Source organism: Choloepus didactylus, chromosome 20 (assembly GCF_015220235.1).
Source record: "Choloepus didactylus isolate mChoDid1 chromosome 20, mChoDid1.pri, whole genome shotgun sequence".
Classification (NCBI taxonomy): Eukaryota; Metazoa; Chordata; class Mammalia; order Pilosa; family Megalonychidae; genus Choloepus; species Choloepus didactylus.
This window is the reverse complement of record NC_051326.1, coordinates 18,633,901-18,877,693: the sequence shown is the minus strand read 5'-3', so window position 1 is coordinate 18,877,693 and position 243,793 is coordinate 18,633,901. Positions and strand designations below refer to the sequence as shown.

General features: G+C 39.7%; 2 protein-coding genes and 1 pseudogene across 16 annotated transcripts; 1 reads left to right on the top strand and 2 right to left on the bottom strand.

Moving 5' to 3' along the window:
- Positions 1-654: 654 nt before the first annotated feature.
- TACC1 (transforming acidic coiled-coil containing protein 1) lies at positions 655-153,311 on the bottom strand. 14 transcript variants are annotated; one of them, XM_037812909.1, is made up of 14 exons: positions 152,989-153,311; positions 89,318-89,504; positions 88,241-88,356; positions 45,187-46,288; positions 41,516-41,576; positions 39,788-39,995; positions 29,389-29,441; positions 23,527-23,652; positions 21,817-21,893; positions 20,464-20,507; positions 11,584-11,744; positions 9,239-9,345; positions 6,869-6,989; positions 655-5,376 (listed from the first exon to the last, which is right to left on the bottom strand). In XM_037812909.1, exons 2-14 carry the CDS (start codon positions 89,476-89,478, stop codon positions 5,308-5,310), a joined length of 2,406 nt encoding a protein of 801 aa, XP_037668837.1. In that variant the 5' UTR covers positions 89,479-89,504; positions 152,989-153,311; the 3' UTR covers positions 655-5,307. The 14 variants fall into 14 exon arrangements, with proteins under 14 accessions (XP_037668837.1, XP_037668836.1, XP_037668839.1 ...); XM_037812908.1 differs by lacking the exons at positions 89,318-89,504; positions 152,989-153,311 and adding exons at positions 147,234-147,380; positions 151,021-151,765; XM_037812911.1 differs by lacking the exons at positions 89,318-89,504; positions 152,989-153,311 and adding exons at positions 147,234-147,380; positions 151,021-151,763 and having other exon boundaries at positions 39,875-39,995.
- On the top strand, positions 14,832-15,204 carry LOC119516574 (annotated as a pseudogene).
- A 15,654-nt stretch (positions 153,312-168,965) lies between the features above and the next one.
- YPEL5 (yippee like 5) lies at positions 168,966-180,133 on the bottom strand. 2 transcript variants are annotated; one of them, XM_037812923.1, is made up of 3 exons: positions 179,979-180,133; positions 172,395-172,559; positions 168,966-170,919 (listed from the first exon to the last, which is right to left on the bottom strand). In XM_037812923.1, exons 2-3 carry the CDS (start codon positions 172,533-172,535, stop codon positions 170,695-170,697), a joined length of 366 nt encoding a protein of 121 aa, XP_037668851.1. In that variant the 5' UTR covers positions 172,536-172,559; positions 179,979-180,133; the 3' UTR covers positions 168,966-170,694. The 2 variants fall into 2 exon arrangements, with proteins under 2 accessions (XP_037668851.1, XP_037668850.1); XM_037812922.1 differs by lacking the exon at positions 179,979-180,133 and adding an exon at positions 178,827-178,961.
- Positions 180,134-243,793: the final 63,660 nt, after the last annotated feature.

The window sequence follows — 243,793 nt, the reverse complement described above, 5'->3', positions numbered from 1 at the left end:
CATTCCTTTCAGGAGCATTACAGGCTGCAATGTCTTATGATGCGGCAAATAGTAATAAAGTGATAATGCTCAGATTTTCCTTACTAGATCCCCACCAAATTCATAAAATGGGGCCTTAACTATGCTCTTAATTTATGTTTTCCTGAAACACAACTCACAAAATTGCCTGCCCAATCCTCTAACCTTTTAAGAGTTGGCCTGGCCAGTACTGAAAAATCTTTCCTGATGTTAACCTATAAGAAACATAAAACTCCCACTATTTTTTTGTGGATGCTTTGACAATGTTTACACAATTCTGCCTTACCCTTACCCTGTGTCTTTCAATGAGTCAAAGCTTGGGGTGACTTAGAAAATGCCAGGGCAGACAACCAGTCTCTAAGCAAAACCAAGAAGAACCCAACTAAAAACTGTTTGCACAGATGCAAAAGCATGGAAATTTATATGGCATGGTCTGAATTCCAAAGTTTATTTTGTTTTTAATTACACACCCAACCAAATACATAAAACGCTACAAAATTAGTGTAGTGAAAATGTCATCTTTTCTATTTTTAGACTAAAATATGGGGCTCATAAAAGCAAGGCTGCTATAAATTTTCATACTCAGGAATAAAACGATTTATAATCAGGATTTAAAAAAAAACACACACCCAAATCTAACAGTGGTAAACAGTTTTTATTCAGGCAATGAAACATGGAAAAAATATATTAGTAATCATTATAATAATTTCATTTGTGTGAGTATAACTTTTACAAATATTTACTTGACATATAAAAAGGGAAATTATTGTGCATATAAAACTTATGTAGATGATTATTCCACACAACGCAATCCTGATAGCAGTAGTCAATGCAGTGTTCATTCCTCCAAATGAGAGGATTCTCACACACTTTGTGGCACTTGCAAGGACGCAGTGGAAGCAGATGTGCAACGAACGTTTACTTATTGGCACATTAGTACATATGGATATCTATTGGCAAACACGCACTTGTTAACAGCAACACTGAAAAGTTTACTGCTACCTCTGAGATTTAAAAGAAACGCCTGGATCCTATTCCAGTGGGTGAGAAGGATTGAGGCTGAGGCTGTGGGTGTGGTAGCCTACAGACTGCCCTGTATCTGGACCAGGATTTGTTTCAGAGTTCAAAATTTTATAAGTCCTCTTGAAAATTATTCATAAACATAGAATACTGGATAACAATCTGACTAGGAAACACTTTTTGGAGTGGATTTCAGATACCACGAAAAGGCAGAGGGGGAAGAGTGGCATCTTTACAGTTCTAAAGTCCAGAGGAAATACAGGGGAGGTTGAGGTCACACCTCAGCTCCCTGCCTGGCCTTCTCCATATGAGTTAAAGCATTACACAGACTGCCACAGGCCAGAACACGCAAAATCTCCATATTAGAACTCTAACCAGAATATATATATATAATAGCTATAACCATATTATAGTTAATAAAGTCATTCCTTAGGAATCTTGTTTGTCCAAATCTAACTGCATGCTAAGAGGCACAGAACTGGGATTGCATTTGGACGAAAAACTACAAAAAGTGCAATCTTTAGTCTTCAGGATGCAAGCTCTGGCACTGGGAGTGAGTCTTCACTGGAGAATGCTGCCACATATGTTGTCCAGAGAGGATCCTTTGAGAAAAGGGTCTTTTATTCCTTTACTTACCCTTTACTATATGAGAGACTCAAGGTTTGAATGGCAAATTGCTTTTTAAAATAACTGCAGTGTGGAAGCTAATCAAACCTTTTTGGGCTTAAGTCTCCTTGAAATACTTCTTTATTAAAACCTGTGAAGAAAATGACTTCTTGGACCTTTGGCTTGATACACTGGGATTCCCAGACTCTACCTGTTCTCTGATAAGTAAATAATCTACTATTAACACCTAGTTTCTCTCTTCCCAACCAAAGGATAAAGAAACCCCAAGAGCAGGCTTAAGACAGTCACAAAACTACAACGAGACAACAGTCACGTACAATTTACAAGACAGTTACTAACTGAAGTGAAAAATCAAAAAGGTGGGGCAGGGGAGGGAAGGTGGCCTTAGAACTTTTACTCCATTAAAAAAGGATGTGTTGAAGGTCATTTCCAACTCAATGTGCACGTGACTTTGCTTGCTTACTAAGAAGCTTTGAGAGCCACCACTGAGCTCTTTATTGCCTTTATTTAAAGTGAGTGCTCAAGACGGCTACTTTTAGGGGACGAGTCAGCCCAGAAACTACTTGGGGCAGTTTATTCTCCCTCTTCATAACTAGACAGAACTAATTTAGAGATGTTTAATAAATATCTAAGTATTTGTCTGAGAGATGTACAAAGTATGGAACAGGTTGAAAGGGTAACTAGCTGGAAAGAAGATTCAACCTAAGTTATCCTCCACAATGAAATGTAAATCTTCCCTCAGATGCCATACTATTCTGGAATGCTGCCAAATCTTCAGAGTTTTTCACTATCATGTGCCTCTGCACTTCCTAATTTGGCTAGGTCTGAAGAAATGAGAAACCACGTGAGAAATCTGGGGTTCTCAATATTTCCAGAACTGTTTTACAGAACAAAAGGTTTGGGTAGGTTACCAGTTTTAAGCAGCTTCTCCAAATAAAGTAAATCTCTGGAGATCTGACTGTAACCAACTAGCCAACCAACCGACAAATCGTTTGGTCCCTCCAACATCAAATTCTCCAATTAAAATGCTGTTAGGATAATGACTATCTATACTTTGGTAAAGTCAAAAGAAATGGCTCTGGATCCATAATCTCAACAAAATCATCTAATACTCTAAGCCAGCAGCCTCCTTACTTTTTCCTGTTTCACATTTGCAACAGGATTTATTAATGACCAACTAACAAGTATTTGGACTTCACATGTTTTAAAGCAAAACTCTAGACTATATCCTTACTCTCTAGAGTTCCAAAAAGGTTTTTTTTTTTCTTATTTATAAAGAAAAATAAACTAAACGGATGTACTTCATTCTGCTCAGCATATTCTCTTGACTTACCAGCTGGAGAAGTACATTTTTGTTCTTGTTGGAAAGTATCCATTAACTAAGAATTAAGACTATTTCCATGTAATGGTCATGGCTGAGAGGTCAGTGGCAAATATTACTTGACAAAGGCCCTTTTTGTATTCTTTTTTCAGCAACTTCATTCATTAAGAACTAGGGTCTAGTTTTTAAGTAGTCTCTTCTACCAGTGTGCTAGCAAAGGATTGTCGTCACCTTTGTTTTAACACATAGCTATTTTTTTTTAATACACAATAAGCTTAAAGAGAAGGCCATGGATTTATAATGAAGACCGCTATAAGCCTTTCATGCTTAAAAGAGATCCATATAAAACTTGTAAATACAGACATTTCACCAAAACACAGCAGCCAAAAGGTTTAGCAATGCTTCTTTCTGCATTATTTGAAGTCAATTTCCCTAGAAGTAGAGGACCCTGGCTAAAAAAGGAAGTCAGTTATAATGACTGGAAACACTTTTACTTGATACTATGACTGTTAGTACAGCAGTTACATTAAGCCACAGTAACTGCTTTCAAAGCCCAAATGATTGTCAAGTCACTTCTCCAACCAAGGATAATTTCTCCGCTTTTGTTGTACAAAATATTAAGACAATAGGCTCTAAAATACAGCCTAAGCACCAAACATGATAAATGCATTTGGTAAAATGTGACTTCTGGCTTAAAAGACATTGACCTCCCTAGGGCTAAAGGCTGCACCCATGTGAACAGAACACTGCTAAAGAAAAAGTCATTTTTTAAGATTTATAGAGCTTTTCTACGAGGCACAATTCATTGCTGAAGCTGGATCATGCAACCGTTTTACAAGTAGGAAAACTTACATGTACTGAATATAGTACATATCACCATGAAGAATTTCAGGGTATAAGATTAAGACAAAACAGTGCTTTAAAAACACTTTTGTGGATTTGGTTTTGTTCATCAAATGGAAGGGAATTCGCTGGCATTACCTGGAAAACTTCCATGTGGGGATCAATGTTCCCACCATTCTGAAATGAGTCCAGTAAGAGTTTGAGGAACTCAGTTTTGTTAATATGGATCTTCTCCCTGAATCCCTTTCCCCCAGCAATTAGATTGGCTTTGTTTATAGATATTCAAAATGCACTGATTTTCGGAGTGGTTCACATGATTTTTATTGCCTGTTTTGTTAGAAATTAAACTACTTAAGTTTGAAAGGATTTTTTGCCTCTTTTTAAGAAATATTTGAAGAACAATGCGTTACACTTATAAAAAAAGCAACTGTTACTTCACCTTGTAATTGCTAATGGAGCTACAACTGCTTTTTAATTTAATAAGATCATCTAATCCTTTTACAAGTAGATTTTCTTTGCATATTTCAAATAGAAAGATAATAAAGATTAATTGTTGATTTTGTATTAACAAATGGAAGCAGAGGAGATTTAAATAGCTCTAAGGCAGACTCGTAAAACTCCAGCTTTGACGGATTCCCACACTGCTGTTCATACGTAAAGAGGACACTATCTCAATGGAGGACTAACCCCCAAAGGGCCACATCCATCAAAGCTAAGGAGCATCCAAATACCAGGACAATGAGAAATTGTGGTAAAATGCTCTAGACATGAGACATGGGTCCGGAGTGTTCACATCTTCAATCCCCCAAATTCTTAAGTTGGCATTCTAAGCTCGGACTCTGTTTCAAAATAGGGTTTTACATATATGAAAGTATATTCTTCTGTAGAGAAGTTCTTATTTGACTATGCATCAGGAAATAACCAGAGCGTATATAAATATGTGTGTGTGTGAGTGTGTTTAAATGAGTGTATTCAATGTCCCTTCATGTTTATAAACTGGAGGTAACAATAGGCCAAATTATCTCCTCAAATAAAATTACTAGAGAAAATTAAATTCAAAAGATTAAATAAGTAGGTCACCCACAAAATAATCAGACCGGTGGTAGAAAGGAGATGACCCCAAACAGTAGCCACATAATCACAAATTTAACATACTTGGAAAAGTAAAGATGACTTGAAAACAAAATTAAAAATAGAGAAATCTCAAAAACTTAGCAGCCTGTTTAACTGAACCTTATGATGGAGAACTGTGAAAGACTCTAGGCCTGTCGGATCCCACTCCTTTCGTGACCGTGCAATACACTTGGGTTTCTTCCAGGGCTGTTGCATCAGCAGCAAAGCGGGACAGGCAGCAGTAGGCATGTGCTTTTTGTCAGTTTGTTTCTCTGCAAAGGGGCAATTATTCTTGGATAAGGCAAGATACTTGTGGCCATAAGAGAAGCAGCCAAATGCAGATCTGCTGAACTAACAGGGGAAACTTAGTCAGTCTTTCCCAGCTTTGCAATCAGCTCATCACAGATTTTTGTCAATTCTTCAATTTCTTGGTTCTGAAAGACAAATGATGTTATTATGCACATCACTATGTGTTCTGAAATAAAGCCAACTAAAGCCAAATAGCCTCAAGACCGGCTATACCCAACCTAAATATCCTAACTCAGGAGTTAACTTTTCTAGGTCAGAGACCCCCTAAGGAAATGAAAGCTTCCTACCTTTTTCCCTAGAAAATGTACAGATACAAAACTGCTTAAATCAACTAGGGTGGTCGCCAATTCTCAGAAGCGTGCCTGTGATCTTCTTAGTTCCTAAAGTTCCTTGCAATCATAGAATTATCTGGGATTTTGTTAAAAACAAAGTATCCAGGCCTCACTCAATTCATCAGCATCTCTAGGGACCTGAGAGTCTGGAGTGTTACTGAACCCCCTCGGGACTTGTCAGGGAAGTTTGGGGAACACCATCTTGGGGGTTATCAGACCCCAAGATAAAAACTACTCTGGCTGAATGAACGTTACAGGCACAAGCACGTTATCGGAGATAGAGTAAGAAAACCAGTAGGAACGTACAAAGACAGAAGTCTAAAAATTGCTGAATAGTGAGAAATAGTTAGTGTTGCTATCACTGTTTCTCATTTATCCACAGCAGGCTTCTCAAATGTGGCACTATCAATACTTTAGGCTGGAAGTGGGGTTTTGGTCCTGTGCATCATAAGATGTCTGGCATTATCTCTGGCCTCTACCCACTACATGCCAATAGCAGATCTCCAGACACCACCAAATACGGATGGCAAAATCATCCCTGATGGTGACAAAGCAATTGGGAAAGCCATAAGGACCACACTCCCCTTTGTCTAGTTTATGGATGGATGAGTAGACAAATAGGGGAAGGAAAACAAACAGACAGACAAAGGCACCCAGTGTTCTTTTTTACTTTAATTGCTCTTTTTCACTTTAATTATTATTCTTGTTATTTTTGTGTGTGTGCTAATGAAGGTGTCAGGGATTGATTTAGGTGATGAATGTACAACTATGTAATGGTACTGTGAACAATCAAATGTACAATTTGTTTTGTATGACTGCGTGGTATGTGAATATATCTCAATAAAATGAAGATTTAAAAAAAAAAAAAAATCATCCCTGATGGAGAATCACTGACCTACAGGCATGAAGAAAGGAGAAGATGGAAGTTTCATATATTGTATAAAAAAAACAAAAAGGGAAAGAAGACAAGCTGGCCTCATGACCCCAACTAAGAAACGTTTGATACCCTGAATTTCAGTAGAAGGCAGCTTCCTCTGCACCCTGCCTGGGGATGACTCCCACATCATACGCCTAAGAGTTGAACATTTGCCTTCATAGGGCAAATGGGCAGCCACCTTGTTTGTCTCCACCAGAATCAAGTGTATTGTAGTGGCTGACTAAAAAGGCCTCTTCTCTCCAGATCCATTATAAGCTAAGCACACTGAGGACTGACAATAGCCACTGATGAGGAAGAAAACAAAACAAGATGTCCCTGTAGTCATCCAGACCAAACCCTTTTCTGTACCTTCTGCTGAAGGGCCCTTTCCAGGGACTCCACCTTCATCTGCTCTTTCCGGAGTCCAGCGTGAAGAGCTGCGCTCTCAGCCTTTGCTTTTGTTCGAACCTGAGCAATCTCTTCATTGGCTCTATTTACAGCGTTTCATTTGCAGAATAGAGACAAAAAGTACATGGTTAGTTGTTAGTCACAGCCAAAGAGTCAGGATGCTAAAAGTTGACATCCATGAGACAGACCTAGAAGAACTGACTTAATGATAATGAAAAAAAAAAAAAATAAGAATCAGAGACATAAATGATTCAATTTTAGTTTATAAAAATTCAATTTCCATCAATTGCTAAGGAAATTTCCATGAATAAACCAATGGTAAAATCAATCCAAGGATCACAGTGTCCTTCAAAACTGAGATTTCACTAGAAAATGGAATTTGTAAAACTGTTTTCTGCAACAATCTTAGATATATTTTTCTAAAACAGACACAACAGTGGGCAAGGTCATTTTTGGAATTATCACAGCTAATGAGTCAGAATAGTAACCATTAGTATCTGTGAGGCATAGATCTAAAGGAAGTGACTTTAATAATGAGATACAAAAGGAAATTTTTAAAGATATAAATGGCCGATGATGAACAGCCAGTTAATTGATGAAACGATGCTAAAACATAATTAGTGATCAGAGGCATAGATATTAAAATCATAATCTTTTAAAAATTTATCAAATTGGCAAAAATTAACCAGGATGGCCTTGTCCTGTGTTGGCTAAGATGCAGGGAAAGAGGGAAGCTGACATGCTGATGGAAATAAAATCTGGTGCTGTTTTTGTGGACATTTAAAACATATATTCCTGACCCAGCAATGCCACTTTTAGTTATCTATTCATAGAATACCCCCACATGGCAAAATGGTGACTGCACGAGGATGTTCAGTGTAGCATTTTTTTGCAATGGAAAAAAAATTCAAAACTATTTAAATGTCCATCAGTGAAGAAACAGAATGGTCCTACAATCTAATAAAAAGGATTAGATTAGGTGACATATTCTGACATGGAAAGATGGCCATGATATTCAATTATGCAAAAAAGGAAACTGTATACTCCAATATTATACTTAAAAAAAAAATCATAAACCTTTAATAGCAGTACACCTAGGAAACGGGAATGGGAAAGGGGAACTTAAAAGTTTTTACAATAGGAAGAAAGAGCAAAAGTATAAGTATGTATTACTTTTTAAGTTAAAAAAATAAAGTTGGATATATCCTTCACACCACACCTCAGGATTAACTCCAAATCTACTGGATTGAAATATTTAAAAAATTAAACCATAATTACTAGAAGGAAACATGGGAGATTGTTTTTCATCTAACATGGAAGACCTTTGTTACTATGACATAAAATCCAGAAGCTGTAAAGGAAATGACTGATAAATTTCACTACTTAAAGATAAATTTTTGCGTATCAAAAAACATCATAGGCAGAGTAAAAAGATAAGTGACAAACTGGAAAAATTATTCATAACTCATTACAAAAGGGCTGATATCCATAATACATGAAAAATATAAACTGACAATAGAAAACTGGACAAAAAATAGGCAGAGACATTCACAGGTAAGCAAATATCTGAATAAATGGCTGCTAAAATATATTCAATCTCACAAGATAAATGCATAAAAAAACTACATTGAAATACCATTTCTTTAAATATTAGATTGGCAGAAAATACAAACTTTGATCTGCTGGCAAAGCTGCAGGGAAAACAAATGCTCTCATAATTGCTGATAGGAATGTAAATTGGTTTAAGTCTAATGAGGACAATTTGATAATATTTACCATAATATAAATCCATATATCCTTTGGCCCAGCAATTCCTTTTCTAGGTATTGATCATATAGATAACTCACAGGCATGCCAAGGACTACTGTACAAGGTTATTTGCTGCAGCATTATTTGTAACAGCAAAAGATTGGTTAAATAAATATGAAAGATTCCAACAATGGAATATTGTACAGCTATTAAAAAATGAGGAAGATCTTCATATATTGGTATGTAAAGCTCTCCAAAATATATTGCTAGATTAAGAAAGCAAAGTATGCTATCATCTGTATAAAAGGGGGGTGGTGGTGTATTTAAAAGGATAGGCAGAAATTAACAATAGTGATTACCTGGGGTGGGGGAAGCAAAGGGGGCCTAGTGGAAGGGGCAGGGTGGGAGGCAGACATTGTTTAAATTTTCATGTTTAAACCACATGGAGATGTTACCTATTCATAAATTAAACAAAATCCACACAAACAAATGCAACCTGGAGTTGTAAAACAGTGAATATTTTTGGCTTCTGTCAATCTTCCCACAACATGAAAAATGAAATTTGGATTTACAAGTTCGTACTTGTCTAGTTTTTCTTCTGCATGGATTTTCAGGGCCTGGTATCGCTGTTCCTCTTGTTTAACTCTGGCTAAGTAATCCTGAGCACATTTTTTCAAGGCTTCTTCATTCTGTTCCAAAGTGACAATTTAAAATAAAAGAATCTGGTTATTTTACTTTTCTTCCATGACAATAACATACCTTGCAACAGATTTTCATTAAAAAACTTACACTCCATGATAATTTGAAACAAGTACATACTATTCTCACTTAAGAAATTCTAGATTTATTCATTAATTTTCATCATCATACAATAAGTTTCATCCACACTAATGCAGTGACTTTAGAATGGCAGTTATTCAGAATTCTGAATCGCAATCTGATGCTCATAGGAGATAAACTGGTCAGTCTCACTTTTGTTTTCATATAAAAATAAAGAATGTTCAATGCTGTAAAGGTATCTAATTGAAAATAGGGCACTAGCAACTAAATTAAATCAATTTGCCCATCTACATCTAAATTTGAAATGTAACATTCAATTTCCTTTAGAATATGCCATTTGAAATTTCTAGTGATATGGCTAGGATCCTTTCTACCTTTACTAATACTGAATTGGTGAATTACCAAAAAGAACACTTCTAGAAATTTCCTAAGGCCTGAGGGTTCCAGTTCTTATACTCTATGCTGCACACTGGTTGTGTGTGAAGTTTATTGGCCTGACCCAGCAGAGTCATGCTACCCAGCAGGCCAGATGCCCATACAACTATGGAAAGAAAAAACAGAAAAAAGTCTCCAGCTTCAAAACAATAGAAACTTACAATGCCAACAGGGCCCTGGAGCCCTATTTAAAAGGCTACCCACTAATGGTCCCTAGACTGTAGGCTCTTACAGCAGTCACATCTATTCCTGAGTTGTAATGGTTAGCTCCAGATTCTGAGATGCTGAGCTCTTTGTGTATAACCTGGTCGGTCTCTGGAACCTTAGGTATCTGTGTGACACCTGTGTTTCAGAGCTAGAGCTCGGCAGCTATGAATGTCAGTATTACCTTATACAGCAACTTAGTTTAAAAAGCTGAAAAAGAGACCAGACTTCAATGAGAGATACGAATGAAATGGATCTGGTTAGGACTAAGGCAAATCAGGCCAAGGGTAAAGGATGATACTGACTGTGTTTTAAAACTTCAACCTCTGTGTGAGACCAAGGGAAGAGATGTCTATTTGGTGTAGGATCTATATTTTCTGTAGCACACTAAATAATTTAACTCGTACAATCAGTATATTTAAAAACCATAATTACATGGAACTTTGAATAGGAAGTGAGATCTGGTAGGTTTGTACAGGTTAGTGTGAAATTCCAATACATCTCAAAGTATTTGGGCAGAGAATAAAAATATATCTGCAGGGCCCCCCTGAGGAACTGGGGAAAACTTCGGAAATGTGGACTTCCCCACCTGGGTTATTACTGATATTCTCTACTACTAATTTAGTAGGCTGAGCCCTTGATCTTGGGGCTTGCCCTTATGAAGCTTGTTACTACAAGGAAAAGCTATGCCTAGTTACAGTTGTGCCTAACAGTCTCCCCCAGAAAACCTCTTTTTTTGCTCAGCTGTGGCCTCTCTCTCTCTAAGACAACTTGGCAGGTGAACTCCCCACACTCCCCACTACGTGGGACATGACTCCAAGGGGTAGAAATCTCCCCGGCAACACGGGATATGACTCCCAGGGATGAACCTGGACCCGGAATCATGGGACTGAGAAAATCTTGACCAAAAAGAGGAAGTGAAATGAAACAAAATAAAGTTTCAGTGGCTGAGAGATTTCAAATGGATTTGAGAGGTCACCCTGGAGGGCATCCTTTTGTTCTATATAGATATCCCTTTTCAGTTTTTAGTGTACTGGAATAGCTTGAAGGAAATACCTGAAACTGTCAAGTTGCAACCTAGTAGCCTTGATTCTTGAAGATGATTGTATAACTATGTAGCTTACACAGTGTGACTGTGTGATTGTGAAAACCTTTATCCAGTATATGGACAGATGAATAAAAAACATGGGGACAAAAATTAAATGAAAATAGGGTGGGATGAGGGGGATGGAATGCTTTGGGTGTTCTTTTTTACTTTTATTCTTTTTTTTTTTTTTGGAGCAAGGAAAATGTTCAAAAATTGATTGTGGTGATGAATGCACAACTATATGATGGTACTGTGAAGAGCTGATTGTACACTGTGGATGACCGTATGGTATGTGAATATATCTCAATAAAACTGAATTAAAAAAAAATAAAAGGCTACCCATACCTCTGGTATATATACTTGAAGACCCATTACCAAGAAAATACATTATCAAGGCGATAGAAGCAAAAGGACACTCCACCTTCTTGAACCCTTCCAGAACTCCTTTCAGGTTTTCATATCTCCTGAAGAGATCAGAGAGAGACCTTTCCACAGAGTTCAGGTCTGCCAGGGCCTGCTCCTTCTCCATGGTCAGTTGCTGGAAGCTCTTCTGAGAGGTCATACTTGTCCTCTGTTCATCTTCTATGAATCACAGGTCAAAAGTGACAACATATTTATTCAGCACATAATACACCCTCCATGAGCTAAGCACTGTTCTCAGTGGTAGGAACAGAGCAATGGACAAAACAAAGCCCCTGCTCTCAAGGAGTACATTCTAGATGGGGGAGACATGGTGACAAGTGACAAAAAGTAAAGCAGGATGGGAGGGAAGGGTAGGAGTTGTTGTTTTACATACAGTAGACTCTGTCAGAGGAGATATCTGGCAGAGGCTTGAAAGAACTGAGCCACACAGCTATCTGGGAGAAGAATATTACATAAGAGGCAACAGCTGTTGCAAAGGCTCTGGGTGGGAAGGCATTAGTTGACGTGAGTAGTAGAAGCTATTTCAGTGGTTAAGTGCAGAATGATCTTTTTTTCTTTTTTTTTTTTTTTAAATTAGAGAAGTTGTGGGTTTACAACACAATCATGTAACCCACCTCAATAACAACACTGTGCACCAGTGTGGAGCATTTGCTACAAGTGGTTAACAGCACTTTTAAAAATAATTGTACTTTTTAACAGTGGTTACACTTGTTACAATTGATGGAAGATTAAAATAGTATTTGTCTTGGTCTGCTAATGCTGCAGAATGCAAAACACCAGAGATGGATTGGCTTTTATAAAACGGGGGTTTACTTCGCTACACAGTTACAGTCTTAAGGCCACAAAGCGTCCAAGGCAACACATCAGCAACTGGGCACCTTCACCGGAGGATGGCCAATGGCGTCTGGAAAACCTCTGCTAGCTGGGAAGGCAGCCGGCGTCTGCTCCAAAGCTCCGGCCTCAAAACGGCTTTCTCCCAGGACACTCCTCTCTAGCAAGCTTGCTCCTCATTGAAACATCACTCCCAGCTGCACTCCCTTCCCTCTCTCTGAGTCAGCTCATTTATATAGCTCCACTGATCAAGGCCCACCCTGAATGGGCGGGGCCACGCCTCCATGGGAACATCTCATCAGAATCATCTCCCACAGCTGAGTGGGGCACATTTCAAGCAAATCCAACCATCATCAAAAACATCTACCCCACAGGACTACAAAGACAATGGCATTTGGGGGACACAACACATTCAAACCGGCACAGTATTAACTATCAGCCATAGTTTACATTAAGTTTATTTTTTCCCCATAAACCCCTCCTATTAACACTTTGCCTTAGTGTCATACATTTGTTATAATTCATTAAAGAACATTCTTATACTTGTACTATTAACTATAGCCCTTCCTCTATAATAGTGTTCACTGTGTTGTACAGTCCCATGTTTTATCCTTCAATTATTATTCTAGTAACATATACATCCTGAAGTTTCCCCCCTTTAAACACATTGACCCACACAGTTCAGTGCTGTTAACTACACTCACAATAATGTATGTCCATCACCACCATCCACTTCCAAACTTTTACCATCAGCCTATGTAGAAAATCTGTATAAGTTATGTTTCAATTCCCCATTCCCTAACCCCAAATCTATCACCTGGTAACCTATATTTTAGACTCTAAACTCCATGAGTTTGTCAATTATAATTAGTTCATAACAGTGAAATGATACAATATTTATCTTTTTATGCCTGGCTTACTTCACTCAACATAATGTCCTCAAGGTTCATCCACATTGTTGCATGCATCAGGACTTCATTCCTTTTTATAGTTGAATAGTATTCCATCATATGTATACACACACTTCGTTTATCCATTCATCAGTTCATGAACACTTGGGACGTGTCCATCTTTGGGCAATTGTGAATAATGTCGCTATGAACACTAGTGTGCAAATAGCTGTTTGAGTTCCTGTTTTCACTTCTTCTGGGTATATACCTAGTAGCAAGACTGCCAGATCATATGGTAATTCTATATTTAGCTTCCTGAGGAACTGTCAAACTACTTTCCTCAGCGGCTGCACCATTTTACATTCCCACCAGCAGTGAATACATGTTCCTATTTCTTCATATCCTCTTCAACACTTGTAGTTTTCTGTTTAATAGTGGCCATTATAGTAGGTGTGAAATGGTATCTCACTGTGGTTTTGATTTGTATTTTCCTAATAGCTAATGATGTTGAGCATCTTTTTATGTGATTTTTCACCATTTGTCTCTTCTTTAGAGAAATGTCTATTCAAGTTTTTTAGCGATTTTTGGATTGGGTTGTTTGTCTTTTTATTTTTCACTTGAAGGATTTCTTCATACATTGTGAATAATAAACCCTTATCAGAAAGGTGGTTTCCAAATATTTTCTCCCATTGAGTTGCCTGCCTTTTCACTTTCTTCACAAAGTCCTTTGAAGCACAAAAGTTTTTAATTTTGAGGAGGTCTCATTTATCTATTTTTTTCTTTTGTTGCTTGTGCTTTAGGTGTAAAGTCTAAAAACCAAAGCCTACCACAAGATCTTAAAGATGCTTCCCTACATTTTCTTCTGGGAGTTTTATAGTCCTGGTTCCTTTATCTAGGTCTTGGATCCATCTTGAGTTAATTTTTGTAAATTGTGTGATATAGGGGTCCTCTTTCATTCTTTTGCATATGGATATCCAGTTCTCCCAGCAACATTTGTTGAAGAGCCTATTCTTTCCCAATTGAGTGGACTTGGCAGCCCCGTCAAATATCAATTGGCCACAGATGTGAGGAACTATTTCTGAATTTTCAATTCGATTTCACTGGTTAATATATCTATTGTTATGCCATTACCATGCTGTTTTAACCATGTGGTATGCTGTAAAGTCATGAAGTATTAAGACTCCCAACTCTGTTCTTCTTTTTCAAGATGTCTTTGGCTATTTGGGGCCCCTTGCCCTTCCAAATAAATTTAATTATTGGCTTTTCCATTTCTGTAAAGTAGGTTACTGAAATTTTGATTGGGACTGAATTGAATCTGTAAGTCAATGGGTAGAACTGACATCTTAACAGGATTAGTTTTCTTATCCATGAACATGGAATATCCTTCCATTTCTTTAGGTCTTCTTTGATGTCTTTTTGCAAAATTTTAAAATTTTCTCTATACAACTCCTTTACATCTTTGGTTAAATTTACTCCTAGCTTTCAGCAAGGCTGCAGTGGCAGCAACTGCTCTCCAAGCTTCGTAATGCTCCCCAAGAACGACAAGAAGAATGATGCCAGAAAGTCAGCCAAGAAAGACAACGACCAAATAGACAACTCTGGGGGCGAGGCCAAAAAGAACTGGTTCAAAGGCAAATTTTGGACAAGCTCAATAACCTAGTCTTGTTTGACAAAGCCACTTATGACAAATTCTGTAAGGAAGTTCCCCAATTCAAATTTTTATAACTTCTGCTGTCATCTCTGAGAGATTGAAGATTCAAGGTTGCCTGGCCAGGGCAGCCCTTCAGGCGCTGCTTAGTAAAGGACTTATCAAGCTGGTTTCAAAACAAAGAGCTCAAGTAATTTACACCAGAAGTGCAAAGGGTGGAGATGCCCCAGTTCCTGGTGAAGATTCATGAACAAGTTCAACCAACTGCATATTTTAAAAAGTAAAACTTTTATTAAATCAAACGAAAAAACAAAAAACAAATGAAAACATCACTCCCAGATATTTTTTTTGTTGCTACTGTAAATGGAATTTTTTTTCTTGATTCCTACATCAGATTGCTCATTACTAGTGTATAAACACTTATCTTGTATCCCACCATTTTGCTGAACTCAAAGCTCTTGTGGCTTTGCTATAGATTTTTCAGGACTTTCTCTATATAGGATCATGCCATCTGCAAAAAGGGAAAGCTTTATTTCTTCCTTTCCAATTGGATGCCCTTGATTTCTTTTTCTTGCCTAACTGCTCTGGCTACAACTTCTAGTTCAATGTTGAATAACAGTGGAGACATTGGGCATCCTTGTCTTGTTCCCGATTTTAGAGAGAAAGCTTTCAGTCTTTAACCATTGAGTACGATGTTAACTGTAGGTTTCTCATATACGTCCTTTATCATGTTAAGGAAGTTTCCTTTTATTCCTATTTTTCTGAAGTGTTTTTATCAAGAAAGGATACTGGATTTTGTCAAATGCCTTTTCTGCATCAATCAATGTGATCACATGGCTTTTCCCCTTCGATTTGTTAATGTGGCATATTACATTAATAGATTTTCTTGTGCTGAACTACTCTTGCAAACCTGGGATAAAACCCACTTGATCATGGTATACAATTCTTTTAATGTGCTGTTGAATTTGATTTGCAAGTATTTTATTGAGGATTTTTGCATCCATATTCATTAGAGAAGTTGGTTTGTAATTTTCTTTTCTCATAGTGTCTTCATCTGACTTTGTTATTAGGGTGATGTCAGCCTCAGAATGAGTTAGGCAGTGTTCCTTTCTATTTGATTTTTTGGGAGAGTTTCAAAAGAATTGATATTAGTTCTTGGAATGATTGGTAGAATTCACCTGTGAAGCCATCTGGTCCTGGGCTTGACCTTGTTGGAAGGTTTTTGATGATTGATTCAATCTTTTTACTTGTAATTGGTCTGTTGGGGTCTTCTACTGCTTCTAGAGTCAGTGTGGGCTGTTCGTGTGTTTCTAGAAATATGTCCATTTCATCTAAGTTGTCTAATTTGTTGGCATACAATTCTTCACAGTATCCTTTCATGATCGTTTTTATTTCTGTGGGGTCAGCAGTAATGTTCCCCCCTCTCATTTCTGCTTTTATTTATTCGTATCTTCTCTCTTTCCTTGTCTGGGTTGTCAATTTTATTGATCTTTTCAAAGAACCAACTTTTTATTTTGTTTATTCTATTGTTTTTCTATTCTCAATTTCATTTATTTCTGCTCTCATCTTTGTGATTTCTTTCCTTCTGCTTGTTTTGGGATTCGTTTACTGCTCTTTCTCTAGTTCCTCCAAGTCTGCATACAGGTCTTCGATTTTAGCTTTTTCTTCTTTTTTTAGATATAGGCATAGGGTTATAAATTTCCCAGCACTGCCTTCACTACATCTCACAGTTCTGATACGTTGTGTTCTCATTTTCATTCATCTCAAGATATTTACCAATTTCTCTTGTAATTTCTTTGACCCAGTGATTTTTTTAAAGTGTGTTGTGTGACCTGCATATAGTTGTGAACTTCCCAAGTTCTCTGCCTATTATTGACTTCCAGCTTCATTCCATTATGATCAGAGAAAGTGTTTTGTATAATTTCAATCTTTTTTAAATTTTTTGAGACTTGTTTTGTGACCCAACATGGTTTATCCTGGAGAATGATCCATGCACACTTAAGAATAATGCATATTGTAGGGACATTTTGCTGTGTCCTGGAATATAGGCTCCCTTCAATTTTATTAGGCACTACCAATGTACTCTCTAAAGTAAATGTACCAGTTTATATCCCAGCATTATGTAAGTTCCTGTTTCTTTACATCTCCACCTAAACTTGATGCTATCAAAATTTTTAATTTTTGCAAATCTTAGAGTTTTTGAATTTCTTTTTAATTACATTTCACTGGTTAATGTTTTCTCCTTTTGTGAATTCTTTGTATTATTTGCTGATTTTTCTATTGGATTATTTGTCTTTTTATAATTGATTTGTAAGAGTTTTGCTCATATACTGTGTTCAAAGCCTTTATTGCTATGTGTTACACATACTTTTTCCCAGTCTGGAGCATGTCCTTTTACTTTGTTTATGGTCTTTTTTTCTTGCAAAGATATATTAAATTTTAATATATCTAAAAAAAAAAAAAAAAAAAAAGAATAATGCATATATTGCTGTTTGGGGGTGCAATGTTCTGTATAAGTCTTTTAGGTCTAGTTCATTTATCATATTATTCAACTTTTCTGTTATTTCTTATTGATCCTCTGTCTAGATGTCCTATTTATAAGAGTGGTGTACTGAAGTCTCCAACTATTACTGTACAGCCGTCTATTTCTCCCTTCAGTTTTGCCACTGTGTCATGTAATTTGGGGCACTGTATTAGGTGCATAAATAAATATGATTGTTATTTCTTAGTGGATAGCCACTTTTATCAACATATAGTGGCCTTCTCTGTCTCTGAGAATGGTTTTGCATTCAAAGTCTATTTTGTTCAATATTAGTATAGGTACCCCAGCTCTTTTTTGTCTGTTTGAATGGAATATCTTTTTTGAACCTTTCACTTTCAATCTATTTGTATCTTTGTGTCTAAGGTCAGTCTCTTGTAAACTGTATATAGACAGACCATACTTTTTTATCCATTCTGCCAAGCTGTGTCTTTTGATTGGGGAGTCTAATCCATTAACATTCAATGTTATTACTGGAAGGGCAGTACTTACCTCAGCCCATTTTATCCTTTTTTTTTTTTTTTTTTTTTTTTTTGGCTCTCTTTTTACCCTTTTACTTGCCCTTACTTATAAGGTTGATCTCTACATGCTACTCTAAGCCTCTCTCTCTCCTGTCTTTGCCTTTCATTCCACACAACTCCCTTTAGTATTTCCTACAGGGCAGGTCTCTTGTTGATGAACCCTCTGTTTCTGTTTATCTGTGACTATTTTATACTTTCCCTCATTTCTGAATGAGTTTTGCCAGATAACGAATTCTTGGCTGGCAGTTTTTCTTTGAGTAGCTTAAATATATTATACCACTGCTTTCTCGCCTCCATGGTTTCTGATGAGAAATCAATACTTGTATTGCAGTTCCCTTGCATGTAACAAACCGCTTTTCTCTTGCTACTTTCAGGATTCTCTCCTTATCTTTGGCATTTGATATTCTGATTCGTGTGTGTCTCGGAGTAGGTCTATTAGGATTTATTCTGTTTGGAGTATGTTGTGCTTCTTGAAAATGTATATTTATGTCTTTCATAAGAGTTGAGAAATTTCCGGCCATTATTTCTGCAAATGTTCTTTCTGTTCCTTTTCCCTTCTCTTCCCCTTCTGGGATACAAGTGATGCATATGTGTGCTTTGTGCTGTCATTCAAATGCCTAAGACCCTGCTCAATTTTTTCTCTATTTGTACTTCTTCCGTAAGATTTCAATTGTCCTGTCTTCCAGCTTGCTGATTCTTTCTTCTACCTGTTGAAATCTGCTGTTACATGCCTCTAGTGTATTAACATCTTCTTTCATTCCCATCATTTCCATTATGTTTCTTTTTCTATTTTCAAATTCTTCTTTATGCTCGCCCAGTGTCTTCTTAATATCCTTTATCTCTTTAGCCATATTTTCCTTCATCTCTTTGAATTGATTTAGGATATTTGTTTGAACATCTTTGATTAGTTGTTCCAAATTCTGTGTCTCCTCCAAAGTTTGAATTTATTCCTTTGACAGGGCCATATTTTCCTGTTTCTTAGTATGGTGTAATTTTTTGCTGATGTCTAGGTATCTGCTTATCTTGATGAGTTTACTCCGATGGTCAGTTTCTCTCTCTTGCCTAAGGTTTTATTGTTGATTGGCTTTGTGTTAAGGCTCTTCTTTGACACTTGGTCCAACTTATTCTAGACCTTTAGAATAGCCTGTGTTATAACTGATCAGATTTTTTCATCTGATTCTTCTTCATCTGATTTTTGCCCTGGATATGCAGTACGTTTTTTAAGATTGCACTATTTGTTCAATTCTTTCATTCCCAGGAAAAAGCTTCCTTCCCTCTGTTCCTTCTTTGGGAATGTTGATCTTTTCTGTTTGTTTTTTGACTCTACAGGTTTTTTTAAGCACTCCTTTTGTTGTCTCTAGCTGCTTTTGCCTACAGGACAAATTCTGGGAGGAGGAACACCCTGGAGAGGATTTTCCCAAGTCAGTATCTTCCAGTCAAAGCAGGGCCAGCGCCTCATGAAGAGGGCATAGATCAGTTCCAAAATGCCCTGGGGAGGAGACCAGGAAGGACACAAATGTCTCTTTGATGGCTCCCAAATCTGTGCTTTCCTGATCTGCGCAGCAGATGGTGCTCTTCAGCAAACTGTTCCCACAGCCCTAAGGAAGTACTGTGCCTTTAAGTCTCCACCAAATCCACCCCTGCTGGGGTTGGGGTTGAAACAGAGGTTGTTAGCTGCTTTTGTCCAGGTGGGCTGAGATCACAGCTGCCCTCGGAGCTATTCAAAAGCTGTGATCAGTGGTCGGCCATGCCCATCCGTTCTTGGGGAGAAGGACTTTGATGTTCCTTTCTGACAGCAGCAGCCAGCCAGACTGGATCCTGAGGTGGGCTGGCATGAGATTGGGGGGGTGGGGGTGGGACAGCAGCAGCCACCAGCGTGAAGACAGCAATTCACTGTTCTACACTGCAGTCTGTCAGTCTCTTCCTCCCACTCTTCCCTGGATGCTAAACAGTTTTCTTCTGGCCTCTGGAGCCCCAGAACAGGGGTTTCAGATAGTTCCTGGCTGTTTACTAGCTGCCCTGGAGAATGGACTGAGTCCTGGAGCTCACAACTCCACCATCTTTCTTGGGAGTTCCTGTTGATCTGAGTTTGATTTAGGGAGTCAGTGTGTATGATGTTGGTTAGAAGAGGCTCTAAATTCAGTGCAGGAGGATCACTCACTGTGGTCTGGGAAGGGCACCAATGGGTCTAACGTAGGGCAAGTGCAACTTGCTGTGGGGTAAGGACACTGCACCACAAACAAAGGGATTCTACTCCAGGAGTTATTAATGATGTGGCTAGGCCTTAGCAGTGTGTACTGGGTGGAAGGCTCTTCACAGAGTTAAAGTGTTAGACATTTTCTAGAATGAACCTATGTGACAGAAAAGGTGAAGTTTGTATTTCAATATGAAAATCATCCATGGATCCTGATCATATGGTGCACAACCTAGCAAAAATGTTTCTCCTTACCAATCATTTGGGCAATCGTCTTTTCATATTCAGCCACAATTTTCCTAAATTAAGGAAAAAAAAAATTTATCAGGTGAGAATTTTCAGACAATGAAGCTGGAGAAATGCTGCATCAAACAATTAAACACATTAACACACATTGACAGCATCTGCTTTGGGGCTCTCTCTATATATGTATATACACACACACACACACTACACACACAAACATAAGATTTAAGTTCAAAAAGGAGTTTCTTTCAGATTTTACCTTTAACAATCTTTAAATTCCATTTATAGAAACTGCCTTCACTTTTCCTTTTTACCTATTTGAATACCTCTAGGCAGTGATTAATTCCACTTGAATCCATCTTTGACAAATTAAGTTAATGCATTTCTTTGAGGCACTTCTTAATCAATCCATCTGACTTCAGGATTTCCCAGCCACAATCCACCCTTTCAGGCATTCTATTCCCTCTGATTTGGATGCAAGTTTTATTTTGCTGCCCTAACTCCAAAAGTATTCCACTTACTCAAGACTTTAATGATTACCCTCTCATGTAAAGCAATAGCTTTCCGGCCCTGACCAGTGCCCTGTCCAGTGCTCCTCCTTGCGATCCTCTCAATGAGAAATGATCACTTTCTCCCCTGGGACTCGCCTGGAGTGACTAGATGTCTACTGTAAGCTCCCTAAAGGCTGGTCCTTCCTCTCCATCAAGCCCAGCACAGGGTCCCACACCCAGTAAATGCTCAATAAACAAATAACTAAAGAGTCCTGAATTAGAGTAGACATATTAAAATGATTCTTAATCATTCAAGTGCCAACTATATGGAATATGAATGACTTACATTCCTTTGCCATCCATAGTTATTTCATGGCATGTAACACTCCCTTCTAGGGAGTGAGCAGGAAAAATAAAAAGATTTCCATCTAAAGTCAATCAATTTTGTAACTTGTTAAAAGGCTTTTTATAAACTATTTGGTGGTTATGGAATTTGAAGCTATTATCTAATTTAATTTTTAAAATATGAATTCTAATGCCCCCGTAACTGAAGCTATCAATAAGTCTTATTAGTCTGTATTCCAAATGGGCATGTTTGTATACATTTATGTCAACTCTTTCCAAAAGACAAGAATTACGTGGGTTCTGCTTACTTGTAATGTTCTGAATAACCCAAGATAAGCTATAGTATTTGAATATAGTACCTGGTCAGCAATAACTCATGAAATAATATTATCAACCACATAAAGTAAGACGCAAATAGCAAAGTCCTCAAACTGACAACAGTAAGCAAACACTTTTATCATGCCATCTGTATTAAATCTAATAATGCATAAAAGTATGCATGCCTCCCCCAAACTTTAAGTCTAACCTCATCTCCAAGACTTCTTGTCGGGTCTCTTCATACTTTTTCTTCCATTCATTTGCTTCAATCTCTTTAGTGATGATCTAGATATAGAGATATATAGCTTTATCTGCACAGTCTATTTTACAGTTTGGATTTAATATTGGGGGATGGAAATGACACCTTACCAGACCAATCCCAAGGCACTCTATCTACATTAGGAATAAAGAACTACAACATCTATACATAATGTTCATAAACATTTGGGAAAATGTACCCTCAGCCACATGGATGCGGAATGTAGCCACCAGGGTAAAGGTGGGCAGACACCTCCCAGGAGAATTCCAAGTGCTACTTATAACCTCTGTGAATTTTGGGGCCTGGCTCTCAGCTTTGTATGTCAAGAACCCTGACTGGTGCAGGACACCAAGAATGCACCCATCTGTCTGGCAGAGTCTCACCTCACCCAAGGTCATATAGTTGCAGTGGACCCAGAGTACCAATTTTATTTATGAGAAATGAAACTGCCACAAAATTGGAGTGTTAGAAGTTGGCAAGACCCACACATTCTCTTTCTGTAGAGATTTCCAATTGCTTGGTAAGAATGGAGTCAGAATGAGGGGGTTCAGAAGTGTAATGCGCAAGCCACATGCATCCGTCTCGAGGTATCAGAGGCAGGCTCTCAAACCACACCCATGTGTGGGATGGCCTTGCTAACTGGAAAGCAATACTCTGAATGGATGGGCCCTGCTGACACCACCTTCATTGCTCTCCCTTCACGACACCTCCCTGGCTGCGCTTCTCTCTTTCTGGTTGGTACATTCTTTATTTTGGTATCTTTAATCAGGATCTTAGGAACTGGAGGCCATCCTATATGGTTCAGGTGACTAGGCACATCTTTGCTTTGGTCCACTGGGTGACGTTATTTTTCTCATTTCTAGGTTTCCAGGGACCTCCTCACCACCACTGCTAAGCAGGGACAATAGGACTCGATGACATTCCTCAATGACAACCTCATGCCATTTATAAAGATTCTAAGAGACCTATTATCAGAGGTAATTCATACTCTCATCATATAGGAAAAATAAAGATGTTATCCCAGGAAAATTACCTTCTTTAAAAAAACTACGGTAGAATCATCAAGAAATAGATAAACCAAACACATAAAACAGCACAGAAGCACAAAGGAAAGATGGTAACTGATGGAGTGAGTAACAGTGTCCTTCAGAGTTTTCAGACCACCCAGGAAAGACCCAACAGGGATCAGTGTGGAACAGAGAGGCTGTTCAAGAAACACAACATGGGCATTCGAGAGTTGAACTATTTAATTAAAGAATGGATGAAAGTAGGAAACAATTTTATATTCCTGCAAGGCCAGACTTTAAGGAACGGTTAGGCTTAAGCATGGAGCCTCTGTAAAATGAAGGTACCGATTTAGTCATCTATGAGAGTAAACTTGGCAAAACTAGATACTTAAAACTTCAAGGCCGAAAGATAAAGAGCACAAGATTCTCAAGAGTATTTCAGTGTCAGCTCTTCCCTGGCCACCAGAATGTGCGGACTCCAGCACCAGTGCTGGGTTTCACAGGGAGCCCCTTATCTGAACTTAACCAGCTGTAAGAAGTAAAAACTTCCAGTGTCGGGTAACTCACGCCAATGGAGATGAAATCTATCCACTGGCACGTGGCTTTACAAAGAAATGGAACGATGAGCAGGCTGAACAGGAAATGTAGTTACCTCCTCTCTTATCAAGGTGAGTACGGCTGTCTTATCTGATTCACTGAGGCAGATCCCGTCTAGGGGGCTCTCACCGCCACAGGTCACAGACACAGGCGCCTTCTCCATAGATGGCTTGAACAGTCCCTGTGGGGAGAAGGGGTTGTATTCAATGTTTAGCCTTCAGCTTCTTAACCTTATCCCTAAATACCCATTGGTATCATCCTTGATACTAAGTTGCTCACACCCTTTAAAAGCATGTTAAGCAGAAGAAGCTTAAAAAAAAATAATAAATCTAGTTTCAATACTAGCACCAAAGAACCACATGCATAAAAGAGAAAAACATCCAGGGATGATGGTTCATTTTCTGGGGGTTTCGGGGGATGACGTCCTCCATGTAAATAGATTTTCAAAAAAAGTGACTGCTGTTTTCTTCACATACTGATGATTTCTGAGTATCTTTTATTTAGCCACTTGGGATGGAAATCTTTCTAAAATGTATTAGTAACTTTCAGGTGTAAGGAGGTAGAATTGGTTAAGTGTAGCTGAGCTCTCACCTCCCCCACCCCCCACCCCCTCCTGGATGAATCTGGATCACCGTGAACCTCAATGCTCTGCAGTGACATTGTGTTGTAAGCCAGGGACACTGCTGGGTGTGGACCATTATCTACCCCTATACCAAGTGGCCACACATACGTCAGTATCTGGGCCCACCCTTCCCTCTTTTGGTTCTCCCCTGCAGTTAAGTTTTCATCTCTCCCTTCTTGCTGATGTCAGTGGCCCACTTCTGGCAGCTCTTCACCTTCTGATGTGATGGCTCACTTCTATCATAAACTCAAGTTCTAGAGAGCCACATTTACTTAGCATATTGTTTTTCACAAAACATGGAGCTTGTACTATTTTCCTTCCTAACAGGCAATTTGGGGGCATCTTTCCTCTCACCTATGGAAGTAAAGCTGTTGTATGGCATGTGTGATCTAATGGTTTGGGAATATCCAAAATGCCAGCCATGGTGACCTGGTCTCACCTGGTCTCAGAAAAGCAAAGCTAAATGTGATTACAATTGATCAATTAGTTACTGATTATAATCAATCATTCTATGGAATCTTGTTTGAACCAAGACTGAAAAGAAAGTCCAATGTCAACTTGATCAGTGGCTTTTAAACTTTTCATGGTCATTTATAGGCTCATCTTCTCTCTAGAAAATCTCAAAAACACACATATAATTTTTGCTTGCAGCTTCAAAAACCCTGTGGACCTCATCCATGGGCCCAATATAGAGACCCCTGGCTTAGACCACAGGAAAGGGAAATGCAAAGTGCCCCAAGCTCGCAGAAACTAATAGCAGCAGCATTTGCGGGAAGGTAGCCCACCATGCTGATGGGAGTCCAAGCCTCTCCCCCACTCCTCCTTGAACCTCTCTCTATCTTGGGATAGACCTATCCCTGGGGCCAGAAGCTACTGTGGTGGACAGCCTCTACAATGGCCCCCATCGATCCCTGTGCCTGCTGGTAACAAAGCTCTTGTGTAATCCCCTCCCCTTGTGTGTAGGCTGGACCTAATAGCTTGCTTCTAAAGAAGACAATGTGGCAAAAGCCATGGGATGTCACTTCTGAGATCAGGTTAGAAAAAGACTCTGGCTTCCATTTTGCTTGCTCGCTCTGACTCGCCAGTTGCCACACGAGTGAGCCTAGAAGCAGATCCACTCAAATCAAGCCTATAGATGATGGCCCTCCTGGCTGACATCTTCGCTGCCACCTCGTGAGAGGCCTGAGTGGGAGGCACCCAGCCAAGCCGTGCCCAGATTCCTGATCCATAGAAACCAGGAGATAATAAATGTCTGTTGTTTTAAGTCATTAAACTTTAATTCGTTACACAGCACTAGACAACCAATACACCCCTGAATATGTGAAAGATCTCATTAACTTCCTGGGCCATGCTTCTCATCAACAAACCTCATCATCTTGCTTCCCATGTAATCTGCCTACAGAGAAATAACGCACTAGGTCAAACTGACATATCTGGTTCATCTTGTTACATTTTCAATTATAAATGAATACATTTTAAAATCGTCTTCTGTGAGTTTTTCTTATTCTAAGTTAGAAGCTCCAAGTCAAATCAACTCTAAGAAACAGCCTCTCTTTGCCTCCCACAGCCATCATGCTAGCAAGAACTGGGAAATAAATGCCAAAGAGTCTTCTCAGTAAGGAAAATATAAAAGTCCATTCTAGAGCTCAGCATCTCATTCATTTGTTGAAGGAATAAATGGGTTCAATCTCCTTGCTTGTTTAACACAAAGTTAATGCTAACAAATGTGGTGTCCAGAGGGGGCAGCATCCTGAGTTGGTGACGGTTATCAGAACTCAGATGGTGGCAAACACATCCAGTTGAGGGTGTGTCTGCAGACCGCCAGCTCTCTACTGGCCACATGCCACAAGCCTCACCATCCAAAATGCATCAAGCTCTCATGAGGTGATAAGGACAGGAATTTATGCTGTGGCCTATTTCAGCCACCTTTCGCAGTCTGTTAGGATTTTAACTCTTTACAAGCAGTGGAGAAAGCCTACAGAATCTACAGTTGATCTCTGTCTGGGCCGGCCAATCGAGTATGTGCCTAATAAAGACTTGCTAATCAATCAATCACATCCTTCCAAAAGGGTCCCCTGTCATGTCCCCTAATATTTCTAATTAGAAAATTAGCATTTTCTAAGCATTCACAGTTTAGGACCAACAGAGAACTACTTAGAGACAGCAGAATTTAATAGTTACAGATTCCCAGTAACCACAGATGCCACAAAGTATCTTTGCTCATGTCCTTGTAGTAGGAGAAATAGCATCACTAATCTGTCACAGCAGGCTGAAAATGCTCATCCCATCACTTGTCCTTGAATGCATGGGAGCAGTAGCACCGGCTGCTGCTTCTCTAACAGAAAAGCCAAATGAATTCAACCTCAAGAAGCTTAAGAATTCTTTAAAAAATAAATTTTGCTCCAAAGTGGAAAATGCTATAGGCTCACAGTGAAAAGCAAGATGCGACTTAATTCCCACCACCTACTGTCACTCTGGCCTTATTTTGTTTCAGCCACTACCTGTGCATGTGACAGGAATGCAGTTCAAAGTATCAAAGAGATGCTTAAAAAAAAGTAAAAAGCAGATTAAACAGATTCTTTATTCTTTCAAATGTTCTAAGGAAGTAGAAATTAATTTATTTCAGGAAGGGCAACTGGGGTTACTTTCAAAAAAGGTCACAACTCATTATTGGTTTTTCACCTGCTGGTTCCAGAGACAAGTATTCTCCTTGTTTTCCCCTCACTCTTTTCTGTCAATGTCACACCACTTTCTATTAGCCTAGCACTTCGTGGTTTCAATCATCCATGTTAGTATTTCATTTTATCCTCATAACCACTCTATAAGGCAGATTTTGATAATGACACTAACATTATAGATGAATAAACTGGGAATCAGGTTGTTACATAAGTGAATATCCTTGCTCTTAGGAAATGTCCATGGAAGCATTAAGTGTTCAAGGAACATGAAATATACAACCTACTCTCCCATGTTTAGAAAATAGAAAGACAGACAGATCGACACAGCTAGACGCAGATAGATGATAGAGATAGATAATTTCAACAGTCCTTTAAGTTAGAAATTATCTCAAAATAAAGTTAAAGAAAAAAAAACTGACAATCAGGGAATTTATTCAGTGTGTTTCAAGAACTGGGTAGCCAACCTGCATCTGGGGCAATACAGAACACGCTCTGAACACTCAACACACTCTTTTTCCATCATCCATTTGCTATTTTTACACACTCAATACACTAGAAAATGCCCCCATAGTACTTGGAAAACTCTGAAGGGACTAGTTTCCCAAAGTGCACAATCAGGTTGGTTTTGGTAGCGGAGTGTGGAATTTTATCATCCTGAGAAGGGAATGCAGATCACCCCGTCACAGGTGAGGACACCCTAGGTGTACGGCTGTGCTGGGGTTGGCTGACCTGATTCCCAAGAAACCTGAAGAGCAAATGAGTTTCTAAGGCAAAAGTGACTTTGTCCTGAGGCAAATGTCGCTAATGAGTGAGGCCCTGTGAGTGGCAATGCCCGATGCCCTGTGTGTTAAGTGGACATTCCCCCTTCGGACTCCCTGACCACGCTCCACAGGCTCCTCCTCCACCCAGCCCCTAAAGGGTCCGACGTCCACCTTTCACCTTCTCGCCCATTCCACATCCTCTAGGGAAATAGTGTGGGTCTCGCCCACTGGTGAATAATGAAAACAATTCAGAGGGATGAATGAGCTGTATTAAAAATATGAAACAGAAGAGAAAATGTCAGAGCAAATCACATGAAGAAAAGCAGGTATTCGATAAATATAAATGTTCAAGACAAATTCTGAGTAGCCTTTATCAACTTTCTCTCATTCTCACCCCCATTCCAGCCACCATGCACACCTCCACAAAATCACCAAGTTGTGAGGATTCTACCTGCTAAATCTTTCTTAGCTTCCACCCAATCCTCTGAATGCTCACTGATCATACTGTTCCCTACTTAAAATCCCATGATGGCTCCCTACCGCTTCTACCACGAATTCCAAACCTCCTGGCATAAAGTCTATGTCCACCATCGGCACAGCATCCTCCAATCAGCTGAGGTTATTAATGTTTACAATTCCCTACAAAGTCCATGATTTTTCTTACTCTCTGCCTTTGTAGACTCATCTTCTGTCTGGAATGCCCTTTCTGGCCTTATCTGCCTCGCGAACCCCTACTCATCCTTTAAGACTTAACTCGAATGCAGAAACCTGACAGGCACCACCTCAACCAAGTGATCAAAGTTAAACTCCACCAATAACAGGGACGTGGTGTCATTCACAATGTCTCTCCTTGGGTATTCGTGCCAAAAACATATAACCTAAATTTAACCCAAACTGAAGGACAATAATTGGCCAGCACTCTTCAAAAGTATCAAAATCTTGAAAGACAAAGAAAGACCCAGAAACTGTTCTAGATTAAAAGAGACTAAGCACAGGCTAACTAAATGCATTGTGGGGTCCTGGACTGGATCTTGCACCAGGAAAAGGACATTATAAATTGTGGGACAATTTATAAAATCTGAATAAAGTTTATAGATTAGATAATAGCATTGTATCAGTGGTAATTGATTTTGATAACTGTACTGTGATTGTGTTAGCTACTGAGAGTAAGGGAGAAAGGTATACAGGAATTCTATGCACTATTTTTACAAGTCTAAACTTAGTTAAAAATTAAAGTTAAAACATACATTTTTTAGAAAATTAGCTCAAATTCAGGCTTCCCCAAACCTGTCATGTTGTGTGTCAGCCCTGGAGCCCACAGCTCCTGAAACACGTTCTCTATTACAACATTCACCACATGGTATAGTTGGTTTATATTTTGTATTTATTATCAGTGCTGTTCAACAGAAGTATAATGTGAGCCATGTGCAATTTTAAATTTTCTAGTAGCCATAGTAAAAATAAATAGGTGAAACTAATTTTAATAATATAGTTTACTTAACTCAGCATATCCAAAACATTATCATTTCAACACATGTGAGCAATATAAAAATTACTGAAATATTTTGTGTTCTTTTTTTGTACTAAGTCATCAAAAACATTGTATTTTACACTTACATGGCCTCTCAATTCAGACTATCTACAGTTCAAATGCTCAATAGCCACATGTGGCTAGTGGCTACCACTTAGAACACTGCAGTACAAACTTCATGAGTGAAGAAACCGTGTTTTATTTATATTTTATCCCAATCACTTAAGCCCTGACTATAATTTATTTAATGAATTAACACGGGCTTCAAAACAAATACTGAAGAGATTTGAGCCCCTCCTTTCTCCTCCAAGTTTAGGGAACTTACAGGCACAGCTGATCCGTCTTTCTCCATCTTCGGGCACGTCTCTTTCTCTAAGCCTAAAACACAGAGAGTCATTTTTATCATCCCAAGAAGTCAGTTCCTGTCCTTCCTAGGGGAAGGCTCTTGAAAACCCCAGTGCAGGCCAGAAAAACATTTATGAACACATGAAAAGTATTTCAAGATTTTAAAAGGAGTGCTGGTATTTTGTTGACTTCCGTGCTGCTGGGGGTTAAAAGCCCGTAATAATCAGAAGAAAGAGTGTAGACTTAACCATAAACCAACGGGAGATCATTAGGTACAAAGAACAGCGAGGCTGCCCCCTTGTGGCCATTAGCACTTTTGCAAGTGAGTTGTATTAACCTTGAATACAAAAAGAGGAAACTAGCACTGAATGCTATTTTATTACTAAATCTGAATGAATTCAAATTCCACCCTAGAAGGGAACTCTAAATCAAATTAATGTATCAGGTAAGATCACACACTTTAAATTTCAATACCTGCAAAACTAAATTCATTATCCTTTCCACATCTTCAAACTGGTTTCCTAGTTTCCTGTCTACCTTCCACTCTACCACCAGAGGTAATATTAAAAAACAAAGCAAAATCAACACTACAAGTTTTCTAATTAGAGGAACATGTGCTTATCACAGAAATTTTAAAGATACGGAAAAGTATACAGAGAGCAATAGCTAATTACTATTTTGCATATTACCAATAGTTAATGGCTTAAAATACAAATATGACTATCACTCACCTGCTTAAAACTCTTTAATGGCTCCTCATACCTATAGGACTGAGCCCAAATTCCTCACGACAATCTTGTTTCCCATATGCCCTGTTCTCATAGAACGCTACTGGGCATTTTAGCAACATGGTGTATTCCTTCCCACTCTGTGTGAGATTCCTGTTCCGTGGAGCACTTCTAAGTCTCTGTCCTGACCAAGCTCCAAGGTGCCTCTACCCAGGAAACGGCCTGTGATGCACCAGGACAGAGCCGATAGTCCCCACCCCTTCACCATGGCCCTCCGCTTGCTCCTGTGACACAAGGAAATCCGCTACAGTGTAACAGCTTGCGTAAATCTGTTCCGCCCACAGATGCTGGACTCTCCCCATGGGTCACTAACTTTGAGGACACCACATTATCTAACAAACCCCGAGCTCTGTGAAGTTCTGTTGAAGGAATTTCCTCCAAACGAACAAGAACATAGTTCAACAAGTATTAACCATGCACTTGCTGTATACCTGGCTTCAGAGGAAATTCAGAAATGAACCCCTCATAGCCCGCAACTTCAAGATGTCAATCATAGTTACTCTTCAGTAAATAATACACTGAGGAAAGTGCCGTGGAACAGGAATGGTAAGAAGAAACGTGGTGGGAGCAAAAGGGACAATGAGATCCAGGTAACATTTGAGCAGATTTTTATAGGAGATGGCAAAGGAAGGTACTTCAAAAGAGGGAGAAAATGTAGGTACACGGGTATTCACGATAACTCCAAGTAACTGGGGTAAGGGGGTATAAAGGAGAATGGCAAACAAGGCCTCTTTGGGGAAAGATGTCAGAGCAGGAGGAGGCTTTGGAAGAAATCTGGAACAACGCCTGGAATATTTATTTTGCTGATAGAAAACTGAGGGCAGGGTGGTGGGCAGAAGGGACAGAAGAGAACAATAACTTATTCAATGTCCTGATTGTCCACATGCCTCTCTGGTTTGAGACTACATCATTTTTTAAAAATTCTAAATATAAAAGCCCCTAAATTAAAATTATGTTGCTGAAGATGATCTGAGTTTTTAATGATGTTTCATGTAGTAAGAAAATGCTTCTAAACATTTCGTAAGTAAAATTTAAGGCCACAAATTGTAACTTAATACCCAGAAAAGGGCCTCTGCTCTAGAAAGTTCTGAAGAGTCCAACAGCAAGAGAGCCAGGTTAGTCCAGGTTCCTCATCAGAACGTGGAGGGGGATTACTGGGCAGTGGTCCATTTCAAGCCACCACATTTGTGAGGAGGAAAATTTAGAATAGCCTAGTGTAGGGAAAACAATCTCTCCACATTTTAGCACTGTGGCTAAGAGACCATGGAATCAGATTGCTTGGTTCTATCACTCACTAGCCAAGAGAACTTGGCGAAGTTATCACTTCAGTGCCTCACCTTCCCTCTCTGAAAAATGGGGAAAAGGATAATGCCTGGAGAGGAGTAATGAGCCATGTAAGGCATTTAGACCAATGCCTGCCAATGGTAGGGCATTAGGACTGTTAGCTATTATTACTTTTTTTTTTTATCTTCATTTTATTGAGATATATTCACATACCACGCAGTCATACAAAACAAATCGTACATTCGATTGTTCACAGTACCACCACATAGCTGTACATTCATCACCTAAATCAATCCCTGACAACTTCATTAGCACACACACAAAAATAATAATAATAATAATTAAAGTGAAAAAGAGCAATTAAAGTAAAAAAGAACACTGGGTACCTTTGTCTGTTTGTTTGTTTCCTTCCTTCCCCTATTCTTCTACTCATCCATCCATAAACTAGACAAAGTGGAGTGTGGTCCTTATGGTTTTCCCAATCCCAGTGTCACTCATCATAAGCTACATTTTTATACAATTGTCTTCAAGATTCATGGGTTCTGGGTTGTAGTTTGATAGTTTCAGGTATCCAGCACCAGCTACCCCAATTCTTCAGAACCTAAAAAGGGTTGTCTAAATTGTGTGTGAGAGTGCCCACCTGAGTGACCTCTCAGCTCCTTTTGGAATCTCTCTGCCACTGAAGCTTATTTCATTTCCTTTCACATCCCCCTTTTGGTCAAGAAGATGTTCTCCGTCCCACGATGCCAGGTCTACATTCCTCCCCGGGAGTCATATTCCACGTTGCCAGGGAGATTCACTCCCCTGGGTGTCTGATCCCACGTAGCGGGGAGGGCAGTGATTTCCCCTTTCAAGTTGGCTTAGCTAGAGAGAGAGGCTCTTAGGCACAATTATAGGGAAGCCTAGCCTCTCCTTTGCAGCAACCGTCTTCCCAAGGGTAAAACCTACGGTAGAGGGCTCAACCCATCAAACCACCAGTTCCCTATGTCTGTGGTCATGTTAGCAACCATGGAGGTGGGGTAGGCCAATACCCCTGCATTCTCCACAGGCTCCTCAAGGGGGCACTACATATTTTTTTCCTTGTTTTTCTTTTTTTTTTTTTTTAACTTTCCTTTCTTTTTTAAATCAACTGTATGAAAAAAAATTAAAAAAAAAAAAACATACAATAAAAGACCATTTCAAAGAGACCATAACAAGGGAGTAAGAAAAAGACAACTAACCTAAGATAACTGCTTTACTTCCAACCTGTTCCTACTTTACCCCAAGGAAGTTACATAATATAGCAACATTTCTGTGAACTTGCTCCTACTATATCCATCAGAAATTAACAGACCATAGTCATTCCTGGGCATCCCCAGAACGTTAAATAGCATATCTGTTCTTCTTGGATTACTGTTCCCCCTTCCTTAATTGCTCTCTATTGCTAGTTCCCCTACATTCTACATTATAAACCATAGGTTTTACATTTTTCAAAGTTCACATTAGTGGTAGCATATAATATTTCTCTTTCTGTGCCTGGCTTATTTCGCTCAGCATTATGTCTTCAAGGTTCATCCATGTTGTCATATGTTTCACGAGGCCGCTCCTTCTTACTGCCGTGTAGTATTCCATCGTGTGTATATACCACATTTTATTTATCCACTCATCTGTTGAAGGACATTTGGGTTGTTTCCATCTCTTAGCAATTGTGAATAATGCTGCTATGAACATTGGCGTGCAGATATCTGTTCGTGTCACTGCTTTCCGATCTTCCGGGTATATACCGAGAAGTGCAATCGCTGGATCGAATGGTAACTCTATATCTAGTTTTCTAAGGAACTGCCAGACTGACTTCCAGAGTGGCTGAACCATTATACAGTCCCACCAACAATGAATAAGAGTTCCAGTTTCTCCACATTCCCTCCAGCATTTGTAGTTTCCTGTTTGTTTAATGGCAGCCACTCTAATAGGTGTTAGATGGTATCTCATTATGGTCTTAATTTGCATCTCTCTAATAGCTAGTGAAGCTGAACATTTTTTCATGTGTTTCTTGGCCATTTGTATTTCCTCTTCAGAGAATTGTCTTTTCATATCTTTTGCCCATTTTATAATTGGGCTGTCTGTACTATTGTCATTGAGTTGCAGGATTTCTTTATATATGCAAGATATCAGTCTTTTGTCAGATACATGGTTTCCAAAAATTTTTCCCCATTGAGTTGGCTGCCTCTTCACCTTTTTGAGAAATTCCTTTGAGGTGCAGAAACTTCTAAGCTTGAGGTGTTCCCATTTATCTATTTTTTCTTTTGTTGCTTGTGCTTTGGGTGTAAAGTCTAGGAAGTGGCCGCCTAATACAAGGTCTTGAAGATGTTTTCCTACATTATCTTCTAGGAGTTTTATGGTACTTTCTTTTATATTGAGATTTTTCATCCATTTTGAGTCAATTTTTGTGTAAGGTGTGAGGTAGGGGTCCTCTTTCATTCTTTTGGATATGGATATCCAACTCTCCCAGCCCCATTTGTTGAACAGACCATTATGACTCAGTTCAGTGACTTTGGGGGCCTTATCAAAGATCAGTTGGCCATAGATCTGAGGGTCTATCTCTGAATTCTCAATTCGATTCCATTGATCTATATGTCTATCTTTGTGCCAGTACCATGCTGTTTTGACAACTGTGGCTTTATAATAAGCTTCAAAGTCAGGGAGTGTAAGTCCTTCCACTTCGTTTTTCTTCTTTAGAGTGACTTAAGCAATTCGAGGCATCTTCCCTTTGCAAATAAATTTGATAACTAGCTTTTCCAAGTCTGTAAAGTAGGTTGTTAGAATTTTGATTGGGATTGCATTGAATCTGTAGATGAGTTTGGGTAGAATTGACATCTTAATGACATTTAGCCTTCCTAACCATGAACATGGACTATTTTTCCATCTTTTAAGGTCCCCTTCTATTTCTTTTAGTAGAGTTACGTAGTTTTCTTTGTATAGGTCTTTTACATCTTTGGTTAAGTTTATTCCTAGGTACTTGATTTTTTTAGTTGCTATTGAAAATGGTATCTTTTTCTTGAGTGTCTCTTCAGTTTGTTCATTTCTAGCATATAGAAACATTACTGACTTATGTGCATTAATCTTGTATCCCGCTACTTTGCTAAATTTGTTTATTAGCTCTAGTAGCTGTATCGTCGATTTCTCAGGGTTTTCCAGATATAAGATCATATCATCTGCAAACACTGACAGTTTTACTTCTTCTTTTCCAATTTGGATGCCTTTTATTTCTTCGTCTTGCCGGATTGCCCTGGCTAGCACTTCCAGCACAATGTTGAATAACAGTGGTGACAGCGGGCATCCTTGTCTTGTTCCTGATCTTAGAGGGAAGGCTTTCAGTCTCTCTCCATTGAGTACTATGCTGGCTGTGGGTTTTTCATATATGCTCTTTATCATGTTGAGGAAGTTTTCTTCAATTCCTACCTTTTGAAGTGTTTTTATCAAAAAGGGATGTTGGATTTTGTCAAATGCTTTTCAGCATCTATTGAGATGATCATTTGATTTTTCCCTTTCTAATTTTTAATGTGTTGTAATATGTTGATTGATTTTCTTATGTTGAACCATCCCTGCATGCCTGGAATGAACCCCACTTGGTCATGGTGTATGATTTTTTTAATGTGTCTTTGGATTCGATTTGCAAGTATTTTGTTGAGGATTTTTGCATCTATATTCATTAGGGAGATTGGCTGGTAGTTTTCCTTTTTTGTAACATCTTTGCCTGGTTTTGGTATTAGATTGATGTTAGCTTCATAAAATGAGTTAGGTAGTGTTCCATTTTCTTCAATGTTCTGAAAGAGTTTGAGTAAGATTGGTGTCAGTTCTTTCTGGAAAGTTTGGTAGAATTCCCCTGTGAAGCCATCTGGCCCTGGGCATTTATTTGTGGGAAGATTTTTGATGACTGATTGGATCTCTTTGCTTGTGATGGGTTGATTGAGGTCTTCTATTTCTTCTCTGGTCAGTCTAGGTTGTTCATATGTTTCCAGGAAATTGTCCATTTCCTCTACATTATCCAGTTTGTTGCCATACAGTTGTTCATAGTATCCTCTTATAATTTTTTTAATTTCTTCAGGATCTGCAGTTATGTCACCTTTTTCATTCATTATTTTGTTTATATGGGTCTTCTCTCTTTTTGATTTTGTCAGTCTAGCTAGGGGCTTGTCAATCTTGTTGATCTTCTCAAAGAACCAACTTTTGGTGATATTTATCCTCTCTATTGTTTTTTTGTTCTCTATGTCATTTATTTCTGCTTTAATCCTTGTTATTTCTTTTCTTCTACTTGGTTTAGGATTGGTTTGCTGTTCATTTTCTAGCTTCTTCAGTTGATCCATTAGTTCTTTGATTTTGTCTCTTTCTTCCTTTTTAATATATGCATTTAGTGCTATAAATTTCCCCCTCAGCACTGCTTTTGCTGCATCCCATAGGTTTTGGTATGTTGTGTTCTCATTTTCATTCGTCTCTGTATATTTAGCAATTTCTCTTGCTATTTCTTCTTTAACCCACTGATTGTTTAGGAGTGTGTTGTTTAACCTCCAGGTATTTGTGAATTTTCTAAGTCTCTGATGGTTATTGACTTCTAATTGTATTCCATTGTGGTCAGAGAATGTGCTTTGAATAATTTCAATCTTTTTAAATTTACTGAGGCTTGTTTTATGTCCCAGCATATGATCTATTCTGGAGAAAGTTCCGTGAGCACTAGAAAAGTATGTGTATCCTGGTGATTTGGGATGTAATGTCCTGTATATGTCTGTTAAATCTAATTCATTTATCAGATTGTTTAGGTTTTCAATTTCCTTATTGGTCCTCTGTCTGGTTGATCTATCTATAGGAGAGAGTGATGTGTTGAAGTCTCCCACAATTATTGTGGAAACATCAATTGCTTCCTTTAGTTTTGCCAGTGTTTCTCTCATGTATTTTGTGGCACCTTGATTGGGTGCATAGACATTTATGATTGTTATTTCTTCTTGTTGAATTGCCCCTTTTATTAGTATGTAGTGGCCTTCTTTGTCTCTCAAAACATCCCTGCATTTAAAGTCTATTTTATCTGAGATTAATATTGCTACATCTGCTTTCTTTTGGCTGTAGCTTGCATGAAATATTTTTTTCCATCCTTTCACTTTCAATTTCTTTGTGTCCCTGTGTCTAAGATGAGTCTCTTGTATGCAACATATTGATGGTTCATTTTTTTTGATCTATTCTGCGAATCTATATCTTTTAATTGGGGAGTTTAATCCATTTACATTCAATGTTATAACCGTGAAGGCATTTCTTGAATCAGCCATCTTATCCTTTGGTTTATGTTTGTCATATATATTTTTCCCCTCTCTCTATTAATATCCTTTATTGTACCCATACTGAATCTCTTTAGTACTGAACCTTTCTCCAGGTCTCTGTGTCCTTTCTTCGTTTCTCTGTCTGTAGGGCTCCCTTTAGTATCTCCAGTAGGGCAGGTCTCTTGTTAGCAAATTCTCTCAGCATTTGTTTGTCTGTGAAAAATTTAAGCTCTCCCTCAAATTTGAAGGAGAGCTTTGCTGGATAAAGTATTCTTGGTTGGAAATTTTTGTCACTCAGAATTTTAAATATATCATGCCATTGCCTTCTTGCCTCCATAGTGGCTGCTGAGTAGTCACTACTTAGTCTTATGCTGTTTCCTTTGTATGTGATGAATTGCTTTTCTCTTGCTGCTTTCAGAACTTGCTCCTTCTCTTCTGTGTTTGACAGTGTGATCAGTATATGTCTCGGAGTGGGTTTATTTGGATTTATTCTATTTGGGGTTCGCTGAGCATTTATGATTTGTGTATTTATGTTGTTTAGAAGATTTGGGAAGTTTTCCCCAACAATTTCTTTGAATACTCTTCCTAGACCTTTACCCTTTTCTTCCCCTTCTGGAACACCAATGAGTCTTATATTAGGATGTTTTATATTATCTATCATATCCCTGAGGTCCGTTTCGATTTTTTCAATTTTTTCCCCCATTCTTTCTTTTATGCTTTCATTTTCCATTCTGTCATCTTCCAGGTCACTGATTCGTTGTTCAACTTCCTCTAGTCTTGTACTATGAGTGTCCAGAATCTTTTTAATTTGGTCAACAGTTTCTTTAATTTCCATAAGATCATCTATTTTTTTATTTAGTCTTGCAATGTCTTCTTTATGCTCTTCTAAGGTCTTCTTGATATCCTTTGTATTCTGTACTATGGTCTCATTCTTCATCTTTAGTTCTTTGAGTAGCTGTTCCAGGTGCTGTGTCTCTTCTGATCCTTTGATTTGGGTGCTTGGGCTTGGGTTATCCATATCGTCTGTTTTTTTCATATGCTTTATAATTTTCTGTTGTTTTTGGCCTCTTGGAATTTGCTGAACTTGATAGGGTTCTTTTAGGATGTGTAGACCAATTGAAGTCCTTATCTCTAATTTATCAGATCTACAGCTTCGTGGAGTACACTTTCTCTAACTAACCAGCAGGTGGCGTCCACGAGCCACCTGTTCTCCACAAGCCAGTTCTCCCCTGCTGTGCCTTTGTGGTGAGTGGGGGAGTGAGTCTTGTGGGGTCCAATCGGTGTACCAAGCTTGCATGTGTAGTTGGTGTTGCCCGCCCTGTATATGGGGCGTGTTTCTGGGCAGTCAGGGAGGGGGGGTGGCTCTAACAATCAAATCTCCCTGGTGATCCTGGAGTTTTAAAGCTGCTGCAAGAGTCTAATCCTTCAGTTCAGTCCTGCCACAGTTTGTCTCTGCCACTGACCCACAAGTCCTTGGTATTGGCGTATGGCTCCTGAGACTTGCAAGTGGGCCCCTCTTCCAGGCTGTGCACCCCGGGTCCTCTGCTGAGGGATGACTGTGCTATGTCACAGGTCAGTGCCGTCCCCCCAGGGCAGTTCTGGGCTGCTGGGCTGTGTAGGGATGCTCCCAGTCTGCTGAAATGATGGCTGAATGGGGCTTTGTTAATTCACACTGCTCCACCTTCCTAACTCTGGGACAATCAGCTGAGGTTGCAGGGAAAGCTAATGTCCACGCTCAGTTTTGTGGAGTGTGCCTGTTATTTGAAGCACTTCCATCACACTGGGTTGTGTGGGGCAGCTCTGGGCTATGGGGCTGGCGATGGGCAGGTGTGTTTCCTGTCCACCAGGATGACGGCTGTGAGCGGACACCCCCCATTTTCTTGGGAAGTTGTGGTGTTTAGTGAAATTTCTCAGCCACTGAATTATTGCCTTTTGTCTCAGAGCTCTCTTAGTTCTTCTCTTGTCTTGACCTGCCCAAATTGCAAGTCTTTGAAGCTTTCTGTATTGGGCTTCTTAGAGTAATTGTTTTAGAAAAAGAAAAAAGGATTAAAAAAAAAAAGGGCCCTCCTCACAGATCTAATGGGTTATTGAAATGCTAAGAGACAAAGCAACTAGGGCCATTAAGGAAAGTTCCACAGGGCAGAGAGATCAGCTTTTCTTTGGGATTTGCATATGACCCTGAGGGCCTGAGCTCTGCCCTTCCCCTTTCTATGTTCACCAGAACTCCAAAAATCCTCCGCTTTTATTTTGGAGTTTTTCGTGCTGTTTTTTTCTGTATCTGTCTCCTCTCTGCTGGGCTGGCTGCTCTCAGATTCTCTGGTGTCTGGTCTCAGTCTATCTATGGTTGGAGTTTGGATCAGTAGAATGAGTTTCCGATAAGGGCTGCCACTGCAGTTCTCCCTTCTCCTTCCCGGAGCTGACAGCCCCTTCTCCCACGGGACTGAGCCTGGCAGGGAGGGGCGCGGGTCCCCTGGCCACAAAAACTTACAGATTTCGCTGATCTCAGCAGTTCGACGTTTTCATGAGTGTTGTATGAAGTATGCCCAAAGTCAGATTGCTCTGTGATGTCCAGTCCACGCAGTTCCTGGCTTTCTACCTACTTTCCTGGAGGAGTAACTAAAACATACAGCTCACCAGTCCGCCATCTTGCCCCTACTCTATTATTATTTTTTTAAGTTAAACAACAAGCATAGCAGTCGTAAAAAAGTCAAATGGTCAACATGTTGACAGGCCACTGTACCTTAAAATATGGTTGTATTAAAATCAAATTATGAAGAAATTCAAGCAGTCTCATATACCAGTGTCTCCTGGACATCCTGCCACGCTGATCCGTATGTTCCTCATCCTTCCTTGAGACCCTTTTGTTCCTGTTCTCTAGGTATAGTAAGAAGGAAAGCACAGATCGGCATCCTCAATCTACCTGTCAGCTGACCCAACTCTCTAATCTAAGGCACTCCTGCTTCAGGCTTTCGGGCATTTCTATGCTTATATACATTAGAAGGATGAAGATATGCTTCCATACCTGCTTCTGAGGATGAAAACGCATGATTTATGGTAGACACAGGAACATTGGAACATTCAAAGTACTCCACGTCTTCCTCTGGCTCACCTTTCACCTCGGCCCCAGCTGATTTCTGACCAGATGAAGTGGACGCCAGTTTCTCCTCATCGGTAGCATGGCCATCCCTATTTGAAATGTCTGAATTCTGGGAGATCACTGCTCCTTCACCCTGAGACATGCAACAGACAAGATGCTATCCTTTAGCAGGGCAAACAATGGGGGGAAGTGACATCTCAGAAACGGAGGAGAGGAGCCTCCCCATTCAGATGTTAGATAGTTAACCACAGATCGGGGTATGAAGCAAGGAGAGAAGCTGGAGTCTTTCACTCATAAAATGCTGTGCTTTCTTAGAACCTAGCCTCTGTAGTTTGAATCCGGGGTTTGATAAATTGAGATTTCTAGCCTAAATTTATAAGCAAGCAGATTAAGCAATCCAGGACAATGGTTTTCAATACTTTTTCCTCATAATATACCCCCTAATTTTTTGTTTGGAAATCCATATACTTCATCATATTTTAAGGTGACATCTAAAAACTTTTTCAGCATAAGTTTAAATACCTGCAAAGGATTTAATTTCTAATATACTCAAAATATTGACCTTGCTTAATGTAATCTAGTAACTCTACCAATTTTCCCTAAGATCCATTTTATAAATAATCAAATAAGTTCAATAGTCAGAAATTTTTCATCATTCCTTTTCCTCTCTGAATTTGTATTTCTACTCTACTTCCATCAAAAATTTATCCTAGTCAAATACATTTACATGCTTGAAAGTCTTTTAAAAGTCTCCCCATATTTCTCTACTAAAAAAATTTTTTAAAAATTTCTTCCATGACTTTAAGTCTCTAAGTATTAACATTTTTTCTTCTGGAGAGTTATTGTTAGAATAACTAATGCACAATTTATTTCTAAAATATTGCTAGCTTTGATAAGTACTATCAAACAAATTTTTATTAAAAAACGGATCTCACAGCAATCAGAAGGGCCTGGGTTTTTGTTTTTTTATTTGTGTTTCTCATTTCATTCATGCAATCATGGATGATTATTATTTATTTCTAGAATGAAACAATGGTCAGCATCAATTATATTCCCAGTTTTCATTTTTACAATTATAATCGATAAGAAAACTTATTTATGAAAATAAATAGATGAAATGGAAGGAAGTTTTGTAATAGAAATGATACTCAATTCTTTGAAACCATTTCCAAGTTAGGTACCAAAAAATTCTATCATCAAAAATTACTTTTAATAATCACCAGTTGACAACTCAGGTTCTATTTTGTTGAATGCAATGAACTAGAAAACCACCTGACTTTAAAAAATTGTCTAGTTATCAGAGTCATCACCTTCTGAGAAACTACACCAATATTTCAAATCTTTCCTTTGTCTGGTGCCCCGGAGGTTTTCACGTCCTCTGCTGCACTGTAGTAAGATTTAGAATCAGTGATGGGTATCCTTTACCACCACCACTACCCCCCGAAAAGTGGGAAAGGGGTACTTGTAAAAGGGTTCCTTTGTCTTCAGGGATCTTTTTAGATCATTTTAGGAAGTTAAGGGTTTGGAAATTGGTTCCCTTAACAGGGAGTACTCAAATATCTTTTGAAAAGTCTTCATGGACCCCTCAGGGGTATGCATACTCCAGTTCAGAGACCCCTGGTCTGAGAGACATTCTGGTAACGACAGACTTACCTGAGAACACACATCCAAAGCAGGAGACTGAGTTTCATATTTCTTCACCTTACAGCCACTCCTGGAAAGAAAAAAAACAGGCTGGTTTGGAATCACATTGGCTACTTCCAAGGTATGAGATGGAACAGACAGCAATGTGTGCAGATAGAAGCCAAAGCATACAGCACCACACAAATCAAACATCTACATCTTAAAGACACTTCTGTGGCTCTGAATCTTCTCCCAAGGGACAGGTAAGTAGAGAACTAGAGCTCAGCTCACTCTCTGAAAGACTGCCTTGTTTGCTTCTGTGGGCTGTCAAGCACCAAGTACTCTGACCACTACGTTTTTAATTGCACATCACCAAAAGCCTTTCAAAGAGCAGCCATAGCATCTAGAGAGGTTTGGTTCATCTAATCTTTACATGTTTGGCTTTGATATTCATTACAAAAATCACCACACTTAACCACATTCTTTTAAAAATTCTTTATTACACTAAAAGCCACAGAAGTCTGATAAGACAGCTTGGTCTAGACCTGTGTGCTAACAGAGAAGAATAACTGCAGTCAATAGAAGTGTAAAAATAAAAATATTTGAGAAATCTGTTACCATTCCTATTAAACAGTAAAATGGAAGAGGAACACTATGTACTGTTTAAAGCCCAGAACTGGGGAAAGTGTGGACCACCTGTTAGTTTTAGACTAGCACATAATTTATGATTCTAGGATTAATTCAGATTCTGTTCTATTTTAATGAACTTAAAATTTCCAGTAAAAACACCACAACGACACACAAAAAAACCATTATTGACAACTTTTTTTCTCTTCTGTGGAAAAGTAAAAGACAAGCACACAGTTACTGAGTGCACTGCCCTCCTCAACTCCCCACCACCAAATTCAAGTTGAATTGACTTGGTAAAATTTATCCCCTGCTCCAAGCCAGAAGCCTTAATCTATCAAAAAGCCCTATTATTTCCAATCTCAAGTAGTACAACAGTCCCTCAAACTGCTGCAACTGGGCCAAGCCAGCATTTGGTACTGTCAAAGTGTCACGTGACGCGTGCCAAGCCAGGGAATGCAAGCTCTTGCACCTAAGGTGGGAAGGCTCACCCCCATTCCTTTAGGTACAAACAATTGCAAGGCTAAGCTGACTTGTGAAGTGGCAAATGAAATGCAAAAAATCACCAGAAGATCAAACTCAGAAATGGAAGCCACATGCTATGGGGGGATGGTTGGGGATGGGAGGGAGAGGGAACTGCCAACAGTCCCAGAGACAAACAGAAACAACAGCGGGAGTACTTACAACAGAAAACAGAGAAATTTCACTTGCTCGGTAGTCCTGATGCACCAAGATTAGAGACAGGAGAGAGACAGACAGATGGAGAAAAGATCACGTAAAGACTGGAAAATTTATCTCTAGTTTGACAGATGTAAAAGTTGTAAAGTTCTTTCTATGAGGTGAGATACAAATTAAAAATGTCATATTCATGAATGTTATCACTGGTGAGTAAATGGTTATCAGGAGCCTCAACTCTAAGGGACTAAGAGAGTGGTAGAAACACTCAGAAATGCCACATCTTCAAATTTACAGATGGAAAGGAAAATCCCAAATATTTGTAAATGCATAAAAACAACATAACACTCCTGACCACATTTACTCTTAAATTTCTAGTCATTCAGATCAAAGGTGATGCATGAATAAAAATATAGTTGAAAATGCATTTGCTCGTATCTACTGTAGGTGTTTATCACTAAGAAGCCTAAAATGATTTCATATCATTTATCTTATTTGGTCCCCCAAATCCCACTCATATTATGGAGTCCTCATTTTACAGAAGAATTTGAGAATCAATTATAAGCATATTTCTGAAAACCACACAAGTAATCTGTTAACAGAACTCCTAACTCTTCACTAAAGTCTACAACCACACATATATTTTTGGTCTTTCCTACAAATGAAGGGATTTGCTAACCAAAATCCCAGTATAACACAAGAGGTCTAGCACTCTTCTCTTGCAGAAAGAACAAAGAGTCAAGAGTTTTGATTTCATAAGAATGAAAAAAAAAAACCAAAAAAACTGATAGGGTACATCAGATCAATTAGTTCATTTGCCAAAAACAGAATAGGAGGAAAATGCTACCAGACGAAGGTGATAAGAACTCCAGAGAAAATGCTTCTCACTACTGAAAATAAAGAATAGAGCATATTTCCCTCCCTTCGGCCCAGATTTACTCTTACCTACTCACAAACATGAATGCACTGGCTATGTATCTTCAACATGTAACTGAAATGAAGGCTCCCAAGTGCCTTCACTTTGGTGGGCAGAAGCATCCCACATTTAGAGGAGGAAGCACCAAGGCAGCAGTATTCCTAAAACATACTGAGTGCCATCCAGACATGGGTAACTAACCTTAAAAGCCAAAAAGAGCACACTGAGGACACCTGATCATTATTTTAACTGTGCATATATAATCACAGCTTAATGAACAGATCAAGAGCTACCCGCGACATTTCATTCCCCTAACATTCAGGGATATTTTGGGGCTGCCAAACAACTGATTCTGACATTGTTCAACCTTCTCGGTTCTGAAATCGATACTTCTGATTTTTAAATCTCTAAACATTTTCCTTTCTCTCTAGTATAATTCACCACGCCATCCAGCATTTTTTCTTTAAATCATAATAATGCTGCAAAATATTTCCCTGACTGATCTAGGGTGACAACTAGAAATATAGTAATTCTTCTCATCTTCCTTTTTCATATTTCATCCTCCATGTCACTAGGTCTTCTTTGTATATAAAATTTTCAGTAAAAAGTCATAAAGGCACAAAGGGAGATAATGTCATCCATTCAACTTAAATTCTCTGATACAGTAACCCTGCAACAAAGTTAAACTGAAACCTGAGGTGGAATATGGCCTGAGGTGGTCTCTCAGAACTCCTGAGAACCATGCAGAAAGTGGCTCCAGAATTCCCAGGAGAACCACTGGGGGTTGGAGGAAGACAACACACAACAAAAGACTAACCAATTAAAATTATCCAGATTTAGCTAATTTTAATTGGTTAGTCTTTTAATCATTTAAAATACTGATTCTTATTGGAAATTCACCTCCTTACTGATAGAGCCAGAAACTACTCAAAAGAGACACAAGAATTCTCACCAACTTTTAATAGCAGCATTTTGTTTAAGCCTTCCAGAAGACCCTTTCAGACCATTTTTCATGTGCTATTGATGCTAGACAGGTAATTTGCAGGCTTGGAGTTTTTGTTTTATCCATAGAGAATCTGAAGATGCTGGCTAGCACTGAGACTTGAATTTTGTACATAAAGAGATTACTGATTAGGATTTCTGAAAACTATCAAATATTTATCTGCTTCTCTCCACTCTTTTATCCTTTTTTTTTTTTTTTTTTAACAGAAAGAAAGTAGCCACAGTGGAAGAAAAAAAGAGCCCAGTTGAATAAACCAAGGATTCAAAATCAATGCAAAAATCTAAAAAGGAAACCTCTGGTATTTCTGATTCTACACTAGCATCAGGCAAAAAACTGAAGACGGCAGCACACAATTATAAGCTTTGTATCGGCTCTGTTGAACCTCAAAGATAAATGCAATTCACCAAAACCAAAGGCAGGTGGCTGCCAAACTCACAGAGAGTACACAGAATACAACACCCGGCACCCATCGTCACTCACGTTATTAAACGCGACTTTGCCTTCTTGGGTGATTCTAAGATTTCATTAACATGATTACCAGTGGTAGAACAAAAGTCACCGCTTGTTAAAGTTGCAGTTGGTTTAAAGGGATCCATGTATTCATCAAAGTTATCCGGGTCAAAGTGATAAGAGCCCTTAGAGTTGAGGGGTGGGGAGTTCTGCAAAGTGGAGTGGCCCCCAAAGGGATTAAAGTTGGGGTTATCCCACTGACTAGGATCCAGCATGGAAGATGCATGGGGCAGAGGAGCTTCTGCTGTTGGATCTGTAGGCTGTTCTACATCTTTGACATCTACTGCCTTACTGAGGCCATCTTTTTGTATCTTGGGAGTCAGTTTATTACCCAGTTTCCTGCCAAGTTTCCTTGGAAGGGCTTTCCTGGCCTCTACATTTTCCACATCTTCTGTGAACTCAAACTCAAGTTTCAGAGGTGAGCTCCTCGACTCCTCCAGCAGCTCAACCCCCGAGTCATTGGTGTCACTACTGGGAGCGCTTGATGTTTCTTTAACTTCAGTGGGAGGTTTCTGGATCCTGACACCTCCGAGCAAAGAAGGATCTGTGCTGTCATCTACTTCATCGGGATTGAACTGATAGGATGCTTTCGGGAGAGGTGTTTCAGTTTCTGAGAACTCTCCGCCAGTAAGTTTCTTCCTCAGAGAGAGTGGTTTGGGCTTTCTTAGCTTGCTTCTGCTGGGTAGAGGTTCTGGACAGGAGTTTCCAGCTTTTAGATCAGTTTCTATGGAAGCCTCTAGTGTAACCGCCATTCTGTCTTCTGTCACTGTCTTGCCCTGGATGGCTTCTGGTGTGCTGAAGGGCGAGGCCTCATCTGAGACCACAGGTACAAAGCCATGAGCTGCTGTTCCAAGAGCTGCTGGGATATCCACAGAATTCTTGTTTTCTATAGAAAATGGCCTCACCACTGAAACTTTGCTAATATCATGTTCAGGTTCTTCTTTGAAATTCTTGACTAAGTGAGAATCAATGGCCTGTTGTGGTACCTCATTTTCTGAGGATCTTGAGCAAGGAGCCGAGGAACATTTTTCAACCATTTCTGCTACCAGCTGTTCATCATCATCTTGTGATTCTAAAACAAAACACAAAGACCATCTATTAAAAGAATTATCTTGTTGACATTGGTAAATATTCTCTACTACCCGAATTCACATAGACAAACAGCAAGCTCTTCCCTCCTTGCTTTTACTAAGCATCTCCAATGTTTGGCCAGGATGGCAGTACATCCTGAAAGAGAACAAGCTGGTACCACACCCCAAATGAATTTTGCTGTCTCACGGTGTATGTACGCATCCAAGTAAAACAAATAATAATTTTAATAAATAGAGCTATTTAGTAAAAGACTAAACAGATCATGGGTCTGCTGCAAAATAAGTTAAAATGATGTTAAAACTGTAGATTAAAAATGGTCTGCAGGACTCTTTAGACATGAACAGTTTAAATGCTGGGATGAAGATCCAGTGCTTCAGCCCAGCCTAGGGGTGGGCACAGCTGATCATTGGTCATGGTTTTAATTAGTGAATTTGGATCCCGGGTCCTGGCTCTGAGGGCAACTACTGTTTCAACCCTCCCCAGACAGAGGCAGAGGTGATAGATTTAAAAACACACCGCTTGCTCAGGGTTGTAGGGGACAGTGAGCGGGACAGTGAGTTGAACAGGTGAGCAGGTGAGGAAGCTCAGCTTTGGGGAGCCGTTAGAGAATACTTTGGCAGCCATCCTGATTCCCTACCCAGGGCACACTGGAGCCAGTCTTTGTGGGTCCCGGGCTCTGAGTTGGTTGGGAATAACAGACTTGGGAAAATCCTTCCATGAGTGACCTTCCTCCCAGAATATGCCCTCCAGGCAAAAGCAGTGTGAAATAACAAAACAAATGTAAAAGAAACTACAGAGGTGGACAGTCTGGGACAAAGGCCTGCTGGCTTCAAATACCTGGGAGAGGGAGGTCTTTTCTTGGGAAGCAGAGGCAACAAACTCCTGCAAACAGGGGAAATCCAAAACAACTGACAAGCAAAAGCCTAGGAGAAGACAGAATAACTGAAATAAAAAATGCCCAGAGGGGTTTCAAGAGCAAATTGGAGCTGGAAGAAGAATCAGTGAACTTGAAGATAAGACACTTGAAATGAGTCAGGCTGAGGAGCAGAAAGAAAAAGAAACATTAACAATGAAAATAGCCTAAGACAGCTATGGGACACCATCAAGCACACCAATGTACATATTATGGGAGCCCCAGAAGGAGAAGAAAGAGAAAAGGGCAGAAGGAATAGACAGAGAACCTCCCAAACTTAGCAAAAAATGTGAATGTGCACATCCAAGAAGCTCAGAGAACACCAAACAGGATAAACACGGAGAATAATACACAATGTCATATATTGATTACATTATCAAATACAAAGGACAAGAGAGAGTTCTGAAAGTTGTAAGAGAAAGGCAACATGTTAAGTACAAAGAAGTCCCAACTAGACTGAGTGCTGATCTCTCATCAGAAGCCATGGAGGAAAGAAGGCAGTAGGGTGAAATACATAAAAGAGCTGAAGAAAAACAACTACCAGCCAAGAATTTCATATGCAGCAAGACTTTTTCAAAAATGAGGTAGAGATTAAGACATTCTCAGAGAAACAAAAGCTGAGGGAGATCACAACCACTAGACCTGCCCTACAAGCAATGCTGAAGGAAATTCTTCAGACTGAAAGGAAAGGACACTAGACAGTGGCACAAGGCAGTATAAAGAAATAAAGACCTGCAGTGAAGGTAATCATTCATGTAACTATGAATGCCAGTATTATTGTATTGTTTGGTATGTAACTCCACTTCTTTCTTACAGGTGCTAAAATGCAAATGCATAAAAAGTAATGATAAATCAAGGTTTTTGGACATATAATGTACAAAGACATAAGTGGTGGCAAATACAAAGAAAATGAGGAAGGGGAAAGAGTGGTATAGGAACAGTATGTGTGCATACTATTGATGTTAAGTTGGTACCAAACCAAATATGACTGTTATATTTAGGATGTTAAATTTTAATCTCATAGTAATCATAAGGAAAACAGATGAAAAATATATCCAGATAGAAATGAGATGGCACTCAATATGGTACAAAACAAATAAACAAATATAAAAGCGGGCTTGAACAGAAGTGAGAGACAAAAATGGTATAAGACTTACAAAGATTAAATAGCAAAATGGCAAAAGACAGTCCTGTATCATCAGTACTGACTTTAAATGTAAACGGATTAAACTCTCCAGTCAAAAGACAGAGATTGGCAGCATGCATGAAAAAGAGCATGACCCAACTATATACTGTTGGCAACACACTCAACTTAAAGTCAAACATAAGAGTAGGCTAAGGGAGAAAGGATGGAAAAAAATATACCATGCAAGGAGGAATCAAAAGAGAGTTGGGGGTGGGGGTGGGGGTTGAGCTATACTGACATTAGATGAAATAGACTTTAAGTCAAAGACAGTTATGAGGGACAAAGATGGTCATTATATGCTATTAAAGGGGACAATTCAACAGGAAGGTATAACAACTAAAAATATATATGCACCTAACAGCAGAGCCCCAAAATACATGAAGCAAATTCTGACAGATTTGAAGGGAGAAATTGACGGTTCTACATTCACAGTTGGAGACTTTAACATACCACTCTCAATAATGAATACAGCATCTAGTCAGAAGATCAAAAAGGAAGTATAGGACTTGAATGATACACTAAACACTAAACCATCTAGATCTAACAGACATATATATATAACACTGTACCCAACAAAAACAGAATACACATTCTTCTCAAGTACACATGCATTATTCTTCAGAAAAGACATATGTTGGATCACAAAGCAAATCTCAATAAATTCAGAAATATTGAAATCACACAATGTATATTCTCCGACCACAATGGAATGAAGCTAGAAATCAGTAAGAGAAAGAAAAGAAAAATTCACAAATATGTGGAAATTAAACAACATACTCTTAAACAATCAACAGGTTAAAGAGGAAATCAGAAGCGAAATTAGGAAATATCTTGAGGTGAATAAAAATGAAAATACAACACACCAAAATTTATAGAATGCAGTGAAGGCAGTGCTGAGAGGGAAATTTATAGCTCTAAAGACTTCAAATCAGGGACCTAACCTCAAAACTGTAAGAACTAGTCTGACTTCTGTGAAGATGGCAGAAAAGGGAGTTGAAGGGCTCACTCTGCTTTGAAAAAGAGCCAGTGGACAGGCAGAAACGTCCAAAACAACTATTCTGGGGCTCCGGAAACAGGGGAGTATTGCATAGCATCCAGGGAAGAGTGGGATGATGAGACTGAGAAACTGTGGCGAAGAACTCTGAGTTAACTCTGTCAGCCATGGCTCCTGGCAAGCAGCTTCTGATTGGCCTGGTCCCTGCCTGGCAGGCTGCTGAGGACAGGGAGGTCCATGGAAGACCTTCTCCTCAAGAACAGAGGGGGTCGTGGCCTAGTACTGATCCAGCTACTGGCCAGCAAATTTAGTAATGCTGTTTCAGCCTGTCCTGGAAGGGTGCCGCCACATCACTGTTTGGACCTGCATCAGAGGCAGAGCCAGAAGAGGACTAAAAATACCCTGGCTTCTTAGGGCTGTGGAGAAAAGTTTGCTGAAGAGTGTCATCTGCTGGGCAGTCCAGGAAAGCGCTGCTTTGGAGAGTTGAAAAAAAAGACTTTTTGGTGTCTCTCCTGACCCTCTCCCCAGGCCCTTTGGAACTGGTCTGTGCCCCCTGGGGGAAGTGGGGTGGGTGCCTGGCCCTGTTTTGTCTAGAAAATATTGACGAACCAAGTGACAAAGAAGAGCCTCAACACAAATCCCAATCAACAACAAAATCCTAGACAAGAGAGAGAAACTGATCATCAGACGAAGCACCAAGATTATCAGATGCACAGACATCAAAAAATTACAAGCCATATTAAGAAACAGGAAGATATGGCCCAAAGAAACAAATTAAAAAGCTGGAGGAGATACAGAATTTGCAACAAATAATCAAAGATGTTTAAACAAATCTCCTTAATCAACTCAAGAAGATGAAGGAAAATATGGCTAAAGAGGTAAGAGATATTAAGTAGACAGAGAGTGAGCATAAAAAAAGATTTGAAAGCATGCAAAGAAAAAATAACAGAGCTTATGGGAATCAGAGTTACAATAGATGAGATTAAAACTACGCTAGAGGCGTATAACAGCAGATTTCCACAAGCAAAAGAAAGGAACTATGAGCTAGAAAACAGGACATACAAAATTGAATGGACAAAAGAATAGAGAAAAGAAAGGAAAAAATTGAGCAGTCTTGGGGAATTGAATGACAGCACGAAAGCACAGAAACATACGCATCATGGATACTCCAGAAGGAGAAGAGAAGGGAAAAGGGCAGAGAGAATATTTGAGGAAATAATGGCTGAAAAATTTCCAACTCTTATGAAAGACATAAATATTAATCAGACTGTCAACTGTCAAAGATAGAGAATTCTGAAGGCAGCAAGAGAAAAACAGTCAATCATATACAAGGGACACTCAATAAGACTAAGTTTTGATTTCTCATCAGAAACCAAGGAGGGGAGAAAGGTAGAGATATGATATATTTAAGATACTGAAAGAGATAAATTGCACCAAGAATTCTTTATCCAGCAAAACTGTCCTTCAAAAATGGCGACACAGATAAACAGAAGCTGAGAGAGTACATTAACAGGAGACCTGCCCTACAAGAAATACTACAGGGATTTCTGCAGGCTGAAAAGACAAGACAGGAAAGAGAGAGGCTTGGAGGAGAGTGTAGAAATGAAGATTATCAGTAAGGTTAATAAAAGGGCAAAAAATGCAAGGCATGACATATAAAAGCCAAAGGATTGTATAGTGTGTGAATAAATCTTAATTAAAAACAAAACAAAAAGCCAAAGGATTAAACAGTTGAAGTACTGCCTTTCCGGTAATAACATTGAATGTTAATGGATTAAATTCTCCAATCAAAAGACACAGATTGACAGAATGGATTAAAAAAAATGACACATCTCTATGCTGTCCACAAGAGACTCACCTCAGATCAAACGATATTGAAGGGAGTAACAGACAGCTCTATCTTAACAGCTGAAGACTTTAACACACCACCCTTTATCAATAGATAGAACATCTAGACAGAGGATCAATATGGAAACAGAGAAATTGAATATTATGACAAATGAACTAGACCTAACAGATATATACAGAACAATGCACCCCAAAACAGCAGGATATACATTCTTCTCAAGTGTGTGTGGATCATCACTCTCCAGGATAGACCACATGGGTCTCAAAACAGGTCTCAACAAATTTATAAATATTGAAATTACACAAAGCACTTTCTCTGATCATAATGGAATGAAGCTGGAAATCAATATTAGGCAAATAACTAGAGAATACACAAATATGATGGAGGTTAAACAACACACTCAAACAGTGGGTCAGAGAAGAAATTACAAGAGATAAGTAAATATATCAAGACAAATGAAAATGAGAACACAATGTATCAAAACTTACAGGATGCAGCAAAGGCAGTGCTGACAGGGAAATTTATAGTCCTACCTGCCTACAATAAAAAGGAAGAGCTGAAATTGAGGACTTAGCTGCATACCTGGAGGAACTAAAAAAATAGGAAACCAACCCCAAAGCAAGCAGAAGGAAAGAAATCACAAAGATTAGAGCATAAATAAATGACATTGGGAACAACAACAACAACAAAAAAACAATAGAGAGAATAAACAAAACCAAAAGCTGGTTCTTTGAGAAGAGCAATAAAATTGACAAATTGTAAACTAAACTGACAAAGAAAAAAATAGAGAAGATACAAGCAAATAAAAGCAGAAATGAGAGGGGGAACATTTCTACTGACCCCACAGAAATAAAAAATACCATTAAGAGGGGGAAAAACCATATGATCATATGCCAACAAATTAGACAACTTAGATGAAATGGAAAATTTTCTAGACACAAACAGTCCACACAGAGTCTAGGAAAAATAAAGACCTCAACAAACCAATCATAAGAAAAGAGCCTGAATCAGTCATCAAAAACCTAGCAAAAAACAAAAGCCCAGGACCAGATGGCTTCACTGGTGAATTCTACCAATCATTCCAAGAAGAATTAATACTAATTCTGCTCAAACTCTTCCAAAAATTTGAAGAGGAGGGATCACTAACTCATTCTATAAAGACAACATCACTTAATACCAAAGCCAGAAAAAGATAATACAAGAAAATTACAAACCAATGTCTCTAACGAATATAGATGCAAAAATCCTCAACAAAATACTTGCAAATCAAATCCAACAGCACACTAAAGTAAGTAAACACCATGATCAAGTGGATTATATTCCAGGTATGCAAGGGTGGTTCAACAGAAGAAAATCAATTCATGTAACACACCACATTAACAAACAGAGGGGGAAAAACCATATGATCATATCGATTGGCACAAAAAATGCATTTGTCAAAATCCAGCAATTCTTCTTGACAAAAGCACTTCAAAAGATAGGAATAGAAGGAAACTTCTTCAACATGATAAAGGCCATATATGAAAAACCCACAGCTAACACTGTACTCAATGGTGAAAGATTGAAAGCTTTTCCTCTAAGAAAAGAACAAGCCAAGGATGCCCACTGTAATTACTGTCATTCAACACTATGCTAGATGGTCTAGCTAAAGTAATTAGGCAAGAAAACGAAATTAACGACATCCAAATTGGAAAGGAAGAAGCAAAATTTTTACTATTTGAAGATGACATGATCCTATATTTAGAAGTCCTGAAAAATCTACAACAAAGGTACTAGAGCTGATAAATGAGTTCAGCAAAGTGGCAGGATACAAGATCAAAACACAAAAATCAGTACTGTTTTCTACACACTAGCAATGATCAATCTGAGGAGGAAATCAACAAAAACATTTTATTCACAGAAGCAAGTAAAAGAATCAATATCTAGGAGTAAATTTAACCAAGGATGGAAAGATCTTGTACACAGAAAGCCACAAAACATTGCTAAAAGAAATCAAAGACCTAAATAAATGGAAGGATATTCTGTGTTCTTGGATTCAAAGACTAAATATCTTGAAAATGTCACTAGTACCCAAAGCAATTTATAAATTCAATGCAATCTCAATCAAAACTCCAACAACCTTCTTTGCAGAAATGGAAAAGCCAAATGTCAAATTTATATGAAGGACAAGGGGACCCCAATAGCTAAAGCCACCTTGAAAAAGAAGAATGAAGTTGGAGGACTCGCACTTCCCAATCTTAAAACTTGTTCCAAAACCACATTAATCAAAACAGCATGGCTGGAGAGCATTTTCTTGACCAAAAGGGGGATGTGAAAGGAAATGAAATAAGCTTAAGTGGCAGAGAGATTCCAAAAGGAGCCGAGAGGTCACTCTGGTGGGCACTCTTACACACAACATAGACAACTCTTTTTAGGTTCTAATGAATTGGAATAGCTAGCAGTAAATACCTGAAACTATCAAACTACAACCCAGGACCCATGAATCTTGAAGATGATTGTATAAAAATGTAGCTTATGAGGGGTGACAATGTGATTGAGAAAGCCAGATGGACCACACTCCCCTTTGTCCAGTGTATGGATGGATAAGTAGAAAAATGGGGGGGGGGGGGGAAGACACCCAGTGTTCTTTTTTACTTTAACTGTTCTTTTTCACTTTAATTTTTATTCTTATTACTTTTGCGTGTGTGGTAATGAAAATGTTCAAAAGTTAATTTTGGTGATGAACACACAACTATATAATGGTACTGTAAACAATATGTATGACTGAATGGTATGTGAATATATCACAATAAAATTGAATTACAAAAAAAAAAACAGCATGGCACAAGGACAGACATACACATGAGTGGAACAGGACCAAGAGCTCAGAAATCAACCTCACATTTACAGCCAACTGTATTTTGACAAGAGGGCAAAGACCACTAAATTGGGAAAGAGCAGTCTCTTCAACAAATGGTGCTGGGAAAACTGGATCTCCATTTTCAAAAAAGGGGAAGGAGAACCCCTACTTCACACCATATACAAAAATCAACTCAAAATGGACCAAAGACCATAATATAACAGGTAGAACTATCAAACTCCTAGAAGAAAATGTAGGGAAGCACCTCAGGACTTTGTTTTAGGCAATGGTTTTCTGAGACTTTATGCCCAAAATACAAGCAACAAAAGAAAAAACAGATAAATGGGACTTCATCAAAATTAAAAACTTCTGTGCCTCAAAGGACTTTATCATGAAGGTAAAATGACAACCTACACAATGGGAGAAAATATTTGGAAAGCACATATCTGATAAAGGATTAATATCTAGACTATATAAAGAAATCCTTCAACTTAACAACAAAAAGATAAAAAACACAATTACAAAACGGACAAAAGACAAACAGATCTCTCTCTGAAGAAGATATACAAATGGCCAGAAAGCACAGTAAAAGATGCTCAACATCAGTAGCCATAAGGAAAATGTAAGTTAAAACCACAATGAGAAACTATTTCACACCAATTAGAATGGCTGCTTTTAAAAAAATGGGGAGAAAGTGGAGAAATAGGAACACTCATTCATTGCTTGTGGTAATGTAAATTGTGCAGCTGCTCTGGAAGAGAGTTTGGTGGTTTCTCAGAAAGCTAAGTATAGAACTACCATATGACCTGGCAACCCCACTACTAGGTATATTACCCAAAAGAATTGAAAGCAGGGGCCCAAACAGATATTTGCACACTGATGTTCATAGTGACATTATTCATAATGGCCAACAGATAGAAGCAACCCACGTATCCATCAACCGATGAATGTATAAATAAAATATGATATACAAATACAAGGGAATATTCAGCTGTAAAAAGGAATGAAGTCCTGATACATGCGACAACATGGATGAACCTTGAAGAAGTCATGTTGTGTGAAATAAGCTAGACACAAAAGGACAAATATCGTATGAACTCAGTGATCTGAAACAATTTGGATAAGCTAACTCACAGAGTCAGAATCTAGAATATAAGGTACCAGGGAAGGGGATAGAGATCGAGAATGGGAAGTTAGGACTTAAAATGTATGGGTTCCTGTTTGGAATGATGGAAATGTTTTGGTAATGGATGGAGATGATGGTAGCACAACATTGTGAATGTATTTAACAGCACTGAAATATGTATCTGAATATGATTAAAAGGGGAAATGTTAGATTGTATATATGGTAGCAGAATAAAAGTTAGAAAAAAAAATCCATGAAACTACAGTACACAGTGAACCCTGAGTTAAACTATGGACTTTACATAATAGTACAGTTGTAAAAATGTAAGAAACATGATAACGTCTTCAAATACTTTAAGAGCTACTTGAGGTAAAGAGATTAGATTTATTGCAGCTTCAGAGGACAAAATAAAGATCCTGTTAGAGGGAAGTAGATTCAAAGTCAACATAAGAAAGAGTAAATTCAACAAACAAACCAAAAATGCAATGGGTGCAAAGAGAAGCCTGCTTCCTACCCATTAGGAATGGTGAACACTGGTTTCCATCACAAGGGGAAGGCAGGGCCCTGAGGCTTCTTCTAACTGTGTTTCTGAATTGCTTCTGAACATTTAATTATGGAGACTGGTTGACTGGAAGTCAGAGGATGTACACAAGGGTACTGGTTTTGCTGTTAACCAACCCAGGGACTTTGATCAAGTCACCTCAGCATTCTGGGCCTAGTTTCTCATTGATAAAACGAAAAGTTTGAGCTAAAAGATCCTTGAGGTTCTTTTGATTATAAAGGCAAGAACTGAGATGTTTAAGAGATTTACAACAAGTAAATGGTGGGAATCTTTAAATGGTATGAAAGCGTATTCTCAGGATGTGTTCACCCATCTATTCTGTTCACTGATGCATTCAGTCACTCAACAAATATCAACAATTTTTATGTACTGGGCTCTGTGCTAGGTCCTAGTGACACAGAGCAAGCAAAAAAAAAAAAAAAAAAAAAGGCAAGGTCTCAACTCTTGTATAGTTTAGGGACTAGTAGGGGTGAGAAACATTAATTAAATAAGTACTGAATAAATGAAGGTGGGGAAACGAGGCTAGAAAGGTAGAAAGGAGACATATTTGCTCCATTTTGAAGGCCTGGAGGAAGTCATGAAGAGTTTTTCAGCAAGGCAGAATATAATACAATTTATGTTTTGAACAGCTCACTCCAGTTGCAATGTGGAGAAGGAGTTGAAAGGGGTCAAAATGGAGTAAGTAAAACTGTCAGTAGGTTATTCTGTGGCTCGGACTAGGGTGGTACTATGAATAAGAAGAGAAGTAGACAATATTTGAGAGAGAAAATAAGGAGATAAGATTGCAGGACTTGATACTTTGGATATAAGAGTGGGGTAGAAGGAGGAATCCAGGATGATTTGTAAGGTTTTAGCTTGCAAACCTAGAAGATGGTGGTACCATTCAGTGAGATGCAGGGAACACTAGCAAAAAAGCTTGGGGCTATTAAAAGAGGGGTCATGAGTTTAGCTGCGGACATGGTGAGAGCTGATTTGGGACTTTCATGTAGAGGTGCTGAGTAGGCAGGCATCTCAGAAAGGAGACTGGTGTTGAGAATATTTGACATAACTGAAACCATGAATTAGATATGAGTACCTTAAAAGTAACATCAAATTTGACAAGTTATTCTACATTTTCATCTTTGAGCCTTAATATAGTCTAAGTCTAAATATTTTTTAGAAGTTGATATCTTAAAAAAATGTAGCTGAAAGAGATTGACCCAATTTAAAATAAAACCTGAACTTTAACCATTTTGTTAAATTAAAAGAGAAAACTGTTAGTGACATCATTATGTATAAAAACCACCAAACATTCTTGAGACGCTTATTGAAATATTTATGACATGTTATCTAGAAATTGCTTTAAAGATATGCAAGCAACAAAACACAAGAAAAAAAGGGGATAGTGGAAGTAAGGATGAGAATATTTTGACAATTGTTTAATCTGGGCAATGTGTATATGAGGTTCTACTTTTGATTGTGATGTTGGAAGTTGATCAAAATAAAAATAATTTTTAAAAAAAGTTATATAATTTCTCTTCCATTCTCCTTTCCCTGTCATTGACTCCCAAGCATTTACCACCATTCTCCCTCATAGAGCACCCAATATCCCAGGCCTCATATTATTTCCCCACAGACTTAAGGTAAGAGGAAAGGGCAAGGTTAGAGATGAGGAAAGCACAGTATTACCAACACTCAGTCGTCAGCATCTGAGCAGGTCCTTTTCCCTTCCTCCTACTAGTCTCCATACTCAGCCACTTCTTGCTGTTCTTTTTTAGTTACGCAGATTTCTTTACCATCAATCCCATGCCTCCCACTGACCAGGGGGACATCCATGAGAATCACCTTTCCCTTAGCTCTCTCCTATCTATTTCTGCTCTCATAGTTTTCATTAGAAAATTGCGGAACCTTCCTACTTTCCTCCACATCTCTTCACTCCTTTAAAATAACAGTCTTATCTCAAATAAGCAGAAAACGCTCATCCCCCTCTTTCTCATCTCTATCAGCTCATTTTCCAAATTGAGAAGCTGAGATTCTAGAAAGGGTGCATGTATGTGACAATGTTAGGGGAAGGGACAAAGAGGCCAGAGAGCTGAGCAAAAAGAAAAAATTAAAAAAAGAGCACATATCTGAATGTGAGACAGAAGTTCTAACCCTGACCTAGCCCTAGCAACTGTCCTTGGACATCTATTGCTCTTACGGACTAAGGAGAATCAACAACTGTGCCATCCTCCCACCGCCATCACCAAATTTCCACTCCCTTCCTCACTGTATCCCTAAGAAACAGTATCAGATGTGAAACAGATCAAAAGGGCTTGTGTGAAATAGCTTCACCCCCACATGCTCCTTTTACTAATACTTGTGCTCCTGCATCCAATCAGGTGGCTGGGAATCAAGAGATGGAAGAAATGTTTGGGTGAGTATTATGGGAGCCTTATCTGCTGCATCATAAAGTCCTGCCATGGACTTGGAGGAAGTTAGACTTTCTTCATCTGGCCTCAATCCCAGCCTGAGCAGTCAGGTTGAAAGAGCTCTGCCTAGAAGCTATCTTGACCAGTCATTTCTTGACCAGCTCAGGCAAGAGGCCAGGTGAATAAATGTGCCCAGTCCTACCTAGTCACTGCAAACCCCACCTAGGTCTCGTGCCTTCAGCCACCAATAGAAAGTCCTGATGAGGTGGGAGGGAATAGGTTGGAGAGGATTTTCATTTAGTTAATCCAGTTTTGAGAGTTTAAGAATATAAAAATAAGGAAAAAAACAAAACACAGAACTTAAAAAGGTATGTTTGAGTAAGACTTCTTTTGCATTTATGCTATCAGCAAGTGTCCCAGAACCAGGTGACTCCACATACAAAGTGCATCCCTAAAACAGAACCTAAACTTCAAATAACACACCACAAGTAACTTTCAGTAAGAAGTAAATAAAATACCCAAATTCTTAATAGGTTCAAGTTATCAATCTTCAACGAGTTAAGAGATCTATCTACAGCATTCAGTCCTTGCTGTTATGTAACTAACTTACCTCCCTACACACTTCCACTTTCACAAAAAATCTCATATTCCCTACAAACCTTCCAGGTGCTGAAAAGCTCCCTCCCTGGAATGAGTTTGATGAGTTTAGACAATACTGACAGGCGCAGCACTGCCAGTGGCTCGGTGAACACAAGTGGCTGGAAGCAAAAGCAGACGGAATCCAAAAATAGACCAACATTTCCACTTCTGCCACGTTTGTTGCTGTTAATGAAACTCTTCCTTCCAACAATCAGTCTTCTCTAAATCTAAAAGGTTGTGTGAATCACCCACGGGTGTTCTAAAATAGTGGATGCCTTTTTTGCTTATTCGCCATAACACTATTACATTAAAAAACAGTTTTTCCTCCCTCTTTTTAACATATTTAAAAGAAAAGGTATGGAATGCCAAATTTTAAAGACAGAGGTAACAGCTTAATCTGGTTCACACTTCAATAAACTGAAAATTTGCTGGGTTAAAATACAAACTTATGGGGAACCCTGAGAGCCTTATTAGAGGGAAAATGTTATTACTAAAATATTTTTGGAGTTTGGAAAAATGTATTCAACTAACATAAAATGGGAGCCTACTTGGTTAGCTGCTTTCACATGTTTAATCTTATTTAAGAGGAGATAAGCAGCAACAATGTATATGACACTTCAGATTGGCATTATTCCCAAATATGCTTGATTCCCACCCCCACCCCCTAACAGATTTTAAAATTTTGGTGAAATACTGTCTTTCATATCTGTCCATAACTTCCTCTCCTTTAGCTATAGAGGTCCCTTTTGGAGAGATTTACAAATCACTAGATTTGTAAAGTGAGAAAGCTGCCAACATTTGAACAGGCTTCCTGTATCTCTCACAGACATACCCACTGGCCTCTCTTTGACCTCAAAATCCACAACCAGTACCTCACATCTAAGTCTAAAATACGGGGTCTGACTTTTAAGCAATAAGCCTTAAAATCTCAGAACCAATACATACAAATGAATATCTTTTATAATATACTAGGAACAGTTCTTTGAAAAACTTCAGAAGGACCACAAAGCCCATGAAACTCAATGAAAAATTACGCCAATGAATTATCCTGAGGAAAAACCTCAAAGCCTTTTTCGTGGCCCAGCATTTAGGAACTACTGCTCCAGAAGACTATCCTCATATCACAAGAACATCTTGGGTTTTTTTTGTGTGGGGACAACAATCAGTCCTCAAGAGAGTTGTTCTTAATACTTTATAGCTGTGAGAATTAGATTTAAGTTGAGCTTTCACACAGGGTGGGGGCAGCTCAGGGGAATGGCAGAGGGTCAAGAAGCCAAGCTATAATCCGTGGCCGGTCCTCCTGTTTATCTGCCCACTGTCCTTGCAAGGTGGGTGGTGGGTAAAGGTTCCTAAAATAGCTCCATAAATTGTTACCAAACTAGCTCAGAGGGCTCTGCAGTTAAAGAACAAAGGAAAGAGGGGTGGAGTCTTGTTTCAAATGTTTCAAGTTTGCCCAGGAGACTTTTTTTCAAATGTTTCCAATTTGGGCTGGCTGCATGTTTCAAATTTGGGCGGGCTAGTTAGGTTTGTCCAATAGAATGTAACCTCTGGAGTATCCAGCCACTGGAGAAACAGGGGAGGGACTTGCAGTTACGCTTAGGGAATAAATACTGCTGGGTCTATTGTTCTGTGAGCCAACTCCCCCCCCCCCCCATTTTGGTTGGGCGCCCATTCTTGCAAGATCGTGAATAAATTCTTTTCTTCTCCACAATCGGGTGAGTGTTTATTCCTTTTAGGAATAGTGCTTGTTTCTCACAATTTCTTGGGAGCTCATCCGAGATCCAAAGCATCGAGGAGGAATCCCCGGGATGGAAGAAGGGAAGGCGCGCCCCACCGTTTGAGCGGTCTTGGACTCTGTCGTTGGGGGCCCACCTCTGACTGCTGGTGAGACCCGTGATCAGATGCTTAGGTCTGCTGATTGTGGACAAGAAAAGGGGAAAGAAAAATGTGCCTTGCAGCCACCAGGTAACTCTGTGCACAGACCAAGGTAAGAAAAAAGTACTATTAAGTATTACCTTGGTGGTGGGGACATTCTGTTGAGTCTGAGGCTGATCCTAAGGGAAAGACGCCCAGATAAGACTCAGAATGGGGAATAGGGGCAGTCGGCCGTCCCGAGAAAAAAAAGGGAAGGGGATACCTGTAGGGTCCCCCGGGACCATTCCTCTGGATAGTCCATTGGGGAGGATGTTGAAACACTGGGCTGAAAGTGATCGGACCAAGGGAAAGGATAAAAAGAAATATTATTATATTTAGACAAAAGAAAGCATTTTGCTGCCCAATGTATTCTGGCCAAAATATGGGGCAGATGAGAAATGGCTTTGTGCCAACATCATGCGTTATGTTAATAAAAAGAAACCTTTTTCCAAGGAGGAATCTGACTATGCCATGTGCTGGCTGCAGGGAAAAGAGACCAGTTTTTATCCCATGAAAGTTAAGAACTCAGATTCAGAAACTGAAACTTTAAAAACTGAAACCTAGGATCCTTTGTTAAGCTTTCCCCTGCTTTATGTTTCCCATCCCCCACTAGGGCCGGAACCACTGAACCTTAAAAGAGTCAATGGAACCAAACCCCACCCCTGGGGAATGGGAGAGACAGTCAGAGAGCCAATTGGTGCCAACTGCTCTACCAGTTACAACCCACCCACAGTTAAGAAAAGAACTGGAACAATGTAAGAAAAATATCCAGAGGTTTCCGTTTCCAGAGGCTTCTGAAGAGAGGAGGGTGAGAGCATATAAACCCACTGAGTCTCTGCACCTTCTCAGACAAGTACCTATTGGACCAGGAGAAACTGCTTATGTAAATGTCCCCATTGACAAGTATAGAAATAAGGAACGTGAATAGGGAAATGAAATCATTAATGAAAGATGCAGCGAGGCTAGCTGAACAATTAGATCAATTCTTAGGCCCCAGTTTATATACCTGGTCTGAACTTATGTCCATACTAAATATCCTCTTTACAGGAGAGGAAAGGGGAATGGCGAGGAGGGCGGCTATGAGAGAATGGGAGAGGCAGCACCTACCCGGACAAGAGGTGATGGCAGCAGAGCAGAAGTTCCCCAATGTGGACCCCAATTGGGATAATAATGATCAGGGGGCTAGAACACACATGGACGATGTGAAGAGAAGTAGTTATACTGGGAATAAAATTGGCTGTACCCGAATCCCAGAACCTAAGTAAGGCCTTTGAGATAAATCAGGAAAAAAAGATGAGACCCCCTCAGCCTACATGCAAAAGTTGAGGGACCAGGTGAGGAAATACTCAGGAATGAATCCCAATAATCCTGTGGCCCAGGGAATGCTAAAGGTCAGCTATGTAAAGGGATCTTGGCCTGATATTCAGAAAAAGATCCGGAAAATGGACAGCTGGCTGGATAAGCCATTGGAGGAGTTATTGAGAGAGTCTCAGAAAGTGTTTGTAAGAAGGGAGAAGGAAAAGCAGAAGCAGAAAGCTAAGGTCATGATGAGCAGGTTGACCTCATGGACAAGGAGAGATTAGGGACGAGGCAGGGAGGAGACAGACAGAGGCGAGATAGAGAAGCAGTCGGGGCCAGTTAGAAAGAAAGAGGGGGGACTGGTCTAGGGGGAATTCAGGCCATGGTTAACTTGCCTCTTCCCCGGACAAAAAGGGAACTAAGGAAATTTCTGGGTTTGGTGGGATATCACATATGTTCAGATTTAAGAATTCTGTGGCATGGGGTTTGTGTGATTCTCTATCTGTATACCTAAGTGATGTGGGGCTGGATGGGTATTGGTGGATATATTTGCATATTTTAGTGTATGAATTCTGGGAGTTAAAGATTTATGTATCTAATGGAAGTTTGGGTCATGTGTTTACACAGTGATGTGGGATAATTATATTTGTATGTAATAAAAGCATGTGATATGATTATGTAGGAGTCTTCAAAGCTGTGGGAGTTTGTCAGTGTATGGTTTGAGACTTGGTAGAGATTTCTTGTGTACTCATCTGTGGTAGACTAGAGATATTTCTTTGTGTCTTTGTAGCATATACTAGTTTGTGTGTACTCTAAAGCTGGGCAATTGTGTGCAGATTCACAAGTGTGGAGAATAAGACAACTCTTTACTTGCAACTGTAAAAGAAACTGGCTGTACATGCTTGTAAATGGGCATAACGTGGTTTTGTATGGTTATGTGTGTGTTACATATGAATTTTACTGTGTGCAGCGTTTTCCCTTAGGTAGAAGTGGTTTGAGTATGTATAAGTTGTATGTGTCTGTCTGTTCCAAATATATAAGGGGCTGTGTGTTCTTGTGATTCGTTGTATGGTTTTGCTGATGTATTTTGGGCAAAAGCAAAAGGTTCATAATTGGAGTGCAAGTGGATTGCATGCACATGTTTCTGTAAAAGGGGTTGAGGTTCACTGAAGCTGCATCGAACAAAGTTGGAACAGTGAGTGGTGCATATCTCTTCCCAGGCTCTGTGTTTGGTAGTCAGGTTGCTAGCTTGAAATTGGCTCTGATGGGAATAGAGGCACCACTTATATTGTCAAATGCCAGACACCAAGGCTTGTCCCCCTCCCCCTGAAGAGTGCGTTAATACTCATCTGGCAACAAACCTTGTATGTGTGTCCAAGGTGTACATATAGGTGAATCAACTATATTCAGGCATCACTGAACTGGGTGTATTGACTGGATTTTCAGTGGGTGTTTGGGAATGGTGAGCCTTTTTGTTCATTAATCCTGGGTTATTCTGAATTATTGTTGTCCTTTACTCTAATTGCTCCATTCTTTTCACCAGTAAATAGCCTTAAATGTTGGTAAATTCTTGCCAACATTGTGCTTCATGCAAATGAGTTCAGGGGTGTCTGTACCTGAGGGAGGTATTAGCAGTTTTACACCAGGGGAGTCATTGGGGAGTACAGACCATGTGAAATCTGGTCCTTAAGCATTTTCGATGTGTGGGCCTTTATACCGTAGCTAAACAAATATGTAAATAATGCATAATTTGCCAAAGGGTTAATAAAAAAATCTTAAGGAAACAAGTACACGGGGGAAGGGAACTAGGCCTCAGGCCATTTCAGAGTATTCAAGTTGATTAAACTGAGATGCCCCCAGTGGGGCGGCTAAAACTAGAGATCTCCCTTCCTCAGATTCAAAGGACCTCTTCCTTAAAAACTATGTACTGGCTTTGTCTCCTACTCTGTCATCCCTCAGGCATCCTGGTTTGCTGGCCCAAACTCCGCCCCTTGAATTTGCTGTCCATCAACACCAACCTGGCAGCTGGGTCCTAATCAAGTCGTGGAAGGAGTCCAGACTTCAACCAGCCTGGGAGGGACCTTATCAAGTTTTGTTAACAACTGAAGCAGCAGTCTGGATGGCAGAGAAAGGCTGGACTCACTACACCTGAGTAAAGGGATCAGTATCTCAACCGGATGATAAGTACCCAGCAACTCCACCCAAATCTTGGAAAATAATTCCAACCTCAGATCCCTTAAGGGTCACTCTAAAAAGACAACAGCTGGGAGGGAATATCGGAAAAGGTGGGGGATGGGTCAAACCCTGTGTCTCCACACCACTTGGTCAGGTGCTTTAGAAAGCTGAAGAATGGGCAGCTTAAAGCTCAGACTAGGAATGGGGATAATTATGCTAGCCATAATGTTCCCAGTTTGGAAGACAACGAGTCCTGTCAAATCAAAGCAGAAAACCTAAAGCAAACCATAGAAATAGAAACAGGATACAGGGATGAAAATGCCTGGGTAGAAAGGGTTAAATATACAATCCAGAGTCTAGACAAAAGTAACTGCTATGCTTGTGCAACAGGCCGACGTACTGCTCGGATTGTGCCCTTTCCCTTTGGTATGGAAAAGCATGAGAAGGAGTTCAAGTGTGTGGTGCTCCTTTTCCGGAATACTACTCCTGGTGAAAATTGCACTACATTGTCCTCCCTTTTTCCTCCAATCAGGAGAGGAAACACCAAGGCCAGGCTAGCTCCTCACCTTGGTCCAGGAAACCACTCTGCCTGTCTCTCTGGATGGAGTGAGGGGCTCCAGGACCTCGGGACCATGGCCTCGTGTACCCAAGTGTGGGATGTGACTGAGGTTAGTACTGGCAGTTTCTCCAGTCTAACCATACCCCGAGCAGACCTTTGGTGGTACTGTGGAAAGGGCATCCTCCAACCAGTGTTACCTGAAAAGTGGAAAGGGACCTGTGCTCTGGTTCAATCAGCCATCCCATTCACCCTGGCATGTGAGAAAGGGGAGGAAGTGAAAACCCGAGAGAAAAGGGAGGAAAAAAGCTTACCTGATCCTTTCAATGACCAAATCTATTTAGACAGCACAAGAGTTCCATGGAGAATCCCAAATAAGTTTAAGGCTAAAAATCAGTTAGCTGCAGAATTTGGGTCATTTTTTTCTGGTGGTTCATAATTAATAAGAATGAAGACTGGATTAATTACATGTATTATAACCAATAAAAATTTATCAATTACACCAAAGATGCAGTTAAGGGCATCAAAAGCAGCAAGATGCTACTAGCCAAATGGCATAGGAAAATAGAACAGCCTTAGACATCATGCTTGCTAAAAAAGGAGGCGTTTATGTAATGATTGGAGGTAGCTGTACATTTATCCCAAATAATACAGCACCTGATGGAACCGTCACTAAAGCTCTGCAAGGTCTAACAGAGAACTCAAGTATTAATAACCCCCTTACTGGATAGTTGGAAAGCTGGTTTGGAAAGTGGAAAGGGGTGATGTTGTCTGTCTTAACCTATCATATCATTGTAGCTGAAGTACTCACAACAGTCGGGTGCTACAACATCCCATGCCTATGGGATTGACTCAAAGATTCATTAAGATGGCCCTAACCAAACAAATGCCAGTTCAATACATGCAAAACAATTTGTACCCCCTCAAGGAGGAGGATCTTTATAATGAGGAATGTGAGAAAGCTCTTCAGAGGTTTAAGAGACTCAAATGTGAAAGCTAAAAAAAAGTTTAAAAGAAAAAGGGGGGAGTCCTGAGAATTAGATTTAAGTTTAGCTTTCACACAGAGTGGGGGCAGCTCAGGGGAATGGCAGAGGGTCAAGAAGCCAAGCTATAATCCGTGGCCGGTCCTCCTGTTTATCTGCCCACTGTCCTTGCAAGGTGGGTGGTGGGTAGAGGTTCCTAAAATAGCTCCATAAGTTGTTACCAAACTAGCTCAGAGGGCTCTGCAGTTAAAGAACAAAGGAAAGAGGGGTGGTGACTTGTTTCAAATGTTTCAAGTTTGCCCAGGAGACTTTTTTTAAATATTTCCAATTTGGGCTGGCTGCATGTTTCAAATTTGGGCAGGCTAGTTAGGTTTGTCCAATAGAATGTAACCTCTGGAGTATCCAGCCACTGGAGAAACAGGGGAGGGACTTGCGGTTAGGCTTAGGGAATAAATACTGCTGGGTCTATTGTTCTGTGCACCAACCCCCCAGATTTTGGTTGGGTGCTCATTCTTGCAAGATTGTGAATAAGTTCTTTTCTTCTCCACAATCGGGTTAGCATTATTCCTTTTAGGAATAGTGCTTGTTTCTCACAATAGCTACAACTTCAATCACCCCTCAATGGTTTAAAAGCTCGTAAGCTACTGGGAGAAAAAATCTTAACATCAAAGAATAAAATTTGTTACCTCTGAGATTTTCAAAAGGAATGTGTTCTAAGTAAGATTTTGAGCAATTTTAAGTGTGGACTAAATCTTTGAGGAAACACTCATTAAAACACAAACTCAAATAGGTTTTTTTAAACAAAATTCAGCCACCTTCACACATGTTGATAGTAAGGCTGGATTCAAGGGTGGACCAGTTGGGCAGGTGGAGCACTAGTCCCTCCCACAAGACTAAAGACCATGAAGTGAGAGAACAACGTGGTGAAATAGAAAGGAGGAAATCATTAAGCATGAACTGTGCCAAGTGACTGAGCATTTTACAAATAAAATTTCATGGAATCTAAAGAAGTAGAGAGAACACACAAAGAGAATCACCCGTCTTAAGGATTTTACAGAACAGAGGTACAGAGCCCTGACCAGACCTAAAATCCTCCTCCCATTTACCATTTTAAAAGACAATGTCCTCCCTGGTGCCATCCACTGAGCAAATGAAGTTAAGAATAAATTCTATATGAGAGAGGATACAAGCAAACAATTTTTTGTAATGGGCAAAAGTATTTGAAAAAATATGCTCACTTAAATACAATTAAATGAGATGCCATTTTTAACCCATCAGATTTTCAAAACTTAAAATACTGATGATACTCAGTGACGGTAGCTAGGCAAGAGGGCCTGTAGGCACTTTCATACTTTTTTTTATTGGGGGGGGGTGTTATTTTTTATTTTTTAATTCAGGCTTATTGAGATATATTCACATACCATAGAATCATCCACAGTGTACAATCAATTGTTCATAGTACCATCATACAGTTGTGCACTCATCACCACAATCAATTTCTAAATATTTTCATTGATCCAAAAAATAAAAATAAAAATAAGAAAAAAAAGTATAAAAGAACACCCAAAACGTTCCATCAACCCATCCAACCCCATTTTTCACTTATTTTTTTTTCCCATTTTTCTACTCATTTGTCTATACATTGGACAAAGGGGGCACTCTTATACATTTTGTGGGAACGTATATTGTGGGATCTTTCAGTAGGGTAATGTAGCAGTATGTATCAATTAAAATGAATTATTCTTTAACTCAGGAATTCCATTGCTTGAAATGTATTTTAATTATGCTCACAAAGAGGGCAAATGCACATAAATGTACAAGGATGAGGTATTCACTGTAGTATGTCTCCCACACACTTTTGTGCCATATCGATAAGGGATTAATAGGTAATTTAAGGCACAACAATACAAGGGCGTACTATATGGGTGTATACTATGAAGTAGACCCGTATGTGCTAACAGGGGAGGGTCTCTAAGACCCATAAAGTGAAAAAAGAGCAAGGTGAAAAACAGTGAGTAAAATATGAGGCATTATTTAATTTAAATATATAAAGTCCTAAGACATATATGGAAAGGAAAAATTAGCAGTGATTGATTTTGGGTAAAACTGGAAAGAAGTACCTGTGAATTTTCTAACTACTGAGAAAGGAGAGGGCGGGGGATAGAGAGAGAAAGAGGGAGAGGGAATGAAGGAAGCAAGCAAGCAGTGGTTATCTTGGAAGGAGAAAGATGGGCTCCATTCATTCTTTTTATATTTTCTAAAGAAGAAAAAATACATAAATTGAATCTAACCAAGGTTTTAGACTTAATTCTCAATTTACAGGAAATGAGGGGATAGACAAATCCAAAAGATGAGATAGTAAACAGACAATGATCCTCTGTCTTGTACAAAATACAGTAGGGAAAAAAAAGGTGGTGGGAACAGATAGGAAAATAGACCAAAAAGGTCTAATTCAACCAAATGCAATATGTCGCCCTTGTTTGTATTCAATAGTAAAAGACATTTTGGGGATAATTAGAAAGCCTGAACATGACTTGGGTTAGATGATGTTTATTACGTTAATTAATTAGGTTAATTTTAGTAGGTATGATAATAGTCTTATTGTTATATAGGAATATGTCCTTATTTTTTAGAGATGTACACTTAAGTATTTAGGGAAAATGTTATGCCTTTAAAATACTTCATAAAAAAAGAAACAAATTTGGCAAAATGTTCATTTTATCTAAGTGATGGGTATATGGAGATTCATTATGCTCTTCTGTTCTTCTATATATGTTTAGACTTCTTAAGAATTAAAAAAAAGAATTCCTAGAAAAAAATTTGGAAGGACATGTACCAGTATTTTTAACTTTTTATTGCAGTAACATAGATACAACTCAAAACTTCCCATTTTTACCACTTTCAAATATGCAATTCAGTGGAATTAACCACACAAACAATATTGTGCTACTGTCACCAACATCCATTAATTTTTTACCACCTCAAACAGAAACTACACCAATAGTTTTAATAGCTCATCCCCTAAGTTGTAACTATAGGTAGATTCATTCTAATTCCCCACTCTCATTTACTTTTCTGGATTTTCTAATTTTTGTCTACAATGAATATGTATTGCTTAGATAATTTCCAAAAACTACACACATCGTACATGTTTCTGGAACATTCAAGACAGCCCCCTCTACCCTCCAATTCAAAGGGAAACAAGCCTCAGGTTCCTCTTTCATTCCAGCCTGGGCCAGTGCCCTGGTGCACTCAAATGCTTTCCAAACTTGTTTCAGGAAATGAACCATACACAAAGCCTGTCACAAAGCAGTCAGAGGCAACTGAACACAACATGATGTAATCAGATAAAACATTTCTCCAAGAGGAGAAACAGAAAGGACAAAGTCTCACTGCAATAGCCAGTGTGAAATTGATGGGTAAATGGCACAGTCTAAAAATGGAAATGGAAGAACACAGGTTATAGATGGAAAAAAAAGAGCACAAAGAGAAAAATGAGTTGGCTGAGCAGTGGTGGTGGAGACAGCAGGAGTGCCTGACAGACAGAGGGGAAGACAGGGTGGAGATGGATGCATCTAGATTAACGGTTCCCAAATGCAACAGAACCATGGGGTGGGGGCTTCTAAAAAGCATAGATTCTTAGGTCCTACCCCAGAGACTCTCATTTGGTTGGTATGGTAAAGGTGTCTGCTCACAGGTACTTTTTAAAAGATGATTTTAATATGCAGAGGGAATCGAGGGCTATGCTGTCAACAGAATTTGCTACAATGATAAAAATGTTCTATAATCTGCACTGTCCAATAAGGTACCGCTAGCCATACGTGGCTACTGAGAACCTGAAATGTGGCTAGTGTGATTGAGAAACTGAATTTGTAATTTTATCCATTCATTTTGATTAGTTAAAATTTTTTTTTAATCTTCATTTTATTGAGATATATTCACATACCATGCAGTCATACAAAACAAATCGTACATTCGATTGTTCACAGTACCGTTACGTAGTTGTACATTCATCACCTAAATCAATCCCTGACACCTTCACTAGCACACACACAAAAATAACAAGAATAATAATTAAAGTAAAAAAGAGCAATTGAAGTAAAAAAAGAACACTGGGTACCTTTGTCTGTTTGTTTGTTTCCTTCCCCTATTTTTCTACTCATCCATCCATAAACTAGACAAAGGGTAGTGTGGTCCTTATGGTTTTCCCAATCCCATTGTCACCCCTCATAAGCTACATTTTTATACAATTGTCTTCGAGATTCATGGGTTCTGGGTTGTAGTTTGATAGTTTCAGGTATCCACCACCAGCTACCCCAATTCTTTAGAACCTAAAAAGGGTTGTCTAAATTGTGCGTAAGAGTGCCCACCAGAGTGACCTCTCGGTTCCTTTTGGAATCTCTCTGCTACTGAAGCTTATTTCATTTCCTTTCACATCCCCCCTCTGGTCAAGAAGATGTTCTCCGTCCCACGATGCCAGGTCTACATTCCTCCCCGGGAGTCATATTCCACGTTGCCAGGGAGATTCACTCCCCTGGGTGTCTCATCCCACGTAGGGGGTCAGGGCAGTGATTTCACCTTAGCTAGAGAGAGAGGGCCACATCTGAGCAACAAAGAGGCATTCGGGAGGAGGCTCTTAGGCACAATTATAGGGAGGCCTAGCCTCTCCTTTGCAGCAATGATTAGTTTAAATTTAAAGAGAGATATATGACTAGCAGCTACCTTACCGGACAGTTTTTTAGGGGATGCCATTCAACACCAAAATCACCCAACTCCAATATCATATTTACTTAACCATTTCCCAATGGACAAGTATCCTTGAGAACAGCAACTTAAAAAATAAAATTAATTAAAAGAACTGTCTCCCCTTACCAGAAAATCTAAACTCTAAACAGCACACAGCATGTACACATTCTGCTTTGTGTTCCTCCTTAGTCTTTAACCTATTCTTATGATGTATGTGTGTGTTTGTGTGTGTGTCCTTCACCTACCACCCTAAAAATAATACATTCAATGACAGCAGGGGCCTCTGTTAAACTAGTGACAGGAACACTAAAGTCGTAGGACACTAATGTCATGTCATTCAATTTGAGGGTCTCCTTTTTTTTTTTTCTTCATTATGATCATCGTTGTAAAGAACATTTTTATGTAGGCTTCTTTTCACACTAGCCTACCATTTAGTCCTATTTTCACCATCCCATAAGCTACAGGTTAGTTACACATAGCAGAGAAATGCATCCTTACTAGAAGCAAGAATAAGGTTCTCTCTCCATGTGATTAAAAAAAAAAGCGGTTTCTGTATCATGATTACCCAAGGCTGGATAATCTTCTCAAGGGAAATCAGACCAACTCCCATGCACCCAGACTTTGTAACATTTCCATCACTGGTACCCTGGGTCCTCCAAAAAAGGAACAAACAGAAAGGTTTCCCCATTCCAGTTCAATGAAGAAAAAAAAAAAAAACAACAAATTCAATATACAGTACCTGTGTCACAACCATTACAAATGATGTAGAAGTAGACATTGACATGGAAAAATGTTTGCTATGTGCTGTTGGAAAAACGAATTTCTATAAAATATTGACACCACTGCCTTGGCCTCATTTCTATAATGAGCTATCTCAGGTCCTTTAATGTGTAAGGATTCTTAGACAATAAACCTCAGATAAGCATTAAATTGTGTTTACAGGCATGTAAAAAATGATTCAAATTGAGTCAGTCCTCCTATCCTAAGGCCTAGAACCCTTCATATAAGGCACAGTCTCCTTACCCAAAATCTAATTTCCTTCTTCCCATTTCTCCTGAGCCTCCAGTTCATGGCAGGTCCCTCCTACCCCAACCAACTCCACTCCTTCTCCCAAAACCGAAAAAATGGCATTTACTAAGAGCTGTTTTTGAAGTGTCTCCCTCCTGAAAAATTCTTGATAATTACACTATTATTATAACTGTGCTTGGAGCTCTAAATGCATTAATTTACTCCTCACATCAGCATTGTGGGCTATTTCTTAACCCCAATTTACAGATGAAGAAACCATGGGTCAGAGCGAACAGATACACACACCTGTCCAAGGCCACCCAGAAGTCAAGCCTAGTTTTGGGCACAGGCAAGTCATGGCTCAACCATGCCAGACAGCCTCCCAATCAACTCTAGAGCTATTTTCATTAATCTAAATTCTCTTTATTCATGAGATGAAACTGAGAAAACCCAAGAGGGATCACAAGCCAAGAAAGAAGGGTTCTGAGGTGGTGGTTCAGTGCTGATGGTATGATAGAGTCAATTACATTGCTCAATGCTGTCACATCGCTGAGGGCTGGCCTATGGGAGTTAGTTTAGAAGCAGAAAAGCAGTCACCAGGGTCAAACCTCTAGTGCCACTGCCTCTGAGTACTCAGAACTGAGATAAGGAATCCATATGACCAGGCTGGGCCAGACATCCCAAACAGATGGAATTACTCCTACTTCATTGCTCTGTTTTGTCCTCATCGGTAGAGATGTTCCCACAGTTTCACACAACCCCGCAGGTTGTAATACGTCCCATTTTCAGCAAACCTCAATCTGTCAACTATAGCAAAGGGCCCCTGTGATTACCAAGGCACTGTCCTGGATTTCTACTGTATGTCTCTGCTATTCACAGGAAAGAAATAGCGGAGGATGCCATAAACTTGGAGGGGCCAGCACTGATGGTGACAGTTTACAAATGTGTAAAAGTGACTGATTGTAAGCCACAGTACTAAGAAATTCTACTTCAAGATTAAAAAAACCCAGATATTCAATGTCAGCACTCTCCAGTTTAAACTGGTAGCTTTGTCAGGACTTGAAGCTCTATAATTGAATCACAAAATATTTTCTTAACCATCCAACTACCCAATCACAGATCCTTATGATCTGCCGCCTACACTGTGCTAGGTGCATGGGATTATAATCCTGTTCAGGAGACAACCGCCACATTCACATACAAAGCCCCTTCAGGAAACAGTCAAACGTTTGCTAAATTGTGAGGAAATAACTATCACCTATTCGTGCTAATTGCCACCTCACAGTCCACTACTTACAACCCGTCTTTTTTATTATGGCCATCCTAGTTAAGTGTGGGGTGGCATCTTGTGATTTTGATTTGCATTTTCCTAATGGCTAATCATGCTGAGCATCTTTTTATTTACTTATTGGACATTTGTATATCTTCTTTGGAGAAATGTCTATTCAGATTCTCTTTGCCTACTTTTTTTTAAAATTCAGTTTTATTCAAATATATTCACATACCATACAATCATCCAACGTGTTCACAGTACCATCATATAGTTGTGCATTCATCACCCCTATCTATTTTTTGAACATTTTCCTTGTACCAGAAAAAGTAAAAATCAAGAATAAAAAATAAAAGTAAAAAAGAACACCCAAATCATACCCCCACCCTATTTTTCATTTAGTTTTTGTTCCCATTTTTCTACTCATCCATCCATACACTGGATAAAGGGAGTGCGAACCATAAGGCTTTCACAATCATACTGTCACCCCTTGTAAGCTACATTGCTATACAATCATCTTCAAGAGTCAAGGCTACTGGGTTGCAGTTTGATAGTTTCAGATATTCACTTCTGGCTATTCCAATGCATTAAAACCTAAAATGGGTTATCTATATAGTGCATAAGAATGCCCACCAAAGTGACCTCTCCACTCCATTTGCAATCTCTTAGCCACTGAAACTTTATTTTGTTTCATTTCACATCCCCCTTTTGGTCAAGAAGATGTTCTCAATCCCATGATGTCGGGTCCAGATTCATCTCCAGGAGTCATATCCCACGTTGCCAAGGAGATTTACACCCCTGGGAGTCAGGTTCCATGTAGGGAGGAGGGCAGTGAGTTCACCTGCCGAGGTGGCTTAGCTAGAGAGAGGGTGCCACATCTGAGGAACCAAGAGGTACTCAGGGGGAGACTCCTAGGCACAATTATAAGCAGGTTTAGCCTCTCCTTTGCAGTGACGAGCTTCACGAGGGCAAGTCCCGTGATAGAGGGCTTGGCACATCAAACCGCCAGTCCTCAATGTTTGTGAGAACATCACCAACAATCCAGCTAAGGAAGCCCAACACCTCTGCATTTTCCCCCAGCTCCTCAAGGGGGCCCTGCAAATATATTTTTATTCTCTGTCCAAATTACTTTGGGATGTGTCGCTATTTCACACTAACCTATGCAAACCTACCAGATCTCACTTCCTATTAAAAGTTCCAAGTAATTATGGTACTTGAACAAACTGTACAAGCTAAACTTGTTTAGGAAATATACATCCTGCACCAATTAAACATCACTTCCTTTAGTCTCACAAGGAATTTGAAGTTTTAAAACAGTCAGTTTTGTCCTTTATCCTTTGTCTTTGCCTACTTTTTAATTGGGTTATTTACCTTCTTATCGAATTGTGGTGCCTGTTATATTCTGCATTTAAGTCCCATATCAGATATGATTGCAAATATTATTTCCCATTCTGTGGGTTGTCTTCTTACTTTCTTGAGATGGTGTTATTTGAAATGGAAAAGTTTTTAATTTTTATGCTGTACACTTTATTTTTTCTTTTGTTGCTTCTGCTTTTAGTATCATATCCAAGAAAGCTTTGCTTGACCCAAGGTTATAAAGATTAATTCCTATGTTTTCTTCTAAGAATTTCATAGTTTGAATTCTTACATTTAGGTCTATGGTCCACTCACTGAGTTAACTTTTATATATGGTAGGAGGTATGGGTTCCTTTCATTCTTTTTCAGGTGGATACTGAGTTGCCCCTGCACATTTGTTGAAAAGACTATTCTTTCCCCCACTGAACTGATTTGGCACAATGTCAAAAATCAATTAACAATTAATGTAAAGACTGATTTCAGGGCTCTAAATTCTGTTTAATTGCTCTAAGTGCCTATCTTTATGCCAGTACCATGCTGTCTTGATTATTGTAGCTTTGTAGTGAATTCTGAAATAACGAAATGTGAATCCTCCAACGTTGCTTTTTTTTTTCTCCAAAATTGTTATCACTACTTTGGGTCCTTTTCATGTTCATTTGAATTTTAGGATCAGCTTGTTAATTTTTGCAAGGAAGGCAGCTGGAATTTTGGTAGACTGTGCTGAACCTGTAGATCAATTTGGGGAGTACTGATTGTCATCTTAACAATATAAATCTTCCAATCCATGAACATGGAATGTCTTTCCATTTATTTAAATCTTCTTCAATTTCTTCTAACAATATTTTATAGTTTTCAGAGAACAAGTTTTGCACCTTTTTTTTTAAATTCACTAAGTATATATATTTTTGATACTATTGTAAATGGAATTTTAAAAATTTCATTTGCAGACTATTCATTGCAAGTGTATAGAAATACAACTGATTTCTGCATATTGATCTTTTATCCTATAAAGCTATAATAGTTTTTTGGTGGATTTCTTAGGATTTTCTTTATGCAAGATCATAGTATCTGCAAGTGGAGATAGGTTTATTTCTTCCTTTCCAAAGTGAATGCCTTTTATTTCTTTTTTTTTTTCCTGGTTAGAACTTCTGGTACAATTTTGAATAGAAGTGGCAAGAGCAGACATCCTTGTCTTATTCTTGATCTTAAGGTGAAATCATGCAGTCTTTTTACCATAATGTATGATGTTACTTGCGGGTTTTTCATAGATGCTCTTTATCATGTTGAGGAAGTTCCCTCCTATTCCTAGTTTGTTTAGCATTTTTATCATGAAAGAGCATTGGATTTTGTCAAATGCTTTTTCTGGTCTATTAAAATGATCATGTAGTTTTGTCTTTTTATGGTATACTTCCTAAATTGATTTTCAGATGTTAAACCAATCTTACACTCTTGGTATAAATCTTACTTGTTCATATAATCCTTCTTCTATGTTTTTGGATTTAGCTTGCTGGTATTTGTTCAGGATTTTTACATCTATATTCATAAGAGATATTGGTCTGTAGTTTTCTTTTCTTGTGATGCCTTTTTTTGGTTTTAATGTCAGGGTAATAATGGCCTGATAGAACGGCTTAGGAAATACTTCTTCCTCCTCTATTTTTTGGAGGAATTTGTGAAAAATTGCTATTAATTCTTCTTTAAATGTTTGGTAGAATTCACCAGTCTGCTCCTGGTATTTTCTTATTGGGAAGTTTTTAAATTATTCATTTGATCTCTTTACTTATTTTCTATCCATTCAGATTTGATTTTTCTATTTCCTCTTCAGTCAGTTTCAACAGTTTGTGTCTTTCTAAGAATTTGTCTATTTTATCTACGTTAAATAATTTGTTGTCATAAAGTTATTCATAATATCATTTTCTCATTTAAAAATGGAATGAATAAGCCCTGCTATGCCTTTTTCACAAGGTTGATTTAAGGATACAGTTAGGTAATAATGGAAGTGTCCTGAAGACCATATAAATATGAAGTATTTCATTTATTCTAATTCTTAGCTCTAGGAAAACAGAGAGCAATTGTACTAGAATAGGATTTGAGTTCTTTTTTAATTCCTTACATTTTTCAAACTCAGTGCATTAGTTTCCTAGGGCTGCCATAACAAAGTACCACAACCTGGGCTGATTCAAACAACAGAAATGTACTGTCTCACAATCCTAGAGGCTAGAAGTCTGAAATCAAGACATTGGCAGGGCCATGCTCCCTCTGAAACCTACAGGAGATAATTCTTCTCTGCCTCTTCCTAACTCTGGTGGCTTGCTATCAATCCTTGCCATTTCTTCGCTTGCTGCTGCAGGACTTCAATCTCTGCCTCTGTTGTCACATGGTTATCTTCTCTCCTGTCTGTCTCTTCTCCTCTTCTCATAGGGGCATTAGTCATATTGGATTAGCAGCTAGCCCTACTCCAATATTACCTTAATTTAACTAATTCAACCTCTAATGCCCCTTTACCAAATAACGTTTCAGTTTTGAGGTGCTTCAGGTTAGAACCTAAACACATCTTTTTGGGGGAAACAATTCAACCCCTAACACCCAGCATCAGAAGTAGATTAATGTGCTGCAATTTATGAAATTTAACATTCGTGCTATGTTCTTCTTTTATGAGTTGTATTTCAGAGGAGAGATTGTTGTCCTTGTTTTTAAGGGGATATGAACAGAGATTGGGTTGAAGAGGTAATCAAAGTGATTTTTTGGCCTATCTCTGTACCTATTTCTTGAAGGGTAGCAGATCATAGATCCTACAATACCAGGGTAAAAGAGCATTAGTGCCCATTAGGAAGTCAGCTCTGACCCATTCAGTGTCCAGGAGCACTGAGAGCAGTTGTTTTCTTTATTCTCTAAGGAAAGGCTGAGCTTGGTCTAGTCACTTATTTTCTACCCCACTCTGTAGCCCACTCCTCACGTATCCCACTTCCTGGGATGCATTGCATCCCAGCTCCTTCCAGATTGCTTGCAAGTCAGTAATAAAGGTCCTTTAAAAATATAACCCAGTTGGTTTTCAAAAATTAAAAATTATTTTACATAGTGCTTCCTGAGAGTTCTCTTCATTTGCTGAATATGTAAGCAAATTCAAAAGGAAATAACTGATTTAGAAAGAGAGGTGAAGTTGGCAATATAAGAAAGGAATGCCTTTAAAATCAAAAGTCCAACAGAGTAGTGTTTTCTATGTAAAAAAAAGTGAGGATGTAGAGAAACTGGAACCCTCTTACATCGGTATGTAAAATGGTGTAGTCACTTTGGAAAAGAGTTTCTTAAAATGTTAGCCTAGAGTTTTATGACACAGCAATTCCACTCATAGGTATATACCCAAGAGAAGTGAAAACACACATCCACCCCAAAACTATGAACTACATGAATGTTCACAGCAGCTTTATTCTTAATGGCTAAAAAGTGGAAACAACCCAAATATCCACCAACTAATCAAGAGATAAATAAAATATGGTATTTATCCATATGATGGAAAATGATTCAGCAATAAAAAAGAATGAAGAACTGAAGTACTAATACCTGATATAACATGGACGAATTTTGAAAACATTATGGTAAGTGAACAAAGTCAGCCACAGAAGATCACATATCATATGATTTCATTTATATGATATGTCCAGAATAAGCAAATTTACAGACTCAATATAGATTAGTGGTTGCCTAACTGGTGGCAGGGTGGGTGGATCTAATGTGGGGGGGAGGGGCATGGGGGAGTGACTGTTAATAGATACTAGGTTTCCTTTAGTGTGATAAAAATATTCCAGAAATTAGATTGGGGTGATAACTGCACAACTCCGCGAACATAATAAAAACCAATGAATTGTATACATTAAATGGTTGAATTGTATGATTGTGAATTATATCTTAATGAAGTTGTTAAAACAAAAGCAAAAACAGAAGCTCAGAGGGTAACAGAGCAGGAGTGGCACCCCATGATTCCTATGTTCTAACATACCACAGAGATTACACTTCAGAAAATGCTTTAAATGGTCTCATATCACTTCTAGGGACACACACTTGAGGGAGGTGGTAGTTCTCACCATCACATCTCATCTCCCACTTTCATTTGGGCTTTTTAATTTCTCTTGAGGAAGTCTACAATGTGCTAGATAAATTCTATTTACAGAAAGAGGAGACAAAATGACATCACCCCTCTCTCCCATAATAGACAAAGCCAAATATACGAATCATCCTAGAAATACAACTGTCATCCCCAAAGGCTTTTGTTTCATTTTGTTTGGAGGGGGTAAGTTTTTTCATTTTAATTTTTAACATTTCACTTCTTCCAGTCCTCTCATGATTCCCCATCTCTTGCTGCTAAAACTGGGGAAGCCAAGGAGGCCAAGAGGGCTGGGAAACAGACACCAACCAGTTCCCTCCAGACTCTGAGCTCCTCTGGGGCTTTATTCCCTATTCCTGTCTGTATCCCCCAAAACAGAGACTGGATGCCCAACACATAGTTGATACTCAGTGTCCATTGTTAAACAAATGGAATAAGACAAAAAGAACTTCCTTCTCACCTGATGGTCTTTTTATGCAGAAAAAAAGTATGTAAGTAGTAAGTGATGAAACTGTACAGCTCCACACCAACAGCTGAATGGAATAACAACTTCTTTTCCTTCATGCAACCTTTTCCTTTTAAGCCCCACTCCTCCTTTAGATGAATGCCTTGGTTCTGCCCTCCCACACTGGACTCTCTCACATTTGAGTCAAGGGCTTCAGGAGGGAAACAGTTGTGAGTCTGGAACGGGTACCACTCCTTTCTGCTAAAATGGTCTGACCTGAGCAGACTGTTAGTAAGGCTCACGTTAGCATTTAGGCAAGTGTTCAAAATTTGAGGTTTTTTTTTTTTTTCCCCTCCAGTTTCATGTCTCTGACTTCCCAGTCCTTCTGAACCCCCCCAAAGTTGAAATGTATTTTATATATGCATACTCTCAGCCACTTAGTCCAGGGGGTCGGCCTCAAATGGAGTAGAAGTGGACACAATGTACTGTCCAGAGAAGGAACCAGGCCACAACCGTACTGAGCCTTTTCCAGAACCCGAAGGGTGTGGGCTGCATAGCTCACACTCCCCAGGACAACCAATGGGCCCCAAGCCAGCCGGAAGCATGGAGTAGGGAAGGGGGTACAAAATGGGTGAGTCAAGGCAGGAAAAGGCAAAACATCTTCTCAGGCACACCATAATTTTAAATATCTGACCCCAAAGGAGAAAAACACCAACACACACACACACACACACACACACACACACACACACACACACACACACTTTCTCTCTCTCTCTCTCCTGATAGAACTGACACAGCAAACTATTCCAACCTACCCTTCTCCATCCTTCAAAAAAACACCAAACAGAAACATTATCCAGGAGCTGAGGAAGGGTAAGTTTAACTGCTTTTGGTAAGAGACAGGTACCAGCTGTTGGTGCTGTTCTCCTGAGATAAGCTGCTAACTCCTGAGAGAGGCTCACTCTAAAACAGACTCTACAGGTCAAGAATAATCTGGAAAACCATTTGATAAACTGAAAATGTTAGAAAGAATGAAGAACGCACTTCCAATTCCCATAATAGCAACTTCAGAATATTTTATCTAAAAAGAAACTCTATCCTCTGAGGGACAGGATTACAATAAAGTAAGAAGGTGGGGTCTACCCACCAGGAAGTCCACCCACCAGGAAGCCAAAGCCCAACAATGAATGTCTTCTCTCCTCACTCATGAGATACCTGTGAATTTTAGAACCATCTGGAATTTGTTTGGGGTTACATTGCAAACAGATTAGAAATCCTGGGCCACCTAGACAGATATTGTAGAAGGCCCTCCCCACAGGCCTTCTCCATCCCCAAGCTATTCCAGCAGGAAGCGAGAGAGGAGAAAGAGCACGTGCTAACAGATGGGACTCCTCTGCAGAGATCTGAAATTGTGTAACTTCAATCTGTTGCTGCAAAACAACCATAACGCACATCTCTTTAGAAATAATTACTGGAGAATTCAAAATACCAACTGCCTCTCTCACAAAGTAGCAACCACCCCCACAGAATCCACATATCTGGGAGGCTGATGCTGGATAAAGAAAAAGAGGGATGAGTGTTTATCAAAAGAGGAGCCTCCAGACAGAGCAACAGCCCCCACTACAGCACGTACATGAGAGGCCACTAAAGCAGGACAATGACCGTGGTCTAGGACCAAGTCATCTCTCCTGCCACTGCCGCTCCTGCCCTCTTGAGAACAAGGGGCAACAGGAAGGGCTGGGAAGCAGTGAAGAGGACCCTAAGGGAAGAACGCAATGAAAAAGCCTTGCAGACTATGAAATCACACTCTTTACTTCAAGTCTTTTAAAAAGTAAAAAAGGGCCTTATGGTAGCCAGCCTCCAAGATGGTCCCCAATGGGTCTCCCCTCCTGGTAGTCACATCCTTGGGCTGATCTGTATAACCAAAAAGGTACTGTGGAAATAACAGTGTGATGTCAGAAGCGAAGTCATAAAAGACCCTGCAGTTTGCATCTTGCTTGCTCTTGGATCACTCACTCTGGGGAAAACAGTTGCCAAGTGCTGAGGACACTCAAGCAGCCCTTGGAGGTCCACACGATGAGGAACTGAGGCCTCTCACCGAAAGCTGGCACTAACCTGCCAGGGTTATGACTGAGTCACCTTGGGAGTGAATCCTCTAGTCCCAGTCAAGTCTTCAAACGACTGCAGTCCCAACTTGACTGCCATCTTACAAGTGATCCTGAGCCAAACCATCTATCTAAGCTGTTCTCAAATTCTCAAGCTCACAAACTCTGTGAGATAATAAATGTTCATTATTTTAAGCCACTAACTTTTGGAGTAATTTATTATGCAGAAATAGATAACTAACACAGGCCTCTTAAGAACTCCTCTTTCTACCCCTCAAATAGGTGCAGAGTCCCAGGAGCTTCACACATCTCCATGTACCTGCCTCTTCTCACCCCCATGAGCTATGACTCACAGGTAGAAAGGGAAAGCAAAAACTACTGCTGAACTTGCCCATTTCTTCTTTAATTCTCATTGAGCTGAAGCTAAGCATTAGGAAGCAAAGTATTTCCAATCCAACTGCACTACTTACCTGGTGATATTTTTTTCTTTTTTTGCTTCTGACTGTTAATCTATATCAAAATTGGGCTGCAAAATTCCAAATTTCCAATGCTCCAAATGCCAAATATATTTCATACTTCATACCTTACATGTGCCAAGTTAACACAAGTGCAATATGTATCTCTAACACTTAACAGGATACTTAGAAGGTTGCTTTCCCTCATCACACACCTTATCCTGGAAATATTTTAAGAACCTTCATTTCCTCTGACAAGTCTTAAGACAGTAAAGAGACAAATTCACATATTCCCTAGGGAGAAAAGCTGTATAATATGATCAAAGAGTTCTGGATCGGCAATCTTAAAAGCTGAATTCAAGACCCAGCTCCACCACCAGCATAAATACTCTGGCACAATTCCCCAATCTGTGAAATGGAAATAATGTGTCCTATATCTGAGCATCATTGTTATAAAAATCAAATAAAATGATATAAAAAAATTACTTGCCTCCAATAAATCCAATAAATACAGAAAGTTGATGGTCTGCTAGGTGGAAGTCTTACAATAGAAAAGCTAGAGATCAATAATTCATTGTTATATTTCCAGCAATGACATAGGGAAGAGGGCTGGCTAGTAGAGTATTTGCATTTTCCAAACAGAACGGTCAAGTTACATTTTTCATTTGTGAATTAACAAAATACTGCAACCTTTACTATTCCCTTGTAGGTTTAGCCTTCATCAGTCTAACCCCTGGGAATCCAATCATATTTGTGTGACCTAATAAAATTAGGCTCATGAATGTGCAAAGGTGAAGATGAGATCTTGAACCTATAAGCAGCAAATCCCTTCTACGCCCAACTTTAACAGTCATATGGCAATTTAGCAACCTCAGTTACTAAATTCCCACTGGCACAACTATTTTGAATGAATAAACCATGATCCTCATCGCTAATGTGGGTTTAGGAGATTGTGACAAAATGGTTTATATCCCCAGGATTTACTATGAATAATACTAGTGGTCACTTGAAAAAGACACTATAACTACTTTTTAAAAAAAAATTTTTATGTAAATGAAGCTGTATATACCCCAGAAAGGCATGTTCTTAAATTTAATCCATTTCTGTGGGTGTGGACCCATTGTAAGCAGGATCTTTTGATGAGGCTACTTCAGGTAAGGTGTGACCCACCTCATTCAGGATGGGTCTTAATCCTCTTATTGGAACCCTTTATAAAGAGAGGGAAAGCCAGAGAAAGCCATGGAAGCAAGAAGCTGAAAGCAATGAAATACAGAAAAGAAGGGAGAGACAAGCAGACATGTGCTTTGCCATGTGGCAGAGGAGTCAAGGATCATTGTCAGGAGCTGGTCTTGGGAAAGAAAGCATCACCTTGATAATGCCTTGATTTTGGACATTTTTTTCAGCCTCAAAACTGTAAGCTTGTAAGCTAATAAATTTCCATTGTTAAAGCCAATCCATTTCATGTTATCGCTTTCAGCAGCCTAGGAAACTAAAGTGGTAAACTTTTTTTTTAAATCAGAGATGTTGTAGGTTTAGAGAAAAATCATGCGGAAAATACAGAGTTCCCAAATACTCTCACCCCAACTATTCTTTAATTGAAATGTTTTAGACCATATCCCCACATCCACTTTTTAGGAGGAACCATTAAATGGCGACAACATAATTTTAAAGGCTGCCAAACACACACACACAGAGGCACACGCACAAATACACAACACAGATGGAAAATGCTTCTGCCACCAGAAACTAGCAAAATAAATTATATTGCTTTATATGACGCTCAAGTAAGCCCAAAATGCAGAAGTGAAATTCTGAAATGAATTGAATCATATTTCTTAAGAATGTCTTGAATTTATTATTCATCCTAAAAGAAAAAATACTGCCTTGACAGTTACTAAAATTGTTACTTTCTGCAGGTAGACTTTTCTCCCTGTTCCCTGTTCTTTTAATTTAAAGCCTATTGCTCCTCTGTAGCTCTGCACTCACTCACTCTCTGCTGGAAAAACTATAGTATACCGTTTTTTCCCTCAAGAAGACTTTCTTTTTGGGAGGAGCACAAGATAGAAGCAGAGATGCTTCCTACATGACTCATTTACACTGTGATAAACAAGGAAAAGGTAGCTCTGATCTCCTTAATCAACTAGTTGGAATCTCCAACTTGAGATCTAAAAACATTATATGAAAAAAAAAAGGAATTGCACCATGCTGCTGAGGTTTTCAAGCCTTAAATATCCTAGAATAGAATCATATAATATGAAAAATTAAATTGAACTGTAAGAGCCAATCACACCAAACAAATGAATCCATTAGCCTGGATGCTGTCACAGGAACCCATTGGGTTAACATTAAGGGTCCTTACTAGTTCCATTATACTTATTTCTAGGAAATTCCAGTAACACAATCCTTGTGTTGGGGGTGAGGATTGATTAACAAGCTAAATTCCTAGAAGAACATATATGTAGAGTTGAAGAGACTACTTCAATATGTACCTAAGGAAACATGTTTGCATAATATTTGCTTATGCATATAACCCAAAGCCTAAGAATCAAAAATCTAAGGCTTACATTTTTACAAGTTCTCCATTCTAGTTCTTATATATGTGCAATCTAAAACATTCTAATGAATATACCATATAAGCGATCTGCAAGTCAAATTACAAATTCTCAAACACCCAATGTTACATTAAGATCACTTAATGGGTAAAAGTTACAAGTCAGCATGTTTATACGTGTATTAAACGATTCCAAAATTATACCCATTCTTCCCTAATTTCCTTTTTAAATAATTTTTTAAAATCTCTTAGCTGTTTTAGTCAATTGAAATGAATGAGGATGGCTGTATTCCAAAAAAACTTTATTTGTGGATACTGAAATTTGAATTTCATGTAATTTTCACATATCACAAAATATTATTCTTTATTTCCCCAACTATTTGAAAATGTAAAAACCATTCAGCTAGCAGGTAGGACAAAAACAGGCAGCAAGCCAAATATGGCCCTCAAGTCAGTTTGCTGATCCCTGTCCTAGACTCCCCAAATTATGTCACCAAACAGCTCTGCACTCCCCATAACACCTCCCACAGTACAGATCTATAGACTGATCCTGTTTACTTCCTTCCCTTTATCCCAGAGGACTACAATAAGTCTTTGAGACATTCATGTATCTAATTAACATATCAGTCTGGGTAGGCTTAACTGGCTGTACCAAGGGTGACTTGAGAGTTTCTGCATTAATTAAGATTTTCTTTCTCAATAAAGATGTGGGGATAGAGTGGGGGAGGGGGTCTCAAGTAGTTGAGTATGTATCCACTGCAGCTTTTGTAGTCTATAATGGATGGACAAAATGTACAGCCGACAACAATTCCTAATGTTTAACTTTAAGTGTCCTGTTGGGAAAAAAAAAAAAGAGAAAAAAAAAGAAGAAAAAAAAAGAGGGATGAACTAGAGATCGTACTTTCTCAAAAGGCCTTCCCGGGTGACCTTTTTTCATCAATAACCTTCCCAGCAAAGAGAAGTACAATAACAACAGCAGCATCTTAAAAGCTCCTTCATCCTAGGAGGCAGACAAATAGCAAATATAGAATCTACCAGCCTAAACTTTATAACCACAACTCCGTTATTTTTAAGAAACGTCCTTAGCTAGAGTTTATCTTACCAGTTAGTCTGTTTCTATCTGTAACGTAAAAAAAAAAAAAAAAAAAAAAAAATACCCATAACCTTATCTACTGTTTCATTCCTAGAACGGCATAGAACTGTTTTAGGAAGAGTCATTACAGAGTTCAGGTACTGTGAATCCCCAAAAAAGTTCCAATAAAAAGAAAAATAACCTCAAAACAGACTTATCTATCTGTTTCCCTGAGTTCAAAGAATTATATGCAGATTGGGGCAGGGGGACAATGGGGTATGCTATGTGGGGCACAGCCTACAAATTTGAGGAAACCAAGACCTTTTCCATATGTTAACTCCAATTCCTGACTGGTTAACAATTCATAGATCTTTCCTCCAGAAGAGCTAATCTTATATGAAAGCAGGATAGAATAGGGCATCAAGGCTGTGGTCCTTGGCCTTCTATTCAGCTTTGAAAGAGTTAACGCAACTCTGCAAGCTTCAACTGCAAGACTTCATGGAGCCAAAATTTCCCCTAAAGCTCTGAAGCCTCCCCAAACCATAAAAGCTTGTAAAAGCATGGGCCCAAAGCAAACTCTAAGTTAATGACAAAAAGCATGGGATCATAAAGATTGTTAAACATCTGCACACTGACACATTTTGGATCAGTGATGGCAGGCCACAAGTCCTGATAGCTATCTCCTTCTACCACAAAAAAGATACCTAGTTACTGCAAACCATGGTTAATATATACCTTGTAAATCCCCAGTGTTCAAAGGTTACTATGGAAACCTGCCACCAACAAAACTGTCCTACAAAACAAGCCAACCCACTCCCACTCAGTGTATGCTCCTCTTCAAACACTCTCCCGTTATCTCTTTAACTGTTAGCTTTCTCTTTTCTTCAATAAACTTTACTACTTATTCCTACTGGTCCCCCTTGTCTCTGAATTCTTTCCATGGCGAGAGTCCCAAACCTGGAACGGGGTTCTGCCTGGCACTGCTGTCAGCAGGGCACTGGTTACAATATAATGTACACCTGCTGCCCAGCCATGTCCTGGAGAACAGAACTACAAAAGACCAACTTTATTAGAAGCAAAATGATCAACAATTTGGGAGGAAGGCAAACCAACAGTCCCCCAAATTAACTTCAACATGAATGACTCAAGGAATTTTTGCCCACTGAAATCTTTCCTGGTCAGGCCTGTGTGGATTTGGTTGTATTTTCAAGGCGATCAGCATGACTCTGGACCAGCTCTAGATGTTGGGTACAAGAAGACCTAGAATACAGGACACTACCAGGCTGATGAGAAATCATCTTAGTTTTTAAAGACCTTAAACTGAGAGATTTTATAATCTGTAGTAGTTGTTTCGTAGCCTCCACCCACCCACCAAACACACTCTTGCACAGAGCTTTCCCAAGCTCATGGCTCTCAAAAAGGAAAACTATTTTAGAGATAGTGAAAAGGAGAGTGTGTGCTAGGAATTGTCAAAAATGGCAATGATGAGTCAATAGCATAGGAAAGACCAAAAATTGAGTCTCTGTGGCTCTGCAAGCCTATGTCATCAGGCTTCTATTCAATTAACAATTTAGCAGTAACTCAACCCACCAGTAGATGGAACCATAAGGAAGGGTCCGCCCAAGCTGGGGGCAATTCAAACAGACTTTCAAACAGCTACTTAACCTGTGTCTTAAGCTCAATCTTTATTTAAATTTGATGGGAAGGCTACAGAATAGTTCTTTCAAGCTTTTAAGTCTCCCTTCTGATCAGCAAAGCTTGAGAGAAGAAAAAGGGAAGCTCTGAAGCATAAGAACTGAGAGTCCTACACAGCAGTGAGTACCAAACACAAGTTCTCCCATATATGAACTTGGCTGTCCCTATACACTGTCTGCCTAAAACACTGGCAAAAAGCAGCCCAGAGTGAGTTGAAATTATTGCTGCATTTCCAGAAGGCAAAGAACAGTATGGAATTCTCAATACAAGCAAAACCATACCACAAAAAAGCTGATGTCAGTTTGCCAATAATTCCAGCTCTGTCATGAAGCTTTTCACCACAGTGACTTGACTTCCCTAGTTAACCCATGAACCAATAAAACACAGTAACTTTGGGGAGGAAAAAGTCTAGTCAGTTCAAAAATCAGGTAACTGAATAACTGAAGCTGACTATCTGCCACTCTCAGATGACAATGATGGACACTGGAATAGAGTGAACCTTTTAAAAAGGAAGTCAAAGCATGATCCCCTCTGCTCAAAGTCCTCCAGTGGCTTCCCATCTCACTCAGAAAGAAAACTGAATCATCAATAGACTATGATCTGGATCTGTCCTCACATCTCTGACTTCAACTCCTACTGTTCCCCCACACCACCCCACTCCAGCACACTGGCCTCCCTGCTGGGCCCCAAACATGGCAGTGCTCCTCCACCACTGCAGACTGGTGGTGTGAGACCTTTGAAGATGCCATTCCCTCTGAGGGAAGAGTTCTTTCCCCAGGAATCTACAAGGCTTGTGCCCTCAATCCTCCTCCTCCTCCTCTCTGCTCACCCTTATCAGTAATCCCTCCCCTAATTACTCTGCAGAATCTCTTAATCCCATCCAGTAACAACTATTTCTCCAGCCCCTGCTTAGTTTTTGCCATAGCACTCAACAGTTCAGTTGACAAATATATGTTGCTTAACGCTTAAAAGGTTCATCTCCCTCCACAATGTTAACTCGGTGAGAACAGGGTTTTTTCACTGCTGAATCTCAGTGCACTCTTCTGAATGAATGAATGAATCCTATTAGGACAGGTGAAATTTTACTCAAAACTGGATGTGTAACAAAAAAAAAAAAAAAAGATTTCTACTAATTAAGTGGAATAGCAGAAACTTCTGTAAGTGAAGGACAGGCTCAAGGCTGGGCTCTGAGGGGCTAGGAGAGAACGTCTGTGCCAGACTGAAAGGCTCACCCCGGTACGTGTGAGGAAAAGGGAGAAGTACGCAGTTTTGAAACAGTCTATTAAGATTCCTTCCTATCAAAAAAAGGTCAACTCTTAACTTAAATTTTTATTTCCAGCCACACCCTGTAGAGAGTGACTTGGCCTGAGGAACTTGTGAAGCCAAATCTAAACATACCTCCACCACCACACACATTTTTTTCAGGAGCAGAGGGGAAAGGCCCAGCAGGAATGTTAGATTATAGCATAAGGCAAAAATGCAGAAACAATTCAGGGAAGAAAGCCTCCTGCCACTGCAGGCCTAAAACAAAACAAACAAACAAACCCTCTCAAATAAACCAGGAGCTTCAAAACAACAGCTCTTTGGGAGTAAGGAGCCAAACAATCCATACTCTTTCAAACTGCCCTTAATTAAGAGTTTCTCCTCACATTTAAATTTTTAAAACTTTAAAACAAAGGAGGAGGAAAGGACAAGTCTTTACCTTGTGTTTTGGCCCCAGGTCTTGCCAATCCCAGTGACGAATCACAGGATTCCTTGAGAGGTGATCTGATGGGAGTTTCAGCTTCAGGGGTCTCAAAATTACCTTCAGAATCCGAGCTGCCAAGGGGGAAAAATGAGGAATTACCACTTTCAACGGTATTTCCAACACCCTTTATAAGCTACATAGCCACAAATGCTAAAATCCAGTATTTCTGTCTTAACTTTACATCCAACTGGTCCTTGGCACGGATTAGCCTGCCATAGGATGACGGCTGCAGTGCCCTCCTTGGGTTTCTCAGTATGGCATCCTATCGCCCTGAAATCTCATCCATCCTCTGGAGCTTTTCTCCAGCGTCATTTATTTTTGAGGTCATCCTTCCCCCTGACACCCGAAAAAAGCGCTTTCCAACAGGCTCTTTTTCTCAGAAGAGCCCTTTCCCAGGGCTTAAAAACGAATATGCCCCTACCCCCTAGAAGAAACTAGCCAATTCTCGCCACGATTTTTTTTTTTTCCTCGGCAGGCCTCTACCTGGATGAAACTCCCTCGGCCCGCGGCTGAGAATGCTGTCACCTGCCTTCCCAGTCATCCTGGTGACAGCTCAGCAGAGACCACCATTTCTCACCAGCCGCCAAAGGCCTGTCATTACGCGACCTTCTTTATCACGACTGCATTTTTGGGACACAGTGGGGTCCCGGTGGGGCCGAGAAGCGACTTCCCCACAAGGAGGGCTCTAAGTTCCACGGATGTGATCAATGACCTTATCTGTGTATGTGTTTGTGTGTGGGAGGGAGCCGGAAGGCTGAAGCTTAGAGAAAGTGACCCAGGCAGAAGGGGATGCGGAGAGACTGCAGATTCTGGGTTGGGTTCATACTAAGATAAGGGGAAGAAACACACGGGAGGACGCAACACCCTTAACTTTCGAACGCACAGCGGGGACCTTTTTGCGGACAGGGACGTAGCATTGCCATGAACATGGTTACGCGGGTGGGCGACCACACACACGCACACAGAATGAGCCGCGGATGGATGGATGGATGGCAGCACGTTTGCATCTCGGCAGGGATGCTGTGTACTTGCCTGAAACTCAAGGATTTGGTCTCGGCTTGCGAGTCCTCCTCCTCGGGGTCTCCCTTGGGCCCTCCGGCCTCTTCCTCTCCGGCGCCCCCGCCGCGCACCGCAGACCACGTCCATTTCGCCCACTGCACCGGGGACAGGATCTGCCAAGGGCTGAACGCCATGAGCGCGGCTCCTCCGGCTCCAGCTCCTAAGGGGAGGGGAAGGGGGAGAGCCTATTTTTTCCTTTCAAAATGGAGGGAACCGGTGACAGGCGCCTCTGAGCGTTTCCAGCGGAGGCGCGGATGTGGTTAAACGAGCGCCGTCGGACGCCCGAGGGGAGCGCTTCCTCTCGGCCAGCAGGCAGCGCCGCTTCCTCCTCGTCCTCCTTCCCAAACGGTGCGGCCACGGGCCCGCGCGCTCCCCGGACCAGGCTTCCCTCGGGGGAAGATGCCTCTGCTGGGGCCTCAGGGCTCCCGCCCGCGGCGCCGGTCGGCTGGGCCTCCGCGTCTCCGGGTCTCGTGGTCTCAAGGTCTCCGGCTCCCGCCTCGCAGCCGGCCGGGCGCGCTTCAGCTGCCGCCGGAGCCGCGCCCCAGGAGCCGCCCCCTCGGACCGTACTATTCGCGCAGGCGGGCGGGGGAGGCGGCGGCGACGCGGCTTTGAAGTCTGAGGAACGACGAGCGGATCCCCCCGCCGCGGCGCGGCGCTGGTTGAGACTCGACTGTAGGAAGGGGCGACCCGGCTGCGACTTCGGGGACGCTCGGAGGACCCAGGCGACCCCAACAGCTCCGTCCGCGTTGGGAGCACTGAAAATCTATTTTTTGAGTTCGTGCGCGCCGGAGTTTTTCTCCTTCCCTTTTTATTTTTTCGTACTGCTCTTGTGGCTTAATGATGCTAATATTGAATCGCACGAAAGTTAAGCCCCTTATAAAATACTTTGGGGCCAGAGTTGACCGTTTTTTTTCCCCCTTCCCTATAACCGACAGGATGGAAGATTTCAGCCTATTCATCTTCAGCTCCATCACTCCCAGGAGTTGGAAATCTCTCAGCAACGCTACTAGAGTGGCCAAGGGCTGGAATTTAAGATGTCTTGCCCTTCCCAAACCGCACTCTTGGCGGCTCTGAAGTGGCCAGGTCTTGAGTAAAAGGTGCTCAATTCCCTGTGAAAATACAGCCTGAACGGTTTCCCATTCTCATTTTTGAGGCTCTCATTTCATAACTATGTCTTTGCATCAGATGATTTCTGACTTCGTTTGTTGCTTCAGAAGTAAGCCAACAACGGGCCTGGTGAAAGCAGCCTTAAAATAAAAACCTTCATGTTTGAAGGCAGAGAGAAATACCAGAGCTCTCCTCAGATTTCCTTCATTTTTCATTTGGAGATTCCTCCTCCCAGAATCACCGACTCGGCTTCTTGCAAGTGAATTGGCTGCCTCAAACACCAGGCTTGGAGATATCCTTGCCTCCTACTATTGTAATTTCCCAGAGGTGCGGGAATCCTTGAGTTGACTGCAGGGTCCCAAAGAGAAAGCAGCTGCAGAATTTGGGTAAAGGTCACGCTGTAACTGCAAGAAACTGACCATCTCCCACATATACTGCTGATGAATCTTGATTGTCTTACACATTTGATAAGAAAAATAAAAGCAATAAGGCAAGATAACGTTTGGCAGGTAGTATTACCATAACAGTAGGGCAGGGGTTTACCTGAAGTATAGAAAAAGGAAAGGTTTACAGTGTTCAGATATTTTAGAATCCATCCAGCTCCTTCCCAGAGATAGGAAAACAACTGTCATGAGTGTTCTGGGAACTACAAAGATGTGAAGTAAGCAGAAGAAATATAGGTTTATGCTTACCAAATAAACCTGATTAAAAGGTCCCCCAGGTTCCTGCTTTGACACAAGTGTTCTTCTGCCTGGAAAATATATAGTGCCCATGCACAGCAATGAACTATCCTTCTTCCTCCAGAATAGCTGTCTAATCTTTTCATTCTTCTGCATCCCCATTGTGACTAACATCCTTCTAGCACTTCCTATTTTTTATAGAACTCCTGTAAATGTATCCCAGCTGGTTTTACCACTGGGGGTTTTCTCACCTGGGGACACTCCTGCCTGGTTGACCTGTGACTTGTGCCCTATTCTTGTCTTTCCTTCTCTCCTCTACTCCCATCCCTTTGTATTCCTAACCACCATCAGTACACAATTGGTTCTGAAACTTTAATATGCTTAAGAATTATCCGGGGGGCTTCTTAAAAATCACAGATTCCCAGACCCACGAACCTAAGTTGCCAGCAGGATCTGGCAATCTGTATTTTCACCAAATACCCTGGTATATTGTTATCACAGGTAAATTTGGGAAACATGCTTAGCTTGAATCAACTAATTGCTGCTTCCAGAACAATCTCCATTTTGCCTACAAAGCTTTGCACAGTCTTAGAGCATACCCCCAGCCTCACCCCCCACTCCCAGCCTATCTCCCCAAGCTCAAGTTCTTGATTGCCCAAACTTTCATCACCCAGTTCAAATGTCTGCTCCTGGAAATAAGGCTGATTTCTCTCTCCTTTCTGCAATCTTATAGCCTATACATTCATAGTGACTTTTGTTGTCTCTTTGATTGTTTTTCAAGTGAAAGGGGGCATTATTAATAGTTATACCAGGACAACAGGCATAAACCAGGCATATCTGCCACACATACGCATCATAAGCTTCTAAAGAGTAGGGCCATGTCATATTTATGATTTATTTTTGATTCCTCAGAGATTAGCATAAGGCCAGGCACTCAGTGGATGTTCAATAAATGTGTAATAAATGAAAATTCTACTTTACAGATAGCCCACTAGTCCAAATAGTGAGTTTGGCTATGGTGACACATTCCTAAAGCCTAACTCCTCCTGAGGAAATCAAGTTTCTGAACCATTTCTGGACCAGTGATGGCCTCAATAAGATATAGCCAGACCTACAGAGCAACCACTTTAAACTAGAACTGCCAACACCCTGATTCCAACATTCCTGAACTTAAGGTGAATAACAGTGAAGTAAGTACTCAATAGCTTACAGTGATTTTATTTGCCAGGAGTACAAGTAATGCAGCTAACCGGTATATCAGATTTCCTGTAATTCTGGGAAAGGATCAGCAATATTTTGACATAGATATCCTAACCAAAAGGTAAACCATCATTTTGCTGCTAAAACCTCAGCTTCACAGAGCTGAATGTCTGCAAATAATATGACCAATTAGTCAAATGAAACAAATTTGGTTTGGAAATGACCATAAGCCCTATCATAAGGAAGGGCCCCATCTATTCTCTTCCTTCCCTGGCTCTCCTCCCTTCACAGAAATTTTAGGTCAATACACCATGAAAGTCTAAAATATAACTCCCTTGAAACACTCCATAAATGGTGGCCAGGCCAGGTACAAACCTTGCAGCTAATCGGTGCTCCAGAGGGGTCTGCAGAATGGGTCCTTTTGGTCAAAAAAGAAAAGTATGAGTAAGCAAAGTCAAAAAAAGCAGACAGCTCTCCATTTAGTAGCATAGCTACTGTGAGAATGCAAGTGGGAATGTGGCAGGAGGTGAAGAGATAGGGTGGGGCCTAACCATGAGGGATCCTGTCCACCTGATAAGGAGTTAAAACTGAACCCTGTCCAGTCAAGGGGAGAGTAAACACAAATGCCTACTTACTTAATGCAAGGGAGTGAAAAGGCCTGGGGGTGGAGCTGTACTATCAGAGAACAGGGCAGCCCTACCCAGTTCCTGTGGTCCAGTGTTGCCATCTAACAATCTTCCAAGAGAAACCAAAATTCTGATTTTATAAGAAACCTTCTGATCTTTAATAGTCTTGCTAACTTAAACTGTTTTAAACCTTGTGGAGGCTAACACTGCAGGGCAAACAAAAGCCATCTGTTCGCTTACTTGCCCCATGGAGCCTGGATGGGCAAAGGTGAGTCATCAGGCTGTTAAACAAGTAAATAACATTCCCAGTTAAAAAGATGAGTCTGGCAACTACTTGGGGGTTAGGATGGAAGGAGTCAAAACTGGGGCAATCTGTAAAACTGCTATTTGCCTTGTCCCCTCCTGCCAAGAGAATGGACAAACTTTTCTCACAGAGGACATAGAAGCACATTTGGAATTAGCGTCCTTGTCTTTCACTCCACTTATTTAATAAGTATCAGAGCTGTAAAGAATCTGAGTACAAGTGGAATCATTTTGACAGTGGAAGGAAAAGAAAACTGCTACTGCTATGAAAACTGAGTTTCTGACAGCCAGTGAAATGAGAAGCACTTGTGTATGAGAAGATGTTGCAGGAATGGAGGAGACAAGGAAGAGGATAGGACCAAGATGGCACTAGAGAAGTTACAGATTTAAAGAAGTAATCACTGAGTACAGAATTTCTGGTAGAGGTGACAGAAAATATGTGGTAATGAATGATAGTGATGGTTCCCAACATTGTGAATGTAATTATATATTTGAACATGGTTAAAGGGGGAAATTTTAGGTTGTATATATGTATTTAAATTTTTTTTTTAAAAGGAAGACACACACACACACACACACACACACACACACACCTCTAAGAATATACAGGAAAAAAAAGTAATCACTTAGAAAACAGAAAGATCAACTGGGTAGGAAAACCTGTGTAACATCTATATTTTTTAACAACCTAAGAGAAAAACATACATCTAGGTTCAACTAAGATTTATTCTTGACAGATACAGTACTGCCAAATTGGTGATGTAACCAGAATTGCTGGGTAGTAGCTCTGAAGTGCTTAAAAAAAGCACTGGTTCATGAAATGGAAACATCAAATGGCAATTAGGTTTAGGTGCCTCTGTGGAATCTCAACAGAACGTCTCCCGTTCCACCACCCTGCTTTTTTTTTTTAATTTTTTTTTTTTTACATTCTTAATTGTGAAATGTATCTACAGAACAGTGATAGCTTTCAAAGTACGATTTAACAAGTAGGGAGCAAATTACAAAAATGTTATGGGTTACAGATCCAGAATTTCAGTTATTTCTGTATTGTGAAATATAACATATAGACAGAAAGGCACCACCCTGCTTTTCTGAGAGCGAGCCTGCCCACTGGATGAGTTTTCCAAGACATACTGAGGAATTCCCTGAGTGTCATTACTCCATCAGTCTGACCACTGAATATTCTCTCCCTAGCCACCCAGCTAAACTCCTCAACTCTTAACATTTGTTCTTGAATATTTAAACATAGAAAGCCTCATCTAAGATGTAATGATAATGGTACCTTATAGCAATAAAGCCTTTTTAACAGTTCCCAGTGGTTTTATCTGATCCTTAAATCACTCTCTCAGGGCAAGTTTTATCATCCTCAACTTGCTGATGAGGTAACTAAAGTGAAAGGGCAAGCTACTTGCCTGAAGTCACACAGCTACTGAGTGCCTGAACTGAATCTAGAACCCTGGCTCCTAACTTTCAGTACCCTTTGCACTATGTCAAAGAAAGCAGAATGTCCTCCCAGCCCCTCTGGGCATCATCAGCTGGGTCACTCCTGTCAGTCCTCTACTGCTGGAGTCCTGGCTTCCTCCTTACCTGGCAGAGGTTGTAAAGTCACAATTAGGACTCCAGCTCCATCAGTGAAGAGCTGCACGTCAACAGAAGGCCTACCTGTGTCTACTGCACCTGCTTCTCTGCCCTTCCTTCAGTCTAACCAGGCAAGAACATGCTGATGCCAGTACTGCCAATAATAACTTCTGACAGTATTCAGATGTGTTAAGAGTACAGTCCCAATCTGGCATGATCAGACGTTATCCTGTAGACCACAATCACCTGTAGAATTTAAACCCTCCCTCGACCACCCAAACATACTCAAATCATGGAATTAATTTGTACTGCACATTATATTGAAGATTATATTGTAAAGAAAAGCTTTTTTATAATTTTTAAAAGAGAAAAGTCAGACCTCGGATCCACAGTTAGTACTCTTTCAGATCTCCAGGAAGATTAGCAGATCCAAACTGCATCCAGTAAAGACTTGCCGAGCTCCCCACCTGGGGCCTGCTCAAAAACCCTCGTTTAGATTTTGCTTTGGTGAGCAAAACTTGTCAGAGCCACCCACTGATCTATTTCATTCTGTATCACAAAAACAAAGTTTGATTTCCTCAGAAAGTGTTCAGCCGATCACTCATTCAACCCAGGCCAGGAATGAGGTCTACATCAAAGCTGCCACATAGCAGAGTTATACTGTTATCTTTCATGGAAATGGAAAAAAACAGATTTTATGTTTATACTAAACTAGTGTCATTTAAGTGTCAGCGCTACAAGGTTTTCTCTAATCCTCATCAAAGATCATGATTCTATGTTTACTGACTTTATAAGAAAGCTTACTTCAGTTCTCTTCCCTGGGATGTAAGAGTATTAGACAGTTGTTGAGTGCAAAAGACATAAACAGAATTAGGTCAGTCTTTTTATTCTAAGCGAGAAAAATAACCCCAACATTATCCCTAATTCTTCCCACCAACTATCACAAATCTGAAGCTGAAAACAGAAAGCAAACCAAAAATAAACACAAAGATCCACTTACATGAGTGAACTATCTTTAGATTTAAAAATACCTTCTCTTCAATAGATATGTTTGATCTGTCCTGCCAAACAACATTTTTACATTTACAGAGCCTGTTAAACAGGAGTATCACCTTGTAAGATTACTGTTACTAATTTATGACTTTTTGTTTTCTTTCCTTGAATTTGGATTTCTTTTTAGCAGATGAGGCATTAAGAAAGTGTGCCCTGCAAGTCAGAGAGTTTCATATGTAAAGCCCCCTATAAGTAAACCATCTGAAACCCTCTCTTTGTTTATGAATTTAAGTTTCTAATAAGGAACATTAATCCAAATTTGAGATATCTACTATACTTCATTTACTTGGGTTGGGGGTGAGGAGGGTAAAATCTAAGGCTTAAAGTTAAAGAGGCTGAAGGAATTTAGGAAATTGAAATGGAATAATATTCCTTCTCCTGCAGCCATTTTATTACCTCTCCTCTACCTCACCTCCAAAATAAAATATCTCCAAAACAAAATAATTCTCCCAAATAATGCAGCCTTGAAGACTAGAAATACATTTATCATATTGCCTAGATTTTTTTGAGATCTTCCTGATATCAAGTATTCTATCCTACTATCCTAATAAATATATTTGTGAGATCTCACCAGACCACATGTCCACATTTTTGATTTATGAAACACTGTCACACTAAGAAGTTAGAAGATAAACTGGGAGGGAGGTTGTAAAAGGCAGCAGAGATTCACTAGTAGGAAGGTTTGGGGAGAAGTGTCTACACAGAAGAAAGAACGAACTACATAAAAGCTTCCTAAAATAATCAGAACACCAAGTCCACCAAACCTTCAGTAAGGGGATTTGGGGGATTTCATTACAGTAACTCATGTGTTTGTGACCAATAATCTTCCTGTGTGTCTGAGAGATAAAAAGATGAGAAACTAAGAAGCAAATGACTTGAAATAGTATGTGGCCTCTTGTTACTTTCAGTTTTTCTCTCTTTAGAGTAAAAGTTTATTTGCCATATGTTGGGCCTAAAACTGGGTGTGTAAGAAAATTGGGGAAAATATGTCCTTTTACTTCTCTGTCACAGGACAAAGTAGGAAAATGGGGACCCTGTGCTTTTTGGGGGGAAACCCATGCTTTTTGTGTGTTAAAATTTAACAATTTAAATTTAAATCAATGATTTTTAAAAATCCAAATAACATACCACCCATTTTTCTCACTAATAAATACAAGCTTTTTAAAAGATTAGCCGAATAAATGAAAGACATACAATTTCCCAAGTCGGTAAAACTAAATATTGTAAAGATGGCAATACTACCCAATAACTTGTAGGTTTAATTCAATTTTAACCAAAATTCTTAGGAGATTTTTCTTAGAATTCATCAATATTTTCCCAAAAGTTTAGCTGGAAAAATAAACTGGTGAGCATATTTAAGATTAAAAGAAAACAACAAATCAACTAAGAGTTAAGGGAGTTAAGCCTAAAAGATAATTAGGACACATTTATGCAAAAATAGTGCAATCCCTATTGCATAAAACAGAAAAAAACACAAAAGACCTGGCAAGATATAGTGATTTATTATATGATAAAGATGTCACAGTGTAGTGGGAAAGGGAAGATTATTTAATAAACGGCTGGAAAATAGTTGGTTGGCAGTAAGTTAAACTCTTACCTTAGAGTATATACCAAGATAAATCCCAGATGGATTAGATGGTTAAATAATAAAAATCGAGCCGTGGGCAGAAAACAATCTAGAAGCAACATAATCTGTCAAAGCTCTGTTGGAAGGATGACTGTCCAAACTTGGAAGTAATTAATGAAATCATATACACAAAATAAAGATTGCAGATTTAATTACATAAAAAAATAAAGCTTCTGAATATCAAATTAAAAAGCAAACAGGAGGCAGGGTTGGAAAGGTAGCAGCCAAAGTTTAGTATTGTTATATTACCTAAGAATCTTGTGAAAACCAGTAAGAAGTAAACAAGTATAACTGCTAACAGTTACTGATTCCTTACTATGAGTTAGATGCTATGCTAAGCACTTTACATAGATTATTTCACTTAATCCACCATCCCCACCCCAATTTCATGAGGAAGGTATTAAGTATTATTATTATTATTATGGCTTTTTCTTTGCTTCACAGGTCAAGTTGGTTACACTTTCAACCTCTAGAACAGGAGTTATTGATCTAGACGTAGCAAAGAAGGATTTCAGAAGATCCTGCCCTCCTTGAAATTAGATGCAAAATTATATATTTGTATGTAAAGAAAGGCATAGTCTCTCTCTCCTCTGCCCCTTCTCTTCCCCACATAGAGTCAACCTCAACCTCCACTCCAGGAACAAGTTTTCGTATGTTAAAGACTAATTTTCAAATTCTGAAAGGAACTAACAGAAGATTCTTCTTCCTCTAACAGTTATGAGGAAGTTCTAATCAAAGGGGCCTTACACAGAAACCAGACCTGCCAGAAATTAGTACTAGGAGCAAGCTGTGACGACACTCAGTGAGAGGAGGGCAGGCGTCGGTGGGACCCCTGTATGCCCAGCAGGAGCCGGTGGGAATGGCAGCCTGAGGTCTTAGCTGTGTGACTGTCCGGCAACCAAAGTATAAAACCTTCATTACAACAAGGCATTTTCCTGAGAGCCAAGGTGCCGTTCAAAAGGGAGATTTTCCCAGGGACTCCCTACTGATGCAAATAAGAGTTCTTAAAGACACACAAAAGTTAGTCAGGGTATGTGGAGATGCAAGCAGATTAATTTTAACATCTTTCTTTGGGGGTGTGTTCTAGTTTGCTAATGCTGCCGGAATGCAAACCACCAGAAATGGATCAGCTTTTATAAAGGACGTTTATTTGGTTACACTGTTACAGTCTTAAGGCCAAAAGTGTCCAAGATAAGTCATCAACAATCGGGTACCTTCACTGGAGGATGGCCAATGGTGTCCAGAAAACCTCTGTTAGCTGGGAAGGCACGTGGCTGGTGTCTGCTCCAAAGTTCTGGTTTCAAAATGGCTTTCTCCCAGGATGTTCCTTTCTAGGCTGCAGTTCCTCAAAAATGTCACTCTTAGTTGCTCTTGGGGTGTTTGTCCTCTCTTAGCTTCTCCAGAGCAAGAGTCTGCTTTCAACGGCCGTCTTCAAACTGTCTCTCATCTGCAGTTACTCTCTCAGGTTCCATGCATTCTCCAGAGTGTCCCTCTTGGCTGTAGCAAGCTTGTCCCTTCTGTCTGAGCTTATATACTGCTCCAGTAATCAAGGCCCATGCTGAATGGGCGGGGCCACCCCTCCATGGAAATTATCCCATCAGAGTTATCACCTACAGTTGGGTGGGTCACATCTCTATGGAAACACTCAAAGGATTCCAGTCTAATCAGCACTAAAACGTCTGCCCCGCAAGATTGCATCAAAGAATACGGCTTTTTCTGGGGGACATAATACATTCAAACCAGCACAGGGTGGTTCTCTCTTTTTGTATATGTTTTAGTTTGCTAAAGCTGCTGAAATGCAGTATACCAGAAATGGACTGGCTTGTTAACAATGGGGATTTATTAACTTACAAGCTGACAGTTCTGAGGCCGTGAAAATGTCCAAGTCAAGGCATCATCAAACAATACCTGGACTCCTCGGTCAGAAGGCAAGGCACATGACGTCTGCTGGGCTCTCCCTTCTCTGCTTCCAGCCTCTGGCTTCAGTGGCTTCCTGTCTCAGCTTCTATCCTGTTTCTATGAATTTCATCCTCTTATAAAGGACTCCAGTAAGGATTAAGACCCGCCTGGGGCATGCCTCAACTGAAATAACCCAATCTAAAGGTCCCACCCACAGGAATGGAATAGCTTTAAGAACATGATCTTTACTGGGGTACATAACAGCTTTAAACCATCATGATACTTCCCTTTAGGGTGGTTTCTTCCATGAAACTATGCCAGTGAAGCAAACTGGACTACTAGGAGCCTCTTCCCATCTGGGAAAAGTGGGAGCATAGTGAGGCTCAGTGGGGAAAGGAGGTATAGAACAGCTTGCTAAGGCCCAATTTTGGGGAAGCTTAACAATTTGGGGAGCCCTCTTTAATAAAAAATACAAAAGGACCCCATGAACATGTTGCTAGGGCCCCTCTGAGGACCTAGGAAGGGGCCTCTGCAAACAAAGCTTTGTTACCCTGAAGCTTAAGCTTCATTAGCTTCACAGGAGATTCAACTCTGCCCATAGGGCAAAAGAGGTTCTTGTAGCTCAGGAGTGTCCAGCAGACTTCATCCTGTGAAGTGGAAATACCAATTTGTTTAGGAGATGGTGGAGCAACAGGACAGAAGGACTGAGCCAGGATGACTTCGTGGAGCAGAGCCATCTGCAACCCGAGACTATCTTCTTTGATCTACTGTATCACTGGGCCTCTTTGTTATAGCAGCTTCACCCTCACCCTAACAATACAACCTCCTTTAAGACATTTCAGCATCTATACTCCCTTAGATGGGGGTACTAGGAGAATGTGCCTTTAATTTACTTCCACATCAGTGTGAACAGGATTATATTAAGGTTCCTTCAAAAATTCATTTTGTATCTCAGTGGTATCTTTTTCCGAAGTGGCAGAAAATTCCCCAACCATGAGACTCAAGCCTGCCATGTGGAAGAAGCAATCTACTATCCTGAAAACAGGATTGAGACCTTCCTTCCCTCCGTTGTAATGATGTGAGCTGTGATACTGCCTTTCTGGAAATTAAGCCATTGCATCTTTAAAGATGACAGGCATAAACAAAAAAGCTAAATGGGGGAAGGATTCAATGCTTAGGTTCCCACAAAGCCCAAGTCTCCTAGGCAGAATTGATTTGGACATTGCACTAAGAGTATTATCTTTGGGGAGACTTCCTTGAAAATAATATGATTTTATAAGTCCAAAAATACTATAACCCCCTAATAAATATGAGCATTTTCCCAATTCAAAAGATAAAAGAATAACTGACCCACATTCTAGAAATAAATTAATTGCTGTTTTTTGGCTGCAATACTGATTGGTATTAATGACAATTTCCCAGCTGTCACCCACAAAATATTTTTTTAGAAACACTTTCCTTATGGACTCATAATTAGTCAACTCGTTTTGTTTTGTTGTCTTAGAGAACTACCACAACCAAGTTGTTCTTCCTGGTCTTCCCTGTACATCTCCATGTGTGATACAACAGTAGCATATTTATTTTCTATTTCCTTTGGCCAAGGCATAGATAGCTACTGAGTTGAATGCATTTATTTTCAATTGTTTTCCAAACAAATGATAAAACACTGACTCCTAACCTAAGCATCCATCCTAGATTTCATAGAACCACAGGAAATTTTAGCTGGAAAAGATCTTTGCCAAAGATCAATGAATCCAATGTTCTTGTTTTCAGTTGAGCAGATGAGTTCCCAAGATATTAAGGATTCCTGGAAGTTTACTCAGGCACCAAAGTTCACATGACTAGGACTCATACCTCTTAGATGAATGATATGAATTCTAGACTTTCTCCCCAACTCTAAAGGATATGCACATTTGGAATGTATAATAGAAATAATGACTTCTCTCAAAAATTCCCCTCATTTTAAAAGGCAACACAAATTATTTTATAAACCAAAGAATTCTTTTGTATACAAACAACACTGCATTTGTCTTATTGTTTAAGGCAAAAATAATACATATGTACATGCCACAAATTTTAATCAAATGAACAGGCTTTGCAAGGCCTATTTTGTTGAACAAAACAGACTTAGTTCCTGCCCTCGTGGAGCTTGCATATTAGTGGGTTTAATAAGCAAACAAATAAATGTGTAACTTGCAAATCATCATGAGTGATCTACAGTAAGGGAACTGTGAGAAAGGTTAGGGGCAGGGGTGGGGAGGTTAAGGCAGATAAGTCAGGGAGTTAGGGATGGCGACACGCTGAGGCCTGAGGAATGAGTAGAAGTCAGCCCAAGTTAGCAAAGTGCAGAGGAAACAGCATATCTGGCAGAGAAAACACTGCCAAAGTGCTCAGGAGGGGAGACTCGGCTTTTAAACAAATGTGGCTAAAATGAAGTAAGAGGGAGAACTGTGGAGCTTTGGTTCCAAGCAGGAAAAACACTGATCATCCAGGGCCCAATGGTCCATCTTAAGGATCATGGTCTTTGAAAACATGAATTTTTGACCACAAAGGAAAATACAAAGAAAAAAGGAAAACTTACCCATAGTCTCACCTTTGAGAAATAACCATGTTAAATTGTGGGTGAGCAATATACCTTGTTTTTATTTTTTTTCAAAGCACGTTTTACATCTGGAATCCAATTATTTATATTTTTCTACTTACAATCTGTCTTTCTCAACCAGACGTAGAACTCCCAAAGACCCTTATCTATCTTCTTCTGTCTGCTCAATAATATTTGGTGACTGAGTGAATAAACAACCCTTCCAAATCCATCTCTGACATATACACAAGCATGTACTTATGTGGATGGACGGATGGATAGACAGATAAACAGAAAGATATAGATAGATTAAATACATAGACAGATAATATGTAGATACAGATACTTTTACATAAATGGGATTTAAATGTACATATTGCTCTCTGCTAGAGGTGAGTAGTTATTTGCCACTCCTCTTGTTTTCATCATAATACTCCGCTCCTCAGGGGGCTGGATGTACAGCTAGGACCCTCCCTGACCCCTCCATGTGTCCTGATCTCCTCTCCTCCCCAGGCATCTGCATCATCCTTCTTATGCCTTTGTGTGCCTACACTTGATTTACATAACTTGCTCTTCATGGAGGGATTATTTAGGGTTTATTGTTCCTCATTATAATGAAACTGTGATGAACAACCTTATGCATACATCTTTTCACACATATTTATTATTTCTTAGGGTAAAATCCTAGATTTGGGATTAGAGTGTCAAAACAAAGGGCATTTTACATTTTGATACATATAGCCAAATTGTCCTCCAGAAAAGCTGCACTAATTTACATTTTTTAAAAGTGTATGAGATAGTATTTTCCCTAAGCCTTAATCAACACTGAATTCTGTCAGTCTTTAAAAACTTTGCCAAATAGGTAGAAATGATATGTCATTGTTGGCTTTGTTTGAACATGTTTAATTATTAATGAAGTTGGAACATCTTTCAATGTATTTATTGAACGACTGACTTCTCTTTCTCTCCCCCTCTCCTTCCTATCCCCCTTTCTATTTTTCTCTATCTTTGTAAACAGAATGCTTCAGTCCTTTGCTTTAAATCAGTACTACTAAATGTGTGGTCCCTGGACCAGCAGCAACAGCAGCACCTGGAAACAAGGCAGAAATGCAAATTCTTTAGCCCCATCCAGTCTATAGAATAGGAAAGTCTCGAAGTGGAGCACAGCCATCCCTGTTTTAAGAACATCACTTACTATTTTTCCTCCAAAAACTTGTGAATCATCTCAACAAAACTCATGAGTCCATATTTTCACCAGCATCAAATTCACAACAGCCAAATTACAGCTTAAAGAGATATTTCCTATCCTTGTCTGCCTAACACTTCCTTCTCTGAGTAACTCCGCATTTTCTCTGGGTGCCTGTGGTTTGGACAGCCTGGCCCCGCCCCCGGAGCAGAGGTGGGAAGGCGACTCAGGCCTGACTAAACAGCACACCCACCCGACCACAACACTTCCTCAGCAAAGGGCAGGTGACCCACGCCGGTCCAGTTTAATGTCTTCTCCAAACTTTTTTCACCACTACCCCTTGCTACTTCCTCCATCAAATCAGGGGCCCTAAGGAAGGAGTCTGAAGAAAATTCAACACCCTGCGGGGGGAGGCATGCTAAAGACTGCCCACAGGAGCTCCCCTCGGGAGACACCTCTGCCGTGGTCACTGCCACGTACCCAGCAGGCCTCCCAGGGGATGGGGCTGAGTCCAGTCAGTGGAGACGGTGGACAGGACAAGCTGAAATGCCACTCTGCACTGGGACTAACCAACAAAACGGGCATTTTCATTAGTCACTGGACTCTTGTTTCAATAATTCCTGTATTTAAGACGCTCTTTAAGCCTCAAGTAATGACAACCCGTGGAAGTATTTCCCAGGCTGGTGGGTGCCAGAAATGGATACGTGGAGATTGTGTGGCAACACCCTTTAGCCTCCTTCCGTGGCTCCTGGGACATCTGTTTGGTAAAAAGCTGCCTCAGAGATTCACAGAATTCATCTCCCTTGCCAACTCTAAGAGATCTTGAAGTGACTCTTTGTGCTGGAGTCTCTTTCCCCCTTCAGATGTTGATTTTTCCCAAATAAGATATTCAGAATCCTTTTATCTTCACAATCTAATTACAGTCACTCATCCAAAAACATCTGTCTATGGAGTGGCTCTCAGCAGGGGCAAGACATTCTGAGGGAACTGCTTATTCTCTTTGAACTTAACATACAAACCGTCACATTACAGGCTAACGCCAGGAACTGATTTGTTCCACACATCCCAAGCCTCCAAGTGATGAAAGTGCAGGAAAGCTCAAGTATGACCAAAAAAGGAAGCAACATGATTCAACTTCCATAGAGGGTTTTCAAACACTTCGTGAAGTGCAAGGGGGGAGGGGGGGAGGAGGGAGAGAAACCCCGAGGGCGGTGTTATAGCTGACTGCAAAAGAAAAATGTGAACCCAAATCCATGCTCCCCTCAAAATTATTCAGAAGGCAGGAAAGCCACCGCTCCCGGGGAGATATTTTCATGCTGACAGACAATGCAGCATCAAAAACCCTCCCTGTTTTGTAAAGAACATGAGATATCTAGTTTAGACACTGTTTGCACCAGTATTCATTCAGCAACAAGACAGACTGAGCAGGGCTCTTCAGCTTAGCAGGAGAAACCATAGTCTTCTGACATGTCAATGCGGGCAACTCAGTGCTTCGTGAAGAAGGATTTATGGGAAAGTCAGGGTTGGCAGCACAGGGTGTGTGCATGTCTGTCTGTCTGTCTGTCTCTCTCTCTCTCTCTCTCACACACACACACACACATACACACAGCTCACATATTACTATCCCACAACAAGACTCCCCCCCACCCCCCGGCCCAAATGATCTTTCATACAGAGGTATGGAATCAATCAAACAAGATAGTCAATTATCAGAGGTATAAAAACATTTTCTTTAAAAAAAAAAAAAAGAAAAGAAGAAGAAGAAGAAGAAAAGAAAAAGACCATAAACCAGGAAAGGACTACCAAGCAAGAAACACAAGGGAAAGTCAAAAAAAATTAAAAAGTGTAGGTTTAGGGCAACGAAGTTTTAGAAAAAGAGAAGGTGGAAGGTGGAAGAGCCAGTCAATTGCATATTGGAATTATGTGATTTTTGGTCTCTGAATGCTATATTCCTCAGGAGTTGTGCTGACCCACTCTTCCTAATGAAGATCTGGCATCCTGCTGGTTTGGGGAAGCACCAATCTCACTCTTTCTCTTGGTGAATAAATAAAAACTTCAGTCTACTGTAATTTGCCAGCAAGGAGCTAGAACAGCCACCAGAGGGCACCAGAACGTTTTGTCACATGTTCAAATCAACAGTTTGGTTTTTGGTGGAGTTCTTCAACATTTGTTTATCTTCAAAATACAAAAAGTCACAATATGCCCCATCTGCATCCAGCACAGGACATTTAGGCTGCACTTCAACCAGGGAACACCACAGAACAAGCAATGAACACAGTGGAGGGGGGTGCCCTTCAACTTCGCAGAAGCCACAAATACAGGCTCTGATGGATGCAATTTGAAGGAGAGAAGAAAACCACACATCTGTGAGAGGAAGGATCCTCACCAGTAGAAAGAAAGGGAGGTATTGAAAAGATTAAATTTCTCTTCCTTCCTTGTACCTTAAGCTATTGTCTTTTCTCCTATATGTACTGGAAGCTTTCTCATTGTATCCCATTCAGCTGAATCAATGGTCTCGATCACCTCAGGCCCCTCTGTGCCGAAAAGTCAGTGGCTGGCAGCTGGCACCCCCTGGCAGGAGGACTGGACAACAGACTTTTTACCTGGCAAGAAGCAGGAAGGAGGCAGAAAACAGGACAGAGTGGCCCACTGCAGCCAGGGCCACCTTTCTCTCGTCCTCCCTATTATTGCCAGCCATTTCTGAAATTTGGGCACATTTTCAGTCCTAATATTGTCCACAAGGGAACTTACCAACCTCCACTTTGGGTATCGACTGTGAAGTTGGCCCATGTTACTCAGAACTTGACTTGTATTCCTGAAAGACACTACTATGGGCCACTGGACGTTTACTAGAAACCAAGGTCAACAAAGGGCCCAGGGAGCTCTGAGGTCAAGGGTGGGAACTGCTCAAACCCCAAAGGGAGCCAGAGAGACAGGAAATGACCCAGCTCCCAAGCACTCCTCTGGCCTTATACTGTGGACTGGGCCAGAGGCAAGACGAGGGACTGGGGAAGGGGCAGATACAAGAAGACACTATTGCACTCAGAGAAATGTCTAGAAGATGATGCCTAGCAGGTAAAATGGCGGGCATCTTCCTACCATCATATCTTGTCCAAACCCTTATTTAAGAGCAATTTTGATGTAACCATAGAAACATAACATTTTACAATTGTTGGGAAAGCAAGACTCAAGGCAAAAATAATTCAGCAAAGAAACCCAGGAGAGGCATTCTACCTGCTCTGTAAAAATGCAACATAGTAAATGGGTATTCACAGAATGGGCTGGACAATGTTTCTTCAAACATTTACTGTCCTGAAACTATGTTTTCAGTAGGAAAAGAGCCATAAAAGCTTATTTTCTAGCAGATAAATGTTAATGTGTTGCATGGGTTACAGATCCCCTCTGGGAATGACAGGTAATTTTTTCTCCTCTGCTTCATCCAGCTTCAGCAGAACTGAATCCCAGCTCCATAATTTATTAGCTCAGTGACTTTCGTTTCTCAAACTTTCCGGGCCTCAGTTCCCTCATCTGTAAAACAGGGACCATAACACCTACTTCACAATGTTCATTAAAGGATTAAATGAGAGAATGCACAGGCTTCATGTCTGACACTCCTAATTGTTATAGAATGTGTTCATGTGTATTTTTATGTGGAAAAAGTCATACAATTTTCAACATATTATCAACGGATCTGTGACCCAAAGAAATTTTAAGAGCTAGTCCTTTAAAACAAACGCTTGTTTTCAAGATTTCTGGGAGTGTTCACCCTTATCACTGATATGCCATGCTGTCAGGCTTTAATGGAGACACGCAGTATGAGACAGATGTATGGGTTTTCTCAGAAACAGTTTTCAGAAAATAGATATGACTCTAAAGTTACTACATAACACTCCCATGTGTAAGCAAGCCAAATATAATTTCTTTTGCCTAGAATTGTTATTAATAACATATGCAGAAGTCATACCAAAAGATTGATCAAGGTGAAATTGTACTAGGAACAGGAAAAAAACCCAAAACATTCAAAGTATCCTTAACAGTAAGACTTCTGAATGAAGATATGCCAAAGTGAGGATTTTTGTGGTTAATAACTCTCCAAGGTCACCCAGTCTCCTCAGGTAAAGGAGCTGCAAGATAAAGGAAGAGTAGAGAATAGTGATTTATATTTGTCATTCCTTATAAAAAATTCTGCCAGTGCTTTATATCATATTACTACCAAAAATAAGGTTTAGACTAAAGCCTGACTAAGAATGCAGGTGACCTGAGATGGTTTGAAGGTGCCACTGTTTCTGCAGAGGAAGCTAAATTGTTTAAAATGAAAACTTAAAGTGGACTGAAGATTAACTGGGCTGGTGTAAAATATATGAAAAAAGCTCAATTACGAATGTCCTGTTTTTCTTTTTCACCCACCACACATCCTCTTCTATTTATAGTCATCTACACTTGTCTGACCCTCTAGCAAATGTCCTGCTCCTAGTATCATAAATGAATATTCAGATTTTATACTTTTTAGAAATGCTTTCCTCTGCTGATGTAACTTCTCACATAAATGATAAATAATATTCACACTGCCTGAATGTAAGTAGGTAATCAATATTTGTTGAATGAATGAGAATGAAAAGAAAAAAACTATCAAGAGTTAAACAGAGAGAATGGAGGTTCATAGTACTGTATTTTAAAAATGGTATTAAAAATCTGTGGGAATGGTGTGACTGTGTGATTGTGATAAAGGCTCGCACTCCCTTTATCCAGTGTATGGACAGATGAATCCCATGTTAGAAAAATGGGGACAAAAATTAAATGAATAATAGGGGGGATGGAGGGAATGGATGTTTTGGGTGTTCTTTTTTTACTTTCATTTTTATTCTTATTTGTATATTTTTAGAGTAGTGAAAATGTTCAAAAATTGTGGTGATAAATGCACAACTATATGATGGTACTGTGAACAAATGTACACTGTGGATGACTATATGATACGTGAATATATCTTAATAAAACTGAATTTTAAAAATCTGTGGGAAGATAAGTGATTATTTAATACTTGGGACTAGTACTAGAGTAACTGATCAGCTCTTTAAAAAATGTTAGAGCCTTATCTTCTGCTATCGATTCTAAAAATTTCAGATAGAGTAAATGGTTTTTAATAAAGAAAAGGAAGTCATAAAACAACAAAAGAAAAAAAGCTATCTCATCTTGGAATAGGGACGAGCTTACAAAGCATAAAGGCAGAGAAAGAAACCCCAAAGTAAAACATAACAGGTTGATTTATATTTAAAATTAACATAACTACTAAAGATAATACGATATCCTAGATGGAATCCTGGAACAGAAAAAGGACATCAGATGAAAACTAAGAAATTCTGAATAAAGTATGGACTTTAGTCAACAATAATATTTCAATAGTGGCTCATTAATTGTAAAGAATGTACCATACTAACCTAACCTATTAAAAACAGGGGAAACTGGATATGGAGTATATGGGAACTCTCTGTACTATCTGCTCAATTTTTCTATAAATGTAAGACTGTTCTAAAATAAAAGTTTATTTAAAAAAATATTCCCCCCCCTAAAAAAATTTTAAGAAGAAAACCAAAAATGAAATAAAACAACAACAACAACAAAATGTACCTCTCACTGTGGGCAAGGGTTACTAGCTTTGTATAGCACATGGCTAGGCACACAGACCTCACCATATAAAGAACTCTCACAAATAAATATGTAAAATTTAATACCTCAGTACAAAATTGAGAAGAAAAATAAATAAGAAATTAAAGGGAGGTGATGTCATCAAGATGGTGGTGTAAGACTGCTGGCAAATGCTCCCTCTTAAAAACAGCAAAATAAAAGCACAGAATCAACTTTCTCAAAACCCTGGAAGATGATTCAGATTAGAGAACAATTCAATGAATGCTGAATCAAAACAAAACAAAACAAACACCTAAAAGCAGTAGGAAAGTGACAGAACAAATATACCAGCCCAGCCCTCCCTCATGCTTGGATCTGTGTTGCAGTTTGTATGACTCATGGCTGTGGCTTGACATCTGGGAGCATTCAAGTGCAGATCCCTAAGGCCTGATCAACTTGTGGCCGTGATTTGGTAATCTGCATGCATCACCATTCTGGGCCCCTGGGGTCTGATCACTGGTGCACCTAAATGAAAATATTGGATATCTTTGTACATCAACCCCACCTGGCTCTGTGGAAGACAAATTCAGGGCGCAGTCCTGGGCCCCTAAACCTGCAAGTTACCAGGAGCAGAAAAACTGTGTGGAAAGGGGGAGCTGAGCTGCTAAACTGCAGTCCAGATCCATTGCCGAAAGCTGGAGTAAAAGGTGGACCAGAGAGTGGGAGTACAGCAGAGCTGACCACAGCTGCCAAGGAGGAAAAACTGTATAAAAACAAAGAGCACAGCCCAGGACCCTGGGAGGAGGAGCTGGGATGAAGAAATCTTCCCTTGGAGAGAAAACAGTGACATATACAGGGGAATTCTTGCAAGTTACCGCACATATCCAGGGTAAGACACAGGTTCAGGGAGATATGAGAAGAACTGAACTGTTAACCATGGGCTGTTCTAAAGGTTCAGTAGAAATTGGGCTAAGTGTTAAAGAAAAGCCTGAACATACAGCCAATATACACTAAAACCTTAGGTAAGAGGGAGAATCTGACTTTCAGAGTTAGCACAAATAATCAAATGCCCGGACTTCAACAAAAGGTTGCAAAGCATACAAAGAAAAAGGAAGAGATGGCCTAGTCAAAGGAACAAAATAAAATAGAGGAAGCTCAGACATTGCAACAACCAATCAAAGGCATTCAGTCAACTCTTCTAGATAAGTTCAATGAGCTAAAGGAAGACATGGGCATAGACCTAAAAGAAATCATGAAGATAATGCATGAACAATAGCAGGAATTGGAAAATTTAAAAACAAACAAACAAAACTTTGAATGATGAAAAATACAATAATGGAGATTAAAAATACACTAGAGGTGTTCAACAGCAGATTTGAACAGGCAGAAGAAAGAATCAATGAACTAGAAGACAGGAAAAGTGAAATCATACAGTTTGGAAACCAGACAGAGAAAAGAATAAAAAAAAAAAGTGAGCAGAGCTTAGGGACCTGTGGGACAACATGAAGAGTCCCAGCATTCGCATTATGGGGGTCTCTGAAAAAGAGAAAGAGAAAGGAAACAGAAAGGGACAGAAAGAACAGTTGAAGAAATGACAGTTGAATACCTCCCCCAATTGATGAAAGACATGAATATACACATCCAAGAAGCACAGCAAATTCCAAACAGGATAAACCCAAATATAGCTACTCCAAGACATATCATAATCAAAATGTCAAATGCCAAAGATAAAGAAGGAATTCTGGAAGCAGTAAGAGAGAAGTGATTTGTCAGTAAGATTAAGTGATGATTTCTTACTAGAAACCATGGAGGTAAGAAGGCAGTAGTACAACATACTTAAAGTACTGAAGGTGAAAAGTTTCTAGCCAAGAATTCTATATTCAGCAAAACTGTCCTTCGAAAATCAGGGAGCGTTTAAGGAATTCACAAACAAATCTGAGGGAGTTCATCACCTTGAGATCTGTCCTACAAGAAATGTTAACGAAGACTCTTCAGGTTGAAAGAAAAGGACAGTAAATAGTAGTTTAAAGCTGTATGAAGAAATAAAGATCTCCAAAAAAGGTAACTATATGGGGAAATACAAATGCTAGTATTATTGTATTCTTAGTACATAGCTCTTTCATTTCTTATAAGATTTAGAATACAATTAGATAAATAATCATATATCTATGTTATTTGCACACAAAATATTAAGAATGCAATGTGGAGGCGGGGCAAGATAGCGGATTGGTGAGCTGTGTGTTTTAGTTACTCCTCCAGGAAAGTAGGTAGAAAGCCAGGAACTGCGTGGACTGGACATCGCAGAGCAATCTGACTTTGGGCATACTTCATACAACACTCATGAAAACGTGGAACTGCTGAGATCAGCGAAATCTTGACTAGGAAGAACACTCACTGATGAACTGAGGATGGTCAGAGCAGCAGTTTGTGCTTCGTTAATGTGACGGTCTCTATTACAAGAAGAAAGCAGAATGATAGAAGGAGAGCAAAGAAAGTTACACAAATCATATTCAAAGAGAAAGGCTACTGGATTACAGTTCAACAACTTCAGAGTGTTGGAAACCTGCACTTCCTACCTCCTGCTCGTTCATCCCAGCATCACAAGACAGGCTTCCAACAAGAATGAGCTTCAGGAAAGGCCCACAGGAACCATGGAGGACCTGCTCCCTAAATTGGCATGGAGAAGCAGATCTGAACAGAGAAAGGGGTGGATTGCAGCAATCTTGAAAATGTGCCTTTCAAATCTTCTTCTGTAAGGAGCGTAATTGACCGTTGGACTCAGCTTTTACCCTTTTGGACATATCCTTGTTTTTATGCTGATTTTACACGTCCCTTGGGCTTTTCCTAGTCAAAGACAGCAGGAAAGGGGGATTGATGCATGTCCATGCCTGAGAAACGAGGAACCCCTGTATGGGTGACTTTGGCTTGGGGACTCCCCATTGGCTTGGTTGAAACTTTCAGAGAATTGTGCTGTAGTCAACTGTGCTGTAGTCTGAGTCTGTTTCTACCCAATCCTCCTTCCTTCCTCCTCTCTCTCATTGGTGTCAGATATGCATATTTGAAAACTCTCCCTACTTTCTCTGGCTTTTCTTCCTTTATCCTTCACAGGCATTTCTCCAATAAATCTCTTGCATATCCAATCCTATCTTGGCATCTGCCTCTCAGAGGACAAAAATAAGTCAATGCCACTGTGGACATGAGACCTTACCTAACAAGAAAACTGTAGAGTATAAAGAAGGCAGACTTAGAATCTACCTTCCTATACTGCATCAAAAATGTTGACACTGTCTGAGAATACCCACTCATAATTTCTTTATTATTTTTGCTACCTTGAATAAGGAGAAGGTGCTAGAAGAAGAAAGGAAAAATGAAAATAAAGGAATCACTTCCTGTATCTTTAACTGCTCTTTCACTTTTTTTTTTCCTATTGACAATTTCTGTTGTTACTTAAGCTGTGGGTCACTGTACTTTCTGGCATTCTGTAAATTTTTATCAATTGGCATCTGAGCAAACTTTTTGCCACTGCTAGAAAACCATTCAGAAGTGTGTGCCCTAAGGGACCAAAAGCACCATCTTAATCCATATAAATGAGAGGATTTTATTACTACCTAGTCAATTGTTTGAGAAGAGAACTGAACATTAGAAATCTTGTACAATATTCTGATCTCATCTTCTCTATTGACACTTGGGCACATCTCTTGAATTTCAGAAACCATACCTTAGTTAACTAGAAAATATAGGGATGTAGGTGTTTACTCCCTAGAGCTGAAGAAAGATATTTCTCCCAGTGGGACTTTTATTTATATAGTAATAACCACACTTCATTGTGTGCATGCGTGTGTGTGTGTGAGTGACGTAGGGGAAAAAAAAAAGCTTAAGATTTGGGGTCAGAAGATATGAGCTTAGCTCTACAACTTGCATGAAACCTCGGCAAGTCCCACTGCCTCATTGAGCCTTGGTTATTTCACATGGCAGTGCAAAGTTCAAGTGCAATGGAGCATGTGAAAGGACTTTATAAATTATAAAATGCCATACAGATGTGACCTTTTATGATGGTGATGATAATTAGGGATCTTCTTTGGGACAGCTCCTGATATATGACAGATGTATGTGGTTTAAGAGAAGTAGGAAGTTAATTTAGCTCATCACATCATTAAGAATGTCCAAGGTCATTTTAGGTCCTACTCAGTACTTCCATGGCCAACCTTAGGACACTGTGGTTACTAGACCTCCTTCATCAGGATCATTTGAGGTACCTGGTGGAAATGCAGATTTTCCTCCACAGATTCCTCTGTTTCACCTTGGGTTTACTGAATCAGAATTTTGGGGGCTAGGGTTCTGCATTGTTACCACCTGAGTAAAAACTATCTGGGTGATTCTTGTGCACCAAAGTTTAAGAACTACAGATACAGTGGAAAATACACAGGGGCTTTGGAGTCACACTGCATGGGTTCAAATCCTGACTTCACCAATTACTAGGTGCATAATCTTTGCCAAGTTAATCTCTGTCTCTCAATTTCCCCATTTGTAAAATGAGGATTATTATTACTACCAACAGAGTATTATAGGGAATGGAATAGAAGATTAGAGATTCTTGTATACTATAGGTGCTTCGTACTGTTTTAATTTTTATCATTCCTCTGCCTTATGTTCCAACAAAACATGGTTCCATGAACACATTCTTTGCTTTCTTTACTCTTATGCATTTTTTCCTTCCTTGCAATACCCTCTTCTCTCATCTCATCTCTAAATCCTATCCATCCTTTAAGACAGATTTTAAATCCTGCCTAATTCATTTCCTTTCCTAATTCCCCATTACAATCTCTTAGGGATTCCATTTTTTATTATAATTATGTGTGTACAACTTTTTCTCCACTGGTCATTGACAAGCAGCCCCAGCCCAACACGTACACACACACACACACACACACCCCATACTTCTTGAGAGTATGTAGAACAGTGCCTAAATTAATAAATATTTGCCTAATGGAATCAAATCCCTGATGGGGATCTATTTTTTTTAAGTTGAAGATCCAGTTTCATTTTTCACAAAATTCAGGCTTTCTATGCTCATGATAAACTATAAGTAGCTCATGATTTAGGGTTGGTATTGTATAGGAAAGCTGGAAACAGAATTCTGACAAATGTGAGCATATACAGGGAATAAAGTTAACATTTTCCTCCATTCTTATGTCCCACTAAGATAACAGAAGTGGATCGTTTATTTCTTATTATGAATATGTGGCCAGAGAAACTGCTTGCAATGTAGTTCTGGAAGAGTAAAGGGCTTGAGGGCAAGACTGATGAAGGATGAGAGAATTTTGATTGTTAGAGAAACTTGGAGACCGCAGTTTATTTTGAAACTATTTTTGGTAAAGATTTAGTTAGGTTCATTCCTATGAAGCTTTGGAAATGTCTGGTCTATTTTATAGCACAATAAAACGTCATGGTTTCCTGGTTGGCTGGTATTTGTTTAAAGAGAGTTGGTTGCTGGTCCGGATAACGTTTGAGAGGTTATAATGAGAGGAAATCGGATGTAAATCTTTTCACCTGTAAAAAGGAGGGGTCACTAAGGAATAAAATCAGCCATACTTACTCAGTTTAATGGGTAAAAAGCCATAGTTTTGATTTGTTTAAAGTCCTACTCATATTAGAGTGGATGTTAGTCATCCTTTTAAATGTAATTACACATCCCAAAAAAACAGTATTAAAACCTTGAATTTATATAAGGGTTCTTGTTATTTTTCACAGTTTGCACTTGCATTCAATATAGTTATCAAAGCACCAGACCATGCTAGAGAGTTGTCACTGGGAACACTCCAAGCATAATTCCAGTGAAGACTGATATTAGGTTAAAAACTGGAGCACTGTAGTTAATCCTGTTTATTTAGCAGGATAAAGGACATAAAATTCCCTTGCTTTTGTCTTAATTGTCTGACTAGACATTTAAAAAAAAATCCCTAAATGTACAAATCTTGCTCTGTATGAATAGATCTAGTTGCTTGTTTACTATTTTCAGAGCTGTGAAAAGATTGTGATTTTAAACAAAGGATTAAATAGTCTTATCATCTGAATCTTTTAAAAAACTGAGATATCTCAATGACTTCAAAGGGGTACAAGAATAAAACAATTAGACTAAGCTATGCAACTCACTGAAGCTGGATAATAATTGTTTAGTCTTTTTTAAACTCTCAGAGATATGTTAGATGTTTCTATTTGTTTCTGTACTGTATATAATCTTTGACATTTGATAATCTGATTATTAAGCGTCTTGGCATAGGCCTCTTCATATCTCTTCTGTTTGGAGTACGCTGTGCTTCTTGGATCTGTAATTTTATGTCTTTCATAAGAGATGGGAAATTTTCATTAATTATTTCCTCTATTATTGCTTCTGCCCCCTTTCCCTTCTCTTCTCCTTCTGGGACACCAATAATACGTACATTATTGTACTTTGTTTCATCCTTGAGTTCCCGGAGACGTTGCTCATATTTTTTCATTCTTTTCTCCATCTGCTCCTTTGTGTGTAGGCTTTCAGGTGTTTTGTTCTCCAGTTCCTGAGTGTTTTCTTCTGCCTCTTGAGATCTGCTGTTGTATGTTTCCATTGTGTCTTTCATCTCTTGTGTTGTGCCTTTCATTTCCATAGATTCTACTAGAAGGTTTTTTGAACTTTTGATTTCTGCCGTATACATGCCCAGTGCTTCCTTTACAGCCTCTATCTCTTTTGCAATATCTTCTTTAAACTTTTTGAATTGATTTAGCATTAGTTGCTTAAGTTCCTGTATCTCAGTTGAAGTGTACGTTTGTTCCTTTGACTGGGCCATAACTTTGTTTTTCTTAGTGTAGGTTGTAATTTTCTGTTGTCTAGGCATGGTTTCCTTGGTTATCCAAATCAGGTTTTCCCAGACCAGAACAGGCTCAGGTCCCAGAGGGAAGAAATATTCAGTATCTGGTTTCCCTGAGGGTGTGTCTTAGAAAATTGCTCCACTCTTTGATGCCTCGGGTCACTGTGCTTTTCTGCCCAGCAGGTGACGCCTGTTAGCCTATAATTCTTGACTGGTGTGAGGAGGTATGGCCGTGTTCCCCCAGGCTCTGGGGTCTGGTTCTGAATGGAAAGGGCCCCACCCCTTTCCTCCTAGAGAAGACAGACCCCTCAGGTGGAGGTCATTAGCATTTCAGTGGTCTCGCTCTCTGCTTGTGGTGTCTCCACCCTTCCCCAAGTCACAGCCCTGGAAACTGAAAATGACTGGGGCTTTCTCCACTGAGCCAAAAAAGAAACAGATAGTTCCCTTCAGACGGAGTCCAAGGCGACCCTCCGGCTCTCCCAGGTCAGTCGTCACCCAAAGCCTCTGTCTGTTTTTTGGGGCTGCGTACCTGTAGTGAGCAGTTCATACTCGCTACTTAAAACCCCAGTTTGAGCTCAGCTGAGCTATATTTGCTTGCTGGGAGAGAGCTTCTCTCTGGCACCACGAGGCTTTGCGGCTCGGGCTATGGGGGAGGGGTCTCCCGACCTGGTTCCGCAGGTTTTACTTACAGATTTTATGCTGTGTTCTCGGGCATTCCTCCCAATTCAGGTTGGTGTATGATGAATGGACGGTCTCGTTTGTCCCCCCGCAGTTATTCTGGGTTATTTACTAGTTGTTTCTGGTTTTTTGTAGTTGTTCCAGGGGGACTACTTAGCTTCCACTCCTCTCTATGCCTCCATCTTGTCCCGAGTCCTCTTTACTTTTTCTGTACTGTATATAATCTGTAACCTCACCATTATATTTTTTATTCCTTTATTTGTAGAACAACACTATGAATATAAAATAAGTGCTATTTTATAATATCTATTTGTAAAAATGTAGGGATATTGTAGGCATAGCATTAAGGGGAAATTGCTATTTTAAACTTACTCTTTTTTTTTTACAGGAGAAAAATGTGTGTGTGTGTCTTTATATTGTATCAGTAAGGTATTTAAATTATGGATTTTTAGCTAAAGTTAATGAAGGTAATGATGAAACAAAAGGTAAAGCTTTATCCTGGCTAAACATTTTAGAATGAAGTCTCTTCTTAATGCCAACATTTATTCCTTAATCCACTGCAAACTGGCTTTTGCTTTTATTAGGGCACGAATTTGTTCCATGTAAGGTTACTAATGACCTCCTGAGGACACATTTCTGTCCTTCTCTTTTTAAAAACTGGCATTTTATGTTTTAATGTCCTCCTTGAAACTCCCACATTTTGATTTGTGACACCACTCCTTCTGGTCCTCTTTCTAACTTTGATACTTCCTTTTCAATTTCCCTTTTGAGCCATTCCTTTGCAACTTGTCCCTTATATGTTGGTGTTCCACAGAGTTCAGACACTGATCATCTTCTCTTCTCATACTATAACCTCCTGGGGGACAGCTCATTTTTCTCCCAGGGTTCCACTTCTACCTAGATACTACAGGCTTCCAATCTACATCTCTAGTCCAGACTGCTCTCTTGAGCTTCAGACTCATATATCCAACCACTAAGAAGCATGAACACATGGATTCAACATGTTAAAAATGGAACTCATAATATTTATTCCTAATAATTCCTTTAAAAGGTATTTCTTATTCTGGTTAACAGCTTCAAGATTCATCTAGTCACCTAGGCTTAGACTTGGTTATCACTCTCTTCTTATGTTCTTTTCCCCAACCCCAAACCCATGGCATTGATCAGAAAGTACTATTGTTGCTATTATATTAATTTAATCCTTTCTAACTATACTGCTGCTGACTTAGTTCAGATATTTTATCTTTCATTTGACCTATTATAATGTTTTATTTATTTATTTTTAATTAGAGAAGTTGTAAGTTTACAGAAGAATCATACAAAAATTACAGTATTCCTATATACCCCTATTGTTAATATTTTGCAGTAAAATGTCAGTCAGCCTATGTAATAATTTTATGCTCTATTTTGTAAATATTAAATGTACTCTGCCAGCAGAGTTATCTTTCAAAACCACAGATTTGATCAAGTTACTCTTTATGTTTTATTTAATTGTTACAATTGAAAGAATATTAAAATTGTACTATTAACTATAAAAAAAAAAAATGCAATGCATGACAAAAACAACATATTGGGGGCCCAGGGAGTATAGGAGCAGAAACTATATATGCTACAGAAGTTAAGTTGGTAATTTACACTGGTTGGCTATAGATTTAGGATGTTAAATACAAACTCCATGGGAACCACAAAGAAAGTCTATAATGTATATACAGAAATGGAATTGAAAAGGGAATCAATCTGTTTCACTACAAAAGATCAATGTTCCAGTTTGCTAGTGCTGCTGTTACGCAAAATACCAGAAATAGTTTGGATTTATAAAGGGGATTTATTAGGTTACAAAGTCACAGTTCTAAGGCCATAGAAGAGTCCAGACTAAGGCATCAGCAAGACGATACCATCACTGAAGAATGGCTGATTGTGTCTGGAACACCTCTACCAGCTGGGAAGGCACAGGGCTGGCGTCTGCTGTTCCTTTGCTCCCAGGTTGCGTTTCAAAATAGCTTTCCCCAAAATGTCTCTGGATCTCTCCTAGCTTCTCCAGGGCAAACTTTGGGCTTCACCTCTTAGTTTATCATCTTCAAATGTTCTTCTGTCCACATCTCTTAGCATCTCCAAGCATCAGAAAGCATCTGGGTCTGTGTCAGCTCTTGGCCCTTTTAAATACTCCAGTGAACTAATCAAGCCCCACCCTGAGTGGGTGGATGGTCCATACCTCCAAGGAAATAATTTAATCAAAAGTATCACAAGATTGCATTAAATAACATGGCTTTTGGGGGACATAATATATCCACAATCAACTATACCCAAAAGGCTGCAATGAATGACATGAGGGACAAAAAAGGTATAAGACATACAAGAAACAAAGGACAAAAAGGCTGAAGTAAGTCCTTCCTTAGTAATTACTCTGAACATTAATGAATTAAATTCTTCAACAAAGACAGATTGGCAGAACGGGTGAAAAAGCATTACCCAACAATATGTGTTTATAACAGACTCATCTTAGACCCAAATATCCAAGTTGTTTGAAAGGGAAGGGATGGAAAAAAATATATTTCATGCAAATAGTAAGCACAAGAGAGCTGGGGTGCCTATGCTAACATAGGACAAAATAGACTTTAAATCAAAAGCTGTTACAAGGGTCAAATAAGGACACTATGTATTAGTAAAATGGCTAATTCACCAAGCAGATATAACAATTATAAACATATATGTACCTAATCACAGAGCCCCAAAATACATGAGGCAAACACTGACAAAACTGAAGGGAGAAACAGACAATTCTTAATAGTTGGAGACTCTAATCCACCACTTTCATTAATGGATAGAACCTCTAGTCAGATCAGTAGGGAAACAGAGAACTTGAACAATACTATGAATGAACTAGACCTAACGGATATATACAGAACACTACACCCAACAACAGCAGAATATATATTCTTCTCAAGTTCACATGGATCATTCTCCAGGATAGACCACACTTAGCTCAAAAAGCAAATCTCAGATTTAAAAAGATTGAAATTATTCAAAGCATCTTCTCTGACCACAAAGGAATGAAGCTAGAAATCAGTAACAGAAGGAAAACCGGAAATTTCACAAATATGTGGAAATTTAACAATATGCTCTAAAAAGATCAATGGGTCAAAGAAAAAGATCACAAGGGAAATTAGGAAATAGCTTGAAACAAATGAAAACAAAACCGCAACATACAAAAACTTATAGATGCAGTGAAGGCAGTGCTCAGAGGGAAATTTATAGCTAGAAATGCCTATATTGAAAAATATCAGATCATTAATCTAATTTCACATCTAGAAGAACTAGGAGAAGAGAGCAAACTATATCTAAAGTTTGTGGAAGAGAAAAATATAAAGACTGGAATGAAAATAAATGAAATAGAGAATAGGAAAATAATCAAAAGAATCAATGAAACCAAAGTTGGTTCCTTGAAAAAATCAACAAAATTGACACACCTTTAGCTAGACTGATGGGAGAGAGAGAGAGAAGCAAATCCAAAATGAAAGGGTAGACATTCCCAGAGATCTTGCAGAAATTAAAAGGATTATAAGAAAAAAAAAAAAAATAAAAGGATTATAAGAGAATACTGGGAACAACTGCATGCCAACAAATTAGATAAGTAGATAAAATGGGAAATTATCTAGAAACACATAACATACTTAGACTCAAGTAGAAAAAGAAGAGCTCAACAGACAAATTATAAGTAGAGACAGAATCAGTAATCAAAAACCTCCCAACAAAAGAAAAGCCCAGGACCAGCCAGCTTCATTGGTAAATTTTACCAAACATTCAAAGAAGAATTAACATAAATCCTTCTCAAACGTTTCCAAAAAAACTGAAGAGGGAATTCTTTCTAACCCATTGTATGTGGCCAACATTACCCTAACACCAAAGCCAGATAAAGACATAGCAAGAAAATAAAACTACAGACTAATTTCCATTATGACTACAGATGCAAAAATTCTCAATAAAACACTAGCAAACTGAGTCCAACAGCACATTAAAAAATTATCCACCATGACCAAGCAGGATTTATTCCAGTAATGCAAGAGTGGTTCAACATAAGGAAATCAATCAATGTAATAAACCACATTAACAAAATGAAGGGAAAAAAAGCATATGATTATCTCAATTGATGCAGAAAAAGCATTTGACAAAATCCAACACCCTTTAATGATAAAAACACTCAGAAAAATAAGAATAGAAGGAGATTTCCTCAACATGATAAAGGGCATAAACTTGGATTTTGTAGTGATTTCTTAGAACTGCTACAACTCAACAACAAAAAGACAATTAACCCAATTTTTAAAGGGTAAAGGACTTGAATAGACATTTCTCCAAAGAAGATACACAAACAGTCTAATATGCACATGAAAAGAAGCTCAACATTATTGATCACCAGGGAAATGCAAATCAAAACCACAATGAGATGGCACTTCACACCCACTAGGATGGCTATTATTTAAAAAACAGGATATGGAGAAATAGGAACCCTTATACATTGCTGGTGACATTGTAAAATGGTGCAGTCACTGTGGAAATTAATTTGGGAGTTCCTCAGAAAGTTGAAAATAGAATTACCACGTGACCTGGCAATTCTACTTTTTGGTATATACATGAAAGAATCGAAAGCAGGGACTTGAACAAATATTTGTACACCAATGTTTACAGGAGCATTATTCACAATAGCCAAAAGGTGGAAGCAATCCAAATGTCCATCAACAGATGAACAGATAAATGAAATATGATTTATATACACAATGGAATATTATTCAGCTATACAAAGGAATGAAGTTCTCATGCTTACTACGACATGGATGAACCTTGAAGATACCATGTTGAGTGAAATAAGCCAGATAATAAAAGACAATTATTGTATGATCTTGCATACAGAAAACATCTAGAAGAAGCAAAATTCATAGAGACAGATTGTAGTTTATAGGTTACCAGGGGCTGGGGGGGCTGTGTGGGAAGAGGGGGTAAGAGGGAATTATTGCTTAATGGGTACAGAATTTCTGTTTCAGGTGATATGAAAAAGTTGGAGTAATGGATATTGGTGATAGCACAATGTGGTGAATGTAATTAATACTACTAAATTGTACACTTGAAAGTGGTTAAATTGGGAAAATATTAATTAGATATATATGACAATAATACAAAGTTTTAAAAACAGAAAAAATAATAATTGCATTATGAAAAATATATTTGCTGGAAAAAAGAGGCTGTAATAAAATATACAGACATGTTAACGGTCATTTCTTGGTGATGACATTATGGGTGGGTTATTTTCTTTGCAGATTTCAGATAGTATTTTTTAAGATGTACTTTCTGATTATCAAAGGAATGTAAATTTGTTATAGAAAACTTGGAATATCGGAAAAATTAAACAAAGTTTATACATGCTACTAAAACCACTAATCAGTAAAAATTAAGTCACAGTAAGGGGTTGGACAAGGAAACTAACCCACTGGATGTGCTGCCTGGGGGCGCATAATGAGGTGCTAGAAACTCATCATTTGGTTGCGCTCCTCTGTGAGAATACTTTTCCCCTCTTCACTCCATGGCTGCCACGGTAGCTTGTATAGCACCTCAGCTGAAAACCTCTATCTAAGGCTCCTGGAATTAAGTCTAGAATCCAACACGGCCACAACGGCCTTACCACCCAGCCCTCAACCACCTCTCCAGCCTCACTGTTTGTCACCCCCTCCAGTCCGTTCCACATTCACCCCACTCACCTGCTACAACCAAGTCCTCCCCATTCCCCAGATATGCCAGGGCCCTGACAGCACAGAGCCTTTGCACATGCCTTCTCTTACCTGGACTGCCCTTCCATGACCCCCTTTGTATTAATTAGGGTTCTCTAGGGAAACAGAATCAACAAGAGATATCTATGAATATAAGATTTTATAAAAGTGTCTCATGCAACTGTGGGTATGCATGAGACCAAATTCCATAGGGCAAGCAGCAAACTGGCAACTCCAATGAAGATGTTCAATGAACTCCTCAGGCAGCGAACTGGCAACTTCGACGAACTCCTCAGGAAATGCTTCATTGGTTAGCTGAAGAAGTGAAGGTCCTCTATCTGTCTCGCTTAAAAGTCTTCAACTGATTAGATTAAATCTAGCTGATTGAATTCTCTCATTGCGGAAGACACTCCCTTCGTTGATGTCATCAGTCACAGCTGCAGCCATTTGACTGATGATTTAATAAACCAGCCTTCTGGTTTATTAACCAGCCACAAATGTCCTTGCAGCAATAGTTAGGCCAGGACTTGCTTGACCAGACATTTGGACACCATCACCTGGCCAAGTTGACACATGAACCTAACCATCACATCCTTCACCTGACAAACACAATTCCTTCAAGACTCCCTCAAGCCCAGTCTCTCTGAGAACTGGTGGGCTTTTTGTTGCCTGATGATCTCATCTCTCAGGCTCTCCAACCCTGCCTCCCAGACACTGGGATGAAGACGGGGACTCCTGCCCATGTGTTGATCCTCTTTAGATACTTGGTGCCTGAATGTCTGTCTCACCACAGATTCTCAGTAAATATCTTGGGGTGAAAAATTCTGGTAGAGGTTTGGGTGGGGTAAGGAAGAGGGTAAAGAAGGGGAGTTTCTGAGGCAGCACATTCCCTCCTAAAGGCAATCTAGCATCCTCTTATGCAAGGCTGGCTATCATTAGTCAAAGAGAAAAATCTGGAAAAAGAGAGAGGGACAGAGAATGGTTTAAAAAAACAAAAAAAGGTGCCCAGTACAGCCAGAGTGAGCCTCCTCAGAACATGCACCTCCATGTTGTATGGCCAAGCAGGCTGGCACTGGTTCATTTCCTGACCATAGGTTAACAAATTCATGAACCCCTATGGTCCACTCTGGCTACCGGCCAACTCAGACTTCAGCTAATCCACTTCCCTAGCTGGGACAGCAGCAGCTGTGTCTTTCTCTCGCTCCCTCTCTTCTTGATTTTTAATACTGAAACTTGTTCCAGCTGGGAGAAGCTGTGGGGTGGAGTTAGGAGGAGGAGCACAATTGGCCACGGAAGCTAAAAAAGGGATGAGATTGTGATGTAAAGCTCTACCTGACCTCGCTTAGAGTATCTACCTAGATGGAGTATCTGTCTTAGTTTGCCACAGCTGCTACAACAAAGGACCACAGATTGGTTGGCTTAAAACACAGGAATTTCCTCTCTCACAGTTTTGGAGGCTTGAAGTCCAAAATCAAGGTGTTGACAGGCCAGGCTTTCTCTGAAGTCTGCAGCATTCCCGTGGTGGCTTGCTGGCCCCAAAACTCAGTCTCTGTCTCAGTCACATGGCCGCACGTCTCCTTCTGTCTCCCACTGACTCCTCTGTCAATTTTCCTTTGCTTATAAGGGCTCCAGTCATATTGAATTAAGGCCCCCCTTGATTCAGTTTGGGCTCACCTTAATTAATAACATCTTAAAAGACCCTTTTTATAAATGGGTTCACAGCCACAGGAACGAGGGTTAGGACTTGAACAAGTCTTTGTCGGGGCGATTCAATCCATGACACAATCCTACTTTTTAATGACTTGGCAGAGAGGGATCCTTCCCTTATGAACTCTTCTTACTGTTTCAACTACCTTCACAGTCTAGAAGTTGTACTATCTAAACAATTCCCCTGTCATGCAATTCAAACCATTTCCTTTGGATTGGCTTCACTGGAGATGGAGAGCAGCCAGCCAACACCCACTTGCTAAAAATTATATATTTCCACATCTCTCAGATCCCTCCTCCAGGTTAAATATAAAAACTGTTAACTTTTCTTCATAAAGCTGGTTTCTCTGTGTCTTTTTCACAAAGTTCCTTCAAATCTTTCTTTAATATTTAGTTGTACACTAAGACATTTTACATTGACATTATAAAAAACTTCTATAGAAAACAGAATCTTAAATGCCTTTTTATAACAACTGGGAGAAGGTGGGGAACAGAACTGATTTTGAAAGCAATAGATTTCAGCAATGTTGCTCCTCAGGTTTATATATTTTAAGCCATGTATTCATGTGTCTAAAACTTCAAAGTCTTTATGTCAGTGACATCTGTCCCACAGTGACTTGTCCATCAAGGGGCACATCAGCTCAGATGTTCACTTTGTAGATTGCTAGAACATTGTGTAACCTTCATCTAATTCACATACTCAATATGTGCATGGTAAAAACACTCAAGACTTCAGAAACTCTTCCTGACTCTGCCGCTGACCCTATTCCATTATATTATATTCCAAATGCAAAAAAAAGATTGGTCTAGAAATTTAATAAGAATTGAAAACAGGTGCACATCTTGCATTTCAGGCAGACAAGCTAAATAAGCACACGATGAATTAGTTACACACCATATTCCCTAATGAAACATAGGTTCTGCCTTATATTATTCTTTAAATCTAACAAATTATTTACTACCCTTAGAAAATCTACCTTGGTCACATTGCCAAAAATAACTAACTAGGTAATCTGTGATTTCAAATATTTCATCAAACTATCATATCCCCAAATGCATTTCCATCCTCTTGACAGCACTTTTGGGAAATGGAAATTAACTAAGGAAAAATTTGACTCTAAAAAGTTATTGCCTTGTCTGTCTAAGAGGCCTTGGTGAATTAGCACACAAGTCAAACTTTCCATCAGATGAGCTCCTGCCTTACTCATGTATATATATCCAAAGAGCCTAGCATAGTGTCTGGGTTTTAAATACACATGCCTGTAAATGTATTAAAAATAACTTGTTCAATTTTTGAGCACTTACTAAGTGCCAGACCCTGTGCTAATAATATACATCACTTCAAAAAATAGGTATGATTATTACCATTTTAAAGATGTAGAAATTTGCTCAACTTAAGAGCTAAATGACTATCTTCCAAAGCTCCTGACCTCAGCTAGTAAGCCATCCAGCTGGAATTCAAACCCACATCTGCCTGATTCCACAGCTTCTGCTCTTAATCACCATATTGTGCAGCTTCCCTGAATAAGGGAAGTGAAATTTCTCCTACCCTTTATCAAAGCCAGCTCATTTGTTTCCTTGGGTTTGGGGAAGGCAGAAAGCTTCAATTTTGAATAATAGTGAGTTTTATCTTGAAATCAGACATTTCTTTTCATGTACTTGTATCATTATTTATATTTCACAACAGAGCTCTAGATGAAGATATTTATCTGGTTTCTTTTTTTTAGTTTCAATTTTTTTTTTTAAATTGTGGTAACACATATAACAAAAACCTTGGCATTTTAACCATTTTAAAGAGTGCAATTCAGTGGCATTAGTTTCATTTACCATGTTGTGCTACCATCACCACTATTCATTACTGAAACCTTTTCATCACCCCAAAAAGAAACTCTGTACCCATTAAGCAATAACTCCTCCTTTCCACTCCCTCTCCCCCCAGCCCCTGGTAACCTCTAACCTACCTTCGGTCTCTAGGAAATTTGCTTATTCTAGATATTTTCTGTTACTTTTAATACCTGATTAAATTATTCTGAAATGCAAGTTGTGAATATTCTGAAACATTTCTCCCTTAAAAGACAAAATGCCAGAATTAATGCATTGCTCAAGTGATTTTTCATGTATTTTTTTATTTTTTAAAAAGAACAATAGATTTTGAAAAATTTCACGGCTGAGTGGAACTTCCTTCAGGTCAGTGTTATCCCAACAGCCATATGTCCAGCAGGAAATCTGCAGTCCATGACAATAATGAATCCCCCACTTTCTTGATCCCTGGAGAGACATGCGGCTTGTGCATCCAAACAAGGCAGGATTGGATAAAACATACTTTCTGCTTTTATGTATATCACACTGTGGACTCTCACATTTCTAAAAGAGTTTTTTGCTTGGTGCAGGTCAGGTGATTTTCAGGCGTTCACTCATTAAGCAGAGCCTGAGCACTCTGAACCGATAATCTCAACACTATCTACTCCTGTTTATGTGCCTCTTTGTGTATTCACTTGGGTGGGGAAGGGTATCTCCCAATTTGACTCCCAGGTGAAGACAAGATGGGCTTTTATGTTGATCATTTTTAGGCAAGCTTTGCTAAATACTGAACATACATGCAAAACCTACTGGAGAGAGAGAGAGGATTCTCTACCTATTGCCAAGCCACTGGGTAATTTAACAAATTCCTCACTGAACTCTACTCAGAAAGCACAGAGTTATTTCTTCAGTATACTATCAGTGAGTAATCCCAATATTTACTTTCAAGTTACACAGTAAAGTCTGCCACCCATTCCAAAGGTTAAAATATAACCATCTTTTGTCCTTGGCTAAAATAATATATTGCTCAGAGAGAAAACTATAACTTGTTATTCATATATACAAGATCCTATGACTTCCTCAGAACAGCCTATGAAGTAGGTATTATTATTATTCTTGTTTTACAAATGAGAAAACTGAGTTTTACAAATGAGAAAACAGAGTTTAAGTTTAAGATCTAAAGCTGTTAAGAAGCAGAGCCTAGAAGTGAACCCAGGGTTATCTGCTTCCAAAACTCGTCTCATCTCAGTGTTATGCTGCCTCTTATGTTTGCCTTTAAAATTTAAATCAACTTTGGCGATTTCCTCCTATTAGTTATAAGCACTGCTAATGTGGACTTCTCCCTAACCCAGGGAGAATTACAGGAAAAAGGGGGTGTGTTCTGTCAACTGGGAAAATAAGTTTGATTGCTTCCCAGGATAGTACTAACCCGTGGGAGGCAGCTGCAGCATGAGCTTTGGAGTTAGAATAACGCAGGTTTCGCCATTTTCCCAACTGTGTGACCTTGGGTCAAGTTACTTAATCTCTCTGTGCTTCAGTTTCCCAGCCAGTAAAATCAGACAATAAAAGAAACTAACTCAGTGTTCTCCGGGATTAAATAACATGCAGAGTGTTTAGACAACAGTGCTTCCCCCCCAAGTGCTCAATAAATCTCAGCTATTTTTATCAATAAGCTGCCTGAACTAAGTTTAGATTAGTGATCATATGTAAACATCAGGCAGCTCGACTAGCATGTGGATATTGAGAAAGTTACTTTGCGACAAGAGATGATCAAAATGTCCTTCCATAGCCTAGGGCTGCGTGTAGGTGATGGCTAAATGTATCTTTCTCAAACTAAATAGCTTTGACAGTGGCTGGATTGAAATAAGGAGTGTGGATTCCTTGGCATTATCTCACCCCCAGGAAACACAAACACTCTAAAATAATTAAAATTAAACATTTAAAACTGTCTCATCCTCTCTCTGTTAATAAGCCTGGCCATCTTTCAAACCGTCGGACTTGCTCTACGTGACGTTCTCTAATAATTTCCCTTCACAGCTTGCATTACAGTACTTGGTGTCCCCAATTGTTGCTGCCCCAGAACAAAAGAGTAATTGCTGCTGCTACAATACAGCCCTTTTTCTGAGATCATCATGAAGCCCTTGGAGCAAACAAGGGAGGGAGTTCTTGTAAGCAGCAAGCAATGCATCAAAAATCCTGGATCCCCAAGGCCAACCCGAGCCGAGTTATCTTTTGAGATTCGAATCGCTTTCTAATACCTACACCTCCCCGCAAATAGCTTTGCCTGGTGTATGTTTCAGAGACCTTTAAGACACGTGCGTTTTCCCGCTTGGACAAGTCCGGAAAAACTCGGGGTTCCCTTTTCCCGCCTGGGACACCAGCAGGACCACAGTCCCGCCTGGGCTCTATTTTGTCGCAGTGGGGTCCGAGCGGGGCGCCCCCCGGCCCGGCCCTACCAGAGCCCTGCAGGGCGAAGCTCGGGGCGGGATTTCCCACCAGGCCAAACCCGGAGCCCTCGCGCCTCCGCTGCCGCGAGCGGGAACCCACGGTCTCAGCCCTTCTGGGGTAAGCGCCGGGCGCTTCCATTCCGGGCTGGCACGCAAACCCCCAAACGGCGGCCTCCGGAGAGGGCTCTGGGACTCACGCGGTGTCTCTGGGTCTCTGTGGCGTCTCCCCGGCCGGTTCCCGGGCCCTCGGGGTCTGAGAGTGGGCGCCTCCCATCGCTCCGAACTCGGCGCCCTGGCTGCCCCGCCGTGCTCTCGCGCGCGCCGGCTCGACCCGGACCCGCAGGGCGGAGAGGAGGCGGCGGCGCGGGGGAGGAAGGGTGGGGCTGAGGGGCGGGCGGGGGTGGTGGTGGGGCCGTGCCTTAGGGTCCCGACCGCCGGCGAAGCCGGGGAAGGGAGGTTGCTTGAGACTCGGCCAACTTCTCCGCCAATTGCAGGGCTCGGCCTGGGCTGCGGCCCGGGTCACTCCGCGCGGGGCACCGCGAGGAGATGCTGAGCGCCCAGGTCACAACGGGGGCGCTGCGGGGGCTGTCGGAGGGCCCAGGGCAACAGGCGCCCTATCTCCCAGCAAGGGAGCCCCTCGGTCGCGGAGCACAGCAGGTGGAGCCGGCGGGAGCCTTGCGGGCGCCCCCGGATCCCCGCGCACCGGGAAGGCGTCGCTTTCTCTGCCCGCTCGGTCCCAGACAGTCGGGGGCGGTCCGAGGCGATCCCGCGGCGCTGGGGCTGCGGGCAGGTGTCTTGAGAGCCACTGCCGGAGGCTAGAAGGGAATCTAAGGTAAGAGGACGCGTGGGGCAGCTTTCCAGAGAAGTACCAGTAGGGGGTGGTGTGTGACGGATCGGGAGAGCAGGGCTGCCTTTCCAAGGGCCGCGACCTCCCCAGACCACTTATGTGAGGGGCAATGAGTGGCCTGGAGCTAGTGGTACAGAAAACTGGGTTAATCCTGATTCTTTCCCAACTATCTTGGTGACTGGGGCAAGTTACTGCGTTCTCTGTGGGCCTTCATCTGTATAATGAGTTCATCTTTACCTCCATAAGGTCCGTTTCAGCTCTGACACTCAATGAATTATCTTCCACCTAAGAATTCCATTTTCAGAATTTATCGTGCTCTTTTACACCAGTGCCACCTCCCATCACCCTGCTCCCCAACCACCTGCACCCCACCCACAGTGTGTGTGTGTGTGTGTGTGTGTGTGCGTGTGTGTATTTTAATAAAGACTGGCATGCTCCCTTTTCTGCCTGGCTAACTAACCAATTCATCCTTCCGACCCGACTCAAACCTCCCTTCTTCTAGGAAACCGCCCTGCATCCTGATTATAAAACTTTTTTTTTTTGGTATTGCCTCTCTCCCCCACTGAAGTGTAAGTTCCATTAAGAAAAGGAATTTGTTTTGTTCCAACTGTTCCCCCCAGCACTGCTTGGCACATAGCAGACACTCATAATTGTTGATAAATGCATTTATCCTACATGAACATTATCCCCTTCTTTCCCAGTATCTCTGTAGTACTTGTTAGTTCCTCTGATATGGCACTACTAATCTTATTTTGTAATTATCTCTTCACTTGTTGTTCTTTCCACTAGAATGTGAGGTCTTAGTAGCAGGAGCATTTTCTTATCTCTGTATCCTAGCTCGTTGCCTGGCACAGTGCCTGCCTGTCTCCTGGTTTATATACTGTGAGTATTTGGTAAATTAATGAACATGCCTAAGCACAAAGATTTATGTTCAACATTAACACTATTCTTGACAGGAATCTATAGGAGAATAAAGGTGGATGTGACTACATTTTAATTTTTCCAGAAAGGATTAGTAAACTTGTAATAGAGACTTGGATTTACAACAGATGCTCTTTACCTTTTCTATTTTATATATCAAGTTTTGACTTCCTGTTATACGTTATCTTCATGCTACTGTAGCCAGAGCACTCTTAGAGTTCAGGATGCTGCCACGTTTAAACATACACAAGCTGAATATTTGGGGTGGAAAAAAAATATGTATTAATTAGTAAAAGTGTAGTGAGAATGAATTGAGATTTTGTGGGAAGAGTTTCAAATAGCTTAAGAAAAGTTGACTCTTGGCAGAAAATTTTAAAAAGTTAAAATTACTCTCACATTTTTTTTGGAATACTTTGTCAGTGTGATTAGAGTGCCATCAATAATGAAAACATAACTGTCAGAGCCATGGTCAGCTCCAGAGAAACACTCAGCCTTTCCTAGTAAGAAAGTTCCATATTCTCAGTAGTAATTCCAAGGGAAAATGGGAGGAGGAGCGACAGGAGAGGAGAATCACAACCCATTTATAGATAATAATGCACTCTTTGTAAATTATAGAAATGAAAAAGTGCAATTTCTGCAATAAAAAAATTCACTGGATGGACTTAGCAGCCTAATGGACATGTTAAAGGAAAGAGTATATAATATATCAGTCAAAAATATCCAAACTGAGGAACAGAGAGGAAAAAGACTACAGAAGGAGAGGAGAGAATGGAGTAGGAGAAATATTTGCAGAAATAATAACCAGGCACTTCTCAAATGTAACAAAAGTCAGAAATGTGCAGACACAAGATACTAGACAAAAACCAAGTAAAATCGACATGAAGAAGTCCACTCCAAGATACATCTTGGTCAAACTGCTATAAATCTTGAAAGCAGAAAAAGAACAACAAAAGGGTTTCCCATTTGGTTCTTTTTTATTGTTTCACTTTGCTGAAACTTCCATTTCTCTGCTGAGATTTCCATCCATTGAATACATCCTTTTTTTTCCCTTCTCAATTTTTTTTTCTTGGTCCTTCATATGTTAGGTAATTTTGGACTGAATTTTGGATATTATGAACACAAAGTTATGGAGATCCCAGATTCTGTTATTTTTCTCTATTGAATGTTGTTTTTCCTTTGTTTTAGCAGGTAATTTTCTTATTTGGCTTGAACCACAAACTGTTTTTTGGGTGGCAGCTCCAGTCTCGGTGCAGAGCTTTTGTCTAACTGCACTGCTTTGAGTGTGTTTTACTTATATGTGGTTCAGGGGTTGATCAGAGATTTGGGTAGATAGAGTTTGGGATCCCTTCTTTGGCTCTTTTGTTTCTGGCATTCCTTCACTTTTATCAGCATTTGTGGTTTCCTGGCTTCATTTTTTTCATTTTCCCAGACTAGAAAGATTATGGGGTTTTCCATGTGTTCCCCCACTATCAGAAAGCCACTAACTACATGGATTGTACTTGGCCCCAGGCTAAAAGCCTAGGAACTGGGGACTTACAAAAAACTTATTTAGCTTTCATCTGTCCTCCAAGCTGACTAGCAACAACAGGACCTGTCTACTTCTTTCAGGTACTTGATTTGTGTGTTATGTCCAGGTTTTGCAGTTATTTTCTACAGAAGAAGTCATAATATGTGGCATAGTCTGTAATACCCAGAAGTAGAAGCCCATAAACTGTTCTTATGAAATGATAATACCCAGCATTATCACTTACTCCATTCATCACAGTTGTTCTAAATGACCTTGGATTACTTTTAAAAATCAAATCCACCTTCACAGATTCATTTAGAATACTGAAAATCATTTGCTCTGGGCTCTGAAGTCAATTTTAAGGCATGAGATCAAAAGGAGTTGAGCAATGGGATCATCACCACATAATTAGAATTAGCCTGTAATCTCTCAGTAGAACAAATAATGAGTGTGGCAGAGACACATATTCCCTAACATGGTTATCTGTTCTTCCCTTCTCCCTTAGTTAAAAACGAAACCCTGAATTTTAGCTAAGCGCATAAAAGTACATTTCCTACTCTCCTTTGTACCTAGATGTGATCATGTAAGTTTTGGCCAATGAGATGAAATGAGATGAAAGCAGGTGTCGAGTTCTATGTCCAGGAAGCATCATGGGGTGGGTTGGGGGTGGGGTAGAGTGGTGGTGGTGGTGGTAGTTGAGCCCTTCTTTGGCACTTTCTTTTCCCTGTCAGCTGGAATGTTGATGGAATAGCTGAATTCAAGCAGCCTTATTCAGTCTTGAGGTGGAGCCTCCACACCTGCCCTGGATTGCCCACCTACAGATTTCTTTTATGTGGCAGAAAAATTAACTTAAATATAGTTTAATATATTATTTGAGCCGCTAATATTTTGGGTCTTCTTTAAGACTCAGCCAAATAAATCCTAATTAATACTGCAGTCATTAAATTAAATTGGGGAGAAAAAAATGAACCCTATTATCTCGTTGTCAAACTACATGTACTGGAAGAAGTGTATTACTTGCTAGCACTGCCAGGAATCACTCTGCCCTACCTAATCGACAAAGAGTGCTATGTAAGCTAGCCCTAAACCTAACACTTCCAAGGGTTTGGGGACATCTTAAATGTTTGAGTGGAACTGTTCAGGCTGATAAATTCCTATGTGCTTTAAAGAACTTTTATCTATTAGACAACCTAGATAAAATGACAAATTTTTAGAAACACACAAACTACCTACACTGATTCAAGAAGAAATAGATGATCTCAACAGACCAGTAACAAGTAAAGAGATTGAATCAGTCATCAAAAACCTCCCAACAAAGAAAAGCGCAGGACCAACCTGGTGGCTTCACTGGGGAATTTTACCAAACATTCAAAGAAGAATTGATACCAATCCTTCTCACATCTTCCAAAAAATTAAAGAGGAGGGATCACTTCCTAATTCATTCTATGAGGCCAGCATCACCCTAATAGCAAAGCCAGATACAGATATCACAAGAAAAGAAAATTATAGACTAATACCTCTTAAGAATGTAGGTGCAAGTCTCAACGAAATACTAGCAAACCAAATCCAACAGAACATTGAAAAGATTATGCACCATGATCAAGTGGGATTTATCCCAGGGATACAAGGGATAACAAAATCAATATAATACACCACATTAATAGAATGAAAAGAAAAATAACAAACACTTGATCATTTCAATTGATGCAGAAAAGCCATCTGACAAAATCCAGCACCCACTCTTTATTTAAAAATTCAGAAAAATAAGAATGCAAGGGAACTTCCTTAACACAATAAAAGGCATAGATGAAAAACCCACAGCTAACATCATACTTAATGGGAGACTAAAAGCTTTCCCCTAAGATCAAGATTGCCATTCAACATTATACTGGAAGTGCTATCCAGAGCATTTAGGGGAAAAAAAAAAGAAAAGAAAAGAAAAGAAAAAGAAATAAAAGGCATCCAAATTGGAAAGGAAGAAGTAAAACCATCTGTGCTGGTTTGGATGTATTATGTCCCCCAAAACGCCATGTTCTTCAATGCACTCTGGTGGTGGCAGACATATTAGTGTTGATTAGGTTGGAATCTTTGGATTAGGTTGTTTCCATGGAAATGTGACCCACCCAATTGTCAGTAATACCTTTGTTTAGATTATTTCCATGGAGGTGTGGCCCTGCCCCTTCAGCATGGGTCTTGATTAGTTTACTGGAGCCCTATAAAAGCTCAGACAGAAGGAGCTCAGTACTGCTGTAGCTTAGAGAGACATTTTGGAGACAGCTGTTGAAAGCAGACTTTTGCTAATGCTTTGGAGATAGTAGCCCAGAGTTTGTCCCAAGAAGTTAAGCCTAGAGACGTTTTGGAGAATGCCATTTTGAAACATAACCCGGAAGCAAGCAGATGCCAGCCACGTGCCTTCTGAGCTAACAGAGGTTTTCCAGACACCAATGACTTTTCTCCAGTGACAGTATACTCATGTTTACGCCTTGGTTTGGACACTTTCATGACTGCAGAACTTTAAATTTGTAACCAAATAAAACCCTTTATAAAAGTCCATCCATTTCTGGTATTTTACATAATGGCAGTATTTGGAAACTGGAACACTATCCTTATTCACAGATATCATGATCCTATATATAGAAAATCCAGAAGAAACTATGAAAAAGTTACTCAAGCTATTAAATTCAGCAAAGTGGCAGGGTACAAGATCAACACACAGAAATCATTGGTGTTTCTGTATATCAGCAATGAAAATCCAAAAAGGAAATAAAGAAAATCATAGCATTTACACTGGCAACTGAAGAATAAAATATCTGGGAATAAATTAAACCAAGGATATAATAAATTTATATGCAGAAAACTACAAATCATTACTGAAATAAATTAAAGAAGACCTAAGTAACTGTAAAGTGATTCCATGCTCATGGATTGGAAGACAATATCATTAAGATGTCAATACTATGCTAAGCAATTTAAAGGTTTAATGAAATAATCAAAATTCCAACAGCCTTCTTTGCAGAAATGGAAAAGTTAATAAATTCATATGAAAGGGCAAGGGACCACAAACAGTGAAAACCCTCTTGAAAAAGAAGAACAAAGTTGGATGACTCACACATCCCAATTTCAAAACTTATTACAAAGCTACGATAATCAAAATTGTGTGGTACTGGCAAAAAAGACAAACATATAGACCAATTTCACAGAATTGAGAGCACAAAAATAAACCCACACATCTACAGTCAGTTGATTTTTGACAAGGAAGTCAAGTCCACTCAATTGGGAAAGAACAGTCTCTTCAACAAATGGTGCTGAGAAAACTGGATATCCACATTGCAAAAGAATGAAATGGACCACCACCTCATACCATACACAAAAATTAACTCAAAATGGACCAAAAACCTCAATAAGAGCTAAAACGATTCTTAGAGGAAAACATACAGAATTATCTGTAAGACCTTGTGTTAGGAAATGGTTTCTTAGACTTTACACTGAAAGCAGGAACAACAAAAGAAAAAAATAGATAAACTGGACTTTATCAATATAAAAACTTTTGAGTATTTCAGGACATTATTAAGAAAGTAAAAAGGCAACCAAAGGAAAGGGAGAAAATATTTTGAAACCATATATCTAATAAAGGTTTAATATCCAGAATATTTAAAGAACTCCTACAACTCAACAACAAAAAGACAAATAACCCAATTTAAAAAGGGGCAAAAGATGTGAATAGACATTTCTCCAAAAAAGATTCACAAATGGCCAATAAGCACATGGAAAGATGCTCAACATAATTAGCCATTAGGGAAATGCAAATCAAAATCACAATGAGATGCCATTTCACACCCTCTAGAATGGCTACTATAAAAAAATAATAATAACAAGGAATGGGAGTTAAATCTTAAAAAAAAAAAAACACAAAATAACAAGTGTTGGAGAGGATGTGGAGAAGTAGGAACACTTGTTTATTGTTGGTGGAAATGTGAAGTGTATAGCCACTGTGGAAATCAGGTTGGCAGTTTCTCAGAAAGTTAAATATAGAATTACTGTATGACCTGGCAATCCCACTTCCAGTTATATACACAAAAGAATCAAAAGCAAGGACTCCAACAGATATTTATACACTGATATTCATGGGGGCATTATTCACAACTGCCAAAAGACGGAGCAACCCAAGTGCCCATCAACCAATGAATGGATAAACAAAATGTGATATATACATATAATGGAATATATCCAGCCATAAAAAGGAATGAAGTTCTGATACATGCAACAACATGGAACCTTAAAGACATCATATCAAGTGAAATAATCCAGACACAAAAGGACAAATACTGTATGATCTCACTAACAGGAAATAGAACAGGCAAATTCATAGAGTCAGGAACTAGAAGTCAGGTTATCAGGGGCCAAGGTGGGGATAGGGAATGGGGAATTAATGCTTAAGTGGTACAGAGTTTCTGTTTGGGGTGATAGAAAAGTTTTGGTAATGGATGGTGGTGATGGTAGCACAGCATTGTGAATGGAATTAATACCACTGAACTACATATTTGAATGAAGTTAAAAGGGGAAATTCTAGGGTATATATATATGTTACTAGAATAAAAAATTAAAAAAAAAAACATAGGAATATACAACACAGTGAACCCTAATGCAAACTGGATTATGGTTAATATAATAATATTGTTTCATCAATTTTAATAAAGATAATACCACACTAATGGAAAGAGTTAATAATAGGGAAAACTGTGTGTGTGTGGCAGGGGAAGGGTATATGGGAACTCTGCATTTTCTGCAAGATTTTTCTCTAAACCTTCAACTTCTCTAATTAAAAAAGGCAAAAAAAAAAAAAAAAAATAGAGATCCAGAATATATAAAGAACTCCTATAACTCAACAAGAAAGCAACCCAATTAAAAAGGGCAAGGGACTTCTAGGGAATAAACATTTCCCTAAAGAAGATACACAAAGGCCAATAAACACATAAAAAGATGCTCAACATCCTTAGCAATTAGGGAAATGCAAATAAAAACAACAATGAGATATCATTTCACACCAACTGGAATGGCTGTTATTTAAACAAACAAACAAACGAACAAAACAACAGAAAATAATCAGTGCTGGTGAGGATGGAGGGAAATAGGAATCTTTGTATATTATTGGTGGAAATGTAAAATGGTGCGGTCACTGTGGAAAGAAGTTTGGCAGGTCCTTAAAAAGTTAAACACAGAATTCCCAAATGACTCATCAATCCCACTTTAGGTGGTACATACCCCAAATAATTGAAAGCAGGAACTTGGACAGGTATTTATACACCAACATTCATAGCAGTGTTACTAGCCAAAAGGTAGAAGCAAACCAAATGTTCATCAGCACATGAAAGAATACACAAATTAGGGTTTATACATACAATGGAATATTGCTCAGCCTTAAAAATGAATGAAGTCCTGATACATGGCAATATGTGGGTGAACTTTAAAGACATCATGTTGAGTGAAATAAGTAAGACACAAAGGGAGGGATATTGTATGATTCCACTTACGAAATAGCTAGAATATGCAAATATTTAGAGAAAGTACCAGGGGTGGGGGAAACAGGCAATGAGGACTCAATGCTTAATGGCTACAGGGTTTCTGTTTGGGGTGATGGAATTTCTGGTAATGGCTGGTGGTCAATGTGATTAAACCCACTGAATGGTAGGCTTGGGAATGGTTGAGATGGGAAAGTTTATTGTATAGCTGTTCCCACAATTAAAAAAAAGAGAGAGAGAGAGCAACTAAAGAGACAATGACAATTAAATGCAATACATGATACTGGACTGGATCTAATAATGGGGAAGAAAAAGCTCAAAAGGGCATTATAGGGTATGGTGTGTGAATATATCTCAATAAAACTGAATTTTTTTTTTAAAAAAGGGCATTATAGGGTGACAATGTGATTGTGAAAGCCTTGTGGGTCACACTCCCTTTATCCAGTGAATGGATGGATGACTAGAAAAACGGGGACAAAAACTAAATGAAAAATAGCATGGGAGTGGGGGGATGATTTGGGTGTTCTTTTTTACTTTCATTTTTTATTCTTATTTTTACCTTTTCTGGTGTAAGGAAAACGTTCAAAAATAGATTGTGGTGATGAATGCACAACTAAATGATGGTATTGTGAACAGCTGATTGTACACCACAGACGACTGTATGATATGTGAATATATCAATAAAACTGAATTTTTAAAAAAGGGCATTATAGAATATATGAAAAAAATTGGAATATAAACTGAAAACTTTATATCAATGCTAAAATTCTTGAACTTGATAACTGTACTTAAGGGTTACATAAGTGAATATTCTTATTCTTAGGAAATGTACATGGAAGTATTATGTTTCAAGGAGTATGAAGTATGCAACTTACTTTCAAATGTTTAGAAAATTGATGCATTCATAGATGGATGGATTGATATAGGGTTAGATAGATAAATGGATAGATAGAATGATACAGCAAATGCGTCAAAATATTAAAATTGGTCGATCTGGGTATCTGGCAAGGGAGGGTGTATGTTGGACTTCTCTGTATGAGTCTTCTATTATTTTGCAGCTGTTCTCTATGTTTGAAATTATTTCAAAACAAAAAGTTTAGGAAGAAAAAAGCCTTTTACCTGAAGTTTAGGGGAAAAAAAAGGCTTTTACCTGTAGCATTTATTGGTGACACCACTTTCATCAGTGAAGGTGTCTCTTCCTTTCACTTCATCTTTTTGTTCTTTTCTCTCCTTTCCCTTTTAATTTCTCTGGCTTTCTTTTTCTGTTCACTTTTTCAGGCCTTTCTCCCCTGGCTGATTGACCTCAGAGATCCCAGGGGACCTGAATCTTGTTGCCTGGGTTTGGATAGAGCCTATTTCAGCTGGTGGCTAGGCAGTGACTTAACGCTTTAGTCCTGAGAAGAAGCTGCAGCTGAAAGGAAAAATGAAAATAAGAGGCTGAAGCTCAGCTCCAGCTAAATCTGTCCATAAAACTGCCCCCACAGCCATCACTACCGAGCAAATCTATGTCCTAGCCCAAATAAACTTCCTCCGATTGAACCTTTCCTTCCTCTACTCCCTCAAGGCTGTCCTGAGTGATTCATGCATTCATGCATGCATTCATCAAATATTTACTGAAATGCCTACCTTGATGTCTATCTTAATCTGATTTCATTGTTGCAAAAATGTTGGAGAGGTGAGAGTTGCATGAGGCCTGCTACCAGCCTCAAGATGACTCTCTCACAAATCCATACCCTAACCTCACCTGACATCATTGTTTTGGCCTTGCCTAAATATAACAAAAAATCAATTCTAAAAGGCCAAGGCCCTTCTGCCTTCTTATTTTAATTTGAGTAAACTTAGGCCCTGAGGCGGCAGAGACTTCCCAAGGTTATAGAGACAGGGGCAAATCTGGATCCAGGAGTCAGATTTCCCTAACCACACCTGGTCCTTTGCTTGTTCCATAATAATTATTTCCTTTATCTGTATTTAATACAAACACAAAGGTTATGTATCTGTTATTTTTATTAGAAAATAATTTTTTTTTACTTTAATATCCATACCAGGTACACTCTGTGTCAAAGAAAGGAAATACCTGTGGTGATATATTTTTTGGTTTGTTCTCAGTTTACTCTGAAGAGTGGACATGCAAGCAACCAAGATCAGACCAAGATCTCTGACCTTGGAACCCTTGGGACTGGAAGAAAATTAAGTCAGGAGAGAGTCACATGCTTACTTGCAAGATAAGTTTTCAGTGCAGGTTTCCAGCCAAGCACCTTTTGCCTAAAGACACTTCTCAGAAATTCCTCTATAATTCCACTAGCTACTCTGTGTGTCTGTTCTTTAACACTGTGCTAGCAAAACCAAATTCTGGCAAAAAAAAAAAAAAGGCTTTTTCTTCCTCTTGTTTTAAGGTGATGCGACTGTCACCTATAATAAGTAAGCAGTACCAGAGGAGAGCTAGTGCTCCAGACCTGTGGCCCAACTTTCCTACTGTGGAAACAGCTGCGAAGTTAAAAATTTCAGTCTGTATTCTTAAGGAGAGGATGAAAGCAAGTCCCCCCCCCCCCCAACATTTTTAACTTTTTATTTTATTTACTTGTCATTTTTGTTCTTCTGTGATCTGGGGACAGTGTGCTGCCCTTTGAGTGCTTTTTTACTGATTTTTTAAAAAGCAGTCTTTTTTTTATAGGTAGAGACAGAACTTACCTATAATTCAAACATCCTGGACTCAGTAACCACAAGTGCCTTCTTGGAATATTAACTTTTAGTGCTTTTTTTTTTCTGGTCTCATCTAACTTTGGAGTAGTGACCTGGGGCAACCTTTGGGTATTTAAACATGGATTCCAACCCCAATGTCTGCGCTGGGCGTGGGTGGGTGGGGAGAGTTCCTCCACTAATGCTTTCCACTCAATAACCCAGCAGGTTCCTGCTTTAGTCATTCAAGCAAGAAATGACAAAGCAGACAGAAAAAAACAGTAGGCTGGCAAGAATCCTGAGTGCCTGGGGTAAAGGAAGCTCTTTAATTTGAGAGCCTTTGGAATTAAAATCAGCTTGCACAGTTCACTGTATAAAAATAGCAGCATGAATATATAAAAAAAAAATGCTACAAAGCAGAAGCAAACATTTAAAGGAAATCTCTAAAGAAAGACAAAGTAATATAAAAAAATTCTTTGGGCTTGAAAGTTAAGACCATACTAAAGAGATCACATAGAGACCTTAATTATTTATCTTAGGATGTTCATGAACCAGACAGATCTGCCAAATTAAAAGAATAAAACAGGTTTTTAACCTCAAGTAAAATAAAAAGAAGTGTAAGCACAGGTAGAGCAAAACCTCAGAGCTGCTGTTTTTTCAGGGATTCTGAAAGTTTTCCACCTTCCTGCAGAGAAAGACTAACTGGAATTGCACTGGAATGACTGTGCACCTGCAGATGAAAATCCTGGGTCATCCATGGGCATGGAATTTGGGATGGAGGGAAAGAAACATCTCATGTCTGGCCTGGTGCAGTAGATGCCTAGATCAGTAGGGAGTGCTGCTGGTTTGCTCTTTCTGCATTCTAGGGAGGAGACACTTCAGACCAGGATTTGCTTTATGTGGTCTTAGCTTTGAATTTTTCAATTTTCTTGCTGTGGTCACAAGCTTTTAATCTATGTTCAACTTAGTGATCCACATTGCTGTTAGTACTGTAACCATTAAAAAATATCATTTGTGATCTAAAATAATGACAATAGCAGACTCCTGCACCTCCATGAAAGGTCCCTGGGGAAAAGGAGGATTTCTGATCCCACCTCAAGGACAGAACAGGGCATAAGATGGTCAGTGCAAGAAGGGAAGCAAGGACTTGAACAAGGTGGGCAGAATGTGAGAAATGGCCTACCTGGGTCACATGGATCAAAGCAGCTGAAAGGCTGTCAGATGCCCAAGAGCTGGAAGGCGCAATGGGATCATCTGGTCTCAAATCCTACCTAATGCAGGAATCCTTTGCTCAAGATTCCTGACCAATGGCCAGGAAACCTCTGCTTGGAATTGTGAAAGTTATCTCTGGCAGACACAGTTGTAGCACTCAGATCTCCCTCTAAGAAAGGACTTAGCAGCCCATCTTTATGGAATGTGGTTAGCTGATAGCCTCCAAGTGTTAGTGCCTTCAGGGCCTACCTCAGTTTTTGAGCCGAGAACAGTCTTCTCTAGCTGTTCCCAGCCAATGACTGTACAAGGGGATTGAATAAAGTCTTGGCTGTTTCTGCCCAACATGGGAGTCCCCTAATGGGCAGTCTTTGCTTTGGAGCTCCCCATTAGGCTGGCACAGACTTTGTCAGGTCTGCATCACAGTCTGAAAGTTCTCCTGCCCAATCTTGCTCTCTCTTCTTTTCCTTTCCTGGGTGTTACTTCCCAATAAGCTTTTTTGGGCATGAAACTATTCTGTATGATACTGTAATGGTGGGTACATGACCCAAAACATTTGCTAAAACCCATAGAACTTTATAATACATTCAGTGAATCTTAATGTATGCAAAGGTAAAAAAGTCATTTGGGAGGTGGAGATGGGGGAAGGATCTTAGGATGGAATGCAGACAATGACAAAACAATCTAACTGTACTACAAATGAATGAAACAATCTCACTGGGGGAAGAAGTGAGGACTGAACTAACTTTGGAAATGAGTGGAGTCTGTAAGACTAAAGGCGAAAGAAACTGTGCAAGAGCACTGTAATCTAGCTGATAGTTTCCATAGGAATAATAATTCTAATACTACCATACATGTATATTGGAATTGAACAATTAAGTAGATGGATGGTGGATGGTGGGAGACAGGTTTTTGATTGTTGGAGTGGGAAGTCAGAGGTGAGCAAGGGGAGAAATCTATAATGATCCATGTGGTGATGGATTAGAGTTGGAATATCTGTATTAACTCATGTTTAGCTTAATATGGGTACAGATGTTTACATACAGAATTATTTATTGATGTGTAGAGTCATGGTTTAGTACACACACGTATTTTTCCTTTCTCTTTAGCTGAGAGGGCCTAGAAGCAACAGCACACCTAGTGTCCAGATCTTGTTTTTTAATACCATTCTCTAATAAAAGGAAGTGGAGCTATTTAGAGAAATGGCTGATTCCAGGACTGGAACAGGAAATACACAAGATAAGCCTGGGGCATCTTGAAGTATCAGAACACTATATCAGAAAGTGTTCAAAACAAACAAACAAAACCCACAATGCTGGGGAGATACAGGAGTCAACTGAAAGAATTCCGAAATACCAAAGGTGGGACAATTTGAGCAATAAAATAAAGTATTATTGGATTATAACACAAAGGGTAAAATAAGTATCCACGAGTCCATACAAATACAAATAAATGATTGAATAAATAAATAAGTGAGGGGAAAGAGACAAATCTCCCATAAAGAAAAATTCCAAATAATGTATGTAGGTACTCCTTCCTTAAACAGGTGGAGCCTACTCTCCATTCGTTTAGTGTGGGCTGTGCATAGTATCTTCCTTCCAAACAGTACAGTGTGGAAAGGGGGAAAAAGGGTAACTTTATAGTGGAGAAACCTGGCAAACACAACATAAGCAGGTGTTCAAGGTCAATATCAACAGTGATATGTCATGGTGAAAGCAGGTACCTTGCTATGATGTGATGAAAATGGCACTTAACCTCTGTAGTCTTCCTCCTCCAAACTCACAAACTCAGTCTAACCATGAGAAAAACATCAGACAAATCCCATTTAAGGGACATTTTACAAAATACCTGACCAGTACCCCTCCAAACTGTCCGGATGATCAAGCACAAGGAAAAGTCTGAGAAACTGTCAAAAGCCAAGAGGAACCTAAGGAGACATGACAATTAAATGTAATGTAGTGTCCTCGATGGGATCCTGGAACAGAAAGAGGATATTAGGTAAAAACTAAGAAACTCTGGATAAACTATGGGTTTGAGTTAAAAATATTGCATCGATATTGGTTCATTAATTGTGACAAATGTAGAATATTAATGTAAGATCTTAATAATAGGGAAAATGGGATGTGGGGGGTGCCAGTTTGGATGTCCCCCAAAACGTCATGTTCTTTCATGCAGTTTTAAGGGGGCAGATGTATTAGTGTTGATTAGGTTGGAACTTATTGATTGGATGTTTCCATGGAGATGTGACCCACCCAACTGTGAGTGACACATTTGCTTAGGGTGTGACCTCTCATTGAATGTTTCCATAGAGGTGTGGCCCCGCCCATTCAGTGTGGACCTTGATTAGTTCACTGGAGCCCTATAAATATAGCCAGACAGAAGGAGCTCACTGCTAGCTGCAGCTGAGAGAGACATTTTGAAGACAGCCACTGGAAGCTGATACTGACATTTTGGGGAAAGCTATTTTGAAACGCAACCTGGGAGCAAGCAGATGCCAGCCACATGCCTTCCCAGTTAACAGAGGTTTTTGGATGCCAGTGGCCATCCTTCGGTGAAGGTACCCTGTTGTTGATGCCTTACCTTGGACACTTTATGGCCTTAAGACTGTAACTTTGTAACCAAATAAACCCCCTTTATAAAAGCCAATCCATTTCTGGTGTTCTGCAAAACAGCACCATTAGCAAACCAGAATGTGGGGTGTATTGGAACTTTCCATACTCTCTTAGCAGTTTTGCTGTAGATCTAAAAGTGTCCTAAAATAAAAAGCTAATTAAAAAAACTACCTGATGTTGACATTTACTTTCTTATATTTAGTCAAAATCTATCTGCCAATAATTTTAACCATCTTGGGTGACACTTGCTGACCCTCTGCTTGAATTCCTTTTACCCCACATCTTCGTGTGGCTGCTCTTTCTTATTCAGGACTCAACTCAAACATCACTGCCTTATGAAAGACTTTCCGAACTACTGAAGAAGCATCTCCTGTCCCCCACACTATGGTCATTCCCTATCAGTTTATCTCGTCTTGGTTCTTTCTGAAATTATTTTGGTTTTGTATATTATTTCATAGCCAACTCCCAACTATGAGGTCTGGGACATCATTAGTCTTGTCCACAGCTATCTTCTAAAGTGCTTAGGAAAGTGCCTAGAAACATAGTGGATATTCAAAAAATATTAGTTGAATGAACAAATACAAAAGTAGTTACTTTCTTCTATATGACTATCCTTCAAATATGTGAAAGTGGGCATTCTACTCCCTGTATCCTACCAAATTTTCTTCAGGCTGGAAATCTCTAGATTCTTCATATGCTACTCACTTGCCATAGTCATCTTGTGCTAGATAATGATGATGATGATATAATAATAATAACTGTTATTTATTGAATTATTTACCATGTGCTGTACACTGTTGTAAGCACTTTTAAAATTGTTTCTCTTTGAATCCTCTGAGTGCTCTTTGAGTCAGATACTGTTGGATATTTCTGAAACGTCTTTATCCCTCTTAAAGAATGGCCCCAGAACTGGACTCCACCATCTAGATGCCATCTGGACAGAGGGACTATTATCATCTTTCTTATATTCTATCATCATGGCCTATAAGTGGGGTAGGTTTGCTCAAGCAGCAGTGAGGCACTCTGACCGGTAATCTCTAGCCAGTAATAATTTCACAAGTCCGTGATGAGATAAGGAACTTGGGCCAGAATATAAACCAACTATATCACTAAGTGCACAGTTTAATTCAGCTGACATTTTTTCATAGCAAGACTTTCTCAATGAAGGAAACTGTGTTGATTTATTATTCCAGCACAGGCCCCTTATCTTGTTTTGGGACTCATACTTTTGAGTAACTCTGATCTAAGCCACAATTCTCAGCATTGTTTCTTTCCTCCATTTGTGGCATAAACCCAGTGTCTAGGGTATCCCTACTGCCTACCCACCTCCAGTAAGTGGAACCAATCAGAATGGAAATCCTACAAAGAATATTCAAAGAATTGCTAGAAAGAGGGCAGTTTGTAAGAAGTTGTGATGGGGTGGTTTTGTGGAAAAGTCCTTGGATTGAGAGAACCAGACTTGTATTTAAGTCCTGGATCTGTCATTAACCAACCATGTTTAAGAAACTTCTCTCCCAGCCTCAGTTTCCTTTTCTGTAAAAGAAGCTGATGGAGCCAGGTAATTTCTGAGGACCTTCCAGCTTTCATACTCTAGGATTCTATCTTTTGAGTCAAATGACTTCCACAGACTAAATGTCCCTATGCTAGGCTTTTCTACAGTTTTATGTCACCATCACATTTTCCCACTCTCTAGTCTCCTCCAGAGCTTTGCCTGATGACCAACCAGTTGGCTTCAGACTGGAATGTTACAGTGGCATCCAGTTGCCAGGGCCCAAAGACAAGAGAATTAGATAATCTGTGGGGTGAGGTATCTTCAACAATATATATCCCCCAAAGACTGGGCAATGATCCGTCAAGCACAGGACTGTCAATATATGTGTGCCATTAGAATTGTTCTGAAGGATTCTCCTGTGCCTCCATAGCCCTCTGTTGTAGGCCAAATGATGGCTCCCAAAGATATCAGGTCCTAATCCCTGGAAAAGGGATCTTTGCAGTTGTGATTAAGTTAAAGGTTTTGAGATGGAGAGATTAACCTGGATTACCTGGGTGGGCCCTAAAGGTGATCACAAGTGTCTTCATATGACAGACAGATGGAGATTTGGCAACAGAGGAGGAGAAGGCAATGTGACCATGGAAGTAGAGATTGCAGTGATCCAACCATAAACCAAGGAATGCTGGCAGCCACCAGAAGCTGGAAAAGGCAAGGTAGAGCCTCTGGAGGGAGTAGGCCCTGCTAACACCTTCACTTCTGTCCAGTGGTACTGATTTCAGACTTCTGGCCTCCAGAACTGTGAGAGAATGCATTTCTATTGTTTTAGGATACCAATGTGCCGGTTTGGATGTATTATGTCCGCCAGAATGCCATGTTCTTTAATGCAATCTTGTGTGGGCAGATATATTAGTGTTGATTAGGTTGGAACCTATTGATTGAGTGTTTCCATGGAGATGTGACTCAATCAACTATGGGCACGACCTTTGATTGGATAATTTCCATGGAGGTGTTACTCCACTCATTCAGGGTGGGTCTTAATTAAATCACTGGAGCCATATAAAAGAGCTGACAAACAGAAGGAACTTAGTGCAGCTGCAGCTGAGAGAGACATTTTGAAGACAGCTGCTGAAAGCAGACTTTTGCTGACACTTTGCTCCAGAGAAGCTAAGAGAGGACAAATGCCCCAAGAGCAACATTTTGAAGAACTCATAGGAGCTGAGAGAGGAGCTGAAACACAACCTGGGGCAAAGGAAGAAGACACCAGCCATGTGCCTTCCCAGACAACAGAGGTGTTCCAGATGCCATTGGCCATTCTTCTGTGAAGGTACCCTTTCACTGACACCTTAGCTTGGACACTTTTATGGCCTTAAGACTGTAACTTGGTAACCACATAAACCCCCTTTATAAAAGCCTATCCATTTCTGGTATTTTGCATTCCAGCAGCATTAGCAAACTGGAACAGATACCATTTGTGTGTTAATGTGTTACAGCAGCTATAGGAAACTAATAAACCCTCAATCTAAATATCAGGTCCATCTTCCTTTCATATAGGTTTTTTCTTTCTGTAATAAAATGTCTTTAATTATATATATATATATATATATATATATATATATATATATATATATATATATGATTGTATGTATCATATTTATTGGTCAGGGCCCTGGCAGGTATCGCTGTCCAATTTGAGAGTTTAATGAAGGGATTGTTTGCAAAGGTCTGAGTAGCATTTGGAGGCCTCAAGAGATAGTGCAGTACCCAGAGCTCTACAGTGTGGGGACCCTGTTTCTATCCTAGTCCTATAGGTCTGGGGGAAGAGCTGAACCTCACTGGAAGCCAATGAGGAAGGAAACAATCAGGTTAGTCTCCTGGCACGGAGAAGAAGGGAGAAGGGTAAAGAATGGATCTAAAGGGGCAAATGGAAAATATCCAATGTCCATGAAACTTTGATTTGGAGAAATAGAAGGGACCCTGGACACTAGCTCTGTGACCTTGGGCAAGTCATTTCCTCTCTGGGCCTCATTCTCATCTGTAAAGTGGAGAATTTAAAAAAGAGAGCTGCTAAGATCCCTTTCAGCTCTGATGTTCTGTGATTCTAGAAGCAGCCTTTAAATGACTTACCAGACTAACGCTGATATGTGCCTAATGTCCTGACAGTTGTTTATTTACTAAAGTATATCCAGGCCTCTCTTTTCCATGACGTATCCCCCCTTCTATGCAAGGATGTGCAGTGCATGCTGGTTGTGGAGCCACCCCAAGGAAAGGAACAGACTGTGCTTGCTCACATTTGCTGAGGTGCAGACCTACCACATCCATGCTGGAAAAAGAAAAAGTGAGACTAGAAAACCAGACGGGTTCTGGAGGACCAACTGCACGAGGTGAGGAGGCAGATAGAAAGGCAAGCCACTTACCCATCAGCTGGGTCCACCGTCAGTGGATGTGCCTGCTTGTTTCTGCAGAAAACTCGAGGGGGCCTCGGCAGCTGGCTGCAGCTGGTACAGCCCTCAGGCTGGCCCGACAACTCCACTGGTAGGCCCAGCAGGCCCAGCAAAGAGCAGCTGCCAGCAACCACACAGATGGTAATAATTAGCCAGAAAGGCAAGCTATGGAAAGTTCCAAGGGTCTAGGAGAGTCCCACACTGAAAAGAGCATACCAACCCTTCCCTTGTTGCCTTAGGGCATTTTGTTCTGTCTCGATATTGTCTCTGCTGTTTTGGGTGTTTCTGCCTGCTTGTGTCTCTTTGGAACCTCTTTTTAAGAATAGAGGGTGAGACTAAAGAAGAATCCTTACTGTCTCTCCAGGGCTGAAAGTGCAGGAGGTATAGAAGCTTCCATTCAGTCCCCAACCCTGTATATTTTGGGTGGTCTGGGATTGACAAAAGATTTTCCTCCCTTCCCCTACCACCTTATGCTGGGACCCTCCATAATGAGTACTAGTTTATAGTGTGTGATTTCAGGGTCTAAGAAGGATCTATACCAAACCTTTAAAAACCCTCCCCAAACTGATAACTGATTCCGAAATTTCACGGTCATCTTGTTTTTAGCCTAACAATTTTGATATTTGTTAGAAACATACTCACACTTGGGAGTTGTATGCTTTAAAGTCGTTCAGTGAATTAAGGGTCTGAAGGCAGCACTTAACAGAGATGAGGAAAGAAGGGGAGTCTGAATGCAAGAGGCTGAGAAGGTGGGGAATAAGGGGCCACTAGGAAAGAGAAAGGGACAAAGAGAAGACACACAATTCATATTTCTGCCTAGAGCCATCCCTGTTGAGTTGGTGCTTATAATTGCTTTGAAAATTCAGACAAGCAGCTTCTCTATCAAGGCACTTTGGAAAGCTTAGAATCTGGACCCTAGACAGGACCTTATGTTTCCAGCCACAGAGCAGGTAACAACCGTGTGATCTGTGTGTACCCGCGGAGTGTCTGCACCCTAAAAGGTTCCCCTATTCACTGCCACAGGGAAGGCTGGAAGTCTCCCACTAGAGCTGCACCTGCATATGAATTAGTTTATCCATTGCTTCCTGACTGCTGAAAGTCTAGCATGAGTTGGAAGGGTTTTGTTTTTTTTTTTGATTGAATATTTTGTTTAATACTTACATTGTTTCTATAGTGCAATTATAGCAATCTTTAAATTTACTTTTCATTGCAAATATTTGTCAGGTTTTGTTTCAGAAACATTTTTCCTGCTCTCTTGCACATGCCCCCAGACACACTACAAAAAATTGATTCATAACACAGTAAGGGCAAACATTATTCATGGAAACATCTTTCATTAATTTCCCATAATTAAAAAAAACATGGAATCATAGATATTGAATAAGGCTCATAGGTTTAGTTCAAATTCCATAAAAGATCAGTCGAGGATGTTTAACTATGATGGGGTTAACTTTCTGTTGCAATAAATGCTGCAAGCTTTACCCCTGGCTTTCAATCCTTGAAAACATAACTTACAACCTAATAAATGCATTTCAGAGTAAAAGGAGAACATAGAAAACCCAGGAGGAAAAACTTCTGAAGAAGACCTTTTGAAGCAGGGAGCTCAGAATCATGGACATAATTTTCTTAAGTGGTAGGTAGGTATGATTTAATCCCTGTAGTTTGCCAATGCATGAATCAAGATAATCATGTCACCCAAAATGTAACCAAGTGGATATTTTAAGATATATTGGCATGTGTGTATATATTACTAGCATACACATGAAAATTTGTTGTAATATCAATTCATTATATCCATGACCAAAGCAGGAAGAAGAAAAAGAAAAAAAAACCACTCAAATCGAATACCATTATAAAGGAGTTTTTCAGTAATGCAAGGGTCCAGAGAGTTGGGGGGTATGTCCTAGGGATGTGATTGGTCTTGATATTAAAATAGTTTCTAACAACTGTGTAAAGTCACAGACAAAGGAAGCAAGGATTTCTGTTATCCAAGGACGTCTCTGTCTCTGGTTGGAAGTTTGGTGCTTAGGCACATAGACTGGAAGGGTTTTTGATGGACAAAAAACAACAGATAAACGGTGGGACAAGGGCAATGCGAGCAGAGCAGGGCTGGGTGGGAGCCACAGCTGCAACCCCTTTCTGCCTTGTCAGGGTTACTGAGATCCCTGCAGAAAAGGAGGGAGGATTCCCTGGAGCCAGGAGGGCCTCCGGAAGTGCAGAGGGAAAGGCTAAAAAGACAACCTGCTTCACAATTTTACCCATATACAGTACTCTTCAAACAGATGGAAATGACAAAAATCCAGGAGTAGTAGATTTACTAGAACTAAGACATAAGCTTTAAGTCCCCATATCCAAATCAGACAGTCCTGAGTTAGAATCCCAGCTCCAGCACTTAAAGCTGCGTGCTTTTGTGTATACTATTTCCTCCTCTAAACTTTGCCCCCCTAGTTTGTAAACTGGGGATATTAATAGCAGTCACCTGACAGGCAGTCCTGAGGGTTAGGCAAATGAGAGAATGCATATGAAGCACGTGAAGCAATGCCTGGTCCGTAGCGGGATTCGCTAAATGCCAGTCATTGGTTTATTTCTCACCTACTTTTACTTCCAAGAGAAGTTGGCAAACTGACACATACTAGTTTCAAGATCATTATAAATTTATTCCAGATTTAGATGGTGCTCACAAATTTGTTCTTTGAAAAAGCCAAAAAATTCTTTGTCATGATCTCTTTTCTGTCATTTTATCAGGTATATTTAGTTCTTAAATTTTGTGTCTCAGCTTGAATTTTGTGTCATCCTCTCAAAAGTGCCAGTGGTCCAGTCAATGGTACCTACTCATTGAAAAAACAGGCAAAACTTTTTTGCTTTCAGTGAACAATAGGTCAGAGGTGGGACTACAAAGATAAATAAATTATATTTATTCCATTTAATCAAAGGATCCTATTTGGCACATCCCTAAAGACTAGTTTTATCAGTTCCACTTCTTTAACACTTGGGAGAACGTCTAACCTCTTTCTCATGGGTCCCAGGCTCTCAGAGACCCTGAATTCCAGGCACAACCTGCCTCTTCCCAGCTCCTGTTGAAATTACATTATGTTTGCTGGTGTTCATTTTATAGTCTCAATCCAGTTGCCTTTTCTTTCCAAGTCTGCCACCTAACTACTTTTCCTTGGATTAATCCAACAGCTTCTTTGACATATTGTGTCATACACAGTTCTAAATGCTTTATGACATATTGTGCCATACACTGTGCCATACACTGTGCCATAAATGCTTTATGACATAAATGCTTTATGACATATTGTGCCATACACTGTGCCATACACAGTTCTAAATGCTTTATGAGGGGTAGGTAATTTTATTCTCATATCTCTGTGAAAGAGGCACAGTTATTATGGATATCATTATTCTGAAGAAGCTGAGGCACAGAGGACTATATAATTTGCCCAAGATGACCTAGCTAGTACATGACAGAGCGGGGATTTGAACCCAGGCAGTCTGGTCACAGAGCCTGGTTCTTTACACTAAACCGTATCATCTGTCAGCGGAGGAAGTGAAGCCCCAGAGAAGAGAAGCCCTAGACCACAGTTCACCAGGGAAACGGCTCGGACAAGAGTCCTGACTTCACTTTTCCACAGCAGTATCCTTGCTTCCATGGAACGTTCTGTCCTGGCCGTGTGACTCTGTCCTTCTCAGCCTATTCTCAGGGGCATCTTTTGCTGAAATATGATAAAAACCACACTCACAATAATATCCCTCTTACCTCTTCAAGCAGGGCTGCAAAAAGTACTCAGGACAGAGTGGCTCAGACGCGGAAGGACAGGGCTCCAATCCTGCCTTCATCATCAACCGGCTGGGTGCCCTCGGGTAAGCCACTCACTGTCCCTGGCTTTAGTTTCCTCATCAGCAGAGCAGGGATCACCAGGAAAACTGCCTTAGAGGGCTTTTGTGAGCATTAAGTAGCTTCTCTGAGTCATGTGCTCAGCACAGTCCCTGGCTCAATAAGTAAGCTGTTATTTAAGGAAGATAAATAATAAGCTATTAGGACTATTGATCACGTGACCCATAACTGTAAGCAGAATTGAGAGGGGCACGTTCTGAGAAGACACAGAGAGAGCCCAGGTTGTAAAATAAGCTCTCTGGGGTCCTGCTCCCCACATGTCTCAGCATGTGAGGATAGGCTAGGCTCCAAAGAACTCACCCCCGGAGCCTGGCTGGCTTGGGGCCTCTAGTCCCAGGGCAGGAGCTAATCATTAACTAAGAGGTTGATGGGGGGTGGGGGTGGGGGCAGCTGAGAGCCTGGACAGCTAGAAATCCCTCTGTAAATCAACTCTTTTCAATATGTAGTCATTTTTGGCCTAGACAAAGCACTCAGCTACCTGGTCCAGGATAGCTGTTCTGAAAATTGTTTTAATCCTTTTCAAAACTTCCTTTCAATTTGGAACCCCAAAATATAAATCAAATAAGGATGGAGCTACTTTGTTGGAAGTGGGAAGAAGAGGCTCCTGCCCCCCCCCCCCCAGGCTCCTTGTTCTCTTCCCCAAAGTTACGCAGGTAGACCAGGCTGGAACCAAGATTCCAACTCCACTCTTTCCCATTTCAGAGCATGGCAGCTCCTTCCTCTGCCACTTATTTACTAGTTGAGTCCCCAGCCTCAATTTACTCATCTGTAAAATGGGCATGATGATGATAATACTCACCGCCCTTAGAATGGCGCTTGGCACACATAAAGTGTTCAACAGGAGACAGTTGCTGCCTCAGGATCACCACCTAGTAGGTGTGACTTTGTTTCAATTCACATTTATTTAGCCTGTTGGGGAGCAGGCCAAGGCAATATGTGACCAAAGAGCAAAATGTATGCGTCAGATTAAAGCTGTAGGAATTCAGAGAAAGGACATTTGAAACATTGACTACTGCACAAGTTTTCGAGCACTCCTAGTATAGAAGCCATGCCGGGTTCTCAGTCCAGTGTCAGCACGTGTGCTGCCAAGGAGAGCCTTCCAGCAACCTACTGCCGGAGCACGTCCCTAACGAAGCCAAGGGCTCCTGCATGGGCCGCTTGGCCCCGCCACAGACGGAGAAGTCTCGGACAGCACCCAGGCTCTGGCCACGCTGCCCAGGAACACACAAGGGCCCTGACCATGTGGTAGGTCTCTGTACCACATCCCCACACCTGGAGAAACAACTCAGGGCAGGCGTCCTGTGATGGTGGGTGGGGGAAGGGAAGGACAGAGCATTGTGGGCCGAAAGCATACATGGTCAATGCCCTGGAAAACAGCTGGGGCCCCCAGTTCATCCAGGTGGAAATGCCTTTCCCCAGCCCTTGCACTTTGGTCATTTCCCTCTGAATCTATTCAGAGCTGGAGGTATTTATGAGGTCTCCTTGACATTTCAGGGACTCAGAAAAAAAGAAGACAGAAAAACCAGGGAATTCACAATATCTACTTCCGAGAATTCTGCCATTAATATTTCCCACACTGGTACCCAAACAAAACATACACTTCCAGGGACTCAAGAATAAAAGTTAAGTTTGGAAAGAGAGAGAGAAAAGAAATGCCTGACTTCCCAGATTCCACTTCAGTCCACCCACCCGGCTCACACACCCATCAGCGGGATAACAGTATCAGCTCAAAGGCTTAAAGGACAAAAGTGCCTTGTGTTGCTGCCCTCACTAAATATCGAGATGACAGAAGATGTCCCAGACCCCCTTCCCAACTCCCCCCTGTCCTACCTCTTCAGCTGGGTTCCCGGGGCCGTTTCGCTCTCTCGTTTGCACCACCTGCTACAGCTGATCCATCTCTCCTTGAGAAGCTGAGCGCCACTGGTCAGGGAGGGGTTCCGCGGAAGGAAGGAGATGGCATGGCGAGGCCCTGAGCTCACTGACGTGGGGAGGGGATGGTTTGCGAACCAAGCACTTGGTTAGAGGAAAAAGGATGTTTTGTAATTTTTGGCTTGAATTTCCAGAGGCAGAACAGGAAATGTCCACTGTGGCTGGGAGCTCCAGTGCAAAGCCCGCCGCAGGCTCCCTTCAGAGGGACTTCCCAGGCACCCTCAACTTTAGTCCTGTCTGGAATTTAAAGCTCTGTTTGAATTCTGGTGACTCTCCCCCCTTACTCTTCTTTCCATCACTTTTTTTTTTCTTTAACGGAATGTCAGCATCGCTCCTGACATGCTGGGAAAATTTTCCTCTGCCTAAACTTGGCTCAGGAACACTGTCCTCCTTGTGAGAAAATTTCTCCTGTTACAAAGTTCAGTTTTAAAAAAAGAGCTATTTGTTTTGCCAACTTTTGTGCTAGGGACATTGTTGTTGATGGATTTTCCCTCCACCCTGAACTTCGGATTCCAAGAAACCTACACGCCCACATCCTTCTCTTACTATTTTTTCCCCTTCTAATTGAAAAATAACAGCAATAAGAACTGGCAGAAGACAGCAGTGAGGATGCCCTTAAAATGTGCGCTTGCACATGCATTGCCCAGGTCACATCACTGCCTACAGTGTGGTGCAGGGGGTGGGTGTAAGTGGGGTGATGATCATCTCTCAGGTCCTCTCTTAGTCTAGACTTTTCTATGATGGTGACATGGGAATTAGCACCCTTTCTCAAATGGGTCTCCTTCCAAGTAAAAGCTCTATCTCCCCTGTCCTTCATATTGGCACTGGAAGACAACTGGTTATGATTCTTGGGGGTGATGGGGTGGGAGTACTTGGGGGTGAAAGGGGCAATCATAAGGTGCACTTGTTGGTAAGGGCCGGGGGGTGGCATGCCTGTGAATTGTCAAATACCTCCACAAATTACGAACCATTTAGTGTACATGTTGACCCTTACAATGAAATGCGATATAGTTCTCACAGTGCTAATTGGATATTTGTACACAAGCAGGGAATCAGAACTTCTCCTTTGTTCTGTTTATTAAAAGAAGGAGGATAATAAATAAGGTAAGCAAGATTATAAGACTTTTTTTTTTTTTTGCCAATTCGTATTAGAAAGTTTCAAGTGTTTTAGAAGTACCTATCTTTTACAAAAATTATATTGTATACATATTAGGCTGAGGCTAGCAATTTTTAGATTATTAAGTTGGTGTTCTGATAACACATTATTTTTACCTAGTCGATAAAGCAGGGCCAACCTAGATGCTATTTTTCTGTCCTAGCTTGAGTTTTGTCACTGAACATGGAAGGAATTGGACTGCATTTATGTTCTGAAATTTAGAGATGCTATCATTTCAAACTCATTTTAGCATGGGGATAGTCCTAATGGACAAAATTTAACCCATCCTTAAAAGTATTAATTCAGTTGATATGTTATTTTCTGTCACATTTAAATATAATAGTCAAATAAACCTAGTATTCCCTCACTTGTTTTTTGTCCTTGAATGATCTCAAAAATCACACTTTGAAAAGAGGTAGAAAGACTGAGTGTCTTTGATGTCTAAACAGTAGACAACTCATGTTTTTTAAAGGATTGATCATGCCACCAGTTGAGGGCAAAAGTCAAATTCCACAGAAATGAAGAGTGTGCAGCTGGTGGGGAACAGCTTACGGCATGGAAGGGGGGTGGTGGTGCCAGGTAAAATGATGGGTGCAAGGGGCTCTTGGTGGAGGGGCACGTCTACTTCTCACTCTGAGAGCAAGACTGGCAGATTAGTCATCAGTGAACGGACTCCTTTCTTGTTAAACTAGAAGCCTTGAGACCATAAATGTAGACATAGGCCTCGGGATCTCACACTGGGCAGCAAAAGCCAGAGCTGAAGGGGAGATGAAAACCCAGTCTTTTCTTTTCAAGGTTAAAACTAGAAAATAGTTCACAGAAGGTCAAATCTTGGATTGATTTGTGGGTGAGGGACAATATTGAATTTAACTAGCCATATAGCTAGGTAAATGCCAAGTATGTTTGCCAATTTTGTTTGAGGCCTCTTCGGACATGAAACCATTTTAACACCCACAACTCTATATGGTATTGTTGCTCTCATTTTACAGAAGGGGAGCTGGAGTTCTGAGAAGTATGTTTTGTATTTTTACCTGTCAGTGTTAAAATTATTCATGATCTGAGTTTTTGTTTTGTTTTGTTTTTGGTTTTGAAGATTCATTTTATTCATGTTGCCTGTTAGGTCCCCTCAGCTCCCAACCATGTTCCATGTTAGAATTGCAAACATCAATTCATTCATTCCAGCCACTAAATACTTACTGAATCTCTATGGGCATAGTACTGGCCCAGGAAATGAATGCTTCAAACCCTGTCCTAAGGCTATTTGTAGATCTATTTGGGGAGAGGAAATAAACATACCTGCTCCATTTGACCTAGCAATTCAACTCCTAGGTAAATACTCAACAGAAATGAAAGCTTATGTCCATACAGCAACTTGTAGACGAATGTTCATAGCAGCATTATTCATAATAGCCAAAAGGTGGAAAGAACCCAGATGTCTATCAACTGGTGTATGGTATATCCATACAATGGAATATTTCTTGCCTACATAAAGGAGTGAAGCACTGATACATGCTATAACATGGATGAATCTTTAAAACAATATGCTAAGTGAAAGAAGCCAGACACAAAAGATCACATCCTCTGTGATTCCATTTATATAAAACGTATTTATATAGAGATATAAAGTAGCTGGGAAGGATGGAGGAGATGGTTTAGGGATTTATTTTTTGGGCGATGGCAACGTTCTAAAATTGATTGTGGTAATGGTTGTACAACTTTGTCAGTATACTAAAAACCATTGAATTGTACACTTTAAATGGATGAATTGTGTGATATCTGAATAATATCTCAATAAAGCTGTTGCAAGTCCCCCATACCGAAAAAAGCAGTAAGAATGTTTGTTTTATAATGCACCCCAACTTCCAAAGTATATTCCACGCTCAGTTTCTTGATCTCTTGGCTAATTCAGAAAAGAAAAGACGTGGGAGACTCAAGGAAAGAGCCATCTCTTATAGGAACAATTTATTCAGTTTATCATGATTATCATGTCTTTGACAAGTTTTCTTCTTTGGGGAAACAAGTATTTCTGAGCTCTTTCCATCCTGCCCTCTTCCAAAATGCATATTCACGAAAAGATTTTAAAAGAATAATTACACTGAGATTTAGAAGTCTAACAATAAACAAATTTCTGTTTGTCTTAAGCTAATGAAATAAATTCACTCTAATTTTTCATCTCCTTCAAATTATCACTCCTTCTTTATTCCAGGTACTTTGCAAGATGCAGGAGCTATGAGTCTCGCAGAGGAACCAAGCAAACAAATGTAGTAGACTTTTCTAGGTGTTAGTATGTACAGGTACAGTAAGGGCCCAAGAAAGGAGAGGAGTTTATGGTGTGAGGAGTGGCCCCAGGAGCTGTGACTAGTAAGGGCATGCAGGGCCTCCTCTGCCTCAAGAGGCTGGTGGAGTTGATGCTGGAGTCAATGGAGAACCACTGGAAGGTTGGAAGCAAGGGTTGAGCTGTAGAAGGGGTGCTCTGGAGGTACAGTGGAGAATGGTGAAAACGGCACCTCCACCATAGTTTCTGGCATTGATTGGGTGAAAAAGGTGTCAACATTATTGCTGTTGTTGTTGTTATTTTGAAGGATGGATTATGTGGAGTAGTTGAGCAGCAGCTACACAGTGCCTTCTGGCCCCTGATGTATTATTTGCACAGCCTTACCCACTTAAGATTGACTCTCACTGTATGAATTGATATAAAACTTCGTCTTCTCATACCAAGGAAAGACTTTGAATGGGCATTTGGACCTACTCTGGCTCCTTAGCCCTTCTTACCTCCCTTGTGCAGCACTTGGCCTGAAAGGAGAAAATACAAGATTCGGGACCAAGAAGAGCCTCTGCTCTGTGTAAGACTAAAAAGGAAGCTGGTTGTGGGAAAGAAAACAGAAGCCAGACTTGCCATATTCACCGTTGTCACTGCTCAGGAAGGTGATGCTTAACCTTCAGACCATGTGATACTTGCGTTGTTAATTTGATTCTCTGACATTTTTTTTTTTTTTTTTTTAAGAATATTACAACTTTCCCAAGGTCCTCAGGGTAGAGGAGCTACACAGCCAGGAATGGAAACTGCTGAAAAAAATCCAGTAATAAAGGCAGAAAAGGAAGAAAAGCAAACTTTAGAACTTTTAGAAAATATAGGAGACTATTTTCTGGAACTTAGATGGGAACGTTTTCTTAAAGAAGCCATAAAATTATTGACTAGAAAAGAACAGATTGAGGAAACAACCCAAATTTCCATCAATAGATGACTGGATAAACAAAATATGGTTTATACATGCAATGGAATATTATTTAGCTGTAAAGAGGAATGAAGTTCTGATACAGTTACAACATGAACCTTGAAAACACTATGCTAAGTGAAATAAGCCAGACACAAAAGGACAAATATTGTGTGATTCCACTTACATGAAATACCGAGAAAAAGCAAATTCATACTAACAGAAAGTAGATTAGAGATTATTGGGGGGGGTATAGCTTTTCTGTTTGGGGTGATGAAAAAGTTTTGGTAATGGACGGTTGTCATGTAGCCCAACATTATGAATGTAATACCTCTGAACTGTACACTTAAAAATGACAAATTTTGTGTTATATATGTTACCAAAATACTTTTTTTAAAGAATCAATTGGACCCACCCAAACAATGGCAAAGTGAGACACTTCAGAGCTCTGTCTCCCCACAGAAGCTTTGAACAACTAGCAAGAACTGGCAGAGACATTTTTCCAAAAGCTCCAGAACACAGTTAAGAGTGCAGTAACAGGGTGAGGGCCAAATCGAGAAAAAGGGCACTTAAAAGTGGAAGGGTCTGTGACGTCCTGGCTGGCCACTCCCATATCCCCTCACCCGCTTGGTGCTCGTGGTGGGGAGCCCTGGTCCTAGTTCCGGAGGGAGCAGAGTAACCCTCGTGCACATACTGGGAGCATGTATGTCTGGTGGTAGCCTGAGCAACTTGCTGTTCCAGAACTTGCCCTGCATAGAAGGCTGTGGGAGAGCAGCTGAGTCATGTTGCCTGGGGCAAAAGATGAATGGCTGTAGGACACACAGTGCAGTGCCTCCACTGTGTACAAATGGTTTCCTAGGGAAAAGGAGACATTTGTATCCACGTAAACAGGGGAATTCCTAAGGCCACACACACATGCCCAAGTCAAGAAGCATGCTCAGAAAGGATCGGGGGCTCCTACCTTTGGCCTGGAACTATTCTCCAAACTCATTGCATGGGTAAGTCCTGAAGGAGTGTGCTTACACAGGTCAACCTGCAAAGACTGGGAGAGATGTTTTGTTTATCTCCTCCTCCTCCTCCTCTTCCTCCTCTTTTTTCTTTTTGTTAGCTCTGTTATAACACCAGCTGGATACAGTCTTAAGGAACAGACACCTCAGAGGCTAACTCCAAGAGATAACACACTAAAATATCAAAATGTCTAGGTTTCAACAAAAGATTACAGAACATACAAGGAAACAGGAAACTATGGCCTATGCAAAGGAGAAGAATAAAGCATAAGAAGCATCAATAAAGAGGACCAGACTCAGGACATTCCAGACAAAGACTTTTTAAAAATGGTCCTAAATATGCTCAAAGAGCTAAAGGAAAACATGAACAAAGAACCAAAGGGAAGCAGGAAAACAATACTGAACATAAAGAGAATATCAATAGAGAGATGGAAATTATGAAAAGGAGCAAAACAGAGCTGAAGACCACAGTACCAGAAACTGAAAATTCCTATAGGGGGGTCAACAGCAGATTAGAGTGGCAGAAGAAAGAATCAGTGAATTTGATGATAACATAATTGAAATCATCCAGTCTGAGGAAGAGAAGAGGAAGAATGGAGAAAACTGAACAGAGCCTGAGCAACCGGTGGGACACCATCAAGTGCACTAATATTACTTCCTACAGGATCTAAAAGGCAATGCATAAAACATAATAATAAATCAGTGTTTTGGGACTCATAGTGTATAAATATGTAATTTACGACAAGAACTACATACAGATGGGGGGATTGAGGGATATAGGAACTTAGTTTTTGTATGCTATTGAAGTTAAGTTGGTAACAAAGCAAACAAGATTGTTATAGATTTAGGATATTAAATTTAAGCCCCATGGTAACCACAAAGAAAATATCAGGGAATATGCAAACTCATAGAGACATACAGTAGAGTACAGGTTACCAGGGGTCGGGGGGCAGGGGTAATGGGGAGTTAAGGCAAAATGAGGGTAGGATTTCCGTTTGAGATGAACGGAAGATTCGGGTAACAGATGGTGATGAGGGTACTGCAACATCATGAATATGACTAATCCCACTGAATGGTATGCTTGGGATGGGTTGGGATGAGAAGGTTTATGTTGTATATATGCTTCCACATGGAAGGAAGGAAGGGAGGGAGGGAGGGAGAAAGGAGAAGGAGAGGAAGAAAGGAAGGAAGGAAGAGAAAATGACATTAAATGCAATACATGATCCTGGATGGGATCTAAGAATGGAGGAGAAAAGGCTCAAAGAGACATTATTGGTACATAAGAAAAATTTGGAATATAGACTAAGTTATATCAACCTTAAATTTCTTGAACTTGACAGTTTCAGTTGGGATGATTACATGAGTGAATATCCTTGTTTGTAGGAAATGTACATGGAAGTACTACATGTTCAGGGAGTAAGATGTATGCAGCCTGCTCTCAAATGTCCACAAAATGGCTAGACGGATGGATGGATGGATAGATAGATAGATAGATAGACAGACAGACAGACAGACAGACAGACAGACAGACAGATGATGGAGTGTTATGGCACGGGTGGCGGTGTTCAAATTGGTGGATCTTCGTATCTTGGGTATAAGGTATGTTGGAGTTCTCTGCATGAAGTTTGTATTATTTTTGTACCTGTCCTGTGGGTTTGAAATTAATTCAAAGTAAAAAGTTAAAAAAGAATAGATTAACATAGATTATATCAAAATTAATTTTTTTTCCATCAAAAGACACTTCAAAGAAAATGAAAAGATAAGTTAAAAATTCGGAGAAGTTTCTTGCAAATACACAAACATTAAAGGATAAGTATTAAGAACATATAAAGAACTGCTACAAATAAATATTCTATAAAATTTACTGAATGGAAAATACTGGAGAGCATACACAACCCAACAGAGACATAAGGAAAAGACATAAACAGACATCTTCTAGAGGAGAAAACATGTATGTCCAATAAAGATATGAAGAAGTGTTCAATTATTAGTGATCAGAGAAATATAAATCGGGATGTTATACCTATCTGATTGGCAAAAGCTAAAAAAGTCTAATAATACCAAACATTAGAAAGAACGTGGAACCACAAGATCTCTTATACATTGCTGTAGAAGTGCTGAATGGTGCAACCACTTTGAAAAACAGTTTGGTATTATCTCCAAAGTTGGACATTCTTATACCTTCTGATAAGGCCATTCCATTCCTTGCACAGGTATGACAGGAGACCAGCACAGGATGATCATAGTCGCAGTGTTCACAGTAGCAGAAAACTGTGAAACAGCCAAATAGACCATCAGCAGAAGAAGTGAAGAAGAAACTCTGGAATATTTATCAAATGGAATGAATCCCATTCACAAAATGAATGAAACACAGTGACCTGCAACGATATGGATGAATCTTAGTAATATACTCTTAAAAAGGTAGGTTTCAGAGGTTTACATACAGCATAATACTGTTTTTACAGGCTTTAAAAAAATAACAAAATTCAACTATGTAACCCTGAGAACTGTAATAGATGCCATAAGCCTATAAGGAAAGAGAAGAAAGAGAATTACAGCATGGGAGGCAGCGGGCTAGAACAGCGAATGGCACCATATGGTCAGTTGGAAGTTATCAAGGTCCTGGTTTCTAGTTTTGGGTGGTGAATTTGTGGATACAAATAACTTACTAAATACATAAATAAAAGATGGCCATTCCTGGATCAATGGTGAGAGTGTGTCAGAAAACAAGGATTCTGATTAATTTGGTTCTGTGCACCTGAAATCCAAAGAGGACGCAGAAAGGAAAGGCTCCTTTTCTCTGTGGGGTCAGATGTCATTCTCATATTTGTCCAGTAGATGGAGGCATTGCTGTTCCAGATAAAACAATTCTCATTTCAAAACCTCATTACTCATTGCAACGGACACTCGGACACTCGGAAGGAACTCCCCTGCCATTTAGTCTTCTTTGCCTCGGGCAGCAGGCAAGTAGCCTAGAATGTGTAGTAGAAAGAGCATGGGCTTTGGCGTGGGACAAAGGCGAGTCCTAACCTGACTCCTCCATCTCGTAGCGTGACCTTGGGCACCTTCCTAACTTCTCTGAAACCCACTCCTCTCATCGGTTAAGTGAGTGTTTCACACTCCACAATCCCTTATCCACATTTCCCAAATCCCACTTCTGAAAACCAGAAACACTTCTTTTGGCAGTATTCTGGTTTGCTAATGCTGCCATTATGCAAAATACCAGAAGTGGATTGGCTTTTATAAAGGGGGTTTATTTGGTTACACAGTTACAGTCTTAAGGCCATAAAGTTCCAAGGTAAGGCATCAACAATTGGGTATCTTCACAGGAGAAAGACCATTGGCATCCAGAAAACCTCTGTTAGTTGGGAAGGCACATAGATGGCATCTGCTTGCTCCCAGGTTACATTTCAAAATGGCGTTCTTCAAAATGTCAGGGTCAGCTTTCAAAGGCCATCTTCAAAATATCTCTCTAAGTTGCAGCTGCACTTAGCTCCTTCAGTCTGAGCTCTTATAGGGCTCAGGTATACTAATCAAGACCCAAGCTGAATGGGTGGGGCCACATCTCCATGGAAATAATCTAATCAAAGGTATTACCCCACAGTTGGGTGCCTCACATCTCCACGGAAACAACCTAATGCAAAAATTCCAACCTATTCAACACTGATATGCCTGCCCTCACAAGACTGCATTAAAGAACATGGCATTTTGCGGGACATAATACATCCAAACCAGCATAGGCAGCAAAACGTGACCTAAACTGATACGAGGTTATATATTATCCTACTTAGTGTGAATGTTCTTACATTTCACCATAAAAATAATGTGTTTGAGATGCTGCCCCAACCCACTGGGGTTTTGATATAATCAGAAGTTATGTGTGCTGTATTAACTTTAAAAAATCTAAAAAAATTTGGACGCCTGAAGCACACCTGCATATTGGCTGAGAGATGGTGGACCTGCATGGCTGACTGCAAAGGGTATTGTGAAGATGAAAGGGGGATAACTAGCTCAGTTTTGGGCACTCTAGGGCTCTTCTCTTTCCCATCCAAGGCAATCAGATATGGGGTCTATTAACTAAGAAAAACAAAGCAAAGAATTCTTATCAGTGTATTTATATCATTCATTCGACAAATGTGCCAGGTACTTTGTAGTTAATGGGCTTATATTTTCTGCTGGGTGTGTGCCAATCCTAGGGGTAAACTCTCGATTATCTTGTGCCCCACACATCACTCAAGTAGGCAGAAGGCCAGCCACTGGTAAGGCAAAAGTAAGGGACAGAAGTAGGTGGCTCCACCAGGTGCTGCTGAAAGGACAGAGGAAGATGCTATTCATAGACGCAGCTGACACTGTGGCTGCCTTTTCCATCCACCCCTAAACTTTTCATACTATCCTTGGTGTTCACTCTATAGATTTCACCTGTTTGAAACTTCACCTGTGGGTTCTGATGGAGGCAGAGAGCAGAAGGTGTGACTCGAATGCAGCTCATGCCTAGCATTTCTTGACTCTGGAGTCAACAGCTTAAAGCCTGGGAATCTTGCTCAGCTGCTGATTGATGTCTGTCTGTTGGGGGATTACAAACCTGGCCCTGCCCACTTCACCATTGTTTCTCATCCCGTGTCTGCCCCTCAAAAGGATCCAGTGATTTCAAGTACTTGAAATTCTTCAGATGTGCCACATTCTGCCTTCTTTCTTTGTCTTTGCACATGCTGTTTTCTTTTTCTGAAACCTCCTTCAGCTTCCCCTCCCTCCTTTCTGGGTTAGTTCTTGTCAGCCCCTCAGTGCAGCCCAGGGCTCACTTGCCCCAAAGCCTTACCTCCCCTTCCTTTCCTGTCAGCACACACTCCCATCACAGCACCAAACACTGCATTGGAATCATCAATTTTTGGTCTGTGTCTACCCCCCACCCCAACTCTCCCAACACATACATGCTGGGAACTCCTTGAGGGCCCATCGTATTCTTTATATCCTTAGGACTACTGAGCCCAGCACAAAGTAGGGCTCAATAAATGTTGATTGATTGAATAAATGTTAGTTGATTGAATAAGTGGTGGTGGAAATCGGTATTATTATATTTATGAAAGAACTTTGAGCTCTGAAGAGGTATAAGATTCTACATAGCAGACAATGACATAGATCTCCAGTTATTACAAGAAGAAATCTGAGATCTATTTTTGATGTCAGGTCTTCCACCTGCATGGCTCATTTGCTTCATTCCTCGGCAAAGGGACTACCTGTGAAAGCACACTGGACTCGAAGTCCCAAAGCCTAGGTTCCAGGCCCATGTCTATCACCAGCCACCTGTTTGATCATTGACCGAAACATACCAGTTTAGCCGCCACTTTCCTTGTCTGTGCAACAAAGAGAGCAGCTGATCCCTAAAGTTTCTTCTTGTTCTACTATTCGGTGACTTTATATTGAATGTGTGGAACTTTGGATTCATGGAACGCATGATGATCTTTAACCAAACTCTTTAGCTCGAAAAATCAGATATATGTGTGAATGTGCATAATGATGTCGGCAAAGTGGGTGGTGGCCATTTGGAAGAGTGCCACTCAAACGCTTCTATATCTACAGATTCATTCCTTTGGGTCTTAAAGCTACACTCCCCCCCCCCCCCTTTTTTTTGTCTTCAAGGACTCATCTTTTAATATTCAAAATACTTTTGGGTCTCACCACAAAATCATAGAATCATAGACTTTCAAGGCCAGGAGGGAGTGTAGCAGCTAATACCTCAGTTATCCTGTCAAAACCTTGCAGGGATTAGTTGATGAGTAACTAGGGTGGGTCAGGCTGTGACTACCACTTGGTTAATAAGTCCCACTGAGACTTGCAAGCTGTTGATAGGGATGTAGGAAGGTAATTCAGTAAAATTTATCACATCTTGTTAGTTTCTCCTCCAGCCATTATCAGCAACTCACCAGCCTACATAACTGCACTTCTACAAAAGCCGAACTTCTGTTCCAAATATAAAGTATTCTCCACTTTCCCAATTCCCCTCTCTAGTCTCCCTCCTACCTGGTTGCTCAGACTGAAGACCTAGGAATCATTCCCTCTGTATCTGTAATATTCAATCCATCTGTATCTGTAATAGTCAATCTATCAGTAATTCCTGTCATCTCTCCCTTCACTATATCCCCAATCTGACCACTTCCCAGCACCCCTACCACTAAAAATCAAGTCCAGGTCACCTGCCATCTTGCCAGAGCTATAGTATCAGGCCCCTGATTGGGCCCGTCTCCACTTCTGATCCTTACACACGGCATTCTCCAGACAGTGGCCAGAGCCTTCTCCTCCAAGGGTGAGTCACACCATATCATTCTCTAGGCTACAGCCCTCCAGAGGCTTCCCATTGCTAGTAGACTAGAATTAGGGTTGGGGTTAGTGTTAGGGTTACATTTAGAGTTAGGTTCAGGTCAGTGTTAGGGTTAGGTTTAGTATTAGTAGTAGAGATAGGGTTAGATAGAATTAAGTCTAGGATTAGGTTTAGGCTTAAGGGCTTCAGCTGGGACTAAGGTTAGGGCTAGGGCTAGGCCTGGGGTTAGGGTTAGGGTTAAGGTAGCATTAAGGTTAGGGCTAGCTCTAGGGCTAGGACTAGGTGCCGGCTTGCAGTTAAGAGTTAGGGTAAGTGGGCTAGGATCCGGTCTAAGGTTAGGGTTAGATTTAAGGTTAGGTTAGGGTTTGGTTAGGGTAGGACTAGGGTTAGGACTATAGTTAGTGTTAGCTTTAGAAATAGGGTTAGGGTTAGAGTTAGCATTAGCCTAACTAAGGTTTGATCCAGAGCTAGGATTAGGGCCAGGGCTAGAACCCTATATTAGGGTTAAGGTTGGGGTTAGGTTTAGTTTTAGGAATAGGTTTAGTGCTAGGGCTAGGGTAAGACCCAGAGTTAGGATTCTGTGCAGTGTTAGTATTAAGGCCATTCTAGGGCTATGGCTAGGGTTCAGTTTAGGGTTAGTTAGTGCAGGGTAATGTTTAGAGTTAGGTTTAGAGATAGGCCTAGGTGTATAGTTAGGGCTAGACTTGGGTTTAGAGGTAGATTTAGTGTTAGTTTAAATTAGGAGTATGACTACAGCCTGGACTAGAGTTAGGGTTATGTATGTGGTTAGGGTAGGACTAGGTTTTTATTTAGGGCAATATTGTGGGTTAGGGTTAGTCTTTGGGTTAAGGTAGTCTTTTGGGTAAGACTATGTCTAGGGCTTGGGTTAAGTTTAGGGTTAGGGTCATGGTGTTAGGGTTACAGTTAGGTTAGATTAGGCTTAGGTCTAGGGTTAATGCTAGGGCTATGGCTAGATATAGGCCTAGGTCTATGGTTTGGTCTAGGGTTAGGGTTTGGGTTAGGGTTAGGGTTAGGATGAGGGTTATGTTAGATCTAGATCTAGTGCTAGTTCTAACACAAGGGTTATGGACAATAACTGGGAACAGTACTATTGTTTGTTAGCACTTTAGTTTGCAAAGCATTTTCTCTCATATGATTTCATCTGATTTGCACACCAACCGCATCATTGGAGTAAAATAGTCTCTCACTTCACAGAGCCTGGTACTCAGTTGTTAGCAGACTAACGGCAACAATAACAGACTGCCCCAGATGTTACCCTTTTCCTAGAGGCAGGTCAGAATGGCAGTTAATTGAGTTTCTTGCATACTCATGCCATCTACTGGTACTTTTCTGACAGTATAGGTTCCCCCTAATTTTATGTTATTGAAAAACATCACTTTTTCTTCAAACTTCAATAGGACTATGCAAATGTTTTAAGTTCTAAGTCCTTAAACCTAGGAGTGGTAAAAATATCCCTCCTCTCTATTACTCAAGTCCTTACAAAGTCTTTAAAAATACACTACTTCCCAATCTTTGAAACTGCATTTTCTGTTGTTGCCCTAAGACGACTATAACAGGACCTAAGAGTTAAGAAGGGGACTGAAAAACTTCTTACTCCTTTTGGCTTACTGACAGGTTTCAGAATGCCCTGAGACCTTCTAGTTGGCCTGGAACGGGGGGAAGGTTAGCTGGGCTTAGCTGGAGACACTTGTGGAATTTTCATGAGTTTATGGTTCATAGTTAGTGCCTCTGCTTTGCCCAGCATTTTCTAGGAGGGCTATGTTAGTGACAGCTGGAAAGTGGGGGCCAGAAGGTAGTTCAGTCATATGCTGACAGCTCACACTATGGTTGTTCAACAGTTGGTGGAAGAAGAGTGAAATTCGGAACAAAGGCTGAAGCCAACTTTCTTACTCAGGGGCACACCAGTGGGGGTTTTCAAACTGCACCAGTCCATGACAATCTCTGGTTGATCCTCAGGGAAACCAATAACACATTTTTCAAAGCTGGGCTCTCAAATTTGCTCTGTACACAGGTTCTTTTGAATTACTAGATGGAATTTGCTTTTGTATTTTGCTTTAACTCCAGGAAAAAGAGATAATAGTTAACTTTTAGGGCAAATCAGCACAAGAGATGATTTGGTGTATAAACCATTCCTCTCACAACCTTAAGATTCATTAAAAGTGGACTGACACCATTACAGCCACAGAATGGAGCACGCAGCTGAGACAACACAGGACAGAAAACTGGATCTGAAAAGTAACTAGTTAGGAGCTATTAGCAGGAAGTCTTGCATGACGTTTTGCAGAAAGGTTAACTTGTCTGATTGGAAAAAAAAATGATTTTTAATTTTTATTTGTTTACTTACTTCATTGTTAGTAAGATTGTATTCAATGACTTTTTATCTTTTCTTCCTTCTGCTCCATTATAGGAGGAAAACTGGAGCTCTGAAGATTTAAAAAAGCAACATACAATATCTGTTGTAGCAGATTATTCAATATTTCTTGTGAAGGGTCAAGACAGTAACATTTGAAAAAGAGCAAATTTCATGCCCTAATTTGCATAAAGCTTAGCACTACATTTCCAACCCAGAAGGAATTAAAGAACAGTTACAGATAAAAATTAATTTGTGAATTAATAAGAGCCAATAAGTTAGTCAGCATTGAACACAGGTCTTTGGATTTTAAGTCTAGTCATCTTTCTAGAAACTAGATTTGTCTTTTCCAGAGATTTTTCTTATCCTTTAAGTACCAGTTTACCTGATTGTTGTATTCATTTGTTTAGTTTTTAAGGTGTTTTCTTTTCATGTTTTAAGCCTGCAAGCCTTCTGTGACAAACATCTATTTTTACCAGATGGTAATCTACCAAAACTTGTATTTTGAGTTTTGAATAATCCTTTTAATAGTGATTCTCATGTATTAGCAGATCTAAGTTACCTTTGGAGTTTGGTAAAAATAAGGATTTCTTGGCTCCAACTCAGACACCAATTCAGTACTGGGGGAGGGGATGGTGGCATAAAACTGACATGTTTAACAAGCCCCCCAGGTGGTCAAGTTCCATACTTTTTAAGAAACTTAAGGAGAAGTTTTAAAAAACCTAATATGTAAGGTGACATCCAGGATCACAAAAACCTTTGGGATGCATATTTTACATTTTACTAGAGAAATATTATTTTCGTATCAGTGCAAAATAATAGTCTAAAGGGAGTTAATCAGTTTAATCTTGACCTATTCCCCATTCACATTTTCACCTTCCCTAGATTAGAAGAGTTTTAATTTTATATAGCTCCTGCTGGCGGAGGAGTTGACATGCAATTACTGTGTTATTTCTGTAACTGTTGTGGAAATCAACCATTGGAGACATGACTTTGAGTCTTATAATCACTAGTTTTCCAATCCTGCCCCATCAAAAATTACCTAGAGACTGACTTAACCCTGGCTGGGGGCCTGACTGTATATAAGCATCCCAGGTGACTTTTATAATAGGTAAATTTAGGAAACAGATAAGGTACCGCTATTTTTTTCCCTACAATTTCAAAATAGTCATAATTTATATCATTCCACAATTACTAAGTTTTTTGACTCAGAATATTCACATTATAGTGTCTAAATAAAGACACTCATGTTGTTTAAGATCACAACTAATAGCCACTACCACTTAAAACTACGCAAATTGGAAGGATTTCTAAAAGTCTTCAAAGGGAAAGCTTAAATTGGTATACACCGTAGTATTTATCTACAGGTTCACTTGTATTTGTTTTAGTTACCTTTCCACCCTGAAGCAAAATCATTCTAATTAGTGGTTTCTATATCAAATAAACAGTGTTTTTACTTTTCTGTAAACAATTCAATCTGACTGGATTTCCCATATTGCTATTATTTGCAAATGGTATAGTTTTTAAAAGGAAGGCATAGAGGGACTCCTTGTTGTGGTACCTGCCACTGTAGCCTAAAAGTGACCTAGCAACATGACATTTGTTCATGTAAACTAAACTCGAGTTTTTAGTGTCTCAGTTAAAATAATCTTAGAGGAGTTAATACTGGCAAATTCAATGTAAATTAAGTAAAGTCAGAATGGTACCTTACTGAAGTTATAAAGGTATGAAGTATGTGTTCTTATATAAAATTAAGACAAGATGTATCACTAAACAAAGATCAGTAGAAAAATAACTAGCAGTACTGCGCCAGTGCAAGACAAAATATACTTTATTGTGACAGCATATGCACAGTGCTGTAGGTAAGGCATGCTACTAGGAATCTGCATATCATCGAAGACCAGTATAGGCAAACGAATGGGAATGAACCCTAGTTTCTTAATGCTTGAAGATTTAGTTATTGGTAAAAGGAGGATGAGAAGAATTTGTGTCCACTTATCTCAACTGCAGTATTATATACTTACTTAATCAGAGACTTCTGCCTCTGACCAAGAGAGCCCAAAGGTAAATAAGAGGAACTTAATCTTAACTGTACTTAGAAGTCACTTCTAGTATCAAAGACAGGAAAATTTCACTAATTAAATTGAGGCAAATTTCCTTTCTAGACAAAGACCTAGAAAATGGGCACTCAAAATTCTATTCATTCATTTAAATTATTAGCCAATCTTAATGCCATTTATTCTGCCAGAAGCAAATACTAGAATATCTACAAGTACTTGGGTAAAGAAACACTTACATTTTAACACTTTATGTCATAAATTTTGGGTTAAAATAACACCCTGAGTGAAATTTGATCCCTTTCTAGTGAGGGGACCAAGTACAGTTTCAATTTCAATAGCCGAACTTCTAAGGGAAGATGTGAAAAAATAATGCTAATGAGAGAATTCTCGTGTTTCATAAAACTATAAGGCCTACAGACTGTCAAAATCAAAGCAAAAGTGAGAGGGAAAGGCTTAAATACTTTGTAAAGTAGTATTTTTAGACAGACTGCTTCATTTCCTCCAATCTTTTAAAACAGACGCAGGTTAAATGCTTCCTGCGTGAGTGCACACTGACATTCAACTGTTTTCTAAATGCCAATACCATGGGGTTTAAACAGTATGCTTTAATTTAAACAGAGAGTAATATCTTATACATAGTCAATTTAGCCTAGAGAGGAAAAGAAACACTTAGAACTATGAAAAATTACTTATCAAATACTCCTCTCTTTTGAAAAGTGATTTTATAAGTAACACAGGACCAAAAACATTGAACTATTACTTTATTTATATTACTATGCTTAAGTTACATGGAAAAAAAAAAAAAAAAAGACAACCAGCAGTTCTGCCCCATTTCAGAAAAACTTTCCAATCCACACCAATTATGTGGTGACAAATAATTAGGAACGGTGACATCTTTGGGTCAAGAATGACAAGGAAGAATGGGCTCTGGTGCTACGATTCATCTCCAACAAGAATGTGGCACAATGGCCAGCACAAGCCATACTAACACTGAACCTTTAGCGCTGGTTACAAATTCGGATTTCTTCTCTGAAGCTAGCAAATCAGATGAAATAACTGGGTTTTAAAAAAAGTTTTAAAATGAAGCCCAAATAAGTTTAAAAAACATGCTCTTGACATATTTTCCTCTCAAAATTTACATGAAACACTACTTTTCACTCTAATAGCCCAGATTTTTTCCTAACATAGCCCACAATGTAGCTACAGATAAGACTATTCTGCCTTAAGATGTAAACACAGGGGAAGAAAAAATAATGGCATCTGCATATTCTCTCTACACACAGCTGTTGGATGGAAAATAGAAAATTAAAAAAAAAAAGAGAGAGAGAGAGAGAAGAAAGAAATATTCCATCTTGGATTCTCACAACCTCTTGTCCCCCAGTTCATGAATCCGACTCTGATGCTAAGGTGACAGTGTATGTAAGTAGATTTTTGTTTTCAGTGAAGGAGACCTGGGAAAAGACGGTATTTATCTCTTTTTCTTCAAGAGTTATCAGAAGGTACATGCTCCTCAAAACCCTCACTCTCTCGAACTAGGGCACGTTCCAGGATCACACGACCTTCCTTATAACGCTGACTGTCTTCAGTGGCAAACTCATAGATCCAACCCAGTTTGCTATTGCAGTTTTTGCAGCTCACATCTCGAACCATGTGGCGGCCAGTGAGCATGACCCGGTCTTGAACTTCGCTGTACTGCAGATTAACTACCTAAGAAACAGGTCAAAACAAAATCGCAAAGACATGTAAGGGTAACATGGATGTTATCTGCCAAACAGGTATACATGATCATAACACAACTTCAGAAAAGAAAACCTTAGTTGTTACTTTAGTCAAACCTGCAATACCCAGCCCAAGTGTTATTTTTAGAAGCTGTTGGGACAGGCAGACATCTGGAAATTGCACTGCACTGAGTACTAATGCAATCACGTATTACTGTACTAGCCTAAGCCACACTAGTTATATATCCTGGTTATATCTGTGTTGTAGTGAAGTTTCCTGGATTTGAAGTCATAACATGTAGGTTTGGATTTAATTGTTACCATTCACTATTGCAGTGATCGATGTTTTAAGAGTGCAAATAAGGCAATCAATATAAAAGAACCTAGTATGCAAAAGGTATTCCATAAAAAAGCTTGTTGAATTTATATACACAGACTGGGATACACTAAACTTACTATGGACCACATATTGCAATGCATAGTCTCCAAGTGGGTTTAAAGACAGTGGCTGTCAAGTTTTTTAATGATTCTGAACACCCAACAATCCTCTACACTTTGCTTTTCTGTAAGGGGCCAGGATAGTACATATTTTTGGCTTTGAGAGGATGGTCTTTGTTGCAACTCTTCACGAAAGCACCCATACACACACTAATGAGCATGGCTGTGCTCCAACAAACTTTATTTATAAAAATAGGGGTAGGGTACTAATCCCTGCTCTAACACCTAAATAAAGATCAAAGGGTACACACCATCAATTCACTGAAGAGAAAAACGTGTTTCTACAAGAAACAGAGCAGCGTCCACTGAGGAAGTTTAGTTGGCCTTCTAAGGGCACTATCTTGGACTAGCTCTGTTCCTTAATCTAAAAGATTTGGAAGTTCAATTTCACTAGTACACATTAGATTTCAGGTGGCAAAACCTTATCAACCAATTTCCAAGTAGGACATGAATTAAGAGAAGCAGAAAGACTGGGCACTCATTTGCAAATCAGGAAACATTCTTCCTGTTGGCAAGCCAAATCATAATCAGAAGGATGTTTGGTGAGCAAGAACTAGAGCAAGTTAAGTTTGTTAGATGATCCTTATTCACTTGCATTGTCAAGCTATCATAGTTCAATGCAGCTATCTCCCTATATGGATACATCAATAACATGGAGTTGTAGTTATCTGAGCTACTTCATCCATTGGCTGTGCTGAAGACACTGCCAAATCCTTACACTGAAAGTTTCCTGAAGCAATGGAGACCACCCTTTTCCATTCTTTAAACTTTCAAGATTAATAACCACATTCTAATAATGCCTTCCTGAGGTCCCCTTTTAAATGAACTAGTGGGCAATCATTTCTATAGATTTCAGCACCTCATTCTGACTCTCCCTGGACTCTCTTCAAGCTTCGGGTGGGTAGCCCAGTGTTACCATCAAATATACCCACTGACTTAGGAAATGAAACTGGTTTTCTCACCAACCTTGTTAAAAAGAAATGCTCTGCCAGTGGCACCTGTGAAACGCGTGGAGATGAGTTCTGAACGATTGGTCAGGATCGTATCGCAGTTTGCACAAGAAAACAGACGGGTACCACCGATGTGATCAAGGAAAATTCTGCCCATTTTTATAGTGGAAATTCTAAAAACCTAGAAGCAAATGGAAAAGAAGTGTGTTATGATAAAAAACAGTTAGCACCTACTTGATGAATGTTACAGAGAACCATTTATGTGTAACCCATGCTTTGTAGTACTCAAATACTGTACATGAAATGGCTGATCCTGAACAAAAGGATCCAAAGCTCATGCAGTGAACAAACAGGCACACCCCATCTAAGAACATTTAAGAAACAGTGAGCCAAGGAAATAAACATACTTAGGCCCATCTAAGAACATTTAAGAAACAGTGAGCTAAGGAAGTAAACATACTTAGGCAAAGCAAAGGAATGGTACTGCTTCCCTTTTGGTTATTCTGAAAAGTTTGGGACAAAGTGGAATTTCAGAAACAAAAAGATGAAAAGCACAGGCAGAGAGGTGAGGAAAAAAGGCACAGCGTAAGTTTAAGTATACATTCTGGGCATGTGTAATTTGAGAAAAGCCTTTAGGGCATGAATAGGATGATCAAATTAAGGAATCATAAAGTACCAAAGAAGAGGTCAAAGGGGCAATGCAAGAATATAGAGCAAGTGGGCCTGTGGTCATCAGGTGAATCAGGGGTGATGGTATGAATGTTAGTTAAGGAGCCTAGTATCTACATTTTTCCTAATCCTCACAACAATCCCTTTAGGTCATTATCACCACCATTTCACAGATTATCCAAAGCAAGTCTGAAAAGATTATTAACTGGTCAAAGGTTGCACAACTTTCAAGTACAAAAAGTCAGGACTGGAATGCAGGTCACCTGACTCAAAGCCCAAAGTTCTCCCATTACCCTATGCTGTCTCTCCTAAGAGAGCACAAAAGATGGTCAAGGCTTGGCATAAGCCTAGACAACAAGAAGAGAAGAGAAAGATGACCTAGTAGAAAATCTTACTAATTAAACAGAAGTGGTGAAATATTGAAAAAAATAAAGCCCTGAAATAAACTTCTGAAACTAAGATAATCATACTTCAATGTTTCAAAAGTTAGGAAAGTTAATAATATATGCAATACCTTAAATTCAATGAAGTTAATTTTCCTAAACAGTATTCATAGAGATCTGGGTATAGTCAAGAATACACCATAGCTTTCATTTTAAAAAGAATTTATTCCTGGGTGTGGTTATCAGCTCCTGTGTGTTTAAATATTTAATATTACATATCTGTAAAATAGCATGCAGAGCTAATATAGTTGCACCATGAAAAAATTTCCAAAATTCATGTTTGTAGTAAGAATCACTGCCATCTTAAATCTGGGGAAATTTCACTACAAATTAAAATCAAGAAAATTCCATTCCTTCTTAGACCTTCTCCATCCGTCAGGCAGTTTTAATATTATGATGATGATTATTATGACTCCCCTTAAGTATCTTATGAAGTTTAATAAGGAATAAAAACCAAATGGTGAATATAATTACAATTTGTAGCTAGGAAAAGGAAAGCCAGTTTATTAACAAGAGTGACTTAAATAAACCCTGGGTTAAAAACACAGATCTTAAGATACTGGTATTTGGCTTTCTGATTACCTTTCTTCAAAATAAAAAAGATAAAACTTAATGCCTATCCTATCAGTCATTAAGATTATAGAATTACTATTTCCAGATACGTAAGAACACAGTATTTGTTACATATAGGTCAGAGTTTGCAAACCTGTGGCCTGCAGGCTGAATTTATTTGATGGCCTAGGAATACAGCAGTGAACAAAACAGACCAAAAACCCTTCCCTCACAAAACATGGTATGTGGACGTGTTTCATTTGGGCCAGTTTTATTTTAATAAAAACCAGTTGAGCTGACTATATTAAAAATTGTATTTTGGGTTTCTAGTTTTTAACAACAGGTAGGTCTGGCAACACGGGGCATGTATTCTTGTACAGCAATAATTAATGAGAGCTGAGTAGTAGCTGCAACTCCCCCACGCCCTTTCCATTTTCTCAGTCTCTTCTCTGCTTCACTGGATTGCCGGAGTAATTGGATGTTTCTGAACTGACCACAGCAGACACAATGCTCCTATAAGTGTACAAATGAATGATTTTTATATATAAAGTTGTGCTTTATATAAAGTTGAGCTGTATCACCACAAACCAGTTTAGAATGTTTCTGTCACCAGCCCCTTCAAATTTCCCACAAACCTGTCTGCAATCTTTCTCACTCCCAAACACAGGCAACCACTGATCTGCTTTGTTTTTACATCCAAAATATTTCAGATACCCTACCCACCTTGGATTTAGAGGAGTTCCAAATCTCTTCAGTCACATACCTGTAAAATATCTTGAGAGTGAGCTGCTTTTATAGATGGCTGTTACTTTATCCCTAATGAAAAAATGCAAGCTTTGGTATCTGTCACTGTAGAAGTTCATGTTTATAAAGGCCAAAATTAGGACCAAACTCTTCAGAGCTAAACCTTAAGGTTTATGATATTCTCTTCCTTTTCAACATTTGAAGTACAAAATGGAAATTTAATATTCTTACTTTTTATAAATAAGACCTCTTTGGAATTGGCTTCTCCTAAATTCCAGGTCATTAAAATCCTCAAAAGGTTAAAATAAAAAAAACACTAAACTTGTATATTTAACTGGGTTTTATTTTCAGTTTATTTGAAACTACTGAAAACAGTGAGAGAACAGGTTGAAAATACAACTGAGATTCAAAGATTACATGTAAATCACATTTTAGTAATTGTTTTCAATTTCTTCTTCCAACAAATAGTACACTTAGCTATCTAGAGCTTTCAGTTTCTGTTTTATTAGGAAACTCTGGTGAAGCAATAAATTTTTTAGGGCCTCTAACTTTATACAAAATTGACTATGATACATATTCATTTAGGATTTTTTCTCTTTCAGGAACCCATGAAAGACAAAGTCTCCAGGAATGTATTATTTTAAAAATCAGACATTATGGACTATACAATTTCCTAATTTGATTCCAAGTCAATAAAACTACTTTCTAAAAAAGGCTATAGGTTTTTTTAAGAATATATTAACAAATGAAATATGGTATCTTGTTCAATAGTATGGCTCACTGCTAAGCAGGGGTCAGCAAACTAAGGCTGTTTTTGTCACTTGTTTTTGTATATACTACAAACTGATGGTAGTTTTTATACTTTTAAATGATTGGAAAAAAATCAAAATAATATTCTGTGGACTATGAAAATTATATGAAATTTAAATTTCAGTGTTCATAAATATAGTTGTGAAAGAGACCTTGTGGCTCACAAAGTCCAAAATACTTACTATCTGGCCCTTTATAGAAAAATATTTGCTGACCCCCACTTAAAAAACACATTCTGGCAGAGAAAGAATAAATATTCTTTCTCAGAGAAACAGAACCTTCACTGGCATTCAGGTTTAAGTAAGGATCAACAGGCGTATCTGACCAGGTGAGTTTAATCCCCACTTTTTTCTCAGGTATTTTCTAGCTTAAGTCCTTAATTTTCTGTAATCAGTTCAGTGGGCTGAAGATCGACTATAAAAAGATTATAAAAATAGATAATCTGAGCATGACCTCTGGAATCAGATTATCTGGGTTCAAATCTCAGTTCTGCCCCTTAATAGCTGTATAAACCCTGGGCAGTATCCACCTCTGAGTTGTGAGAATTAAAATGGAGATAATACATCCTGAGAACAGTGCCAAGTTTAAGGTAAGTGCTAAATGAAAGTCAGCAAAACTAGATTACCTTCTTCAGTGTCCCCACCCCCATTTCCACCTCCAATTGCAGATGAGGAAAGCAAGGCCCAGAAAGGAGATGAAACAAACAGTAAGGATTTACTAGCTTTACTTTGTTAATTACTGCAAAACTAAGTGACCAGATGACAGGAATTACAAGCAAGATGAAAGTCAGAAATCCTCTGAACAGCTCAAATTCAGAGCACAGTTCTAGGTCTTAAAATAGGTACTTGCCCTCCCTATAATGAATAATCCAGTTTAAACTTGGCACCACATCCCAGTCCCAAAATAGGAGACATGAGAACAATTAGGAATCCTATTTGCATCTCTGAGGACCCTCTGATGGAATTTCCACAGTCTACAGATCACATACTCCACCCAGGAGCCCTAGTCTGGACAAGATAAACCCCAGAAAGTGGTGGGTAAAGGCAAGGTACAAAGATTCTCTCTTAGCTTGCCAGAGCCTAGTGCAGAAAGGGTTAAAGGAATCTGCCCTTTCCAGGGGAGATTTTATTTTACAATGATTCTGCTAAAGTGGAAACATGCTAGTATACCTGGTTCTCAGTCTTTTCCCTCTCCTAAACAAAGAAACAAATAAACCCAAAGTACTTCTAACAGTGCTGGGGTAACTACAATAATTAACATTTAATGTTATTATAATTTCATCGACTATTTTCATACTGATCTGTGATTAAATTCTATTAAAAACCTACAAGGGAAAATAATAAACTGACTTTGACCCATAAAACCACTTTTCCAACTTTTGTACAAAATATTTACTAAGCCGAGGTTTTAGTGACACAAAAAAGCTGCATTTTCCTTTTGCTAATTCTCTTAAAATACCCAACCAGTTTACTTAGATGTCAAATGATGTCTTGTTTATGGAATGAGTTCCTCATTTGACTATAACTTCTTTTACAAGTATTTTTTATTCCTTCCCCCACCCCAAATACATTATTTTTAAAAAACACTTTCCAAGTTTACATATTTCTATAATACTTATTGCTTAGTCATCACTAAAAATAAGATGAGTCATATAACTGAGTCAGCTGAACAAGTTAAATTTGCAATCTCCCCAAAACACTTTCTGAAAAGGCAAATTCACTATATCTCTCGTTTGTTGTTACGCAATACTATGAATAAAAAAATTCTTCTAATTAGATGGATTGGACTATTATTTAACCGTCTGGTTTCCTGATTCAGGTGTAAAGTTCCTACGTTTCCCAGAAATTATTACACAGGATTACCAGGGAAATTGATATTAACTTATACAACTATTTAGGCACTACAAAACTTAAAATGATATTCTAGACCCAAGTGTACTTAGGACTATCTTCATGCCTCATGAATATACTGAAACTGGCTGGCTTCATGTCTCATGAGCTGTTTTTTGAAGGGTACTAGCTAGTTTAATTTCTTTTTAGACATAGATTTTAGCCTTATTTCCTTTCCCTTTTTATTATTTTTAAACCTGTTCTTGTTTCCCACCACTTAAGTAGAGGGAAAAAACAAGGTCAAAGAACTCAAGTCTAGGGAAAATTCTCAACCGCCCAACCAGGTAACATTACAGTAGAAGTCAAGTACACCTTACAAAGCTTGTTTAGGAAAGATACATTTGAAATTCAGTCTACTTAGTTTCCCCATATAGAATTCAGTAATTTACTTGAGCACTTTTCACCACATCACTCTCCTAGAGATAAGCTTAAAATAAAAAAGGCCAACCACTAAACCTGAACCAGGCACTTGGCTGGGTAAGATGAAAGAAAGGTAGACATCAGTTCCTTCTAAAGCGTTTACATTCTACCTGGTATGTACCCAGAAAGATAAAGGGCTATGTCGAAAAAAGTTTGCATGCCGAATTCTACAAGTTCCACCATCCTGCAGTTTGTGAACGCTCCATGCCTGTCTTGCCTCCCAAGATCAATGTCCAATGGCAACCTAATGCTTCGTTATTTTCTTGGTCTAATTAATGCCGGTCTGCTTCAGAATACCCCCCACTTCACTCCTGCTCACATTTCTTACTGCCCTATTTTTCAACTTTCATGGTACTCACTTGATAACTTACTAAAATTTAACTTTGCATCGTTACTTAATTTGTCTATGACTTTACTAAACTGTAAACTTGAAGAGAAAAGATCATAAATTCTTTAAAATTTCCTTCCTGCTTAACCCAGTACAGACAGTGTAATAAAAAAATCCAGAAGGCACTTTACATCTGGCACACTATGTACCCTGCAAACATTGCATGCTTTTTAGGTAGTCTTTGATGGAATGCAGCTACAACACAGTATACGTGGCTGTGCAAATTTCTAATATTGTACTACCCCTGGTTAGTTCACCAGCAAATTTACTAGTTTTCCAAAAACTAGTGGCTAGCCTGAAGTTACTTCAGGTTTTCCATCTGCCAGGAGATCTGGAATAAAGATCCTCACATTACCAGCAGGGTTCTGTAAACAGAAAAAGTTTTAAAAATAAATGAGTTGTACACAATCCCAGACTAATTAAGGAAACTCTTCCTTGAAAAGGGGATTGATAGGTGTCAAGATTAAACAGTTCTTTGTAGTACTCCAGTTTCCCTACTCCTCCACTGTTGGTAACCCAGTCAGCCTACCTACCTACAGAGAGTGTAGAATACCGGGGTGGCAACAGCTCGCCCACCAGCGACAAGTCAGGAGGCAACCCGCAGCTGGGGCAGAAGCTCCCCTGGGCGGGCAGAGACCGGAAAACGCGCGAGCGCCCCCGCCGCCCGCAGCCCAGGCTGCCCACAGCTGATTGCAGGCACGTGACGCCCGCGGGCCAATCGCGCAGGGCGGAGCCGGCCCGGAGGCGGTGGCGGCGGCGCGGCCTTCTCCAGCACAACAAACAACGGGCCGAGACAGCTGGGCGGGCGGCGGTGCGGGGGTCCCAGCACGCTCTGCCGAGGCCCCGCGGCGCGGACGGGGGCGCGAGTGGCCGCGCCGGCGCCCACGGTTCGGAAAGCCCCAAAGCCTGCCCCAACAGGGACACCACGCCCTTCTCCCCGGCCGGCAAGGAACCTCCCCAGAGACCCACTCTGCAGGGCAGCCCCAGTTCAGGGGTCAGCGCTGGAGCAGGGGGGCCGGCGTGGCGCACCTTCACCCTGTGGGGGCGGGAAACAAAGGCACGCAGCGCCCCCTCTCCCCAAGAGAAAGGCCGCTGGAACCGGATGGATGACCCTTTGCAAGGGAGGACCCGGCCGTGGCGTAATCATCGCCCGAACAACGCCCGACTCGAGTCTGGACTTCACTTCGCTGCGGGCACCCGGGCGTCCCCGGAGGCCGAGCGAGCTGCGGGGTGGCGCGGGCCACAGCGCGCCTCAGACTCGACGGCGGGTGGGGGCAGGGAGTCGGCCAAACTGCCCGCGGAGAGGGGCGCCCGAGTCTTCGGGGCGCCGCTGGGCCTCGGATACTGTGTTTGGGGAACGGTACATCGCGGATGGGCGAGGCTGAGGCAGGAGGGGCGGGGGCGCCGAGACGGAGGGGGATCGCCTGGGCTGCGCGGCGGGGCCGGGCCTCACAAAGAGGAAACAGCCCAGCCCGTCGGTCCGCGGTCCCGGCGCTGGGGACCCACCCGGAATAGGCCAGGCGCGGCCATCCCGGAGCCCCGGGAGGTGGGCGGGGAGGAGGGGTACCTCCCGCCGCAGACCCCCCGCCCCAGGTCGATTCCCGAGCGCTGCGAGCTCACCCGACCCGGACAGGCTCCTCAGCCCCAACCAGGCCCCGAGCATAGCCCCTGCCCGCGACACCTACCCTGAGCGGCTGTGAGGTCCGCGGCTCCCGGCGACTCTTCGCTCTCAGGCTAGGATGAAGCCCCCAGGCCACCCAAGGATCCAGGTTTAGTCAGGCCCCGGCTTTGGCCCCGCCTCCCCCTAGTTGGGCCTCAGCGTCAATCACCCGGCGTAGCTCCGCCCTCCAGACAGTATGCGCTCCCGGTTGGCCCCAAGAGCCCTTCACGGTTAGGCCCCGCCCCGCTCACGGACACCCGGCCCCTTCTGCCGGGCCCCGCCCCTACCCTGGCTCACCCTCCCCCACTCAGCTCCCTTTTGCTTCACGGCCCACCCCTCCCAGAAGCTTCAGACCTCAGCGAAATCCGCTGCAACTCGCCCCGCCCCCGGCCCAACGCCTCGGACACGTACAGCCAATCAAAGAGGCTAATTCTGCCCCCTTTCCCGAGCCGGCCAATGAGGTGAAACGTGGGATCCACCCTCTTACCAGCTGAGCGCGCACAACACAGCATCCACGTGAGTCAGCTTCTTAAAGGAGACGGCTCAACCTTTCTCTTTGCGGCAGCTGTGAGGCTTGGCGCGTCGTCCGCGTCACCAGGTGGTGGCTGAGGCCTGACTTCCTGATGCTCAGTGATGACAGATGAAAACAACAGGCTGTTTTTTAAGACAATGCAGGTGCCTATGTGGTTACAATGCACCGTGTAATTCATTTCTTTGAGACCATTTCCTTCCTGCCACCCTTTATAAACAGAGGGCGACCTTTTACAAACCCCACACCTTCTGAGACGGCATCTCCTAGAGAACATCTGTGGATAAAAAGGAGTTGCAAATCCCTGAGTTTTCTCTTGGTTGTGGAAGTGATTCTGAAAAGGAAAGGAATAGGGGATGAGGGAATTCAGAAAGTCTGTGTGCCTCAGAGTGTGAGAGTTGTTGAAGAAAACGGTAGCTGTTCTCTTAACCTTCATCGACTAAAAGCTTTGAGTCTCATCCTATTAGAACTTCCCACAGAAGTACATTAATGATATCCGGCTAACTTTCAGAATAAAGCCCGCCTATTCGATGTCTATTTCTCAGGATTTAAAAAAAAGGGGGGGGGGAGCTGGTTTTTGAGGTTAATTTCCACATCCTAACACTTTATTCCTTGTCTATCTAAAGTTCACCAGTATTTTCATTCAGTTTAAATGAGGTTAATCTGAACAATAGAAGGCAAAAGAACTAGTTATCTTTTGATAAGCGAGTTATCTCTTGGTAAAAAAGATGGGCTAAGAAAGTTAATTTTTTTTAAAGGTTTTTCTTCCTCCTCACTACACTTTTGTATTTAATTAGCTTTAATTACAAAAGTAATGCATGCTTTTTGTAGGATGGTCATACAAACTCATTCCATTGGAGTAACTGCTATCCTCTGACACCAGCTTCCTGTGTATCCTTCTGTTTTTCCAGAGATACGTGTATGTGTTTCAAAGCATTCTTAAACTCAGTTGTTTTTCACTCATCAATGTGTTGTGGTCATCCTTCCATGCCAAATTGATATTCCATTTACAATTTTACCTCTCTGTTCATAGTTTTCCATAGTATGGCATCACCATCTTTATTTTTAAAAAATTTCTTTGTATTAGAGAAGTTGTGGCTTTCCAGAACAATCATGCATAAAATACAGGATTCCCATATACCACCCTATTATTAACACCTTGCATTGGTGTGGTACATTTGTTATAATTGACAAAAGCACATTTTTATAATTGTGCTATTGAATGGTTCACCATCTTTTATTAAACATTTCTCTCCTGATGGACATATAGATTGCCTTCAAACTTTTGTTATTAAAAATACTGCTGTAATGAACACCTATATTCAGAGATAAAATATTTGTCAAGTATCTCTAGAAATAAAACATTTTGAAAAGAACATATAATACCTAAACCCACAGGAATGAGTTTTTCTCAAGATGAGCACTTTAACTACCAGGGCAAGCAGTGGGGAAGAAATTTATTTATTTAACAAATACAATATAAAATGCCTAATTGTTCTAAATGTTTAAAAATTATTAACTCATTTAATTTTCATAAGAACTCTTGGAGGTAGATACTGTTTTCATCTCCATTATACAGATGTATAAACTGGGGCACAGTAATTAAACAACTTGTCTCTGGTCAACCAGTAATTACTGAATGCAGAATTCGTAAACTTGGAAGAAAATGATGAAAGACTAATATGGATGATGACATGCATAGTTTGTAATAAGAGTATGAGTAAAGGTGGACAGATAATGGGAATGGAACTGAAGGGACAGTTTTAACTTTAAGAAGAATGTTTGGACAGGACTGAGTGTTTATAGCAAACTAAGAGGGAATTAAATAAAAAATAAACCAGAGGTTTTAATCCTAGGTGACTAGAAGTGTGATGGTTTCTATTGCTAAATATAGGTTGGTAGGGAAGGTTGATTTGGGGTAGAAGATTATGGGTCTGAACTGATGTTGGTAATTCATTAGAAATAAAAAATATAAGTTAAGTATAATGTAACAAATATGGAAAAGTGAAAAAGAGCAAAAGAATTAACTTTTGACTAACATTGGGTTATACAAAATTGTATTATAAATTAATTTGGAACAGATTTACAGTTTATAATACTGAGACTTTCTCACCAAGAACATAGTTGTGTTTCTCCTTTTATTTAAGTGTTCTTTTATGCCTTTTATTAAAATTTCATGGTATATTTGTATCCTTTAGGTTGTTCATATATCTTCTTAGGGCTATATTTAGATATTTTATGTTTTCTAGTGGTAAACTTCCTCCTACTGTTATTATAACTCTAATTGGTTATTTGTTGTTTTGTAGGAAAGATAATTTTAAAAAATTTTAAGCAGTCATTTTCTTGATCTCTCATAATTTTGTACTTTGTGTTCCTGGATTTTCTGGGTAGAAGATTTTTCTGTATGCAAATGATGATGATTTTGCCTTCTTTTCAGTCATTTTGCCTTTTATTTCTGTTAAGAATCCTTGTGCATGTATTTTTTAGTACATGTGAATATTTCTATAAAACAAATTCCTAGAAGTTACTGCTAGTTTTTAAAGTTTCTTTCTTTCCTTCTTTCTTTCTTTCTCTTTTTTTCTTTCTTTCTTTCTTTCTTTCTTTCTTTCTTTCCTTCCTTCCTTCTTTCTTTCTTTCTCTTTCTTTCTTTCTTTCTATAAAGAATGGCTATGCAATTTTGTCAAATGCCTTTTTAGTGTATGTGGCAGATTGGATTATGTATCCCAGAAAAAAAAACATAACTTGCTCTTAATCTTATTTCATTCCTGTGGTTGTGCACCCATAGTACATAGGACCTTTTGAAAATGTTATTTTTTTGTTAAAGTGTGGCCAAATGAATCAATTTGGGTTTTAATCCAGATTACTGGAGTCCTATATAAGCAAAATGAAATTCAGACACAGGAGAATGCCATGGGAAGACCCAGAAGCTGGAAGTCAGTGGAACCAGAACAGACAGGAGAAGTGCATTACCATGTGTGGGAAAAGCTGAGGACCCAAAGGTTGCAGACAGCTAGCCCCAGGATGCCACAGTCTTCAGGGGGAAGGCATGGCCTTGCTGATGCCTTGAGTTTGGACTTTTCCTAACCTCAAAACCATAAGTCATTAAATTCTCATTGTTTAAGCCAACCCATCTCATAATATTTGTTGTTGCTTTAGCAGCCAGGAAACTAAGACAGTTTCTACTGAGAGAATCATGGTTCCTCTCCCCCACCCTTTTTCTATCTGTTTATAGGACGTATTATAGATTATAGTAACCCATTTCCAACATTAAACCAGCTTGGAATTTCTGGGATAAAAGCTCCTTTGTCACTTGACAGGTTCAATTCTAACATTCTTTGATTGCATAAAATCAGAAACATGAGTATTTTAATAGTATATGCACCCTACTGTTTTATTCTAGTTCTAAATATACTCTCTGCCTGAAACTGAATGATATGCCCCAAATGGGTAATTCAATTTAATAACTACAAACTCTGGTTCAGACTTTAAAAACACCCTTCTCTTGGCACTGCTTTCATGATCTCTCATTTCCTCTGTTTTTCCTTCTCTTGCTTTGAAAGATCCTAACCTTTGTAGAGCTGCTCTTTTAGAGGTATGACTACATTTCAAGTGGGCCCTTCATGTGTAAGTCTCCCACTGCTTCCTCAGACTTCCCACAACCTAGGGAACCTTCTCCTCGCTCCTCAAGCCCTGAAACAGCTGGGTCTCTACCCATCTGTCTCAAACATTAATTCTCCAAATTTTTCCTTCTCTTGGCTTTGGCAACAAAGTACTCAGCTGTGGTAGAAAGAAGAACACCAAAGATGTCCATGTGCTAATCTCCAGAACCTGTGAATGTGCTGCCTTACATGGCAATAGTGACTTTGCAGCTATGATTAAATTAAGGCTCTCAAGATGGCGAGATTATCCTGGACTATCTGGGTAGGCCTAATTTAATCACAAGGGTCCTTATAAGAGGAAGGCAGGAGAATCAGGCTCTCAGAAGATGTGATGATAGTGGAAGCAGAGGTTGGAGTGATGCAGGGCCACGAGCCAAGGAATGTGGGCTGCCTCTAGAAGCTGCAAAAGGCAAGGAAACAGATTCTCCCCTAAAAGCCTCCAGAAGGCACACAGCTCTGCTGACATATCAGTTTTAGCCTTGTAAGACCCACTTTGGATTTCTGACCTCCAGAATAGTAAAATAATAAACCTATGTAGTTTTAAGCCACTAAATTTGTGATAATTTGTTATGGCAGCAGTAGAAAACTAAGACTTCACCACATTCTCCTAAAGTCATACTTTATATTGAGTTTTTAAATTAATTACTTGGTGGTGTTGTTTATAATTAGTTTTAATTTTATTAATGCACATAGCTATATTCATTCTGTTGTATATTATTTCTATAACTCTGACCCAGGCAAATCTTGAAGTGGTCAGGGAACAGAATCTCAGCCAACAAACCCAGAACTTTTGCTTGTGTCAGGTCATACCAACCAAGGGAATATTGTAATAACCTTTCCTAAATTTTTTTTGAAACATCAACAAAAAAGATTTAGTAAAATTTCCGCAAAGCTTCTAACAATAGAAGTTTTACATCTCAAAATCTGAGTCTTAGGGTAAAGATAAATGGCAAATGATGGTGAGGAGCTTGGGCTTTAGAGTTATTTAGCCTAAAGTCAAACTCCAGCACTGTTACTTCCTAGCTGTCTGATCATGGGTGAGCTTCAATGTAATTACTAAAAATAGTGATAATCTTAGTGTGCCAGTTTGGATATATTATGCCCTCCAGAAAGAGCCACGATCTTCTAACCCAATCTTGTTGGGTGGAACATTTTGATTGGCTGTTTCCATGGAGATGTGACTCACCCAACTGTGGGTAATACCTTTTGATTAGATTATTTCTATGGAGGTGTTGCCCTGCCCATTCAGGGTGAGTCTTGATTAGTTCTCTAGTCTACTTAAGAGAGCTCCAGAGCCGACACAAACCCAGATGTTTGCTGAAGCTTTGAGATGCTAGCCTAGAGTTTGCTCCAGAGAAGCTAAGAGAGGACAAAATGCCCTAAGACAAGCTGGGAGAGACTTTTGGAGAGAAGCTTGGGAGCTGACAGAGATGCTAAGAGATGCTTGGAGTTGCCAACAGAAAAACATTTGGAGATGCTAAGCTAAGGATGCACAGGAGCTGGGAGAGTAGCTAAAACAACCTGGGACCAGCAGACGCCACCCATGTGCCTTCCGAGCTGACGGAGGTGTTCTGGATGCCATTGGCCTTTCTTCAGTGAAGGTATCCTCTTGGTAATACCTTGGTTTGGACACTTTTGTGGCCTTAGGACTGTAAATTTGTAACTAAATAAACCTTGTTTATAAAAGCCAATCTATTTCTGGTATTTTGCATAATGGCAGCATTAGCAAACCGAACACTTAGGGTTTTTGTGAATATTAAATAATGCAATAATGTCACTGCCATGGCAGTGTCCCTGGCACATAAAAAATAATAATAAGATTTGTTGTTGTGTTGGTTCTTGTTATTTCCCTGACTCTTGATTGTGAAGCTGAATCCAGGGTGAGCAGGTTTTGTAGGTTTCTCTGTACTGTCCACATTGCAAGTTAAGGTCACCTCACGGACTGACAGGCAAATGCCTGATAGCACTCTATATAGTTCAACCCTGTATCAAGAGAATACTGAAATACTGCCAATAGTCTGACATGATTTATGTCATGGAAATGAAAAATGAGCCATTCAATTTCTTTTAAAACGTGTCTGCACACAAAATGCCTATAGCAAAGATCTCTGGCCTCTGAGCTAGGATTCCTTCAATGAAATAACACATACTCATAATTACCACCATCACCAATGACAGTCATTTAGGAGGCACGCTTTGAACATAAACATTTAAAACACCACCAAGTACCAGGTAGATCTATGTGAACTGATATATCATGGTGCCTAAAATACATTAAGTGGAAAACGAAAGTTGTAGGATTATGTGCATGATCTCATCCTATTTTTGTAAAATAGTGTCATTATATGCATTTTTGTATCTATAGACAAAAATCTGAAATACTCATTTTTTAAATTATCCTAGATTTCATAAACATATTTTACAATGTATATGTTTAACTTTAGCAATCAGAAAACTGATAAAGATAAATTTTAATGCCACAGCATTTGCAAGTTTAGTTTGACCTTGGCTTTTATTGAAGATTGATACAAAAAATGAGCATGCAAAGAATTTACATCTTTTGCAAAACTATGGTGCCACTCAGGAGGATTGGTTGTGAGAAGCAGAACTCCAGTTTAAAGTATCTGAAACATAAGGGAGAAACATATTGGCCTGCATCACCAAAAAGCAGAAGTGGGGGTTTGATCTGGCCATTGGGAACTCAGATGCAGTTAAGACTGGCTGGCTGTCTCTACTTCTCTTTCCCTTTGCATGTTGACTCCTTCCACTTTTCTGTTTGGAATCTTGGCCTCAGGCTGCTCCACGCTTACCTCTTCCTGACTTCCTGACCCGAAAGAAAAGTCTTTTCCTTGCAAGCTCCAGTTAGTAAAGTCCCAGAGAAGAATTCTGATTGGCCTGGCTGGATCAGGAACCTGTCACCTCTGCCAGGTTTATTTAGTCTTATATCAAAAGGTTGGAGTGGGTGAAACAGCATTCCCCCAAGGAAGGGCAGACAGAGTTCTGTATTATTATTTCTGAAGACATTGCCTAGGATGCATTCCAGCACCTGTACTAAAAGTTACTTGGTGATTAATTTGCCCTTGAGCAAGGGCTAAGGGACAAAAGTATCAGTGTGCTTGGGGAGGATGGGAAGACTGAAGAATTCTGTTTAACTGAATAGCATACCTAAAGGCAGTAGCCAAGGACAAGGATGGAAACCTAGGTTGAGAACAGATAGTAAATGGACCATAAGTATGAGTTTATGAAATTTGGACCAATTCATTTCTTTTAAAATTTGTTAATAGGGAAATTTTTGTTTGTTTTACTCCAAAGATTTTAAGGTCTTTAGATCCTCAACTTCAAATTTTCCCAAACCTTGTTTTTAGGAATAGAAGTTTCACTATTGGAAAGGGAATACATTGTGCAAATCCTCATTGAATGTCAATTAAATACATCTATTAAACATTTATTAATGAACTTGGAGTTCTAGCAGAAGACCTTCACATCTTTACTGTCACCTTATTGAATAAATTTTTATCTGAAAAGGGTTCATCCTGTGGAGTTCATCGGAAGTCCTTTGTTTTGACAAAGGTTAATAAATCTATCAGTAACCTGGAAAGTGGCTGATGTCTAGCACATTTTTGATCTCCGGGGATGTGTTCTCTAGCTCTAAAATGAAGGACTTTGGAGAATGATCAAACTGATAGCTTCTTGACAGAAGAAAAAGAGAAGTATAGAATTTCAAGGACACAAGCATAATGACCACATAGTAGACAGAAACATAGAAGAATGAGTGTTTAATAAACACTTTCCCCAGCAGCTATGGCCAATGTGGCCCTGGGAAACCTCACATCACTCAACATGTACCAAGCAAAGAGGGCTAATTGTACTCACTCCAATGGCTCTGTTTCATGGTACAGTTTAGTTCAGTGAGAATTTTGCAGAGATAATTCAAGAAGGGCTGAGATTTGTCTTTCATGGATGTGTCATCTGTGGAGTGATTCCAAAAGAAATCTCATCATGGACAGTATCTCAGGGTGGCCCAAAACATTTAAGTCCTGATTCGTAGGTGGCAGCTCCACACATCCCACTTCACATCAGAGAATAGAAACCAAGCTATCTTTTTATTACTTGTGCAGCATAAAGAGTCCAGAAGAACAAATAATCTCTTTGTTACTTACACAGTACAAAGAGCCCAAGAAGAGCAGGGGAAGAAATCCCATTGTGGCTGATCTTCTGGGGTGGCCAAAACTGCTTGAGTTGGGGTCGGTAGATGGCAGCTCTGCACTTCCCACTTCATACTAAAGAGACAAATCTATACTGTTTAAGTGTGTTTTTTTAATCAACCTTGGGGAGTGGGTTTTGCCACTGAGAATTCCTGCCTTGATTGGTATTTGGGGCTGCTTGTTCCTGGTTTCTGGGTTTATGGTCGGCCAGGCTTTATCATTGGACATAACATTTCCCCCAGGTTGTGACATGGAAACAGCACAATAGAAGAGGAAATGGGGTGTGCCGCTTTGAATGTATTATGTCCCACAAAACGCCATTATCATTGATGCAGTCTTGTGTGGGTAGACGTATTAGTGCTGATTAGATTGTAAGTCTTTGATTGAGTGTTTCCATGGAGACAAGACCCACCCAACTGTAGGTGATAACTCTGATTAGATAATTTCCATGGAGGTGTGGCCCTGACCATTCAGCATGGGCCTTGATTAGTTTATTGGAGCACTATATAAGCTCAGACAGAAGGAGCAAGCTTGCTACAACCAAGAGGAACACTTTGAAGAATGCACAGGAGCTGAGAGAGGAGCTGCAGTTTACAGAGACATTTTGGAAACAGCCTTTGAAAGCAGACTTTTGCTTTGGAGAAGGTAAGAGAGGACAAACGCCCCAAGAGCAACTGAGAGTGACATTTTGGAGGGAAGCTGCAGCCTAGAGAGGAACGTCCTGGGAGAAAGCCATTTTGAAACCAGAACTCTGGAGCAGACGCCAGCCACATGCCTTCTCAGCTAGCAGAAGTCTTCCGGACGCCAATTGGCCATCCTCCAGTGAAGGTACCTGATTGTTGATGCCTTACCTTGGACACTTTATGGCCTTAAGACTGTAACTGGGTAACCAAATAACCCCCCTTTATAAAAGCCAATCCATTTCTGGTCTTTTGCTTAGTGACAGCATTAGCAAACTGGAACGTGGGGGATAGGCGAGGGCTGGGAGATGGCCACTTGGTGTGTGTCCATGACTTCCCCAGAAAAGATGGGGTTAGGTAAGGTCTGAGCGATGACTGCTTAACAGGTATCCGTTGACTTCTCTAATACCCCCACAGTCCCTTCTCATCATTACCAGAAAGTAATAGCAAAAAAAGTAGCCTGGCTTGGGGAATGTTCTACCTAAACTCTGGTGAAGATGGATTGAATCTCCCCACCCCAGAGAGCCTGGTTCTTCTAATCAGACTGTGCCAGACCCAGCCCACATTCTCTATCATAGTGACATGTGTCAAGCAGTTCTCTGTGTGTTAGTTCAAATCCTCCCAGAAGCAGAAGCCAAGATGGGTTTAGATATGTAAGAAATCTACTAGATTCTGTGAAGGGTAAAGGGGGAGGGAACAGCAGCAGACTGAAGAGCCATCACACTGCAATGCAGGTCTGACACCTGTGAAAGGAGAGAGGAAAGGAGGAGGATTGGGTAGCAAGAGTTTTGGATTGCAATGCAGTTCTGAAGAAGCCTCCACCACGCCAATGGGGGAATCTCCAAGCAAAGGTTGCTTGTTAGACGAGTCCCACATCAGGCAGAAATGGCCCAGCTCAGGTATGGCCTGAGGTAGCTGAGGACAGTGTGCCTTGGCATGTGCACGGGTGGATCCCTGGTTGAAGTAGGAGGCTGTCAATCAACTATCCTCCCTATAGTGGTTTCTCTTGGAGGGAGTTCTAAGGGTACACCCATACTTTCTCTCTGTTTCCAGTATGCATCCTCTCCCTGCTGTTCCTCCACTGTGGAAACTTTCCATCTTGTTTCCCTATAGGTACCTAATGCTCTGGCCTTATTACACTCCTGGCTGTTCCTCTAGCTTTCCTGACTGCTTTGTGCTTTGCACCCACCTTTTGCATACCCATCTGGGAAAACTCCATTCAGTCTTTAAGATTTTGTTCTTGATGTAATTAGTCAAATTTCATATTTCATGAATTTTGTTTCTATATATAATAGTATCTTCCTCACCACTGAAACTATCCAATATATTCATGCCATTTGCCTTTAGGTATGTTTCAGACCTGTATGCTTGTTGTAAAAATGTTTAACTGAGTAGATAAAATTTTGTATCTCTATCATATCACATAATATCTATCATTATTTATTTAGCAATCTTCTATCTATCCATCTATCCATCTATCCATCCATCTATCTATCTATCTATCTATCTATCTATCTATCTATCTATCTAATCTTTCAGGCCTACACTCGTAGCATCCTACCCTTGTCAGTAAAGTCTGAACACAAATTGCTATGTCTGGTGACACCTTCTCCATATTTCCATAGTTGTCATAAACATTACTCTAGAGGAATCTTTAAAACTTAATGTTTGTGTTGAGTGTGTGAACAAACAGATACCAAGCCGCATACTCTGTTGGTGGTAGTACAAATTGCCATAATATTTGTAGAGGGCAATTGGGAAAAAGTCTATTTTTTATTTTAAAATAGGCAAAACGGTTTGGTCTAACAGTTTCTACTTCTAGAAAATATTATAAATATGTTCACACAAATAAACAAATAGTTGTTTCCAACAGTGTTCGTAATGTTGAAAGGAAAAAACCCCATATTTCAATAGCTATAAGAAATGATAAATTATGGCACATTCATTCAGCAGAATCCTGTATAGCCATTGATAAAAACAAAATATTGATATAGGAAAGGAAGTTGTAGAACTATGTTTAGTATAATTCCAGTTTTGGTATATAAATTATATAGATGGATGGATATTTAAATTTTGCAAAGAATAAGAGCAATATAGCCCAAACCATTAACAGTTTCTTTGGAGGCAGTGTGTGTGAGAGAGAGTGTGTGTGTGTGTGTGTGCGTGTGTGTGTGGTGTATGAAAGGTATGGGTAGGATCTACATATCTTACAAGGAGCTTTCACTTTTTACTTTATATACTTTAATGGCTAATGTTTTTTTCAACAAATATCTTTGACTTTTGTAAGATTTTTAAATGTTAAACTTATTATTTTGAGATAATTGTAGGTTCACATGCTGTTGTAAGAAATAATACAAAGTTATTCCACGTACCCTTTACTCATATTTCTCCAGTGGTAACATCTTCAAAACAGTAGTACAACATCACAACCAGGATATTGACATTGATGCAGTCAAGATACAGAAAATTTCCATGACCTCAAAGCTCCCTCATCTTGCGCTTTTATAGCCATGCCCACTTCCTTCCTATCTCCACCTCCCTCTTTAATCACTGGCAACTGCTAATTTGTTTTTCATTTCTGTAATTTATTATTTCAAGAATGTTGTATAAGTGGAATAATATAGTATGTTACCATTTGGAATTGCCTTCTTTCTATTCTGCATAATTCTATGGAGATTCATCAGTTGTTGCATGTGCCAATTGTTCATTCATTTTTATTGTTAAGTAGTACCCCATAGGATAGATTTATCTGTTTGTTTAACCACTTACTGTTGATAGCCATCTGGGCTGTTTCTGGTTTTTAGCTATTATGAATAGAATTGTTTTAAACATTCATATTCAGGTTTTTGTTTGAACGTACATTTTCACTTCTCTGGGATAAATGCCCAGGAGTACAATTGCTGGGTTGGAAGGTAGTTATATGTTTAATTTTTAGAGAAACTGCCAAACTATTCTCCAGAGTGGCTGTGCCATTTTACATTCCAACCAGCAATGTATGAGAGATCCAATTTCTCTGAATTCTTACTGGTATTTGGTATTGTCACTGTTATGTTTTAGCCATTCTGATAGGTGTGTAGTGACAACTTATTTTAACTTGCATTTCTCTAATGGCTAATGATGTTGAACATCTTTGAATATCTTTTGTGTGCTTATTTGCCATTTGTATATCCTCTTCAGTAGAATGTCTGCTTGTGTTCTTGCCCATTTTCCAATTGAATGATCATGACGGTGATGATGATGATGATGATGATTTACTATTGAGTTTGAGGTTCTTTATATATTCTAGATACTAGTCTTTTGCCAGATATGTGATTTGCAAGTATTTCCCCCTCATTCTGTAGCTTGTCTTTTCAGCCTCCTAACAGGGTCTTTTGTAGCTCAAAAGTTTTAAATTTTGATGAAGTCCAATTTATCAATTTTTCCTTTTCATGAATTATGCTTTTGTGTGTCAAGACTAATTGTAGATGTGAAGGTTTTCTCTCTTTCTTTTTTCCTAGCATTATAGTTTTATGTTTTATATTTAAGCCCATGAACCATTTTGAGTTACTTTTGCATAAGATATGAGACTTAGGTAGAAGTTCATTTTTATTTTTATTATTTTGCTGAAGGGTGTTCACTAACTCCTAAAACCATTTGTTGAAAAGTTAGTTCTTCTCCACTGAAATGTTTTTGCATCTTTGTCAAAAATCAGTTAGTTGTGTTCGTGTTTGGTCTATTTCTGGGTTCTGAATTCTGTTCCATTTTTCTATGTGTCTCTCCACTGATAATACACAGTCTTTGTTATAGCAGCTACATAATAAGTCTTAGAATTAGGTAGAACGATTCCTCTCACTTTATTCTTCTTATTCAAAATTGTTTTAGCTATTCTCATTCCTTTGCCTTTCCCTACAAATTTTAGAATAATCATGTATATATCAATAAAAAACCTTCCTGAGATTTTGATAGGAATTGCATTAAACTTGTATATCATTTTGGAGAGAATTGACACCTTTTTTTGTTGAGTACATGAATCTGTTATGCCTCTCTATTTAGATCCTTGATATCTTTCATCAGCATTTTGTAGTTTTCAGTATATAAGTTCTATACATGTTTTGTTAGATTTATACCTAAGTATTGCATTTATTTGAGTAATTGTAAATTTTTTTTTTTTTTTTTTTTTTAGTTTCAGTTTCCAGTGTTCATCACTAGTATATTGAAATGCTTTGGTTTTTATCTGTTAATCTTATATCCTGTGACCTTGCTGAACTCTCATTTTACTTCTGGAAGTTTTATATATTTTTAATTTTTTGGTAGATTCCTTTGGATTTTCTATGCAGACAATCATGTCATCAGAAAATAAGGACAGTTTTATTACTTCCTTTATGATATGTATGCCTGTTATTTTATTTCTGTTTTTTTGCCTTATTGCTCAGGCTAGAACTTCCAGCACTTCCAGTTCTGGCTAGAACTACATTGAATAATTCAGTCTTTCACCATTAAGAGTACTGTTAGCTGTAGGTTTTTTGTAGCTACTCTATATCAAGTTAAGGGAGTTCCCCTCTGTGATGTTTAGGTTCATGTGTCGTCTTGGCCAGGTGATGGCACCCAGGTGTCTGGTCAAGCAAGCACTGGTCTAACCATTACTGCAAGGACATTTGTGGCTGGTTAATAAACCAGAAGGCTGTTTTATTAAATCATCAGTCAATTGGCTGCAGCTGTGACTGATTACATCAACGAAGGGAATGTCTTCCACAGTGAGAGAATGCAATCAGCTGGATGTAATCCAATCAGTTGAAGACTTTTAAGCAAGACAGATAGAGGACCTTCACTTCTTCGGCTAGCCAGCAAAGCATTGCCTGAGGAATTCATCGACCACCTTCACTGGAGTTGCCACTTTGCTGCCTGCCCTACAGAATTTGGACTCGTGCATCCCCACAGTTGCGTGAGACACTTTTATAAAATCTTATATTTAGGTATCTCTTGTTGATTCTGTTTCCCTAGAGAACCCTAATTAATACACCATCTATTCTTAATTTTCTGAGAGATTTTAACATGAATGGGTGTTGAATTTTGTCCAGTGTTTTTCTGTATCCATTGTTGTGATCATGTAATTTTTCTTTGTTAGCCTGTTAATGTGGTGAATTATACTGATTGATTTTCAAATATTGAACCAGCCTTGCATCTCTGGAATAAATCCCACTTGGTCAGGTATATGTTTCTTTTTATATATTACTGAATTCTATTTGGTAGTATTTTGTTAATAATTTTTGCATCTATATTCATAAGAGATAGTGTATAGTTTTCTCTTTTTTGTAACATTTTTGCTTGGCTTGGTATCATGTTAATACTAGCTTCATAAAATGAGTTGAGAAATGTTCCTTCTTCTATTTTCTGGAAGAGATTGTATGGATTTGGAATTGATTCTGTTTTAAACATTTGGTAGAATTATCCACTGAAACCATATGGGCCTGGAGATTTCTTTTTTGGGAAGTTTTTTCAATTTCTTAATAGTTATAAGGCTATTCTAATTAGCCTTTTCACACAGGATGAGTTGTGGTAGTTTGTGTTTTTCAAGTAATTGGTTAATTTCAACTAAGTTGTCAAATTTATGAATGTAGACTGTTTATAGTGTTCTTTTATTGTTCTTTTGATGTCTGCAAGGTCTGTAGTAATATCCCCTATTTTATTTTTTATACCTATATTTGTGTCTTCTCTCTGTCAGTGTTGCTAGATGTTTATCAGTTTTATAGATATTTTGTTTCATTGATTTTTCTTTATTTTTTCAATTTCACTGATTTTTACTCTTTATTATTTCTTATCTTCTGCTTGTGTTGGATTTATTTTGCTCTCCTTTTGCTCTCCTATATTCTTGAGTTAGATTATTGATTTCAGACTTTTCCTCTTTTCTAATGTAAGCACTTAGTGCTGTAAAGTTTCCCTTCAGTACTGCATTAGCTATGTCCCACACATTTTAATATATTGTATTTTCATTGTCAATCAGTTCAATGCATTTTTTATTTCCCTTGAGAGTCTTTCTTGACCCAAGGATTATTTGAAAGTCTGTTGCTTAGTTCTCATGTTATTAGAGATTTTCCTGTTACCTTTGTATTATTGATTTGTAGTTTGATTACATCATGTTCACAGATCACACTCTGGAAGAGTTTAAATCCTTTAAATTTGTTGAGGTTTTTTTATGCCCCAGAATATGGTCTACCTCAGTATATGTTCAGTGGGTGCTTGAAATATGTTTTCTGTTGTTGGCTGGAATATTTTCCAAATGTCAATTAGATCCTATTAGTTGATGGTTTGTTCAGTTCTATATCCTTCCTGATTTTCTGACTCATTGTTCTATGGATTTTTGAGAAAGGGGTTTTTAAGTCTTTAATTAAAATGACAGATTTTTCTATTTTTCCTTTCAGTTCTATAAGTTTTTGCTTAATATATTTTTCAGTTCTGATTTTTTTGGTGCTTGCATGTTTAGTATTGCCATGCCTTTTTGGTGGATTGATCCTTTTGTCATCGTGTAATGTTTCTCAGTGTCCCTGAAAATTTCTTATACTCTGAAGTCTGCTTTATCTGATGGTGGTGTAGCTACTGTGTTCTTTTGATTAATGTCTTTCCATATATCTTTATCCTTTTACTTTCAAATAATCTCTTTTGTTTTACTTGAAGTGAGTTTCTGGTAGACAGCATATAGTTGGGTGATATGTTTTAATCTTGTGTCAATCTCTGACTTTTAATTGGCATATTTAGTCCATTAACATCTAGTGTAATTATCGACATGTTAGAGCTTAAGTCTGCCATTTTATTATTATTTTTATTATTCGCTCTATTTTTCATTTCTTAGTTTTCTTTTCCTCCTTTCTGTGGGTCACTGGAAGAACATTTTCTAAAATTCCCTTTTGTTCTATACTGCTCTGTTTTTAAAAAATGGATGTTTTTGTTACCTTTTATAGTGGTTTCTCTAGGAATTATATGTCTATATACTTATATTTATATCCAAACATATATGTATAAGTACATAACTTCTCACCATCTATTATGGTTGACATTTCACTCAAAATTGATCAAATACCTAAACATAAGAACCAGGACAATAAAATTCCTAGGGGAAAATGTAGGGAAGCATCTTAAGGACCTTGTGTTAGGCAATAGTTTCTTAGACTTTATACCCAAAGCACAAGCAATGAAAGAAAAAATAGATAAATGGGGCCTCATCAAAATTAAAAACTTTTATGCGTCAGTGGACTTTATCACAAAAGTGAAAAGACAACCTGCTCAATGGAAGAAAATATTTGGAAACCACATATCTGATAAGGGTTTAATATCCAGAATATGTAAAGAAATCCTACAGCTCAAGAATAAAAAGACCAACAACCCAATTTTAAAAATGGGCAAAAGACTTGAATATACATTTCTCCAAAGAAGATATACAAATGGCTAAAAAGCACATGAAAAAATGTTCAACATCATTAGGTATTAGGGAAATGCAAAGCAAAAACAAAATGAGATATCATGTCATACCTACTGGAATGGCTATGATTAAAAACAACAAAAATTACAAGTGTTGGAGAGGATGTGGAGAGATAGGAGCACTGATTTATTGCTGGTGGGTTTGTAAAACGGTGCAGCCACTGTGGAAGACAGTTTGGCAGTTCCTTGGGAAGTTGAGTATAGAATTACCATATGACCCAGTAATCCTGCTACTAGATATATACCCTGAAGAATTGAAGACAGGGACTCAATCAGGTATTGCACACTGATGTTCATAGTAGTATTATTCACAGTTGCCAAAAGATGGAAGCACCCAAGAGTCCATCAGCCGATGAGTTGATAAACAAAATGTAGTGTATACATACAACAGAATATTAGTCAGCTGTAAAAAGGAATGAAGTCCTGGAGTGTGTGACAACATAGATGAATCCTGAAGACATCATACTGAGTGAAATAAGCCAGGCACAAAAGGACAAATAATTTATGATCACACTGATATGAACTAATTATGATAAGAAAACTCATAAGTTAGAATCTAGGTTATAGGTTATCAAGGGATAGATTGGGGTGGAGAATGGGGATCCCATGCTTAATTTGTCCAGAATTTTTGTTTAGATTGATTGTAAAGGTTTGGAAATGGATGTTAGTGATGGTAGCACATTATTGTAAGTGTAATTAACTGTGCTGAATTATGTATTTGAATGTGGTAAGGGGAAGTTTGGGATTGTGTATGGTACTGAAAGGAAAGTTAGAAGATAAAACATGGAGCTATATAACATAGTGAACCCTGTTTTGGATGATGGACTGGGGTTAGTAGTACAAGTATAAGAATGTTCTTTCATGAATTATAATAAATGTATGCACTATTACAAGGTGTTAATAATAGGGTGGTATGAAACTATGGACTATAGTTAATAGTACTATTTTAATATTCTTTCATCAATTGTAATGAAGGTACCACACAAACACAAAGTGTCAGCAAAAGGGGGGTATATGGGAACACTATTTTTTACATGACTTGACTGTAGACCTACAACTTCTATAATTAAAAATACTAATACTTTTAGAAAACATATGTTGACTGATAGGAACGAGACACAAAGTACTGCATATTTTATGATTCCATTTATATAAAATGTAAATATAAATAAATCTATAGTGACAGAATTAGATTAGTAGTTGTTAGGGCTGGGGAAGGATAGAGAGATTGAGAGGTGACTGCTAAGAGGTAGGGGTTTTTCTTTTGGGAGGAATGAAAATATTCTAAAATTGATTGTGGTGATGAATACAGAACTCTGTGATTATACTAAAAGCCATTGATTGTACACTTTGGATGGATTGTATGGTATGTGAATATATCTCAATAAAACCGCTTTACCAAAAAAGGTCATGTAACTTTTGATAACCATTGTTACTCAAGTATTGCCAAATGTTTGCCTTCTTGTCACAGGGTAGCATTGTATTTGCCAATACATGACCTTCCATAGGGAGCCCTCTTTGTCCTTCTGAGAAGATAATGAACAATATTGCATATAGTGACTGTTCTGTCAGACGGGGTATCAGAGTTATCATGATGTAGAGTGAAGCCTCAGAGGACATAGAGCATGAGTAAGAAATAATCCTTTCTTTTATTAAGCTGAAAAAAAGAAAAAAGAAAAGATGAACAACCCAATTAAAAATGGGCAAAAGACTTGAATAGACATTTCTCCAAAGAGGATATACAAATGGTTAAAAAAGCACATGAAAAGATGCTCAACATCGTTAGCTATTAGGGAAATGCAAATCAAAACCATAATGAAGATATCTTTTTACACCCACTAGAATAGCAACTATTAAAAAAACAGAATTACAAGTGTTGGAGAAGATGCGGAAAAATAGAAACATTCATTCATTGCTGGTAGAAATGTAAAATTGTGTAGCCACTGTGGAAGACAGTTTGGCAGTTCCTCACAAAGCTAAGTATAGATTTATCTTAAGTTTTGACAATCCCTTTACTAGGTATATATCTGAAAGAATCAAAAGCAGGTACTTAAATAGATATTTGCACACCAGTGTTCATAGTGGCATTATTCACAATTGCCACAAGATGGGAGCAACTCAAGTGCTCATAAACTGATAAATGGATAAACAAAATATGATGTGTGTATATATATACACACTACACACACACACACACACACACACAGTACAGCAAGGAATGAAATTCTGGTTCATGTGACAACATGGATGAACCTTGAATATATCATGTTGAGTGAAATAAGCTGGACATAAAAGGACAAATACTGTATGATTTCACTGATACAACATAATTAGAATAAACGAACTCATAAAATCTGAATCTAGAATATGGTTTACCAGCAGCTGGGTTCAGGGAAGGGAATGGGGAATTAATGCTTAATTTGTACAGAATTTCTGTTTGGGTTTATTATAAAGTTTTAGAAATGGATGGTGGTGTTGGTAGCATAACATTGTGAGTGTAATTAATATAGGGAAGTATATATGTCAAGGTGGTTAAAAGGAGAAATTTTATGTTTATGTATGTTACTAGAATAAAAATTAAAATATACAACTTAGGACTATACAACACACTGGACCTTATTATAAGGGATGGAGTATAGTTAATAGTACAAACATAAAAATGTTCTTTCATGAATTTTAACAAGTGTACCACACTAATGCAAGGTGTTAATAATGGGGTGGTATATAGGAAAATATATACCCTAATGTAAACTATGACTTTGGTTAATAGTAGAATTATAATATTCTCTCATCTATTGTAACAAAGATACCACACTAATACAAAGTGTTAATAATGGGGTGTACACGGGAATGCTGTATCTTTTACATGATTTTTCTGTAAACCTACATCTCTAATTAAAAAAATTTAAAAAAGTATGCCTTTATTACCTTTTCTAGTGGTTGCTCTAAGGATTACATTATATATACAGAAATAGGAAAAAGCATTTTTAAAAAAGAAAATAACCAGTCACACACAAAAAATTGTTCAAAACTGAGGCCAGCTGTCAGTGGGCACAGTGTGGAAGAAAAACAACAGGGTTCAAATATAGACACAATTTATATATTCTGTCCTCATTTGTGGAAATGACTTGATTTATATCCTAGAGGTATTTCTGAAATGTTGATTCTAAATCCTTTTTTTTCCTAAGTTGAAACCTATTTTAAATAGGCTAGAGAAAGTACTTATATAAATAAATATTGTAGTACTTCTATTTGTGAAATTATAATAACACATTTATCTGTACTTTTCAGTTCACACAGCATTTTAATATATACTTTCTTATTTTACCATTCCAACAATGATATGAGAGGCAATGCTTGCTTTCTTCTTTTTCCAGGCACTGAACCAGACTGCAATTCAGAATTGCCAGTGCACTGACCACCACAGCTAGAACAAAAGTGAATCTAGACTCGGGCAAGATGGCAGCATAGAGAGGAGTGGAAGCTAAGTAGTCCCCCTGGAACAACTACAAAAAACCAGAAACAACTAGTAAATAATCCAGAATAACTGCGGGGGGACAAATGAGACCATCCACTCATCATACACCAACCTGAATTGGGAGGAATGCCCGAGAACACAGCATAAAATCTGTAAGTAAAACCTGCAGAACCAAGTCGTTAAACCCCTCCCCCATAGCCCGAGCTGCAAAGCCTCGTGGTGCTGGAGAGAAGCTCTCTCCCAGCAAGCGAATACAGCTCAGCTGAGCTCCAACGGGGGTTTTAAGTAGCGAGTGTGAACTGCTCACTACAGGTACGCATCCCCAAAACACAGACAGAGGCTTTGGGTGATGACTGACCTGGGAGAGCCAGAGGGTCACCTTGGACTGGGTCTGAAGGGAACTATCTGTTTCTTTTTTGGCTCAGTGGAGAAAGCCCCAGTTGTTTTCAGTTTCCAGGGCTGTGACTCTGGGAAGGGTGGAGACAGCACAAGCAGAGAGCGAGACCATTGAAATGCTAATGACCTCCACCTGAGGGGTCTGTCTTCTCTAGGAGGAAAGGGGTGGGGCCCTTTCCATTCAGAACCAGACCCCAGAGCCTGGGGGAACATGGCCATACCTCCTCACACCAGTCATGAATTATAGGCTAACAGGCGTCACCTGCTGGGCAGAAAATCACAGTGACCCGAGGCATCAAAGGGTGGAGCAATTTTCTAAGACACACCCTCAGGGAAACCAGATACTGAATATTTCTTCCCTCTGGGACCTGAGCCTGTTCTGGTCTGGGAAAACCTCATTTGGATAACCAAGGAAACCATGCCTAGACAACAGAAAATTACAACCTACACTAAGAAAAACAAAGTTATGGCCCAGTCAAAGGAAAAAACATACACTTCAACTGAGATACAGGAATTTAAACAACTAATGCTAAATGAATTCAAAAAGTTTAGAGAAGATATTGCAAAAGAGATAGAGGCTGTAAAGGAAGCACTGGGCATGTATACGGCAGAAATCAAAAGTTCAAAAAAACAATTAGTAGAATCTATGGACATGAAAGGCACAACACAAGAGATGAAAGACACAATGGAAACATACAACAGCAGATCTCAAGAGGCAGAAGAAAACACTCAGGAACTGGAGAACAAAACACCTGAAAGCCTACACGCAAAGGAGCAGATGGAGAAAAGAATGAAAAAATATGAGCAACGTCTCTGGGAACTCAAGGATGAAACAAAGTACAATAATGTACGTATCATTGGTGCCCCAGAAGGAGAAGAGAAGGGAAAGGGGGCAGAAGCAATAATAGAGGAAATAATTAATGAAAATTTCCCATCTCTTATGAAAGACATAAAATTACAGATCCAAGAAGCGCAGCGTACTCCAAGCAGAAGAGATATGAATAGGCCTACACCAAGACACTTAATAATCAGATTATCAAATGTCAAAGACAAAGAGAGAATCCTGAAAGCAGCAAGAGAAAAGCAATCCATTACTTACAAAGGAAGCTTAATAAGACTATGTGCAGCTCTCTCAGCAGAAACCATGGAGGCAAGAAGGAAGTGGTGTGATATATTTAAGATACTGAAAGAGAAAAACCACCAACCAGGAATCCTGTATCCAGCAAAGCTGTCCTTCAAATATGAGGGAGAGCTCAAAATATTTTCTGACAAACAGACAATGAGAGACTTTGTGAACAAGACACCTGTCCTACAGGAAATACTAAAGAGAGCACTACAGGGTGATAGAAGACAGGAGTGCGTGGTTTGGAACACAATTTTGGGAGATGGTAGCACAACAATATAAGTACACTGAACAAAGGTAACTATGAATACAGTTGAGAGAGGAAGGTGGGGAGCATGTGAGACACCACAAGAAAGGCGGAAAGATAATGACTGGGACTGTGTAACTTGGTGAAATCTAGAGTATTCAACAATTGCGATAAAATGTACAAATATTTTCTTTTTACGAGGGAGAACAAGCAAATGTCAACCTTGCAAGGTGTTAAAAATGGGGAGGCATTGGGGGAGGGATGCAATCAGCATAAACTAGAGACTGTAACTAATAGAATCATTGTATTATGCTTCCTTTAATGTAACAAAGGTGATATACCAAGGTGAATGCAGATAAGAGGGGGGGATAGGGGAGGCATGTTAGACACTTGACATTGGTGGTATTGTCTGATTCTTTAGTCTACTTTGATTCAAGGTTATTTTTCCTTTTGCTGCTTCCTAGCTGTCATTTTTTCCCCCTCTTTCTTTTGCCTCTCTACCTTCTTTGACTCTCCCTCCTGCCTTGTGGAAGAAATGTAGATGCTCTTATATAGATAATGGTGAAGGTGGTGAACACATAAATGTATGACCATGCAGAAAACCATCGATTATTTACTTGGGATGGAATGTATGGTCAGTGAACAAAACCATATTAAAAAAAAGGGGTTGATGACAAAACCTCGAGGGCAATATACTGAGTGAAATAAGCCAGACACATTAGGACAATTATTGCAGGGTCTCACTGATAGGAACTAATTATAATATGTAAACTCATAGACATGAAATATAAGGTACCAAGATATAGGACGAGGCTTAAGAATGGGGAGTGGTTGCTTAGTATGAGCAGAATGTTCAATTAGGATGAACTTAAATGTTTGGAAATGAACAGGGGTGTTGGTAGCAAGATGTGAGAATAACTAACAGCGCCGAATGGTGTGTGAATGAGGAGGAAAGGGGAAGCTCAGAGTCATATATGTCACCAGAAGGAAAGTTGGAGGTCAAAAGATGGGAATGTATAAAACTGAATCCTATGGTGGGCAATGTCCATGATCAACTGTACAAATACTAGAAATCACTTCCATGAACCAGAACAAATGTATGACAATACAATTAGAGGTTAATAATAGAGGGGCATATAGGGAAGAACTATATACCTTTTACAGCTATATACTACAGTTAGTAGTATTTCAACATTTTTTCATAAACAGTAACAAATGTACTATATCAATACTACAAGTCAACAATTGAGGGGGGTTTGTTAGGGATAGGGGAGGATTAGTTTCCTTTTCTTTTTTTCTTTTTTGATCTTTCACTTTATTTCTTGTCTGGAGTAATGAAAAGTTTCTAAAAATTGAACAAAAATTAAGTGTGATGGATGCACAGCTGTATGAGGGTACCCAGGGGCAAGTGATTGTACACTTTGGATCTTTGGATAATTGTATGGTATCTGAACAATCTCAATAAAAATGAAAAAAAAAAAAGTGAATCTAGGTCTTAAATTTATGTCTTATGTTTGCTTGACCTGGTTTCTTCCCAGTATGCTACCTTTGACTTTAGTTATCTTACAATCTTTTCCAGGCCCACTTGAAGTTAAATTTGTTTATACAGCATTGCTTTCATTAATTCATCACAAAGTAATTGTGTACTGTGCACCAGGCCTTCTCCCATGACTGGGGACACAGAGATGAACAAAACAGACAAGAGCCAGTTCCCTTGGGGTTTATAGTCTGAGTGGCATGGGTTGTGGAGAGTGGGAGAAGAACTAGCTGAATGAGATCATTTTGGATGGTGTTTAAGTATTATGAAGATGAAAAACACAATGCTAGGGTAGAGAGAGAATCAGTGGTGTGCAAGTGTAGAACACTTCAGGAAAGGTCTTCAGAGGGAACTTTCTGAGGAGGTGGCATTTGCTTTGTGCCTGGAAGAGAAAGCCAGTAACAATTGGGGGAGGGGTGACAAGATCATTCCAGTTAAGAGAGGACCATAAGAGCAAATGTGCTGAGGTGGGAGTGGACTTGGCTTCTTTTGAGGAACCAGAAGAAACCAGGGGCTCATGTAGGGTTGATATACCATGGCTAGGAGTTTGTCCTGTGGCTTAGTTCAGCAGCCCCCAGAGCAGGAAGAAGGCCCGGGCTCTTTTCCAGAGGTCTGTGTGGGCTGCCTGCTAGCATGCTGTGCTGGGTTCCAGCACTGGCACTGACTCCATCCCAATTTTGGGCAAGTGACTCTCTCTATTCCTAGCTTTAGTTTCCCCATTCTTGAAGTGTAGAGGTTGGCATTGTCCTTCTCTCCTGCTAAATTCATTGCTTTCCCTTCCTTGCTAGATTGTAAGCTCTGCTAAGACTAGAATGAGGTCTCTGTTTTATATTTAACTTCTTCACATCACCAACCCATCCATCCACCCATACCCAAAAGGACAGCATGGAGGCTAAATTTTTGTTAAGGCATGTCATATCAACTAATATAGAATGTATGAATTTAGGAAATATATAGGCGTTAGAATAAGCTGGATTTGTTGACAAATTGTAAAAATCAGTATTAAAATATGCTATAAAAAGAAAAAGGAGGTGTGTGTAGGCCTTACAGCTGGCTAGCTGCTAGCTCCCAGCATCCCCACTGGGTGCAGAGCCCGGGGGCAGAGCCTTAGGCTCCAATCCTCTCCTTCAGGAATGTGTTACTGAAAAGAAATGTACGATCTTGCCTAATAGGCCCTTTGAGAGGAGGGTCTCTATTTTAGTTTTCCTTGGCTGCTCAAGCAAATACCATGCAATGGGTCAGCTTAAACAATGGGAATTTATTAGCTCCTGGTTTTGAGTCTAAGAGAGAGCCAAAATCAAGACCATCGTACAGATGATGATTTCTTCCCAGAAGAGTGATGTTCTTGGTTGGCTGCCAGCAATCCTTGGTCCTTGGCTCCTCTGTCACATGGCAGTGAACATGGCAGTCTCTCCAGGCCTCTCCCTTCTCTTCTGAGAGCCATTGAATTTCAGCTTCTTGCTTCCTGTGGCTTTTTCTCTCTGTCTGAATTTCATTCTGCTTATAAAGGACTCCAGTAATAGGATTAAGACCCATCCTGATTGGAATGGGTCATACCTTAACTGAAGGATGTCATCAAAATGTCCTACTTATCATGGGTTCACACCCACGAGAATGGATTAAGTTTAAGAACATGTTTTTCTGGGGTATATATAGCTCTAAATCACCATAATCTCCTAGTCTGGAAATCTTTAGGGGATGAGATTTACCTACCTGAATAGACTATATTTCACACCTATGGCTCTCTCCTAACTGTACCTTTTCTGAAGAATTAAGTGCAAGGAAAGAGTCATTAAGAAGGAGTAGATTAAGTTTGATAAACTTCACCCTTAGGGATAAAAGAGTGAGCTTTCCAAATTCAAATCTGATCATTTACTCTCCTGCTTAAAGCTCTTCTGCCCCCTCACCCCCACCCCACCCCCACTCTTAGAATAAAGACTTTAAGGTCCTGCAAATTCTAGCACCTGCCTCCCTTCCAGCTTTACCCCCAACTATTCTGCTTCCCTTGCTCTGTCTTCCAGGCATCTGTTGGTCCCTGGTTTTGGCCTCCTTGCCTCTTTCCTGTTGCTGGGAACTCTCCACTTTTTCCTTTACTCCTCTCTTTTGCAGGCAAACTCATTCACATCCTTCTTCCTAATATTTCAGTTTAAAAATGACTACCTCACAGAGATCCTACCTGGAACCTAGGCTTTTCTCTTCCTTGTTCCCTCAGCCCTCCACACCTGGCCAGCTCTCACATCTTGTTTGTAAATTTGCTTTATTGCCTGCCTTCCCTGTTGGCTGTAGCTCCCAGAGGGCAGGGGCTGCTTGTTCTGTTCACATGGTGTCCTTTACCTAGCCCAGTACCTGGCATAGCATCCATAAATCTCTGTTGACTGGAAGAAGTGAACGAGGATGGTCTTTGAAGCTTTTACATATTACTTTGATTTTAGGGGGAAATTTGTGAGATCTCTTGAGCTTTTGTTTCTTTGACTTCAGAAATTGTGGAAATGAGCAGGGCTTGTGTCCAGGGAAAAGGCAGGTTAACTACAACCATGTTAGTGAGCATTTTTAAGCTCTTACTTTGTGTCAGGCCATGGTCCAGGACCTTCATTATCTCATTTAATCCTCACAATTGCTATTATTATCTCCACTCTGCAGCCAGTCCTGAAGACAGGGGAGGGGGAGAGAAGAAGGGCAGGGAGATAGGTAGAGAGAAAACCAAGAAGTAAAACAGGAGGTGACAACTTTAAATAGAAAGAAAAGCCAGTTTGATCAGCCTCGAGGAAAGGGAAGGGGCCCCAGGTCTCTGGCCTCAGTGTTTGGAAGTGCTTCTGGGTTGCTTGGGCAGCTCAGACATGTGCGGACCAAATGCCAGGCACTGGCTGAGTGCTTTATATGCCTGCTTCATCCAGTCTGCACAGCAACCCATTGAGGAAAAGGAGCTTTAAAACAGTTAAGTAGCTTGCTCGTGTCACACAGCTAGTTAGTGACTGAACTGTGACTTGAGCCCAAAGCTCAAGCTGGAGGATTCCCAAATGATCAGCTAAGCAACAAGTTCTGACATCAGTTCTTAGGTATTTCTGTTTCTTTAACCTGAAGCCTTGAGGCTGTATTAGGGATTTATACAAATGATTTATACAAAGCAGATGAAGAATCCACCTTTGTCCCAGTGGGAGATGAGATGATTTTTAACTGAGATTCCTGAGTCCGGAGGCTAGCATGAATTCCCTGAGTTCAGCCTGGTCTCCTGATCCAGGATATTTTTGGATAGTTCTCTGCTTTCTGGGTGAGCCTCCTCCCTCTGATACCCACAAAGTCCAGCCTCGTCTTTCCTTCAACTTCTATAAAAGCAAAACTTCTTTCTCAAGTAAAGTGTCCTCTGCCCCCAGCCAGGTACCTGATGTCTCTTCTTTCTTACCGTTTCTACTCCCAGAGCCATTTCATCTCTCCAGGTAGGGTGATTAATTCATCTCTGTTTGTCCAGAACTTTCCAGGTTTTAGTACTGAAATTCCTGCATCCCAGGCACTCCATCAGTGCCAGTTAAACTGGAACAGTTGGTCACAGTATCCCAGCAGAGGGTAGAGAAATGTTCTTTCTCACCCACGCACCATTTTTTTAGCTGGTTAATGTAGGATGCCTGGGTCTGATTCTGTGACAAAGTATCACAAACATTCCTAGCAATTGTCAGGTCAGGAGCAACGTTCAGACAACAGTTGGCTTGTTTTATGGCCACACTTCTGCTTTACGCCACTAGATGGCGACCTCTCCCCCTTGTTTAAAAAAAGGCTGCTCCTATCACTCCGCAGGATGTTTGGGAGTGGCGGTCATCTGAGCAGAAAACCAAGGGCCAGAGAATTAAGAGGAAGAGATGTGAATGTATATGTTATGGGACAGCCTGTGATGAGCAGGCCAGTGTGAAATTCCAAGTGGTAGAAAGCAAAAATCATAGATTTGGCTTAAAATCACCGAAGCCTTTGGAATTTGAGATGGTTAGAAAGGCGTGCTAATTTGTTGACAGCTGGGTCTCCTTTCACCATCTGATCTGAATAACACATCCATTGTAAATAAATTATATAAAAGAGAGAAAAAAAGCCGACAGAGGTTAGAAAGGCCGATCTCAGGGAATGTCGTCTGGTTCTGTTTAATGACAGCTTTGGTGCCCTGGGTGAGTGGGTGGGACACTAGGAGCCATCCCTTCCTGTGAGGTTGACAGGCAGACCGGCTGCTGAGCCTGTGAGGAGAGGCCCCCTCCGGAGGCTGAGTGACTCACGCCACCTGCAGAGAACACAGTTGGCATGAGCCTTGCTCATCCTCCTAGAGGAGCTAAATTTATATTCTGAGAAAAGTACACTGTGGTGCTATAGCTGGCAGGAGGGAATGGCTGGGGGTGGGCACTGGTGGGAAAGGAGAGTGGCATCATTTTGGGGTGCACCTACAGTTGGTTTGAAATGGAAACTCATTACAAGGGCTTTGTGAGTGAGCCCTCAGGATTTTTCATGGAGAATGTGGTATCTGAGCAGTTTTCTCTTAATCCTCTTCCCCCCTTAAATCCCAATAACCACTAACTAGCACTGAATGTGTGAGGCCCACAAGTTCTGCTACTCACCCCTTGTTTGAATTGAGGATTAACATACCGTCTTTCACCAACTCTACCCATTAACCCAAAGAATGGTGGAGCTGGAAGGGCCTTCAGTGGCCCAGTGGTCTAGGGGATTTTCAAACTGTCAGAGAGTTTTAGCTATCCAAAGTTACCCCAGGGTTTCCTTAGGCAGTGATGCGTTTTATTCCGAGCATAGAATATTTAAAATGCCTGAGGAAATTATCACTTTTCTCTCTTTAATTATGGGCTCTGGAAAGATTTCGTTTGAAAACAAATTATCTTATTGAAATCACGAGCTCAAGGACCGCCAATCACTTTTTTTTTTTAATCTTCATTTTATTGAGATATATTCACATACAACGCAGTCATATAAAACAAATCATACATTCGATTGTTCACAGTACCATTACATAGTTGTACATTCATCACCTAAATCAGTCCCTGACACCTTCATTAGCACACACACAAAAATAACAAGAATAATAATTTAAGTGAAAAAGAGCAATTGAAGTAAAAAAGAACACTGGGTACCTTTGTCTGTTTGTTTGTTTTCTTCCCCTGTTTTTCTACTCATCCATCCATAAACTAGACAAAGTGGAGTGTGGTCCTTATGGCTTTCCCAATCCCATTGTCACCCCTCATAAGCTACATTTTTATACAATTGTCTTCGAGATTCATGGGTTCTGGGTTGTAGTTTGATAGTTTCAGGTATCCACCACCAGCTACCCCAATTCATTAGAACCTAAAAAGGGTTGTCTAAAGTGTGCGTAAGAGTGCCCACCAGAGTGACCTCTCGGCTCCTTTTGGAATCTCTCTGCCACTGAAGCTTATTTCACTTCCTTTCACATTCCCCTTTTGGTCAAGAAGATGTTCTCCGTCCCACGATGTCAGGTCTACATTCCTCCCCGGGAGTCATATTCCACGTTGCCAGGGAGATTCATTCCCCTGGGTGTCTGATCCCACTTAGGGGGGAGGACAGTGATTTCACCTTTCAAGTTGGCTTAGCTAGAGAGAGAGGGCCACATCTGAGCAACAAAGAGGCATTCAGGAGGAGGCTCTTAGGCACAATTATAGGGAGGCCTAGCCTCTCCTTTGCAGCAACTGTCTTCCCAAGGGTAAAACCTATGGTAGAGGGCTCAACTCATCAAACCACCAGTCCCCTATGTCTGTGGTCATGTTAGCAACCATCAAGGTGGGGTAGGCCAACACCTCTGCATTCTCCACAGGCTCCTCAAGCGGGCACTACACATTTTTTTCCTTGTTTTTTTTTTTTTTTTTTTAACTTTTTTGTCTTTTTTAAATCAACTGTATGAAAAAAAATTAAACAAACAAACAAACAAACAAAAAAAACACAACATACAATAAAAGAACATTTCAAAGAGACCATAACAAGGGAGTAAGAAAAAGACAACTAACCTAAGATAACTGCTTTACTTCCAACCTGTTCCTACTTTACCCCAAGAAAGTTACCTAATATAGCAACATTTCTGTGAACTTGTTCCTACGATATCCATCAGAAATTAACAGACCCTAGTCATTCGTGGGCATCCCAGAACGTTAAATAGCTTATCTGTTCTTCTTGGAACATTGTTCCCCCTTCCTTAATTGCTCTCCATTGCTAGTTCCCCTACACTCTACACCATAAACCATTTGTTTTACATTTTTCAAAGTTCACATTAGTGGTAGCATATAATATTTCTCTTTTTGTGCCTGGCTTATTTCGCTTAGCATTATGTCCTCAAGTTTCATCCATGTTGTCATATGTTTCACAAGATCGTTCCTTCTTACTGCCGTGTAGTATTCCATCATGTGTATATACCACATTTTATTTATCCACTCATCTGTTGCAGGACATTTGGGTTGTTTCCATCTCTTAGCAATTGTGAATAATGCTGCTATGAACATTGGCGTGCAGATATCTGTTCGTGTCACTGCTTTCCGATCTTCCGGGTATGTACCGAGAAGTGCAATCGCTGGATCGAATGGTAACTCAATATCTAGTTTTCTAAGGAACTGCCAGACTGACTTCCAGAGTGGCTGAACCATTATACAGTCCCACCAACAATGAATAAGAGTTCCAATTTCTCCACACCCTCTCCAGCATTTGTAGTTTCCTGTTTGTTTAATGGCAGCCATTCTAATCGGTGTTAGATGGTATCTCATTGTGGTCTTAATTTGCATCTCTCTAATAGCTAGTGAAGCTGAACATTTTTTCATGTGTTTCTTGGCTATTTGTATTTCCTCTCCAGAGAACTGTCTTTTCATATCTTTTGCCCATTTTATAATTGGGCTGTCTGTACTATTGTCATTGAGTTGTAGGATTTCTTTATATATACAATGTATCAGTCTTTTGTCAGATACATGGTTTCCAAAAATTTTTTCCCATTGAGTTGGCTGCCTCTTTACCTTTTTGAGAAATTCCTTTGAGGTGCAGAAACTTCTAAGCTTGAGGAGTTCCCATTTATCTATTTTTTCTTTTGTTCCTTGTGCTTTGGGTGTAAAGTCTAGGAAGTGGCCGCCTAATACAAGGTCTTGAAGATGTTTTCCTACATTATCTTCTAGGAGTTTTATGGTACTTTCCTTCATATTGAGATCTTTGGTCCATTTTGAGTTAATTTTTGTGTAGGGGGTGAGGTAGGGGTCCTCTTTCATTCTTTTGGATATGGATATCCAACTCTCCCAGCCCCATTTATTGAAAAGACCATTATGACTCAGTTCAGTGACTTTGGGGGCCTTATCAAAGATCAGTCAGCCATAGATCTGGGGGTCTATCTCTGAATTCTCAATTTGATTCCATTGATCTATATGTCTATCTTTGTGCCAGTACCATGCTGTTTTGACTACTGTGGCTTTATAATAAGCTTCAAAGTCAGGGAGTGTAAGTCCTCCCACTTTGTTTTTCTTTTTTAGAGTGTCTTTAGCAATTCGAGGCATCTTCCCTTTCCAAATAAATTTGATAACTAGCTTTTCCAAGTCTGCAAAGTAGGTTGTTGGAATTTTGATTGAGATTGCATTGAATCTGTAGATGAGTTTGGGTAGAATTGACATCTTAATGACATTTAGCCTTCCTATCCATGAACATGGAATATTTTTCCATCTTTTAAGGTCCCCTTCTATTTCTTTTAGTAGAGTTATGTAGTTTTCTTTGTATAGGTCTTTTACATCTTTGGTTAAGTTTATTCCTAGGTACTTGATTTTTTTTAGTTGCTATTGAAAATGGTATCTTTTTCTTGAGTGTCCCTTCAGTTTGTTCATTTCTAGCATATAGAAACATTACTGACTTATGTGCATTAATCTTGTATCCCGCTACTTTACTAAATTTGTTTATTAGCTCTAGTAGCTGTATTGTCAATTTCTCAGGGTTTTCCAGATATAAGATCATATCATCTGCAAACAATGACAGTTTTACTTCTTCTTTTCCAATTTGGATGCCTTTTATTTCTTTGTCTTGCCGGATTGCCCTGGCTAGCACTTCCAGTACAATGTTGAATAACAGTGGTGACAGCGGGCATCCTTGTCTTGTTCCTGATCTTAGAGGGAAGGCTTTCAGTCTCTCACCATTGAGTACTATGCTGGCTGTGGGTTTTTCATATATGCTCTTTATCATATTGAGGAAGTTTCCTTCAATTCCTACCTTTTGAAGTGTTTTTATCAAAAAGGGATGTTGGATTTTGTCAAATGCTTTTTCAGCATCTATTGAGATGATCATTTGATTTTTCCCTTTCGAATTTTTAATGTGTTGTAATACATTGATTGATTTTCTTATGTTGAACCATCCTTGCATGCCTGGAATGAACCCCACTTGGTCATGGTGTATGATTTTTTTAATGTGTCTTTGGATTCGATTTGCAAGTATTTTGTTGAGGATTTTTGCATCTATATTCATTAGGGAGATTGGCCGGTAGTTTTCCTTTTCTGTAGCATCTTTGCCTGGTTTTGGTATTAGATTGATGTTAGCTTCATAAAACGAGTTAGGTAGTGTTCCATTTTCTTCAATGTTTTGAAAGAGTTTGAGTAAGATTGGTGTCAGTTCTTTCTGGAAAGTTTGGTAGAATTCCCCTGTGAAGCCATTTGGCCCTGGGCATTTATTTGTGGGAAGATTTTTGATGACTGATTGGATCTCTTTGCTTGTGATGGGTTGGTTGAGGTCTTCTATTTCTTCTCTGGTCAGTCTAGGTTGTTCATATGTTTCCAGGAAATTGTCCATTTCCTCTACGTTATCCAGTTTGTTGCCATACAGTTGTTCATAGTATCCTCTTATAATTTTTTTAATTTCTTCAGGATCTGCAGTTATGTCACCTTTTTCATTCATTATTTTGTTTATATGGGTCTTCTCTCTTTTTGATTTTGTCAGTCTAGCTAGGGGCTTGTCAATCTTGTTGATCTTCTCAAAGAACCAACTTTTGGTGATATTAATCCTCTCTATTGTTTTTTTGTTCTCTATGTCATTTATTTCTGCTTTAATCCTTGTTATTTCTTTTCTTCTACTTGGTTTAGGGTTGGTTTGCTGTTCATTTTCTAGCTTCTTCAGTTGATCCATTAGTTCTTTGATTTTGGCTCTTTCTTCCTTTTTAATATATGCATTTAGTGCTATAAATTTCCCCCTCAGCACTGCTTTTGCTGCATCCCATAGGTTTTGGTATGTTGTGTTCTCATTTTCATTTGTCTCTATATATTTAGCAATTTCTCTTGCTATTTCTTCTTTAACCCACTGATTATTTAGGAGTGCGTTGTTTAACCTCCAGGTATTTGTGAATTTTCTAAGTCTCTGATGGTTATTGACTTCTAATTGTATTCCATTGTGGTCAGAGAATGTGCTTTGAATAATTTCAATCTTTTTAAATGTATTGAGGTTTGTTTTATGTCCCAGCATATGATCTATTCTGGAGAAAGTTCCGTGAGCACTAGAAAAGTCTGTGTATCCTGGTGATTTGGGATGTAATGTTCTGTATATGTCTGTTAAATCTAATTCATTTATCAGATTGTTTAGGTTTTCAATTTCCTTATTGGTCTTCTGTCTGGTTGATCTGTCTATAGGAGAGAGTGATGTGTTGAAGTCTCCCACAATTATTGTGGAAACATCAATTGCTTCCTTTAGTTTTGCCAGTGTTTCTCTCATGTATTTTGTGGCACCTTGATTGGGTGCATAGACATTTATGATTGTTATTTCTTCTTGTTGAATTGCCCCTTTTATTAGTATGTAGTGGCCTTCTTTGTCTCTCAAAACATCCCTGCATTTAAAGTCTATTTTATCTGAGATTAATGTTGCTACACCTGCTTTCTTTTGGCTGTAGCTTGCATGAAATATTTTTTTCCATCCTTTCACTTTCAATTTCTTTGTGTCCCTGTGTCTAAGATGAGTCTCTTGTATGCAGCATATTGATGGTTCATTTTTTTTGATCCATTCTGCGGATCTATATCTTTTAATTGGGGAGTTTAATCCATTTACATTCAGCGTTATAACCGTGAAGGCATTTCTTGAATCAGCCATCTTATCCTTTGGTTTATGTTTGTCATATATATTTTTCCCCTCTCTCTATTAATATCCTTTATTGTACCCATAACGAATCTCTTTAGTACTGAACCTTTCTCCAAGTCTCTCTGTCCTTTCTTTGTTTCTCTCTGTAGGGCTCCCTTTAGTATCTCCAGTAGGGCAGGTCTCTTGTTAGCAAATTCTCTCAGCATTTGTTTGTCTGTGAAAAATTTAAGCTCTCCCTCAAATTTGAAGGAGAGCTTTGCTGGATAAAGTATTCTTGGTTGGAAATTTTTCTCACTCAGAATTTTAAATATATCGTGCCACTGCCTTCTTGCCTCCATGGTGGCTGCTGAGTAGTCACTACTTAGTCTTATGCTGTTTCCTTTGTATGTGGTGAATTGCTTTTCTCTTGCTGCTTTCAGAACTTGCTCCTTCTCTTCCGTGTTTGACAGTGTGATCAGAATATGTCTCGGAGTGGGTTTATTTGGATTTATTCTATTTGGAGTTCGCTGAGCATTTATGATTTGTGTATTTATGTTGTTTAGAAGATTTGGGAAGTTTTCCCCAACAATTTCTTTGAATACTCTTCCTAGACCTTTACCCTTTTCTTCCCCTTCTGGAACACCAATGAGTCTTATATTTGGACGTTTCATATTATCTATCATATCCCTGAGGTCTGTTTTGATTTTTTCAATTTTTTTCCCCATTCTTTCTTTTATGCTTTCATTTTCCATTCTGTCATCTTCCAGGTCACTGATTCGTTGTTCAACTTCCTCTAGTCTTGTACTATGAGTGTCCAGAATCTTTTTAATTTGGTCAACAGTTTCTTTAATTTCCATAAGATCATCTATTTTTTTATTTAGTCTTGCAATGTGTTCTTTATCCTCTTCTAGGGTCTTCTTGATATCCTTTGTATCCCGTACTATGGTCTCATTGTTCATCTTTAGTTCTTTGAGTAGCTGCTCTAGGTGCTGTGTCTCTTCTGATCTTTTGGTTTGGGTGCTTGGGCTTGGGTTATCCATATCGTCTGTTTTTTTCATATGCTTTATAATTTTCTGTTGTTTTTGGCCTCTTGGCATTTGCTGAACTTGATAGGGTTCTTTTAGGATTTGTAGACCAATTGAAGTCCTTATCTCTAATTTATCAGATCTACAGCTTCGTGGAGTACACTTTCTCTAACTAACCAGCAGGTGGCGTCCACGAGCCACCTGTTCTCCACAAGCCAGTTCTCCCCTGCTTAGCCTTTTTGGTGAGTGGTGGAGTGAGTCTTGTGGGGTCCAATTGGTGTACCAAGCTTGCGTGTGTAGTTGGTGTTGCCTGCCCTGTATATGGGGCGTGTTTCTGGGCAGTCAGGGAGGTGGGGTGGCTCTAACAATCAAATCTCCCTGGTGATCCTGGAGTTTTAAAGCTGCTGCAATAGTCTAATCCTTCAGTTCAGTCCTGCCACAGTTTGTCTCTGCCACTGACCCACAAGTCCTTGGTATTGGCGTATGGTTCCTGAGACTTGCAAGTGGGTCCCTCTTCCAGGCGGTGCCCCCCCCCCCGGTCCTCTGTTGAGGGATGACTGTGCTATGTCACAGGTTAGTGCCGTCCCCCCAGAGCGGTTCTGGGCTGCTGGGCTGTGTAGGGAGGCTCCCTGTCTGCTGAAATGATGGCTGAATGGGGCTTTGTTAATTCATACTGCTCCACCTTCCCAACTCTGGGACAATCAGCTGAGGTTGCAGGGAAGGCTAATGTCCACGCCCAGTTTTGTGGTGTGTGCCTGTTATTTGAAGCACTTCGGTCACACTGGGTTGTCTGGGGCAGCTCTGGGCTATGGGGCTGGCGATGGGCAGGAGTGTTTCCTGTCCACCAGGATGATGGCTGTGAGTGGACACCCCCCTTTTCTTGGGAAGTTGTGGTGTTTAGTGAATTTTCTCAGCCACTGGATTATTGCCTTTTGTCTCAGAGCTCTCTTAGTTCTACTTTTGTGTTGACCTGCCCAAACTGCAAGTCTTTGAAGCTTTCTATATTGGGCTTCTTAGAGTAATTGTTTTAGAAAAAGAAAAAAGGATTAAAAAAAAAAAAAAAAGGGCCCTCCTCACAGATCTAATGGATTATTGAAATGCCAAGAGACAAAGCAATTAGGGCCATTAAGGAATGGTCCACAGGGCAGAGAGATCAGCTTTTCTTCAGGATTTGCATATGAGCCTCAGGGCCTGAGCTCTACCTTTCCCCCCTCTGTGTTCACCAGAACTCCAAAAATCCTCTGCTTTTATTTTGGAGTTTTTCGTGCTGTTTTTTTTCTATGCCTGTCTCCTCTCTGCTGGGCTGGCTGCTCTCAGATTCTCTGGTGTCTGGTCTCAGTCTATCTATGGTTGGAGTTTGGATCAGTAGAATGAGTTTCCGATAAGGGCTGCTACTGAAGTTCTCCCTTCTCCTTCCCGGAGCTGACAGCCCCTCCTCCCACGGGACTGAGCCTGGCAGGGAGGGGTTCGGGTCCCCTGGCCACAAAAACTTGCAGATTTCGCTGATCTCAGCAGTTCCACGTTTTCATGAGTGTTGTATGAAGTATGCCCAAAGTCAGATTGCTCTGTCGTGTCCAGTCCACACAGTTCCTGGCTTTCTACCTAGTTTCCTGGAGGAGTAACTAAAACATACAGCTCACCAGTCCACCATCTTGCCCCGCCTCCCCAATCACTTTTATAGGCCCGAAGAGGTGAAGTCAAACAAGAGTCTTCTAGAGCTGAGCATGCAGGATGATAAAGCCACCGTGGACACAGGTGCTCCTGGCAGTGTCCGGTCAGAAGGCACACTTTTCCTCTCCTGGATCCCAAGTCCTCTGAACTCAGAGGAGTGAGTCCAAACAGGTTTCAGAAGTTGTGAACCTGGAGTTGAGCGACAAGTGTAGAAAATGAGGAAGTTTTGAGGAGAAAGTTCTGAGGAGGCATCACTGAAGAACTTCTGACATTGGATTAGCTTTCTTTCCTTCAGAGATAGGAAATTTGATGGTATTGTATCCTCATTTTCTCAGACTCGTTGGGACTGGAGGAAGGTTTTTATTCTGTGTCTACCCTAGGGGTGGGATTCTGATAGGGCACAAGTTGAGGACAGCCCTGAACAGCAGGGTTGATGGGAATGGTTCAGACTGGATGGAAATGTGAAGTAAGTGGTGGTGAGTAGAAGGTGAAGAAGCACTGATTAGGAGACTTGTCTCCTATAAAATTAGAGACTTTACCTACCACTTAGGGTTGTTTTTGCAGTGATACCTTAACGTAATGAATCTGTGAGTCCTGTCTTATTCTGGGCAAAAGTAGGGACTTGGTATTATCACATAGGCCTGGATTTGGTCCTGGCGCCATCATGTGTGTGTGACCTGAATAAGTTACTTAATACCTCTGAGTCTCAGTTTCCCCAATACCTCCCTTATGAGATTGTGGTTGTGCGGATTAAACAAGATAATGCATATAAAACATTTAGCAAAATGCTCGTCGAGTGCTTTCAAATATTAGCTTTAAAAGGGAAACACTATTTGAGCTTCTGCCTATGCATGAGGGGCATGTTAACATTAATAGGGGATCGTGCTTGTGTTTAGAGCTTACAGCTTACAACCTTTCCAGAGGTTTGCTGTGAGTCTCTTGTATTCTGGTAACAGCTACCATTGGTGGACCCAGGTTGTTTCAAATAAGTTTTGGGTATAAAATGGAGTAAAGCAGGGCATCACAGACTTTCAACTTTACTGTGCTCAAAATCCTCTGTTAAAAAAATCTGTGTGTCCCATCCCCAGAGATTCTTGGTGTGTAGATCTGGGGTAGGGCCCATGAATTTGCATTCCTAGCAAGCTCCCAGGTGACTCTGAAGCTGTGTGTCTGTGGACCACACACTGAGCACTGCTGGGGTGGAGAGAAGTCAAGGGCTGCCTGGGGCTAGAGTGCACATTTGTGTCTCCTGCTCCCTGCTATGATCTCTGATTCACTCTTAGAACCTGAATTTGTCCTTGTTTAAACCTCTATGGCTTACTTCTTGGATGACCTGGAGAAAACTATTTAACGTCTCTCATTTGAGCAATGGAAATAATGGCTATAGCATGGGATTGCTTTGAGAATTAATGAAATAATATAAGCAAGAGCACCTCACACAGTGTCCATTTGCCTTGGGGCCTCCCCCTTCCCACCACAGAACCCACCAACCACCCCTTACCAGACTCCTCTGGATTTTGCCTCTTGCTTGCCATCCCTATGGTGTGTATCAGTCCCAATCTGTCCAGCTGAAATTCTTTCTGGTCCTGCCTCCTCTTCCAGGACTTGACCTGACACACCTGACTTACAGGTCTGCCAGAACTCTCCTGACAGGCCCAACATACCTATTCATAAGTCCTCCATCAATGGTATCTCTTATTTCCTGTGTATTTCTGAGAATAATCCCCTCCAGATGTTTTTATATGTACATATCTGAAATCTGTGCCTTCTTGAATTTTGTAGTTAATATTCTGGTGTCCAGAATGAGTGAAACCTGGGAAGTTCTGTTTTTTTGTGTGTGTGCATATGTGTCATTTTGGTTGTTCCCTTTAGCCAGCCACAGAATGACCATGTGAGCCAGGCTAGGCTAGTCATTGCACTTCACCCTCATGGCCACAATAATTGGTCAATGGTGTGATCATTGACCCAGGCCAGGCCAATTGAAGTTCTTCCCCAGGATTTTTTATACAGTAATTACTGTACATACAGCAATTTCTTAATTAAGAAAATCTGATGTTTCACGTTATAGAATGTGACAAATTGTCTTTTCAAAGATGATCACAGCAATATGACAAAAACAATGTGACTTTTTCACTTCTGCTATTGAGAGGTGTGGTTGACAGTCCCTGTCCTTGAATCTGGGTGTTGGAGACTATGGTGAAAATAATTCTTTGTGATTTCAGAGGTTCGGTAATAAAAGGAAATGCAGGTTTTACATGGTTCTCTTGGAACAGTTACTCCTGGAACCCAGCCACTATGCCACAAGCAAGCCCAGGCAGCCACATGGACAGGTGTTCTGGCTGAGTCCCAGCCGAGGTCCAGGTTAACAGCACCTACCATTAGACCAGTGAGTGAGGGACCCTTCAGATGATTCCAGCTCCCAACTTTCAAGTCACCCCTAGCCTCTGAGCTGCCCCAGGTAACACCACAAAAACTAGAGGTAACATGTCCCCTCTGAGCTCTGCCTATATTACATTTTCGTGAGCAAAATAAATGATTTTTGCATTAAGCCACCAAGTTTGGAGTGGTTTGTTATACAGCAATAAAGAACTGAAACAAGGAACTCAGTAAATAAAAATTTGGAATTTCCAGCAGTCATGCCCCTAGTATATGAAGAAAATTAATTGGTAGTAGGTTGGAGCAATGCCAAAAGAAACAAGCAGAAATAAAAGTGAACAAAGAACTCCAATGAAGATCCAGTTATCAAGTTCAGTCCCTGCAGTTTCAGATCTTCTCCTGCTTCTGCAATTCTTCCACTCTCTGTGCGCTACCTACCCCAATATCTTTCCAACAAATCCATTTTCTTCCTTAATATAGACTTATTTGGGTTTCTACCACCACTTTCATGAAGAGGTCTTGGTAATGCTTGTTTCCTCAGATTGTGCCCTAAGTCGATGTTACTCAGAGTGTGGTCCAAAGATCAGCACCACGGAGATAGCAGCATTAACTGGGAAATTATGAGAAATGCATATTTCTGGGTCCCATCCCAAACCTACTAATTCTGTGGAGGGTGAGACCCTGGAATTTGTATTTTATCAAGCTCATAAGTGATTGATATCACTTATGATCACTTTTATCACTCATAAGTGATTCTTATATATGTTGAAGTTTCAGAAACTTGCTCTACATTGCAGCAGTGCCCAACTTTTTCTTGCCCTCCCTAAAGCATTGGTTAGAGGATGATGCCAATGACACAAGGTTTGCAGGTGACTCCTGACTCTACCTCATCCACTGTATCACTCCATGACCTGCATCCCAGGGAAGGGATCAGGAAATGTGGATGATGCTGACACTGTGCTGGGAGTCATTTTCCCATAGAGGTTATGGGTATGAATTGTTCCTTCATAATCATTTGCTATACAGCATTTGCCAGGTCCTTCCTAGGTGATAGGAGAGGTATTTACACAGTTCCTGTCCTCAAGGTAATTAGAGTTTAGTTTTGTAAAAAAGATTTGAATAAAAGAATTTAATAAGTAGCAATACACTGTATGCAGCCCATGCCAAAAGCCAAATGATAGAAATAGTCATGCATCCTCGATGCCAGGCCCCATAAACTATCAAAATGTCTTCCAAAGTCCAATTTTTGAGCATTCAAACAACATTTCTCAGACTGTCTGTTACATCTGTCAACAGCAGAAAACTCTATATCCACATGTCTCAATTTTAGGTTCAGAAATATAGTCTCTATAGATAGGATTTTAATGAAAGGAAGGATAAATTGCTGTCTAGTAGTGAAGCCAAGAAAGGATTTGCAGAGGATGTAAAATTAAGCTGGGTCTAGAAGGATGGGTAGAGCTTGGATTCTAGGAGAGAAGGGGAAGGCAACCTGGGTATGGAAAGGAACATTGCCCCAGGAGAGCTGGGGAAGTGCTGGGAAAACCGAGAGTGGGCCTGTTATGCCAGATCGCAGGGGAGAAAATGGGAGAGAAGGAAAGGTCAGAATTGTGTTTGACCTTGTAAGCCATGGGGACCATGGGAGACTGGAGAGAGAACAAGAGCTCCTGTGAAAGTGTTCTCAGAAAGGTTCTTCTGAGAACGGCATGCAGGATGGGTTAGGAAGATGAGAGACTGTCAAAGGACTTCTCTAGCTCTGTGCAGTGTCCCAGGTCATTTCTGTCCCATTCTGTGGGTGGTGGATCTTTGCTCTTCAGGACCTTTATTACTATATAAAAATCATTTTCAGTCTTTGCAATTATGAATGTTCCAAGTTCATTTTAACTGCAATCATGAGCAATCACTTTTCCCAGGAGGGTTGTTCCTTTTAAATATGTGCTTCAAAATGCTGATGATCTCTCTCTACCTTGTGTACTTTTTATCCTGCATATTAGTGTGTTTTTTCCTGTTATATGGTGTTCTCTGCCTGAACCAGTGTTTGGCAATCTGTGACAATGATTAGGGGCATTAAAAAAACAGCTTTATTGAAGTATAATTAATGTATAATAGACTACACATATTTAAAATGTACAACTTGAAGTTTTGTCATATTTACACATCCGTGAAATCATCATCACAATCAAGATAATGAATTCATTACCCCTGAAATTTTCTTCATGATGGTTAGGGGGTGTTTTTACTGCATTTTCAGGAATAGTGTCTTCCTGATTGGGGGTGATGGTGATCAGAATTGAAAATGGATCCGCCTTTGGGCAGAGACATGGACTCCATGCCATTTCATGGGCAATTCCATTTACCACTTTCTCCTTACCTCCAGTCCCCTGAAGAGCAGTTCTAAATAACTGTTTCACCCAGTACTTTGTTGAGAGAAGTGGAAAATCATACACTGATAAGAAATGCACAGTGCCTCTCCCATGACTCTTATTTCCCTTTATTCTTCTTCCTCACTAAATGCCAGGTACTGGAATAAAGGCTCTACACACAATTTTCCTCAGCCCATTCTTCTGAGATTGATATTTTTTTCCTCCATTTAATAGAGAAGTTAGTGACTTCCCAAGGGTCCCACACTTAGTAGGTGGGGATGCTGGCATTTGAACTTTGTTTTGTTGACTGCAAGCAGAACCTCTGTGCAGTAGTTCAGGTTGTATACTATACAACTCCAGGGGGTGCCATTAACATGGACTGCAATGGTCTGCTTCTAAGTCCTTTTTCTTTGTACTCTGTTACTTTTCCTATCCTGTTTGTCTGGGCAAGAGAACTTGTTTTCTCCTTCTAGATGAGCTTCTAGATGGAACCTGTTGGTGCAGAGGAGTATTAGAAAGGAGGTGGTGGCTGGCCATCAGGAAACCTTACAAAGTTATATGTGTTGTAGTGAATTCACTAAGGTCCAGAATCTGGCTCTCAGTTTTGTAGGCCCAGAAATGTGATCCTTTGACCTTGAACATTCAGTCCCACAACAATTAAACCACAATACTTAGCATTCACCAATTACACTAAGCATTCATGTTGTCCAGGCCAGTGCATTCTTTCCTTAACGACCACAGGAAACAAGGTTATAAGAAGGTGATTTGGAGAGCATGGACTCCAAGCACAGAGAATTAGTTGTCACATTTGAATGCCACCACAATGGCAACCCAGGCAGACTGGATTTTGTTTTAGCCTGAATTGGATACTTTCTCATCTTGGCAGTGCTTAAATCTGTCCAGAACCCTCTCTAGAGCTCCAGAACCATGTAGCCATTTGGGTATATTGCAAGAATCTTGAAGTCATCACACTTAAAACAAAATTCATTGTCTATACTCTAAATGTCACTTCCTTTTGATTTCTCTAACTCAGCACTTTGCATCACCTCCTATCAGTTGCTCAGGACAGAAACAAGGGAATCATCCTAGGTATTCTTTCTCCCTTACCCCCATAGCCAATCATTCACCAAGTCCTGCCCTCTCCACTGCCTCCATATCTCTTTTTTCCAACCCCATGTTCAGGCCACTATCTCTCTCCTAAAGGTTCCCATGTCTCCTTTCTCTTCACCTCCAGTCAACTCTTGTCCTAGCAGCCAGGGAACCTTTCTAAAAAGTATATCTGGAAGATGATAGGATAGAGAGGAGTGGAAGCTAATTAGTCCCCCTGGAACAACTAATAAACCACCAGGAACAACTAGTAAATAATCTGGAATAAATGCTGGGGGAAAAATGTGACTGTCCACACATCATACACCAATCTGGATTGGGAGGAATGCCCGAGATCACAGCATAAAATGTTTAAGTAAAAACTGCAGACCCGAGCCAAGAGCCCCTCCACCATGGCAGCCCAAACTGCAAAACCTCACTGTGGTAGAGAGCAGCACTTTCTGAACAAGTGAATATACCTCAGCCCAGATCCAACTGAGGTTTTAATTAACAAATGTTGACTACTCAATACAAGCTGTGAATCCCCAACAAGCAGACAGAGGCTTTTGGTGACAACTGACCTTGGAGAGCTGAAGGACCTCTCTGGTAGGGAGGGGGAACCCAGAGGACCAGGTGCTGTCTCTGGCCAATGGGTGAAACTGAGGGTGGCTGCAGACTGGCCCTGAAGGAGGGCTTTCTGTCCCTTTTTCAGTGCAGTAGAGAAAGCCTTAGCCATTTTCAGTTCCCAGCTCTCTACACAGACAAGGGTGGAGATAGCTGAGTGAGAGAGACTATTCAAATACAAATGATATCTCCCCAGGGGGTCTATCTTCCCTAAGAGGAAAGAGGTGGTGCCAAGCTCTACCACCCACCTCCCATTCAGAACCAGACCCCAGAGCCTGGGGGAAAACCACCACAGGCCACACCTCCTTACACCAGTCTGGAGTGGCAGGCTGACAGGTGCCACCTGCTGGGCAGAAAAGCAGAGTGGCTTGAGGCCTCACAGGGTGAATCAATCTTCTAAGATACAGCCTCAGGGAAACCTGATACTGAATATTGCCTCCTTCTGAGACCTGAGCCCGTTCTGGTCTGGGAAAACTTGATTGGGGTAACCAAAGAAACCAGATGCCTAGACAACAGAAAACTACAACCTACACTAAGAAAAATGAAGTTATGGCCCAGTCAAAGGAACAAACTTACACTTCAACTGAGATACAGGAATTGAAACAACTAATGCTAGATCAATTAAAAAAGTTTAGGGAAGATATGGCAAAAGAGATGGACCATATAATGAAAACACTGGGTGTACTTAAGGTAGAAATCAAAAGTTCGAAAAAACAACTGGAAGAATCTATGGAAATGAAAGGCACAACACAGGAGATGAAAGACACAATGGAGACATACAATAGCAGATCTCAAGAGGCAGAAGAAAATACTCAGGAACTGGAGAACAAGACACCTGAAAGCCTACACACAAAAGAACAGATAGAGGAAAGAATGGAAAAATATGAGCAATGTCTCTGGGAATAGAATGACAACATGAAATGTAGGAATGTATGTGTCATGGGTATCCCAGAAGGAGAAGAGAAAGGAAAAGGGGCGGAAGCAATAATAGAGGAAATAATCAATGAAAATTTCCCATCTCTTATGAAAGACATAAAATTACAGATCCAAGAAGTGCAGCATACCCCAAACAGAATAGATCTGAATAGGCCTACGCCAAGACCCTTAATAATCAGGTTATCAAACATCAAAGATAAAGAGAGAATCCTGAAAGCAACAAGAGAAAAGCAATCCATCATATACAAAGGAAGCTTGATAAGACTATGTGCAGATTTCTCAGTAGAAACCATGGAGGCAAGAAGAAAGGGGTGTGATATATTTAAGATACTGAAAGAGAAAAACCACCAACCAAGAATCCTATATCCAGCAAAACTGTCCTTCAAATATTAGGGGGAGCTTAAAATATTCTCTGACAAACAGACAATGACAGAGTTTGTGAACAAGGTACATGCTCTACAGGAAACACTAAAGGGAGCACTTCAGACAGAAAGGAAAAGACAGGAGTGAGAGGTTCGGAACACAGTTTTGGGAGGTAGTAGCACAGCAATGTAAGTACACTGAACAAAGATGACTGTGAGTATGATTGAAAGAGGAAGGTTAGGAGGATGTGGGACACTAGAAGGAAAGAGGAAAGATAAAGACTGGGACTGTATAACTCAATGAAACGTAAGCACTCAATGATTGTGATAAAAGGTACAGACATGTTTTTACATGAGGGAGAACAAATGAATGTCAACATTGCAAGGTGTTAAAAATAGGGTGGGATTGGGGGAAAAATACAATCAATGCAAACTAGAGACTATAACTAACAGAAACATTGTATTATGGTTCCTTTAATGTAACAAAGGTAATATACCAAACCTAAATGCATATGGGGGGTACATAGGGAGGGGTATGGGACTCTTGGCATTGGTGATGTTGTCTGACTCTTTATTCTACTTTGGTTTAATGCTATCTTTCCTTTTGTCACTTCCTAGCTGTCATGTTTTTTTTCCTCTTTCTTTTTTTCCTTTTGTCTGTCTACCTTCTTTGACTCTTCTTCCTTATTTGTGGAAGAAATGGAGATGTCCTTATATAGATAGTGGTGATGGTGGTAAATACACAAATATGTGACTATACAGGGAACCATTGATTGTTTACTTAGGACTGAATGTATGGTGTGTGAACAAAACCATCTTAAAAAAAATGGGTTGATGAAGAAACCTTGAGGGCACTATATTGAGTGAAATAAGACAGACACATAAGGACAAATATTGCAGGGTCTCACTGATATGAACTAGTTATAATATGTAAACTCATAGACATGAAATATAAATTACCAGGATATAGAATGGGGCTAAAGAATGGGGAATGGTTGCTTATTATGAGCAAAATGTTCAATTAGGGTGTACTTAAACTTTTGGAAGTGAACAGAGGTGATGGTAGCATGTTGTGAGAATGACTAACAGTGCTGAATGGTCTGTAAATGTGGTGGAAAGGGTAAGCTCAGAGTCATGTATGTCATCAGAAGGAAAGTTGGAGGTTAAAAGATGAGAATGTATGAAACGTGTATCTTGTGGTGGACAATGTACAAATATTAGAAATCTCTCTCATGAACTAGAGCAAATATATGACACTATAAATAGAAGTTAATAATAGAGGGGCATATAAGAATAAAATATACCTACTGCAAACTATATATTACAGTTAGTAGCATTTTAACATCCTTTCATCAACAGTAACAAATATCCTATACCAATACTATGAATCAATAATGGAGCGGAGTTGGTTAGGGGTATGGGAGGATTTGAGTTTCCTTTTTTTGTCTTTATTTCTTTTCTGGAGTAAAGAAAATGTTCTAAAAATTGAAAAAATTTAAATGTGGTGATGGATGCACAGCTGTATGATGGTACCATGGGCAACTGATTGTACACTTTTGATCTTTAATGATTATATGGTATGTGAGCAATCTCAATTAAAAAAAAGCTAAAAAAAATAGATGAATGGGATCTCCTCAAAATTTAAAAAAGAAAATTGTGTCCATCAAAGGATTTTGTCATGGAAATGCAAAAGACAATGCATACAACTGGAGAGAATATTTAGAAACCCCATATCTGAAAAGGGTTTAATATCCAGAATATATAAAGAAATTCTACAACTCAACAATAGAAAGACAAAAACCCAATTAAAAATGGGGAAGAGACTTGAATAGACATTGCTACTAGGGAAATGCAAATAAAAACCATAATTTGACATCATTTCACAAACTAGAATAACTACTATTAAAAAAAAGAAACTTTAAGTGTTGGAGAGGATGTGGAGAAATAGAAACACTCCCTTATTGTTGGTAGGAATGGAAAATTGTTCAATCACTGTGAAAGACAGTTTGGCATTCCCTCAAGATGCTAAATATAACATTACCATATGACACAGCAATCCCACTACTATGTATATACCAAGAACAACTGAAATCAGGGACTGGGACAGATATTCACACACTGAGGTTCATAGCTGCATTATTCATTTTAGCCAAAAATGGAAGCAACCCAAGTGTCCATCAAATGATGAACGAACAGACACAAATGTGATGTAGACATATTATGGAATATTATTCAGGTATTAAAAGGAATGAAGGACATGGATGAACCTTGAGGACATTCTGATGAGTGAAATAACCTGGAAACAAAAGGAAAAAACATCATGATCTCACTGATATGAACTAATTATAATAGGGAAATTTATAGAGATAGAATCTAAAATATAAGTTATCAGAAGATAGATTGGGGTGGAGAATGGGGAGCTGATGCTTAATTTGTACAGAATTTCAATTTAAGTTCTTTGTAAAGGTTTGGAAATGGATGGTGGTCATAGTAGCACATTACTGTGAGTGTAATTAACAGTGCTGATTTATGTATGTGAATGTGGTTGAAAGGGGAAGTTTTAGGTTATATATGTTAGTGGAATGAAAGGAGATAAAACATGGGACTCTATAACCAAGTGAACTCTGTTGTGGATGATGGACTGAGGTTAATAGTACAGATATAAGAATGTTCTTTCATGAATTATAAAGGATTTATGGCACTATACATGACATTAGATATGATACAGCAGTATATAAGAAAAATACACCCAGTGTCAATTATGGACTGTAGTTAACAGTACTGTATTAATATTCTTTCATCAGGTATAACACAGGTACCACACCAATGCAAAGCTTCAACAAAGAGGGATATATAGGAAGACTGTATTTTTAAAATAACTTCTGTAATCTTATAACTTTTCCAATTCAAAAAATTAGAATCATTTTAAAAAAATATGCTTTGTGGAAGAATCCAGAAACAAGTCTTATGCATTGTATGATTCCATTTATATAAAATGTAAATATAAATTAATGTATAGAGATAGAAATATATTATTGGCTATGTAGGGATGGCAAGAGATAAAGGAATTAAGTGACGATAAGGGGTATGATATTTTTCTTTTAGGAGTAATGAAAATGTTCTAAGATTTATTGTGGTGATGAATGAACAGCTCTCTGAATATATTAAAAGCCAATGGTTGTACACTTTGGATAGGTAGTATGGTCTATGAACATATCTCAAAAAAACTTCTTTTCCAAAAAAATAAAAAAAGTGAATCTGATTGTGCCCCCTCCCAGGCTTTGGACCTGCTGGATTCCCTGTCTGGTGATTTTCTAGCCCTGTTGTATTTAGTCTCAGAGAGTTTGCACACGCTGTTCTCTCTGCTTGGAACACTTTCTTCTCAACTCCCCTGAGCTCACCCCACTTATACTGTTTAATTCTTACCACTCTCTAGCTCGCAGCTATGTACTTTCAGAGCACCATGCACATCTGTTACTGTGGTCAACATCCTACTTTGTTATATTTTCTTGCTTCATTTTCTGTCTTCCCTTCTGGCTATAAGGTTCTTGGAGGTAGGGGCTCTGGCTCCCATGCTCATGGCTGTATTTGTAGCATAGCTGGGGCTGACCATAGAAGACGTGCTTAATTAGTAGTTGTTTAGTGAGTTTGCCTCATTGATTCTCCTTTCTATGCTCTATTTCTGAATGCTACTTTTTCAGTTTACATTCTCTACTCAGACACGTTAATGGCATAAAACAACTTACAGTACTAGGTTTTCTGTTTCATTCTGTCTTTTAAGGTGACTGCTTATTTCTGGGTCCACTTATTATATGTTGGCTTTATATTTTAACTCTCAAAAGGGAATCTCTCCACCCTATCCAGTTCCCAGAAACCTCATTATGGCCTCCTCAAACTTACAGGAGCACTGACTCATTTCCCAGGGGACTGTCATTTTCCTAGAGGTGCCATTACAGCGTTTCAGTATGTACCATCAGGTGAAAGCACTACGTAACCATCAATTAATATTCAACACTGAATTTAACCAGAAAGCATCAAGCTGTAAATTATTAACAAGGCATGAGCACTTCCAGTTATATTAAGTTAGGACAGGCTGGGTCATCCTGTGGTGACAAATAAGACAAAAATCCCAGTGATTTAAAACACTGGGTTTATTTCTTGCTTATGCTTCTTGTTCACTGAGGTTGGTTGGGGCTTCTCTTCCACGTCACTTCACTTCGGGACTAGATGGATGGAGGCTTGGCCCTCTGGAGAATCACTGGCTGCCAGCAACAGGGGGAATGGCAAGTTGGAGAAGTGACTCAAAGCTTCCATCCACAAGTGACACATATCACTTCCATTCACATCGCACTGACCAAAACAAGTCATATGAGGGGGCAGGGAGGTGTAATCTTACCATGTACAAGGAAGGAAGAGAACTAGAAATATTGGTAAACACTAATGTTTACCACAGTAGATGTATATAAAAAAGGAAGAAAAAAATACAGATTGTTTGTCCATTCCAACAAAGAAACTAGGCAGAAAGGAAACATAGGATTTGTAGCATACATGCCCCCAGTGGAAAGCAAGGCAGACCAAGATTGGAGGAAAGTTCAGATTTGGGTAGCAAGAGACAGGAAAGGAGTAGATCAGGAGGCTCTGAGAAAGAAGCCAATAATGCATATTCGGGGAGGCAGCAGGCCCAGCCGGGTGTTAGGAGAGCGGAGCCAGGTCTCGAGCTTGGCCCTCTTTCTTGCTCAGGTGAACTGTCTTTGAACTGATTGCTTGCAGGTGGCTCTCGCCTCATGGTGTCTTAAAGGAGCCTTCCAGCCTCTGACATGACCCTCACGTTAGTGACTACCACACTTGGTCTCTAGTTGGAGGAGCTGAGCTCTGTGTAAGGCTAGGAGGTCTCAGGTCATCCAGTGTAGGATTTACTCTATCAGCTAGTAGGGAGACAGAAACCTGTTTATTTAAGAGAGAAATTTTAATAGAAAGAACCACTTACCATGTATTAAAGAACTGAAAAGCAGAAAGGGTAACATAGGGTGGCAATCTCAGGAAGCAGTTATCACCCCTATGTCTGGGAGGGGCAAGGGAAGAAGTTGGGACCCTTGAATCCTAGAAGCTTAGAGAAAAGGGCCCTGCTCAACGGTTGCCCTGTCTCTGTGCTTGGAAGAGGAGCACTGTGGACCTGGGATCCAGATCTTTGAGGAGGGAGCCCCATCACCTGGTGCAGGTACCCATACCTGCTGGTGCTGGTATCTCTGAGGCAGTGTGATCAGGCCAGTTCTTCAGTGTGGAAAAACTGCCAACTGGATTCAGCTACTGCTGAAGTAAATGCCACTGCTGGGGTGAAACAGCGTAGCTGGGGTGACGCTCATAGAAATAGAAAGCACACAGTATTCCTCAAGAGTCCCTATTTCCAGAGCCTGATAGCAAAGTAGAGTGGCAGCCTCAGCATCACAAAGAAGGAAAAGAAACGTGGAGTTGAAGCTGAGAGGCAATAGCTCACTAATCGGCACACTTAATAGGATGGACTTCCTTCAAGAATAAGATTTGCTGAATAAACTTTGAAGTAGTAAATATTTAATATTAGCAAGTTCTTCCTTTGCGGAATAAGGTGTAACAAATACACAAAGTAATGTTAACACAGCATTCTTTTGACCTTGCACTTTAGTGCACATTATTCCATTTGACCCTCACGACAACCTTTTGAGGAAAGCAGAGAATAATTATTTTGGCTACTTTACAGATGATGAGACAGAAACAGAAACACAAGAGTATTTGAACTTATATTTTATGCCTTGATGCCCCTTAAGTTGTCATATTTTTTATGCCTTGATGCCCCTTAAGTTGTCATATTTTTAATCATATAAGATAAAATTAGGTAATTAAAAATATTTTGTGTATGCCTTGGGTTTTACTTGTCCTAAACTATAAGTATACATCTATAGGAAGCAAAACTGCATTAAAACAAGAATGGAATTTTGATCTTTTTGGATGCTATTTTACTTTGGGGGATAAAAAACTATTCTTCAGGCAGTGAAACAGATTAAGGAAGCTTACTATTTTAATCAGAGCTGTTTCACAGACTGATGATTCAGGAGAATGTTTAGATTGGATTAGGCCAAAAGACACATTACATTTTTTTTTTCCTGAAAGGAAACATTTCTACTTAGCTTCTCTCTCTCTCTCTCTCTTTTTAACCTCAAATCATTTCAAAGTCCTTCAAACTCGGGCAGTTTATTGCTCTGGGTGCCAATTTAGCTTGCACAGACATTTGTAAGATTAGCTTGGGGATGAAAAACTGTTCCTTCTCAACCTCCTTCTATCATTATAAAAACAAAAAAGCATGAAAAGGAATAGAGCAATAACCTTTCTGGTAAATCAGCTTTTTCACCCAGTGTGAAAGTTTTTCCTGGCTTTAGTCCCCTGTTCAGGCAAAGGCAGTAGACTTATGTTCCAGTTTAGCTTTGACACTAACTGGATGACCTTGGCTTCCTTATCAGCAAAATGAAGGGCTTTAATTAGACGACCTCTAGGGTCAGTTTTATATTTTAATTTTAAAAAATTATTATATCATATTTTAATTAAAAAAATAATAAACCATATTCTTTCGACAGACATTAAGTATATACTACTTATGCATACTATAGGCAGTGTCTGGGAACCAGGAATGCAAATATGAAAAAGATGTACAGACTTTCACTCAAGCTGTTGACAGTCTAGTGGAGAATCAGACATTAAGATGTACAGTACAGCATATTAATTGTTATACAGCAATTGTACAATCACTGTGAGGGTTTGGCAGAGCCTAACACCTGTGGGATATTGATTGAAAATATTTCCCAGAGGCAATAATGATTGAACTGAGGCTTGAAGAATTAGTAGTTCTCCAAGCAGACAAGGTTGAGGGGAGGGCATGCATCAAAGTGTGAAAATAAGATGTCAATAAGATTTTGTATGGATAGTGCCAGGAGATGATACAAAAAAGATAGTCTCAGACTATGTCTGTGTTTCCATGTAAAAGAACCTAGATTTTCTTTTTTTTCCTGAGACTTCCTTTTTGGCCTATAGATTATTTAGAATTGTGTTTAGTTTCCCAGTGTTGGGAGATGTTCTTGTTATCTTTCTGTTATTGATTTCTAGTTTGATTCCCTTGTGGTCAGGGAACACATGCTGTATATTTTCAAATTCTTTTAAATGTATTAAAGATTTGCTTTCTGACCCAGAATATGTTCTATCTTGTTATATGTTCCATGGGCTCTTGAAAAGAATGTGCATTTTGCTGTTGTTGGGTGGACTGTTCTCTAAGTGTCAATTAGATCTTATTAGATGATGACGTAATTTAGTTCCGTATTCTTTCTGATTTTCTGTCTCATTGTTTTGTCAGTTGTTGAGAGATGGGTGTTGAAGTCTCTAGGTACAATAGTAGATTTTTCTATTTCTTCTTTCAGTTCTATCAGTTTTTGCTTCATTTATTTTGAGCTCTGTTGCTTGGTGTATGCACATTTAGAATTGCTCTCTTACTGGTAGATTGACCTTTATCTCATTATGTAATGTCCCTTTTCTGTCCCTGGTAATTTTCTTTGCTCTGAAATTTACTTTATCTGATAGTAGTGTAGCCATACCTGTGTTCTTTTGAGTGATCTTTTCATGGTATACCTTTTTCCATTCTTTTACTTTCAAACTACCTATTTCATTATATTTGAAGTGAGTTTCTGATAGACAGCATGTTGTTGTGTTTTAATCCCTCTATCAACCTGTCTTTAATTATTTAGAAATTTACATTTAGTGCAATTATTTATATGTTAGGGCTTAAGCCTGCCATTTTATTTTTGTTTTCTGTTTTTCATTTCTGTTTCCTTTTTCCTCTCTTCTGTGGATTGCTTGAACATTGTTTAGAATTCCATTTTGCTTTTTCTGTAGTGTTTTATATTCATTGCTCTAGGTATTATGTTATATGTACATAATTTATCACTGCCTATTGTTTTTGACATTTTATCAGTTCAATTGAAACATAAAAATCTTTACTACCTTTACATACCTTTACCTTCTGTTTATAATTGTTTTAAGTACTTCCTTTATTTACAACCAGTTCAGTTTTATAATTTTTGCTTCAACCATCAAACATAATTTAGAAAACTCAAAAGGAAAAGTAAAGTCTGTTCTGTTTACCTATATTTTTGCTTACTATATTCTTTCTATCATCCTGATATTCCAAGATTACTTCCTTTTTGTTTTCTGTTTAAAGAAGTTCCTCTAGCCATTCTTTTAGGGTAGGTTTAATGGTTACAAATTCTCTAGTTTCTTTTTTTTTTTCTTTTCCCCCATTTAGGAATGTCTCGATTTCCCCTTCATTCCTGGAGGACATTTTCATTTTCATTGGATATAGATTTTTGGGTTGACATTTCTTTTCTTTCAGCACTTGAAACTGTTGTGTCACTTTCCTTCTGGCCTTCTTGGTTTCTCTTCTGAAATTTGCTGTCATTTGATTTGTTTTACCTTTTCTGGGTAAGATGTTTTTTCTCTGTCACTGCTTTTTAAGATTATTTCTTTGTCTTTGGTTTTCAGAGGTTTGATTATAATATGCATTGGCATGGATTTCTTTGGGTTTATCCTATTTGGGGTTTGCACAGCTTCTTTTATCTGTAGGTTTTATCTTTTATCTGTAAATTTTATCAAATTTGGAGAGTTTTCAGCCATTATTTCTTTGAATAGTTTTTCAGCTCAGTCTTCTTTCTCCTCTCCTTCTGAGACTCTAAGGAAATGAATATTAGATCCTCTGTTATAGTCTCACAGGTCCCTGAGGCTCTGTTCATTTTTTTTTCAAGTTTGTTTTCTCTCTGTTGTTGTAGATTGTATACTTTATCTTGTTCTGTCTTCTAGTTTACAGATTTTTTCCATTCTGCTGTTCAGTCACCTATTTAGTTTTTAAAAATTTTAAGTCATTGTGCTTTTCAACTCAAAAATTTTCTATTTGTTTTTTTGTGTCTTCTATTTCTTTGCTGAACTTTCTGTTTCTTAGGCTATTATTATTATTTTTTTTTATTCAATTGTGTTCAAAATTGCTTGTTAAAGCATTTTTGATGGCTACTTTAAAATCTTTGTTAGGCATCTGTGTAATCTTGGTATTCATGTCTGTTGATTGTCTTTTCTCAGTCATGAATAGAAAAATTTCTTTGCAGTTTTTCTATTGAAACCTGGAGCATTTGGGTATGATTTTGTGAGACTGCATCTTATTTAAGTCTTGTGTTTTAGCATGACTTCTCTGATACTGCTCTGGTGGAGGAAAGGGGGACATTGCCTTGGTACTGCCAGGGGGGTAGGTGGAAGTCCAGGTTCTCTACCTGGCCTCCATTGATACCTGTGTGGGAGAGGGACTTCTCATTACTGCTGGCCAGTAGTGGGAGTTTAGGCTCTCCATGTGGCCTCCGCTGACATTTCGGGGGTGTGTGACTTCATTATCACTGAGTGATGGTATAAGTCCCCACCCTCTACTGGCCTTCTCTGATCCTCTGACATCACTCCAGGAGGGAGGGGGTCCTTGTTATTACCAGGTGGAGGTAGAAGTCCAGGTTCCCCAGGTGGTCTTCATTGATACCGCAGTATAGGGGAATTGGTAGGGAAGGGTGAGGGGGTGAGTTGGGTGGGAGATTGTTCCCACCCAGCAAGAATGAAAATTCCAGCTTTCCACTTGGCCTTTTCTGTCAGTACCCTAGTTGGGGAAAGAGGGGTAGGAAGGTGCAATTGGGATAGCTTATTACAGCCTCGAAAGGGTAGAAGTTGAGGCTCTCCACTCAGCCTTTGTAGGTAAGAGTGGGGCCATAGTTTTTTTTCCCATGTGTTTGGTGGAGTTGAGTAGTTATTGTTTAAAAGTTTTCTGTCTCTTAGGCTCTTCTTTTGGCTCAAGAGAACAGGCTTTCCTTGGGGCTTTTTTTTTTTTTTTTTGGTCTGTGCTTAATGGCATTTCCAGGTTGCCCACTTCCCCACTGCCCAGTCTGGAGGAAAAAAGAAAACTCAAGGAACTCACCATCATGATACTCCTTGAGTACTGAGGTCCTAGCCCATCTGCCTTTCTCTCCACCTTTCAGAGTCTTATATTTATTTTAATGTCCAGAGTTTTTAGCTGTTTTTGGCAGGAAGAATAAGGAAAAGTACATCTACTCATCTTTCTGGAAACAGTAATCATAGGATCAGTTTTAACTCTAGCAATCTGTTAGTCTCTGATCTTGAAGCCATGTGAAGTTAATTACAGATTCAGTGCCCCAGTGGTGCCTGGAGGCTGAAAGGTAATTTTGCCTAAATGGTGACACTGCTCTTACTGCTGTGTGACCTTGGCAAGTGACTCCCTGTCTCTGACTGTGGTTTCCTATATGCAAGAGGCAGGGATTACACTGACCTGGGTGTTGGCACCTGTGGTTGCTAGAAATGTAGTGTCTTCAATTTCAGAACCATTTCTTTTCTCTTTCTTTTTTCCTTTCCTTTATCATTAACCCTGGCCCTGTTTTTTATCATCATCATCATCATTATTATTTGCCCTGCCCTTTCATCTTCTTTTCCTTCTCTCCTTTTCCTTTTATCCCATTCTCATTCTTTTGTTCTTGTTGTTTTCCTGACTATTCTTGCAATGTAGAAACAAAATATTGAGCAAGTCTCTGAGAATGGACCATTTTGCTCTCTGTCCTCACGGGGAGCAGTATAGGGCATGTTGAGGGTGTGGTGGGGAGAGCTGAAGGAAGCTTTTCTGTTAGGATGCTTATGTTTGCTTGCCCCTAGTGTGTTTCAGGGTACTTATTAGTGAATGTTTTCCTCTCAGGTGCCTAAATAAGGTTGAGGGGTTGATAACCTCAGAGACCTCTGCTAAATATGGAATTGCTTTGCAACTAACTTTATTGAATATTGCCACCTTGTGGAGTGAGAGGGAAACTCAGATAAGATAAGGAGATTCAAGGACAGAAGGGTGTTAGAAAATGTGATAAAGATGTCCCCTGAGTAAACTGTCCTTCTGGATGATGACTTTCTTTGCTTGAAGTTATATAATTATCTTAATAAATTTGTGATTCCAATTCATATGCATCCTTTTGAAAGAAGTGCAGTGGAAATCATTGAAAGTAGACTTTGGAGTTGCAAGGAATGAGGGTTGAATCCTGGCTAAGCTTCTTAGGAGTCATGTGAACTTGAGAAATTCGCCTGAGCCTCTGAGAGAGGAGGTGATACCAGGGTGATTCTAAGAAGGGCCAGGTAAGGAGAAAGTGCCCTAGAAATGTGAGGAAGGAGGAAAGGTGCACATGTGAAGCACCAGGAGCCTGGCTTCTGTGTGAGTCAGTGCTGGTGGCTGAAACTGGGTGCATTGAGAGGTGGGGATGGAAACTGACCTTCAGTGAATTACAAAGTGCCAGTGTTGCAGGATAAGATCTCTACTGAAGAATCTGATAAGAGGATGCTGACTCCTTCTCTCTATGCTGCTCTCATATACCACCTGATGTTTTCTGTTCTGATAGTGAAGAACCAGTTATTCCTTCTGATATAAAAGCATGTTTAACAGAACTTTTACCCCCAAACACTCAAGTACAATTCCAATGATAAAAAGTGGAAAGCTCTTACTATAATAACTAGGACAGATGATTCATATCCTTCAAGTCCTATATTAGAAAATTATACTGAAGCAGAACCTAAACAATTAAAAAAGCTGTGAATATTTTCAAGAAAGCAGAAAGGCCCTCTCAACCTTCTTAGATACAGATAACATGTAATCATCTGGTCCTCTGTGAAAATAGGATGGGGCTGCAGCTTTTACTTTAATCATAGATAAATCATAAATAATGTAGCAAGGTTGAATACAGTCCTAATCAAATGTATGTTTATCAATATGATGTAATGGCTAAATTAATCATAGAATAAAATGAGAAAACTATATTAACAAGTTAGAGACAAGTAATAGTAATCTCTTTTCCAATTTTTAGACTTTATATAAGAAAAAGTATGTTATATTGCTCTTGCTGAAGTCATAGCTTAATTAGTAAAAATATTATCCATAGAGTTTTACAGACATTCAAGGCTAAGTCTCTAATAACGTTGTGGATACCCTCCTTTGATCTTGAACCATTCATAGATCAAGACACTTAGCTTTGTGAGTCACTTGTGTTCACAACACATTTAATGTAAAAACAGAATATGATTTAATTAAAGGTACTCTAAATCAAGATGCTATAAATTTTATGTAACTCAAACAAGGGGGAGATCTCTGATCTCATGTCCAGCTGTGTCTGGAAGAGCCATTACCCAGGCTTGGTAATGTATCAATTTTTACAATGTAAATTTTTTCCTTTAACCTTAAGAGCTCCTTTTGTAAAAATATGTTAAAGTTGAATTCTTGTCTTGAGTGCTCTTTACTTTTAAACTATTGTCTGTCCCTATACTCTTAATTGAGTGGGAGGTTACTTGATGAAGCCCAAACCGATTGAATCATGACCTGATAAGGCTCAGGCCTTTTCTAACTGAGATCATAGGTTTGAGGTGTAAAGAGATGAACCCATGATATCAGGCACTGTGTGAGGAACTTCAGTTATTTTCTTTAGCTTTCTCAACAATCCTGTGCAAAAGGTACTATTATTATCACTTTATAGGTGGTAAAGCTGAAGTTTGGAGACATTAAGCAACATATCACATGATGAATAGTTGTGTAAGTGGTGGTGTCAGTTTTTGAACTCAAATCTGCCCATTTTTCTGTGTCATATGCATCTGATTAGTGTTACCAAGGATAGTATTCTGTTGAATTAGTCTTGGTTTACTCCTGGGTTACCTCATGACATCAGTTTTAGAGTCCACTAAAAGGTGAGAAGGAAAATGTGAGTAATTTGTTCCATTCCCTCCTCCACCATCTCCTAGGAGGGTGAGGTAGTGTTATCTGAAGAGATTTGAGTCCTGGGCTAAAGTGGGAGGAGAAGGGGGCTGAAGGGCAGGGTTGGGCTAGAGAAGCTGAAAATGGTGAGATCCTAAGCAAGACTTGCCTGGCTGGAGAGGGCCTTGTGGGATCAGGCCTGTTGGATATTGTCAGCGACCTGCAGAGGGGGAAGCTTCTGTGCTGTGAGTTCCCTGGGAGATATTGCTAGACTACAAGTGCTGGGAGTACTGAGAGGCTAAGTGGGCTGCAGGATCTTAACTTCACTGGGGCATGTTGGAACCCCTGTTGTCCTTGACTGTGGGTTGGGTTGCTTGGATATCTGAGTAAATTGTACTGGCTGGAAACTTGTGGGGGAAATTTTTAGGTTGAAGGGTAGGTTGGTTACAGGGACATTGCTGGAGCAATAAAAACGGGGGGAAAGAAGGGAGCCTGAGTCAGAAAAGAAACACAGATTATCTTTAACATTTGCACAGTACTTTTTAGTTTAAAAAAGTTCTTTCATATCCATTATCTCATTTGAGCTCTCATTTAATTATCAGTGTATGTTGAATGTACTCTTAGCCTGGCACTGTGCAAGGCACAGGGGTTCAAATAAGGAAGGAGGTAGACATACTCTCAACTCCCCTGGAGTTCAGAGTCATTGATACAACCTGTGAAGTGAGCAGATCAGATAGTATCCTATTCTACAGATGAGAAAACAAAGACTCAGCAAAGTCAGGGAACTTGCCTGCTACTGAAGGAGCTGGGACCTAAACCAGGTTTACTTGCTCAAGGGATTTGCTACTTCTGTTACTACGTGCAGCATTTGGGTCTGTTGTGACTTTTCGTTGTAGAAATATACTTAGTTCAGATAGACAACTATAAAGGAATCCTTTGCAGTGGGTGTTAATACCACAAAGGTACACACAAATCCACATCTTCTCACAGCTTGAAGGATGAGCTGTCGAAAGTGGCTGAGAGAAACATGGGTATGAGTGATTCCTTCCACTTCTTTGCTGAATTCCTTTCAACTATGTTTGAATAGCCTTTCTGGAATGCCTCAGAATCCTGCAAATAGACCATCCATTCGTTGTCTTTTTCATTTTTTTCTTTAAGCATGAGCCAGGAGTTTCTTAAGTTGGCAGCTTGGTATGGAAATAAATTGAAATCATCAAGATGAAAATAACCAATTTATCAACCATATTTACTGAGAGTATAATTACAAGATTACCTGTATATTTGTATATTCACTTAAAAACCAACACAACTGTGCCGGTTTATATATTTATGTCCCCCAGAAAAAGCCATATTCTTTAATACATTCTCATGGGGGCAGATGTATTAATGTTGATTGAGTTGGAACCTATTGGTTCAGTGTCCCTGGAGATGTGACCCACTGACTGTAGGTGATAACTGACTGGATAATTTCCATGGAGTTGTGGCCCCACCCATTCAGCATGGTCTTGTTTAGTTTACTGGAGCACTATATAAGCTCAGACAGAAGGAGCTCTGAGCTAGCTGGAGCTGAGAGACATTTTGAAGAAGGCCCCTGGAAGCTGATGCAGACGTTTTGGAGAATGCCATTTTGAAACACAACCTGGAAGAAGCAGACGCCAGCCACGTGCCTTCCCAGCTAACAGAGGTTTTTCGGATGCCAATGGTCTTTCTCCAGTGAAGGTACCCTTTGTTGATGGACACTTAATGGCCTTAAGACTGTAACTGTGTAACCAAATAAACCCCCTTTATAAAAGCCAGTCCATTTCTGGTGTTTCGCAGTCCAGCAGCATTAGCAAACTAGAACAACAACCAGTCCTTAGGGTACTGGAAAAAGTCTCCTGAGATTTTCAGTTCTTAAGCCTGCTTCTTGTAAGTGTTCATTAGCTCCTTACTTTCAGACAATCTATCAGTTTTCATAACTGTCAATGGCTTTGCCGCTAACCCTGTGTTCCCTGGACCTCAATTCCTTTATCTACAAAATGCTGGAAGTGGGATATATGGTCTCTGAGCAATCTTCCAGTTTTAGTATCTGTGCACATATGCCTGTGTGATGTACTTGCTGTCTTAATTTGCTTCCTCCCTGAAGCAGACATGAATCTGAGTGCAAGTACTTTATTTGGGAAGTGATCCCAGGAAATACAGAGGAGTGGGAGAGTGAAACAGGGATGGGAAGGAACACAATTCAGGGTTAATTATCAGGTAAGACCCTAAGGTGGGCAACTGGAACTCAGTCCTGCTGGGGAATTCTGGGAGACAGCATTGACCACCTCAGAGTTATTTCTATCAAGGGGTGAGGAAGCTGGAGCATTTATTCACTATTCTCCCTCCATTCTTGGCTGAGGGCTTGTGGGGCATTATTCCTCAAGCCCTTCTGGCTTGCCTTGTCGGGGATGAGCCCGCTCCTGGTGTCAGAGAAAAGCCTCAGGCAGAGTCACCAGGGGTTTGCAGTCCTTGATGTATGGAGGTAAGTAACCAAGGCGCCGGTTATTGATAGCTTCTGCTGTACTTGTCTACTAACAATGCTTTTTTCCCCTTTCAATTGCTGCTTGTTTATGAATCTGTGGTTTTGAAAGAATGAAACTGCCATTTTGCCCTTCTCTAACTTAGAGTATATCTTCATACCTTGGCAGAAGGAAAAGATTTACATTTCTAAAACCCTTGCATTCTGAGAGATAAGCCATGGTTTCTGGGCCATCCTATAAAGTTTACATCCTGAGATAAGATAAGGAACTTCTATATTTTGTCAAAAGGATCCAAGGTCATCCAACCAAAGCTGTTAACTGCCATGCAATAATTTGAACCACAGTCTTCTCTATTTGTTGTGGAATCCCAGTTGTTATGAAAGCTGCACTTCCTTGCCTTATGCTTAATTGCAAGTGAAACATTGTTCATTCAGCACTCAATCATTGTTTTTCTTTGAAAGCATGGAATTGAGAATTTATCCTGTGAGGAAAATAATTGAGTTTTGGTGAATGTGTTAGAAGAGACTCTTGAAACAAGAATAGCTTCTGCTCAGGCTCTGTTGTCAAAGACAGGCATCTCCTTAGTCTGGTCAAGAAGTTTGCCATGATGTCTATGGCCAGGATTGAGATTCGGAACCCTTGATGATCTGTGGCCGCAACGCTAGCTCCTGAAGGATAGAGTGAGCATACAGTTGGTATATGCAAATGCATGCTTTTGGTGTTGCCTAAGGCCTGGTGTACTGGTTAAACCACAAGAGAAGCTCAAGGACCTACTTTGCTCTTTTAGCGTAATATTCAGACTGCAGGCAGGCCAACGACTGCTCAGAATGTCCTCACTTTGAGGTCTGTGGTCTTGGCCCTCATGATCTCAGTAGATTGACAGAAACTGGAGTAAAACAGCCCTCTGCCACAGGCCTCGCTGAACTGGCCTAAGCCACTCTCCTTGCCTCCTTTGCACTGGACCCCACTTTGGTGGCTCTTGGGGTGTGAATAGGGTTTTCTTTCCCAGGACCCATCTTACTGCAACACAGCATGAGAAAGAGGAGAAAGATGAGATCTAAATGAGGAGCCAGAGTAAGTCACACAGCCAAGCTTGACTTCAACACCATGGCGAAGTAAAATCCTTCCACAAGAAGCCCTATCAATGAACAGTCTGCACAATCCACAAAGCAGGAAGTCTCCTTTTCAGCATCCTCTTTCGTATTTTCAGACGTCCCCATCTGAAGTACTTCTATTCCCGAAGAAAAAACTTTCATCCAAAGCAAAATTTCCTCCTTAGCATTTGAACTTTTCCAGTTTCTCTCTGGAGTAAATCTCAAGATTAACTTTTCTTTTATCAATATGTTAAGTAAACAAGGGCAAACAATCATGGACACTCTGATACCAGGCTGAAACAGCATTTAATCAAAAAAGCTCAAGGAGACAGGAGCAGTTCCTTCACTGCTGATCACACTTTGGGCAGTGTGTAGACATCTAACAGGGAAAGAAGGCAGGCTTTGGAAGAGGACTTTGGACTTAGAAATGCGTGATTGGAGGAAGCATCAGTTTCTTCTTGGTGTGATCCATACCTAGAAACCCAGCCTGGAGGTTACAGCTTTGAGATGTAGCAGAGCCAACTCCAGGTATGTTCTGCCTCCTCAGCGTCCATTGATTAGATGAGCATTGGCCCCTCCCCTGGTGTGATCAGGAGAGCCTAAATGGTTGGCCTTAGTTGGGCTTTGTGAAGCAGGTTTAGGTGATGGGTGGATCTTCTCTGGAAGGGAGTTTGCTACTTAGTTTGTTGATTTTATCTGAGAAATTATATACAGCTATGCATTTCCTTCTTACCATGTCTCCACAAATTGGGGCATAGTGTTTTTATTTTTATCAAGTTCTTAATTTTCATTCATTTTCTTTTTTAAAAACAGCTTTATTGAGGTATTATTGACACACCATAAACTGTGCATATTTAATGTGTATAGCCTGATACATTTTGACATATCTTTTACACCTGTGAAACCATCACAACAATCATTGTTATGAAGATTTGAGTACAAGCATATGGACATATGCTTTCAGTTTTCTTGGGTAAATACCTAGCCTAGATTGTATGATAGACATATGTTTAAGATACTCTCAAACTGTTTTCCAAGATGGTTGTACCATTTTAACTTTCTGTCAGCAGTATATGAGATTCCAGTTCCTCCATCTCCTCACCAGCATCAGTTATTGTCAATCAAGAAATAACAAGCTAAGCTGCAAGGCAACAAAGGCATTTATTTGGAATCTTGGAATTGCTATTCAGGGAGCATAGATTCAGGTAGCATTGTATCCCATCTTGGGTCTTCCAGGCAAGAGTTATTAAAAAAAAAGAACATGATTACATAAATTGCTTGTGCTTGGTGGATATTCAGGACCCTCCAAATGTCTTTCAGATTAAATAGGTTACAGAGTTCCTTATCTGGTGGTTTGTTTCTGGTGTTGGGATGTCCATTGTCTGGAGGAACATTGTTGTTTTGAGGTTTTGCATACTTTGGCAGTTTGTGATATCTGGCTAAGACATGTTTAAGAGTAATCTTCAGAATGACCTCTCAACTCCACTTTAAATCTCTTAACCATTGTAACACTATTTTTTTTTTTTAATTCAGTTTTATTGAAATGTATTCACAAACCATACAGTCATCCATGGTATACAATCAACTGTTCACAGTATGATCATATAGTTATGCGTTCATCACCACAATCTATTTCTGAACATTTTCCTTACATCAGAAAGAATCAGAATGAGAATAAAAAATAAAAGTGAAAAGAGAATACCCAAACCATCCCCCCATCCCACCCTATTTGTCATTTAGTTTTTACTCCCATTTTTCTACTGATTTTTTTTCAATTTTTTAACTTTGTTTATCAAAAAATTAAAAACAAACAGGAAAACAACAACCAAAAAAAACCCCACAACATTTCAAACAAAGCAATGGATTAAGGAAAACAAATAACCTAAAATAATTACTTTGTTTCCAATATGTTCCTACCATACCCCAAGAAAATTAATAAACCATGTCCAAACAGAGGAGTAAGAAAAACAAATAATCTAAAATAACTACATTGCTTCCAACATGTTCCTACCATACCCCAAGAAAATTAACAACCCCTAAGAAAACAAAGGAATAAGAGAAAAAAAAACCTAAAATAACTCTATTACTTCCAACATGATCTTACTATATCCAAGAAAGTTTACAAACCATAATCATTCCTGAGCATTCCCATAACATTGAGATTACCCTCCATAGTTTATCTGTTCTTATTAGATTATCATTCCCCCTCCACTAATTGGTATCTCTAGGTCCCCTACATTCTACAGTATAAAACACTGTACATTTTTCACAGAATTCACATTAGTGGTAACATACAATATCTCTCTTTTTGTGCCTGGCTTATTTTGCTCAGCATTATGTCTTTTTTTTTTTTTTTTTTTTTTTTTATCTTCATTTTATTGAGATATATTCATATACCACGCAGTCATACAAAACAAATCGTACTTTCGATTGTTCACAGTACCATTACATAGTTGTACATTCATCACCCAAATCAATCCCTGACACCTTCATTAGCACACACACAAGAATAACAAGAATAATAATTAGAGTGAAAAAGAGCAATTGAAGTAAAAAAGAACACTGGGTACCTTTGTCTGTTTGTTTCCTTCCCCTATTTTTCTACTCATCCATCCATAAACTAGACAAAGTGGAGTGTGGTCCTTATGGCTTTCCCAATCCCCTTGTCACCCCTCATAAGCTACATTTTTATACAACTGTCTTCGAGATTCATGGGTTCTGGGTTGTAGTTTGATAGTTTCAGGTATCCACCACCAGCTACCCCAATTCTTTAGAACCTAAAAAGGGTTGTCTAAAGTGTGCGTAAGAGTGCCCACCAGAGTGACCTCTCGGCTCCTTTTGGATTCTCTCTGCCACTGAAGCTTATTTCATTTCCTTTCACATCCCCCTTTTGGTCAAGAAGATGTTCTCCGTCCCACGATGCCAGGTCTACATTCCTCCCCGGGAGTCATATTCCAAGTTGCCAGGGAGATTCACTCCCCTGGGTGTCTGATCCCATGTAGGGGGGAGGGCAGTGATTTCACCTTTCAAGTTGGCTTAGCTAGAGAGACAGGGCCACATCTGAGCAACAAAGAGGCATTCGGGAGGAGGCTCTTAGGCACAACCATAGGGAGGCCTAGCCTCTCCTTTGCAGCAACCGTCTTCCCAAGGGTAAAACCTATGGTAGAGGGCTCAACCCATCAAACCACCAGTCCCCTATGTCTGTGGTCATGTTAGCAACCATGGAGGTGGGGTAGGCGAATACCCCTGCCTTCTCCACAGGCTCCTCAAAGGGGCACTGCATCCTTTTTTTTTTCCTTGTTTTTTTTTTTTTTTTTTTTTTTTAACTTTCCCTTCTTTTTTAAATCAACTGTATGAAAAAAAAGTTAAAAAGAAAACAAACATACAATAAAAGAACATTTTAAAGAGACCATAACAAGGGAGTAAGAAAAAGACAACTAACCTAAGATAACTGCTTAACTTCCAACATGTTCCTACTTTACCCCAAGAAAGTTACCTAATATAGCAACATTTCTGTGAACTTGCTCCTACTAAATCCATCAGAAATTAACAGACCATAGTCATTCCTGGGCATCCCCAGAACGTTAAATAGCTTATCTGTTCTTCTTGGATTATTGTTCCCCCTTCCTTAA

Bases quoted from the DNA above. Each gene is read 5' to 3' on its own strand.
- TACC1 (XM_037812908.1), bottom strand. From the start codon at position 151,103: ATGATGAAGGCAGGATTGGAGCCCTGTCCTTCCGCGTCTGAGCCACTC. The intron at 41,577-45,186 runs GTGAGTGACGAT...TTTTCTTTCCAG, and splicing joins GCAAAGTCGCGTTTAATAAC to GAGTGGCTGTAAGGTGAAGA. The intron at 9,346-11,583 runs GTGGAGTGTCCT...ACTTTGGAACAG, and splicing joins TTCTGGAAGGGTTCAAGAAG to AATGAAGAAGCCTTGAAAAA.
- YPEL5 (XM_037812923.1), bottom strand. From the start codon at position 172,535: ATGGGCAGAATTTTCCTTGATCACATCGGTGGTACCCGTCTGTTTTCT. The intron at 170,920-172,394 runs GTTGGTGAGAAA...CCTGTTTCTTAG, and splicing joins GAGCATTTCTTTTTAACAAG to GTAGTTAATCTGCAGTACAG.